General features: G+C 35.3%; 3 protein-coding genes across 5 annotated transcripts; 1 reads left to right on the top strand and 2 right to left on the bottom strand.

Moving 5' to 3' along the window:
* Positions 1 to 3,768: 3,768 nt before the first annotated feature.
* LOC148948441 (E3 ubiquitin-protein ligase ARK2C-like) lies at positions 3,769 to 20,390 on the bottom strand. Its single transcript, XM_089093929.1, has 4 exons — positions 20,372 to 20,390; positions 12,244 to 12,372; positions 9,476 to 9,549; positions 3,769 to 4,115 (listed from the first exon to the last, which is right to left on the bottom strand). The coding sequence occupies exons 2-4, from the start codon at positions 12,307 to 12,309 to the stop codon at positions 3,977 to 3,979; spliced, it is 279 nt and encodes a 92-aa protein (XP_088950055.1). The 5' UTR covers positions 12,310 to 12,372; positions 20,372 to 20,390; the 3' UTR covers positions 3,769 to 3,976.
* A 55,410-nt stretch (positions 20,391 to 75,800) lies between these two features.
* LOC148948440 (uncharacterized) lies at positions 75,801 to 76,265 on the top strand. The gene has a single exon (XM_089094928.1). It carries the CDS (start codon positions 75,801 to 75,803, stop codon positions 76,263 to 76,265), a length of 465 nt encoding a protein of 154 aa, XP_088951054.1.
* Positions 76,266 to 79,512: 3,247 nt separating this feature from the next.
* On the bottom strand, positions 79,513 to 220,162 carry Cirl (Calcium-independent receptor for alpha-latrotoxin). Of its 3 annotated transcripts, none has more exons than XM_089094366.1 (15): positions 220,030 to 220,162; positions 215,208 to 215,293; positions 168,460 to 168,652; positions 160,676 to 160,785; positions 150,645 to 151,697; positions 139,614 to 139,799; positions 135,978 to 136,188; positions 124,814 to 125,039; positions 120,117 to 120,282; positions 117,561 to 117,775; positions 108,911 to 109,008; positions 103,256 to 103,424; positions 97,122 to 97,286; positions 91,379 to 91,507; positions 79,513 to 83,049 (listed from the first exon to the last, which is right to left on the bottom strand). In XM_089094366.1, exons 2-15 carry the CDS (start codon positions 215,290 to 215,292, stop codon positions 82,216 to 82,218), a joined length of 3,840 nt encoding a protein of 1,279 aa, XP_088950492.1. In that variant the 5' UTR covers position 215,293; positions 220,030 to 220,162; the 3' UTR covers positions 79,513 to 82,215. The 3 variants fall into 3 exon arrangements, with proteins under 3 accessions (XP_088950492.1, XP_088950493.1, XP_088950494.1); XM_089094367.1 differs by lacking the exon at positions 160,676 to 160,785 and adding an exon at positions 159,402 to 159,508; XM_089094368.1 differs by having other exon boundaries at positions 82,912 to 83,049; positions 97,004 to 97,286.
* Between the last annotated feature and the right edge of the window lie 21,124 nt (positions 220,163 to 241,286).

Raw genomic sequence — 241,286 nt, 5'->3', positions numbered from 1 at the left:
GAAGCTTTGAGCCTGGGTGGGGATCAAAGAGGAGTCTGAGTATTTTGACCACACGTCACTTATTGTTGCGACTTTCTTAAATTTGGTAATTTTTGTGAGCATTTGGAAATCACAGCTTAAACTCAATAACTCATTGAAAATCTCGACATCTTCCTGGAGCTACTTCAGTCTACATATTATTTCATTTGACTACATTTAAAACGGATGAGCTTTTCATTTTTTACCTAAGAAAATAGCTGGCACTTCATTTTTCTTCTTACCGAATAAACCATTAAGTGTTTTTTGTTTCATTGTAATTGAAGTGTTTTCAAATGAAGTGCTCATCATGTACTTTTCAATTTGCTAAATTTACTCCTTTTAGATGCAGTTTATAATTTGACTGATGTTAGGTATTTATCAGTTTATAATTTGGAATGAATCCCCAAAAGAAAAAATGAATAATATCCAAAAGAGCAGCCAAAATCAATAAAAAAGCAGCAGTTCAGTCTTAGCCTACATGACATATATTCTATATGAAGCCAAAAAAAACTTTTAAATACAATTTTTTTAAATTGTTAAAAAAAACAGTTTTTAATACATGAACGCTTTTTAGGAATTCAAAAGAGCAAAAAAAAACACAATCAATATCAAAGTCGCCCATTTCAACTGTTTTAAAGGTGACAAAACAAATATAGGCAAAGGGCATTATGAAAAAATTCAGCTTCTATGTTCAAAGTTGTATTCAAAGTTTTTACCCAGATAACTGACAAATTTTTTAATACGGTATTTGAAGTTTTGAATGCAGTAATGCTCGATGAAAAAAACTACTAATTTTGATAATTATTTATGTTAAGAATACATAGCTATTAGATATTTCAACTACTCGTATTATGCAAGGGTTCTGAAACGCCACAGCATTTTCGTTTCTTCCAGATTTTTACTTCTCTTGATGAATAACGAAGAAGACCAGTTTCCAGCCAGCGACTTGTGAATTTTTGAACTCATGAATAGGCTCGAATCTGTTGTAAATTTAAGCTGTGATTTGAGAAAGACTGATGAAAACATTAATGTTTGCGGTCAAAATTGATCGCGCCGGCGGCGTGCCGCAGACATCTACCGGTGGCGCGGCGCGCTGTTTTTCGCCCCACCGCCGCCGGTCTTCCCTCATCGGCGCGGTGCCGGGGTCTAAATGAAACCCATAAATATTGAAGTATGAATCAAGGAGGCACACTTGTGCCTCTATAAAGAGGTGACCCACCACAATGTTAAGTGATTTCCGGTCCTAGCGGTTGCAGAGAGACCGCGGTGATCGCATTTTGTAGCCCAAGCTCCAACTAAGAAACTTGCAAAATTTCACCCCCCTCCGACTTTATCTTCATGGGTAAAAGTGGGCCGGAAGTTTCGACCCTCCGACCACAGCCCCCCTTTAGCGTTGTCCGATTGGGCTGAAATTTAGAGGTTAAGCTTTCCTAGGGCCTGGGAGCTTATCTTCGAAATTTCAGCTCAATTTGATCACTCCTTCCCTGTTTTCCAAAAAACAAATATAGCCACTTGAAGTTCATCTCTCTTTTTTTTATTAGCCACGCCTACAGGCCACAGTTAGCAACGGATCCGAGTGAATGAGGACTCATTGGAACCGGAATTCGACCTGTTAGGGCCTTTTGATATTTTCAGACCGAAAAAATTATCCCCCGAATTTACATTTACGAAAAACCTCGTTTTCATATAAGAGCCCATGTTAATTTTTCCCACCACAGCCCCCCTTTAACGTTGTCCGATCGGGCTGAAATTCAGAGGATAAGCTTTCCTGGGGCCTGGGAGCTTATCCTCAAAATTTCAGCTCAATCCGATCCTTCCTTCCAAAAACCAAATATCAAGTTTTGTGGGGATTTGCTTGCGTCAAAAATAGATAAGGGATACTAAAATAATATTTCCGTAAGTGTCTCTGTGGTACAATGGTTGGTGTTCCTGACTGTCAGGCGGAAGATCCGGGTTCGTTTCCCTGTCAGAGACGATTTTTTATATACTGAATTTAAAGTTTAAAAAAGAAACTCAGTTTCTTTTTTAAATCCGCTTATCCTCAAAATTTCAGCTCAATCCGATCACTCCTTCCCTGTTTTCCAAAAACCAAATACAGCCACTTAAAATTCATTTCTCTTTTTTTTATCAGCCAAGCCTACAGCCCACAGTTGGCAACGGATCCGGGTGAATGAGGACTCATTCGAAGCGGTATTCGATCAAGCAGGGCCTTTTGATATTTTCATACCGAAAAAAATTATCCCCGGAATTTACATTTCCCGATTTCGGCAAAAGGTTTCTTGAAAACACCCTGTCGAGAAAGAAAAGAATGTTACACAATCATCTAACAGTTAGTCAAGCAATAATAAGTAATAAACTGTACAAAAACCTGCAGAAATTATTTGAAAAAAACTACGTTTTCTAAAGAGTTAAAGAGGCTGAGTTACAAGGTCGAACCTTAAAACGTACAGGGATTAGGAGGCACAGTTGGTGGGCTGCTGCCCCCCAATACCCCCGCTTTTGCAGCCTCTTTTGTTAAGGTTTTTTAAGTCCTGTACCCTGCAATCAATTGGTCGTACCAATACGAATGAAACTGTTTCAATGGCATTTTTTTTAATATATTCTGAGGATTTGGCAATAACTACTCAGTTCCTTTACAGTTATAACTACAAACTTGTCTCTGTGCCAGGCAGTGTTATGTACTCAGTGTTATCATGTATGATGGTAAAATAAATGAACCTGAACTGCCAGTTTATTCTGAGCCCTTCTTCTGCTCCCTGTTTTTCTGTTCAAAATTGTTAAAGTTCATCATAGTATAGCTTGTTATTGGTTAGGGAAAAATTGGAAACGGAAAATAATAATTCTCAGTAGGGTTTTTAATCAAATAAATGCAATAGGGTGTTCTTATGGTAAAAAATTTAAGCAGACTTTGTTTTTTGTTGTAAAACAGTTCTTTGCAAGGGCAAAACCGGGGGGCGGTAGCCCTCATCGATAAAAGATGCAATAGTTGTTTTTATGGTAAAAAACTACAGCAGACTTCATTTGTGTTGCAAACCAGTTCTTCGCAAGAGCAAACGCGGGGGGTGACCTTAAGAAAAACTTAACCAAAGAGGCTGCAAAAGCGGGGGGTTTGGGGGACGGCAGCCCCCCAACTGTGCCTCCTAATCCCTGTACGTTTTAAGGTTCGACCTTGTAACTCAGCCTCTTTAACTCTTTACAAAACGTAGTTTTTTCAAATAATTTTAAAAAGGGGTCTGCAATTTAGCCACATTTTGGGACCTTACGAAGCAAGATAAATAGCTTAAAAGTGTTTAAGTTGAAAGCTTTGGTTACTGTGTAAATAATAGAGGCCATAGTCTTCTAGGGGTATGGTAATATGTTTACTATTCATTTTCCGGGAGGGTTGCTGATTCGTAGTGCCTCCAATCATGTGGCTTAGGGTTGGGTCAGTGACGTTACTTCGCGGTCAGACGCCATGAGTCTGGGGTCCTTACGGTTCAACAAATTCCCACGTAACATCTAAATTTGAAGTACCAGGTGAGGTGGAAAGCACCTCACCTGTTGCACCACTGCCTGGTCCTGCTGCGGGTCGTAGTAGCATTGATTTTTCTAAGCTTGCTGTATGAGTTGGATTGAACATTAAAGAAAGTACTGTTCAAGGAGCAATAATTTAACCTATTCCAACTTATGGGATAGACACAAAAATTCCTATTTGAAGATGCAAGTCAGGATTACTAGCTAGTCATGTTTGATGATTTCAACATAAACAAGTCCGAGATTTGTAGTGTGTTTAAAATAGAAATTCAAAGGTAAGCTTATATTAGTTTGAAAACAAGACAGAAAATCTACATGTTGCAAAGTAAGAATCACAAATTTTCTTCGCATCTAAATTAAAAGCAAAAAAGTATATGGAATTACAACTCTAAAAATTTAGTCATTTTGGAAACGCTGCACAGAGGTCGGAATCGAAATCCTACGGTCATAATGGTGAAATGCTACGATGAAATCCTACGGTCAACACTGTTTCAATGTCAACGTGACACATCGGACATCGCTTATTGCTTGATAGCCAACGATCAACACAGGTGGTGTGGTATAAGTGCATGCATGGTAAGCGCCTGAAAAAATTGCATAATGAGTTATCATCACAGTCATCATTTAGAGGATCAACTCTCAATGTGGGAAATGTCAATATTCAATCATTAGCATTTTCATGCCAAAATGAATTGTATTTGGGTAGAGAGCCCTTTGTAAGTGATGTCGCATTGCTTTGCAACCCTTTGCTTTGGTTGCTCTAGTGCCTAATTCCTGAGCCCCTTCGTGATTCATGACAAAAAAGTGTTCTTAAACGAATTTGAAATCATTGATAGCTTGAAGTTTTGACACAGATTTTTTACGTATACCGCTGTAACGTTAAAAATTTGTAATTAACTTGAGAAAGGAAAAGCAAAATTTACCCCAAGCACAATACTCGGTTGAAGGAGATATCGTCAGTGTAAGCCGAAGTGAGGAACCCATCGGAAGAAACCTCAAATACCACTTCCTGGAATATTATTATACCAAAGACAAGAGAAATTTCAAAAATAAATTGGAAAATTTAGAGTTTCTTCAAGTCGATTTTCATCCACTTTTTGCATCTGTAGGGATTTTTTTTTAGAAGATAGAGGACACTGTTCATAACTGGGACTGTAAGATAGATTTCAATCTTTCAGAATCTCTATTAAAAAGGATGCCATACACAATTATTTGCACTTTACTGAAGTCGCTTATTTTTAGCTAAAAACATTTTTTATAAGTTTTTCCTATTTAATGTTATAAAGGAAATCGTTTTGCAAAAGCTCTTTTTTCCCTATAAAGTTATGAAACTACAAAATACAATCTTTTCTTCTGAAAATAGTAATATAACTGCCAATTTTGAAATGACAATTTAATCTCCTTATTTTTTTTTCTATACCATTGCCGGCACTGAAAGTGCCATTAGTAGACAGAGTATAGATAGAATTGCGTATTTGTATTGGAGCGCTATCTAATTTAATATTGCAAAATAGAGGGCAGTAAAATATTATGTATAGCAGATTAAATATAATTGATTTACATTATTTCTCTGTCACTGTTTTTGAACCTGAAGAATAAATATTTTTATGGTTACTGATTGAATTTTTGTAATCTAAATTCTAAAAGTTATTTTTGAAATTTGACTAGGTTTGGTTAAACTATAATCTAGGTCATATTTAATTTTTTGAAAAGACAATATGGTGCATTTGTCTAAGCATGAAAGATTTTATTTTAATTATTTCTGTGCCAGAAAGAGTCATAAACAGTACTAAATAGTTTTAGAAACCTCATTTTTAACATGGTGTTTTAAGTTACCATTTTTAGGAAATTTTTCTGCGATCTATTAGCGATCTATTATCTTGTTATGTATTATTACATTACTCTGGCTGTCTTAAAGAACTCCTCATAACAGTTTCTTGGTAGGAAGATATTCATTTCCAAGGAAGTGGGGATCATATAAAAATTGAAAAATTAGCACAACAAAGGAGTTAAATAATTATAGGAAATATAACAAGGGATTTAAAAAAAAAGGCTGAGAAAGTAGCTTTTAAAGCAAAAACAGCATTTCGAATGCAAGAAATGAGTCATAGGATGCTAAAGAAGATACAAAAAAGAAGAAATATTTACAACAAAAGGAAAAATAAATGAAAGAAGCATTCGTAACAAAAATTACTAGTTTGTTTGCATAACTGGTATGACTTACTCAGACTGAACATAGTAAGCTACAACTGCAATTCCCTTGATTAAAAACATAAAAGTAGACTAAAAATTGTCCAAAAAGAATAAAAAGTTTCACTAAGACAGATTCATAATCAATATGGTTAAAAACCTATATCAAGGTAGATTTATACACAGCTTAAAACAAGCAAAACTTACCCTGTTATTCAAAAGAAATTCTTACTATCTTTGCTCATTGGAAAACTAAAGCTTCTGTGGAAGATATTAGAGAATATGAAATCAGCTATAGAAACTAGTCAAAGATCTGGTAGGAAGGAACTGTAAGTATGGAGCAACTATCCCTAATAGTTACCGCAACTCTAAAAAATAAATCCTAATGACAATTATTGCATCAAAAGAATACGTCTTTTATACTGATTTTGAATATATAAAATTCCCTAAGTTGAATTTTACCCATCAGAAGCTAGGATCCTGAAAAATTTGGGGAGTTTTCAAAAAAGGGAGGAAACCCCCCAAGAAGTTAAGCGATTTTAATAAAAATTGTACCATCAGACTCAGCATATCAGTAAAGTCATGCAGTCGAGGTTTCAGGCTCATATCTATAAAAATATTGACGTTTTAATTTTTTCCCGAAAAAAGATCCCGGATGCAATTTATTATTATTTTTCACCAGGAGTAATTGTGTCAAACTAATTGTCCTAGAAAATCAGGATAAGAATAATTTGAAAAGAAACGAAAAGTTCTAATGTCTCTTTTTGGTAACCCAAAAGATAAGACGGCATCTAGCTCCCCTCCCACGCCCATTGAGCCAAAATTTTGAGATAGCCACTTTATTCAACATAGCTTAAAGGCTCAATAGCTATGTCTCTGGAAAAAGTATTACCACTTCAAGACCAGAAATGGGAATTTTACAATCTGATCTTCAGCTGAAAATGCTTTACTTTGATCAGCAAAAAAGATCCGCTTTCTACAGGCAAACTGATATTTTCAGTCAATTCTGATTGCCTTAATACAGGCCTAGACAAGACAGAAGCCACAGGTCACATCTGGTACAATAGTGCAGACACTGAGACCTAGAAGACGTTAAAAAAAAAGTAGGGTATTTACCCCCAACGACTTTGTTACCCTTAATTTGGTTAGTTTGACATGGACTGATATTTTGTCTCCATCATCAGAAACTAAAACGTTAATTTCTAATCTCAGTTCCTTAGATATTATCGCCCCTGATTTCATCTCCTTGAATCCCATCTCTATAAATATAACTTTACAGAATTTTATATCCAAATATCCCATCCCTAATTTGTTTTAGATTTTTTCGCACATCCCCCTTTTTCCATCAGGAACGGACAAATTGGCAGAACTAGAAAATTATCTTATCAGAGGAGAAGGTCTACTGTATGGGGAAGTAGGAACATAATTTCTTGTAGTTATTTGCCCTCAACAAGTTGAGCAATTCCAGCAGATTAATTTAGATTAAATTTTATACTTTGTCACTATCACTAGGCTTTACAAAAGATAAGTGCAGCAAAATTTTACATCTTATAGTCAGTAACGAAAAGAAAATTTTCTTTACTATAGAGCTCCATTCTTCAACGTCAGTTCACAGGAATTTAAGCATGAGCAAAACGTATTTTTCAAAACTTGGGGATCAATTTTTTTAAGTTTTTATTTTTTTATGAAGACTAAAAAAAGTATTTTTAATGAAGATAATCCAAATAGGCAGGGAGAAATGTACAATACCCCATACCCCATCCCCCCAACATTGACTCCCCTTTCCTTGGTGAATAATAACTAGTGATTAATTTTTAGACGTTATTACTTTCGACTAATCGGGGTTGCTCTGTAATAATAAGCAAATTATCATTGGTCAATAGTGTTTATGCCTAAATATTGAAAATTCTTAACCACCGATTATAGCGTTGCCTCTTCATTTACATCCAGCCCTGATTTGTCCAAAGTGATGACGTCCGAAAATTAATTTCAATCTAAACACAAATGTGAACTGGTCTATAAGGGAAGGAAAATTGAGGAAATGTTGGCTATTAATGTTACACGTAAATTTGTCTTTGGCCGCATGAAGTAATTACACGAATTATGTAAATAGTAATGACAGCGATGAAAAGAAGAATTAATATAAATTAATCCATGGATGGTGCCGGACAGTAATTTTCTCAATCGTAGTAAGGTTAAAATTACAGTATTTTCTTTAGCAATGAAGCCGTGAGAATAGTGGAGAGGTCGTTCTCTCTTAGAAACAATGTACATGATTGGCGCGTGGCAAGCTTGGTGGAGCTTTGCCAAACGTTTTGGAAAGACTCTACTGAGCGTTTGGTAACTGTGTAACACACAATGTACACCGGGTGGTGGGAAGTCAGCGTTCCCTCAGCAAATGAAATTTAAAACAAATAGATACAAATATTTATGTTCAACATAGCTTGACTCACGAAATTTATATTTGTTGACCTATTTGTTTTTCCTTCTTATGCAGCAGCTTAATTCATTTCACACTCTAATAATTTTGTTCTGGATTAATTTGTTGTATAGTCTGGGAGCCAAAGTTAAAAATCTGACAAAATAACGATCCGAGGGGTACAAATGATCTGAGAGTGGTTTAAGACTAAATCGACCATTCTGATTACGAATATCTCGGGAATATAAGTGCCAAAGGTGCGCTTGGTAGTTCCCCGTAATTAGGATCGTTATTTTTCTGTTTTACTCAGACTAAGTCCAGCTTTCTATTATAAGATTGTAGTTGTCTCCTTTATACCTTGCCAAAACATTAGGCGATCGTTAATTTACCATCAGAAAAAAAAACAAAAAAACACCTACATTTAGGCTTCCTATGCTGCTGGCCAAGCATAGCAGCTCAGCTTCAAACTGCTTTTACAAGCTTTTCCTTTTACGTTTTATTAAGATACGATTCGTCGAATTTGATTTCGTTTCATTATTTTAATCCGCACAAATAATATTTACAAAACTTCTTGCGATTATTTTTTCTAAATCAGCTACTATCAAGGAACGAGTAAGAAACATTGATGAGCTAAAAGGCAAACCTAATTATACATAAACGAAATACGTTTAGCAATATTTTTTAAGCTATTATTTCGTCAAACTCGTCGTCACTTCCAGAAAGATCGCACGACCCAGCATATGCACAAAGCAAGTCACACTTTCGGATTCTCGCACAGGAACACTTTTCAATGCATATATTTCTACATTTGTAATGGACTGCAACATGGCTTAAAGAAATCGGCCACTGTGACAATGAATTTGTCAGAGGAATAGCCCAAAAAGCGTCACTGGATACCCATCTGAAATTTAGGGATCTAGAACTTTTGGTTCACACTCTGTAGCCAGTAAAATGATTCCCCATATGATTATCTATCTGTGTTTGCCAATCCCAGGCAGTAATTTTGGTCTTTTTTCACGACCTCTACCTAGATGATAGTGTCGAAACTTTGACATTATATTAAAGTATGAAGCGGACTTCGGTTGTCACTAACCCCGAAATAAATGGAATCAGCGTGTTCGAAACCATCGTTTCCAAAAGTCAGATCTCATGTATCAAAATGCTTTTTTACAAATCGTTATTTGACGACTTTTTCAACTTTGGCTCCCTGACTAGTTGGTAAACAATCTTAGTCAGTATTCATGATTACAAATTAATTTGAGAGTTTCACTCGTTAGCAATACGTGGAATGGCGGAAACAGATTTCCGGTCGACATTTAAAAACAAATGACGTACCTAACATTTTCCTCGTCTTTGAAGTAGCAGAGGCAAATTGTGCATTTCTCACCCCCATCCGTGTCTTTTAATGCCTGAAAAATAATGATGATCTTAAAGTACCAAGGACATTGAAAATAAAACCTGATTATTCGAATTTGTTAGGTTGAAACTTACACAACCCTATATAACTAAAAAAATTAGGAAAAATTGGAAAATCTATTTCAATGAAAAGGGACCTCAATATACATTTGTTTAGTATTTGGTGGTGAGAAGAAGGGATGAGGGTATGCAATAAATGAGATATGTGGGTGAAAAATCATCAAAAATAAATTAAAATATTAAACAGCTTAAACAAACAGCTGTAAGAAGGTGTAGTTATGCTTTTGAAGCTGTTGCTGTGCTTGGGAATCAGTAGATTTTTAATGCTTGAATTTTTGGGACGAAAATCTTTATCAAGCTAAACTAATTAGTTTTGCTTGTTTATTTTCAGGGATCAACGTGGTAACACTGAGGAAAATATTGAAACAATCAAAGAACAATCATATAACAACTGATTACAGACTGCTGCAACTTTGTAGTTATAGCAATCCAGTTATAACCAATACAGTATTTTATAGATGTTAAAAGTAAATATCACCATCCAGTAGTGTCTAGAGTTAATCTAAAGCTCAAAGTTTAGGAAGGGTAACTACTTTCTAGGAAGCTATCACGTTGGCAGACTCCAGGAAGAGAGTTCGAGAAAAGCTTCCCAGGAACAGTTAAATACCAATCTGGAGAGTCTACAGGTTTGACAACATAGAATATGGTTGCAATAAACTTAGGACAATAGTTTGTGAAGTCGCTGGTTGTTTCTTAGGGAAAAAAGTTAGAAACATCATTAGAAATAGTAGTGAATATGCAATTTATTTAACAGTGAGGAGAAGAGGCTTGTACAAGAATTATTTGAGTGATAGATCATGTTTAACAATTGGAATGCAAAGAAAGAGGATAAAACACTAGAACGTAATTTAAGGAGGTGTGAAGTGGATATAATTGCTGAAGATCTGGAAGATTCAGCCAAACAGCATAGTAGTAAAATATTGTACTGGCGTGTTAATAAATTGAGAGTGAATAGTTAATCTGGACTTGTCTTAGTTAAAAATAGGAACAGTCCCTAAATTAGTGATCAGGAATGTATTAAAGAGAGATAAGGTGAAGATTTAAGAATATGCTAAATACGTAATAAAGTTGCAGGATAAGATATAGAAAAGAATGAAAAAGCTTGACATTTTCGATATACACGTTTGTTTTGTGAGCAAGAAATAAATATTTGAAGTTTATGAAAATGATTTTGAAAAAAAATATTCCTAGCAATTCTAATTTTTTTTTTTTTTATTAAACCCTTTTAAAACCAAGATGCTAAGAGTGAGTATAGTAATTATAGAGGTATTAGCTTGGTACCTCTAGGAGGCAAATTACTTAACATGATGATACTTTTTAGACTTAGAGATGCTCTAGATGAAATTTTAAGAGAAGAACAACGTGGTTTTAGGAAAGAGGCAACATGTACTGACCTATTTTTCACTTTTAGATTAATGATTGGGAAGGATCATTAATAATTGGGAATGATCATTTATATGGATCATTTTGATGGACTTGGTCCTATGGAGCACAACAAAGGTGAAGAGAGAACCTGCAACCATTTGGGGATGTAAAATTCTCCTAAACTTGGTTTATGTGGATGATTTAAGCATCATAGATGAAAACATTGGCAAAATAAATAAAACTTTTAGATGTTTTGCGGGTTCAGGGTGCAAGAATAGATTTTAAAAGTGTTGAGAAGACTTAGTCGCTAAGAATAGGAATAAGCGAAGGTGATGAGGTGATGTTGGGTAGCAAGAAGATCGATCAAGTGGAGAGCTTCACTTACTTAGGTGGTATTATTAGTAAGGACGGTGGATGAAGTGAATATTTTAAAAGGGAATAGCCAAGGCCCTTGGTATTCTTTCACAGTTGGAAAAAGTTGGGAAGGATAGGAAGATAAGTTTACAAACCAAGATTAGAATATGAGAAGCTATAGTGGTGACAGTGGTCAAGTATGGTTCTGAACTGTGGGTGCTCCGAAAGACAGGGGAGGATTTGCTAGATATTTTCCAGAGAAATTGCCCATGGATTTTTTAGGGTAAGTGCCTGAAGGCGGTATCTCAAAGAACAAGCCGTACGAAAAAATGGTTCAATCTCACTTTCAAAGGTTACAATCAGAAAAATGGGTTTGACAGATTGCCAAAAATCATCCTTGTCCGCCGACTATCTCGGGGCAAACGAGAAGCAGGTCATCCTTAAATGGGGTGGCAGGTTGGTCGTAAGGAAAAAAATAAGGGAAAGAGGAACTACTTCGAAGAGTGTAAAGAGGGAGGCTAAGGATAGATTGAAGGAGGATCGTATGTAGTTGTGTTGGCCTTTGGTGGCTTGATGCTAAAGTGAATTATTAGTAGTAGTAGCAGTAATAGTATTTATATATACATATATATATATATATGTATGTATATATATATATATATATATATATATATATATATATATATATATACATATATATATATATATGTATGTATATATTATTACTATATTATATTAGTGTTATAGTAATTGCTAATTGAATTTCTTAGTAACTACTTAGTAGTAAGCTATTGCAATTGCTAATCTTATGAATTAAAATTCATGTTGAAAAAAAAGAGCAAAAAACGAATAATAAGAGCGGTGAAAGACGTTAGTTTTTTAGTTTAAGTATGACCTTTTTTACTTACCTTTTTATACTTATGGGCCAAAGTTGTTCTCTCTATTACTGACTCTAATACACCCAAAGATGACATATTGTCTGGAAATATGCCAATACTGCTGCTACTAAATTTCAGTGTACACAGGACAACAAGGCCTTGAAAAGTCACAAATGAAAATTCAGGGATAATCAGTGTCAAAACAAAACAAATAAAATTCAAATTAGAAAAAATACAAAAATAATACTAAAATATAGGCAAAGAAAATAAGTATAAGTCAGCTATACAAACCAAAAACAATGGGTCTGTAATTTATTATTAATTTTCTATTCTTTAATTTAGAAAAGCGCTCCAAAAATGTATTTTGAAGACGAGTTTAAAAGTTTTTAGTCTTCTCTAAGACAAAAAGTTTTCAGTCTGCTCTAACATTAATGAGTCTTTAGTCATATCTAATACAAAAAATAGTCTCTTGTAGGATTTGAACCTGAATTACTAATGTCAACAGGTGTATTCCTACCACTATTCTATCAAATCTTGTATATTATTGTTTTTACAATTTTTGTGTGGCCAATCACCCGTTTATGTTGTTTTATTTACACAAGGGAAAGTGTATAAGAGAGGGAAATTCTGATGCACCATTATTACTCATAACAACTGAATAGGATATCATGATTCATTACTCTAAGAAGATTAATAAGATGTCAAGTTTTAGTCCCATGTGACAATACCTCATCTGGTATTTCATTTATTTATCCAAGCAAGTTAATATTTTTGTTAAAAATCCTCTGTGTCTCATTTGGCAACCATGTTCTTCAGTACCCAGGTCAGGCCTATTTGAATAAACATTCTAGGAATCAGATTGCTAGTTTCTGTTTCAGTACCCATGGGAAGCAGGTTGATAATTTTGGTGTTTATGAAAACCCAAAACAATGACGTAGATGGCCTGATAGTATTTCTTTGTTTACAGGACACTAGTGGGATCACTAATCGCTACAATTGGTATGCGAGGAAAACAGGTCAATAATGTATCATAGGCAGCGCAATAGCGCTGCCTAAGTAAAGAACGACGTGGGCACAATGTATTTTATTTTTTTTTGCGGTCTTAGACCAGGGCACTTCGTATCGAAGGAGTTGTCCTAGAAACTTCGAAAAGGGCTCATTCGATTGGAAATTGAAGAGTCTAGTGCCCTTTTTAATAGTGGAAAGTGATTGGAGGGCAGCTAGCCCCCCCCCACCATGCCCATAATTCTCCCAAACACATCCAATAAAAATTTCGAGATAGCCATTTTGTTCAGCGTAGTTGATTTCCAGATAGAAGATATATTTTTGAGGAGGACACTCCCCCCCAAACCTCAGGGTAAGGGTTTTAAGTTATGCCCTGGGGGCATATAAGAACGATGTTGGCACAATGTATTATTTATTATTTCATTCCTTTAGAGCAGGGCACTTCGTATCGAAGAAGTTGTCGTAGAAACTTCAAAAAGGGCTTATTCAATTGAAAATTGGAGTGGTTTGTGCCCTTTCTAATAGTCGAAAGTGATTGGAAGGCATCTAACACCCCTTCCAAGCCCACCATTTTCCGAAACACATTCAATCAAAATTTTCAGATAGCCACCTTGTTCAGCGTAGTTGATTTCCAGGTAGAAATTATATTTTTGAGGAGGAAACTCCCCCACAGCCTTCAGGGCAAGGGTTGTAAGTTATGCCCTGGGGCCATATAAGGTTTTTATAGTAGGTGTTGTCGTAGAAACTTAGAAAAAGTCTCATTCGATTGGAAATTCAAAGGGCTAATACCAATTTTAATATGCGAAAGTGATTGGAGGAATAGCCAGTTTATTTTGGGATAACCATTTTATTCAACGTAGTTTTAAGTCCTGGAAATTAGGTCTTTGAGGATGGCACCTCCCCCCCCCCCACCCACAACCCTCAGGGCCAAGCTTGTAAGTTATGCCCTGAGCGCAAAAAAGGTTTTTATAGAACGCGTTGTCGTAGAAACTTCAAAAAGAGCTCATTCGATTGGAAATTGAGATGACTAGTGCCCTTTTTAATAGTCGAAAGGGAAGGGAAGGCACCTAACACCCCTTCAACGCCCACCATTTCCCCAAACACATCCAATCAAAATTTTTAGATAGCCATTTTGTTCCACGCAGTTTAAAGTTGAGGAAATTATACCTTAGAGCAGGACACCACAGTCTTCAGGACATGGTTTATAAGTTATGCCCATGGGGAATATAAGTTTTTATTAAAACCTTTGTCGTAGAAAATTGAAAAAGGGCTCATTCGATTGGAAATTCAAAGGGCTAGTACCCTTTTTAATAGTCAAAAGTGATTTGAGGGCAACTAGCCCCCCCATGCCCACCATTCGCCCAAACACATCCAATAAAAATTTTGAGATAGCTATTTTGTTCAGCGTAGTTGATTTCCCGGTTTATATAGAAAGTTGTTGTAGAAATTTCAAAAAGGGCTCATTTGATTGGAAATTGAAATTGCCCTTTTTAATAGTCGAAAGTGAGTGGAGAGTAATTAACCCCCCTCTCATGCCCGCCATTTCCCCAAAAACATTCAATCACAGGTTATAGACAGCCATTTTGTACGATGTAGTTGAAAGTTCTGGAGATTATATATTTAAGTATGGCAAACCCCCCAGAGCCACCAGCGCACAGGTTGTAAGTTATGCCCTAGGGGCATTTAAGGTTTTCAGAGATAGCGTTTTCGTAAAAACTTCAAAGGGGCTCATTTGATGCGAAATTGAAAGGGCTAGTGCCTTTTTTAATAGTTGAAAGTGATTGGAGAACGACTAACGACCCTCTCACGCCCAACATTTCTCTAAACACATCCAATCAACATTTTGAGATAGTTATTTTGTTTAACGTAGTTGAAAGTTCTGGAAATTAGGTCTTAGAGGGTGACAACCACCCTAACAGCCCTTAGGGCCAGGGTTGTAACTTATGCCCTGGGGGTATATAAGGTGTTTTTAGAAAGCGTTGTAATAGAAACTCAAAAAGAGCTCATTCGATTGGAAATCAAAACGCCTAGTGCCCTTTTTAACAGTCGAAAGTGATTGGAAAACTTGACATTTTTATTGTAAAGATTGATGTGGGTATTATGCATTATTTTTTATATTTTTTTGTTGTTGTTTAGACCAGGGCACTTCGTATCGAAGGAGTTGCCGTTTATCACAAATCAGGATCGATAAATAAATGAAACCCAAAACGAACAGAAATTAAAATAAATAACCGAGTCAAACTCAAAACGTGCAGAAATTAACATAAGTTGGGCTCAAAACCCCTATACCTTCCCAAGGCCAGAACATAATTTGCACTTTACCAAAAAATACAAATGAATGTGCATTGTCAGTTTAATATACATATACTGATATTTAGTAACCAAATTGTTAATATTATTTGATTTATTAAAGTTATAAAAGTAAAAACATTTATACTTTTCTCAGTAAAGTGCAAATTATGTTCTGGCCTTGGGAAGGCATAGGGGTTTTGAGCCCAACTAATTTCTGCTCGTTTTGAGCTGCTCGTTTTGGGTCTCATTTACTTATCGATGCTGATTTGTGGTAGTTTCACGCTTGGTAGATTATTTGATTTTATTTTTGCTCATTTTTTTTTAATGGAGTTCGTTACTTTTCTTTCGAAAAACTTTACTTTTCTTTTAATAATACCGAGATTCAACTAACTAGACAGGTTCTGGTGGTAAGGGATGACAGATTGCCCAGGACCGTGCTTGTCAGGTAACTGTTTAGGGACAAACAAATATATGGTCGCCCCCAAATGGTATGGGAGGATTTCGTAAGGAAAGATTTAAGGGCAAAGGGAACTTCTTTGGAGAGTGTAAAGAGGAAATCTTTGAATAGATTGGGATGGAGGAGAAGCGTGCGTAGCTGTGTTGGCCTCTGGCGGCTTGGTACTGCAGTGAATTATTAGCAGTAAATTAGCAGTAATAGTTGTAATTTGATTCAATCCGATTATTTCCTAGAATTTTCTGATTAGCAGACAAATTCTACAAACAAATCTGATTGGCTCAAACTAGTGCTAGCTAACTCTCGGTATTCGTAAAATCTCATTGAGAATGGGCCTCATGGGTCACAAAGTTAGCATGCGCTAGCCCGAGTTTAGATTCAAATAGCACCGACCCGGGTATTGAAGCCCCGGTTTTAGCAACAACTCTAAAGGTTACGATTTTGAAATGCATCATTCGGAAGATAAAAATCCAAAATTGGAATTGGAGTCGGCTTGTTTCAACACAATAGACGTAAAAGCTATCAAGCTTTCATAATCTTTTGTTTTTATTTGGTGTCACTCGCCCTTTCAAATCAGTCCGGAAATATAAGAAATTCCACTGACAATGACGTTGGGAAAAAAAATTAAATTACTTCCTCTAAACAAGACTTGAGCGTTTTTCTCGGATCAATTACCATCCTTTTTATTGTTAGTTTAAGTCGGGCTTGATCACGCACTAATCTCGTTTCTTTGCACGAATTATCAGACCTGACTAAATTTACGGCTGATTTTTCTATCTATTCTGGCCTCACATATTTTCTAATCAAAATGCTCATAACTAATTGAATCCATTAATTCTTTTTTTCAATTATAGCCTCACTCAAATATCTTAAGGATAAGCAAATCCCACGAAAGTTCTGCGATTTCTATATATCCATTACCAAGGTTCTAGGCGATTACCCCCCCATCCCCCGGTGATTAATCCTCCGGAAAATACCCCCCCCCACCCCCTCCCCGTGGAAAATAAGGCTTTCCAAATTTGAGGATTTTATTTGACTTTTGTTTTTTTTTATTTTCCGTAGGTGGAAGGAATTTTGGTACTTGTGAATTATACGCCACTCACTCAAGTTTACGCTGTGTAATCTCCATGAACATACCGGTTTTTTCGTTAGTTTCTTGTTTACTTTAGAATTAAATTTGGGCTATAGTTTTGCACATTAAAAGGGGGGGGGGGGGTAAAGTAAAGCGGGTCTGCATGCAAAATTTTTTTGGTAAAATTATTCTGCATATTATATAGATAGATATATAAGTGTATTTTAAAGCCAAATGTAGGGCCATGAACACAGTAAAATAACATAAACGAAAGGCACAAATAACATAAACTATGATCAGTGATCATCATAAAACACTTAAATGAAACACTATATTAATCCAATAATAGTACTTAATGCTTGGAAAAACGGTCATTGAAAAAAAAACATTACATTTACTTAATACCGGGTTGTTGTTTTTTTTTTTTTTTTTTTTTAGTTTACAAAATTTCCAGATACCTCGCTATTCTTCTGTAGTTTTTTAGTGACCATATATCTAGAAAGAATTGTTTTTGACTTCAAACTGTCCAGATACTTTACCCCCCCCCCCCGGTAAATACCCTCCCCCCGGAAAATAACCCCCTCCCCCGTGGAAAAGAAGGCTTTCCAAACTTGAAAATTTTATTTGAGTTTTATTTTTTAATTTCTGTAGGGGGAAAGAGTTTTGGTACTTGTGTATTACGGGCAACTCACTCAAGTTTACGCTGTGCGAGGCTCGGGAACAAAACCTGTTGTTCGTTAATTTTTTTCAGCTTAGCGTGAGACAAGACAAAGACAAGTGACAGAATATATGGGAAATATATAATTTGGGTTATATATTTGCAAATAGGGGGGGGGTATAGTATTTGGATAGGTTGAAGTCATAAAACAATTCTTTCTAGGTATATGGGTCACTAAAAAATTAAAGAAGAATAGTGAGGTATCTGGAATTTTTTTTAACTAAAAAAAAAAAAAAAAAAAAAAAAAAAAAAAAAAAAAAAATCCCAGTATAAAGTAAATGTAATGTTTCATTTAAGTGTTTTTCTGAGTGTTAAGTGTTTTTGTTTTGTTTTTTCAATGACTGTTTTTCCAAGTATTAAGTACTATTATAAGGTTAATGTAGCGTTTCATTTAAGTGATTTATGATGATAGCTGATCCAAGTTTATGTTACTTGTGCCTTTCATTTATGTTATTTTACTGTGTTCATGACCCTATATTTGGCTTTAAATTACACTTATCTATCTATCTGTCTAATATGCAGAATAATTGTACCAAACACATTTTGGATGCAGACCCATATATACTTACCCTCCCCCCCCCCCTAATGTGCAAATCTATAGCTCAAATTTATTTCTTAAGTAACGAAGAAACCAACAAGAAAACCGGTGTGTTCTCGAATTTTACACAGCGTAAGCTTGAGTGAGTGGCACATAATACACAAGTACCGAAATTCTTTCCCCAACGGAAATTAAAAAAATAAAACTCAAATTAAATTCTCAAATTTGGAAAGTCTTATTTTTCACGGTGGGGGGGGGGGGGGTATTTTCCGGAGGGGGGGGGTTACCGGGGGGTATTTTTCGTGTGGGGTATTTTCTACGGGAGAGTATTTTCTAGGGGGGTATTTTCAACGGGGGTTATTTTCAGGGGGGATTTTCTGCGGGGGTATTTTCCGTGGGGGGTATTTTCAAGGAGAGTAATTGCTGGGGGGGGGGGTAAACGCCGGCCACCCACTTTCCTTTGTCTTGTCTCACGCTAAGCTGAAAGAAACTAAGGAAAAGAACCGTTTCTGCAATGCATCAATGAATGAACAATTTGAGTGGTCAGGGATATATCATACAAGTACCCATCTATATATTAGAGAAGTAAAATAAGAAGGGAGGGGTCTTCAGGCCCACCCCCTTCCATGTTAACATATTTTAACAGTTTTATTTTGAATGTTGAGTAATGTTCATACAGTTTGGTTTCTTTTTTCTTTCTTTTTTTAACGTTGCCCCACCCCGAATTAAATTCTTTGTATGTGTATATATTGTATGTAGCATGGCTTTATTTAAAGAGACTCCTTAAATAGAAAAAATTATATTAACTAAAAATTTTACTAGTTGTTTTTTGGCACTAATCAACTGCTTATTGGTCATATTCGGCTCTAAATCTTATTATTACTCGAATTCGTTATGAGCATCCGACAAATATTTATCGTTACGATAAGACAAAAAGCATAGGTTCACTCTGATTACCTGAAGAAAAAAAGGCATGGGACATAGCAATTGAAAAATAGCCACGTTCAGAGCTGTATATCTATCAGTGGTAGTTCTGGCCTCTCTTACACCCAGACCAAAATCTTGATTAGCACCCACTCCCCGTCTTCTAAAATTTTCAGGCCAAATTTTAAAAAAAATTTTCACTTAATAACAAGATTTTCCGTCTATTTGAATCTGACTTTTCTTACTTTAGCCTCTACAAAACTATTAATTATCTTGTATTAATTATCTCGTTAGGAACGGTAATGAAGATATAGAAAAAATTAAAATTTCAGATTTTGTTTGCTTATACTTACTGCCAACTGCGAACTGCGCCCTCTACTTTGTTTTAATAAAAATAAGATTTCAAGAATTACAAAATGATTATAATCGTTATAAATTTTGAAAACTTTCAAATTGATAAATTTTAACATTTGAAATTTTATACCCCAAAAATTTCTGTGCCCGGGGCAAATACCCCCTCTGCCCCCTCCCTAAAGCTGCCTCTGATATTTATCTGAAATTGGCTCTCTGATTAGGCTATTTAATCAAAACCATCTATTGTCTCCTTTAAGCAAAGATTATACAGTTTTATAAAACCTTGTGAAAAAAGATTACTGCTATACAGGTCAACGAAAACACCCTGGGGCCCTGTTTATAAATAAAAGCTGGAGCTAATAGAGCGATCCGCCCTATGAGAGCCTCATATAAGTTTTTTCCAATTAAAATAAATACGAATAGAAAAGGGAAAGAATCTAAAACACAGTAAAAATCATAGCGTGATTATTTTTATGTATAGGCAACAATGTGCCCTCAGTACAAATGAAGATGAAAAGCGAAAATCAAAATAATAAAGAAGTAAAGTAAACGTGGACCCGAAAGGAGTAAAGCGAAACAAAAAGATACAAATTAAAATAATATATATATATATATATATATATATATATATATATATATATATATATATATATATATATATATATATATATATATATATATATATATATATATATATATATATATATATATATATATATATATATATATATATGTGTGTGTGTGTTTATAACTACTCCTGTCTAAATACAAAGTAGTCGAATTATAGCAAAAGATACATACAGACGAGTTAGTCCATTCAAAGCCAGAACACAACTGAAATGAAAAAACAAAAAAAGTATTAACTTTGTTTGGAGATAATCCTCTTATTCGTATTTATTGCAAAATCTTGTCTACCTGTTGTGTTAGTTGGTTTAAACCAAAACCAACTGTTGTGCTGTATATTTAAACCAAAATACGCGCCTTAATAATCATTCTTAAAAATAAGGTAAAAAATACTGTCAATAGGGGGGTGTCATGCATTTCTATTTCTTACCAAATCTGCAGAATATTTGTTTCTACAATGTCTCTCCTCCATTGTGCAAAATAATTACCGTTTGAAATCACTGTCGACTCTTAAGACTGCTTAAAATGGGCTGGGGTAATTGGAAAGATGTTCTGCCAAGGCAGTCTAAAATTTTGAAAGACTTTTAAATTTAGGAGCTTTGTCAATCAAAGTTTTGGAGTGTCACGTCCTGCCACGCCTGGCAGAGCTCCTCCACTCCACCCCTGTTTGTTCCACGCATGACACACTTCTCACCACAAGCAACCTAATATAAATTATTTTTTAAATAGGGGCAGCGGGTTGAAAAAAATCTAGTACAGAAAAAATGTCGATGTATCGGTCACCAAAAATATCGATGTATCGGTCATTAGAAATGTTATGGGCGCCCTGTATACGATAGAGAAAAAAAGCTATTTTAGTCTTTCTGTGAGAGACTTATACGAGTTTTTTTTCAAATAAAAATAATAAGGTTAGCAAAGAACAGAGTCCAAGACGAATGGAAATCAAAGGAAAAAAATATAGCATGGATGTTTCACCTGTATAATCAACAAGGCTGCCTTAGCTGGAAAAAAGGAACACTGAAATAAAGCGACAAGAAACTAGAATGTGTGTATGTATACGTGTGAATGTGTACGTATGTGAATAACACAAGTGGTGGGCTTTTTAATGAACAATTTTATTAGAAAACAACGTCAATCCCCTAAAAACTCATGAATAAATGTAGATAGATGTTAGTGGAACATTTTTAACTTCTTGCTAATGCAAGGGGGGGTTGACACTTAAATGATTTCTTCCACGAAAATATTCAAATCAAATCAATAAGTCAAATTTGTTATGGGAAAATCAGTAGTGGGGGGGGTCCAGTTTCTACGACACACATACGAACTACTCCTTTCTTCCATATTTTCAAGAAGAATGTTTAACGGCGATTTCCTCCTTTGGCGACCTGGTGTCGGAATTTTAGGCGAAATTCCCGCCCAGGCAAGACTTGGTACGACCAGGTGTCACAATTTTAGGCGGAATTCCCAGGTGTTTCAACTACTAGGAATGTGGTCCGTATAATACACAAGTTCCTAGCCCTCTGACGTCCCTGTTTCTATGCAAATTCCCCCCTGGCAAGATTAGGCATGTGGGGAGGGGGGCAAGATTCGGCATGTCCAGGCAAGATTCGCCACTTCTAGCCAATATTTCGAGGACACATCTTGTTTCTAGGCAAAATTATGTCTAGACACACCCCGGGTTGCTGAACTCCCCCGCCTTGTTAATAGGCAAAATCATGTCTAGACACACCCCGGGTTGCTGAACTCCCCTGCCTTGTTACTAGGCAAAATCATGTTTAGACACACCCGGGTTGCTGAACTCCCCTACCTTCTTACTAGGCAAAATCATGTCTAGACACCCCCCCATGTGCTAGAAATCCCCTATGTTGTTTCTATGCAAAATCATGTCTAGAAACGTTCCCAGGTGGCTGAAACCCCCTGCAATGCCTTTCTAGGCAAAACATACTTCGCCAAAACATGCTATATATAGATCGGGTAACGACATTTCCCTATCTGTCTCTTTCAAAAAGTTGACAAGTACACGAGCATCTTAAACAATGGATAATACCTATGAAAAAGTAAGTCCCTTTTCTCACTCTACCCCCCCCCCCCCAAAAAAAAAAAAAAAATCTTTATACTCTGCTTTGTTTCAAAATATACTCTGTTTTCTACTGTGTAACCCATCCCCCCTACCATTTACCGCCATTTAATTCTTTCGAAAATAAAATTTTTCTTTTTGCTAATAACTTTCGTTTTTCTGCAATCTTCCACTTATGCCTTAGGATAGAATCCATCAAATGTGTCAAAATCTATCGCGCGTGCTATATCTAAAATCGGGCATCTGTTGTGAAAGGGGTGCGTTTGTTCCACTCTCACAGGAGGGTTTGCTATTAATTAATAAAGCTTACGGAAGGTGATCCATTTACATAATTCTAACCTGTCTGGAAGATGAGAACGAATTGTCTGCAAAATTAATGCCTAATACAGATATGTTAGGCCTTGAAATTGCGTGTATAAGGATGGACAATAAAAATATATATTTTCTAGACAAAAAATCTAGTTTTTAAACAGCTTATTGCATATAAATGGTAAAAGCTCACATGCGTGACTAGGCTACATGTAAATTATTCTCTAGCATTTTCCATTCCTGCGTATAAAGAAACGATTGCGTATTATTTCTATTTCACGCTTTCTTGAAAAAAGGAGGGGGAGACTTGCTTTTGGAACCTATTATTTTTTGTAATGCATTTCTAGCTTATAGGGAGAACATTGTATGTGGGTTATTAGTTGATGTTATACAATTTGGCACCGGGATTCTATCAAAACCTTAAGCGGGTTTTATAGGAAAACTAAGTTTCACCTTCCTGGAAAGGAAGGGGTGGGGTCTACTTAAATGCTCTTATTTTTCGAAGTCATGGATTGTATCTGCTCTTTAGGCTTAAGAGGCTTTCATAAAAATCCTACTTTCACTAATTTCTTTTCTTCCCTAACATTACTATCATATACTAAATTTTCCTTTCTTTTCAGAATTTCCCTGCCCTCACCCCTGCCAACAAGCGAGCCAGAGTGGGCGAGGCCACACCGGTGCAGAGTCTGGTGATGGCTGGCACTTCCACCTTTCCAAAACCTCGTAGGAGAAATGCAAGTCCATCTGCACTCCGCGAGCAAGGCGAGAATGGGATCATCTCTGCCCAAGCTCCAAGCCATCGAGATACCACGCTCCCGACCCAAGATCCCAATCATCGACCTGCTACGCTCCTGACCCAAGCTCCCAACCATCGAGCTTCCACGCTCCCGACCCAAGCTACCACGAAGCCGACCCAAGCTACCACCCATCGAGTTGCCATGTTCCCGAACCAAGCCCCAAGCCATCGAGCTGCCACGCTGCCATCTCATGCTCCCAGCCATCGAGCTGCCTGGCTGTCGTCTCATGCCCCCAGCCATCGACCTGCCATGGTGTCCTGTCAATTTGCCGCACCGACTGCACAATTCCGAAACATCACGGAACATTATGGTCTAGCAGGACCATCCAGGGGGCACACTCTAGCGTTGCCAGAATCTGAAGAAGTGACTAAATTTTTTTCAATCTAATGAAGCTATTTTTTAAGCTCTTAGAGAGCCTTTTACTCTTTACTTTTTTCTTTTCACTTTTTTTCATGTTATAGAAACATCTAACTATTTTTTTCAACTTTTTTAGGCATTTCCTTTTACCATTTTTCAACACAGTAAAAGCTTGTCAGCGATTTTAAAAGATATTTTTCGCTATTTTTTCAACCTAATAATATTTTTCACTAATTTCTAGTTTACTGTTATAGAGCCTTTCATCTCGCCATTTCAAGCTAATACTGCAATTTTTACCTGTCAAGGAAACTACACTTTTCTAATCTTTCCTATCATCTCATTTCTCTGTGCTGTGGAAATATCTTGCTATTTGTTTCAACTTTCTTAAGCATTTCTTTTCGCCATTTTTCAATACAGCAAAAGCTTGTCAGCGATATTAAAAGACATTTTTTGCTATTTTTTAACCTAATAATATTTTTCACTAATTTCTAGTTTACTGTTAGAGAGCCTTTCATATCGTCATTTCAAACTAATAATGTAATTTTTACTTGTCAAAGATACTACACTTTTCTAATCTTTCCTATCATCTCATTACTCTGTGCTATGGAAATATCTAACTCTTTTTTTTCATCTTTTTCAGACATTACTTTTCGCCATTTTTCAACACAGTAAAAGCTTGTCAGCAATATTAAAAGACATTTTCGCTATTTTTTTAACCTAATAATATTTTTGTCTAATTTTTAGTTTACTGTTAGAGACCCTTTCATCTCGCCATTTCAAGCTAATAATGCAATTTTTACCTTTCAAAGAAACTACACTTTTCTAATCTTTCCTATCATCTCATTTTTCTGTACTATGGAAATATCTAACAGTTTCTCAACTTTTGTTAGGTCTTTCTTTTCCTACCATATATTTCCTACATAGTAAAGACATTTCCCACGCGTCTTTAATCCCTTGAAGGGGATTTTCAACCTAATACAAGCTAGTCAAAGACAATAAAAAGTTTTTTCGCTAGAATATTAAAATCCCCCCTCACCCCTTATTTTAAATTTCTCCGCACCCTCAGAAATAAGCTTGTTTTTGGGCATTTTCGGCTTTGTAAGGAAACTTTTATATGTATAGATTTTCACTAGAATATTATAGTTTTCGCCTTGTTTTAAAGACTTGGAAATAAGACTGTTTTTTTCAACTTTTTTAGGCATTTCTTTTCGCCATTTTTCAACACAGTAAAAGCTTTGTCAGAGACACTAAAATGCATTTTTGCTATTTTTCAAACCTAATAATAATATTTTTCACTAATTTCTAGTTTACTGTTCGAGAGCCTTTCATCTCGACATTTCAAGCTAATAATGCTATTTTTCGCTAAAATATTAAAGTTTCTGAATACATTCCTGCCTGCTTAGTTTTAAAAAACAATGGCTGTCAGAAATTAGCTTGATCCTAGCCATTTTTTTTCAACATAATAAAAGCTTTTCACCAGAATATTAGATGTCTCTAAATAAAGCTTTTCAAAGACATTAAAAAGTTTTTTAGCTCACTATAAAAATTTCTGGGACTCATCTGCGTACCCCTCCTAGCTTCAGAGACACTAAAAGTCTTTTTCGCTACTTTTTTTCAGGCTCCATAACTCCTAGTTTTAAGGGACTTAGAAATAAAACTTCAGCTTTTAAGCAACTACTCGCTAGTTTTTGGTTTAATATGTGCCTTCTCATAATAAGGCTCTTTTTTACGACAATTTAACATTTCTGATTAAACATTAAAAACAGAAGTAGTGTTGTGGGCGTGAGAGGGGGAAGACCCTGGGAACATTCATTTTTATACCTAATTTTTTCCCCTTTTTTTCCGTCCGAAATTGAGCGGCTCATAGCACAATATATTGGAGGAACAGCAGCGGTAGAGGAGGCCTCTGACGAATTGATGGCCTTGGCTAAAGAATTTCTGGCCTAGTTGCCAGAGCCAAATCCCCCTTCGGTGAGTTTTCTATAGCTATTTTTTAAAAGGGTATAGTTTGGGCAAACCTTTCAATGCTTCATAATACATACAAAAGGTACCCCCAGGAAGAGGCATTCCATTAATAACAGTAATGGGGGCATAGGACAGCTTTGGATTTCAATGAGTAGTATATCGTATATGACTCCAAGAGTGTATGGTACCCCATGATAATGCTATGAGTATTGGGGCTCTATGAGTGTCATAACCGTTCTCTCTTTCTCAAAGGGCAATAGCTTCCAGTGAGCTAATATGCTCTTATTTTTCTAGGTTCACATACCACCATCTCAAGGGACCTACAACCTCTACGAGGATATAGAGAGTTTCATGAATATGCAAGAGGTCCCGGAGAATTGTGAATGCGAGGGGGGTTTAAGTACAGGGGCGAGTCAGGATAGTGTATTTGATTTAGACATTTTTGTGAGGAATCTTGGCCTCGATATAGACTATGAATTTGTAGATCAATTACCAGCTAACGAGGTCGAGACTGTGCTAGAAGCACCCACCCCTCACAGTGACATGGAACAAAGTGGTGCTGGTTCGCCCCCAGTGTTACCAGAATTGTATTTAGCAAATACCGTTTTGCGCAATATTCATGTCTATAGGGCCGAGTTTTGTGACCCGTTTAATTCCCTGTCATGTGGCACTATTCAGACGCATCCCATGGAAACCGTGCACCTCTACGTCAGCATAATTCGGGCACTTCTCGAAAAACATTTACGGCAGGCGGGACGGCGGGAATCTTTGAAAGCATCCATCACAATTAAAATTATTTATTTTAATGCAAGTTTGGGTGTTTTGCGTGACCATGATATTCAAACAAGAATGCAGACGCTACACCCAGACCTGCAAAATTTTGAGGGTGTCTTTTCGGATTGGATGGGTGAATTTTTGAATAGGATGGAGGGATACAATGAGAATGGGAGTGGGCTATCGGTTTTGTTTTTAGAAAAATTAGAGATTAATATAACAAAATTTAAAAGGGAATTTGCATTAATAGGTGGGAGGGGGACTTTGAAAAATATAATACTTATTTAAAAGGTACTAAAGATACACAACACTTTCGTTTTGACTCAGGCAAGGAGTGTTTCAAGTATTCAGTCCTTGTGGCAGGGCATAAACCCGAGAGAGATGCTGTTAGTAAGACAATGTTAGATGATTTGGCAGTAAATGGGAAAGAGGGTTCTGATTTTCCAAAAGTAAATTTTAATTGTTTAAGGGGACAGTATCCATTAGCGCTTAAAGAGATTGATATTTTTGAAAAGGCTAATGAACACTTAAAAGTTGGGGTAACAGTTTTAAAGTTTGATGAAGAATTTGAAGACAGGGAACTTTGAGATAAAAAGGAGGTAATTTATTCTCTAAGGGCACCGTCCATTGACTCAGTGAGACACTGGGTATGGCTTCTTTACGAGCCTGCCAAAGATCCTGAATCAATTGGACATTTCTTTCCTATCCCCCATATTAGCAGGGTTTTGAGTGAGGGTAAAGGTTTAAATTCACGTTATTACTGCCCAATTTGTCTATCTAGATTCCGTAGATAATTATAATTAAATAATGATTTGAGACTCTTCAGGCGCCATGGGTACCAGTCTGTGGAAACGGTTTCAGGGGACAATGCTCCTTTTTTGCTCAGAATTCCGCAGAATACACTGTTGCAAAACAATAAGGTGACATTAGACATTGAGGCTGCTCTCATGGATGTGTCGGATCTGTCAAATTTGAATCATGTGAAAAAAGAGGAAGCTATTGCAATCTCTTTTTCGCACGCGCGGATTCAAGTAATGTCATGCAATTGGTAGATTTTTGTGAGACTTTTGGAGGAAAAGATTGTGTTGACACAGCTATGGTCACTCTCATTAAACAGCAAATGAGGCAATTTCACGGCTGCATCACACACACTATCTGATGAATCTATCACCAGAATACGAGTTGGAAATTAAAAAAACAAGACGTTTTTTGAGTTTGTAAGAAAAAAATTAATGAGAGCGATGCGAAAACCCGCGATCAGGATCATTTATAACAAGAAATTTCATGAAGGGGAAGTAACTATCGGGGGGTTGCACATAAATCGTGTACTTTAAATGTTAGGCAACAATACTTTTTTCCGGTTTGCATGCACAATTCCAACTATGATTTGATATTCGTATTACGAGCGTTGACCCGATTGCAGAAAGGTAAAATTGTAGATGGCGCATGGGTAGATGGTTCTTTTTCATATAACATCATACCAAAATCATCTTAAAAGCTGCTAGTCTTAGAATTTAAATGGCAAACAATTGATAATGGTAAAGCGTGCTTGAATAAAATCTGTTTCCTAGATTCCTTTACTCTCTTTCCTAAAACCATAAGTAAACTCATTCAAGTACAAAAGAGTGATGATTTTAATAGTTTCCCCCTCCTTAGAAAGCAATGTCCAAATGAGAAACTGCGTAATTTATTAACGTGTGAGAGTATATGCTCGCGCCAGTACTAAGGTTCCACCTCCAAGCTAAGTGAGGAAAAATTACCACCCATCGCAGTTTTAAGATTTAGTTCTCGATCGTAAATGCACCACTGCTGATTATGAATTTGCCAAGAGGATTTGGGCAAAAAGAAGGTGTAAAAATGGGTGGGATTACTGTAAAATATACATGGAAAGTTATGTATTGACGTTGTTGGATATTTCGTGTGAATATATCGACAAAATTCATGAATAATTAGGGCTGGATTTAGGTCATTATTTTTCCGCTCCTCATCTGGTGATGGATTTAATTCTTAAAATCAGTGGAGCATAAATAGGTCTGATCGTCGACGTGGATCAGCACATTGTTTGTAAAGAGATCTATGACGGGAGGGTATGTTTTTCACAGGGATCGTATCCTTGAAACCGATCCGACTGGACAGCGCACTGGTTAAAAGTTGGATGCCGTTTTCTCAGATATAAATTCCCTTTATCCGTCGGCAATGTCTCACTTTTATCTGCCGCGTGGGAATTGCCAATGGCTTGACAATCCTTCTGCTCCAGATTTCCCCAATATTCACACTGTTGAGGAAAATGGACCACAAGGATGGTTTTTCTAAATTGATGGTGAAATTTCGTTGGAACTTTATGACTCAGTAAAAGACTTTGTTTTCCCCCGTATCAATAGATCAGTGAATAGGAACTTGCTGAGTCCCTAAAATTTATTATTAGTAGAGGATAAAGGCATGCATTGGACACCTTCAAAAACAAAATCTTATTGCCGACCTGGAGCCGAAATGGAATATTGTTTTACATCACGTTCTTTTGCGGTAAATGCTTGCCAACGGTTTCAATGTCATAAGGATTCATAGAGCCCTCCAATTCAAACAAAAACCTTATATGAAGACGTTTTTTGACACCATTGTCAGCAAACGGTCTCAAGCGAAAAAAAAGGTCGAAAATGAAATCTTTAAAGTAATTTTAAATTCGGCCTTTGGTGAAATGTGTGAGAGTGTGTGTAACAGGGGTTGTTTTGTCATTGTAACTAACCCAAAAGAATGTGCCCGAATTACTGCAGATGCAAACTTCACATAATTCACGATCATAGACTGCAATATGGTCCTTTTACATAGAAAAAAAAGAGACCTTGTCTTAAATAAAAACATTGCCGCTGGTAGTGTCATTTTAGAAATTTCAAAAAAACTCATGTTGGAGTTTTATTACAATGTATGTAAGGTCTAGTGGCCAAGGAAGGGACAAGTTCAAGTTTCTTATTGGGATACCGATTCATTATTGAAAAAGGGTAAAACTAATAATGTATTGGAAAATTTGTAAATCGGAGAGTATATTGTCTGTTAGATATACTATAAGAGCTCGGATGAGTCTCTCTACCCGGAGCTGGTGAAACACTAGGCCCCAAATCAGCTGTTAAAATTAAAATCAGAAACGGGAAGGAATTTGGTATCGCCTGGTGTATTTCCCGGTCCGAAAGTGTACTGCGTGGAAACGCACAATGAGACTACCAAAAAAGTCTGCAAAGGGGTGCCTGCATACTATGTAAAAGAAAATTTCAACGTGAATGTTTATAGAAACTGTATAGAGCAAAATTTAGTTCCAAGAGCTAGTGTCATGGCCATTCGCTCTTTAAAATTTAAAAATTGTACAGTTCAAGTCGAAAAAAATGTCATGTCCACCATATCGGACAAAATCTATGTACTCGAGGGTGGTGTGAGAGTGCTACCACATGGCCATTATATTACTTCAGATCGAGTTGAATGGGTAAATTATAGAAAGCAACTCGGTCTGGATAAAACTCTATAGTTGTGGAAGGGGGAGGGGAGTCGTTTTTTTCGTCAACAGCTTAAAACAGCCTTTTATATATCTAGTCATTTTTATGTCACAAGCTTGGCACTTCTCTTTTTTTGTTTATTCATTGCGCAAAGCGGTAATTTTCAAGTGTTTATTTTGTGTTTATCTTGTTGCTAACCTGCCTTGATCGCTATGGGTGCTGCCCCAGCCTTCCAACCACCTCCCGGATCGGTCACTGTGCACCCAACTACAATTTTAAATATATTCAAGTGTTTTTAAAATGTTGTAAATATATTTTTATGATGTCGTATATATGTGAATTAAAGAAACCATGTATTCTATTTCCTCTTGACTATTTATTCACAGATTGAGGTTAGGATAGGTTAGTTGTGTTTTGACATTGGAAGAGTATGTATCAATTTAAAACACACTTCAGATCGTTTCTTTGCGGACCATCCATGTCTGGCAAAACGACACTTTTAACAAAAACCATTCAAAACCGTGATAAAATATTTTTAGAGAACCCAAAAAATATCTATTGTTGCTATAGTATATGGCAAGAATCCTATGATAAAATAAAGAAGATTGATCCAAGCATAAGCTTTATACAAGGACTCATGGGCGCCCATATCGGGGGGCAGGGGGAGGCTTTCGCCCCCCTGGCTGAATGATGCTGCCTTATTTTTATATTTTTGTTCTGAGATTTCTATTATATAGCATTAAAAGTAGCAATTAGACGAAGTTTGCCCCCCCTGGAATTCAGCTTATGGGCGCCCATGCAAGGACTTGACTTGTTTACTAGTATTGCACCAAACTCATGGTTGATCATTGACCATTTAGCTGAATCTATTGAAGAATGGTCGCGGGAAATGTTACAATTGTTTACTGTTCGGTCCCATCACGAAAATATTTATTTAACTATTTTTCTCCATAGTCTCCTTCATCCAAATAAATGTATGCGAACACTAGCATTGAATTATACCTACTATATCACCTATATAGTTGTTCGCGTTTCAAGTTCTCTTATAAATCTAAACAAAGAAATCTACCCTGGTGAACCGAAGTTTTTACTTTCCGTATGCAATCAAGCAACTAGTGAACCTTATGATTACATATTATTACTCCTGAATCAAAACACACCCGAAGAGTTCCGTGTAGTCACCGATATTTTCAATAATGAAATTCATGTATATCTACCTTTGAATAGTAAAAAAGGTCGTGAGCCGTAATCATGACATTGAAGAAGCTACATGAACAACGGCATTTATTTTCTGTGCTAGCCAATTCAAAACCACGACTTAGAAAAGCGATTCTCAAGCTTGGTATTGACAAGGACTTTATTAATCTTTTGTCGGAACTTCGTTTAAATTTAACGGCGGATATTGTTTAACTATCAGATCATGTTAAGCAACAGACACGACAACATTGATCACTTGTACGTACTCTAGATTGCAAAAAGAAAACAAATTGAAAAATAAAATGTCATTTTAAAGCGGGTGGTAATTTCTTTTCAGTGTTACTACCGATAATCGCCGGACTTGTAAAGACCATTATCTAGAAATGGCTAAACCCTATGAATTGACATCAATTGAACTTGCTCTTTCACCCAAAGAGCAATTTGAAGATAATCTTGATAAATGTCTTAACAACAAAATAATTGCCGATGATGAAAACTTAATTTTGCTTCAAAATGCCCTTTTTCGCGTGGACAAACATAAACCTTATCGTGAAAAACCGCTTAAAATCAATCTCATTGATCAACCTTCTGAAAACAGTGAAACACCGAAAAAGGAAGAGTTATTAATAAGTGTTGTGGAATTGATGCCTCAATTCTATCGTGAACAAAGTAAAAGACTCTTGACGTATCTTGCTGGGGTGATCACTATCGAAAAACTAAAGCCTTTTATCCTCGACATATATTAGAAGCAGTTCTTTTGACTCTAGACGCGATTCAAAGACGTCATAATAAACCCTACAAGTATATTTTACTCGCAATAAGTGTGTTTAGTCGGTATGCATATGCAGTTTCAGTACAGTCAAAGAGAGACAATGAAGTTGCTAGGGCCCTTGAATCCATCTTTGAACAAGATTAATATAAAAAAATTCAAACAGAACGTGGAAGTGAATTTGTTAATCCCCATTTAAACAAAATTAGATTGAAATATAATACAATACTCTATCATACTCATAGTCCTATAAAGGCGACACTGGCTGAACGTTTAATACGAACTATTTGACTTGTAATTTCAAGATATTCTACATTGAAAAATACAGCTGCATTTATTCATTATTTAGATAAAATCATGCAAGTACACAAACAACGTCCTCATCGATCCTTGTTCAATACTAGCCCTCGGGAAGTTCATTATCGTGGCAATACACATTTCCTTAAACAATATTCTAATGAAAAGCCTGGAAACAAAATATTTAATGTTGGTGATACTGTTCGAATCAATCGTACAAGAAATATTTTTGAAAAGGGAAACTACTTGTGGTCTACTGAACTTTTTAAAGTATCAAAAATCCAAGATACTAAACCTATAACATATAGGCTTCGTGATATGAAAGATGAAGAGATTCTTGGTTGTTCTTATGATTATGAATTACAAACAGTTAAAAACACTAGAATGTATCAAATTGAAAAGGTATTAAAGACTCGTACTCACCAGGCTAAGCGACAGTTGCTTGTTCGTTGGCTAGGATATAACTCTGATTTTGTTTTGTGGATCCCCGCTGAAGACGTTCATAATTTCTGAAGGTTTTTATGTGACATTCATGTCCAATATTTCTGATCCTCTAAATGACGATTTGAATAAAACCTGCGATTTTCGGACAAAACTTTCCCCGGCCATTAAATTTGAGGGAAGGTATGAAGTAGCTCTTGTTGATTTTATTCTTAAAAATACATATGATATCCTAAGAAAGGATCATACATATGACATAAAAATACGACCTTTTGAAATCGGTGATGAATGTGCAATGGCAGCTTTTGACTCTAATGATTACCCTATTGCTACCATACCTTACAGAAAATACAATAATGTGCATGAGCTGTGTCATGCTATCAACAAAAATTTCCGCTCCTAAAAATGGCACCTTTCACTTCAATTATTCTATAGAACAAAGGAGAATTTATATTACCAGTCCATTTGAGAATGAAAGAATTTTCCTCAATGTGAATTTACGTGAGGTTCTCGGTTTTAACAATCGTATTATTAAGACAGATAATTTCAGTGGTAATGACTATATTATCTATCCAGACTATGCACCCGCCTTCTCTTCGGACAGTTTTATATTTCTTTATGCATCCTTTGTCGAGAGATCAAGAGTTGGTAGTACCAATGTTCCCCTCTTACGTATTCTTGAACGAAAAAACTCTAAAGACCATATTCATCACTACAATATAAATCATATTCAATATGTTCCAGTCAACACTTCGTATTTGGAGCTCTGTCAGTTAAGATTAAGAAGCAAATTGGATGATCCTCTCGCAATAAAAAAGGGTTTGGTCGTGATTAAATGTAATTTTCGACCCATTCAGTGAAATGGCTAATAGAACTCAGTTTGTATGTCCTGATATTGATTGTTATGTTGCTACTCTTGGACCACGCCACTTGGGACATGGAATGGACTATTATAGGGATCGTTCGTCAATGTCCGGGTACGGTCTCGGAAGTTGCTTTGCTAAGCTTTTTCGTTCTGCACTACCCTTGGCTAGAAAATATATTGCTCCGGTTGCAGAAAAATTTGCGTCTTCTACATTACATGATTGGGGCTCTGGGAAAGATATTCAAGAAAGTGTTTTGCAAAACCTCAGATCAAGAGCACGATCCCTCGGTGAGCGATTGAACTTAAGGGGAAAAGGTTTAAAAAGGAGGATAAAGACCCCATCACTCATCAGTCTCAAGTCTACCCTGAAGCGTAAAGCATCAAAGAAAGCATCAAAGAATATCTACCACAAAAAGATTCTCCTACTTCAGTCACCTCATCTTTATATCTTTTCAATGTGGGAAATGTAGATGCCAGTTTAAAACATGGATACTATGAACAATTTTACCCGCAATAACCGTTCTCTGAAAATGTTCATTTTCAAATTTAATCCAATGAAGACTACTTCATCGATTGGAATTGGACATTTATAGTTTTAAATGTGATTGTTAAAAATTCAAACAATGAAAAACCAGGCGCAACCGAAGGGTTATCCTACGAAAATTGTGTACTACACAATTTATTTCGGCAAATAAGCGTCTACATAAATGAAACTTCGGCGAGCACGAGCAGTAATCTTTCAAATTTTGCAAGCTATATACAATTCATGTTGGTGAAGCCAATATCCTATAAGCTGTTGAGAGGTATGACAATTGGATATGAATATAGGACAAATACTGATACTACCAATACTGATTGAGAGGCAACAACTAAAGATTTACATTTAGTTGGGAAACTAAATCATGAGATATTTAATGTACCTCAATGGTTGCCTCCTGATGTAAAGCTTGGTATAAAACCACAACTGGCGCCGTCTAATTACATTATACGAAAAGTACTGGACTCTGCACCCGATTTAACAGTCTCTCTCACCTCGGCAGTACTTGGTGTACAAAAACAACAAGTTATGAGTTCTGTGGCTTTGGCAATTGAAAAAATGAGAGCTATTGGAAATAATATCAAATTGCCCGTGTCTCATACAATTACGAATCAGCGTCATATTGCTACAGGTACGTGTACCTATACCGATTCATCATTTATCAATGGCGAAATTCCTTCAAAATTGGCATCCGCCTTTGTAAAAAGTGCTAACGCTGTTGGATCATGGACAAATTCCCCGCATAAATTTGAATTATTTGGACTTTCATCACTTGTGTGTAAAGTAAATGGAATCATTCTCTACAATTTATCCTTTGATAAATTCTACAGGACCCTCTACGAATTGATAATGAAATCCCTAGTTCGAGATTCTCATTTGTTTGAAAATAGTATAAGCGAAGAAATGTTTGCGAAAACGCATGGCATTCTTGTATTAGATTTGTCTGGTACTCAAGATATGAGTATTGTCCGGACGAGAAATGTCCGGATAGAGTGTACCTTTGCCAAACCATTGGAGGAAAGTATTGCATTAATTTCGCTAAATCAATTTTAAACCTTTTGGGAAATTACCCCTGACGGCAGTGTTTTATTAGACTTGGCTCCATGAACACGGAACAAATAATTGTCGTATTTAACATGGGCCCCTATATGTCCAAATATAAATCTTATTGCATACCTTCAGATTTCCTGATGTATATTCAACAGTGTTGCCAAAACCCTACTTATTCTTAATAGCAGTCCATCCAGTGTAAAGACTTAAATTCGTAATTTCATTATTTCATTGGTTATGCATCTTTCAAACAAGAAGCAAAATAGAATTTTTGATCCGCTTGGCTTGCCGTACACATTCTACACACCTCATATTAAAAATTTTTTTGAGCAGACCGGGAAATCTATTATTCAAAATCGGAAGCGGGTACAAGATTTGTCAACGAAAAGCTGTGGTTTTTATGGCCTATTATATTTTATTACATACTTATACGGAATTTATCAAGGTTTATGGTGATAATCCTCGATTGAATGACTTTCTAGTTGAAAATACTCTTTCTTGCCTCTATAATATAAATTTGGGTGCCCTAAAAGTGAAATGCTTAAAAAATATTGGTAAATTTGTTTATTAATAAAATTTTGTACAAAACATTGTGTCCTTTAGATTTCTTCATCTACGTATAGGTAATCATCCGAAACGATAAGTGCAGGTAGCTCGTCAGGATTCAATTTTTATTCGTCTTGACATGCAAAGTCAGGCTGACGTTTTCTACAATATAATGTAAATTCAGTTATATTTGATTCATTGTAATTTCAATACTATTACTCTGATTCATGTTATAAAAATCTTGATTTTCAGTATTTCCATTTTATGTATTGCTATATGAACAATTGTCATATGATAAATCAATTTCTGTAACAGCTAAATAAAAGTCTGTTGGTTTATAATCATAATATCCAGTATCTTCACAGCGATTTCGTAAAAACCTGATTTTTTTATTCCAGTAATTGAAGCGTAGACCTGGTTCTTCTTCCCAAAATAATTTAAAGCCACGATGATACCAGTCTCTTAAAAAGAAACTGAACTAACGTTTAGGGTTCTTCACAATCAGGCCAGGATAAGTATTTTTCCCATTGATCACATTTATCATAGTGACAATTGGAGTATAAGAATCCTCTAGTATGAGAGTCACAAATCTCTTCAAGAGAAGGGTTATAGTCTTTAATTTGTACAGTATATCCTCTATGCAATTTACAAGGATTGCATAAATTACACTTTTCATTATACTCAGCAGCAAAAGTACAATTCTCGCAGAATGACCAGCTGCCCAAAGTATACAAGCATAATGGGCATGTGTAAAATATTTTTTTTATGTTGACACTCTCACTTCCAAAAACAAACTGACTCAGGGTCAATGAATCTTGTTTGCTATCAGTTTTAAGTTATCGAAACATTAAAGGAATGGGAGGAGGAACTGAAACTCTGTGTAATCTTCGAACAGATGTGCAATATTTTTTTGTCTTGTCTCAATCAATATAGCTATAAATTAATTAAATGCTTGGGGGCTACGGCATATAAGTCTAAGGCAATAGTCAAGCGATGGAAACTCATTTCTTATTATATTATCAATCATCCTCTTAGTGAAGATTTTCTTCTGTACTGATAATCTTTGAAAATTATCATCTAAAATTAACCATTTCTCCAAAGTAACAAGATTACCTAAAATTTTCTGTCGAGACGTCAGAGGGCTAAGAACTTGTGTATTATGCGGACAATATTCCAAGTAGTTAAAAAACCTGAGAATTCCGCCAAAAATTGTGATTCCTGGTCGTGCCAGTAGTAAGGGTGTATAAGATTGAAAAGATACATGAAAAGATACATTGAATTGCACAAGAAAACCCATGCGTGTGACACTACACTTACACGTGAACATTCTAAAAAGCTGGCAAGGTTTTTGTTATTGATAAGAATTGCATAAGATTGTACCGTTTGGCGAAAACATTTTTTAGAAGCCAATAAGAGACTGGAGTGGTTGTTCAAAATATGATAACTTGGTTTGTAATTGGGATTTGTATTGAAGAAATGGCTTTCACTACAATTCTTATTAGAAGGAGAATTGAATTCAAAGTGAATAGTTCAGTTACAAAGATATTAGTAGAGAAAAATAAGTGTTGTATCTGCATTATTGGAGATTAATGATGGAGCCGGCAGCAGTAATCATATACGAGTACCCAATGTGGCTCTGTAAATAACCGGTGGCTGTAGACTATGCCTTGAATGGGGCGATATGTATGCTAGATACGTGATATCATTAAGCAAGTTTAAGCAGAAGGAATAACAATACTTTGCTGTAAAAGGAAATATTGTACATAAAAATAAATTTCGGTCAGCAATAGATGTGCTGTCAAAATATATTCATTAGAAAAAAATTCGTCAGTGAGAATTATTGTTGTAATGATGTTCAATAAAATTCTTCCTAAATCAATGGTATTTTTCATACTATACTAGACTAGTACATATTTTTTAGAGTAGAAGAAATTCTTATTAGTCTGAAGTTTGTTGTGAGAGTGTTAGGACTCTAAAAAATGGATAGATTTGAGAAAGAGTAAATCATCAGCAATCTAGTGCTTATGGACAAACGTGTGATTCTAGATGATTATCTACTAGAGCTGTCTATTCAAAGGGAGATATTCTCTCGGGGAATGCTTGACAACATGATGAAAACTGGTTCTCCATCATTAGATAATTGTACGAAGCTTCGACATCTTGGTCTAATTTCATTTGCACAATTTATTGATATATTGATCACGACATAGCAAAATTATGTTATGGATATGGTTTTAAACAGTATTGTAGAAATTTAGGATTTTTTTAATGAGAAAGATGGCGCAAAAGGATGATTTACTCCTCTCTATCTCAGATGATATTCTGCTGGTACAAGCTTAGTTTGAATGTGGCAGTGAGAGTATCAACGGATGAAAATATATTCCTTGAACACCCGTTATGTAAGCACACACTGGATAGCTGGTCATTATGTGAGAATTCTACAATTATTGTTAAGCTTGATGGAGAGTGTAGATTCTGCAACCCGTGTAAATTACAGAGAGGATATGCAGTACAAATTAAACATTGTAATTTATGTCTTGAAGAGGTTGGTGACTCTTATCCTAGAGGATGCCTATGCTCCAATCGTCACTATGATAAATGCAATCAGGAGGATAATATATATCCCTATGTGATTGGAAAGAATCCTAAGCATGATTATAGTTTATTGCAACGAGGTTGGTATCGTCTTGGTTTTAGATTATTCTGGGAGTAAAAGCCGGGACAGTGATTCAACAGTTAGAACAACAAAAGACTATCGTTTATACGTGATCGTTGTGAAGACAATGGGTGTTATGATTATAAGCCCACTGATTTTTATTTTGCTGTGACGGACTGTGATTCGACACTTGAGAACACTGTTTGTGAAATTGCTTCAAATAAGCAAATTGAAACATGTGAATTCTATAGAATGAATGAGAATAGTATCATTGACTATACAAAGAGATATGACGAGAGTGAAGTTACACTGTAATGTAGAAAATGTCACCCCGACATTTTAGTACATCAGGATTAGTATACTGTGAATTCAGATAATCTACTTGCGCTAGTTGTTGTCGACAAATACCAATACCAGTAGAAAATGAAATCTAAAGAGTAGAAACGTCGCTTTATAATGTATGTAAATTACTATCATTTATTAATAAACACTTTCAAATACGGTTTTATAACATTGTATTCGTAGGGCACTAAAATCAATATTACATACGCTTGTAAGTATATTTTCCACTAGAAAGTTGTTCAATCGAGGTAAGTCAACGTAGATGTCGAGAAACTGATTGTAGGTATAGCCACAATATCTGAACAAGAAAAAGAGTAGTACATGAAAGCCACTTATCCTAGTCGTTAAATTCTGTACTCGTCGTTGATTTTGAATAATGATTTTCCCAATTCTTTTAATAAAGTTACTGATGTATGGCATGTATAATTTATACGATAGGTCAAGAGGATCAAAAAATTCAATATTTTTTGCCGTTTGAAAGATGCAAAGCCAATGGCTGGTCTTCAAAGTCAATGGACTGCTATTAACAATGATTAGGGTACTGGTAACACTTGGAAATTTTTCAATCAAGTCCGATGGTATGCAATAGGACTTGTACTGGGAAATTTATCAATACGTACTAAATACGTTGATTATTTGGTTTGTGATCAGGGTGCTCGGTCTAGTAGAACACTGGCGTCGGATATGATGTTCCCATATGTTTCAAATTGACTCAGTGATATTAGCGTGATACTCTCAGTCAAAGCATCGGCAGATGTACACTCTAAACGTACATTCCCTGTTCGTACTATGCTCATATCCTGGGTCCCCGACAAGTCCAAAACAATTACCCAATGATTTTTTAAAAACATTGAATCGGTTATTCCATTTTCAAATAATTGAGAGTCATGATCTAGGGATTGCAGGGTCAAGTCATACAGAGTTCTATAGCACTTTTTGTCAAATGATACAGTGCACAGTGGAATACCATTCACTTTGCACACAATGCTAGATAGACCACAAAAATTAAAACCATGGGGGGATTCACTCCAGGATCCAACGGTACTATCGCTATTCACAAAGGCCAAAGCCAATTTTAATGGGATTTCTCCATTGATAAATGATGATTCGCTATAGCTACGAGAGTCGGTGGCAATCTGACGTTGATTGGTGATCGTATGGGGGACAAGAAGTTTAATGTTGTTACCATTGGCTTTTAGCTTTTCCACTGCCAATGCAACTGAGCTCAAAACCCGTTGTTTTCGGACGTGGAAAATTCCCGGTGCGACAATGACATTTGCTTCGGGTGTTGCAAGAAATGTTTTTCTTAAAATGAAATTTGATAGATCCACTTGTAACTTTATCTCAATCTTAACATTGAGGGGTAGCTTTTATGATATATCGAGTATCTCATGATTTAATTCTTCAACCAAATGTTACTCACTAGACACTGCAGTAGTCAACTTGCTGTCAGTATCAAAAACTGATTGATATTCATAACCCAATGATTGTCCTCTCAATTCCTTTTACTCCTTTTGTGTCGTCATCATAAATTATATGTAGCTTGCATAGTTGGATAAATTGTTGCTAGTGCTTAGCAATTTTCTATTAATTAATACATTAATTTGTCTGAACAGACTGTGTAGAATAGAGTTATCATAGAAGAGACCATCAGCTGCATTTGGTGTTGTATTATCTGGCTTTTTCTTCACCACAACATTTGAATCAATAAATGTTGAGGACAAATCAATGAAATAGTCTTCATTAGAAAATATTTGAAAGTGCATATTTTCCCAGAGGGGTTGTTGGGGGGTGAAATTATTCATAGTATCCATATTTGAGGCTAACATTAACATTTTCAGCATTGAATAGATTCAATGAGGAACTCATTGATGGATATAGTTCCCTGTGGTGGAGATCATTCATTTTAAAGGAACAAGCCCTTCTTTGACCGAGGAATCTTGTTCTTTTTCTTTTGCTGCTAATTGATTGTCCTTTTTTTATTGCTCAAAGTGATTGTTGATGTTCTTCGCTTCGCGCCAGGGTGGAGACTGAAAAGCGAATGACATTCACGCATCCTTTTCAATCGCTCCCCATTATGTCGAGATTTTAGTTGCTCACCAACCGTTCTTGCTGAAGATCTAATATTTTCCTTAACACTCTCCTTGAAATTCTTGCCCGACCCCCAGTCCTGTAGTGTGGAGGCAGCAAAATTTGATGCAGCAGGTACAAGATATTTTCTGGCAAGGGGTAGTGCAGAACGAAATAGCCTAGCAAACCAGCTACCAAGACCATAGACAGACATTGTAGCAGGCCCCTTTTAGTAGTCCAATTAATTGCCTATTTGACGGGGAATCAGAGCACCAGGATAGCAATCAATATCGGGATAGACAAATCGATATCTTACATTATTCATTTTTGGTGATTATGCTACCGCTGATAATGGGTAAAAAATGACATGTAATCACTGCTAAGATTTTTGTTATGGCTAGAGAATCACCCAACTCACTTCTTAGTGTTAACCGACAGAGTTCCAAATACGAAGTGTTTACAGGAACATACTGAAAATGCTATATTTTATAGTGATGAACAAGTTCATGAGTTTTTTTTCATTCAAGAAACCGTAGGAGGGGGACATTTGAATTACAAACTCTCGATGTTTACACAAAGAATTCATAGAGAAATATAGAAAAGTTCTAAGCGAAACCATCTGGTTAATCAGCAAAAATAACTTGATTCATCCCGTAAACTGTGCCAGCATTTTTCCCATTGATCATATTCTGTTTAAAGCCAAGAATGTCAGATTATCATTGATAATAATTATTTTAGTGTCAGCAGGTGAGGTGATGTCTTTCCTATCGTTTTCTAATGACTAATTGAAATGGACTGTACCATTCCTACGATGATATTTTTCTATTTTTCTACAATGAGATTGTATGACACAGATCAGTTGTCATATTCGATATTTTTCAATTCGGATGTGAGTATTTACTATATTTAAGTGTTTCAAACCATTCATAGTTGACAAAGAGTGTCCAACCGAATGGTATAACTTTTATATCATCTACGCGATCTTTTCTAAGGATGCCATAAGTAGTTTTGAGAATACAGTCGACAAGAGCCACTTTATAGGCACCTTCAAATTTGTTGGCTGGGGAGTTTTTTCCAAAAATCACTTGTCCTATTGAAGTTGTTGTAAAGGGGGTCGGAAACATAGGACATAAAAGTTACGTATAAATCATTGGGCAATTTCAATATGTCCTACGTCGGTCCAAGAATCAAAACTAGAGTTATGTCTTAGCCAACGAACAAGTAACTCTTTCATCCCCCTGCGAGTGGGGGTCTTTAATATCTTTTGAATTTCATTGATTCCACTATTATTTTCAACTTTTTGTAGTTCATAGTCATAAAAGTCCTCGATAATCTCTTCAGCTTTGGTATCGCGAAAACGATATGCTATGGTTGTATTGTCTAGGTTTTTTTCCACTTTAAAAAGTTCTGTTGACCACAAGTAATTCCTCTTTTCAAAAAAAATAGTTATTTTATTGATTCGAACCGTATCAACAACATGTAATTTATATTTATTCTTCTCAATCGTTTCATTGGAATATTTTATAAGATATGTTTCAATTTTATCATGATCAGAATGATGCAATTTCTTTGGGGTTGAGTTGGACTATGTTCGATGAGGACGTTGATTATAAATCAAAAGGATTTTATCTAAATCATGAATAAAAGCCGGTGTATTTTTCAATGTACAATATAGTGAAATTAAAATTCGAATAGTTATTATCAACCATTCGGTAAATGCAGCCTTTATAGAACGATGAATACAATAGAACCGTGAACTATAGTTCACTAATACTTATGCAGCATGGGAAATACAGAATTCACTACCGCAATCTATTTGAATTTTTTTACAAAGATCAATTTTGAGAAAACTTTCAACGGCCTGAGCAACTTCTACGCCTATTTTTAATTGCAATGGAATCGCATTAGCAGAGGGACTATGAATACTGAATGTAAGTAGAATGCGATTTTACTGTGCAGTGTGATGTTACTGAGTCTCACATAGACTCAGGAGATCTAATTAAATTATACACATAGGGGGGAAAGCCTTAAATTTTATATATTAATCAGCATAAATTGTATGATTTCCATGCATATTGTAAATTGAATTAATTTTTTAGATAGTCGTTTATACTTTTAGTGTGAGTACCATTGACCTTCGAAAGAGTGGAGGGTGAACTTAAAATTACCGCTTTGAAAATATTTTCATAAGTCCCTTTCAAAACTTCAACCATTTTGAATGAAAACACGTTGTTTTACGCCTTCTACCCGTTTGTATAAGAGTTGTAGAGTCTGATGACGACAGGAAACAATTTCACCATTTCTTCCCCGTCATTGTCAAGTTTCCTGTAGGTTTGATGGTATTTTCTTATTTTTATTTAATATCTTCTTCTTCTTCTTCAGCACTATGTTCTCATGGTGTTGTTGTTGTTTTTGAGGTTTGTTCTTGAGTTTTCTAAGACTTTGTCCATTGTTAATAGTGGTGTTGGGGAAGTTTCGTGTTTTTAAAAATTCTCATAGATAAGCATCAAATCATAAAATTCCTTTAAGACTTGTAACCATAGCATAGATTAAATAAAGTAGATTATAGCTCTTGCCGTGAATTATAATCCCCTTCCCATTGCCATCAACTTGAATATGATCTTGACCACTTTCCATGAGATAAGTTAGGAGTCGTTTACTTTGTTAACGATATGAGTGGGGCATTAGATTTCCAATTTTAAATACAATTGAACAAGATTCCTCCTTATTTAATTATGATCCAGCAGCAGCAGAATTTTCAGAAGATGATTCCTTATTGTGTTCAATAGCATAGGGCTTCGTCTGGTGGGACGTATGTTTTTCCACCTAGTGGAGTGCATTTTGAAGTAAAAGTAGTTTTTTATCATCCTCAGTTTTCTTGTTTTCAATGAATTTACTCAGATTATTCGCATAGTGCTTCATCGGTGAGAAAGCGAGTTCGCTTTGAGTCAATTTATAGGATTTTTCTAATTTCTCTATCAATAATTAACTGTTCATAAGTTCTGCAGTAATTGGCAGTAAGTACATTAAAAATCTAACGCTCGCCTGAAGACGTTGTTTCTTTTTAGAACAATTCCCTTCATTTCTAGAGGCACCTATACGTACACTGGAACGATGATGCTTCTCTTGCTGCTCAACTAATTCTGTAAGTTGAACTTTACCCTCGGGCAAATTTAAACAAAGTGCAGATATTAGATTAATGAAATCATTGTCAATACGATGGTTGAGTGAAGCTTTCTTAAGCGATGGTTTTGATGTGCTTAGAACTGAAAACAGATGATTATTTCCATGTAGTTTCTACCGAGTCATGATAGCAACTAATAGGTCCTTTTAGTATTACGGAGAGATATACTGTAATTTGATTGTCAAAAATATCTGTGACTACACTCATATCGTCGGGTGGATTTTGCTTATATTTCAATAGGATATAGCCATTAGGTATATTAGTTGCCTGATTGTATTCTGAGAGGAGAAATTTAGGGGAACCTGGATCCATTTGTTTATTGAGAGTTATTAGGGAGCTGGAATCACGAACAACTCTGTAGATGATGTAGTAGGTGCAGTTTAAGGCAAATCTTCACATTCATTTGCTCTAATGAAAGAGTTTGTGTAGAATCAAAGTAACGGAATTATCTCCGTGATGAGAGCGAACAGTGAACAATTGTAAAATTTCCTTGGAGATATGTTCAATATATTTAGCCAAATCTTCAATAATCAGCCAAAACTCTAACTCAATAATGTAGACATCATCAGGTCCCTGCATGAATTTTAGATGTACCTATCCCACCATGGCAATTGCTTTTATTTTATTATATAATTCTTGCCAAATAATGTAGTAGTATTAGATTTTTTTCGCCTTTTCTACAAATCTTGTATCACAATTTTTAAGGATTTTAGTTAAGAGTGTTGTTTTGCCTGACATTGAAGGCCCCTATAGAAGTGACCTGAATGGTGTTTTAAATTGATACATGTTCCCTTTAACAGTTCACCCAGACAACTAACTGTAGACTATGGTTTTCTAACGACTAAATAATTTCCCTACTACTACTACTCCGTTCAAGAATAATAAGAAGAGAAGAAGACGAATAAAGAATCATATTTTCTTTTATTATACGCATAAAAAAGTAACAATACTTAAAAAATACTACATTGAAAGCACATTAAACATGAAAAAAATACACTTTATTTTTAATTTATTGATAATAAAAATACAACTTTTACATAGGCACTAGAAAAAAACACTTAAATAAATACACTTTTTTTCTTTATTTATTCATTTATTGAAAAAATACAGCATTTAATGAATAATGCACTTGAAATAATATCAAACACTTTTATTTACAGTATTTGGTATGGGATCTCACCCCCCCCCCCCGGGGGCGGCCGGGGGGTCCACGGGGTGGGCCAGGAAGCGCCGTGGGAAGCGCCACGGGGCCAGGAAGCGGTGGCTCGTTGCGGCGGGCCTGGGCCGGGGGCATAGAATACTGGAAATTGCTATGCCTTTCACACACACACACACATTGAAAATTGTTTATGATAAAGAAAAAAAAGAATTAAAAAAAACACCCCAAGGCCAAAAAAACCCTCCAATTTAATTTGTACTTTTTTTTAAGTGAATTTTAATTAGTTTTTCTATACCAACTTGTTTTATTTAATATACAACATAAAATCGTTCAGAATTTAAATAATTAACGTTTGGTAGTAACTTAACAACATCCTCAAGTACATAGACTTTGTTCGATATGGTCGACATGGCGTTTTTCTCAGCTCTAAGTGTGTAGTTTTTATATTGTAAAGAGCGAATCGCCATTACTTTCGCTCTTGGCACTAAACTACGTTTCACATAGATTCTACACACACTCATGGTAAAATTATTTTTAACTAAATGCTTAGCTACCCCCTTGCAAACCTATTTGATGTCTTTGTTGTGTGTTTTCACGGAGTATACCGTCGGGCCATGAAAGACACCACTGAATGTCAGATCGCTACCTATTTCAGATTTTAGCATTAACAATTGATTTGGGGACTGGCGTTTCAATAGCTCTGGGTAGAGGGATTCGTCCCAATTACTGTAGTTCATTCGTGAGCTAATGTACTCGCTATTTTCCAAATCATTCAATAGATTTTCAGTTTGGACTTATAACAGGAGTAAATCAGGGTCCCCCCAATAAACTTGAAGTTGTCCCTCAATCGGGCATTGTACCTTGTACACATTATAATAAAATGAATGCATGAATTTCTCGCAAATTTCCGTTATTGCACACCTCCCGGCAATATTTTTAATTAAAACCATTCTTTTTTTCTTGCAGTGTAGGAGCACTATATCAAAGTCTGTGATTGTGAATGATGTGAAGTTTGGGTCTACAAGAATTAGAGCACAATCTTTAGAGTTGGTTACATTGTCGCATCGTATTCTGCTTCGTACGTTCTGGCACTTTTTACCGAAAGCGTATTTCTAAATGAGTTTATATACTTCTATTTCAACTTTCGTTTTCGCTTGTGAACGCTTACTGACAAAGGTGTAAATGAACGTTTTCATGCTAGGCTTTTGTTCAAATTGGAGGGCTCTATGAATCTTTATGACCTAGAAACCATTGGACACGAGCCACTTCAGTGGCACGTGTTGAACGACAATATTCTACTTTGGGTAGAGATCGGCAGTTAGTTATTGTTTTGAGGGTACCCAGTGCATACACCCACATACTCCAATCCTTTGCTAATTATAAATTATAAAGGCTCAGAGAGTGCCTACCCACCGATCAATATTTACACGGAAAAACAAATTCTTTTACCGAGTCATGGATTTCGGTTGATGTTTCACCATCGCTTTAGAAAAAACATCCCTATGCACCATTTTTGTTAGCGATATCACTGTGAAGGAAATTCAGAGCAAAGAGATTTTCAAGAAAGTTGTAATTGCCATATGACAAACAATAGTGATACATTGCCGATGGGTAATGGGAATTCGTATCAAAATAATCTGTAGCTGACTTTTTCTTGGCATACAGTCCGGTCAGATCAGTTTTCATGATACGATCACCGTAACAAACAATCCCGCTCTTAATTGATCTTTCTAAAAATATATGCCAATCAACATCGGCGATAAGACCTATTTTTTCTTAACTGATTTTGACTATTAGGTCCATCACCAAATTAGGCGTGGCAAAATAAAAACCTAAATACAGCCCAAAGACCCCGTATATTTTATCAGTATTTTTGCACCCAAGGTCCAGAAGAATGATTACGTCACTCACCAAACATAGTGTACAATAATCTCCCCCAGTTTTATTTTCAACTTTTGCCCTAAACCTCTTGGAAAATTGGTAGTCGCTAGTGTTGCACTCACTCTCAGTTAGAGAATTGTGAAAATCTTCAATGGGCTGTAGTGACACCTCATCTAGCCTCGAGCCAGAGTTGTAATAATCATATGGATATATACCCTTACACGTTAATAACTCATACATTTCATCATCGGGGCCGTACTCTTTGAGGAGGGGGAAGCTGTCGAATTTGTCACTTTTTTGTACCTGAATGAATTGACTTAAAGATATGGGGAAGAAGCTGATAGAGTCTAAAAAACGGATTTTATTCAGGCAAATGTTATCCTTTTCAACTGTTTTCCACATGAATTCTATTAGCTGTAGCTTCTCCGATTATTTGGGTATGATATTATATGGAAAAGGACCATCCATCCATACCTCATTTACAACTCCACCCTTGGCATTGCAGGCCAACACTGGTAAAAAAAACTTTAAGTCATAATTGGAACTGCGTATAAAACGGCTACTACATACTACTGTCTAACGTTTATAATGCACAATGTGCTACCCCTCTAAAGTCACTGGCCTCCGATGTAATTTCCTTCCACTAATGATCATGGTCGATCACTTTCCTCCTCCCCCTAGTCCCAACATCATCATCAAATTCCCCCCTGCAACTCCAACAAATTTAACTAGTTTTAATGGCTGCTACGTCATCTGGTGATAGGAGCATAGGATGGTCTGTATAATGAAGGCACAAAATTGCCCCTTTCTCTGTTTTGATTAGACTGGCCAATGCCGAGAATTTGCAGTCCTCATCGTCACCCAACATCTCAACTACATCCATCACGTGCTTGTTATTTTTGAAATCTCGTTGCGTATGAACGTAAGAGACCCCTATGGCCTCAGTTATATGAACATAAGTTGAATTTGACGGATTGCAAATGTCTGCTAGTTTCAATTTGTAGTCTAAAGCGATTTCATTGCTTTGTTAGAGTGTGTTCTGGGAATTTTTAAAACGTAAGATCGCTCCTTTCCCACTTATCGTTTCCACAACCTGGTATCCATGACGTTTACAGTGTTTCATGTGATGCTTTAACTTTAAATCAGAGCGAAATCTTGAGAGGCATGTAGGACAGTAATAACACACACCACCCCGATGTTTACCCTCACTTAGAACCCTACTAATATCGGTAATTGGATTGAAATGACCAATTGAATCGGAGTCTGTGGGTGGAGTGTATAGAAGCCACACCCAATGTTCTACTGATTCAATTGAAGGAGCCCGCACTGGAAATAATACCATCTTCTTATCGGAACGCTGGCCCCCCTTTAATTCTGTTTCATACTGTAACACCGTGACACCAATCTTAAAATGTGCACTAGCCTTCTCGAAAATATCTATTCCTTTTAGTGTCACGTGAAATTGACCATTTAAATAATTAAAATCTACTTTGGGGAACTTTGAACCCTCCCAACCATTAACTGCCATTTTATCCAACTTTTTCCTAGTGCATCTTTTTGAAGAGGTCTGTATGCGGCAATTAAAAATGCATACTTGAAACACTGTAGCCTCGTATCGAAACAGATTCGTTTTATCCCCTTACACCCCTCTAAATCTGAATGATATTTTAACACTACAGCCCTCTCCCCATGCCCACCTCTTAAAATAAAAATCTTTTTGAATGTACAAATACTTACATTTAAATTTTCAGTAAATAAAACAACAGATCCACTACCCCTCTCGTTATAACTTCCCCACTTACTATGAATATGATTATCCCAATTTAGAAACACCTCTCCGTAATTTGATAAATGCAGGCGTATTACCAACGTCTCTGTGTGCAAGTATTTCGAATACACTTCGCCCGCATTTTCATTAAAAAAAATATTTTAAGTGCTATTAATGCTTTTTAACTGACCCCCACCCCCACAACCCCACCTGTTGTTCAAGACTGGTTCAAATCATATTAGTACATGAATGTCTAAAGACCGAGGGATTTTTTATTAAATCACCTGACACTATAGAGTTGAATAAAACACCGACTTGAGTACTGAGGACCTTTGTTGGGTGCAAGGCAGAGTTAGACAGAGAAAAATCTGGAAAAGGGGGTACTTGTGTTGTTGCTGTATTACTACTACTACTATTACTACCAATAGGTATATCATTAAGCGGAATGGCGGGGTTGACAGAATTATCAATAGCACCACCCCCAGTCTGTTCAATTGCAATCGTTGGAGGTGGCAAGAAGTCCCCTAGGTCTTCCAGTAAGTAGTTCAAGGTTTCTGGTGATAGCTGATCGAGCCAGTCTGTATTGGTCTGGGATGGAATTTCTCTGTGAAGGCCTAGTCTAGATACACTAGTAATATCCGACAAATGCTCACGCCTAAATATCTCCGCCTATTCCGGATACTCTAACAATTTCGTATCACAATCTATGTCCTCTAGGTTAGCCATTTCCCCAAAACAATCATTAAGATAAACTCTCTGTAAGTCCATCTTATCTAGGAATAATGTAGGTTCATCTATACACTGTGTTGGTGGTGCCAAAATAGGTTCAGATTCAGTATATGTTAATTTTTCATCGCTGAATGGCACTGCTATTTCATTAATATTTAGAAAAAAGGTTTATTACCGCTGTGAAATAACTATTACTTCATAAAGTTGGAAAATCATATTCATTTCTAGTCGTTTGTTTATCTGAATTTTTAATACGTCCCCTTTTTCCACACCGGCCCCCCACGAAACTCAAGTCCTCTCTAGAATTATTTAAACTAAATACTTACCCCCTCCCACAGAAAGTTCAAAAAAACGCGATAGCCTTATCTATAGTGACGCTTTTTTCTACTCGTTTGTTTACCTGAATATTTATTACGCACCATTTTTCTGTACTATCCACAAAACTCGATTCCTCCTAGAATTATTTAAACTAAATACTTACCCCCCCTCCCACAGAAAGTTCAGAGAGAAATAATAGCCTTTTTTATAGTGAAGCATTTTTCTGGTCGTTTGTTTACCCGAATATTTAACACGTACCATTTTTCCAACACCAGCAACAAAACTCAATTCCTCCTAGAATTATCTAAACTAAATAGTTACCCCCACCTTCCACAGAAAGTTCAGAAAGACACAATAGCCTTATTTACAGTGAAGCATTTTTCTAGTCGTACGTTTACCCGGATATTTAATACGTACCATTTTTCCATATCAGCCACATAACTCAATTCCTCCTAGCATTTTTTAACTCAATAATTATGTATGTGTTATGGGTAGAATACCTTCATTTACACATTCAGACTACAATTTCATGCCTGAAACCCCTGGCAAAGCATGAAAGGGTATCCCCCCCCGATGTTGACTAGATGAGGCTGATGCATTATGAGAAAGCATCCATTCCCTCTTGAATTTTCTACCAGGTTGCATAGTGGTCTGTGCAGAGCTGACACTGGCTTGAGAGGGTCCTGGTTGATCCAGAGAACTTGTAATGGAGCTAGCATATCTGATGATGGATGGCCGTGCAGCTTGCATCGATGTGGTATCACCCCATCTTGGTCTCTTTTCGGGGGGAGAGTAATTGTATGAATCCACTTCCTCCTTTAAAAAAGAAGAAACATTTAGTAAGGAAATAATAACCCCTCTTTTACAGATAAATTACCCTCTAAAGTTTATTCTGATGTTTTTAGTGCTATAACTATTAGTACTTTAGAAATATTTAAAAAAAAGCTTTTAAAGTAAAATTTTGGAAAATTTTTAGTTTGGGGAGAAGGGGGATTTCAAAAACATCTCTCCATAATATAATTTGACCTATAAAGTCGATTCTGATGTTTGTAGCACTCTATGTCTTAGCACTTTAGAAATATTTAAAAACAAAAGGTTTTAAAGTAAAACTTTGGAAAATTTTGAGTTTGGGGGGAAGGGGGATTTCAAAAACATCTTCCCATAATATAAATTATCCTCTAAAGTCGATTCTGATATTTGTAGCGCTCTATGTCTATTAGCACTTTAGAAATATTTAAAAAGGCTTCTAGTGTAAAATTTTGGAAAATTTGAGTTTGAGGGGAAGGGAGATTTCAGAAACATCTTCCCTTGATTTAAATTACCACATAAAGTCGATTCTGATATTTGTAGTACTCTATGTCTTAGCCCTTTAGAAATAATTAAAAAGGCTTGTAATGTAAAATTTTGGGAAATTTTGAGTTTGGGGGAGGGAGATTTCAAAAACATCTCACCTTAATATAATTTTCCCTATAAAGTAGATTCTGATATTTGTAGCACTCTATGTCTTATCGCTTTATAAATAATTAAAAAGGCTTCTAATGTAGAATTTTGGAAAATTTTTAGTTTGGAGGGAAGGGGGATTTCAAAAACATCTCCCCATAATATAATTTTCGCTATAAATTAAATTCTGATATTTGTAGCACTCTATGTCTTAGTACTATAGAAATAATTAAAAAGCCTTCTAAAGTAAAATTTTCGAAATTTTGAGTTTGCGGGGAAGGGAGATTTCAAAAACATCTCCCCATAATATAAATTACCCTCTAAAGTCGATTCTGATATTTGTAGCACTCTATGTATTAGTGCTTTATAAATAATTAAAAATGCTTCTAGTGTAGCATTTTAGATAATTTGAGTTTGGGGAGAAGGTAGATTTCAAAAACATCTCCCCATAATATAATTTAGCTCTATAAAGTTGATTCTGATATTTGTAGCACTCTATGTCTTAGCACTTTAGAAATAATTAAAAAGGCTTCTAATGTAGAATTTTGGAAAATTTTGAGTTTGGAGGGAAGGGAGATTTCAAAAACATCTCCCCATAATATAAATTACCCCCTAAAGTCAATTCTGAGTTTAGTGTACTATTCTTTAATTAACGATTTTAATATCAATTTTTTTTAGTATACCATAACGCTAGACCCTATTTTAAATTGACGACATTGTTCAAACATCACTCACGCATCGCATTTCAAAGGCTTTACTCTCACACACACATTTGACACACAGTCAATGTATCGTCATTTCCTCAAGCGCAATATCAATTCTGAGCTTCTGATCGCATTAAACAAAGTGCGTATTAATCACGAGCTTTATTTTCAGATAATGACACATGTAAAGTGTTGTTTGGAAATTGTCACTCATTGCTATACAGGATAAGACACAAATGCCTTTAGCTAGACCGGAAAAGGACGAAACATCTTAAGGGAAAATACACATTTTGAACGAGATAAGTAAAACTACAGAATTATGCTCGTAAAAAGAGCAGTGGAGGAGGGGGTTTTTGTTTTACATAATAGAAAAAAAGCGTACTTTGCGTTTTCTAGCGAGTATACTCATCATATTTTTAGGGTTTGTATTGATGGCGGGGGGGGGGTCCCCCTGAAATTTGAATTTACTGGTAAAATGATTTTTATTTGGAAAGAAATTAAGAAATTCAGTAAACTACACTCACGTTGACAATTGAAGTATCCATTGTTTCAAAGTTAATAATATGCAATTTACTTTCTACAATATGTTAGAACACAATTAAAATTAAATCTTAAGGTATGAACATTTTATACAGAATCTCAAGGACGAATAAAAAACGGATGTTGGCTCGAAAACAGTCTACTTGAGTTACATAATTTCGTGGATACTCCCAAAACATGTTGGAGCACTTTATATAGTGCCAGCTTTTTTAAAAAAAATTGTGAAATTTCTTGTGCAATAAAATCTTGACTTTAGTTTCATAACATGCTTGACCACTTTGTAACGAGCCAACTTTTCAAATGCCCATGTCTAAATATAGTGTCAAAGGCGTTGGTTTTTCTGGTGTAATTAGATATATCTTTTCATGTATCTTTTCAATCTTATACACCCTTACTACTCGTACCAAGTCTTGCCGGGGCGGGAATTTCGCCTAAAGTTGTGACACCTGGTCACCAAAAGAGGAAATTGCCGTTAAACATTCTTCTTGAATTTAAGGAAGAAAGGAGTAGTCCGTATGTGTGTCGTAGAAACTGGACCCTCCCATCACTACACAAATCTTTCTAGGTATTGCGAGAAAGAAAAAAATCCCTCTAGGTATTGCAAGAAAGAAAAACCGAGAGAAAAAAATCCCTCTAGGGATTGCGAGAAAGAAAAACTGAGAGAAAAAAATCCCTCTAGGTATTGCAAGAAAGAAAAAATCCCTCTAGGTCTTGCGAGAAGAAAAACCGAGAAAAAAATCCCTCTAGGTATTGTGAGAAAGAAAAACAATCCCTCTAGGTATTGTGAGAAAGAAAAAAATCCCTCAAGGTTTTGCGTTCAAATACAAGTATAGCGGAAAAGAACTATTCCAGAATTTTATTCAGTGATGTATCTCCTAAAGTGGCTTTCACGACGTGAAATGGCGGAAATGTGAAAATGTGAAAACAATGTAAAAATCTAGTACGTAATTTTCTACGCTAACTGGCTAAGTTACATTACAAAAAATATAACTTTTCTCATTAGGCTGAAGTAAGAATAAATAAAAACGTCATAGTCACCATCTAAAACTATTACAATCATCATATGGAAACTATTAAAACTAAACAACAAAATTTAAAATGCAGAATGAAGATGGGGATTGAAGTTTCGATCAAACGTGGAAGGGTTTCTAGAAAAAATCACAAATTTGTTTCCGAAATTTTCTTATATCCAGAAACGTTATTTGCTGCTGGTATGTTGAACTTTCCAATAACGTAAGTAGTGTGCTATTGATAGTGATTTATTAATAGCACACTACTAACGTAACAAACGTAAATCCTGAGAAGAGCTTGAGTCTACTTATCACTGCTTACATTACGGACAAAATTTCCTCTGTAAAATCGCACAACATTACACAAAGTTATGCTAGTTTGAAAAGTTTTATGGTGTAGTGGGGGAGAATCATTAGGTTTAAAACTTATCGGTAACAAACTCCAGCTCCAGCTTTTTTTTTCTTAACTAATGGGAAAAAACAGAGAGGAAAAGGTGGAAATAGAAATTTTTTTAAGGAGTCTAATTTTCACTTACTTCTCGACGACTTTGTCAAAAAAATAAAGCCAAATAGTTACATAAACTCGTATTTGAAAGCAGTTACAGTCGGGAATTTGGAAAGCAATTAAATTTGATGATTTAGTTAGAATTTTCTACGGTAATCTATCCCATAAGAAAGGGAATCATTAGCGTTTAAAAATTATATTTGGCATATTTATTTTTGTAAGGTTTTAATACTTCAGTATCAGAGCATTTTATTAACTCTTTAAATTTGTATGGCCAAAAGGATAATCACAAGGAAGAATATATAAATAAGGAATTCATAAATATATTAAAATAAGGAACAATAGAAAGGCAAAAATCAATGAAAACTTAGTGCCACTTAATATTAAGCAGCATTTTTGAAGATATTGCTAGAAAAGGGCTGTACCCCCTGCAATAAATGACCAGGAAATCTGGAAACCAATTTTCTCATTCTTTGGTTTAATCACTTTTTAATTGCATCAGCCAACTGTGTTTTATTTAACTACCCGAGAAATAAGATTTCATATTACTATTTTGTTTCTGGCAACATATTTTTAATGTTTCTGGTTAAAAACTGATTGAACAAGCATTTTACGCCGTGTCTATTAGCAAAAAAGAGACTTGAAGTTAGCATAAAAGAAAAGGTCAAAGACAGAGAAATCCTTACCTAGTCACCCCCTTGAAAAATCATCGTGACAGCATACATGAAAACAGAGAGAAGAACCTACACTGAATCCTAATCCAAGGGAAAATGAAGAGTTATAAATCCTTGGGCCAATATTTATTTGTCATTTAAATTTTATGGTTTAATAATCCTTAATGATTTGAATTTTTTTAATTATGGACGTAAGTTGTGAATATTTTTCATATGTCTGTCGTGTAATTATAAAATTATATCCGTCGTGTATAATATGCCGTATGTAAATAAAGTAGCTTACCTGATACTTATGTATTATACCACCAACACTCAAGTGCTTCATTTAAGTAGAATCTGTTTCTATTACGCTCAATCCTAATGAAATATCACAAAATATGATGAACCTAAGTAGAACCTAACTGAATCTAAGTAGATGAACTATCTACATTAGAAATTGCTAAGTAGATGAACCTAAGTGGAACCTAAGCAGGATCTGTTTCTTTGACGCTCAATCTTAATGATATACCACAAAATATGATGAACCTAAGTAGAACCTAACTGAATATAAGTAGATGAAACATCTACATTAGAAATTGCTAGGTAGATGAACCTAAGTGGAACCCAAGTAGGATCTGTTTCTCTGACTCTCAATCTTAATGAAATACCACAAAATATTATGAACCTAAGTAGAACCTAACTGAATCTAAGTAGATGAACCATCTACCTTAGAAATTGCTAAGTAGATGAGCCTAAGTAGAACCAAAGTAGAATCTGTTTCTTTGACGCTCAATCCTAATTAATATCACAAAATATGATGAACCTAAGTAGAACCTAACTGAATCTAAGTAGATGAACCATCTACATTAGAAATTTTAAGTAGATGAACCTAAGTAGAATCTGTTTCTCTGACGCTCAGTGCTAATGAAATATCACAAAATATGATGAACTCAAGTAGAACCTAACTGAATCTAAGTAGATTAACCATCTACATTAGAAATTGCTAAGTAGATGAACCTAAGTAGAACCTAAGTAGAATCTGTTTCTCTGACGCTCAATCCTATTGAAATATCACAAAATATGATGAACCTAAGTAGAACCTACTTGAATCTAAGTAGATTAACCATCTACATTAGAAATTGCTAAGTAGATGAACCTAAGTAGAATCTGTTTCTCTGACGCTCAATCCTATGAAATATCACAAAATATGATGAAAATAGAGTACTTTATTGACTAAATTATGGAAACCACGAAAGACATTTATTGAATACTTTTGGAGAAATTAGCTCTCGTTCACACCAGGTCATAGACGGCGATTCGTAAACTCACAAATAAACGAAACGAATTGCAGTTACAAATAACATTCTACTGTGAGCAAACCACATATTGACACGCAAACTTGCTTTTTTCAGATATGCCCTATTTTTGCACCTCCAATGAGGCATTTTATCGAAAGAGTACTAAGTCATATTGTATCCATTGTTGCCACCAGAAGGAGAAAAAATCATTAGATAATTGAAAAATAAATCACTAAATTAGCACATAAATCACTAGATTATTGAATAGAAATCACTAGAATTATAATACTCTATACCATTGTAATTAATAATTGTTTTGTTTACTTACCATGTTCTATAGAGGCTCACCTACAGGAAGGGGGTAAAATTACCCCCCTAGAAGTGAAAAATACCTTTAGATTGACGTTTTGTTTTTTATAAAGCCAAAATTACCCTTGAAATTTTGAAAAATGCCTTTTTGAATCTTTATGCAGAGAATATAACAAAATCCTTGCTTCCTCCTTGTATTTCCCGGAAATGGTATACCCCGATCACTGGAAATTAGTTATCGGTGATCTTATTGAATTATTTGCTTTTCATTTTCAATTTCTTTCATTGTCGATTCAAAACCTCAATTTTTTCAGAAAAAATATAGTAACTATTTCTTTTTACTCTAGCTGAGCCGGTAGTTTTTTTTACTCTAGCTGAGCCGGGGAAGGAATGCAAGTTGTAAACTCTGGCCCTTGTTTACATACAATATTGGTTATAGGGAAGTATACAGACATCTTCAAGGGGGATTTTTTTCTGGTGAGGGGGGCCGGGGGGGGGGGAGAAGGTTATGTGGGAGGATCTTTACATGGAGGAATTTTTCGTGGGGAAGGGACTTTCCATGAAGGGGGCGCCGGATTTCCCAGCATTATTTTAAAAAACGATCAGAAATTAAATAAAAAAACTAGTTTTTTCAACTGAAAGTAAGGAGCAACATTAAAACTTAAAAAGAACAGAAATTATTACGTATATGAGGGGGCTCACCCCCTCGTCAATACGTTACTCTTTACGCTAAAGTTTTTGTTAGTATTTTCATAAGAGCTATTTATTCTAATTAAACTCTTTGTGATTCAGGGATTATTCTTAAAGAATTGGAACAAAATTCGAACTTTAGCGTAAAGAGTGAGGTGTTGACGAGGCGGTGAACCCCTTAATATACGTAATAAAATAAATACGAATATAGAAGTGGGCTACGTCAGTTAATTTGTAAGTTACGTATATTTATTACTAACAAAAACGTTCGTAAATAAAATAAAAAGCTCTACTGTCTTTTTTAAGTAACCAAAAAAATGGAGGGCAACTAGGCCCCCTCCCCGCCCCTTTTTTTCCCAAAATTGTCCCATCAAAATTTTGAGAAAGACATTTAGCCAAAAAAAATTTAATATGCTAATTTTGTTCTAATTATTCGTGTATGGTGTGCCAAAATCAAAACCTACATTAATTCAAAAACGTTCAGAAATTAAATAAAAAAATAGTTTTTTTTAACTGAAAGTAAGCAGCGACATTAAAACTTAAAACAACCAGAAATTATTCCTTATATGAAAGGGGCTGTCCCCTCCTCAACGTTTCGCTCTTTACGCTAAAGTTTTTATTGTTTAAAAAAGTAGAGTTCTGAGAAAAAGTCAAACTTTAGAGTTAAGAGCAAGACGTTGATGAGGGGACAGTCCCTTTCGTATGAGAAATAATTTCTGTTTGTTTTAAGTTTTAATGTCGGTCCTTACTTTCAGTTAGAAAACCTATTTTTTATTTATTTAATAGGATGAAGAAATGAAAGGGTTTTGGAATATTTAACCACAATTTTTGAAATTAATATTACAAAATGTAGACAGAATATATGGTGTAGAAAATCAGTAGGGGGAGGGTTTACACTCCAACCGGGAGTCTATATATGGGCATTGAATACTAACCGGGGTGACGCAACACGCTCAGTGAATACAACCGGGACAAGATCATTGACCTCCAATGAGTTATAATACTACCGGGACAAGATCACATCCTCTTTCTAGGTCAATGACAGGGTTGGATCACGACCGGGACATATGGCATCATCAGACCAGACTTTCTAGAGGTGTTTGTTTGAAAGTACGTAATCTCTATGTCGAAATTAAAATACCGTTTAATTTCCTATGGCATGTGGGGCGTTGTATATATTGATCATGGAATGTGACTTTCTTGGAATGTTAGCTTTGAAACATATCATAAATGCTTGAATATTAAGCGGGACTTTGAAGAGATGGAAATTCGTGACTTAACGCTAAAAAAGTCGAAAGTAATAGACTCATCAAGATGAGCTAGCTTTACTACTCGAATGTGTTCTATATAATACACAAGTACCATCGAGCAGTGTTGTCAATATTAAACATGCAATAAAAGAGATAGAAATTTTTGACTTAACGCTAAAAAAGTTGAAAGTAATAGACTCGTCAAGATGACCTGGCTTTACTTCTCGACTGTGGTCGCTATAACAGACAAGTACACGATATTGGATTAGTGAGACGATTATTGATTTGAACCATCAAGGACCGCAAGCACCAATGACCTCAACCTAAAAGGGTCCCCTCTCCCCAACCTCCTAGGGGCTCCTTCCTCCAACTTCTTTTGGGGACACCCCCCAATTTTCAATATAGAGGCTCCATTAAGAGTTATGAATGTGTAACAAAAAAGTTATCAGAACGTCATTTCAGACTTCATCTTTCGGGACTTAGACAAGCGGATGCTTTGAACATCCAATTCTGAAGCTTTTTTGCATAGCATTATGAAATATGACAATTTAGAATATTTTTTTCTAAAAGTCCCCCTGTGGCCTAAAATGTTTCCTCATTATGACTTTTCTAATTACTAACCTTACGTACTTCAGTTATTCATGCAAACATCCAGCAATAAAATCAATATTAAAAGAAGTTAACGTCACTATAAAAATTAAAACACTTCGAAACATATATTTTCAAAGACATATCCTGATCTACTAATTTAAAGCGGTTAATTACAGTTTGAAAATCGTTTACGAAACGTTGAATTGTTCTTTGTTCCCAAATGTCTCTAATAAAATTTAGTTCATCTCTGATATTAGAATCCGAGCAAATGTTTAGGGAATGATCGACAAGAGATTGTAAAGTCCAGTTTATCAATGCTACGAATAATTAATACATCCAGAAACGGTAATTTATTTGCATTTTCAATTTCTTAGGTAACTTGTAAATTTCGTTCATATGTATTAAGGTGATCTAGAAAGCCCCTAAGTTCACTTTCCTCATATTTCCAGAGCGATATTACATTATTCATATAACGCCCCAAATAGACATGTTTTTTAAAAAAGTTGCGGTGTTCATGCGCTACTTCTATTGTTATATTTGATAGAGTGGCAGAAACTTTTTTCCACAATGGATATTTTTACATTTTTTCCACAATGGATATTATTTCAGCTAAAAAGTAAAGAGCTGCTACATTTAATCAAAGATGTGAAGAAATAAAGTCGAATAATTGTTCAAGCGAATAATTGTAAACGCCCCCAATAGACATGTTTTTCAAAAAAGTTGCGGTTTTCATGTGCTACTTCTATTGTTATATTTGATAGAGTTGCAGAAACATTTTTCCACAAAGGATATTTTTCAAGTAAAAGTAAAGAGCTGCAACATTAAATCAAAGATGAGCAGAAATAAAGTTGAATAATTGTTCAAGCGTGACTTTTCTGTAAATATACTTCTAGTGCTATATTTGTTAGAGTGGCAGCAACTTTTTTTCCACAAAGAATATTTTTCAAGTAAAACTAAAGAGCTGCTACATTAAATCAAAGACGAGCAGAAATAAAGTCAAATAATCGTTCAAGCGTAAATTTTCTGTAAAATTAATTCTATTGTTATATTTGTTAGTTGCCGAAATCTTTTATTCCACAAAGAGTATTTTTAAAGTAAAGTAAAGAGCTGCTACACTAGGTTAAAGATGTGCAGAAATGAAGCCGAATAATTGTTCAAGGTTAAATTTTCAGTAAACTTACTTCTATTGTTATTTTTTTAGAGTGGAAGAAACCTTTTTTCCACAACAGATATTTTTCAACTAAAAGTAAAGAACTGCTACACTAAATCAAAGATCCGCAGGAAAAAGTTGAATAATTGATAAGGCATAAATTTTCTGTAAACTTATGTCTAACGTTATATTTGTTAGAGTGGTAGAAACTTTTTTCCACAATGGATATTTTTTCAACTAAAAGTAAAGAGCTGCTACATTAAATCAAAGATACGCAGAAATAAAGTCGAATAATTGTTCAAGCGTAAATTTTCTGTGAACTTACTTCTATTGTTATATTTGATAGAGGGGCAGAAACATTTTCCGCAAAGGATATTTTTCAAGTAAAAGTAAAGAGCTGCTTCATTAAACCAATGTTGTGCAGAAATAGAGTCGAATAATTGTTCCATCGTAGATTTTCTGTAAACTTACCTTTATTGCTATATTTGTTAGTGGCAAAAACTTTTTTCCACAAAGGATATTTTTCAAGTAAAGGTAAAGAGCTGCTAAATTAAATCAAAGATGCGCAGAAATAAAATCCAATAATTGTTCAAGCGTAAATTTTCTGTAAACATACTTATAATGTTATAATGTCATATATCTAATGTAAACAATTATTCGACATTTTCCTGCGTTGGCAACGCTGGTGCGATTACGTCTCTGAGCTATTCCTTGCGAAATAATATTGTTTCAACGGTAAAACCTACCGATTTCGCGTGAATCAGATATCAATCGACTCCCTAAAATTCAGTGAATCGACTGTGATAAAAATCCCGACTGCAAACCTCCATCTCGTCTCACTCCTGGATCTTTCATTTCAAAAAAATAGCTACTCCGTTGAGCAGTGTTGTCAGACTGATTTTTGAACTTTTGAAGGTGTGCCCGAATTTTACAGTGCAGTGTTGCCACGTGCTGTAGTGAAGGTACAAAAGTCCAAAGCCCCCCAAAAAAAGACGACAGTGACTATTTCCCGAATAAGCAAGTAGAAGAGAGGAGGTTTCTTGTTGCAAGTGCCGTCGTACCTGCCGGGAGTGGGGTCTCCCTTAAAATATGGGAAATAGGTAGCAAAAACCTAAGCTTTCCTTCCTTATCGGCGCTGAAAATGACACAGATAAATTTACATGTTAATCAAATCCTGAAGTTTCCCCAGTCAAACAGAAAGCTGGATCTAGCGTTGCTGTCAAAAATGACTTGCGATTTCTTCGAGTTAACAGTATTACGCGACGCTAAATTGGAGCTCATTCAGATAACATTCCCTGCAAGAACCTCTCTAGCTACGAAAAGCCGAACAAAAAATTCAGCGACTTCAGAAATCCTGGATTTGCTAGCTTAATGGCACCGGAGCAACATCTAACTTCCAAGTTTAGTCATCACTCATCTTTCCCAAGTCCCACAGGTCCCCTAGAGCAATTTCTCTATCCTGTTAGGAAAAATACAGGATCTGAAGAGCTCTATGTCCGTGGTCGATAAGTATACGATAGATGTTAAATTGACTGCCTCCCCAGACATTGGTGTTACAGCAGCGAAATACAACGATCAACCAATTTGTACTGTAATCGCCGAAGAGGCTCCATATGTGGACCCACTCACTAGACTACAAACATTTGGTCAACTGCAATCTGAAGTGGGCATAAGAGGGGTCAGGTAACTGAGATATAACAGGCCTCATGTCAAATTCAGTGACATTGTAAAATCCAAACCTTTTTGAAGTGAAGTCCCTATCGTTCTTTCCACAAAATTGCCAAATGGAAGCCAAAACAGCTTAAAATGCAAAGTGAGGGAAGAAAAATTGTCTGGCACAATAAGAGGACTTTCTATCGATGTTGATGCTAATGAACTGGAAAAGTATAATCTAGGTAGAGGAAGCTCTCCGTTTCCGACAAAGGGAAACGGTCAGACTGACTTTCAAAAATAAACTGACCCTGAACTTTGCCATGTTTAATGGAATAAAGCCTGGACATAACTTTTTCAAGGTAACAAAGTACAAGGAGGCCGAAAGAAGATGTTTCAGATATCAAAGCTGCAACCATCTCATTAAAATCTGCAAGAACTGTCCCAAATGCTCGAGATGTGCTGGATCTCACACTAGTAACAAAGACACACCATGTAACAACGACCCCAAATGCGTTTCTTGCGAAGGATTTCATGTCTGCTTCAGTCTAACATGCCCTAAATTAAGAGAGATTCTGAAAAACAAGAGTAAACAATGAATAGGCCTCTTAAAGCTATTAGTCTGAATATAAATGGTTGTCGCAATAAAGAAAAGGCCATAGACGATCTTTTCCAGATTTATGACGTAATGTTTATCAAGGAGCATAAGCCTTCAGGAATGAATACAAACTTCCTAAACAGATCCTTGTCTCACGATGTCTTCATACAACGTGCAATATCTGCGGCAGGGCGTCCGTTTAGAGGTCTGTCAATATACGCTAGGAGAGAACTGTTGGCTAAGCCGTTAATTAGATGCAGTAATCTATTATGTATTTTCTGCTCAGGGTATTGAGGTCATCAATTTATACATGCCCACTAACTTCAAAAATGCTGTCTCTCTAACGAAATTCTCAAAAGCAGCAGATACCCTTGAACGACAGTTGGAGTGTATTGAGCACAGTGGGATTAAGTGGTTAAAAGCTAGTAACTTAAACTGAAGCCTTACCAAGTACCATATCCTGTATAATATTTTTCTAAACTGACTTACAGTCTCTTATAATATCTGGCAGAAGTCTCTAGATTTTCCGTACACCCATACTAGTGTTCATATGTCAAACATTGACCATGTATCTTCGTCCACATCCATCCCTTGCTCTCCAGTTACAGTGTGCTATCGATTCAATTAGTGACGATGCTAGAATTTCATTCCACCAGCATTTAGCACAAAGCACTAATAACGTCAATTCCATAATGCGGCTCTACAAACAAATCCGGAAGAAGTGCAATATTGCCCTATATATTGCTACTGTAGCTTCTGTATTTAGTAGCATAAAAGTTACGTTTCATCTACACTGTATTGGTCTTTCCAAAATGGTAGCCTCTAACGAACTCAGAACTTACTATCATCAAGTTACCCACGCTCTTAAAGGTGTTGAATCAAAAGAGGTTCCTACAAGAAGAGTTAAAATTGGGACAGACAAACCACTTTGGTCCGATTCCATCTAACTCCAGACGGCAAAACGATGTGCTAAAATGTTACTAAACATTTGGATTGCTTGCCGACGACCGTTACGTAGGACTGTGTTCGAGCTGAAACGGAGTGCAAAACGCAAAAACAAAGCAGACATGAAAAAGTACCATATAATCGGGCAGCAGTTCACTGAGAACAAAAAATCATAGTGAAATCCAACTTGACCGGATGACCATGGACCTAATATTTCCCTGGCGCTGCATGACTGGCACTCTTATTATGCTTCGGTATACAAAAACGAGAATCTTGCCATAACCAACCAGTATAAAAAGAAAGTTACCAGCTGGCTTCTGCGCTTCTTGGTAGAGCGCTGTGCTGTTCCCATATCGCTTGAAGCGATCAAAATTGTGGTCGAAAAGGCACTTTCTAAAGGAAAAAATGGGACTGAGGGCGATGTTCTCACAACATAATATCTCAAGCACTTACCTGAAAGTTTCTATTCCCACCTTCAGCTTATCTTCTAGATGTGCATCTCCAGGGATTTTGTTCGAAATAGTTTCCTGATAGGAGTCATCACTTCTATCGCCAAAATAGGAAAAGATCCCAATGACTGTAGATCTTAAAGACCCATTACAGTTTCCTTCATCTTGAGCAAAGTTATTGATCATGTGATCTTCTCCGAGCTGTATGATGGAGATTTCAGGGATAATCAACTTGGATTCCAGAAAGGTCTCGGTTGTCCAGAGGCTCATTGCCTTCTTGCAAATGTACTCATGGACTCAGAGAGAAACAAGTTACCTCTCTATATGTGCACTATAGATATTTCAAAAGATTTTGACAGTGTCAACCAAATGCAAGAAATGAATGCTCTACTGTTGAGTGGTGTAAGTGCAAGCATAGTGAAAATATTGAAATTCTGGTATGAAAATTCAAAAGTTTCTGCCAAATGGAAAAATAGAACATAAGATCCTGCCAAAATCGAAAAAGGCATGAGGCAAGGGAGCATTCTTAGTCCTCTCATTTTCAAACATCTAATTTCCAAGAGTCTGGACCACATCTTCCCTTCCCTTCTATTTTACGGTTCCGACATGTCTTACCTTGCATGCGCTGACGAAGTCCTTCTGCTCAGTACATCAAAAGCTGACTTACAAGATAACCTGAGTCGACTCCAGAGTGACTTTCTTTCTATCGGAATATCAATCAATATAGAGAAGTGTGAGGTTTTAACCCTGAACATACGTTAAAGTGAATCTGTGACCCTTGGCAATCATGTAGTCCCTGCAATGTCTGAGCAATAATATCTGGGTAACATGATTGCAAAAACGATCAGTAAAACCGGGCAATCCATAGTCAAGCAAACAACTACAGCCATTAAACATGCTTACGCGTCTATAGTGTCGAATCGTTGACGCTACTCCTGGAAACCTCCAGCCTCAATTTATGGCTCAGTTTGCCAGCCACATATAATCTACCATGCCGGTGCATCCCAGGTGCCGACAGTGAGAGACTGCGAAAAAAATCCGAAAGTGCTACTTTAAGCAAGCAACATTTATAATTTATATACCCAAGCGATACCGGAATTCTCCACTGGAAAGATATGGACTTCCGGAGCTATCCAAGCAATGGTCGACCATTCGGGACAATTCAGTCTTCAAAGTCAGATTGATGAGACGTCGTTTTTCACCTGCATTTGTTTGAGTTTCGTATCTTTTTTCTTTTTTGTTGTGCTCCACTATAATCTTTTTGTAGATGATGGGTAATTAAATTATTATTATTATATGATAGAGTGGCAGAAACTTTTTTCAACAAAGGATATTTTTCAAGTAAAAGTAAAGAGCTGCTACTTTAAATCCAGGATGAGAAGAAATAAAGTCGAATCATGGTTCAAACTTGAATTTTCTGTAAACTTACTTCTAATGTTATATTTGTTAGAGTGGCAGAAACCTTTTCTTCCGCAAAGGACATTTTTCAACTAAAAGTTAAGAGCTGCTACATTAAATCAAATATGAACAGAAATAAGTAAGTTTACAGAAAATTTACGCTTGAACAATTATTCGACTTTATTTCTGCTCATCTTTGATTTAACGTAGCAGCTCTTTACTTTTAGTTGAAAAATATCCTTTGTGGAAAAAAATTTATGCCACTCTAACAAATATATCATTAGACATAAGTTTACAGAAAATTTACGCTTGAGCAATCATTTGACTTTATTTCTGCGCATCTTTAATTTAATTTAGCAGCTCTTTATTTTTACTTGAAAAATATCCCTTGTGGAAAAAAAGGTTTATGCCACTCTATCAAATATATCAATAGAAGTAAGTTTAGAGAAAATTTACGCTTGAACAATTATTCGACTTTATTTCTGCACATCTTTGATTTAATGTAGCAGTTCTTTACATTTAGTTGAAAAATACCCATTGTGCGAAAAAAAGGTTTGTGCCTCTCTATCAAATCTAACAATAGAAGTAAGTTTACTGAAAATTTACGCTTGAACAAATATTCGACTTTATTTCTGCACATCTTTGATTTAAGGTAGCAGCTCGTTACTTTTTAGTTGAAAAATATCCTTAGTGGAAAAAAAAGTTTCTGCCACTCTAACAAATTTAACATTAGACACAAGTTTACAGAAAATTTACGCTTGAACAATTATTTGACTTTATTTCTGCACATCTTTGATTTAATCTAGCAGTTCTTTACTTTTAGTTGAAAAATATCCTTTGTGGAAAAAAAGGTTTCTGCGACACTAACGAATACAACAATAGAAGAAAGTTTACTGAAAATTTACGCTTGAACATTTATTTTACTTTATTTCTGCAAATCTTTTACTTAATATAGCAGCTCTTTGCTTTTACTTGAAAAATATTCTTTGTGGAAAAACTTTTCTGCCACTCTGTCAAATATAACAATAGAAGTTGCGCATGAAAACCGCAACTTTTTTTAAAACATGTCTATTGGGGGCGTTATGTGGATGATCTAATATCACTCTGGAATTATGAGGAAAATGAACTTAGGGGCTTTCTAGATCACCTGAATACATATGACCGAAATTTACAAGTTACCTAAGAATTTGAAAATGCAAATAAAATATCGTTTCTATATGTCTTAATTATTCGTGGCATTGACAAACTGTATTGTAAAGTTTACGGAAAACCCGCAAAAAATAACTAATTTCGATATTTTAAATACAATCACCCCCCCCCCCACAGATCAAAGGAGGTACTGTTACGTCTTTTGTCATTCATTCCCCTAACCATTTCTCACATCTTGAAATCACGGATCGAGTAAATTTTATTAGAGTCATTAGGGAACAAAGAACAATTCAACGTTTCGTAAACGATTTTCAAACTGTAACTAACCACTTTAAATTAGTAGATCAGGAAATGTGTTTGAAAATATATGTTTCGACGTGTTTTAATTTTTATAGTGACAGTACCTTCTTTTAATGTTGACTTTATTGCTGGATGTTTGCATGAATAGCTGAAGTAGCTAAGGTTAGTAATTAGAAAAGTCATAACGAGGAAACATTTTAGGCCACGGGGGGACTTTTAAAAAGATATCATTCTAAATTTTCATATTTCATAATGCTATGCAAAAAAGTTTCTGGATTTGATAATCTAATCATCCACTTGTCCAAGTCTCAAAAGATGAGGTTAGAAAAAACGTTCTGATAACTTTTTTGTTACACATTCATAACTCTTAATGGAGCCTCTATATTGAAAATTGTGGGGTGTCCCCAAAAGAAGTTGGAGGAAGGAGCCCCTAGGAGGTTGAGGAGAGGGGACCCGTGGAGGTTGAGGTCATTGGTGCTTGCTGTCCTTGATGGTTCATATCCATAATTGTCTTACTAATCCCATATTGTGTATTATATCTATTATAGCGACCACAGTCGAGAAGTAAAGCCAGGTCATCTTGATGAGTCTATTACTTTCAACTTTTTTAGATTTAAGTCAAAAATTTATATCTCTTTTATTGCATATTTTATATTGACAGCACTGCTCGATGGTACTTGTGTATTATACAGAACACATTCGAGTAATAAAGCTAGGTCATCTTGATGAGTCTATTGCTTTCAACTTTTTAACGTTAAGTCACAAATTTCTATCTCTTTAGAGTCCGCTTAATATTCTAGCATATATGACATATTTGAAAGCTAACATTCCAAGAAAGTCTGGTCTGAACAGACAAGTCTGATCAATATATACAACGCCCCACACGCCATTGCATAAAACTGTATTTTGATTTCAACATAGAAATTATGTAAATTAAAACAAACGCCTCTAGAAAGTCTGGTCTGATGATGTCATATGTCCCGGTCGTAATCTAACCCTGTCATTGACCTAGAAAGTGGATGTGATCTTTACTCGGTAGTATTCTAACTCATTGGAGGTCAATGATCTTGTCTCGGTTGTATTCACTGAGCGTGTTGCGTCGCCCCCGTTAGTATTCAATACCCATATATGGAGTCCCGGTTGGAGTATAAATCCTCCCCCTTCTAATATCCTGTAGGATTTATTTTAATTTCTATTAATTCTTTTTTCGTGTTTTTTTTTGGGGGGGGGATGAGGGTTGAGTTATCATAGCACGGTAAAGGTTAAAGAAAATAACATGAAAGTACAGTATAAGCGGCAACTGTAGAAGGAGTGCTCTATGACGGGAGTATAGAAAGATACAGGCTGGGACTAGGAAGTACGAGTAATTACCTCCCGTGGACTTTGGTCTGGTACCAACATCTATAGTAAATGATACCAGTCCACCCCTTGCGATCAAGAACACGTTTACTGGGCTTGCAACAAAAGGTTTTCCCGTCTAAGGTACCTTTAAAGGGCGTTTTTTTTAAGTTTCATTTAAATAACATGGACAAAATTCCTTATTTCAAATAAGCAAGCAAATTAATTTCTTTAACCTTTTTCTTAGCCTGTTACGATAACTCAGCTCCCAGCCCCGGAAGACACAAAAAAAAAGATTAAAGAAACAGAAACACAAGACTAAACCCTATAGGATATTACAATTTAAAAAAATAATTTTTTTCAACTGAAAGTTAAGGAGCAACATTAAAACTTAAAACGAACAGAAATTATTCCGTATATGAGGGGGCCTATCTCCTCCTCAATACCCACCTCTTCACGCTGAAGTTTTTAATGACTTTTAGAAAAGTATTTTATTCTTAATTAAACGGCCTTTGTGTATCAGGAGTCGTTCTTTAATAATTTTTACAGAGGGGTCTAACTTTAGCGTCAAGAGTGTGGTATTGAGGAGGAAACAGCCCCCTCCCCCATATACAGAAAAATTTTTGTTCGTTTAAAGGTTTAATGTTGCTCCTTAGTTTCAGTTGAAAAAACTTGTTTGTTTTTAATTTAATTTCTGTTTGTTGTTTAAATAATATCGGGAAAACCACCTCCCCCTCCATGGAAACGCCTGTCCAGTAAATTACCCCGTACAATTCCATCGTTACCGCAAATTTTCCAAAAAAGTTTTCTGCTCTCGATTCCGCCTGAAAATTCTCCTTAGCATACTCTCATTCAAGAAAATACTTCTTTTTAATTAATTTTTGATTGTTTTTCAATTAATACCAGAAATCACCCCTGTGTGGAAAGTTTTCCTGGACCTCCCCCTCCAACGGACAATTTCTCCGGTAGAAAGTTTCCTTACGGAGAATTTGTCCTGGTGATTATCCCCCATGGAGAATATCTCCCGCGGAAAATGAGTAAATTTGGTATGTGAGTTCTAGCAAACTCCACCCTCCGTGTAAAATTTCCTCTGGAAAATTCACCCCTGGAAACTTTCCTCCAAGTGGAAGATTCTTCCCGTGGAAAATAACTCTCCCCACAGTAAATACCCTCCTCCTCCCCAAATATCTGTATAATTCCCAATAACCAATAGTATATGTAAACAGTGGGCAAAGCTCATATCTGGCAGCCCTTCCCTCCGAGGCCGTCGGGGTCAAGTCATCCGAAGACATTTCAAAATTTTGATTGGACGACTTTGGGGGGAAAGGGGCTTGGGAGGGGATTAGCTGCCCTCCAATATTTTGGTCACATAAAAAGGGCACTAGAACTTTTGACTTCCGATCAAATGAGCCCTCTCCCGATCTTCTAGTATCTCTGGTTCTATACTATCTCTCCTGAAAAAAAAACCAAATAAACACACATCCGTGATCTTTCTTCTGGCAAAAAAAATGCAAAATATGACATTTTTGTAAATAGGAGCTTGAAACCTCTGCAGCAGGGTTCTCTGATATGCTGAATGTAATTTTCACCTATTGGGTAACATTAAACTTGATGAATTCTATATATTTTGAATAAGCATCAAAATTTGATTCTGTTGATGCATCTATTGTTATCAAGGCTCTGTTTCTTAGAGTTTCAGTTACTATTGAGCCGCATCGCTCATACTATTGAGTTTACAGTTCGTTACCACGAACTGTAAACTCTTACTTCAGCGCAACTCGATGCCATCAGTTGTTGACACTTCAGTTACCGAAATTACAGTAATTAAGTAATGCCTCTTCCTTTAGCTTTCTGCCTGAGAGGCATAGAAAACTTTGATAGTGGTAGATTAAAGAACTCTAGCCTTTTTATAACGATTTTTGCTTTTGTGAAAAATGTTAAGTTATTAATTTATTTAATTAATATTTAATTCTTAATATTAATATTATTAATTTATTTTAATATTTAGTTAAGTTAAAATAGAAATTTATTTAATATATATTAGTAGAATAAATATTAAATAAAAATATTAAATATAAAATTAGTAAAAAGAACAAAAAGTTTTTACAAGCAAACTCTCTGTTTCTCTGAGGTAAATTTTCTAGCAATTACTCATCTTTGTATTCCTTATATGCGTGTATGATAGTTCTTTTACCATTTTATAGGGTCTGTTAGGGTCTTTTTTAGGTTCTTTTTTCAATTTACCTAGTATGTCAACATTAATAGTTTGTTTCATAAATTTTCACTCAACTCAGATGTAGTACAAATGCAAGAATAAAGTCAAACGATAGATTGTTTTAATGTTTTGCACCAGTAATCTCAATGCCTTTGTGACGTTGAATAGAGGGGATATCTGTAAAATTAAATAATATAAATATGACATGAAACTCTGGAAAAGGACTCGCTCTTCAAGGGCTAATGTATTTCGCAGTTCCCTTCATTTTATCAAAAGGTTTATAAGGCCCTTTACATAAAGAACTTTTGCTGCACAAATAATAGTTCACTATAGCCTTTAGATATTATTACCAAGAGCATCCTGACAATAGGAAAGTCAATCATTTTAGTAGGTGGGGCAGACGGAACGCCTAGTATTTAAATCTGCACTCAGACTGCGCGATCAGCCTGCCTAAATCCCACTTTTCCAATAGCAGACACACGGGAGAGGAGCTTCCTCCCCTCCTCTGAAAGAAATTCAGAGATGAACTGCTTTCATGTTCGAAAAACACTTTAAGAATTTTCTGCACAAATAAACCCTTTGTATCTAATTGGGGCTGAGGGGTTACGACATCTAATGGGAGGCTACTAGTTCAAACCTATAGGCCCTTGAAACAAGCGGTGGCGGATCCAGAGGGGCGAGGGGGCACGCACCCTTTAACGTAGTCTAAAGTATTGTAATTTATTTAATTAGCGCAATTTTGCGTTAATTAAACCTGCTCCTAACGCAAGTTTACCGGATCAACCTATTTTACACCCACCCCCTAAAAAAAATCCTGGATCCCCCCATGGAAAAAAGACTCTTAGGACCTTCAGGGAGTGTCAAACTGACTTTTGTGGATAAACTGAGCTGTGATCTTGCCTTGAAGTTTGGCTTGAAAGTAGAATATACAGTTCTGCAAGTCCTTGAATTTAAGTCTATCCCGCCGAAGTGCTTCAAATGTCTCTCATTGGATCATTTGGCTAAGGACGGCACCGGTACTCACAAGTACTCTAGGTGTGCTGAACCTCGTGAGTCTACTAAAATCGACCCTTGTAGTTCATTCCAAATTAGGTGTGCTCTCTGTCCACCTGGAAAATGGAACCATTCCAGTTTTAGCCTTTCGTGTTCTGTAATGAGATAAGCTATCGCTAACGCCAATACCACCTTTTCCAGATGATGAGAAAAATTTCTGTCTTTTCTCTAGATATTTTTGGACATAACACTGTGAAACTGGAATATCTATAGGAATAACATCCAAAAAACTTTGGTCTTTATGAGTGTTTCCAAGACAAATCTGTGTTAATTCGCGAAGCCATCCGTCGGAATGGCTCGGGCAGACCCAGTGGTAGAACTGCTATTTCTTATGATAAGAGCCTGTCTGAAAAAAAAAATTAGAATCGTGTGAATTCTTCATAGCTTCATAACTCGAAGGTCCCAGCATGTTCACCGTCATTAGTGTTTATTTCCCCACCAATTATAGCTCTATCCAAAGTAAAAAAAACGTTTTACAGAGGCATGCAGTCGCCTTCGTAGACTTTTGCTTCGTTTGGATAAGACTAGTTAGGTAATCTGTGGAGATTCCCAATGTGACTAAATAAGAATGGAAAACTTTCTGATGTCGTGCACTCATGTCTAACAAGTGATGCGGTTATTTGCAAAAAAATGGTGTATTTTATACAAATACATGACTCAGGTAGCACCTCCAATATGGATCATTTTGTCTCCAGCTTCACTGTTGCTTCGAATGTTGCAGTGGATCCTGAGCAAACATTCAGCGATGACCTCGGCTTGTCATTTAAAATTAGTTATTTGCCTTATACTAGGACAAATCCCCCGCAGTATTGCTATAAGACAGAGTGGAAAAGGGTGGATAAGATTATCTATCAAGATAGACTAGATGAGATACTAACGAAAATTTAAGTGCCGTTCCAGATTTTGACTTCATGGTGTAAGCGATAGCGTTAGTCTTGATATATAAGCTGCTGAAATTGTTTATGCTATGAAGTGTAGGTTGTCAGCCTCCGTTCCGGTAGCTAAAGTGAAGAGAGGTACCCTTAAGTTCGGTTGGAGTCATGATCACAGCATAAATGCCGCTAAACGACGTTCCAAAATGTGGTAATGCATTTGGTGTGATTGTGATGCCAAGATCTGGTCTTCTGTTCCAGCTTTTCAGAAAGACAAAAAAGGAATATTCCCAGTGTGTCAGTGAACTTAAAGCTAGGGAAGCTGAGCGTGCCTCTGCTGAGGCTCTAAAAAATCCAAACTTGATGTGGAAAAAGTATAGAAATATTCAGAGCGGTCGTAGTAAAGCGAGTGTCGGTATTCCTGAAGAGCAATGGTTTTGCCATTATTCTGCTGCGTTTGGCTCTTGGGATTCGAATTTAGAAACTGGAAGTGATGCCTTATTAAAAAGTAGGCTTGGCCCTCTATTGTATAAACGTTACATGTTTCTTGTTTCTAAGTGACGTTGTGCGTGTAATCTGGCTTTTGAGATGTCGTAAAGCTCCTGGTTTAGACGGTATCACACCCCAGCACCTTGAAAACGCAAGTGCACTACTGATTGAGCATCTGACACTTTTATTTCAAATGTTTATTGATACAGGTCACGCACCTAATTCATTTGGTTCTGGCGCGATAATGAATATTTTTTTTTAAAAAGAAAAAAACGCTAATTTTTGCAGTAGTTACTACCCTATTAGTGTTTCTATTGTTTTAAACAAGGTTCTAGAAATTATTATCCTGCCTGAAATGATACGTAAATGCGTGCTAGATTATAGACAGTTTGGTTTTCGTAAGCATCTGAATTGTGCGTTTGCACATTGCCTACTGAAGCGTATCCGCAGTAATACTGAGAATTTGGGAAATCCTGTACATTTGTGTAGTGTGGATATACTACAGCATTCGATTCTGTAGTCCAATCAAAAGTATCTTTGACTCTGCTTGATTTTGGAGCTACGCCCCATATTGTTGGGCTACTTTCATATTGGTATAGCCATAGTTATGTTAGGATCAAACTTGAAAAAGGTCATTTAACTGGGCCTATCCGTCTTATTAGAGGACTCGGGCAAGGTTCTATTTTAAGTCCTACTATGTTTGACATTCTTACGACCACTGTAACTAGGGCAATTAATGGTGGAATTTATTATGGAATTTGGGCCTTTGTGATTTAGTTTGATTTGCTATGCAGATGATGTCCTACTTATCAGTTCGAGTCTTTCTACTTTACAAGCAAACCTTGATTCTTTAATTTCTGGTTATAAGCTCCTAGTGCTTAGTGTTAATGCTGCTAGGACTGAATTTCTTGCTTATAATACCCAGGCAAAGCTATATCTTATTTATCTGTTATTGAAGCAGGTAAATCTATTACAGTTTTCTTCACTGAAATACCTCGGTCTCTTTTATGGTCCAGATAAGCGTAGTACTCGTATTCTTAACGTTGAACCTGGCATATCAGGTTTCCACGCCAGCTATGCCACACTTGCTGCACGGAAATATAGCTATAATAAGCGTGTACTTGCTAAACTCTATAGTGCCCTAGCTCTGCCTCACGCGCTCTATATTTCGCCACTTTGAGATTTGCTGTCTAAAACAGAGTAGCTAAAGGTTCGATCGGGGTTTTGTCGCTATCTGAAGTTTTATTATTAAGAAGTATTAAAATAAGGGTATGCGGTGGCATGCTCGGGCAAACCACTCAGGGGTTGGCGTCCCTGCCCGCAGAGCTTGAAAGTGGTAGGTACCGCAAGGTGCCGACTTCTGCCTCTATTGAGGTCACCACCACCTTTGCTGAGGTTAAGTATGAGGTCTTATGACCGCTCCTTATCTGATGAGGCAAAGTCTGTCTTAGGAGTTCTTTTGCCCGCTGTCTGGGACCCACAGCCCATTCAGTCGGTATTTGCCTAGTTTTCAAACCGAAAAAACAGCGTCGGATCGGACTTTCCTCCAGTAGACGACCAAATGCTCGCCCCAAGATAATTTTTATGGATACGTTTACTGTTACCCACTGAAATATACGTGTTCTCCGATCCAAGTTGGATCACCTACAGCACATGATGAATGAGGTCTCCCCTTCTATCATGGTATCATGGTGTGTATCCGACACCAACCTGAATTCTAGCGGCATTGATAGTGAGATCAGTATTCCTGGTTACACTCTGCTCAGGCTGGATCGTAAAAACCCGAGAAGCTCGACTTTTGGTGGAGGTGGTGTTGCTATGTACCTTTTTTGGCACTTTCGATTCCTAGCGATAAGGAGGTCCTTTGGGTTAAAGTAAACCTACCAAACAAATCGTTTGTTATTGGTACAGATTATAACCCACCAAAGATGAAAATCACCGAACATCTGGAAGACTGTTTGGAATTTGTGAAGCAAAAGTTCCCTTAATCAGGCATAATAATCCAAGGAGACTTCAACGTTCATCATGGCCCCTGGCTGAAAAGTCATATGAGTGATGCGGAGGGCGTAGCTCTGCTAGACCTGAGTCTTGCTTACTGCCTAGAACAACTTGTTGAATTTGACACTTACATCAGCCCTCGTGGATCATCCAGGCTTGATCTCTTCTTAACTGATCATTCGGATTCCTTTATTGTTGAAAGCTATCCTTCTGCCAGCAACCATCTGGCAGTTATAGCTCGTGGAAATACCACCTGTAAAGCACGAGTGGATCATCAGGCAGTATCACCCCATAGACTGGAATGGTCTGCGAAACCTCTTATCAGCCAAGCCGTGGAGTACATTTTTAAAAGAAGCCCCACATAAAGCAGTGGCACTTTACGAAAAAGTGATTACAGAGGCTATTGAGCAATTCGTCCAATCAAAACAGTAAAAGTCTCATCTCGAGATAAGCCTTGGTTCAAAGCTGGTTGTAGAAAAGCAATCAGGGCCAAAAATAACGCTCAAAAGAAATGGCGTTCAACTGAATCCGATGAGGACCGGGCTGCCTTTATTAGCGCTCGAAACGAGTCTGTTAAAGCTGTACGTGAAGCTAGAGCCAATTACAAGCATAAGTTTGTAGACAAACTGAAAAGTGCCCCTGAAAAGCGGTGGTGGAGGGTCGTCAAAGAAGCCCTACCGTCATCTAAATCAACATCAATTCCCTCGCTTTATGTTGAAGGGACGATGTTTCAGTCAGGTCAGGAAAAGGCAGATGTTCTTGCACAAGCCTTTTCAAAAGTATCCCAACTTGATGAGGACGGAATCTCCCCTCCCCCCTTTCCGCTACGAACAGATGCAAAAATCACCAGCGTTAACATAACTACTAGGAGGGTGCTCAGAACGCTAAGCCAGCTGGATGTCACCAAAACTTCAGGACCTGACAAGATTCCCAATCTCATCCTTACAAAATGTGCCCCTGAACTTGCTGGTCCGCTCGCCTCTCTCTATAAAAAATGCTTTGCAGCGGGATTATTCCCAAAAGCCAGGAAAACTGCTCGTGTGGTCCCTGTTCCAAAGGTAGAGCCTGACTTTATTAATGTAGGATCGTATCGTCCAGTAAGTCTGCTGTTCAGCGTAGGTGCAGTTTCTGAAGGCTTCATTAATAAGACCCTTTGCCAATCCATTGAGTCACATCTGCTTATCGTACACATACTATACGGTTTTCAAATAAAACGGTCTACGTTAGACTGTCTGATTGCACAGTATCAAGATTGGTTTGAGCTTTTTTCTCAGGGACACGATATTTGCCTTTTCTCCTTTGACATTCCCAAGACTTTGATCGTGTATGGCACAAGGGACTTCTTTGTAAACTGAAAGCCTATGGAATTCATGGTCGACTATTTGACGTGCTTGCTGACTTTCTTCGTCAACGATTGTTGCAAGTTGTCCTCGACGTCTTCATGTCAAAAGAACACACAGTCTTATCAGGAGTACCCAAAGGAAGTATTCTTGGGCTAACTCTTTTCTTGGGGTTCATAAGCGACCTACGGGACAACCTTGTGAAAAAACCTCACCACTTTGCGGATGACACAACAACAAAAACATCAACCGCAAAAGGCGAAAATCCCAGTGAACCGCACAAGGAGCTTCAGACTGACCTGGAGAAAATTGAGCCGCGGGCTGATGCATGGCTTGTAAGCTTTAACACATCAAAAACAAAAGAGCTCTTAATTTCTAAGGCGCGTAATATGAGGGCTCATCCTGATTTCGTCTTCAAAGGAGAGGTAATAACGCGAGATGATACACTGTGCCTACTTGGAGTTAATTTCTCTTCTGATCTCTCATGGACTGAGCATCTCAGTAAAATTAGATCCTCTCGCAACAAGATATTAGAAGTTATCCTAGGATGCATAAGTATCTGGTGAGTCTATTCTGCCACTTTTCAGTTCGTGCATCAGACCTGTCATGGAATATGCATGTCCTCTCTTCGCTGGTACACCAAAAAGCCACATCGCCCCACTCCAACATATTCAAAATAGACCAGTGCGTGCAGCAGCCTCTGGCAACACGAAAGCTAAAACCCCAGAGCTGATCCAGAAACGTTTCGATGTGGCGTCGATGTCGGTTTTCTATAAGTACTTGTATAACCCTCCATCGGAGGAGCTATCGAAGCTCGTTCCTGATAAAGCAAAGCCCTTACGATCAACTCGCTGAAGTACAGCTCGTCAGGACTACCTTGAGCAGGGTACTCCCCGCCAAAAATATCTAAAAACGAGTTTCGCCCGGCGATCGGTTGCCACATGGAATAGATTATCGGCAGAGGTAATCCCAAAAAATCCTTCCCTTGACACGTTCAAGAGCAGGTATAACAAGTACCTCAGTGTTAGAAAACGAGGTAACTACCAGGACTAGCGGCAAATCACCATTTGTGATGGAGCCGTGAAGCCTGTAATAAAAAAAAAAAAAAAAAAGTATGAAGAATTAAGATTCCTGCTGCATTACAGGAATAGTTTTATTTTGCTAAGATATTATGTTCTTGACCCATTAGATGTAGTGGATTCATTAGAGTGCGATGTGTTCAAGAGAAGTTTAAAATGTTTACTTCATTTTCTGCCATTTAACATTATTTACCAGTGCTGTTTAAATTAATTTTGTATTATCTATTTTCTTTGTTCAGAAGTTGATTTTTCTTTATATGTTTTTTTTCTTTCTTCTAATATTTTTTCCTCTTCTTTTTTGTATATTGTAATCGGCCAAAAATAAACTTATCTTATAGTATAATTTCCAATCATTCCAACTTAAGCGCCATTATGTAATTTCATTTGAAAAAGCCTTTTTTTTCGAATTCAAGAGCTCGTTTGTTTTATGCTTGCCAAAGGCCAACTTCGTTTAGTTCACTTATTTCGTCTTTCTCGTCTTTAAAGGCTTTTCATATGTTTTCCACCCCTATTAGTTACAGACAAATGCCTGGCATTGTCAGAAGCAGTCCCCTTTCCCCTCTATTATTTGAATAAAAACTACGTTTTCTAAAGAGTTAAAGAGGCTGAATCACAAGTTCGAACCTTAAAACATACAGGGATTAGGAGGTACAGATGGGGTGCTGCCGCCCCCAAATCCCCGCTTCCGTATATGAAAGGGGTTGTGCCCTCCTCAACGCCTCGCTCTTTACGCTTAAGGTTAAAACTTTCTCACAACTCTTTTTTTTTAAACAATACAAACTTTAGCATAAAGAGCGACCAAACTCCCAGCTTTTGAAGATTCTTGTGCTAAGGCTTTTAATTCCTGAATACTCAAATCAAATGCACAGTAAGATTTTCTTTTTTCAACTTTTCTTCGAGCATGCGGGTATACAGCATGTTATCAAAGCAGTGGAGACTTACCTGTGGCCGACTGTGATATTCTTCTGGAGACGCCTGTTGAGCCGAAGGATTTAATAGATTGGATTTAAAAAAGAAACTAAGTTTCTTTTTTAAACTTTAAATTCAATGTATATAAAAAATTTCTCTGACGGGGAATCGAACCCGGGTCATCCGCCTGCGCCTGACAGTCAGGCATAGCGACCACTGTACCACAGAGACACTTGTTACATTATTTTTAGTCTCTGCAATCTATTTTTGATGCAAGCAAATCCCCACAAAACTTGATATTTGGTTATTGGAAAACAGGGAAGGAGCGATCGGATTGATCTGAAATTTTGAGGATAAGTTTCCAGGCCCCAGGAAAGCTTATCCTCCAAATGTCAGCCCGATCGGACAGCGTTAAAGGGGGGCTGTTATGGGAAAAATAACATGGGCTCTTATAGGAAAACGAGGTTTTTCGTAAATGTAAATTCGGGGAATAATTTTTTCGGTCTGAAAATATCAAAAGGCCCTAACAGGTCGAATTCAGATTCGAATGAGTCCTCATTCACCCGGATTCGTTGCCAACTGTGGCCTGTAGGCGTGGCTAACAAAAAAAAATTTGATGAACATTAAGTGGCTATATTTGGTTTTTGGAAAACATGGAAGGAGTGATCGGATTGAGCTGAAATTTTGAGGATAAGCTTCCAGGCCCCAGGAAAGATTATCCTCTAAATTTCAGCCCGATCGGACAGCGTTAAAGGGGGGCTGTGGTGGGAAAAATAACATGGGCTCTTATAGGAAAACGAGGTTTTTCGTAAATGTAAATTCGGGGAATAATTTTTTCGGTCTGAAAATATCAAAAGGCCCTAACAGGTCGAATTCCGGTTCGAATGAGTCCTCATTCACCCGGATCCGTTGCCAACTGTGGCCTGTAGCCGTGGCTAAAAAAAAAAAAATCTGATAAACATTAAGTGGCTATTTTTCGTTTTTGGAAAACAGAGAAGGAGTGATCGGATTGAGCTGAAATTTCGAGGATAAGCTCCCAGGCCTTAGGAAAGCTTATCCTCTAAATTTCATCCCAATCGGACAACGTTAAACGGGGGTTGTGGTGGGAGGGTCGAAACTTTCGGCCCATTTTCCCACATGAAGATAAAGTCGGAGGGTGGTGAAATTTTGCATGTTTCTTAGTTTGAGCTTAGGCTACAAAATGCGATCACCGCCGTCTATCTGCGGCCGCTAGGACCGGAAATTGCTTAACATTGTGGTGGGTCGCCTCTTGAAAGAGGCACAAGTGTGCCTCCTTGATGGTGTGCGTTGTTGTCAACATGCATTAGCAGGTATATGAGTTATCTTGAGTCGTACCTGCTATCAACCTTTTTTTAACTATCAAATAGGGCGATAGCATAAACCTTTGGGGCGCCCCTGACTCTTCAGGGGGTGATGAAGGGTAACTTCAATGTTTCAGATAATCCCCTTAAAACGTTAAATGTGCGGTATCTACAGGGAATATAATCGTTTACATAATAAAAACGTTATAAAATATAAAAACGTTAGTGTTTTTATATTTGAAAATATTTTAAGCTAAAAGTTATGAAAATTCCATTGCCTTGAAGCGAATTTGTAATAGAATTCACTGATGATTATTGGGCCTTTACAAACCCGTAGCCCTGTGCAACCCTAAGCATTTAACTTAACAAAATTTATTCTGGAATTATACATAAAAATTCTATATAAATCTAAGAGTGAATGGCCTTTGAAATAAGATGTAAAACTTTATCATAGCCGAAAATACTACAACATAATAATAGTTTTTAACAACAAAAAATTGAATTCGAAACAGATTTATTTTCTAAAATGATATCTTTTTGACAGCAAAATACACGAACATAATTACAAAGCCCGACAAGTAATCATATTAAATTAAAAAATCATATCACATTCAGAGCCATCTAGCAAAAGGCGTATATATTCCATACAACGCCTAAAGCATCAATGACAAAATTATAAGCAATTCCTCCCTAAAAATCATTTACATATAAATAAAAGATAAAATACACAAATCCGGTGCATAGTATATGCACCAGGAATAGGACTAATTGAAGCATCTCTAGGGAGCGAATAAGAAAAATAGTTCCTCACTTAGGGCAAATAATACCCTTTCCTGCTTAGGAGGAACGTATTTTTTTTTATATTTTTAATATATCTTCCTTAAAAATAGTTTGAAAATGTTAACTAAAAGACATACGTTGATTGGACGGTGCAGATTTTTTGCCCAAAAATGCTTCTCTAAAAAGTAGGGCTTCATAAAGTACCGAGAACATCCAAACGGAAACACCCCCCCCCCCTAGATTAATATAAAGTTTGTTCATACCTGAAAACTGCAATTTTATTTTTGGTTGCTTCAAAATTATGACGTTTCTAAGGCAATATTATATTTTGTCAATGTTGCCACGTTGAACCGTGAAACCAAATAAGCAAAACTAATTAACTAAATTTGGCAACACATTTAGTCCGTAAAAAAATCAAACAGTAAAAATTCGCTGATTCCCAGAGACGCCTACCCCTTCAAAGAAAAGCTAAAATTTCTTAAGCTGTTTGGTGTCATACGTTTTTAGCTTATTTTTGGCTAATTTTTCATCCACGTTTCTTTTTTTCCTTTTTTTTAATTAAATGCTCGCTTCTAGCAAATACCGTGTAACTCCATTTGGGGGTCTCTTTCATTTAAAATTGATTATTCCGAATTTTGCAAGATACAGTTGCGGAGTTCCCACTGATGCAAACAATCCGATTACAATTGTCAAATCCCAAATTGATAATTTACTTCGATTAATTCTGCAAACCATATGAATTTCTGAAACTGATTAAAATCACGAATTAATTTTCAAAAAGGTATTTTGTAACAAGGGACGAGGCAGAGGATGTACAGAATAAGGATAAAGTATTAGTGCAAAAAGTTTGTGTTTCAGATAAATCAAATTTTCAAAATGGAATTTTCAGAATTGAAAAAGCTTCCTAAGTAGTAATGATTGGATGTCACAAGTTTTTTATTTCTTTTTTTAATGAAAAGTTATGATACCAGAAAATAAGATTTTGCACAATACATTTATGAATTTACTATTGCACTTCAGCGCCATTAAAATGTAAAACTGAAAATAGGTGTGATTTTGCAATCGTAAAACTGGCTAAATCAATGTAAATTCCACTAAGTATATGATAGTTAACTGAAAACTTAAATATAGTATATACGGTTGTTTAAAAAACTTTATGTTACAAGACATTAATTATGCAGGAGAATTAAAAAAAAAGAAGTCGAAACGGGTTTTTCAACTGTTATTAGCAAATTCAGAATACTATGAAGTAACATCACCGAGAAAAAAGAGAGCGTACTCCGATGTTAGAAAGCGTGTTCTAATTTCATTTTTGATGTATTTTCTTATACCAATTACATTATTCCTTAGGCATATTATGTCAGAAAGAAAAGCCAAATCCGACTGCCTGTTTTTTACCCATTGTTAGATTTCTGCGATGTTGCTGCGTCAAATGCCGAGCCACTGAAAAGAATGAAAAACGTAATTGGCTCTTCTGTATAATATTTTAGGTTAACAAAAAACGACAGTTTTTTAGTCACAACATTTTTACACATAAACTCTCGGTTTCTCAGTGGCTAAACCCATAAGACCAGAATAAACTTGTTCTTGTGTTGGTTATGACGAAGATGAAGAAGCGTGCAATTGTCAATACATAAGTTTTTGGTTATCAAATATACACCAAAACCCGTCTGATTTCCAAAATCCGTTTTCAAACCATTTCTGCAAAGCGTACAACGTATTAGAGAAAAAGAAAATTCTATGTATCATTAGAGAATAGATTACTTAATTGATACAACTTAATTGACAGGCCATGTCAAGTTTAAAACGTAGGCTACGAGTCTTGTTTTCAAGAATCATAACACATAACGTGTCTTGACTCACTGCAGCTCAAATTAACGTTTTATTTATAATAAGGGTAATAAATGATATAAAAAAAAACCTCAGAAAAAATAATCAGAGCTGAAATCTACTCAAATTTTAAAGAGCTATTAGTAAAGAGAGAGAAGAATAGCCCCCCTCCCCCTATCAGGACTATAATACATTTCACACAATAAACAGGTATCTTCGAAAATTCTGGGGATTTCCATATCAAATCCTCTGGGTCAGGGATGCCAATTCACAAAAACTTAGGGAAGGGGAGGCAGAAAATTTTCTTTTTTAATCAAGACACTAAAAAGACATTTTTCAAAATCTAGGCAGGGGGGAGGCAATTTTTTCCTTTTAAAATGAAAATAATAAAAGTTTTTTTTTCAATATCTAGGACATGAAAAAGGAATAAGATCTAGAGATAAGCAATTGCGCCCCCTCCCCCGGATTGGCACCCTTTCTCCACTTCAAAAACTTACGCTTAAAAATGATCCACAAATATATATTTATGTATATATTTTACATATATGTAATGTAGGAAAATAAGAAATTTCTTTATACATGACTAAAAATAAAGTTTAACATTCAGATTGTGGAATGTCGCGAGCTTTTTCACTAACTGGTAAAGTCCTGTCATCTAGCTGCTGGTTCGTATGAACAGGTATTAACTGCCCACTAGGTTGCACTTGGCACAGAACCCTATCCCCGTTTAGAACAGCAATAGCTACCGCATTCTCGCCATTGGGCAACACTACTGTCGGATACGCTGCATAATGTGGCACTTCTACAAAAGGGCCACCGTGGTGGAAATGTTCAATTCTGCGCTCACTATGTCTGTGCCTTGTTTTGAGATGTGGTGAGCCAAATGCACAATTCATTGTCATTAACAGATCTCTTTCGGGGGATAATTCAGGTTGACATTGCAAATGTGCAGGCAGTAAAGGACGATTATCCCCATAGGATCGGGAGGATTGTCGACTTACGTCACTACTACACCTTTCGTCACTTATGTCAGAGCTAACCGGTAAGTGACTATAACAGTGGCACTCTCTGCGCTCAATTTCTTCGTAAACAGGGTCTAATTCACTTTCTTCACAACAATGTGCACGCCTACCATCAATTTCAGAATATGTGTGATTCCACGGACTCTGGGCACGTAGTCGACGCTGCGTTCGGTGATATATCGGATGTCCATGCAGGATAGTCTCGGAGCCATTGCAAAATTTGGCAATAAGCTGAGCATCTAGGGCAGCGTTTTCAGATAGAGCTGGGTTGGGACGGGCTTTTGGGTTCGTTCCACGTAACGAAAGAGTCTGATGATGAACACCAGGAATGACTGTTCGAGGTGAATCTTCCTGTTCCGATCCCCCATGACCCGAATCCCGACTACCACACTTGAAAGACGAATAATTCTGAAAGAAAAACATAATATAAATTGGATTCACTCTTTTTAAACTGTAACCAAAATAAAATATATTGATAAAGCTCACATAAAATTTCAGTATATTCGTTCAACTATTGTGTACTCTGTTATAATGATATAGGAGCTAAAACCTTGATCCAAAGCAGTGTTGCTAGATGAGACGCATTTTACATGATTTGGAAGCTTACAATTTGGGTGTATTTTCACTAAAAAAAACGGCGCATTTTTTCATGACTGTTATGTAATACCAGGCATCTGGTAATACTGATCCAAATCCGATTTGTCTATGAAATCCTGCTTTGCATCTACACAGATGAAATTAGGGAAAAAACTAATGAAACCATCTTTTGAGAGGAATGTCGTCTCTGAAGGGACGTAGCGTCAAAAATATACCATAAGCCAAAAAACGAGCAAGTGCTTATTCTGTTAATAACGTTAAGCAAACATCATACTCAGTCAAAATGAGGACGAATATGCAAATTAGAATTAAGTCAATTCGTGATTTTAACAGAGAAAAAAAAACAGACAAGCAGTCAAAACTATATTTGCCATGGGTAGATTTGTCATTTGCAATACCAAGGGCAGAATGTAAAAGTACTTGGTTATTTTTATTTCGTTATTTACAAATAAAATACATTTATGTTTCTATTTAAAAATTAGACGGGTGATTTGTCTATTTCTTAACCTGAAAGAATAGGGGAGGGCTAAATTCGAAAAACAAATCACAGACGAGTTATATGGAAAAGTCTGAAAATCATGGAAAAATCGAAAAAATTTTGAGGTATGTCCTAAAAAGACTTTAAAATGTTTTCCAGTAGAATTGGCAACAGTGGATTTTTGAATTTTCAGAAACTGCTGTTAGCTTTTCTGCACAACTAAAAAATTTCTTAAAACCAAAACACCCTAAAAAATTTGACCTGATGAAATGGTCATTTTTAAACAGAGATTCATCATTCTCCAATGTAAAGAATCTAAAGGAGGAAAGACACCTGGGCCAAGTTTCTGCGGGCCGTATGTTATTAATTACGGTGCAGAGTAATTGAACACAAAAAGGGGATAACAACTATAATTATTACACCACCAGTGTTATGAAACAACTTTTGGGCGCCATATTAACATACATACCCATGCACTGAAAGGTGATTCGAGCATGGTTTAAAAAGGAGAAATTAACGATATATAATTATTGTAATCAAGGCTATATATTGAATCTTTGGAATTTACGTGCTTATAAATATTTATTACATTTTTGTTAATATATAATAGGTGAAGACTAGCCAGTAAATAGTCCTTGGAGGTGGTGGATAAATGGTATGATAAAACCAGGCATGTAATCAGGATTTTTTTTGGGGGGGGAGTGGGGTGGAGTTGTGTGTTCGTTAAAAATGGATTTTAAAGGTGGATAGAAAAAAAAATCCTAAACAAACACGAGATCCAAGGCCTGTAGGCGTGCCAGATAGTTTGTTTCAAGTAAGAGTTCTTACAAATTAGTTAGTAACCAATCATTTATTATCCTAAATAAAGGAATTATATCTCCCGTCTTCAGAGAAGAGCCAATCTGGTCATCAAGGGCTTATCCAGGATTTTTTAGGGGGGTGGAGGGGTGCAAAAAGCCTTTATGAAACACATCAAAAATCAGTTTAAATGCAATTTTGCTACTTTTTTACGGGTCAGGTGAAAATTTCGGGGGCGGGGGGTACTCACACTCTGTGGATACGGCCCTTTTAGTCACCTTCAAGAAAGGAGAAAAATTTCCTTGAGTTTCACACATCAGTTCTTTTGAAGTGGATAGTAAGAATCATATTTCAAAGCTGATTTCTGTAAAGCTGAAGAGACTAAAGAAATTACAAAAATAAAGAAAAGAGGTAAAATAACCCTTTTTTTTAATCCCGGATACTTGGGGATAGTTTGAAATTTAATCTTTAATTCCATAATCTCTGTTACCCCCTCCCTCTCCAAGAAAGCGAAAATAACACCAGGAATGTCATGACTCAAAACTGTTAGTTCATTTAAATGATAAATATTAATCAAACAAGAGCCAATCAATTTTACCCCCCCCCCCCGAAAAAAACAAAAAAAAACGAAATATACACTTTTAGAACGTGTAATAGCTGAAAATGAAAAAGAAAGAAGGCACGAATCTCAACCTGTTTTAAACATAAGGTACTGCCCAGTCCAGAGATTGAACAGCGTTTACCCATATAGCGAAGACACTCGCGTACGTACAGAGACGATCGTGCCCCCCCTCCCCGAGTATATAAATCTTTACATATTTTAATATTAATTCTTATATTTTCCTTATGGCTTGATAACTTTTACCTTTCTTCCGATTTTCATAACCGTAACGTCAGCGTTACTCTACGCACACGTCTGGTGTGAGGGGGATAGAGATCCCATGTATACATCAGACAAAAATAATGATACTCAAAGAAAGTTTGACAGAGGTAGAGGATATTCCTACATTCTCTCTCCCTGATTAGGAATTTATGTGCAACAAAGACAAGCTTGCCACCACAAAATGTACATTATGTTATATAATGCAAAGGAAATATATTATAATGGAGAATATATTACAGAGGCACTAGATACTTCATAGGGATATATATAGGGCAACATCCAGGATTACTTTTCAGGGGGAGGGGTTTCAAAAATGATATTAGTGATTATAAAGATTTGTCTGTTAAAAAATTTGCTTAGATGTATTTTTGTTACTTTTGTACAAGTCAGACAAAAGTTTGTTTTTGTTTTTTTTTGGGGGGGGGGGGGTCAAACAGTGTAGTCCCCACCCCCAGACAAGACCATGGATAAATTATGATGTAATAAAGAAATCTAAAAAATGAAAGCGTATTTGACATTCCAAGTTTTAAACATTATACCTGGAGTTGATAAACTGAACATGTTTTATTTATTTTCACTTCATATAAAATACCAAAAAAACAATTATTAAATCCATAACTCAGGACATGAAAACTCCAAATTTATACAATTATTCCAAAATAATTGCAGAAGCGCAGTGGGATCTCTACCATGGGGTGCTTTTTGCAACCAAGATATATACTGTTCTGTCATAAAAATATTCTTAAAAAATTAAATAGATTGTTTTATATTCTTAATGAGGACAGCTAATTAATGCTAATTACACGTTACTTTCTTTGTATAAGGGATGCCGCTACAACAATTCATAGACATCAATGTATAAATTACAGCAGAAATAAAGAAATCATCATAATCATGTCCAAATAAAAATAAACAAGAATAACTTAGCAGTGTTTTATAGCAAGGCACATCTACTGATTTTCAGTTTGAGGTCAAGATTGCATATCGGTACGGGGAAGGGGGGTGGGGTGACCAGAGAGCTTAGAGTCCATACCACCTCCTCAAAAACACCTAAATTTGCACAACGTTTCATAAAATGTCTTGTTATTTCCCTTTTTTCGTTTTCTTGAACTGATGCCCTCCTCTTCCCCCCAAAAAATTACTGTGCGCATGCCTTCAAGAGTGAGCTATGAAATACGAAAAAAAAAATCATTTGCATACAGAAAAATGTTAATACAAAAGAAACTGTAATTTCATTAAAACAAAAAAAGTCATGACATAACATGAACCCTTTTTTTAGTAGAAAAATAGAACATATGACATACAATAGAAAACAAATAGCACTAAGAGGACTTAGAACCAAGTTCCAGGTCCTCATAAACTTACAACTGTTTTTTAATTACACGCTACACCAACTAAGGCAAAAACAGCTGCAGCCCCCCTCCACTCTATTCTGACACCATAAAGCACCCACTACCCGCACACATTGTTCTTATGATCTTTTTGGCCTAATTTGAGGACATTCTGCTTTTTATTCTCCCCAGTTGGATTAATGGTAAGAGTAATTTTTGACAACCGAAATTATGGTATTGCTAACCGGGTCTTAGAACCTGTATTGGCAGTTCACCCAAAGAGGAGGATCAGTTGGGGATGAAATCCAGGGGCGAATCTACAGCATTTTCATTGGGGGGGGGGGGGGTCCATATTCAGTTATTCATGGAGCATGGGATATATAATAGTTTTTCTCCACATTATTGGGGGAGCAACTGCCCCCCCCCCCTTGCCCCTCCCAAACGACGCCCCTGATGAAATCCTACTAAAGGTTTAAGAATTATCTGTAAAAATATATTTTGAAGCTATTAAGATATTTATTTTAGTCAACCACCATCTCTGCAGCTAACTCTTGACTATAGGCCCCTTGGATACGTCCCCAAGACCATCTCTTAAATTTTGAGATATTTATTAATAATTAATAAGTAGTAGCAATAAAGATCCAGAGGTAGAAATTATTTCTAATAAAAAAAATTTGTAATTTGTTATATTCAAAAAGAAAGAAAGTGTAGTTTAAATAAAAGTTGTAGGGCATTTTTTTCTGATAGAAATCAATTTACACTCTGATCATTAAAATTTAAATATTGTAGAAATCTTTCCTGTATCAAATATATTGGTGCATATTTAGACAAAATTAACATCAGCTTAGAGGCAAAATTACCTTTAAATTGCCTGGAGACACACATGCCCCACTTCACTTGACACACCAACAAAGATGAGCCCCTCCCCCCTTCCTAAATATCAATTTCTGGGCATAAACTCCCCAGTTTCAGTTCACGACTGCACCATGCAGTTATTTCTTTAATTTCAAAGTAATTTTTTTTTTCAAATTATCATTCAACTTCAAGGATTGAGGGAAAACCCTTTAAATTACGAGTCTAAGAAAGAAACTGACATAAAAAAGGTCAAGGCCTGAACCTTAATTAACTTAAAGTGAGCAGTGGAATGAAATTTCTGAAAAGTCAATTACCGGTGAAAAGAAGTCAGGTCAGGTGAAAAGGGCATTTCAAATTGGTTCCAGGTCCTTGTAGGTTTGGCTCTCAATATAGCTAATATTCTTGAAAGCCCTTCTCTACAATTCTACTTACAAGAAAATTGGCTTTCTTCGGAAATTTCAAAGGTAAATGTAAGAGGAAGCATATAATATTGATTACTAAATCGGCTTGGAATAAGTGTATTATAATAAGTATATATCACTAAATTGGATAAGATAAAGTCGCAGTTGATATTAGCTCCCACCTTTTCTCAAAATCGTTGGACATTGCCTTTCATTCATTTACACAAATATATATTCTTATAAAAGCGTACATTGAATTCAAAATGCCAAATATATCTAAATAAAATTATTTAAAGTTTGTTTAGATTAACAGAGAAATAGATAAATGTTAAATTAACATGATAATTAACGAAATGGTAGATTAACAGTGAATAAAAAAAGATGAAGAGTCCCAACCCTGAACAAATCCCCCCTCCTTCGTGCTTGCTTAATCTGAGCCCTCACAAAAACAATATCAAAAATCATTAACATGACTTAGAATATGAAATTTGCAGAGGCTTGAAAGAAAAATTCTTTTAGTCCTGATCAGGGCCGTATCCAGGTTTTTTTTCGGGAGGGGTTTTCAAAAAGGATTTTTTTCGCGGGGGGGGGGGGGGGGTACACAAAAAAGCCTAAAAAACGCATAATTTCTTTTTTTTATATTCATTTTTGTTGGGTCTTTACAAGTTGGACAGACATTTCGGGGGGGGGGTTCAAAATCCTCTACCCCCCCCCTGGATACGGTCTTGGTCCTGATGTAGTGCAAATATAAGCTTGAGGCACAAAATGTACCCATAGCCCCTCTGCCTCCCTTTCCCATCAATTTTTTTAGGAGAAAGATAAGTATGTCATACTATATTTAAGCAGAATCATGACAACATTTTATTATTGGTGGCTCTGTCGAAAGAGAAGCGCCCCTTCATAGGGGAGAAAAAGAGATTTTTCTTATGTTCAAAAGCCGACCTGCAATTATTGATTTGTCCAACACAAATTCCTTAGGTCCTAAAAACAACCTCAAGGCACAAAATGGATCCAGCCCCCCCCCCCAACTTCTTAGTAGAAAAATGGCATGCTGCACCTTGTTGTAGGTAGAATTACACAAACATTCTCAGTTATTCAAAGTTTTTTTTTCTAAAGAGTAGTACCCCTTCGAAGGAGAAAACTTTTCCCGAAAGGCGGTCTGCAATTATTAGCTTATCCATCAACTAAAATTCCGTTAGTCCTGATTCGGTGCAACAAGAGGGCCAAGGCAAAAAATGGACCAACAACCTCTCTAGACCCACTCTCCCCTTTAACAATTTAGTAGAAAGGTAGATTTACAGCACATTGCTTGAAACATAATCTAAAGATTAGTACCCTTTTAAAGGGTTAAAAAAAATTTTGTTGTCTCCAAAGTCAAGCTGCAATTATTAAACTTGTCAATGAAAAGTTTTTGTACGATATCAGAGATACTTCATAAGTTGTATTACCACATGATTTAAAAGAGAAAATTAATCTTTGCATCGCGGATCTTGGTCAATTTTTAGATCAAAAAAGAAATATTACCATAATACTATTCGATTGAATGCCAAATTAAAAATAGTAAATTATATGCTTAGAGATGTATTAAAAAGATAATTATTTTGAAATTGAAATGTAATCAGGGTAAAAACAAATTGACTTGGGGTAATATCCGAAATGGGCGGTGAGATCCTCTTTTGATATGAATTAATCATCTTTTTGATAAAAATCAACCGGACCACCTTAGTAGTCACTTTTCAGACAATCTTTTGAAGATTGAAGTGTTATCCTTTTTTAAGTTAAGATTCGGCTAAAATGCTTGTAGGAAGCTTGTAGATATTTTTTCCTTAATTTTTTTAATTCCTTAGATAATCCTTAGAAATTCCTTAGATAATTTTTTTAATTCCTTAGAAATTCCTTAGATAATTTTTTTAATTCCTTAGAAAATTTGTCAGATAAATCTGACAAATTTTCCTGCCATAACGGTTTTATTTTATCGGGGTTTTAGTCATAATATTAAATGGGGACGAGTTTCAGCATTTTTCGTTTAAAATTTCAAGTTTGGAAAATCCAGAAAATGTACTGCTTCCTTGCCTCGTCTTCCAGTATTGCGGTCAGAAGTATTTGACTTCGGAAGCCCGTCCATTATCACTGTTTAGAAACAGTTATTTATGTACAGTTTTTCTTCGCAAAATGTGTGATTGGTGCCGAAATATATTCGCTAATGTGAGGTTATAGTTTGAGGTCTTCTTTCTCCGTCTGGTTTCTCTTAAAGTTCCGTAAAAAAAAAACATGTATTATTTCCAAGAAACGGAAGAAAATTGCTGTTTTGGGGTTCCCCTACACTATTTCCAGCTTCTAGCTCGAACAGTCTAGTTAGTATAACAGTCTAACTAGAACAGTCTAGTAAGACATAATCTTTACATTCTGAAAAGATTCAGACAATCTTTTGAAAATTGAAGTGTTATCCTTTTTTAAGTTAAAATTCGGCTACAATGCTTGTAAGAAGCTTAAAAACACCATTTATCTTCTAATCTAAGAATTGTAATTCTCAAGTGTTTCAGAGAAGAAGAAGATTATTTGATACTAATAATTGTTTGTATAATTTTTTTTCCTCTATAAACGTCTTGTATATATTTTTACAAAATATGATTGAAATACTTCAAATCTTCTTTTTGGTTTTATTACCCAATTTCTTTTTATGACTATTTAAAAAAAAATATTAATACGTCCCTGTAAATAATTTATACATGTTTTTATAATATTTTACTTTACAGTTATTTTAGTCTGTTTTAAACAGTTGTCTGTTTTAAACAAAAGTGACCTTAAAAACAGCATAGTAAAGAGAGGGAACAAAAACAAAACAAAAAAAAACTTTAAAAGCGCATCAAAAATTCGTTTAAAGGCATGTTTTTTCGTTTATACGATTAAGACAAAAATTTCAGGGGGGGGGGGGCTTAAAACCCGGCAACCACCCTCTGGATATGGCCTTGTGTTGTAGTATTTTACCAAAAAAGGCTTATGTTTCAATTTTCTTTCTTAATCTTTATTTTAAAATTAGGAAAACTGAAAGAAAATTTGGAAAATCAGAAAAAAAGGAAAATAAAGAAGCTTAGGAAATAGATGCGGATATGAAACTACGCGAAATAGGTTTTAAATTTTCCTCTCCCTTTTGGAACTTCCTTGCTTCTGGAGCCCCCTTTACAAAGGAATAGCATATCTGACTAAATTTTTTTATCTCGTTTTAATTTCCAACCAGTAAAGCTGTTTTGATAAAGCAAAAATAAAATTAGAAAACAAGGGGTTTTAATATACAAAATTGGTTTATCACACAAATTTTAATATCAAAATGTTAAACAACTAAACAAGAATCGACCATTTTTATTTCATTATTTGTAAACAGAAAAATACTTACCTCATTATCTAATTGAGGATTGTGGTGGCCTCCATACTGAACAACCGCAGGCATTAATGTTTGTTGTGGGCCACATCTCAGAGTCCCCCCGGTAGAGGTCACCAGGCCCGACCATGAATGTTGTAGGAACTAAAATAAAGAAAATGAAAGGTATTACTTTATTTATTGATTTAAGCGTGGTGAGGACGTTTTCAGGAAATAACATATATATATATATAGGGACTATTTTAACGGGAGAGTGACGAGAGGAGGGCGCAGTATAGCCTACATAAGGCGTAAAATCCTCATGACCCTTATTACACCATTTTACACCTTATTACACATTTTAGACACGGGTTCAACCGTGTCTAAAATGAATAACCTAACTTTTTCATGGTAAGATTAACACAGACTTGAAGAGCGTTTAAAGAAGAACAATTTGACATTTAAGTTCTTTTGTAATTAATTAAAAAAAAAAAATACTTTCATCATCCTTTTTTTTGCTACTGTAATTTGTTAACAGGCATACGGAAACTTAAATTTTACCATACGAAAATAAAAACAAAAGAAACAATAAAAAAAAATTTTTATTGAACGAAATACCCATGCAATTCTGGGGAAGGGTGGGTGATAGTCCACTGTCACTAAGTTACAACTCAGAGCTAGACACTCCAGCCCGGATGGTGCTACATTTGTAGTCAGGGAAACATTTTAAAATTACATAAAATCAGCCGTGAAAATCAGTTCTTTGATGAATGAACTTATATTTTTGGTGGAGGGAGAAGGGAGGAGGAGGGATTTTCCATGCGATTCTGAAAGTCTTTTTATTAATAACAGAAAAGAATAAACTGCACAAGGTCATACCCAGTTTTTTTTCGGAGGGGGTTTTACTCATTTTTTTTGGGGGGGGGGGGGGTTACACAAAAAAAATGAGTAAACCCCCTCCGAAAAAAACTGGGTACGGTCTTGTGCAGTTTATTCTTTTCTGTTATTAATAAAAAGATTTTTTTTTTTGAGGGGGGGGGTTACACAAAAAAAACTCAAAAAAGCATACAAATATATCTATGTCCATTTTCGTTGCGTTTTTGCGAGTAAGACAAACATTTTGGAGGGGGAGTCAAACCCCCTACACCCCCCCCCCCCTGGATACGGCCTTGAAACTGCACTTGAAAAGACTTGATAAAAGATATTATCAGTAACATTTATAATAAAAAATGTGTTGACATCTAATAGCTTGAAGCCACAGAAGTATGAAAATGAAACAAAATTAGTTAACACCACTGCGATAATATTTATAAAAAAAAACCTTCAATTTCCAAGAAGTACTAAAAACCATCAAGTAACTGTAACCTTACAAGGTTTCTTCGAAATTCTAAGGATTAACACATATTGAAGATTAACTTATTTTTCACACCATAGCAAGACTCATCAAAACGTGTTATTTGAAGAGGGAACAATTCTAGCTATCAGCAAATATAAAATCAGAATGTTCAAGCAATTAAAATTAAAACAGAATGTAAATTTTAGTTTAGTGGCTTATTTACTAGGAAATTTACTAAGTTAGTGTTCTTCACAATAAGCCTTATAGTAAAATTGGTAATAATATGGTAATTTGGTAAAATAATACGATAAATTGATACAAACATTATAATATGGTAATATTACGATAGTAAAACCTTGGTAAATGGAAAAGAAATAGGCCCCCTGATTCCCGATTCAATTTTACCATCTGATTCCCCAGTCAATTTTCCTCCAAAAATATAATAGTAACCACCATTACAATTATATCCAATCTGAGACCGTATCTAGAATTATATAAAGTCGCCGTAATTATATAAAGTTGTATTTCCTCCAAGAAAAGGCCCGAACGACCTTTCTTATTTAATTGTTCTATTTCAATTATTCCATTTAATTATTTATTTATTCGTTCGCAGTGCTTTTGAAAAAAGCTAAGGATTAACGAACATTAACGATTAAATTGTTTTTCACGCAATGACAAGGGTCATTAAACGTAAATAGGGGTTGTTTTTTCTTATTACTTTTATCTTTACAAGCCCATTGCTCATCCATACCTGCACAAAAACGGTTGGAAGGAACCAAAACCTAAGATTAGTAATAAGATTCTCCCCGTCCACAGGCGGATTTATTGGGAGGGGGGGCTTTATGGGAACGTGCACCCCCCAGAAGGTCGACATTTGCCCTAATTACAGGATAGAGGGACGAAAAATACCAATGGGGAAGCCAAAGTTTCATTGATGCCCAACCAAACATTAATACCGTATCCCTCAGAATTATCCTCCAATATCCCTTATACAATCGAGCTGTTTTGGGCCTAAATATGCCAATGTCTTTCCTTTAAAATGATACAGAAAGTAGTACTAAGTTTAAAGAAAATGTAAATTGACTTAATAATAATCTCCGCGCTTAAGCGCACGTTTATAATAAAATAACGGGATATACATTATTCTTGGAGAGGAGGAATGCTTCCCCCCCGTAAACCCCCTGTTTAAATTGAAGTCGACTTTTGCATAACGCTAGTTCAAGAAACATGCTAGGCTTTTCCGAGAAGATTTACTATGGGATAATTTGAAAGAGATGGGGTATTAAACAATAGTTTCTGTAAAGGATAAGGCTCTCGGCCACTCAGTATGGACATCATGAAATTACGGCTGGAATATGTCCTAAAGATGTAGAAAGACTTAATCCCTAGAAGAGTTCCACTAACTAGCCTACGAGGGGAAGAGATAACAGCAAGAAGCCCTAGATTAGTCTTTGATGAAATTAGAAAAAGGCCCGAAGTTCTTTAAAGCTTTGGTACAGTGTGATTAAATTATATAATTTAAAAATAAATGATTGTATATAAATTAATAGAGCTAGAAAACTTGGGGTGGGGGAGGTGGACACACTAGTTATTCTCCATTCCTCACAATGTTTTATACACTGAAGATTTTTTTTTTCACTGTCACCGGGCTCTTGGTTAGTGACTCTTTGGTTAGTGATGAAAGTGAGAAAAGTGAAAACCAGCGTTAATTCAACTGAATGCTAATACTGAACTACAGTATGGTCAATTAGAGCATTAAAAATATTTCTTATTATTAGAATATGACCGAGTATAAAAATGTATATAAACGTATAAAACTATTTATTATTCATTAAATCACACAAAAAAATTGTGTCAATATGTCCAACTGAGGATGCTTAGCTCTACAATAATTTAGCAGTGAATAGTTTTTACAGCCCCTATAATTAATCAACTATTAAGCTTGGTTTTGACGAAGCTCAAATTAAATACCGAGTTCTGAGTTCTGAAAGGAGTCGATGACAATTTTTGAAATTTTTGCCGGACTTCCTGATTATTTCATTACATTAATGCGTTGCAGCAAAAGTACTGAAACTTATCTTCGGGGAAGTTGCGACTTTTCAGCATCATGCTTGCAACTTTCAAAGCGTTTTTACGTTTTTTTCGTAAATTAAATACATAGTTCGAATTGCGTTCTCCACAAATCGAATAATCAGAAAATGAATTAAAAGTACATAACGACAGGCAAAATCAAAGTAGACCGATTAACAGGAATAGCGCGGGCTCATTGTCCAGCAAGGGATCCCACAAAAGTAATAAAATATATCTTACGCAGATGATGAAATAAGATAATGCAAAAGGAGGAGGAAGACGGGAGAGAAAGGAGGACATGAAGGAGGGAAAGGAAGAGAGAAAAGAGAAACGAAAGGAGGAGAAAGAAAGAATAGCGAGAGGTTTTGCTAACCGCTATCGCCCATGAAGCTCAGTTATAACAGAAGTCAAACACGGCATCGAATTCTGAATTCTGAAAGGAGACGAAATCCAATTCGCTAGCCAGATTTAGCGTCTATTAGATAAAAACAAGAATCTTTAAATCAGAAAATATTCCGTTTGTATCAGAATTGAAAAGATCGTCTCAATTTTGGATCAGAATAAAAAAAAGTCCAAGCGTCTATCTGGAAAAATTGGGTTTAAACTAAAAACAGCTTTATAATTAAACACTAGTAAAAATATACTATTAGTAATCTTCTTTAAAACATGTGTCAAAATAAAATGCCTATGTTTTTAGGTAGAGAAATTTTCTAGGCAGACTTCAGGGAATTTCCGACTGGTCGATTCCGTTAAATTGGTACTGTGATAAAATAGAAACTGTCACCGCGAAAATGTGATAAAATCAATTTTCCTAATAAAATATTGTCTAAATATCAAGGTTTTTATTCATAAATAACACCTAAACTTCAAAAATACAAAAAGTTGAGTTTTACACTTTTTTTTGCCGAATTCTATCATACTACCGAATTTTAGAGCAAAAATCAAATACAACTTTCCAAACTTTTAACAATACAAGGCTAAGATGTGAATTTCGTCAAGCAAAAACGACGACGTCAAACGTCGAAGTTACATTTTTACGAGAGCATAACAAGAAAGTTGTTATTAAATTTCAAGTACAACTTTGTCGGCTGGCTAAAAGGCTTCTTTCTATGAAAAAAAAAGAAGTTGCCTAATTTTTTAGGCACCTTCAAACGACCTTTTTAGCACAAGTCCTTTTAGAATATCGTGAAAAAAGAAGCTGCCTGAGTTTTAGTACTAAGTCTAGGATCTAATAGGAGCCGAACTTCGCTTCGGCAACCGTATTTCGATTCGCCCGATGAAAAGTTGTCGATGTGGGTAACCTTTTCGTTGACTTCAACGTTGAATCTGAGTATGAGATTCGTTTCATCAGCCGAGAAAATTGTGTTTAAAACAGTAGCAAAACTATATTTTTATGCTTGAGCAGAAGCTTTTAGTAATTTCATGCATACTTTTTCTATAGAAGTACTTTTTTAATAAAGACATAAAACGAAAAAAATTGCCTGAATTAAGAAAACAATAGGGAAAAGGATACATTTTTACTAATATGTAAAAACTGCTAAAGTTATTCGGCGAAAAAAAAAGAGAGAAATTCAGATACGAACCAAATTTGTGCCCACATTAAGACATTTTTTTTCGGTTGGTATGAATCGAGTTGGCGAAACTAAATTTGCGTTCATGTTGTACGTATAATAAAAGAAATTTAATGATCATTAAAGAAATCCCCGAAAAAGCTTAGTGAATAATATTTAAATAGAAATGACTCAATATTGCTTCAAGTTTATGCTAAGAATACAATCATTACTATTCAAAAATGATGTATTACACCTGAAATTACTTATTGTAATTCCGTTTTTCAAATTGAAGTTTTCGCTGTGATACAAAGACAATATGAGAACCTATAATAAGATCCAGCTTCTACAGTGTGTAATCAATTGGCAAATTAGTTTTTGGTGTGGAGTGTACTAGAGCTTTCCCATGACTTTCTTGTGCGGTGAAGACAGGAGAGGAGGGGGCTGGATGAAAATATTCCTTCCTTTCCAAGCAGGAATACATTTTATATGGGATGGAATTCAAATCTTGCAGCGTTTGAAAACCATTCGAAACTGCTTCAACTGCTAAGTATAGTATGTAAGATCAGCGATTAAATATTCAACTGAATTAAGAACCTGAAAAGAAGGAAAATAATCTAGAACTATAGTTAGACCTAGTTCCTTACCCAACACCAGACCCTTAAAGCGGAGCTGACAGTCATATGCGAAGCATTGAAAACCAACCTGAGCACCCTCTACAATTGGGATACAATTCACATTCATTTTGATAGATGTCAGTATCCGTCTCAGAAGAATCTGGTGTTGAGTATGGTGTAGAAATTGGTGTTAACTCGGTACCCACAGGTGCGGTATTGTGTGCAGTCAACCCAGTCGTTGATGTAATGGTGTTGGTGTTCTGTTGATTATAAAGGCCAATGTTTGGCACAGGTTTGGAATTGTTCTCCCCTTGGTTCATACAGTTTGCTAGAGGTGTTAGGCCAAGCAGACGACGATACTCTTTACGAACCTATAAACAAAATAAAAACTTTAAGCACCAAAGACAGCGAAAATCAGATCTAATTGCTTGAAATGGTCAAGTGGAAGCTTACATGGCTATTTATGGCTTAAAAAACAGGAAAAATCAGAAATAGAATCTTTAATGAAAAAAAAACCTCCATACGCAGTTATGCAGTTTTGGTAGTAGCTGGCAACATATTTAAATAAAAGAAACATGGATACAAAAATCAGCTAATAAGGTAAAAACAAACTGCACCAAATAGCTAAAAAAAAAATGTAACTCTTCTTTAAAGGTGCGGTTGTCTTTGGAAATAATTAAATTATTTATGAATTTTTATGAACGATAATTGTTATCAAATTGAACTAATTAGTTATGCTTGTTTATTTCCGCGGTTAATTGTGGCGACCACTAATGAAAATTTGCAATTTTGATACAGTCTAAAAAAATATCTTAGAAAATCGCGGTTTTCAAATATGAATACACCTAAGATAGTTCCAGAAGACAAAAAAATATTTTTATTTTAATGTCCTTGGTACTTTTAGAAATGATTGCAAATTTTTTTTTTACCGTTGACTAATACAATATTTAATGAAAATAGCAATTTTTGTTACAAGATAAAACCTTGTGGTGAATTGCTTAATAAAACAAATAAAAAGAACAACAACAAATAATAAAACGACTAAAGATAAACAGATCAATAAGTTAATACAAGGAAAAGTACAGAAGCAATAACCGTTTACAATCTTTACATAAGAACCTGAGACAAAGAAACGATATATGAACATCATACTTTTTGTCTTGAAGATATGTCCCCCAAGTTCATTCCCTTTCCTCGTTTCCCCATAGGGACTATTCGTTCTCATCCCTTCCTGTTTAAATTCCAAGGTACCAACTTCAAGTCATTAGAAAAGTAAGACGTTGGGGAGGGACTAGGGAAAATAGGATTTAGTCCTTTTGGAAAAGACACTTATTGTTATACGTCTCCTTTTAGAAAACTTTTCTAAGGTGCTGAAGAGAGATTTTATAAGTGTCGTTATTACTTAGAGTAGTTCTAAAAGGGATGTTAGTGCTTGGACAAAGGGAAATAATGAAGTAGCTGATCAACAAGGGTTCTGTGATGTTATATGTTACCTTCTCGGATATAATACCTTTTAGCAATTAGAAGACATGGAGGGTTCAGGGTTAAAACGGACCAAGTCCACCCAGTAAATCTGAAAATAATAGCTACTGAAGTTATGGAATAGTTTCCATTATATGAAAAAGTTGCTCGTCAACAAAGCGTCCATGATTTCGTATTTCGACTCACAAATAATGATTTTCAACAACTGAAAGCCATGGAGTGTTCAATGTTAAACTGGATCAAGTCCACAGTATAAATTAAAAAAATTAAGCTCCTAGAACTTAACATTACTATTACTACAACTAATAACTCATCAACTTAGAATAACAGTTTCACATGTTTCTTTTGTTTGTTTGTTTTACATTTTCACAAAATAGCATGTTTAATTTTTTTAATATTGATTTTATAGTACATACTATTGTTTAGTTTATTATAATATTATATACACTTAAATAACATTGATCGACAGACTAAAATTTCATATTGAAAACAATTTTAAAAATTGTGTTCTTATTTTTCTCATTTCATGGAGAAGTGTGGCCTTGAAGAATAAATTATTGATACTTATTATATGAAATTTTATAACACAAACTTATTATTTAATAATAGCTTAATTAAATACTTTTATTAATATAATATTTTATTTTGATAATATTATATTTTATAAAATCATAGTAATGTTTTGTAATAGGTTTATACATAATAACATATGTTTTATATGATAAAGAAATACATACATAGATAAATGCAAGCTGGCCACCAGCACTGCGCATTCGGGGAGGACATCACTTTAACTTGTGCAACTTCAGTTTAATTAAACCTGTATTATTCTAAGTTATTTGGTTTATATGGAACGGTAGGGTCCACAATGGAAAATTATGAAAGGATCACTAGGCCCTGAGCACAAAGCAGGAGCGTTCCAATCCTCTTTTCATTGGGGGGGGGAATTCGTAGATGCTACCGAATCGCTACTTGATTTCTGCCAAATTTCCAGCAGAAATCAGGAGTTTTGAAAGATTTCTGCCGATTTTGTAATATTTCTGCTGAAATTGAAAATGCTTGGGGGGGGGAGGCGGTGCACTCATCATTTTACTTAGAAAAAAGAAACTTTAACTGATAAATTGGTTTAAATTCGCTTTGCAGCTTACAATTTCCAAAGAATTTTTCTCACTCCTAAAATGAAAACTAAGGTCCCTGGAATTTTTGTAATATCCCTTAGTTTCCAAAGTTGTTGTCTTTATTGCCACTGGAATCCGTATTCATATAGAATCGATCGAAAGGAAGGCCTAGGGGAATAGAATTTTGTTATCCTAGCAGCAATAGACTAATAATAAGAGAATTCCCCGTGTTTTAATAAAAACCTATTTCCTAGGGATATTTTCAGGGACAAACGGCAATCTCTACTTTAGTTTAAAGAGGATTAATTCTATTTTTAACAAGACAGAAACTAATCAATATAGCAAAACATTGATATTTATTTACTTATGGGTAAAACGTAAACAGAAGTGCACACAGTGTAGACCTCAAGTGGCGGGGGGGGGGGCACAAAATCGGTTAATTACACCCACCTTTCTATTGCCACCATTGATTGCACCTACTCTTGTTTGTTTATTCTACATAATCCATAATAATAAACATAATCCATGCATTTGTTTATTATCACGATTTTCTTACAAAGCCTTACTCGTAGAAGGTTCTCGGTCACTTACTATAGTTGCCGAAGGGTTCTTCTATCCAATCCAAATTACATCTGCGCTAGGTACATGAAGAGAGCTTCTAGCCCCCCCCCCCCACCTGAATTATCGAGATGGTCCCAGGTGCGCCAATTGCAAGCTGGAGGATGGGGGCAATTGCACCTTAAATTTTGAAAATTATATTTTCATTGGTATTTTGATTGAAAAAAATCGAAAAGAGAAAACAATCTTCCCTCCTCTCTTTAAATTTTGAAAAACGCTTTCTTTTTTTGCATCCTCATTTTAAAAAAGTACCAGGGGACCGAGCTTCACTCGTTGAAAGGAAAAACAGTTTTTCTTTTAAGAAAAAAAAACCAACTTATTATAACTATTCCAAGTAATTGTGATGTCATCCATACGGAAAATACTTTTCAAAAATTATGGCTCTAAAAGAATTTTTCAAAGATCGTGACCTATCTAGATCATTTATTTGCACCAGATATCGGCAATATACCGACTTCAGAAAAAAATAGGGTCGTTAAAAAAAAAAAAAAATACAGATAAATAAATAAATATAAAAGGATGTACACAGATAAATAAATAAATATACATGTATATAGTATGGTCCTATAATAGCTTATCTTACGTTTTTCAATCAATCAGCCTGTCTTTGTTTTTTTTTTAAGTTTCCGCCTTTTCCTCTAAATCAATTCCTGCTTACTGCCTGCAAGAACAGATATGAAGAGCATATATCATATACAAGGGTATGTTCACTATTTTCGTGGGGATGATGGGGTGGGTTTACAAAAACGCCTCAAAATTTGTTTATATGCGTTTTATTAAATTTTTACGAGTCGGTAAAAATTTCAAAAAGGGGGAGGGGGAGGGGTCGAACCTAAGAATATATATATATATATATATATATATATATATATATATATATATATATATACATATATATAACTTCAAAACTGAGTTCGAATTTTTTCCCATTTTGTTCGGAAATTAGTGGACTGCATTCTTTAAGGAAAAGGTATTTTTCCTAGACTATATTAGTCTTAAATATTTTCTGCTCTGCTAGAAGCATTTCCATTTGCTTGTTATTTCCAGCACTGGAAAACAAAAAGAATACAGGTCAAAAGTTTATAAGAATAAATTCTAAACCTTGACATTTTTCAGTCAAATACTGAAAGAAATTTGGACTGAAAATGGTCACAATACGGAAAGAAAATTCCAATTGCCTTCGAATGAAGCTGTGATAAGTTCTGCGCAAAGTTCTTCTAAGGACAATTTAAATAACATGTTTAAGGAAAAAGGATTTTTCAGTAAAGAAAAAATATATCCAGCTCCGATACGTCTGCAGAGGGAGGAGCCAGGCTGAGACATTGGCTCCCTCCCCCATCAACAACCTCACGATTTCTCCTATATGTTTTCTGAAATGAGCCTATTTCTTTTAGCTATTACTTTTTCGGTACCCCTCTCGCATACTCGGCTGTCCTCTGTCCTAGTAACTGAATCTCTCAATTTTTGAGAAAAAGTCGACTGAGCTCCAGTTTTCCAGGTAAGATTTTAGATGCCAATCTAGACAATTCTGCCTGGATATTTTTATTTTGGTTTCAGCGTCAAAACCACAGTTTATATATTATACCAGTAAGTTTACCGCAGATGATTTCTGGCTCTTCATTCTCGTTGCGAACAAAAAGCTCCTCCCACTTATTTCTGCACTTATTGTCCACTTATTGGTTGAGCCGGCCAAGTGGTTTTGTCAGTACTTTTTCCGTAGGTGATTATTCTTTGTCTACCCGTGAAAAGATCGAATGCTGCTTATATTTATATCTGCAAAAACGTTCTCTGGAGCACTCGCACCTCGGTCCGGGTTTTTATAATGGGTGAGATAGGGAAAGATCATACTGGATAATTATATAAACTGTGGTCAAAACATTCAACTGACTCTTTTCTTCAGTCTGTCCCCTGGAAGTAAAAACTGATGCCAAAAACTGGCATCAACTGACTCTTTTCTTCAGTCTGTCCCCTGGAAGTAAAAACTGACGCATTTTGTTTCATCAAAAAGTTCAAATAAGTGTATATAGGCCAATTTGAGTAAGTCCATTCAAAAATTATATTCAAGAAAAAATTTATATTTTTTCGGTAAATTTATTTTTATATTATTCCGTTTTCAAATAAACCAAAAATTCTGGCCACTTTCTAATGAGATAAATACGGTAGTCTACTGCCGAAACCTAGAACCCACATTTTTTTAGTTTTCGAGATAATATCAAAATAGTGTTTTATTTTGTGGATTCGGTGAAACAGATAAAAGATATGGGATTTCTTCAAAACATTTTCTGAAGTCCGTCTTCTTCTCGTTGTCTCCCACCCCGTTTTCTGCTGGACGTAGATACTAGGTTTGGAATTCTAGCGTGTCCTTGTCCGTATATGGTCCGTATACTTTTTTGGCTATAAAAAACCAATGACATTTATTACTCAAGGTAACGCATAATAGGTCGTAGATACTAGATATTGCAGATAGATCGTTGCTCAGAGTCTTGCAGATACAAAAAATCCGACTTTGCCATTGGACCCGTAACGTCAAGATTAGGGGTGGTCCATCAAAGCAGTATCCAGGGGGAAGGGGTTACAGGGTTTGAACCTCCCTCCTCAAAATGTTTATTGACTCATATAAACATAACAAAAGTACATATAAATAAATTTTGTATGTGTTCTTTAAAAAAATTACACCCCCCCCTTCGAACAAAAATCCTCGATATACCGTTGCGGTCCATCATTAACTCAAAGTCAAATTTTTGCGTAGATACTAGATTTAGGCAAGACAGCTGTGCTGCTTAGGGAAATTCCTGCTCGTTCCATGTTTTAACGTTACTGTAACGTTACACTTATTTGAAAAAAAAACACGTTGTTTATAATTTTATAATTAAAGACTGAGCGAATAACCTGACTCCATCAACAACAAATTGTTGCTTTTTGCTGCTAAAACTTAAGCTTTTCATTTTATTAAAATAACTAAGAATCACGCAAAATACCAATTGTTACGAACAATTATTTAATTTTTGGCAAAATACCTTAGAATACATTAAACATAATTATTTTAACCTTTTAGTTTTTTGAAAATTAAGCACAATCTTGCAAAGATGCAAAACTTCCTTTAAATAACTAAAAAAACTTACCTTTTCATTTTGCAAGCAGTAATACAGGTAAATAAATAATCCTTGAAGAATGATACAAGTCGTAAATAAATAAGCAACCACTATTCTCGACGCGTATAAAAACAATAATCCAAAAGTCCACGTTGAACCACTTAAGAACGTTAACATAAACGCACCCCTTAGCCACGACCTGAAACAAAAAAAAGGAACTTAAAAAAGGTAATGTGATATGCAAATGTGATACACATACAAATCACAGGTAGCTTGAACATGCCCGCACAAAATTTGGAAGGGGCGACTGCCCAATGATTAATCTAATAGTTCTTACTATAAAAAATAACGAAAATCTTTTGATATTTTAGCAAAAATATCCCCTTTCAGCATTGATGCCCTACCCTCCAATAAAAAAAGTTAGCTGATAACCATCCATGCACAGAATTTTGCGACGTATTTTAATTACGGATAATGATATAGCAAGATACGATGTAAACACTTAGCAAACACTGATGCCCCCAGAATATTATCGAGGAAGGGGTATAAATTTTACCGGCAATATATAAAAAAGCGCTTCCGTGAGGAAAATTTCATATGTCTCAATCATCAAGGCCGTATCCAGGGGGGGGTGCGTTACCCGGTTTGAACCCCCCCCCCTAAAACATTTTTTTTTTACCGAGTCGAAAATTAGTAAAACCTAGGTAAAAATCAGTAAAATTAGTCGAAAACTGAGTCAAAAATTAGTAACCCCCCCCCCCCCCGAAAAAAAAATCCTAGATCCGCCCTTGTCAATCATTGAAAAATTTCGAGTTTTAGGGTTTTTTTTTACTCCAGAGGGGGTATCCATTGTCTGCTCCATTTTTAGCCGCTTAGAGGAAATAATTAAATTCAAAAATTTGCAAGATATGAAGGTTATATCTTTCGAAGGAATCCATTTTTAAATTCTTTTTTTTTTAATAATGTTCTTAATCTGGGAACATTTCTTAGAAGAGATTGAGTTTCAAGTATATGAATTTTATCAGAATCATTCAACCAAAAACCTCTTGACACATGAAAAGTGGTTCCCCAATCAAAAATTCTTTAGAATTTCTAACAGGAACTTCCCAAGACAGATTGTTAGATAAAAAACAGACACTTCAGTTCAAGATTGGAGGAGAACCTGACGCGGATGCTGTAAACAAATGCACATAGCTCTATTATTTATAAGTGGCAGCACAGCATATTGGGCGACATTCATAAAAGAACCGTAACGTACACTCTCTTGTGAGCATCGGATAATAAACGTTTGGCTCGACCATGAAATCATGAGACAGAACAAGACAGGTTTACCAAAACTATAACTTGGGCAAACTATAACTATAACTGTAACTACAACTGTATAACTATATAACTATAACTGTATAACTGTATAACTATAACTATGGGCAAACAAACTATAACTCCTAAGCGAACAGAAAATAATGATCCCTCTCCACCGCCCATTAATCGATTTGTTAATCCATCTGCAGGCGCACTTCAGCCTAATATCAAATTTCATGCAAGAATGCAACTTTTACCAACAAAAGAACATATTATCAATAATAAACAGGAAAAATACCAATCAGGATTCAGGACGCTTGAATCCATGACAGTGTCATCAAGAGTCTTACCGATCATACGTTCTGCGAACTAAGCGTCTTGTTAGTTCCATTTACACCTTTGATGTATTTCTTGTAAAAAAAAAAGAAAAAAAACGATTTCCTTCAAACGGGCTATTCTGTAGAGTTAAGGACACAGCCAATTATTTAGGTAGAACCAAGAAAGTTCAACAAGTCTGGCAAGGTGCAAGACCACACAGACCACGGTTCTACAATCCAGTGACTTTGCATCAGTTACGGCAATTTGAAAGGCATAATTTGGCATCTTCACTAAAAGCTAGATTTACATCCCAGCCCTCTAACAAAGTAAATTATATTGATTGGTCATATCAGTTTTTCCTTATGCCTAAGAAAACCATATTCTTACAATAATTGCTTCTTATTAATTTAAAAAAAAAAAAAAAAAAAAAAAAAACAGCCCGAAAAACAATTTGTCGTTTCTCCCATCTCCCAAATGGAAACAGAGAATTTACAAGTAAAAAACGTTGTGACTGAAAAACTTTTCGTTCGTTTCATTAGATCGACGCCGTGGGTTCAAATTTTACTGCTACCACATCTTCCATAGCAGATTTTCATTATTGAATAGTTCTATCTCAGAAACAGCCATATAGAAACTGGTTTATATTTCCCCTAGTCCAAAAAAATTTTCCCCGGCCTCGATTCCGAGGTTATAATTCCGAAATTATTGATGCCGGATTTTCCGAATTAAATTTTATTTATTGAAAGGCTGCATCTAAGAAACTGATTCGTATTATTCCTGATACAAAATGCATCGATCATCATTATGGTCTCGGGTTCGAGGCCATACATTCAAGTTTTTTCCCACCATTTTCTATGTTCTAACTACAAGTGCCAAAGATATATTTTCTTGTAACCGAATATTCTGGTTATGGACAGCACTCTTCGAATAAAAATATTTTGCTGCATTTCGAAAATTTATGAAGGGAAAGGAGGTTATGAAAAGGGCTTAAATCCTTACAGGATTAGAAATAATCAAATGGATCTTGGAGTGGAGCAACAGGAGACTATCAAGGGATTTTCCAAGACCCTGAAATTACCCTACTTTCTAATCCCTTTATTCATTAGTTCCATCTGCTAACTTTTGCCTAATTTATTCTAACGGTGTAAGCGAAACTATTTCATTTCTGCAAGAGATTGGATTACGGAAAAAGGGCGCTCTTTATTTGGTGTTGGTTTTACCCTTTGAAAGGCAAAAAAAGGAATTCCCTAAATTTTTTTTATGTCCACGTCAGGTTTGGTGTGGTTATTTAATATCCAGTCAGCTGTTTTTGATATTATACTTTTCTATTCTATAAATTTTAAAATATTTAAATTAAAAACAATATATTAGACATAATATACCATCATATTATGAATTTAACCCAACTTTACGAGCTTTGCTCTCTGTTGGGGGTATATGTTTTTTTGTTATGTTGATTTTGTTTATCATATTTACTTTCGATTTTTAGTAAACAGGTGAGTCATATTTAAAAAATTAAACAAATGCAGGAAAAATTCTATATAACTCTTATTTCAGAGAGAACACGAATGCATATCTACAAAAATCAGTCGAACTGACCCCCGTGAAAATTTGAAAAGCTAGGCCAATAACTGTGCTTTTTTCCACATTTGGCGCCTCCCTCTAGAAAACCCGTTACATTCTTCTCCTCTCTCGAGCTCAGACCTTAGTTTAGATACCCTATGGTTACTTTTATTTTACACCTGAACTATCATTTTGCTTGTATTTTCTACCATTAGCATAAAGACCATGTGTATAGTTAACATTCACTTTTCGCATTGAAAAGATATTGTTGAAAGTAAAGTTTTATGATAGGAAGTCTAAAAAGCGTCAAAGAGATCCTAAGCACCCTTGAAAAGCCGATTTGAATTCTATAGAATAAATTTCTAAAAACCGCTTTTAAATGCACATATTTTCTAAGAATCCGTGGTGTATCTTCGAAAGTAAGAAAGAAAAATCAATATACAAGAGCTTTCAATAATAACAACCTGGCCTATTGTCTAGTGAGAATTTCATCACGATCACTTTCAAGATGAGGAAAACTGATGAATTGATACCTTTAATATGAAAGGGGAGAAAAGAAGAAGGCAAAAGTGAGCAAAGGGGATACCCCCATCCCAGAAACCAATACATCCTATTCAAAGTTCCATGAATTTCCTAAAAAGTTTACACAGAGGTACAAGCCCGCCCGATTCCAGGGGGGAGGGGGTATCAGAGTGCCCTTACAGGGAGGTGGATCAAAATTGGAAACACTATTTTCCAATTTGCCTAAGAGTCAAGGCTGTATACAAGGGAGGAGGTTCAGGGTTGTAGCCCCCCCCCCAAAAAAAAAATGTCAGAGCCGTTAAAACACAAGCAAAATGAATGTAAACAATTTTGTGATGTATTTTTAAAAGTTTTTACACCCCCCCCCCACCCCGCAATAAAAAATCCTGGGTGCACCCTTGATAGGAGAGGATTACTTCAGACCCATCGCAGGGGGAGGGTCCCAATTACCCCCCCCCCCCTGCAAGTTTGGAAATACAGGTATGTTGAATTTCAGCGTTTTTCATTTTGTAAGTTAATCCATCCAAGTTTTCAATTTTAAAGCGCTTTAAAGAGTAAGAATAAATTAGTATTATTTGGGCTATACAAGTCAAGCGTAGATACAGCCCAAAATGCCATCTATTATATTATCTCTATGACCATTAATAATTATCGTCGGTATTTGTGTTTTCTTATTTTTGTTTTTAAATTGCATTATTAGGTTATCGTGATAATCTAGAGTTATCGTGGTTGTACATAATTTTTGCATCTCAAAATAACTTAATTTCATAGAGAACCACGGTTATCTGCAGGGGGCACGACCCCCCTAGAGATGATCAATTTTACTGTATTTGATATTCAATATCGTGCTATTGGCATTTTTCAAAACGAATCTTACGTTGTATGAACAAATCATACAACTGCAAAATTATTATGATTTTTGTAATCCCTGTCATAAGTGTTCGTGCCACACCTCTTCTCCCCCCCCCCCGGGTTTGGTGTTGCAAATACAATAGCGGAATAATTTCAACATGATAAATTCCAGTAGAATTCAATTCCAGCGTACATTTCAAACCGTACAATTCATTCCTCATTATCTTTTATTTTACCTTATGCAATGGAGGCCATCTTATCACAGAATCCAAAAATTATGACCGCGTGAATCGCGTGTCTCTTCTTAATGGAAACCCCCCCTTCTCATTAAACATTTCTCTACTAATCGGTATACCGCGAACTTCAACTTAGTTGCTCGTACTAGAAAATAGTGAAAATATACAACATCGTCGCATATCACCGATGTGCTGAAAGAATAGTAAACCCTGTACTAAAATATGAGAAAGATATGACAAAAACAGCAAGTCAACTTAACCTCATGTTACTGAGAAAACTGGCTTTAGTATGCACACAATATTTATAAGCTGTAAAAAAAAAGTTCGTGAGGGAGTGGGGCAACATTTTTCAGAGAAGAGGCAAAATAGATAGAAAATTCAGGAAAAATTAGGAATCAGGGGGGGGGGGTTAGAGAATTCCCACCTTTTAAAACTTGATTGGTTCTCCCATGTTCCTATGTGAACTTTTAAGTCAGTAAAAAGAACGAAATGAAGTTTCACCTGACTGGTTTTCCTGAGTGAAAATTCAAGCTAATAGAAAGAAAGGCTTTCGAGTCAAAACTTTTTTTTACACGTAGTCCCTTTATTTTTCAGGGTTTAATCTAGGAGGCAAGGCAATAGATGAGATTTTCCTAACATCGAGAATTAGCTAGCCCTAATTATAACCAATCAAAATTTTTCAGCCCATTAGAAAATTGTATGAAAAATCTGACTGGCTCAAATTAGCGCTAGCTAAATCTCGATAATACTAAAATCTAATTGCGAGTACACCTTCAAGCTTCAACCAATTTAAGTTAGGTCTAAATTTGCCTTTAAAGAAGCATAAAAGATCGAAGTAAGGTAGATGAGTAGGATAAAAGAACAAAACTATAAAAAGAGATATAGTACTTACGCGGCGTTCGACGATCTCGGTTGGTCTTTTGATTTAGAGGCAAGTAATCGATGTCGACATACAACTATAGAAGCCAGTATCAAGAAAACAGTGTTAGCCTGGAAAAAGAAATAATCTGTTTTTAAAATGACAAAAGCATCCAAGAGAAAATGGAGGTTACTTTCTGTATTCCCAATGTAAAAGGTATACTTTAATTTCATCAAATTAAATCTGTGACATATTTTAGTAAGCCAATTACATTTTTCCTTGTGGTAAAAGTAGGAAAGTAAAATAAACCATTAAAAACTTAATTGTTTTTTCTGTGTCCCTATATGAATTTTAAGCCAATAAAAGAACGAAAAGTCAAGATCCACCTGTTTTGATCTTCTCTATGAAATTTAAGCTAGTAAAAGACAGGAACATTTTTGAATCACAAGATTCTTTACAGGTAGCTCTCTGTTTCTCTGTGTCCATTCTAAACAAAATTTGTAATCCCGATCGACCATAAATTCTGACAATTATTCTTCTTTTGTTATTTAATGATTCTTCTTCCTTTAGTTTAGCGGCGTGTTTGCAAGAGAATTTACACTCCATATCCCACGAGACATTATCTAAATCGATCTTTCTGTTTGGACATGGAAATAATTGATACAAGATGGAGAAGCACTTCATCTAGAATTCCGGAGGACTCCCCAACTTCCCCCTTGTATTAATCAATTTAAGGCACCTTTTCCTAGAAGGAAATCTAAGATGGGTGAAATAGTGAAAAACAAAATTTTTGGAATTTTTGGGTGATATTTTGAAATATTATAAATTGCAGATAAGATCACAGTAGATCTGTCCAGAAGCCGAGTCAATTCAAGTACATGCTACTAATATTTTTAACGGCATATTACAAATTCGGTAAATTTAACCCACCTCCCGGGTGGAAATTTCTAAATTGATTAACTGGTCTTTATTTTTCTGTTTTCAGCTTTATGGATATGTTCATATGGGAACTAAAGAATAAGGGTTAGTATCATAAAACGACAAGAACATTTTGGCCGTCAAACCGAAAAGGCTTGCTTAAAAGCTAACTTGACTTAAAAAGTTTAAAAAAATTTTATGCAGGTCTCGAGTTCATTGACTACGTATGACATTCAATTAGAGCTGATAATAATAGTCTAAGGAGCAAAATCAATTACAGAAAGGAGCTATCCTCTAGCCTCCCTCTCTTTTCTACTTTTAAACAAACATACGAAAATTACGGGAATAATGGAAAAATGATTCTGCACTGAAAGGAAGACATCCATAACAGCGAAATTTTATTTTTAAGTTCAGTCTTTGTTGTAGACACTTTAGAGGGAGGGCTTTATTTATATATATATATATATATATATATATATATATATATATATATATATATATATATATATATATATATATATATATATATATATATATATATATATATATATATATATATATATATATATATATATATATATATATATATATATATATATATATATATATATATATCCCACACCCGAGGTACGTGACTAATCTTTGACTAGCCAAAACATTGCATATGTATTTTACAGTAACTATTGAGGTGATTGAGGAACTTCGTTGTGTGAACACTGACACGTATCTTTACTTAGTAGAATATTATTTTTATTTTTTAATGTTATATTTTTACTCTCCTTTTTTTATTAGTTTTTTTTTCGTTACCCTACCCTTATTATAAACCATTAAAGGTAATTTGTGAGAATCTCTAACTATCCCATCAAAGTTCGGAATCTCTCATGGCTTAAAATTCTACAGCTAAATATCAGTTTAATTTCAGGGGATGATTAACTTAGCTAGAATAAACTTACCTGAAATTCCTAAGAAATTTGATTCTATTTAATAAACTGCCAGCTCTAGTACCTCTTGTCATCTTAATAAATTCACTAGGGGTAGTTAAAAGCGACTTAGATTGGATAAAGCATGTGTTTATTAACATTCAATATACTAAAAATGTATGTTACGTTTATAAACTTATATATAAAAAACACATACATTATGATACAAACATATAACAGAAACACTAAGGACTTAAAATGAACAAATTGTTTACATTTCACTCAAAATTTTATAAAAAAAAAAGACCAGTGAAGTTTATTTTTTAAAAAATGCTAATTTTTTGTAGCAAAAAAGAAACTTGGAAAATACTTGTTGATTCTATAAAAAAAAAATAATCTTGCAAATTTCAGTTTCAAATTTATATGGTCGGCTTCTTAGTTGGAAGCTACATTGTGACAAGAAGGCGTGACTTTGTGTAAAGTATGTAACTACGAGATGGTACTGATTCCTCGCAGGGCGGTTTGGCTACCCAGGAAAAGGGAGCTGGTTTTGAGGTCCCGTGGGATGGTACTGATGCCTCGCAGGGCGGTTTGGCTACCCATGAAAAGGGAGCTGGTTTTGAGGTCCCGTGGGATGGTGCTGACGCCTAACGGGATGGGTTTTTTTTTGTTGCACTGCGAGATGGTACTGATACCTCGCAGGGCGGTTTGGCTACCAAGGAAAAGGGAGCTGGTTTTGAGGTCCCGTGGGATGAGAAAAAAAGGTGGAAAGGGGGCTGGTTTTGAGGTCTAGTGGGGTGAGGTTGATGCCTCACGGGATGGTTTTAATGCGTAGCGCTAATAGTTATGTAGAGATATCAACAGTAGTACTGCCATTTGTCGAACCACAAGTTAGTAGAGCAAACCCAAATAGGTCAAAACCGAGGCGTTCCGCAGCAGTAAAACCCCGAGGATTTTATTGGTAATAATATCTTGACGTCAAACTGCAATGGTTGACATATCTATTCCATTATTTATAAGTTTATGCAATTTCATTTATTTGTCGCCGGCATTTTCAGGATTAATTAGCCTTTCTCGGTCATTCCTTTTGCCCTAATCCGAAGTTTATACATAATCCCAACTATCCTTGTCCTCATCAAATTCAGGGGTATGGGGAACAAGTCTATTTTAAAGTATACAAAGACAAATGAAGTGATAAAATATCCAGTTTCCGACTACTGTTGTTAGTGTGGTTCGTTTATACTATGTAAGTTTTTACTTATGCAAGTATTGTGTAGTGTTTGTATTATGTAATTGTTACTAGTTCATGCTGTAGAATTGTAGTAGGTGAGAAGTGAATAATTTGGGAAGGGAATGTTTTGAATGCAATTAAAGTTTGATGGTTTAATGAGAAGGGGATAAGCCAAATTTGGGAAATTTAACTTAAAACAGGGGGGAGAATCTGTAAAGTATGTAGAACATACATTCGAGAACGTTTTCCGGGCGTTGCATTCTTAGTTATTTTGGCATTTATTTGTCAACAAGAGTGGTCCAGGGGGGCTCTTGGGACTAAAGCTAGTCATGGGAAAAGGCTCGTTCCCAGGCCTGGAACTTCCGTTCCAGGAAAGTTATATTCTTGGTTCATTTCTAAAGGCAGTCCATTTTTCGCCTTCGTCGTAGCTAGTTGTTCTTGTGCTACATTATTTTCTCTATGTGTATTCTCACGTTATTTAATAAAGACCATGTACCAACGTTTACCGTCTATCTTTGAAATTTACGTAAACCATTACATCTGCCAATATAAAAGGGCATATAAATAAAGAACTAAAGAGAGGTTTACATTTGCATCCGTGACGAGAAACGCGGGTACAACGGTGGATAACGAACAACTTCATGGAAAGAGCAGAGGAATCTTCAGAATGGACGGTCCTGGCGACTGAATAAATCCAACCTCTGTTTTAAGCGTCATGTTTTAAGCGTGTTTAAGCCATCATGTGCTTTTACCGTGTTCCTTACATAATAACGTTTAAAAATTTTAGAGAGGTTCTTGGATAGTTCTCACAGCCCCCCTCCCCCCCCACTTTAACCAACCCTTCTTTTAGATATGACGAAATAATATACTATACAAAAAAAAGCAAATGCAAATACTTATTCAGGGCTAGTTAATTCGATGGGCATTGATCTTAACTCGCTTTTGCTGATCGAACTAAATAATCAGTGAAAACATCCTAAATCATTCCATAAGACCACAAACTAGAAAAATCAAATTTTCCACTTTTTGTGAAATTTCTGGAGTATTTCCTGAAGTGGAAAATTGGAGGAATGGGAAAATGCTGTTAAACTGATTTTTCTGAACAGCTGCAAAGAAAAAAAAACCCTTTTGTTCCAACTTTTCCGAAGTTAAACCCTTTTTCCCTTCACTATAAAGCATTATTCAGGGGTAGTCAAGTCAATCCAAATTAATCAGTAGCTCCTTTTTGCTGATCAAACTGACATAAATGAACAAGAAGTGAAACATAATAAATCAAAAGAAAACAACATCGACAAAGATCACTATAAACTTGTACTGCATGAAAACTAATTATCAATGTCTAGACTTTAAGTCACTTGATAATTGTGAATAATTGACTAAAAGGTCTAATTCAAAGGTAAAAAAAAAAACATGGCCTAGAGCAGGGATTTTACAAGGCAAGATTTATTTGCAACAATTTTCTTATATAACTAAGCATACAGAGAGGAAGGGGAGGGGAAGGAGATTACTTGAGATCGCTCCTTAGCACACCCAAAAGTTAAAAAATTATGGTCTTTTTTAAAATTCGGTCACACTTTTTCATCCCTTCAAAATTGACAATTTTTTCCCACGATGTTCAATAAAAAAAAAAATCATATTAAAAAAAAAAAATTAAAAATTAACCACAGTGAAAACTTTAAAAAAAAACCTGCAAAAATAATTCTTAAAGCCCAACAAAAGGTATTTAAAACTCGTTTGCCCTAAGATCTCCAAGCATGTAAAAGTTCTTCTAAATTCCCCGAACACTTTTTGCAGTTTCTAGAAAGCCTAAAACCAAATTTTATAAAGTAAAAGCATTAAAAAGGGTTCTTAAAATCAAGAAAACTTTTTTTTATTGAAAAATTAACCACAGTGAAAACTTTAAAAACTCTGTAAAAATAATTCTTAAAGCAAATCAAAAGGTGTTTAAAACTCGTTTACCCTAAGATTCCCAACTTTTTCCTGAAGTCTTCCTCCTAACTCTTCGTTACATCAACCCCTCCCCCCGGAAAAAAAAATCTACATGAGGCTTTAAAACTATTAATTATATTTCGAAATTTCTCATTACAACAATATAAATGAGAGGGGGGGGGGTTCGAAGCAACCCCAAACAATTCATGATGCACTTAAGCCCAGTAAATAAGCTTGAAAGAACTAGGCACAAATAAATGCTCATTTCTGACACGAGATTGACTCAAAGATTCACAAGGATGGTTCCTTGTGGAAGAAATAAAAGGGTTGGCACACTTCAACAGTATGATTAAAAAATATAAAGGAAGTACTTCTTTGATTGCCAGTCAACACGTTTATAACAAGAGTGGTAATAATAATTAAAACTTAGACGAGCAAAATGTTACGTAGAAATACCTTGTTCGTACCATATAATTAGGGTTTTATAGACCTATGTTATCAAAGAACTAAAAATCACACACCTCTTTTTTATTTCAGAGCGGAAAGTTTTAAGATGAAACAATATATAATTAGCAACTATAAATGAGAATAAACTTGTCCCTTTTTTTATGAGTTTGAGAACACAAACTGAAACAACGCCTTTTATGATGTATGATGAACATGGATAAATCCAAAATAAGGACTGCAACAAAAAAAGCAATGAGAAAAAAATTAGCTGTTAACAGTATTAAAAGCAATTGGTTAATAATCTAAATATAACTCTATACCTCTAACAGAATGGAACCAAACCTACCTAAACCTCAACAGAAACCTCTAAGAACCTAACCTCTAACTAAACCTCTATAGAGTGGGTTGGTGTCTGAGAATTGGGCCATACAAAATCAGAACGCATTAATTTTTTTTTATACAACATTTTGGGTACAATCAATAGCTTTGTCACTTGTCACCTTTTGGGTGAGTGGCTCATTAAATAGATACGTATTCTCCAAAAACTACGTTGCAAATTTCAAAAGGGTGGATTGTGGATACAAGAAAAACTTACGGTGGACAATGTTTAAAAAGAAAAACACAAATTCCCAATTATCTTCATATTACAATCTTTGCGCTTTTCATAGGTTTGTTCTTTTAAGAAAGGAGAAGGGCCAAGTCTATCCCCCCAATCGCACACATTAAACAAAGGTACTTACCCTCTTTTCCCGTGTTCAATGCATTCTTATATTATCTCAAGCTGATTATTCCCCGTGTAGATGACCCCTTGGTATAATTGATGTATACTTCCAAGGGTTCAACTATGATTAATGTATTTCTACTTGAAAGAAGTTGGGAATTTTCTAAGGAGGGAGGGGGGAATAATAAAAAAAATGAATTTCAATTGATGATTAGAATAGGAAGTGCCTAGATATTCAAAAAAATTTAAAGATTTCAGGGGGGTGTCCCCCCCACGAATATAATCTGGAAACTTTAAACTTAAATTGCTCAAAACTTTTTTATATTTCAATTGAGCTTTCAATAGCGATTTTAATTGAGGGAGGGCAGGGATTCCCCCTAGATTTTTTGTCCCCTCCCCAGATTTTGAAAAATACCACTTTGGGGCATTTTCACTGAAAAATACTTGATGGTATTTTCATTGACGAATTACAAATCTACCCCTTCCTCCCCCTAGATTTTGAAAAATTCATCCCTCCGTTAAATTTTCATGACTTGTCGCTCCTGACTTAAGACTAATTTAGCTAAAGCGTTGTTCACACGGCTCCAAGAAGGATGTCACTTGGTTCCAAAAGACATGTCCCTTTTGCAATTAAATGTATCTCAAAGCAATTATGCAACACTTTTTGCGTTCGAGTGTAACATTTCAAGCAGAATATTTTCAACAATTTTTCATGAGAAGAAGAAAGTCAAGAGCAGAGAATAAACTGCACTTATAAATCTAAAATATAACCTGACAATAGAAAATGCAAAAGTTTTTTCTTGCTCCGAGGCCAACACAGTTTTCATCAAGAAAACAAAATCAGAATCAGAATCAGAATCAGGTACTTTAGGTTAATTATTGAAATCAGTTGGAGCTTTAACGAGTATTTTTGAATAAAATGCATAAACAGACAATAAACGTGGAGGGAATACTAAGTAAGGGGTTCTGTCCATTTTAAATTTGCTTGGTTCTGACTTGGAGTTTGGCTCCATGTTTCACGACAGGTTTTACAGGGAAAATAACCCTTAAGAATGCAAGATACGACAAAAGCAATGCTGTAATCAAAGCTGATTTAAAGCTTTGACGCTTCTAGAAACAAGCGTTTTTGCCGCTCCGTTTTGCGAGATTTTCGGAGAAGTCACGAAAATTCAGGGATAGTGGAAGCACTGAACAGAACGCAACGGATGATCCAAAAGTAATGACAGAAAGGTGATACGGAATTCTCAGTTGCCATTCTAAGGAGAAATATGAGTTTATAAGTGGCCTGTGTTGTTTTAAATCACTTTTCTGTGAATAGGCAGGGCGGCAGCGGAGTGCATCTGACCTTTTGACGGTAAGCCAAAGTAGTCCAGTTTCTATTAAGAAAACAGTCATTCAGTGATAACTTATTGTGTCATCTGGCACTGTGAACCCCTAGGCCCTGGCCTAGTGGGTCTATTAGCAAATCTAGGCCAGTAAACGTAGCAGAGGTTAGTCAGAAAATCAAATGAAAAAAATCAAAAACATATTTTGGTGTGGTATACTTTCCCCACAATTGGCTTTTTGTTGTGCAATGGTCGCTACCCCCCCCCCCTTAAAGGGGCCGAATATAATCCTAAGAGACAACTTTGTTGATTTTTTGTTCAAAAAATTTTCCTGAAAAGGGAAAAAATACTTAATATATACTTCCACATTACGTTTTTTACTTAGTGACGTGAAATCAGGCAACACCAGATTTCACGTTCTTTCACGATTTCTTGTTATGCAAAACTAGGTGGGAATCAAGTTCCACTTCCGTAGCGCAATGAAAACAAATTTCTTTATATGGAAGAATGTGCAGTTTATTTCCGTTTCAGATCAAATTTATAAAATTTGTTTTTCGGTCACCAAAATTTCATTGAAAATAAACAAGAGATTCCTGTTTGAAGTATGGGCGACAATGTTATGCAAAGACTCTTATGAACTAAGCCCTATGATAATGTTTGAGGTGTACCTTTCAATTTTTTCCCGCCCAGTACCTTGGACAAACTGTGCATGCGAAATGAGTACCCATCCTCAGATTTTGGAAAATACCTTTTTTGCTAAATTTTCATTGAAAATGCTTTTCGACATTTTCATAAAACAAAAAAATTGCCCCCGCCCCCATAGATGTCGAAAATTACAGTTTACCCATACCCTTCTGAATTTTAACAATCGATACCACGGACTCGGACTAGGGGGCCTAGTGGGTCAATTAAGAGGATTTAAAAGGGAGATTTTTAAGGCATTTTTCAAAATTTGAAGGTTAAAAACTTTTCCCCATCCCACTGTTGCCCCTAATAGTAAGAATGGCAAATGCTCTAGTGATTCTAAAAAAATTGAAACGGTTTTAATCCTAAAAAGAGCAAGAACTATTTTTATTATTTAACATCATTATTATTTAATACAATTTATTTAACACAGTTATTTTTTAATACAGTTACTGTAATGAGCCCTACGCATCATGGCAACCTCTGCCAATAAGAAAAACAAACTCACCAGAAGAATAAGAATAGCAGGACCAACAAAGCTAAAAATGAAGTAGTTTTCTTCTCTGAGCCAGCAATGGCGATGCGAACCATAACTCAACGGGTCCACTATGCAAGCTATGGCCACAATGACAATAGGTACTCCATATCCAGTTAGATAATACCATCTTAACTTAGATCGCTCTGCCTCAAACAAATGTATCAAAGAAATATATATTTGAAGACCTAAAAATAAAAATAAAAAAAAAAATAAAAAGAATTGTAAAACACAAACAATTGTTTACTTAAGAATCGTTTTTTGTTCAATATAATTCTTTTAAATCTTTAGAAGAGCAAAAAGTCTAAATTGTGGAAAAAAAATTGTATGGTTCTAATATGATTCTAATAGTTTTATTAGAATATGGAAAGCTCTTTTACTTAAACAGGAGGGATTATTGGTGAAAATTGATTAGGCGCATCCAAGATTTTTCTTGGGGGGGGGGGGGGAGATTACAGTAAAAAAACTTTAAAAACACATTAAAAGTTTTTTATTTGCATTTTCGTTACGTTGTTATGAGACTGACTAAAATTCTGGAAGAAGGGGGTGGGGAGAGCTTCAAACCTCGTTCCCCACTTCCCTGGATACTGCCTTGGTACTGACCCCAACAACTTAATCATGTTGTGATGTGTTCTCAAGTGTCTAGTTTTTGTCTCTGTTTTTTTTTTCCTCCTTCTTCTTGTTTTTCGTATGATGGGTTTTCAAATAACTGAATAAACAAATAAATTGATTTAATCCATTAACTTGATAATGAAATTTGACAACTAAATAACGAAATAATAATCTAATAACGAAACAAAATACAATAATCTTTTATTGTATAAAATCTGATAATCTGATAATCTTTTTGGAAAGGATCACACACCATAAAACGAATCAATTGATTTTATTCGTTAATTTGATAACAGAATTTAACAATTAAATAACAAAATAATAGTTCACAAACGGAACAAAAAACAATTAATATATCCCAATACATTACTAAACGGATGTACTAATTTCATAATCTGATAAACTAATGCATAAACTTAATAGATAAAAAAATAAAGATAATATAACCCAGTTGCATGTAAACAAAGAAAAAGTAAAAATCTAAGTAATTTCGTGCATTCCCTTCAAAATGCGCCCCAGCAGTTTCCTACTTTCAAAGATCGTTAACACCAAATAGGGTTCACCGCGCAATGTCAATTTTTGGCGGAGCAAAAGCGGAGTAAAGGGGCACAACGCGGCGGAGGTGCCTCACATACACTGGAACAATTGGCAGTCTGAAATAAATACCAAGTGGCGGAGAGTCGACAACCCCTTGGGCCCCACTGATCAACTTTTTCAAAATGATCTTACATGCCATAAAACTAATTATATAATATTCTATTGTGTGTGGCTGATGCATACGTCATTTTTTCTATTCATTAGTAATCGCGGTGGTCTTTAGAACAAACCAACGAGCGACATGTTGTTTTTTACCATCTCAAAAGCATTGTTTAGTTTTTTTTTTTATTTTACAGCCAAAAACAATGCCGCAATGCATCAAGCAAATTTATGTTTCATGTCTTCGTGAAAAGTGACTGTTTACTCTCGAGAAAAAAAGTTTTTAACATGATTTTAAAGTAAGATATTCTGATTGATCTGAACATTATGGATAATATAGGCGAAGAAGGTCAAAATTGAGAGAGATCGAAAGTTATTAATAAGCAGGTTATGACAAGGCTTGATTATATTGCACTTCTCACGTATAAACATTGTTTGTAGGAAAATGTCAACTTTTCAGAAGGAGAAAATAAAAACATTTCTGGGACTTTCCATTGAACGTGAATATAAATATTGTATGGGAAAAAAAGAATTTGTTTCAAAAAATGTCATTTAAAAGCCGGTGGAAAACAACAAGTAATATGTAAGAAATTTTTCACGTTATACACAGAAGTATTTCTTAGATTAAAAAAAAAAAATCTTAAAAAGAACATGTATTTTTTTTTCTCTTAAGAGATTTCCTCTATTTTTGTTTTCTTTTCTAGTTTTCTATGATTTTTTTTGTATATAGTTTTGCTTATAGAATTTTTTTCTAATTGCACCATTCGACGCAACTTGAGAAATTCCGTATAATAGTAATCTTGACTAAAATCGTCCAAAATCGGATACAAGTGTCAGGGCCGTATCCAGGATTTTTTTTTTTCAGAGGGTGTTTTACTCCATTTTTTCCTTGGGGGGGGGTACACAAAAAAACTAAAATATACATACAAAATGTGTTTACGTCTTTTTTTGTTACGTTTTTACGAGTCAAACAAACATTTCATGGGGGGTCAAACCCTCTAACCCCCCCCCCCCCCCCTGGATACGGTCTTGATAAGTGTACACACGATGACCGGAACACGGACACTTAAAATGAGGAGAGCTGACCTGACATCAGGATAAGCTCCTGGCATAGTTTGTGTTTCAATTCAAGTTTAAACCACTGAATCCAATAAGAACTAAAGAATATAGAATCACAAACACAGAACTTTTTCACAATTTACAACTCTAACAATAACTTACCGTCTAGCAATAGCCACATAAATGCTGCCAAGAAAAAATATTGCAACAAACCAGCAACAACTCCACACAGCACTGGTTGCCAAGTTTCTCCAATTCCGGCGATGAATATGATTTCGCCAATAAGTAGACAAAAACACAAATGCTTGTGAATTGTTATCCGCTCGCACTAGAAACATAATAAAAACAATAATTGATAGAAGTGTATCATCATAAAGTTATGAGCATACGGGGACGGGGACGTCCTAAATCCCATGAGAAATATTTTTTCTTATCCTAAGAACGGAACACTCACCCCAAAAATTTAGAAAATCTTTGTAACGATACGACTAAAATGAAAATATAATACATAAACAGAAGGTTATACCTTATAATCAAGAATGAATAAAATATTCACATTTGTTCAGTGCCATAGGCAGCGCAGCTTATTTCTATACTAACATATTTTAATTTCCGTTTTATTTATAAATATAATATGATTCTAAAGAATATTTGAACTAAGATAATAGACGTGACTTGCAGTAAACATTTAATATCTGGTTACAAAGCAAGGTTTTTTTTTTTCGGACAGTACTTTCAACCCACTTACCTCTTTGATTTCGCGTCAAAAAGGAGTGGAACTCAAACAGAGAGCCTAAAATTTGAGAAAAGAGAATTATAATTAAAAAATTAAGTCGTGCCTGCATATATAAGGACTTGGGTAGGGAAACCGCAATTTTGACTTAAGGGGAGGGGCAACCTCCCTTTACTTGAGATGGTTGAGCCCTAATCTACGTAAACTATGATCACTTACTTTTTGTAAAATCAGATATTGTCAAATTCAATATTATGAGGCCCAATTCCATCCCAAGCAAAGCGTTAGAACCTTCCAATAATGCAGAAAAAGAGATCAACTAAACATCTAAAAATAAAATTTGGCAAACAAACCTCGGCAAGGAAAGATATTTTCAGTCACTAGAATTTTGGCTATATGTATCTACGGTTGAGGCATTTAACATACTATAGTCATTGCAAATAATATAGAAAGGAAAATATATTAAAAATTAATATATGAAAGAGACTAAAAGAAATTAAACGTAGTGCACTTGAAATGCAAGCTATCATATCACTAACAGGAATGTTTCATTCTAATCATAAAGATAATAATAACACAGAAAATATAAAAATTGATCAAATCAGGGGGCAACATGAAATGGAATCAATTTCTTAATTTAGGTAATTAAGTAAAAATTAAGTAACTAAGTAGTTAAGTAATCATTTTCTTAAGTTAAATAATGAAATTGCCCAAATAACTATAGACTTTGGTGACGTTGAAGCTAAGACGGACTGAATTAGATCATCAGTAAATATAGTTAAGATTTGCTCATTAATAAACTAAAACTATACAATATACCTGCATATATACTGACAACTGAACAAAATGTGCCTCATGCCTCCGCAACTTGATTTACAAGAACGAGAATATTCCCTTTCTAAATCCAACACTTTCATCTCCGATATTTTTACCTCAATGACCCGGAAACCAGTTCCGGGTCGCAAAAAAAATAAAAAACACACCATAATTTTCTTATCACATGGGGAATTTTCATATATCCTCTTTCATTTAGCGTCATTGCCTGCTTCAGTGCATTATTCTACTAACTTTGCTAGCTGCTGGGTTCTCCGGGGTGCTTCCCGTCCCATTCCCCAGTTTAAAATTTTCCTGACATATATACCCTTTCAAGAATCCCATCTATGTTTAACGTCTGATTTTTTTTTTTTACTAGAAAAAACAAAGTTAATTTAATTTTAAGTTTTAAATTAGGGTGATTGTTAATTTTTATTTGCTTATTTTTTCTTATATTATCATTTAGAATTTTTGTGCATAAAATAAGCGATCAAATAGCTGAATTTTATATAGTTTTTTTTCACAAAGATGGGTCTTGAAAAACAAAATAACCTCGTACCGCCCCGCGGTTAATTTTCGGAAAGGCTGTCATAGATGGCAGATAAAACAGAAGGGATCATAAATCGATAAGAAATCAATATCGAAAATGAGCAGAGACAATGTAGTTAACATAAAACATAACAAAAACGTCGAATAAGATGTCTACGATGGTAGTTTACTCAGGGTAATAAGTAACGCAAGATAAGCCATTCTTGATGCATCAAACTCCCTATAAAGTAGCTTTGAACAGAGCCAAATACGGCAGGATTCAGAACGTCTTTTGCATGCAAAATCAAAGGCGAATAACATTATGGATTTATACCTATTTGTCAGGGAAAATGTTTACGATCTTTGGGCTTCTTTTTAATGAACTCAAAACACAACAATTTATTGAATCCTGATTGTGTTAATATGCGGCAGAAAATCCAAAATCAATCAGGGTGAACAATCATTGAATTTTTTTTTTAAATTAATGACAAGACGAAAAAACGTGGACAACAAAAAACACAAGGTAATTTACATCCAGAGGAAAAAAGCAAATATTTCGGCGAAACCTCCCCTCAGACGTCCTCAGTGGAAGAAGAAGAACAAAACAGTAGATAAAAGTCCACAGCTAAATATGAAATACAAACCTTAGAACAGAAAATAAAAAGGAAGAGTCCCTTACTCAAATAACGGTATCTTTTCTTTTTTATATCATTTTTTCTGCTTTTAAGCAGATCAATTCATCACTGGCTTTGACTTACCTCGTTTTCCTTCATTTTCCTAAGTTTTTTCGTTTTGCAATGATTAGCAGGTGTTGTCTCAGAAACTATTTTAATTTAAAATTAATTAGTTAAAATTTAATTAATTAAATTATTTTTAAAATATCACACGAGGCCGCATAGATTTGAATTTTGGGGGATACAAAGTATTCTTGTAAACCCATTCAAGCGCTAAATACCATTTCTGTGTCTAATACTTTTAAATTCCCCAGCATGATCTTTTGAATGGATCTTTGTGAATAATATCCCCGGGAGCATTATAACTACGGAAAAGTGTGCAAGTGTCCGTTTGTTTTTTATATCGTACGGAGGATTATCCTAAATATGAGGAGGTGGGAAAATTCGTAAAAATAAATAAAGCAAAAAAAAGAAGCTTGAAAATCTAGATTTATTCCAACGTAACGATATCAACAGTAGATTTTCAGCTTCGCATTTTTTTCTGACTAAATTCATTTTTCTTTGTTTTTTTTATTGTTTTTGGCCTGTATTTTTCCATGCTAAGAAATTGTTTTGGCCATGTCTGAACTTACGTTCAATAGTGTAATGTTCATACTATAATGGTGGAATATTTGAAATCAGAACATCATTTATAGAAAAAGCAGGTGCGTCTTCTATTCCGGAAATTATTACTATTATTATTTTTATTTACATTCTCTTCTGCTATACATGAATGTGAAAACGGGCGGGAAACTACTCCACACCCGAGCTCACCGCAACAAGGTCAAGCATTTTAGACGCATATACACTTTGTGAAAGAAAACCGAACAAACGATAATTTAAATGATAAATCAAAAACAGGTAAAATGATTTCTTAGCATAGAAAAAGATCTCCATTTAAAGCAACCCCTATTCATCTCAAACCCTGTTTACCTCAACTTCCAAGCAATCCAACCTTCACTTAACTCAACCCCGTCAAATTCATCTCTCAATTAATTTGCTTCATTCTGCTCAACCCCATGCAACTCAACTCGATTCAACCGATACAACAGGTTAGGTTAGGTTGAATGGGGCCGGGTAAAGTTAAAAAGAGATGGATTTAAATGAAGATTGAGTTAAATGGGGGCTGAGTTAAACGAGGGTTAGTTTAAGAATATTTTGAGTTAAATGGGTTGCGCTAAACGAGGGTTGAGTTACTCGTACTTCCTTTAAAAACGGGATAATGTTCATCCTGTAATGATGGAATATTTAAATTAGAAAGTCAATATGTAAAAGAAGCGTGTGCCTTTACTATTCCGGGATTTGTGTTTAATGAAGATAAACAAAATAATTTTCAAAACGTGGGTGGATGATGCATTTTAGTTTTTGATTTTTTTTCGATATCCCCAAAACAATTTGGGGATTTTCGACCTGGGAATTCTAATGAAAATACGTAGCTTTTAGACAAAGTGGTGAGATGATTACATCGAAGATTGTCCAAGGGTTAGAAAAAAGATTCGGCTACCCTATGAATGTGCATTTTTATGACAAATATAGAATTTGGTATATTTGTATATTGGAATTTTACACCATCATTCTACGATTTCTATATGATACGCCCTGTTTCCCCTCTTTTCTAAAATTATCTTCTAATATAAATATTTTCTGCAAACTGATATCTTTTACAGTTCTGGTCATATGGAAGAAAATTCCTTTTCACCTACCGTTCATAACCACGAGCGGTTTGACATGGTATGGCATCCATCCTTCTACTAAACTGCATTGATGTGGTTTCTATTTTAAATAGATTATTTGCATTATTTGTCCCTTGCCCTTTGAGCTGCAAGGAACAAAAACACCCCCAAGACGTTTTTGGACCTTTTGACCGTTCATAATAAATGTTTATCAAAGAATTTTGATTCTGCACCATGTAGAGTTGAAGGAAGGGAGGATTCCCCTCCCCCCATTAGAGTCCCTGTCGTCAGATATACATGACCTGGACACCAGTCAGGGATGGGAAATCGTTTCAATTCAACCCTGAGCTTATTGCAACAAGATGAAGCCTATACACACTGCAAGAGATGAAGAGTTACCTTTAGCCCTTGACAAAAGACGAATGTTAAAAATGCCAAAGCCAGGAAGATAATACTAATGCCAATCCCGATATAAGTCACTGTAGTTAGTACACCATGATGAGAGGCCATTAGAGGTGACTCACGGAGATCCATCAACACGGCAAAATGAGTTAAATGATCGCAACGGCATATTGTATGGGTCTTATTGGTCAAAGAAACTCTACATCCCTCTTCTGACCAAGCACTGAAAATATTAAAATTTAAATAAGCGCAAGATAAAACGTGTCAAGAGATTTTCACCTAAATGAATTTTCGCCAAAATAGGAAAAACAAATTAATGAACTCTGTTTCTCTGTGGATAAGTCCAGTTTTCATTGGTGTTTTCCGGACAAAACGGAAATATAATCATCCAATGAGAATATGAAAAAATACAACATTCGACAAGATTTTTTTTTCAATTGCCTGACTCAGGTGGCGTTTTATCCTGAAAGCACTAAATAAAAACAGTTTTTTTCTAATTGGGGGAAAAGGAGAGGAAACAAAAATAAAATTCCTTTTTTACGTAAAAATTTCATTACGATAATCTGGTTTAGGTTCAACAGGAAGACACATCAAATAGTACATTCTAATAAACTAATGCTATGCCAGTCAAAAACACTGACTAGAAGCTAAATTATAATAAAAAATATTATAGTGAAAAAAAAGGTGCCACTTTTCGTATCGTCTTTCATAAAGAGTTACATCAATGCTCATTTCATGGAATGGAACGTCCATTAAATGTTCACTAAACATAATTGTTAATTCCATATTTCCGCAATGGAGGGCCATCCAACACGCTACCCTCCAAAATCTTGAAATTCTTACGATTTTCTCCATAATTCTTGAAGTTTTGTGATATCATCGGCGTGTATCTTTACTCTTCCTTCTCTACGTAGCAACTTTTATGTTCCTCCCCCCGCCCCCCTACTACAAAAAATTCATAGGTACATCATTGAGAACATCAATCTTGAGACCAACTGTTGGATATTTTTTAATACGATTTTTTCGAATTCCTTTTGCAGAAAGTCTATATGAAAATTCGCTGGGAAATTATGGTGTTTTCTGAAAATCGTCAACTAGAATTTCCTTTGCAAGACCGCTGCAAGCAAACTACAAGATCCAGTCGCTGATCGTTTCCTTAAAGAATCAGCGAGAAATATCCTAATTAGATTTGTCAGAATAAGTCAAATCGCATAAAAAACACTAAACAAAAGAGTATTCTAGCTTGAAAAGCGATCTTTCATCATCATCATCACTTTTTTTATGCGACATTTCAACTTTCACCACCATCTAATTCAACTTGACATTGTTGTCACTTTTAAATCCTTGCCTCTGACAGAGAGGGCAGCAAAAACTGAATATTTTTATTCTTATTTAAATATTGTTCTTTTTTGTTTTTGCTCCAAAAAAAGATAAATGGATTCCATCTTGATTCGAATGCCTTTTTCAAGGTGACAAAGGGAAATTTCCGTTTCAAAAATGACGAATGAGCTTACTCAAATAGGAAAAAGACAAGACTAGGAATAAGAAATGTTTTGCAGTGGCAGAGTGGGTCTGATCTCTGGTAGGTTATACGGGACCCAGGGTTCAAACTCAGCTGTAGCAACACGCTTCACAGGTGAGAATTTGATTCCCGAAAGGAAGAAAAAGCAATAAGAATTGTAATCAAGTTCACTTACTAGGTTGGACAAAAAAAAAGAAAAAGAAAAAAAAGTGTACGGCGTTAAATGGTGATAATTATTTCTACACCTTTGAATGTTTTTTCCTTGAAGGGAGCAAGGCTCAAGAAACTTTCTATAGGAAGCTAAAATAAAAGGAAACCATAATTTTGCTCAAACTAATATATTTTTCCTAATTTTTTGCTACTTATTTTGCAAATTTTCAGTTTTTGGGAATTAGTAGCCCCATTAAATCTAAACTAGCCTACTGAGCCTACGAAAAAAAAAATATCTTGTTGGCGATTTCTTGAATCTAAACATTGTTGTGTGTATTATGCTCAGAAGTACTCTTTGATAATACTAAGCTTCTATTAAAATCTGTCTATCGTTTTTTAAAAACCAGGGAGGAGCAGCCTTCCTGGTGTTATGAGGGGGTTGGGAATGAGTTGATGAGGGAATGAGGGGGGTTGGGAATGAGGTTGGAAATGAGGGGGGTGTGGAATGAGTTACATGAGGGGGCTTGGGAATGAGTAAAAGTCTATAATATATTCCGTCAAAATTAAACCTGGAATAAGTGACTTTCACAAAAATAATTTACCCAGAAAAATTAACGGTTATAATTCCACCTGACAGAATTCCTTATTCGTTCCAACACTTTTCAAATGCTTCCAAATCTAAAAAAAAAAGCCTTTCATGAAAAGGCCGTTCATTTCGGCATACAAAACTATCACCATTATTTATCATCAGATTTTTTCAAGTCTAATATCAAAACATGACACTTGGGAAATTCAAAACCGTCTTCAAAAGAAAAAAAACGCGTTGAAGCATATTAATAGTTGAATGTCGCTCTTGTCTGAAACTTGATACATAAAGCTGCTGAAGTATCATTGTACAAAAATTGATAATAATTAAACTTTGCAGTAGGTTCTCAGGGAGGGTAACCCTATGTAATAACAGTACCATTTACCCTTTATATGTTTTATCAATTTTTATTTGCGTTCTAATGGTTTCTTCAAAGGTTTCAAAGGAGAAAATATATTCTATGAAAAATATATTAAATGAAAAAAAAAACAAGGTACCAAAAGATCATAAGCATTTTTGTCTACAAAATCAATAACTTTTTATAAATGAGGGGATGAGATATTTTAAGTAATTTTGCACCCCTTCTCCCTAAGGGTAAGACTTATTTCAATTTAGGGATTTAAGTTTTTATCCTAAAATAATTAATATTCCATGTTCCTCAAAATACACGTAGGCTGGGATTTATTTCAGAAATTAGAAGATTTTTCTGGCGGGGGGGATGGTTAATAACTGTGAATACTTCACCCCTCCATCCTATGGATCAGACCTATGTACATTTTTAGACTATGATATTTTGTTCTAAAACATTTGAACCTCCGGCATACACGTACGTAGGAACGCATTTCAGAAGAGAGACGGGCCAGTAGAAAGAAAAAACAGGCAAACTATGTCACCAATATATATATTTTTTTTTTGGGGGGGGGGGTATTGTTTGGTTTGGTGATGTGAGTTTATTATTTAAAGAATATTTGATGAATCTGTTTTCTTAGTTTTGTTTCTCCCCTGTTTTTTTCCTGGTCATAGACCAGGAAAACTATGTTGAAGTTATTTTTGTGCGCAATTTTCCGTTGATCCAGTGGCAGATCCAAGGGGCGAGGGGGACACACCCCCCTAGCATAGTCTAAAGTAGCGTAATTTACTTAATTAACCCAAGTTTGCGTTAATTAAACTTGCTCCTAACGCAAGTTTATCGGATCAGCATCTTTTGCCCCCCCCCCTGGAAAATGTATCGGATCAACCTATTTTGCTCACCCCCCAAAAAAATACTGGATCCGCCCCTGCGTTGATCTTGGTAATCAGTGATATATTTCTTGTTTTCCCTTTTTTCAATAAATTCAATTCAATAAAGAGAATAATAACTATTTCGAACTTTAAGGGGGAGGAGACTTGACAACCATAGGGGAGGAGACAACCATAGACTAGATATTAGATTTCATATAATGTCAATCTGAATTGCTAAGAAATGAAGTATTTTTTGTTTCTAATAAGCTCAAAAAAGCCTACAAGCTTTAAATTTTCTGTATTTTGACCAGTGATAATGAATAGAAAATACAACAGAAGATCCTCGTTATCCTATTACGCGAGGAAAGCATATTATGATTCCATGAATAAATATACTTCTAAGATATATTGGTTTGAACTAGCACTCACAAACAAGTAATATTTATTTAAATGTAAATTGTAACAGTAGACATAAATAAAAAAAATTGTTTCTTTTTTCTTTTTCATCTCTATTCTAGACATGAGCAAATCCATTGTGCTGAAGTTACATTACCACACAAAAATGAAGGTCTGAATAGAGGAGGAGGTGGAGGAGGAGCAGCAGTGTATGATCCAGGGAGGAAGAGGGGGGCACCCCCTCCCCTAACATCGTCCAAACTAGTGTTAATACTTAATTAACGCAAGTTTGCGTTAATTAAACTTGCTCCTAATGCAAGTTTATCGGATCAACCTATTTTGCGACCCCTCCCCTTCCTAAAAAAAAGTCCTGGATCCGCCCCTGAGGAGGAGTATAAGCAGCGGGGCTGCCTCAGTCGTTTGGGTGCTGCTATAGGTTGTTAGTAATAGTGGTACTACTAGGAGTAAGATAACTACTACTACTACAAACAACTCATTGCAGCACCAAGCCGCCTGAGGCCAACACAGCTACATAAGCTAGATGTGTGAAGGGGTAAAGTTAAAAAAAACATGCACCATTGAGGAGTCCTTTTCATTAGAAGGGGAGGCTGTATTTTTTTTAATCTTACTTGGCATTGTTATTTTCATATCCCTTGAAGGAAGATATATCAACGGCAGCCCGTGTAATTTAGCCATCCTCCTCAGTGGAATTTTCGTTTTGAGCGAGATTTGACCCTTTGCTGTGGAAAACGCAGAAGGGAGGCATTTACGAAGTATATTGTTTTTTATGGAGGGAGGGGGCATCATTTTGGAATTGTAAAGAAAATGTAACAAATTACAGGAAAAAATCAAAAAAATTCGAGGAAGGACATGGAACAAGAGGTCATATCTACCTGACAGTATATTTTAGCTTTTTAAAGATTCTCATTATACCATCTCTAAGAGTTGACATCCCCTTCCAAATAAAAATTATTTTAAAAGCCTACGTAAAGAAATGATTATGACTTCAAAGCTCAGCTTTATCGAGCAAAAAAAGTGTATATACTGTCTTAAGTAGGTAAAAGTATAGAGAAAATATAATAAACAAAATAAAATTTTTGGTTTTAATTAATATTATTAGTTTTTAAGGAACTAATAGCCTTTTCTAAATAAATATGATCAAACAACACCCCCCCCCCCAAACAGCCTTGTTGTACGAAGTTGTATCCAGAGAGGGAAGGGGATACAGGATTGAGCCCATCCCCCCCCCCCAAAAAAAAAGGCCCGGCTCATAAGATCTAACATAAATACATATAAACAAATCTTTGATGTGTTTTTTTAAGTTTTTTCACCCTCCCCCGAACAAAAATCCTGGATAAGCCCTTGTTGTCACACCTAAAAGTCATATCTGAAATTTTTAACTTCTGAGATAATTACCAAAAACTGTTTGCTAAGCTGTTTTCAAAGGAAGGGCCAGCAGGGCCGCACTTCACCCTCTTGATCTGCACAGCCTGAACGATCATCCCTTTGAGAATAGCCTAAAACCGGTTATTGTCAATTATCTTAAAAGCATAAACTATCAGATACGACCTTTAGTCATAACAGTGTTACGATATTATATGTATGACTTACACAGTAGCTAAAGGCCATAAATAAAAAGTCCCATAAAACAAATGCTTTTTTCACAGTCAACAGGCAAAATAGCCGCTTTTTCGGAACAACAAAAGAATATTTCGATTCTATTAACTCACGAGCATATTAATTATTTCCTGTTTTTAATTGAAAAAGGGAAAAAATCCTTTAAAATAAGATCATAAATTCTTGTCAAGTTAAAATACTAATTGGGCTCAGGTAGTTACATAGGGATTATAGCTTCACAGTTTAGCTTTATTAGAAAAGGAAAAAAGCAACCTCTTATCTTTGTATTTAAGCAAAGTTAGGGGAACAAAAAAGTACTCGCCCTCCTACTACCATAAGCAAAGGAACCAATTCACAAAAATGTACAAGAGAGACAAAGGATTTTTCTCCAATTGAGAGAAAAATGAAAATCCAAAAAAAAAATGTATTTTTCAAAATATAGAGGGGACCATTTTTTTTAATGAAACTACGAAAAACGGATATATTTGCCCACCCTCTGCTCCTCCAATTGGCGTCTCTGCGTAAGCATATATACAAAGTTGAACTGGGCGGGCTTGAAACACTGAAATCCTTCAAAATAAGTAATCATTTTATTTTGTGCCTTTTTTAATAATTTCAATAATCTTGAACTAATATACATATAGACCAATAGCAAAGTAATGTTTTAACAGTTGGCATTTTTTTGTTGTTGTTGTTCACTACCACTACCTATCTATAGTTATGGCAAAACCATAACTAAAGTGCAAAGTGTCAATTTTAGCTACACTTACATCCAGACACGTAAGCACATTAAGGGCCCCCGGCCCGTGTTCAGTCCCCTTAATAAATCTACATATTTTTCTTCCAATGAATTTTAATATGCACCATAAAATTCGCCTTACCAAATATGGGCTAACACCTGTCTTCCCCATTAAGGGCCCCAGCCCCGTGCAACTAGACCCGCTTGAAATAAATTTCTTCATACGTGGCTCCCTTCTCCTATTCTTGCAACCATCTGATAGACATACACATAGATATACAGCAGAATTTCGAACATGGATAGGTTTCGGACCTGTACCCCCCCCCCCCAACCCGAGTCAAATCTGAGGAAGTAAGATTTTTGTTTGATTTACTAATTTTTGACAGTTTTTTTTCTGCGCTGGGAAAAACCCAGTAGTGGCCTAGTCCAAAACCTACCAAGGTGGTGTATGGGTCTTGCCATTAGGGAAGGTGGAAAGGGTGGCAAAAGTAAGAACAAAGGGGGGAATTCTGCCAAACTTGTCCATTTTTTTAGAAAGGGGGCAGTCATATATATTCACATGCTTGCTCATTGAGAGGAGTGTTAGAACAGTACTACAGACTAATATTGTGACAGAAAATAGTCTGTGAAGAAATAATAGGAGTTTTAAGCTTAAGGTTTCACTTTTTTTTAATCAATGCACCCCAAAAAGCCCTCATACTTTTCCTCCTAACATTTCCTCCCCCCCCCCCCCTCCCAGTTTATTACACGTTTATTATTATATAAAAGCCAATAAATCTGATCAGATTGTCTTAAGGCTACGCCTTGGGGCATAAATATGAGTTGGAATAGTAAAATATGTAAATTACTATGTTCCTAATGGGGGAATAGAATGGATGGCTTTTCCTCTTTGATTGGAAATTAAATCTAGATATTTCTCTCGAGAGTGATGTAGTCATGGAAACTAGAAGTTAATTATCGAAACTTTTAATTATTAAAGAAAGCTATCAAGGATTACATTTTCATTAAAGAAATTTAGGGAATTAAACATGTCAGTTTCTTGGAATAATATGTCGAAAGGAAGTCAACAGAAACAATCTGACATGAGAGTTGTAGTGGAAAAAAGAAGAAGGAACTTCGGTCACTGAAAGACACTGACAACACAAATTTAATCTCTCAAATCATACAGCATTCTTCTGCATTTTTTTCTTTTTTTAACACATTATTTGGTCCAACTTTCATGAATATAAATTTATATATGGATTAAAAATGGAAACAAAAGTTAAAATCTCTTTTATAAAGAGACTATTTCGGAAACCTATGATTGACAAGTCTGAAACTAAAATTCTAATCATATAATCGCAATCTATGGTAGAAAAATAGGGACAAACGAAAGTCAGAATTACCTCAGATGAGGTGGGAAGAAGTTATAAGAAATATTACATTATAAATAAACGCCTTGGGAAGGAGTAAAGGGTAAAGCTCCAAACAGATTGGGATGGAGAGGGAGCGTGCGCAGCTGTGTTGGTCTCAGGCGGATTGGTGCTACGATGAATTGTCAATAATAGTAGTAGTAGCAATCAAAGATCGAGTTAAGAAAAATAATACCTAGCTAAGAGATTACAAAGCCTTTACCAACACAAGAAAGCGAGCTGCAATTCGCCCATAATGCACAGTGTAAAAGACGAATCTCTAATTAAAAAATGAACTTGGTTAAACTTGAATGAACTTCAAGGTATGGTCATGGGTACTTTAGTGAATCCGCCCACCACGTCAAATAAAATGTTTAGTACCACAATTAATGAGTAACAAGCAGGCTCGTATGGTCTTAGAAATTGATCCTAGAGTATCTTATTTCCACAGAGTTTTACTTTTTACCTTTTTTTTAAATTCCCCCTCCAAAGGTGAAAACTGAAGCTCCCTCTGGAAGACTCCTACACTCATGCACGTTCTTAACATGGGACTTTTACGCTCAGCAGAAGTAAACAAAGTTTTTCGCATCATTAGTAATTACTTCTTTTAACTATTTACTTCTTATCACCACTTAGTGAGTTATGGATTTTGCCTCTAAATATCTTAAAAACATATCTAAAGGCAATTTATACGTTTTACAGACCTGTCGTCATAGAGAAGGGGCATTAAATTTCAGCATTCGCCATCGAGTGGCAACTCTCACAACTTTTTAGACATATTCCTTCTATATGACGAGGCTAGTGATAAAAAAAAAATGAGAGAAGACACATCACTGTTTAATAATTATACTCCTGTAAAGTATTTAACATCAATTCGAGAAGCTTTACAGAGTGGTGACAGCAGAGGTTTACACTCCACTGCGTGGAATATCACATAAATTTAACATTTAATAATAATTTCGATAGACCACAAACATTTGAACGGTAGAAAAGCATGAAAATCTAAAATATTAATATGTTTTTTTTTTTAATTAAACCGACAGTATGCTTATCTATATATAAAGTTTCCATACCCCGGGAACAAAAATCAAAACCTTGTTATATGCCCCTTTGCTCGTAGAAAACCCAGTGCATTATTTGACAGAAATACACGAAATCAAAATTAGTAAGTCTCTTTTTGTTCTCACTCAATAAAGGATAGCACAGATAAGACAAAGTTTAATTGTTGTGATCTCAAAGTTTTTTTATCCTTTTTATTGACTTAAAATCTCATACAAAAGAACCAATCACGCTTTGCATTATATTTACAGTTTCAAAATTTGGCACAGCAGCAACGGGGAAACACGACAACGGGGCGGGGGTCATACGTTAAACCAACGATACGATTAAAATAGTATAAAGATCATCCAGAGCCATTGATGGGGCGTCGAATCAACGTTTCAGTTGCTGGGCCATTTTTACAGAGACAAGTAGCTTATAGAGATAGGCAGCAATGTAATTGGCTTTCCTAAATAAATCACTAAAATACATTTTTTAACATGAGAATGTAGGACATTAGTCTATCTCTTTTTTTCTTTGGTATTTGATTTTGGGGACTGAATTCAACATTACTCACCAGTTCCAGCATCTGAGAAAGTATATGCGAGTATATAATTACTAATATACAATGACTATAGTTTTTCATATCTTCATTTGATCAAATTTCACTCTAATTCTCCTCGTCTAGTTCCTTAGTTAAAATCTCCCCTCTCTTTCAAAATAAGCCTTCATCCTAAACTACGCCTCCGGTTTCACAACTGTTCATACCAGTATTTAAGAAAAACATAAAAAATAGCGACCATAAGAAGAAAGGAGAAAAAAAAAACATTAAACGAACCATTCAAGATAAATAGCCTGGGTTGACAGATAACGGAGAGGGAAATAAATATCATTCGAGGTCATTACAGAGGAATATGATTAATCCAGCGGGACCTCCAGATAACGCTTTTGGAGAAGAAAATGCCTTAAGCTAGATGATACGAGGAATTTCTCGCTTTGGCAAAAAACTAAAAATAAATCAAGAATATAGCTATTCTTCTCATGAACCAGGCAAACAGTGTTTGGACAATATTCATTTGGGTAAGTAATAAAAACAAAACAGCAAATAATAATAAAAGGGCATTCTACAATTAGTGGTCGTGCTTTTCTGCTGTTTGACAACCCCCCCCCCCCCGCGCACACACAAAACGTATCTTGCATGTGAGTCTGTTCATGATAGAATTTCAAATTAAAGTTTTATATAATAATGAGTTCTCAGTTGTTTTTTTTTACGTTTTGGATAGTTAAATAGTTGAAGTACCAAGGGCAGTGAAAATTAAAAATGAATGGTTGAAATGGCTAAGTAGAAATTTACATAGCCATATATATATCTTCAAAACATTAGGAAAAAATTCGGAATTAATTTTTAATTAAAAGACCTCAATATGCAGACATGCATTTTTTGGTAATATCGGGCACCAAATTATGAAAAACGTTGGCGAATTCAAGCAAAAATTTAAAAATATATGACACCTAACAGCTAAAGAAGATTTAGTTAACTTTGAAGTTTGAATTGTCTTTGAAAGTCAACAGATTGTTAACGTTTGAATTTTTAGAAATCATCTGTTTACTGGGATGCCAAATGGACACTTTTAGTGGTTTTTGGACTTTTTTTCACTCTGAGGGACACGGGGACACTGTTGGGTCAAAAAGGCAGCTTTTTGAAAAAAGGATACTTTTTGGAAACTTTTCCAAATCAAAAACCAAATGTCTTTATTTTCTTTTTTTTATAAATACGACTGCTTTTAGTGTGTACTTTACTTTTAAGCTTTGGTAACGTCTTGGGGATTTTTCTTATAGATGTATTTGCGCACAGGTTTTTCGGCACTTTTTTCACAGATTTGAAAATTCATAGTGGCAACACTGTATATTGGTTACTTTTCTAGAGGGACACTAAGTGTCCCTTTTTGGGCAAATTGGACACTTTTGTCCCTAAAAGTTCTGGCAACCCTGTCTGTTTAGTAGAATATCAGCAGCATACATGAGTGCAGGCATTCATGAGAGAGGGGGTCTCTATCCCAAAGTTCACCCCATGAAATGTTGCAGAATTTACAGTTTTCCCATGATATTTATTTAATTCGCCCCTTTTTTTAACTGTTTTAACCTACTACCCTCCCCTCAAAATTATTTCATGTAATGTGGTTGATCTACAGGCTCCGTGGGCTCCATAAAAGACACCAAAACTTTATTGCAGTAATAAGAATTCGATTTAGAAACCAAATACAGAATTTAATTTAAAGAATTCAACTAAATCAAATGCTACTATGAGCTTTGAATTCTCCATAATTTGAGGTTAATAAACCAGATAGGGGTGAAACATTTTGCAGAACTAAAGGGGATAGTACCCCCTAGATCCTTCCCTTCCACAAAGAGTTTAAATTAAAAATGAGTGTAAAATTAATGTCTGACGAAATACCTCCCTTCTTCTATCCGGAAATATTCCTATCAACGACCCTGCTTACCTCACGGTATAATCCCAGAAGACACAAGAAGGGTTTGAGACATTCTCCGTCTGAAGATGGCGAAACGTAAGGGTAACTGGCTGCGGCAACTGAATATGCCGCCCTTTACCAAGGGAAGCTGATAGAACTCGAGAGTTGACTATTCGAGTTGTATTGCCATGTCTAACTTTCCGCAAATACAACGTCTCCGGTGATAGTTCTTCTTCAGCGCCTATAAATTTTTAAAAAGTCAAAGTAAACAGAAAAATTTATTTTTCAGAAATTTCAGATAACAGGCTTGTACTAGCAATTGAAATAATTGTGTGATTAGTATTTTCGGCATAATATATAACTAGCTGCACAAGTTATTTTAGTTTAATTCTTGTTTTTACTTGATTTTGATTTAATTTTAAAATCCTGAAAGAATTAACAATAATTAATTGAAAAAAGACATTTCACTTTGAAATGGTGAAATGACCTATGTGTACCACCCGGCATAGCATTTAAATTTCCCTTGTAAATATATGCAAAATCTAAACTATAACTTATCTAGGTTCACAACACCTAAGCCTATAAAAATATTACTCGCAGTTTTTTTTCATACCGACGTCAATGAGTATCCTCGAAGTTGTCTGAATGAATCGTGCCCAGGCCCAGAATAATTTTATTAATTTCATCAAAGTACACGAGGGCTAAGACTATCACCGTGAGAGAAAGGGGAAACAGGATTGACAAAAATAAACGACAGTTCGCCTGTCACAAGATAGTGCACAAACAACGTGATTTTATAAGAGTTAAAGAGCACAGGCAGAGCATGAAAAGAGAAGATCAGATACTTGTCTTCCCCTTTTCCCAGCCCCTTGAAATAGTACAGTTATTTAACTGCGCAAAATTCAGGCACTTTTATGACTCGCAAGATTTTTAATATTTACATCTCGGGAATTTTTCTTGAAGCCTAGCCCCACTTGCCCCACTTCTTCCTAGAAATGCCCCACTTCTTCCGCATGCCCCTATGTTACAGGCAGCCCCTAGTATACATTTTTCATAGTATATATATATCTTCTCTTGGTACCGATTTTAAATATGCAGTCTCTGACAAAATACGCGGAATTTCATGCATCGTTTGCAATTTGTCATTTACAGCGCATCACGGACAGGGGCGCACGGCTACCCAGGGAGCCGCACAGGGCCTGCCCCCCCCTAAATCCCGAGTTCTCAAGAATTTATAGATACTTCTTATTCAACTTATTGAAAAAAGTCTTTTTTTTATTATTGGGCACGTAAAAAAAAAAAAAAACAACAACAAACAAACAAACAAAAAACATACATGCCTGATCAAGGATTTTGTTTTTGGATTTTGGAATATCCTATTCCAGTTTCCGATGGAGGTTAGTTTTGCGGTTGTAAAGATGCTTGTCATTCCCGAAAAAATAAAACTTTACTGAGTAGTGCAAAACAAGCAGAATAAAAAAAAATAACCCCACACCACCATTCCCCAGTCATAAATCTGGGAACATAATACTGCATCTCCACCTCATTTAATCTCCTTCTTTCATCTTTTCCATGTTGGTCATTAGAAACAAAAAAAAAAACTCATTCGGGTTCAAGGGAGGTAACAGACCGAAAACTTAGATGATAATTCAGAAAAGTGATTTCTTTCAAATCTCAAGAAAAGAGAACTAAAAAGTGAAAAGGGAAAACTTAGATGATAATTCAGAAAAGTGATTTCTTTAAAATCTCAAGAAAAGAGAAGTAAAAAGAGAAAAGGGAATTTCATCTCAGAATTTTCTCCTTTTTATCTTTTATCTTTTAGTTTTTATTGCGTTTAATTTACTTAAATATATTTTTTTCTTTGTCAATAAGAAACTGAATATTCTTACTTTAGGTTTAAAATTGTAAGGGAGTGAATAGCTTTGAAGTGCTCCCAAAGAGAGAATTTTTTGAATGAATTTTTATTTTTAAACCTAATATGTGAATATTCAGTTTCTTATTAGGAAAGCAAAAGGTATATTGAAGTAAATTAATTATCGTAAAAACTAAAAGACCAAAAGGAGAGAATTCTTACATGAAATCCCTTATTCACTTTTCATGTCCTTTTTCTTGAAGTTTAAAAAAAACTAAAGAAATTATCACTCGAAGTTTTTGGTCTCAGTTACATCCTTAGAACTCAAATGAGTTTTTTATTTCTTAATTGCAAACATGGAAAAGATGAAAGAGGGAGATTCGATAAGGGAGATTTCTGACCTGCAATTACGTTCCTTCAACTCCTCCATTCTCCATTTTTTTTTCTGCTGACTGACCGGGGGTGACAAGTATCTCCCCTTCCCCTATGTTTTAATAAAAAAGAAACTTTTCTGGTATTCTCACTAACAAAATTTAAACAAAAAAACAAAACAAAAAAAAAACAAATTCCCTTTCTCCAGATTTTTTAAATTTCTCTTTTTTATATCTCGATTTTTAAAAATTAGAACAAAATCCCCCCTACCAATATTTTCGTGAATTGGCGCTCCTGTGACTGATATTTTAGAGAAACGGTGTTAAAATGAGTCATAAATTAGCTTTGACTTTTTTTTTGACAGAACATTATTGAGGCATATATTTTGTAGAATTTACCTTTAGTAGTAGCCTACAAAAATAAAACACTGATATATCAAATTTAGGCATAAAGGCATACATGCAGAATAGATCAAATAAATAGCCCAAATGAAAAGCCTAAATTAGACTGAAATGAAATTTAAGAAAAAGATAAAATCTTTAGATTTTTTGGAGTGACCAAAATATCTACTTTGAACGGAGCGGGATAGAGAAGAAGCACAGAAATTCGAAACGAGCAAAATTTACGCTGCTGAAATGTCGATGAGGAGCTAGGACCGATCAAAGAACTCTCAAGAGGGAGTTCAATAATAATAATAATAAATCTGTTTGATAATTTTAATAAAATTTGTTCAAAAATTTGAAAAATTTAGAATTTTACCCCCCCCCCCCGGGAACCTTCCCTGCATACGTGACTGCAGAAGAGTGGTCACCATGATGTTCGGCTTAAAGCTAGGACGAGTTTGAAGTACTCGTTATGTTCAGCAAAAGATTTGTACTAGCTTTGTAATTTAACAAAACTGTCGTTTTTCTTAATATTAGTTTCACAGCAATGCGGAAAAACTGCGAGTCATCAATTTTACTTGTAATTTTTGCCATTTATAAATAGTTTGCTGCAAATTTAGCAGTTCAACCAAATTTTTACCAAATTTGCAAAAAAATTGTTGTAAATTTATCAATTTTACTGAATTTTAACAAATAGTTTGTTTAACTTTTTTTGTTTTACCAGATTTGGTTAGGTTTTTTAATAGATTAATTTAAATATTATTCAATATTGGGATTTTTGCGAATTGTTTTGTTATTTTACAAGAAATTTGAATTTTTGTTTTGTTACTTTACTAGATTTTAGACATTTTCGTTTTTCCTAGACTAATTTAAACATACTGAATATTACTTATAAATTTTACTTGCTTTTTATAATTACTGAATTTGTGGTAAATCTGTTTTATTGTACTGAAGTTGTTAGAAAATTTACAAAAAATATTGTCTATGGTGATATCAACTTTTTGCCACAAACTTTAAAAAAAAGCTACGGCGTAGCCTATAATCTAGAAAGGTTCTGACCTAGTATCTGCTCCAAGTGATTGAAAGCAAATACAACAATCCGAACAAGGCCACTTTCACTATTTTCCAGCAATGCTTCCGCCGGTAGCAGTATTGAATCTTCCATTCCATTCCAGGATTTCTCCTCAGGGCCTGGAAACGCCATTTCCTCTATATAACGAGTTTCCAGGACTTTAACTGTCAACACTAAAAGAAACGACATTTATAATTATATACAAGAGAACTGTGCAAAACTGGCCAAAAACTTTGATCACGCCCCTATTCACATGACCATCGAAAATAAAAAGACAGTAACTCCATAATCGCTTTTGCTATAAATTTATGATTTTCAATATGCAAAATATAGTTTAAAAGTCTGTAGCGAGTTCCCTGTATAACAAGTTTTGGCGAGCATAAAAGTTATAACGTATTTCCAGGACCCTCACAGTAACAACTAAAAGAAACGACGTGTGTAACACACAAGATAATTGTGCAAAGCAAAGCTAAAATTTTGATTATGACTCAGCTTATGCGGCTATCTAAAATCAAAAAATAAAAACTTCATAATCTGTTCTTCTTTAAATCAAATACTTTTTCATATTCAAAATACTTACAGTGTTAAAATGGCTTTCTGTTTGGGTAAAAAGAAAATATGTTCATGAACAAGCAGCTTAATTTAAAAGAAGCTAAAAAATGCATCTTTTCTCCTTTTCTCCATCTTTTTTCTAAATTAATAAATAAATTTATTAATTTATTTGTTTAGCCATTCAGTTTCAAGAAAACTGTTTGTCAGTTCAAAACACAAATCAAATATAATACTAAAAAAGAAGAAGAAGAAAAAAATAACAATATAAGAGCACAAGAGGCACCAAAAATAAAAACAAAAATGAAAAAATAGCATGAATGACATGAACTATAATAACAGTGATAATAATAATAATAATATCAAATAGTTGAACACATTTTTTATAATGGTATAACCACACAAGGTTTTTAATAGCTTGACGTTTTTTTGTTTTTTTATTTCAAGACGGGTGGAGTTTCTTAAGCAAATTCAAAGGGGGAAATTTTCCCAAAGTCTAAAGAATTCGATTGTTGCTCCTGAATGAATTATCTTCTAAATTGAATAGGTGCCATTTTGTAAATAGAACCGATTTCTATGACAGCGGCACCAATTAGGGGGAGGAAGCAGGGAGGCAATCATACCTTTAAACCTTAAAAAATACCTTCTTTTGCATTTTGTTTTTAAACAAATGAAAAAAACACCTCCTAGATTTTTTAAAAAGCCATTTTTTGTATCTTCATTTCAAAAAAAATAAAAATAAAATTTTCGACCCCTCCCTTTTTTCGTGAATTGGTGCATAAACTTATTTTAGGGTTACCAACAAATTGACTTATTTTCTCTTCGACCACGTTTTGTTTCCTAGATAGCGCTCAGGTATAATTCAGGTCTATACCGCTGCATACATAGGTCCATGATCGCTATAGACCGGTTCAGTTTACTTTTCTTTCTATTTTTTTTTTTATTTAGATTTTCTGTTTTTCTTTTTTTTTCTATTTAAACTATGGTTATCCACCCACCTACCTTAGTAGGTGGGTGGACTCTTTTTTCTTTTTTTTACCGACTGAATCTAACTTTGGTTCAGTTACTAATCAATTCAGGTATGTTAAACATTGAAAAAGAAACAAAAATGAAGAAATATTACTTTAAAACAACGGTAATAATGTTCTTACAAGAAATGAGAATGCAATTTAAAGGTTATTGACATAATAATCTGTCATTTACTTTAAAAGTCACTAATAAAAAAGGGGATGACGCAAAACATGCGAAGAGAATTTAAAAGTCCCGCCATTCGTATATATCAATGTCTGATATGCAAATTATGGCTTAAATCACGAACACCTGAAATGGAATCACGTCATTTTGAAAGAGATGTAAGCAATATTAGATAATTCAGTTGTGGAGTAGCCAAAATATTCAATGTTTTAAAAATTCTTCGTGAAATATGACAAATTCTAAATATGACAGTTTTCTCGGTACTGGTGCATTATAGGCTACGTACTCTTTTATATACTGCTAAAGAAGTCAAGTTTGGTTAATGCTAATGAAATAAAATAAGATGAATATATAATAGTTTAGAAACAAATTTGGGCTATATATGTGCACATTAGGGGGGGGGGGGGGGTAAAAGAAACCACATACTAAATACGTAACCTAACTTAACCTAGGTACCTCCCCCCCGCCAACCCAAAAAGACAATAGTTTAAATATCGTAAACGCAATGGAAACTACTCTTTGCATTCCAATTCTTAATAGTGGTGTCTTGAAATAACCAGTCTGTCGGGTATCTATAGCATCTCCAGTTTGACATTCCATATCAAATACATAAAAGAGTACGTTTAATACACTTGTACCGTTTTCTCCTAATCCGCTTTCTTTTACTACTTTAACGAATATACCCCCCCTCCCAATAACCACAATGGATGTCTGTTCGCGTGCGTCTATTAGGTAGTACGAGCAGAAAAGCCGAGCCGTTGACTCCACTGCTGATATCCATGGACACACGAAATCCGTGGATACAACAGTTTGAGCAGTAATGAGGGGGGGGGCGAATCAAAGCTCCACTACTGGTAAGGGAAGAGTAATTTCAAGCTGGAAAGTTACTTTTTTCTTTCGTGACATTACTTTAAATGTGAATCTGATTTGATTACAGCACGTTTTGCCTTATTTTGACATCCAAACTGTCAAATTCTACAACAGTCATAATTGTCAAAGTACAACCTACAGAAGAAGTTTATTGCAGTTACGAAAAGACGGCAACACAGATTTGCTAGAATCATAAACACAAGCATTTGGCCCAACATCAAGATCTTTTAGGCAAGACAGTGACGGGGAACAAGGTCGCAAATTGCCGGCAAATTAACGTCTTGAAATGACTTTGACACGTTCAGATGACAGTTTTATCGAACGAAAAGATACAACTGATGAAAAAATACGACCAACTAAAAGGTAAATTGCAAAATCAATGGCTTGGCAGATTTCCATTTCGGACCGAGTCCGAACTGGATATTTTTAGGGGTGGTGGTGGGCGCAATGCAAAGAGAGCAACACACAGTTTCGATGAATTTAGATAAATTGAAACACGACTCTCGAATGCAAAGTACTGTAATTAAAAAAGGATTAAACTAAATTCCGTATCCAGGGGGTTAAGGGTTTTGACTCCCTCGAAATGTTTCTCTGACTTATAAAACATAGCAAATTTGCATAAAAACAAATTTCATATACATTTTCAAAGTTTTGTTGGCACACCCTCCCCCCCCCCCAAACAAAAATCCTGGATACGCTCTTGACAATGTGGATACGTATAAAAAAGATCGAAGAAAGAGACAGGGACACACGGGGACGGAGAGAGGGAGATGAAAGAAAACAAACTGACAGAAAAATAATATATACATATCAAAATAACATATAGCATGTCATTCAAAACGTACAAAAAAGTATGCTTGAAATTTCCATATACTCTTTTTGCACATAACAAAAACTTGTATGAAATAACTGAGGATTTCTACAGCAGGATCGCAATAGAAGTAGGCTACAACATGTTTCAGTCCAAAATCCATATTTTTGGGAAATCTTAATTTTTGAAAAATTTGAAAAAATACTTCGAATAAGCCACGGGGACGATTTTCCCCCATCAAAGTCTACCCTGTGCGTAGACAAGAACATGAATAACACAAAAAAGAGTAGAAAAAAGTTCAAACAGAGAGGTCATTCAATTTATCTTTGGAAGGAAATGAGAGTTGAATTATAGGGGGGGGGGGTTAAAGCAGAGCACAATCCATTTTTAGGTTGTCCAATATTTTTGCGGATATTGACAATATATTTTTAGCCTCAGGGGGGGGAGGGCTGCTCTCCCACAAATGACATCCTTGTGTCCAAATCAAAAGAATAGATCCATAATCTTTTTTTGATTTAATTTGTTCTAAGAAAAAGCTCAATTTTGTAAAAATCGACTAATTATTTTATATTACTTTATTAATTAAATCACTATTAAATATGTTCAGCTATTTGATATAATTATCATTATTGTCATTATAATTAATGTCAATCATGCTATATTTTCCTTTTTTGCGATCATTTTTGAAGCCTCTTGAGCTATTATATTGCTGTTGTTTCCTTCTTCTTTTTTTATTATTATATTCAAAGATATTTGCCAACCCAAGCTATAAAAAAGGAATGCTGAAATATTTTTCGGAAAATACTAGCGTTCCTTTTAATTAATTTTACTTCCACTTCACTTTAGCTAAGTTGAGACATAGAAAAACATTCCGTTTGACATATTTCAGACATATTGTCACACATCAGCTTAGAAAAATCAGGAAAGAAAAATATTCTCAGGAGTTTAATTCCCATCTGACCAGACAAGGGTCAAATGACCCTTAAATCACAAAACCCCTCTCAGAAATTGGAATTCCAATTTCTAAATGTTTCCCAGAGCTCAATGATTTATAAACACTTGGAGGTGAGGATAAGAAATAAATTGAAGAATTCTTTCTAAAAATCTCTTAGAAAAAGGGATTAATTTGGAACATCACGGAAATAAACGGGAAAAGTAAGAAAAAATTACATGACGCAGATGAGAATAACAAACAAAAATGATATTAATCATATTCCCTTCTTGATGTTTATTGGCGTTGTTGTTCGGTTCTCAACTTAAAACTTCATAGATATTTTTCCTCTTTTAAAAATGGGTTTTTGTCGTTGATTGGCACTTGGAATATTCCAAACGTTCTGAAGTAAGGTAAACAATCGCAGTCCGAATGAACCTACTTTAATGTTTTAAACCTAAATAGTTCAGCTAGGCCAATAAAACTTTCGGGGATTTTTAGAATTTTATAGTTCAGCTTAAAGTTTCACTAATCTCATTAAGTTTCCTGAAAGTTTTAACCACATGACTCTACTATTTCTTTTAAAAATAAAAAAAGTTTATCTTGAAAGAAATTGTATGTCCTATAAGATAAGCTTCAGGGTATAGGTGCAGCCGGATGCACAGCAGAGGCTTTGAGCAGGTGATCTGAAATCTCGCAATTTTCTCCATATTTTTTATGTAAATCACCTTTTTCTTTAACCCAGGAAAGGCTAATTTCAACCAAAACATTCTGCGTATGAAGGGCCGTATCCAGGATTTGTTTTTTTCGGGGAGAATATTTTTTCGGGGCGGAGGGGGGGGTGCTTAAAAAAAAAATCTTGAAAAAAACACACCAAAAATTTGTTTACATACATTTTTCGCGTTTTTACGAGTAAGAAAAACTTCAGGGGGAGGGGTTCAAACCCCCTACCCTTCCCTGGATACGGCGTTATGGGTAAGGGTTTGTACAGGTTCACAAAGCCATAGTTAAGGGCTTTTTTTATGCTAGGTGTGTTTTTAATTGTTTAATACATATTTCCAAAAAATATAAATTTGTTTCCCAAAAATCCGGATTTATGTGTATTTTGACCTAATTTCTCCAGAAACACCGCAAGGTGTGACAGACCTTGCGCTGTAGCTGTGTTTTAGAAGTCATAAAGCCGTAAAACACCACAGAAAAATTGAAAGCAACCCTAAAATTCTTTTGCCTCGTGGATTCAAACTTCCTCCCACCCTTGTGAAAAATCCTATGCCTACATAAAACCTTTCATCTATGTTAATACACTTTGGTTCCTTAACTCCTATTAAAAAATCATGTTAAAAAAGGATGTGGGGGGGGGAGGATTCCATGAAGATTCCTTTCTTTTTTAGCACTTAGTTTTTTCTCCATACTAATCTTTTTATGGACTAAATCTGATTAAATAATCAAAATCAAAATATTAATTTGTAAGTTTAAAAATAGAAAAAAAATGTGCTTACAATTCCTAAGATCAATACAAAATGGAACAAGAAAGCACGAAATCAAGCTTATAAAATTAGAGAGGAAGAAATTGGAATTTCCTGAGAGAGACAAATAATTTATCAATTTCTCAACAGAGGACTTATTGACGAGGTTGCAAAATTTAATTTCACTCGAACAGCACAAAGGTGTCTTTGTTCCATTATGGAACAACACCAAATTTTTATCGTTAGAAATTGGCTTGAACATACCATGGAAAAACGGACATAAGAAACCCAACCAACTTAAATAAATCAACTGAAAACAATTAAATCTAAGGCCCTGGGTTTACTGGTACAAATGACAAGTACAAAGGTAGTACCTTTTTTCAGATTCAAAATTTTGAAATCCGAAAAACCCGAAAATTTATTTGAAAGTAAGGGAAGGGGGTGTAAATGATATAAAAAACGATGATTGGTTTTCGGGGTGAATGGACTGACGCTCAGTTCCACCCAAATATCCCATACGCACAAGAAAGACTTGGAATTAAAGTGTCAAAGAAACCAAAATAAAAACATTTCCCCTCTTGATATATCTAAGTCTAAGTCTGATATATCTAAGTATAGGTCCTAGGTCTAGGTCTGATATAATCTTCAAGGAAATTCAAACCTTCTTAAGCTGTTTCCTGCTATACGTTTTTGCTTGTTTTAATGATTTTATATTCAGCGCCTTATTTCCAGGGGCGGATCCGGGATTTTTTTTTTAGCAGGGGGCGCATAACAGGTTGCTCCGATAAACTTGCAAAAAAAATACCAGCAATTTAAAGGGAACCTCTAATATTGTGCATCGTAGGTAGGTAGTGGGAATAGTCGTAAATTTAATCTAAAATCTGGTAAAGGTTAAAGTTCTACTAAATCTGTTGAAATTAAAATGATCTAAAAATATTAGTGCAAAAATAGTAAGTAAAAAAATACCCCGCCATAAAAACATTAAAAAGCTGTTCACACTCTACAAAAAATATTATATTTAATAGCCCCAAAACCACCACTACGTTAGGGAGGGGACCTCCCCCCCCCCTGCGCCCCCACCTGGACCCGCCAGTGCCCATTTTAAATTCTTTGTTTTGTTTTTTTATATTCAGCACCTGCAACTGCCGACAACTGCATAACTGTGTATGGAGGTTTTTATCCATTAAAATTTGAGCTATGCAAGAACAAATTGTATAGGCTATTCAAAAGTTACAGAAATTCAAACTTACAAATTTCAAGGAGGTATATTAATTACCCTTCCACGATATACTAATTACATCTATATCGGAAGGGGAGAGTGGAGCACCATATCGTAGGGGGGTTACCGGGTTTGAGCCCCCCCCCTAAAAAAATGTCCGACCTGCACAAAAGTGACAAAAATACGCGTAAACGAATTTTTGTTACGTTTTGTGAATTTTATTGTGTGTCCCTCCGAACCATAATCCTGGATATGGCCCAGGGAAGAGTAGGGACAATCCCCATCCAAAAACTTTGTACAAATGTCTTCCTTACAAGAATTACTGCCTTAAAAATTGCCCTTTAATGCTTGTAATCTCCCCCCCCCCCACACACTTGAGGGTATGATATGTAAGCACCTATGTTTACATTAATATTTAATTTTTTTTAATTTTAGAGATTACAGTATACCGAAAACCTCCCAGATCTTGAAAAGATAAAGTTTAATTTAGCTTTATACGACATCTTTTGAAAAAGTTTCTTCCTTTTGAAAGATACATTTTTAAATCTAAGTCCTAGTGAATACATCTTAAAGGTTATTCGATCCAGTAAGAGGGAGGACTGGGGAATTTCCTCGACTGCATTAGCACTAATGACCTGAGCTAGAAAACCGGGGAAAATAATCAAATCCAAAACTTCGTCATGCTACCGACAGGAAACATATGAGAAGGAATTAGAGACTCGCTAAAGTTTTTCCCAAGGAGAAAGAATATTTCTAAGTGAGAAATTCCGAAAAATATAGCATTCCCCTAATAAATATTATACATTTTTTGAAATGTAAATAGCATATTATCAGAGAGGTCCTTTGAGGGAGGGATGGCAGGTCAAAATCTGACAAGAATGGAGAAAATTACCAACAACTGAAGAAAACACATTTACTACAGATTCCCCCCCCCAAGAAATTTTTTTATTGAGGTACATCCCGACGACTGATTTTACGACTCTGAATATTATAAATTAACAAGAGAAAGATAAAAAAATGATCCGGCGAAAGTTTCGGGCAGTAACCAAGGGAGGCTTTGTTAGAGAATATGTGGCGGCTAAGTTTAAATCTCAAAACCTGAATTTATACCCGGGGATAGCTCAGGGAGATTAAAAACCCGACAAATGCACAACAATACTTTTTTTTACCGAGACAACTGGAGGGTCACATTGAGACAAGCTTCAATATCATGCTCTTTATTGAAGGGTAAGGGAGAAGGCCTGGTGCCTTAAACACAGCCTCTTTTCGACCCAACTATCCGACTTTTGCATATATCTACATACGAGCAAAATAATGCTTAGAACACCCTAGCTGTTCACTGAGGGGGGAGGGAGTATGTCACATCCCTTCAATGTATAAATATGTTTCAGTCAAACCTTCCCACTGATTCAGATCCATAGGTACGGGTGCGTTATATAGACACTTTTATATATTGTACAAGGAAACCAGTCACGAAAAACCCGTCAAATAGGCTATTCTCAAGAGACCGCTAAACCCGCCAGACTGGTTATTTTCAAGAGACCGCGAGAAATGGAATGCAAAGAGTAGTTTTCATTGCGTTTACGATATTTAAACTGTTGTTTTTTCTGGGGTTTAATGGGGTAAAAGGTACCTAGGTTAGGTTAGGTATTTAATTTATGCTATGCTTTACCCCCCACCCCCCCCCCACCCTAATGTTCAAATATATGGCCCAAATTTGTTAATAAACTATTGTATATTCATCCTATTTTATTTCATTAGCATTAATCCAGCTTGACTTTTTAGAAGTGTCCATATAATGCATCAGTACCCATCCATAATAACAAATTTCCCCACTATCCTAGTTCCGCTTCCTTTTTTAATCCCCTGATGAATATTCAAGAACATTTTGAAACAGCTTTGAACATGTTGCAGTATGTTCATCAATAATTACATTGTCAAATGCTAGTTGCGCTCAAAACCCTTTTTGGGGGATTCAGTAGGAGGTAAACAGTGGGGAACTATGTAAAAGCCGGGGAACGCGCAACTTCAATCCTAACTCAAAATTTTTAATTAACATGATGACATAAAATAGACACTAATTAAATTTATTTTACCTTTAATTGACTTATAAGTTATGAGTCTTCTTTAATAACTTAATATTCAAATCTTAACGCAAGGTATGATAGACCATGCTACGAATACACAAAAACAGATAATATACAAAAGAAAAGTGCGACTTGACACGGTAGCTAAGCTTGACGTCATCGCACCCCCTACTCAGTCCCGTTGCTAGAATTTCAAGTCAGGAGGGGGTCGAATCATTTAGGAGGAGGGGTTCCAACAATCGAAAGCGTATTCTTCAAGCCATTATATGATGAGATAAATCAATTTGTTTTACATCTGGCGAAGGAACCAAGACCTGACTACGTCGATTCTCCACTTATTTAACATTTGATGCCCCTTTACAGCCTTCCACCCTTAGTTCTCATAAATGAAACGATTTAAGTACGGCATATACGCCAACAGAGGTGCGCACATGTCCAACTCTAAGAGAGGGAACAGAGGGGGGAGGGTACTAGGGGAAGTAAGGGCTATAAAAAGGCAAGTGTGTTTTTAGGAAACAATTTTAAACTCTTTCAGTATAAGTCCATCAGCCAATCCATAAACCATGGTCATCCTCCTTGCAGTTGAGGAAGCTGCGGGTTAGTACCCAATTTGACACTTAGAGCTCCTTTACAGCCTTCCTCTCTTAGTTATCACAAATGAAACAATTTGAATTACACACGTTAACATAGGTGTGCACGTGTCCAATTCTTAAAAGGTGAACAGAGCAGAGGTTGAGGCTTTTTTTTTCATGGGGTGGAGTAATAAAAAGACAAAACAAGTGCACTTTTGGGAAATTACTTTTAACCTTTTCCATAGGGAATTCCTTGAGGCAATTCTCAATGGAGAACCCCCTCCTCCATGTGTGCAAGTTTATTCATAAACCATTATCGCCTTCTTGCAGCAAAGGAAGTTCCAGGTACTCCTCTCATTCTTTTTAAGAAGCTGATCCTAAATACAAATGGAAAAATGTTAGGTCATATTTGATAAGACTTTTTTAAGAGTTATTTTACCACAACTCGAATATGGAATATCTACTTGTACTCAGAAAATTTGCAAATCAGAATTTTCATCGATAGAGAAGATGTAAAAGGATAATTTTTAAATGTTATTTATGATGATATTTCTTGAATTTTATGCGTATGGTACTAAATTTCCAAAGTTCTTTTACATGTTAAAAAAAGAAGATTCATACATAAGGCAACAATTCGATACCTCTATTGTTTTGCAGTAGACTTTTTGTCAATTCATTTTGTATATAGCCAGTAGCAGCTTTACGGTGGCGGGGGGGGGGGGCACTTGTCCCGGGTGCAGAAATTTTAGGGGCGCAAAATGTCAAATAAATAATCTAACCATTATAATCATAATAAAGTAGAGGGCGCAGTTAATAAATGAAAGTAATTAATAAATTATTGATTAATTAATAAAATCAATTAAGTTTAAAAATAACTAATAACCATAATATTTAAATTAAGATAAAAAAACTAAAAAATAAATTATTCATTAACCAATATACTAATTTATTGATTAATGAAAGTTTTGTTTAAATTTGGCCTAAAATTTTAGGGCGACCATGGGGGGGATACTAATCAGGATTTTGCCCCGGGCGCAAGAGAGGCCAGAACCACCACTGTATATGCCCTAATAAGACTTTGGTCAATATATATATATATATATATATATATATATATATATATATATATATATATATATATATATATATATATATATATATATATATATATATATATATATATATATATATATATATATATATATATGTGTGTGTGTGTGTGTGTGTATATATATATATATATATATATATATATATATATATATATATATATATATATATACCGAACTAAAACACAATACAGAAATCAAAGTACTTACATATATTCTCAACATCCTGGACAATAGTTTTTGGTCGCATAATTGTATTTGCTAGAAGGAAGGCGTTTTCTTCAAGCCCAGTCAGTAAGGAGGTAGAAGTCACTCTAGAGTGCTGGTCTCTGCTTAGATCACTGAAAACCTCATCGGTGTCAAAAACATGACCAAGGTCACGCCAAGCCATATACTGACCTGGTTCAAGGAGTGTTGATCCAGCCTGGACAACACTTTGAACTAATTCTGTCACTATTGCTTCTCTTTGCCGCCAATCCGGAAAAGCTTGCAAATCAACTGCCATTTTTAGTGCCAGTTTTTTAAGCAGATTTGACGCGGCAACCATATCTCCACCATATAATGTCTTACTATTGGTGACTTGAGAGAGCTCATTCGCTACTGATATTAAAGAATCTCCTTCAGCAATACGCGATTCAAGACTTGTCAACCACACAGATTTACACTCACTCAAATCTGGGGTACTGTGGACCCAATGGGCTTGAGCTAACTCTGTTTCAGGGTAGCAGAGCCACCTAGCATATCCAGTTGCTCCACCGGGGCAGGGCTGTATGGCTACTTCTCCACCTTTTGTCCAATTCCAAAATAATCCCCTCATCATACTCGGGAGACACATATTGCTTGTATCTGCTGGCACTGTGTTTATCGGCTCTGGTTGGATTATTTCTATTTCCTTTTGGAGGGGAGTTAATTCAACCGTGGTTGTTTCAGCTTCCACCATTGGCGGTAGAGTAGTGTCACCTTCGTCAATTCTTTGCCACCCACCTTTCTTATTAATATATTTCCCTGGAATTTCTGGTACTGGCACCGTAACACCTTCGACATTTTCAACAAATATAGGAATTGATTCATTTTTCGAGGGTGTATTAGGCAGTGTCGGAAGGACTGTGGTAGTTGTTGGAGAGGTGGTTGTTGTTGTAGTAGTTTCAGTTGTAGATTGCAATCTGCTTTGAGCATCATTACGAGAAGGAGGATTCCAAACAGAGGGAATTGGAGAATTGAACCAGGGTGGCCTCGGACGAGTCGTTGGGGGTGGCGTAGTCGCTAAAAACAAAGGAAACTTTTTATTATTGAAGCACTCATAAGCATGGGGATTTGTGAAAATTATGACATTGCATAAAATCGTAATACAGTTTATTATTATGTTTTAATAGAAATGACATCTTTTGAAAATCTACGACTTCTCAATTTGTAATTATATAACATTTATTTTTCCCCCAAGCCATTGGATGAAAATTTTGAAACAGCCATTTTGTTCATCATAGTTAAAAGTTCCAATAACTATGTCTCTGGGGATGACAAAGCCCCCCACAGCTCCTGGAGAAAGGGCTGTAATTTATGAAATTTATCCATTGTGTATGTATAGTGTTTCTTATTGAGATATAACTTTCCGAAAGATTTTGGACAAGTATACACAAATGTCTTCTAAAATCCTAACCCTGTATTTCAGTCCCATCTTTTCGACAAACCCTTTGACGTCGCATATGTTTTTTCAAAAGTACCAAGCACAAAAAAAATATAATTTGCGAGTTACTAATGTCAAAAAATTTGAAAAATAGTCGACAGTGGGTTGGTCTTAGGTGGCTTCATGCTAAGACAAATTTACAAAAATAATTGTAGCCGTAAGAATAAAAAAAACCTACTGAGTCTTTGATACGAAGGATGTCTATAAATAGTTATAAAATTAAATCCGAGTAAAGCTTGGTAAGAAATTTTTTTATATTTAGTTATTATTTTCTTTAATTCAGGATATACAACCTCCTCTCCCCCTGAAGCTGCCATCAAAATGGTATAGTTTCAGTTTATCAGGCGGTTACATGTTCACCTCGCCATTTTTTAGACAAGTTATAAATGTTCTATTTTTTGGGATAAAAGTTTTGTTTTTAAAGTTTGTTTTTAAAAAGTTTAAAAAGTTTTTTTTTAATAAAAGTTTGGGATAAAATTGTTTTGATTTAAGACAAGGAAATAGTTAACATAATTAAAAATCCTAATCAAGCAAATTCAGACTCAAGTGTTAAAATATACCCGAAACTCTCGAGCAGGGTTCCCTAAAACTAGTACGAAAAATAAGGTATCTGTTATGTACGGGCTCCTAGAAACTAGTAACTTGTTGGGGTTCCACAAGGATGAAGAAGTAGATAAACACTAACCTAAATATTAACTAAGGAGTATATGCTATCGAAGAAGCATCAGCCTTCAAAACGATTTTTACGTCTTGCTAAAAAACAATTTGCCTTTTTTATTGGTATGACATTAAGATTTAAGAACATGTCTGCAGTGTGACAATATATCAATGCAGTATAGAAAGAAATTTGAACTTAAATGGATATCAAAAATTCAAAAAGAAATAAAACTTCGATCAATTAAAACTTTCACAAACTCAATAGTTCGTTAGGGATATCCCATGCTTCATGAAGAAATTAAGACATTTCTCTTCCCTTCTGCTCATTTCACTTAATCAAAAGTTCGCCCTTCATTTAAAATCTACATCTCGGTGTTTCACACTGAGAAATACATCAGCCGAGAGATCAAAGTTAGCTCAGAAGTAGAGTCTTCAATTCCAAAGCACAAGCTTTCAACTTTTGTTCTCTCACTACTCTTTATGCAACTATTTGATGAAAATGATGCATCGCAGGGGATTAAGTACTTTTTATATTCGTTTTAAACTGTGAAACTTGACATACTAGAAACTTGTATAAAAACGAAAAAATTGCTTAATTTTAAAAGGAAAAATTCGAAGCATTCAAAGATAACCGAAAAGTTTTGTTTTAAGTATTTAAGTCGTAATTTTAAATAACATAATTAATTCAACTCATAAAAATATTAAGTAAGATAATGCAATGAGGAAATTGTGAAGACAGTGAATTGCAGAAGAAAATAGCTAAATATTCCATTATGCATCTAATATCTAATATCTGCACACAAAGCCGTATCTAGGATTTTGTTCGGGGGGAAGGGGTTATTTTTGTTCGGGGGAAAGGGGGGTACAACAAAAAACTTTACGAAACGCATTAAAAACTGTTTATATGCATTTTGTCACATTTGTATGAGTCGGAGACAAATTTTCAGGTGTAAGGGAGATTCAAACTCCCTCCACCTGTCAACTCCTCCCTCGCTCTCCACGGCAAAACAAGAAATAAAACCAACAGCCAAGATTAACAACAAAGGTCGTTCATACAGACAAAATCATATCAGAAGCAAATTTAAAACAGTTATCATCGCATTGCTTTAGATACAAGTTCACTGTGACCGGATATACTTATAGATAAATTCATACGGTGATTTAATGGTACCATTATTTGACAAACGTGAGTTTTTAAGAATTTTCCCGAGTTTCAAGAAACACAAAATTAACGTAAAAAAATTAGCCAATGAAAGAATATTTAAAAAAAAATCTTTATTTCAAACTATCTTCCTAATTAATTTTCTTCGGGGCAAAACGTTAGAAACGCAATAAGAAAAGCTATTACAGAAAACATAAAAACTAGTATTAAGTCTTGCAAAGGTACCAAAAAAAACAAGCTATAAAAAAAAATTATATACATAAAACAATAGTCATATAACTCGATGAAGCCAAATTAAAACCACAAAAAAGCTTCATTAAAAATGACATAAAAGTAATAAATAATAATCCATAATAACAATCATTAGCGAAATAATCCTCTTGTTCGGTAATAATTCATCGCCGGTTAAAAGTCAATGAAATAAATTTATTCTAATCATGATGAAAATGACATTTTATAAGGGCATGAAAAGGCTAAAATTACCGTTTTATTTCACAAGAAACTAAACTCCTTTTCGCCCTGAATGGTGTCAGCTTACAATCCCTATTCAATAGAAATCTTCAGAGGGCGGCTTGGATTCTTTATCATTTTCTCATTGCTGCTCCTCTGAGATTATTTGTAAAAACAAGCGTACAAAAATCAGTTGCAGAGAGCCTAAATTCTTGATTAAAAAACTGTGTGGAAAACATCACACTGGTTGAGGATTACGGCAGCGCAAATCGGAGAAAAAATATACCTCTACACGGGTAAATAAGGAAGGATAATCCCCTTTTGGACTTGTCTCAAAAGCTCTCCACCCTGAGGCAGGTCTGAAGGACCCCTACCTTAGGAATAATCACAAGGAACCCCTCCTAACAAAATTCGATGAAACCTAATTTTCCGTGTTTGAATACAAACCTCCGGAAAAACCTGGACCCTCCCTCTAAGGCAGTGTTTTCAAAGTGTGGTACGCGTAGCCCTTGGGGGTACACAAAAATTTTTAGGGGGTACGCGCCCGGCCAACAAAAAAAAAACCTTCAACAAAATCCTCGTTTCCTCACCCTTTTTTGGTTTTATTGATCATTAATTATTTCCTTTCCTCTCTTAGCTTCATAGGTCAAAACCCTTCAACTGTAGGACTGGCAATCCTATCTATATTTTAGCTTACTTAGTACCGGTAACTGAGAAGTGGTACCTAAAATGTTTTGTGGGTAAAAAGGGGTACAGTGTCTAAATAAGTTTTAGAACTACTGCTATTAGGTATTATACAGCTCGAGGTTTATTGTTCGAACTTTATTCTACTGGCAAATTTAAAAGTTTGAAAGGAACTTGAGTTAACGGGAGGGATACGTGCCTGGGTAGGGTTGAACTTTGAAAAAAATGCCTCCTGAAATCGTCTGCATACTTTTCATTAACCAATACTATATGTAAACAATGGGCAAAGTTCATAACTTGGAGCCCTTCCCCCGGGAACTGTGGGGCATTAAGTTATCCTCAAAGACACATTTATTAGATTTTCGACTATGCAGAACAAAATGGATATCTCAAAATTTTGATGCGGCCAAAAGAACTTTTAATTTCCGTTCGAATGAGGCATCTTACGATATTCTAGGACTATTGGATCGATACGATCACCCCTGAAACAAAACAAAACAAAACAAAAAAAACAAACAAACAAACAAACATGCTTTCGTGATCTTCTTCTGACAAAAAAATAGAGAATTCCACATTTTCAAACAGTTAGTGGTAACGAACTGTAAGTAAGGAGCGACCCGGCTCAATGGTAACCGAAACTCTAAAAAACGTGATTTTGATACCAATAGATACATCAAAAGAATCAGATTTTAATCCTGATTTCAAATATATAAGTTTCATTAAGTTTAATCTTACCCATCAAAAGTTACGTGCCTGAGAAACTTTGGCTTATTTTCGAAAAAAGGGGGAAAGACCCCCTAAAAGTTATAAAACCTTAATGAAAATCACACCATCATAGTCAGCGTATCAGAGAACCCTACTATCGAGGTTTCAAGCTCCTATCTACAAAAATGTGGAATTTTCCATTTTTTGCTAGAAGAAAAATAACGGATGCGTGTTTATTTGTTTGTTTGTTTGTTTTTTGTTTTTTTTTTTTTTTTTCCAGGGGTGGTCGTACCGACCCAGTGGTCCTAGAATATCGTGGGAGGGCTCATTGGAACGGAAATTAAAAGTTCTAGTGCCCTTTTTTGTAGATAGGAGCTTGAAACTTCTATAGTAGGGTTCTCTGATACGCTGAATCTGATGGTGTTTTTTTCATTAAAGTTATTGACTTTTAGGGTTTGTTTCACTCATTTTTTCGAAAATAAGGCAAATTTTCTCAGGCGCGTAACTTTTGATGGGTAAAATTAAACTTGATGGAACTTGTATCAGCAGTTTGAGAACCACTGCTCTTAGGTATTATACAGCTCGAGGTTTATTGTTCGAACTTTATTCTACAGGAAAATCTAAAAGTTTGAAAGGAACTTGATTTAATGGGAGGGACACACGTCTGGGTAGGGTTAGCCGTGCCGAAAAATATTTTGAAGAGGGGAAGTTTTATCATTTTTTTTCTAAAAATTGTCCTCAATAAGCACTAAATTATAAACATTTCCAAGAAGACAACAATTAAGAGTTTTCACCAAAAAATTAGTGCGTCTGATGAAAATATTGATTGGAAGTGGGGGTGATAAAACTGTCAAATAAAATTTGAAAATACTTTTTCTGTAATTTGTATCCAATTTGTATTTTGTATTTAAAAATACGTTTTCTTAAAAAAAAAACTTGACTAAAAAGATTCATAGTTTATTATCCATTTGTAAAATTACAACTCTTCTTAAACTCAAAACTTGGGAGGATTTCATAACTTCCAAATTCCGGAAAGTAAAATCTTAAGATAACTTTAAGTTTTGTCACACTCATTAGAAAGACAGAATAATAATGAATCGACAAGGAAGTGGAGCCAAAAATAAAACTATTGGGGATGGCATAACCTCCTCCTCTCTACTTTATATACGCCTCTGAAAGAAAAAATTGATCCTCCATTTTGTCAGAGCATAATTTAATTAGTTCTCCATGACTTTTAATTGTCAGCTCAAAGGATATTTGTGGGTAGATACTTGAAGAGAAAAAGACAAATTTGGAAACTTATCCAAAGGCGTTCTTGTTATAGTACCTAATCAAAAAGTAAGTACAATATCAAGGAAGTTCGAATTCCAAACACATGAATAATTAAGTAGAGTCGCCTACAAGCCAACTTTAACAATCTTATTATTATTTTTAATTTTATTTATTATTGAATCATCTAAGTAAATTTATGTTATTGCTGAATGCTGGCATAACTTTTTGTGCTAATGAAGGAATGTGCTAAGAAGAGCATCTATAACCAGACGCATGTTAGTATAAATACAAGAGGTATCATAGCGATGTGTACCATACATGGCGAAAAGTGTCACGCATGGCAGAACGAGCAATACTTCGAAATGTAAACCAGATGACAAAGAGTAAGCACTTCCTCGTATCAAGATAGCATACCCTTGTATAGAGTACTCTTTTTTGAAATTAGAATTAAGCAAGGATTTATATTCTGTATAAGTGGTGAACATAAGGTAACACAAGCCAGGAGCGTCAATTGGGGGGAAGGGACGGAATTTTACCCGAAAATTATTCACCCCTCCCCTCTAAATTTTGAAAAATATCTTTTTCCGATATTATCATTGAAAGTGACTTTTTTAATCTTTTCATTGGAGAAATTGAAACAAAAACACAAAATTTGTCCCTTCTGGATAAATACATTTACCCCCTCCCTCTACATTTTCACAAACTGACGCCACTAACATGAACCCATTTCGTTATTGACATTTGAATCCTCCGCAATAAATAACACTAAATCTTAACACAGTATTTTGGATGTAGAAACAAAAATTTAAAACAGGAGCTCTTTTATTACAGACAGTGAAACAAGCAAAATAAAACCAACACTGATATATTAAGATTTTTAATTTTTGTTAATAGTTGGTTTTTTTTTTTAGTTTGGTTTTTTTTTGTTAGTGTGGACTTCAAAATTATTTACATTCTTTAAATGATGAAAAGGTGATTGAGCTTATACAGAACAGATACAACTTTTCTATATTCATGGACATAGTGGGTGCCGGTGAGGAGAGGAGCCAGTCCGGGGGAGGCCCTGGGACCTGTCTTCCGGCCCTGGGACCCTCCATTTATGTATATTGTAAACACTTACATAATTCCCACATTAAAGAGAATTAATGTCTCTTCTTTTATGGAAAAGAGCGGGCTAGGGTCTGTGAGACCCTCCAGTTGCCCATATTATTGTCCGGTTGTGGTTTCAAAAGAGTTAAAAATGCCGACCTTACTACCCAAGAATACAGGGGGAAGCAGGAGGAGTTCCTAGCGCCATCTAGCTACACAGATTGTAAATCCTTGCACTGTCCAACTTCAACAAGGCATAACATGTCCACATTTACTAACTGTACAGATTTATAAATGGCCTTGATACAATGGATGAGTACCGAAGGAACAATGTCCACTGAGTTGGCCATAGGCTTAACTTAAAACGAATCTGATCAAGTCCATTTTGTTAGGCTTTAATATCACATCACTTGTCTCGACCGTAATATTATGCGTTTACAGCTATGTTCCCAAGAATAAAGACCAATTTTATGAATTGAAAAAAAAAAAAATCTTTTAGGATCAAAAACCAACAATTTTTTGGAAACTGATTTGACTTAGTCCATACCAAATAGTACCTAAGAGCACTCTCTATACTCAAGAACACAAACGAACGCCAAATACCTAGGACTTTTTTTCGTCTAATGATTTTTTATTAAATAAAAACGACAACGCAGTTATTTTGTATAGACAGAGCCAGATTGTACTCGAAACAATTTAATTAAAACTCAAAGTTTCTATTTTCGACAAAAAAGACTTAGGCATGACTAAAAAATTTCTTTTAAAGAAAACGGTATAGAAAGACCATGTTTTGAAGAAACGTCTTTTTGTCGATGCTGAACCCTAGACATTTTAGTCTCCCCCCTCTCTTAAGAAAACACATCCAATAATCAAAACGCTTAACAACTTCCATAAAATATATTTAGAAGTTTAAAATGATTCTACACTGAATTTTTTTTACATAAACTAAGTACATTTTTGAATTTCAATATTCTAAATTTAATTTACGGTACAGTGATTAGAGCACCTTGTGATTAAGGGGGGTTATTATTTGCAAAAAAAGACCTTAATTTTGTACAATTTAAAAGAGTTAGATTTAAAGAGAGAGTAAGAATGTCAAAAAACAAAAACGCAGTGATGAGTTTGAATATTCTAACCTGAATTTATTATACATTTGTTGTGCACTTATGAATGTTCTTGAGCATTTACTCGAATAAGAAGAAAAAGGCTAAATTCCAAGGGAGTCGCAGAAGAATTGAAAGAGTATGACATGCAATTTTATTACCTGACACGCATTGATACTGAACTTCTAAATATTTCAAAGTTCCGGGACAGGCATCACCAAATGTTGAACTTGAAGCTAAAATAGTACAGTTCGTCTGTTGTCCACACCTAAGGTCAAAGGATATACTATAATGACCTTGTTTCTTAACCTAATAAATAAATGCAATCGGAGACCAGCATTGTAAGTACTTCAAACTTTTACCAAACGTTGCCGGATATTTTTTCAAAGTTATAAATCTTTTCAAATACTTCAGCGAAATGGAGGATACTTTTAAACTCTGTGTTTGAAGCAAGCTAAAAAAAATTGTTACCCCACCCATATCGGTTGCGACAAAATGCATATCTATAATAAATACTGGTCTTTCGCATAATAGTTAAGCAAAGAAATTCAAGATAGGAATTGTTATTTCCATGAAATATGGCTTCTGGACATCAAAGATAATTTCTTTCCTTTAAATTTTTAAACGAATATTCCTAACTAAGAAAAGGGCATATTTCTTATTGCCGACAATTATTTTCTAACACCATAGTAAGTATTACATTAAATATTTTTTTTTTTAATGGTGTAGCTAGGGGAAGGGGGCTGTCCCCTGGTACAGTATCTGAGAGGGCACCAAACTAAGGGCTTTTCCCGTCAATATTATGATATACTTATATTGTGGTGGTGATAGCGGATCGGGGGGGGGGATTGTCTCCGGGCGCCAAAAAACTTAGCTACACCTCTGCTTTCTTGGAAAGTTAAGTTTTTCTAAGTAATTAGGTAAAACTAAAAGATGATCCTAGTTAAAACAGAGACAATATGATAGCTTTTAAAACATTTACATTTCAGACGCTAATATTTTGATTTTTTAGCTTCCGTGGTGTATCTGCACAATGAATTTAAGAGGGACTATCCCAGTTATGACTCGTGAGATATTGTTAATGGGAAATTTTTAACATTTTAAACCGCAATAATGTTATGTATTTTAATATTCAAATATCAAATATTATGAATAATCATTTAAACACCAAATATTAAATAACGGGTGATTTGAATAAACATTTAATCTTTTTTCTTTTTTATATAATTGAAGTCTTAAGAACTTTTAAAGCATTTAAAATAATTAAATAAAACTATTTTTTGATATCCAGAGATAAAGCTATAAAGAAGACATGGGTCTCAAAATCAACGATTATGAAATTTGAATTTCTTTGCTTAAATTAAATAGCCAATAGTGCCAGCGAAAATTCAATTTGGTAAAAGAGAAGCAGTGATGAAAATAAACAGAAACTAACCAGCAGAGCACTGATATTGAACCTCGACGTATTTGTACGTTCCTGGACAAGGATCGTCGCCGAAAACGTCACTCGATACGGGCATGCTACAGTTCGACACTGACCCACATCTGCAACGTTAAAAAAAGGAAACTCAAAATAACAAAGCGAGCAGCTAATTAAAATCATAACCATGCACAATAATATATTATAAAGTAAGAAATGAGAACAAGCTTTGGGTACTAATGGGAGACATTCACTGCTTAGACTACCAATACTTTCGCACTATTGAATATTAGTATAAATACAATACTAACGTTGCATTAAGTTTTTAAGCGCCCTAATAAAATATTTTGAACAAAAATTTGAATCTGTCAAACTAAATAAATGAAATTTTGCTGTGTTATTTCAGCATATAAAATTATGTTTTGCAGCTCAAATTAATAAATTTATTAATCGAGCGTTTAAACATTCAATCAAAAATACTGAAAAAATACAAATGAATGTGCATTGTCAGTTTAATCAAACTGTCGTTTAAACATACATATACTGATATTAAGTCATCAAAATGTTAACATTATTTGATTTACTAAAGTTATAAAAGTAAAAACGTTTGTATTTTTTCAGTAAAGTGCAAATTATGTTCTGGCCTTGGGAAAGCATAGGGGTTTTGAGCCCAACTTATGTCAATTTCTGCTGGTTTTGAGTTTGACTCGGTTATTTATTGTAATTTCTTTTCGTTTTGGGTTTCATTTATTTATCGATGCTGATTTGTGGTAGTTTCCAGCTTGGTAGATTATTTGATTTTATTTTTGTTCATTTTTTGTTTAATGGAGGCCTTTACTTTTCTTTGAAAAATTTATTTTGTGGAAAAAGATTTTTTTTTATATTAATATTAGTATAAATACAATACTAACGTTGCATTAAGTTTTTAAGCGCCCTAATAAAACATTTTGAACAGAAATTTGAATCTGTCAAACTAAATAAATGAAATTTTGCTATGTCATTTCAGCATATAAAATTAATAATTTCAGCAGCTCAAATTAATAAATTTATTAACTGAGCGCTTAAACATTCAATCGAAAATACTGAAGTCTTCGTGAATTCACTATTTGCCTATAGCTAGCTCACAATTTTACGGCACTCCACTTAACTATATATACAGTAGTTAATATCATAGTTAGTAGTTAAGCGTCAGGAAGATCAGAGAAGGCTCTTAAGGGGGATCAGAATTAGTTACTGGGAGGGGGAGGGTCAAAAACAGGAATTAAAAAAATAGGTCATAGATTTTCAACACTTTCAAGAGAAAATGGATCAATTTCAGAACTGTTTCAATAATTTATTCATTTTTTTCTAGAGCGGATTTTTCTTCTAAAATTTGTATGGTCATTAATTTTCAGAATAAATTAGACGATGAATTATCCTTCAAAAACGTCAGTTATTTAAAGAACCCATTTTTTTTGTGTGTATTTTTATTCAATCGACCATAAACAAGCGAGACTATGATAATGATGTAATAGAATATCATAAAAAACAAAAGTTTCTTTCTCTTTCTACCTTTTAATGCTTTCTTTTTTTCCTGAACAAAGAATGAAAAATATACATTATTTCCGTAAAAGTATGAACAGGGACTAAGAATAAATAAAGTATATGTTTCAGAAATGTGAAAAATAAAGGTATTGCTACGTGTAAAAAAAAGGAGAAAAAGAACAAAACAAGAGGGGGCGACGTTTGTTAAATATACGGAACACTCATGAATTGCGCTTAGTTTACATATCAGAAAACCGGTTTCATAGCAACAAAGACGGGTGATACAATGCATTGGACTTAGACAGAATCCATTGGACTTGTATAATTTTGACTATATATTTGCACATTAGGGAGTGGGGGTGTTAGGGTACTGTCCAAATACTTCCCCCCCTCCTAATGTGCAATACAGCCCAAATTATGTTATTATATAAAATAAAGGTTATAGAAGGGTATACTTCATTAGGATTAACCTAACTTCACTTCTTGGGTATGTTCCGTATCATTAACAAGTACCGAGGGGGTTAACAAATTTGATGTGAAGCTCAACCTTTTATTATATTAAAAATGTTATTATATTTTAATTATTATATTATTATTAATATAATGATATAGCCTATATATTATTATATTATATTTTTTATTATATGCATCCTTTTAATAAAAATGATAATTCGAAGAATGGCTAGTCAATATGAAAAAAATAAAGGTTATTAATTTTTCGCTAACTGTATTAGTTAGCGAAAAAAGGGAATCTTATTTGTCTTATTTCCAAAAGGGAAATAAGAATTGCATACGGTATTTAATTGCCAATATATTTAGCCTTGTCTTCCAATATGTTTAAAACAAATAAAAGCTATATTTTTACCAAATTGAGGCACACCATATATTTATTTCGAGGCAGTAAATTTTAAGGATAGGCCTACCCAAATTCCAATAGTCAAAACTATTCGTAAATACGGAACCATCGCCAAAAAACAGGCCGCACTTCAAGATCGCTATATGTCTCTCCCTTTATAAACGTGCATGAACTGAAATGTTCAACATTTCCTGATCGTTTTGGGGCTACAGGATTCTTAGGCAGCCTTAAAATACTTTTTCTTCAAATAATTCGCTCTTAGGCAGTACCTTCAATTAGCAAAAATGTGGGGGAGGAAGGAATAAATTTTTAAAAATTTAAGGGGACAGTTGTGTTGTTTTTAGCAATTTTTCCGTGAAAATACCCCCCCCCATTGATGCCCCAGTCCTCAAGGTACTATTTAATTTTTTAACTGGGTGGTCAAGGATAACCAAACTCCGAGGACCGTACCAGCACAGATATAACTAGGCACGTACCTAAACACCGTTGAGTGGGATTTCCCTCTCAAGCTTGGTTCAGTAGCCCCTTCTCCTAGGAAATCCAAAGGAAAAAAGAAAAAAAAAGAAGAAAATCTTGTCAGTCGCAACTGAAAGTTGAACTTCTTCGGACGCTCAGAGCTCTGAATTAAAAAAAAAATCAATTGTTTTCTGGCAGTCACAAATGAACTGATCAAGGTCTTTTTATGCACACTTTAAACAACCCAGAAACAACCCAAACGTGTGACTTTTTAAGCACACTACAGTAACTGTTTCCAAGAAAGAAGAAACTAAGCAGGGTTGCAGCAAGGTCAGGCAAGTGTCAGTTCTTTTTTTCTTTTTTTTAATACGGTATCAAATTTAAATAAATCCAAAGTATATTTAGAAGAGAGAAGTAACTCATGTGAAATAGCTACCACTTATATATATGTCGGCAAAAAAGGGGCTTTAATGAATGGCCAGAAACAACCCAAACATGTATATGTAAATGCCCCTTGATAAATGGTACTAAAGTTGTACTTTATAACTATTAGGTGTTATTTAATTTTTCCTCTCTAACAACCGTTTTTATAATTATAGGATTTAGGGGTGTTACGTGGCGAAAGAAAAAGAAGAAATTTCTTTTAATGTGCACAGACTACGTCTAACTGTTTTGTTTTCCATTTAAGAAATAAGTACTTAATGACTATAATGTCAATTAGGATTCTCGTTAATCAAACCTGAAGGAAAAGTATAACTCATCCTAGTTATTTGAATAGTTCTGAGATTCTATGAAGTTTGTCAGTTGACAGCAGAAATCAGGGGAAAATGAGCAAGAAGTACTTAAAAAAAATAACGATTCTATTTTCAGGGTTATTTTTAGCCTAAAAACCACCGATATACAAAGAATCGATATTTGTCAGTACACAAAAAGACATACGCTAAAGTCTTAAGATAATTAAACTAAATAATTTTAAAACGATAAAATAACATGTAATTCCTTAAAGGTAGGAAAAATTTCGCTCAAAGGTGAGCATATTATTTCTGACAATGTAAGAAATAAAACCCTACACAGAATAGAAGATAAAACGTGAATAAAATAGTTATTTGCTTCATGAAGTATTCTCTTATTTTGTAAATAGATTCAACCCAGTGGCGGTTCTGGCCTGTCTTGCGCTAAGGGCAAAATCTTGATTAGCACCCCCCTGCCTCCCACAAAATTTTCGGGCCAAACTTTTCATTTATTAACAAACTTGTTTTCAATTTATTAATTAGCATATAATTTTTTATTTGGTATTTAAGTTATTTAATTATTATTCATTATTTTAATTAATATTGCTTAATTTTTATTAATTTTTATTTTATTAATTACTCAAAAAATTATTAATTATTTTTCTTTATTAACTGCACTCTCTACTTTATTTTGATAAAAATAAAATTTCGAAAATTACAAAATGATTATAACAGTTAGATTATTTATTTGAAATCTTGCGCCCCTTAATCAAGCGCTCCCTCTGCCCCCCTTAAGACCGCCTCTGATTCAACCTTATACATAACAAATACTTTTAAATATTAGGTAAACAAATTGTTTGGACAATAAGTCATCCAAGATGTTGCGCGAAGGTATAAAATTGATTTTCCAATTAAACTTAAAGATGATACACTTGATACACACAAGATGATACATGATGATACACACAAGATGAAGTCACTTAATTTAAAGTGACACGGTCTATCGTCACCTTCGTCTTTGCGGCACAAAGCGCTGCCGCCCAGGTCGTGCCCTGATTCAAATTTAGGTACACCAAATTGGAGAACCCCTTCGAAAAGAGATGTCTCCCTGTGAATAATATCAATCAAACCCACGGAGGACTACATTTTTATAATTTTGAAAAGTTTAAAAAGTTTTGGAAGTTTAAATCCATGTGATTATTCACATTATAGGGTTAGGCATGCCCATGCAGTTTACTTCGGGGAAGCGAATAGATTCAGGAAAAACGCAAAAAACACAGGCGAATTACGTGAAAAAAAAATCGAAAAAAAGATTGCGGGTACAAGTATGAGGTTCCCTTGTCACTCCTAAGTGCCTGTGTCGGATACTGCAAAATTTGCAATTACTGGTGGTTTGTTTTGTCTTTTTATGGCAAAGTTTCATTTAAGGAAGACAATTAAAATATGAAACCAAGAGATGAAAGGATATAATAAATGAAAAAACAAAATGAAATAGGTGAGAAAATGAGGATTTTGTCAGCCAGTGGATAAATATGAAGACAAATAATAAGCAATTCACCATACTGCAACTACGATTTTCATTAGATGTGAGGACAGGTTGTCTTAAATTAGACTGGGCGAAAATATTGATTGAGTCTTTTGAAATTAAATTGGGCTTAAGGAAATATCTCCTGTGTCTCTATTTATAGCCAAATTTCTGTATATATTTTTGATCTCAATTACCTCTTTAAAGACTGCGGTAGGCCATTTACAGTAGATATTAAAGTTGTCTCCTCAAAAGGAACCAAATGTTCAGGATTTTAAAGGTACGGAGGGCCAAACCAGAATCAAAGTTGTCATTTTTATTTTCGAATCTTGGGGATTTATCAATTGAAATTTTGTGTTCATGCAAACAATTAGGGAAACGTTTGCATGAACACAAAATTGATTGAAAACCTATGATGAACACCTATTTGATTTTATTTTTTCATTTATTATACACTTTCCTCTCTTGGTTTCATGCGTCATGTATAGCCAGTGTTGTCTTAGAATGTATTTACAATTAAAGTAAACATGCTTTCATTTGCAGAACCAGATTATCATGCAATAAGCCATGCGAAGCATAGGGGCCGCGTATCTAAAATCAAAAAAAAAATTTTATCATAATTTGTCAATTGTATTTGAGCATGTTTGAAATTAATACTGATAACATTTAAAAATAAATAAATTAATTTGCCGTATTCTTTTGCTACTCTATCATTCAGCATCTATTTTTTCTAAGAACTAACTACAAGAATATAACACTGAAGAGCCACACTAAGAGAGACACAGTATACAGAAAGATGGACAATTATAAGCATGAACCCGTATCGAGGAAAATGAAGCAACATTTTAATATCTAACAACTAGTTATACACTATAAAGTACACAAAGTCTAAATACCAAGGCCGTATCCAGGGGGTAGGGGGTTTGACCCCCCCCCCAAAAAAAAGAAATGTTTGTCCGACATGTAAAAACGTAACAAAAATGATTTTAAACAAATTTTTGATGCGTCTTTAAAGGTTTTTTTGTGAGCCCCCCCCCCCTGAAGAAAAACCTGGATACATTATTGCTAAATATAATCAAATATTTCTAGGAAAATATGTCCTGTTGAAAAGAAATAGTTTTGTGCAGTTTTATTGTAAATTATCTGTTAAGTACGCTGTAGGTATTGGAGGGTAGCAGACATGTATATCAGAATCAATTTCAGAGGGGATATATTTCGTAGGGGGAGGAAAATTCGAACTAAAAAAAAAACTATATAAAAAAAAGGAAAAGATGAGAGACATGTGGCTTTGATGGGTTGATAGTAGGCCAAGAACTACGAAAATACCCCAAATGCACAAGTCAGGTCATAACAATAGGATTTCTGAGAAAAAAAAACTGACAGCTGAAATTACTAAAACACAGAGCTAAAGATTTTAACCAAATTGTCACTAAAAATATCACAAGAGGCATATGTCCTCAATAAGACGATAAAACCAGTAATTCGCAGGGATGCCAATTGGGAGGGGGGCTGTTCGTGTGACAAATACGTGAAATTTGATCAAAACCCGGTTTACAATGAAATTGGTAAATGTAAGGACTCTATGTTTGCAGTAAATATTGTTAGCTGTGAAGTTTTTAACGTGAAGTACCTCGACATTTTTAGTAGCCTAAGTACACTAAATTAGGGGCTATTGTAACTATGTCAAAATGATTTTGTCCTCCACCATGTTTTACTTAAAGTACTACGGGTTTAGCTAATGTATTTATTCTATCATCATACAACGATATATACCCAAAATCACAAAAAGAAACCGACGGAAAAGCTTTGTTTTAGAATAAAAATTACAAGGGCCATGTACATATTTCTATAGTCTCAGATCGTATAAGTTCGTACAGCTAGATAACAACTCTTGCTTCATATAGGAGCTACAGCAGCGAAACATTTTAATTATCAAGTTAAACAATTATAAATGGTAATTCAAGTCTTTTTTTTTTTTTTTTTTTTTTTTAGTGTGAACCTGAAGTAACTAAAACGGGTGAATCTTCAAAACTTCAAACAAACGGGTGGTCTTCAAACTTTAAACCTGTTTTGAACATACACAAATAATCTGTTACACAGGGAACTGGCATTTTGAAAGCTTTACCAAATTATTCTAAAAAAAAAAAAAATATTGTGGGCGTTTAGAACATTTTAGTGGCAAATTCGGAACAAAAGTTTCTTATACAATTCCCTTTTGAAAGAATGTTTACTAACTTCCAAGAAAAAATAATAGCTTTTCTATTTCCCCAGAAGTATGAGAACATACTGCAAAAAAAGCAGATTTCTGGAGCTTAAGAAAACAATTACGAAGAAGTTATTAGAAAAGTATAGCCTACGTGTAAGCATTGATATTAGAAGCATTTTGTTTCTGAGAAAAGCCAGAGGAAATGATCTAAAATACACAATACTCGGTTTCAAAACGACGGAGATTTCAGACTTGAAACGGTTGCTGGGTAAACCATTTTTCGGTTTATCCAATATCTTTCCTTTGGTTTACACCGTATTTTTCTTTTGTTCTAAAAAAGGTAGCTGATTAGTTTTCGCCAGCAACCTCACTTGGTGAGAATGCCATGCGTGTAAGGAAAATGGTCGCTTCGAGACGTGTATTAGGTGGCGGAGACTGCAACCTACCAAGATTTTGTAAACAGAGTGGCTTAATGAAAGCTATATAAAGCTAGTAATTTACCTCGAATGCAGTACCCGAAGCGACTTGTGAGACATACAATTCACGCTCCAATCTGTATCACCGTGCTCATTACAAATAGTTATAGAAAAACGTCCGTAATTAGCTCGAACTAAACTGATGACTTCGCTTGGCTCACAGCGTAGTTCAAGCGTTGTCCCCTCACAAGCATAAGCTGTGCTGTATCGTTTTTGTTCTGTAAGAAAAAAAACTTTTTTGAAAATGTTATTGAAATTTATTTAAATAAGTCACAAATTCTACCTAAGGTATAGACAGGGTCGTATCCATAATTGGGGGGTTACAAAAAAAAACTGAAAAAATATCAAAAATTTGTTTATATTCATTTTTGTTACGTTTTTACGAGTTCGGGGGGGGGGGAGGGGTCAAACCCTCTAATCCCCCCGGGATACGGCCTTGGCTATATAAATATATAACTGAATATACTATAAAGCTATATTCGTCTACTGTACAAAAATTCGGAGTTGCATATTGATACTCTTGCGTAAGTTTTCTCCTAATTAACCTCGCACTATTTTAGCTTCTTTTTATAGGGATATTTGCGATGCAAATCTGCCGCTAAAAAAAGCAAGATTTGGAAGCCATCCTCGTTTATACGCCTGGATAGTAACGCTTCAAAAATTATATTTTACCCCATTCAAAACGCAAATGTCTCCCTTTTTTGGAGGTAATTTGCAAATATTTAGCGTCGGCAGATTTGCAAAAATAAATATCATCATTATAATCCTACAACTACAGATAGTTGTTACGGAAACTTTGCAGTGTCTCTTCTAGAACACAGGTACGGATGAGGAAAGAAAGAGAGATGGAGAGGGGTGAAGACAAAAAATCGGTCTTTGAAAATTTAAAATCCCACGAATTCAAACAGGAGGGGGATCTAGAGCAAAATCTTGTGGGAGTCCCAACGTAAAAAGAGCGCTAATGAGCGAAATCTTGGGGGGCAATGTGACAAAGGGGCCAACAATTGACCCAATTGACAAATTTATTCTCGAGTAAAAAGAAGAACAAGGAATGAGGGCGCCAGAAAAATCTTGGAGGGGCCCGGGGTACCCCCCAGCCACCTGGGTCCACCAAAGAATTCAAGCAAATGGGGAAATTTCACATTTTCAATAATTGTTAAGTACCAAGGATAGATAAAAGGATGATTCCATTTGGTTAAGAGTAAATTTTCACACCAATATCTATACTGAACAATTGAAAGAAATCGCGAAATGTTTAATGAAAAAGACCACCGTTTGTAGTTATCCAGTTTTTGGTAGTGGAGGGGCACCAAATTAAAAAAAAAGCGCAAAAAATCAGCAAAACATAAGCTAAAACACATAAAACCGGACAGTTTAAGAAAGTGTAGCTTTCTTCTGAAGGTTTAGTTGTTTTTGGTAATAAACATATTTTTAACGTTTAAAATTACGGACAAAAAGCGTTGCTAAATTTAACTAATCAGATTCGTTTGCTTATCACGGTTCAATGTGGCAACAATGACAAAAAAGGGAAACTGCTTTAAAAACTTCACAATATTTTCATTTTGATGTCCTTGGCACTTTTTTAAAAAGGTTCCAAAACGGCGCCAATAAAATCCAAAGATGCTTGCCTACAAGGTTTTCAAATTGAGGGAGCATTACTTGAAGCAGTCTAATGAAAGATAATATCAGCTACTTGGGTTGATAAACACATTCAAGCAACAACTTATTATGTCCAGTGTTGACTTGAACAAATTCGTGATCATAAAAAAAAATCATATTATTAGGAAAAACATAATTCATGGAGATATGTATCGAAAGCTCACTTGGGGGTATAAATATACGCTGAACTGTGAGATAGTATCCTTGAATTTTGACATAAGACTATAATAGTAAATCATTACTAACTTGTCGCTTCCTAAGAAAGAATAAAACAACTTGTTATTGCTCTATGACCAAGCAAACAACCGCTGTTGTACGATTAAACCCTTAAACAACGGACAGATCAATGATAGAGACAATTAACTTCAGTTTTGTTACAAGACTCTGATTACAGTTTCCATTAAAAATTACGTCAGCAGGGGAGAAGGGCATCTAATGAAAATTCTCCCAAAATCTAACTGTTTTAAAAATTGTCATAACTTTTAAGTAATCTTCAACAGGAAAGTTCACATGATTTTTTTTCGGGTGGGGGGGGAATAATAAAAGACAAATCTTATTTGATAGATTGAATAAGAAGTGAAAAAACTATTTAGGACTATTTAGGATAAAAATATTTTTAAAAATTTAAAAATATTAAAAAATATAAAAAGGACTAAAAATATTTAAAAATATTAGGATATTTATGATTTCAGTGGGGCCCAGCCCCCCTCCGTACCTCCCTTATTACCACGTCATTCGTTTGTTTTTGCTACACCACCTGCCGTATAATTTTGGCCTAAAAGAAATTTTTGGGGTATCAAAACACACACTCCAGAGAAAAGACATTCAAAATGTTGCATACACATCAAGCCATAGGAAATCAGGAGTTCCGTATCTCCAGCCCTCGTTAAAATACCTAACACTAAATGTCACTGATGTAATCAAAAAAAAATAATTATACAATATAATGCAAAAAACTCAATATTTACCCGTGTAGCATTATAATAGATCAAAACTCAAAAAGAAAAATATGAAATTTAAAGCAATCTTGAACCTATTACCTCATTTCAAACTGAATTCATTATCAACAGAAATTCCAAGTGTGATCAGTTTTGGCCAATAATTGATTTCTAGCTATTTCATAAGCCATTGTTCAACCACTAGACCACATTGCCACCTAAAGGTTATACCCGACTCACCGGTCAGGGGTCGCTATAAATTTAGTGTCCTTCCAAAAACCCTTGTGGCACTAACTTTTCTTAGTCCTTTTTCAACCCATAAAAACGCCCAATTTGGGATATGCATGTAATTGCTATGTTAAACAGTCATTAAGGATTTTATATGAGTGGTGAAATGAATGAGGTTTTTGAATCAAATTACTCATATTTACGTCTCCACTTAAAATATGTATTCGCTCTTGATATTAAAATTCGTATTTCTTTAGTTGAAGTACAACATTTGAAATCTTAAAGGAATAAGATCATGTTTATGCGTTGCGATTTTGCAAAAAAGAAAAAAAAGACTACCGTTAAAATGACTTTGTAGGTAGGTACATAGGATTTGGCGTCTGGAGATGATACTTCAACGGTAGGGGGGGGGGCACTGATTGGGCAATCCTAGATTTTGAAAAATACATTTTTTGGCATTTTCATAAAAAAAACAGAAAAAAATGCCCCTCCGCAGGATTTTCAAGAAAAAGCAAGTTGCCCCACCCACAATTTCGTGAGTTGGCGCCACGGAGGGGGTCAAAGTTAAAGAGATGTCCTTAAAAATACAGAGATTACGAAGAAAACGTATTCATACAAATGATTGCGAATTACCTAAAGGTTGGTGGGAGAACTATGAAACAAAGACGTCTAATTAACGTGCCTGGAAGAAATATTCAAGTCCTATTCACAACCACTGACAACTTTCGAAACATCATTTTTTTTTCGATTTTTGCAGTAATTTCTCATCATATTCAAATAAATCACCAATGGTTTTTTGGTTTTGTCAACGATAATTCAGGCCCAATTTTTGTTTTCAGATTAAAAATCATCAGTAAAAGCAGATTACAAATATCTGGGCCAAGAAAAAAAAAACAACAACAAGGAAAGAGATAAAAACAGAGACAACGAAGCATCTGTCTAAATTTTACGAAGTACCTTTCACCAGCTTTACCGCATGATTGGACACGCACTACCGGTGGATTCAACTTCATTGGATTATCAAAGAATATATAATCCTCAAATTTGAGATCATGCAAGCATTGAAATCCGCTTTAAAGAATTTTTCAAATCGCCATCAAGTTTGGCAACAAGTAGCCAATCTGATAAAATCATGATTTATGATTCTTGTTGAGGAAAAACTTGAACGCGTATGTTTTGCATACGAATTCTTGCTTGAATAAGCAACACTCCTAATGATGTACAAAGATGTGCGCTTTTGTTAACTCAAAATGACTTCCGTACGCTGCTTAATGTCATTTTAAGCTTTTAAGTTTTTATCACCTTACTATAATGATTGCTTCTGTTAGAAAATTCGTTGCATCGACTGTGGATGCGTTCCAACTTGAATTTTAATCGGTATTTCAAGCACAAATGCAGCTTCTGCAGCAATACCTCAAATTTAAATCAAATGCCGAATCCAGAAGCCATAAAATTATAATATATAAGAAAAGCAATATTCTCTGCCTGACCTTCCCTTTAGTAAAGAAAGAACGAAAATAAAAGAAAAAAAAGACTTGAATGCTAAATATATGGTTTCCACTTAAATTTTGTTTATTTTGCTATATCATTTTCTTTTCAAAGGCTTTCACAGCAAATGAATTAAATAAGAAAAAATAGAAAAACTATTAATAAATAATATACACAATTTTAATCGGAACTTCGAGTACAGATACAGCTCCTTAAAGAATGGCAAAAACGTAAATTAAAAGCTTAATTCTAGAGTCATAAAACGTAATAGGTAATTCTTTTTATGACCTTTTTCGAATTGAGGAAAAAACTCTACTGTGTATCTGATTACCAGTGGTATTAATATGGGGAAGGGGCAAGGAGGGAGCATTTTCCCCTTCCAAATCTTCAAAAAATATCTTCTTTCTTTTTCATTGAAAATACATTTTTGTATTTTCAGTGAAAAATACTTCTTGGGTATTTTCATTGAAAAACGCCGAGAAACTAACAAAATTGAACCCTCTCCCCAAATTTTGAAAAATACCATACGCTAGGAATCCTGAATATTACGCTACAACACAGCGCATGCCTGTACAAAGTCATCCAAATGGCCACCCGATACCCACTGCGCTAATAAATTCATGCATTTTCGCCTAGAACAACATCAGTTGTGGTTTTAAGAAAATGGCTGAATATTTCTGTGGCGTCTACAACTTTTAATTATAAATTACGGGAGGTTTTGAGGGGCCAAGCCATAAATTTCCCAGATGGAGGGAGATAAAAAGTGGAAAACCGTATTTCCACACTATTTCTAAAATAATTGGATATTATCTAAAAGTTTTTAGGTTTTTCGCTATTTAATGCTGCTCCTCCCCCAAATGAGAATCCTGGAACAAAGCATAAACTCCAAAATTACTCAATGCAAAACCTATCATTTTATCATTTTCGATTTCACGGTGATAGTCAAAGAAGGTAACAAAGGAGAAAGTGTTTTATCACCTATTTTAGAATGAAATATGAATCTGCAGTAATTCCAGTTTTTATTCAGCCATTTTTTTTGGCCCATGAGTATCAAATTTCCTAATCACCTTTGTGGTTGTATGCGTGAACCACGAAGCAACACAAGTGAGAGATCATAAAATAATAGTTGATCTAGGAGTTGTAAAATAATCGCCACCACGGTTTTACTTGTAAGGATTCTCCTAGAGGTTAGACTATCAAGACAGCCTCCTTTATAATACAAGAAACGGAAAAGAGGTTTGAGAACGAAGGATGGATTAACCAGGATGCGATTGATCGGCCTGTTACAGCGTTCTGTTGGTCAGGGAGACACATAATATCAGAATTTTTTCTTGGTCAGAAATTTTTTTGGTATTTTGAAATTAATTTTAAATTACCAGAAGCTATCTAACTTACAGGGGTGTCGTTTGGGGGGGGGCAACTGTCCCCCCCAACAATGTGGAGAAAAAAAATATTATATATCCCATGCCCCGTAACTATCTGGATATGACCCTTCTTGCCCCCACCCATAAAAATGCTGGAGATTCACCCCTGCTAACTTACATAGTATTTTTCCTTAAATTTAAACTGAAGGACAAATATTTTGCTGTTGCTTGCACTCTATTGAGTGGACATGCATTGAAAAATCACAATCTCGAAAGTTTTTGGTTTACACGATCAACATAAATTACGCGATTGGATGCAAATATGGTGGGCGTGTGCAGTGGTGATTCTCAGTGTAAAGATTTAACAAATAAAATATAAAATTTACTCATCGACATTCCTATCTGAAACATGGGCAGATCCCAGCAGTGTCAATGGGGCGAGGGGGAGGCGTATGCCCCTAGATTTTTTTTTCCTGTCTAAGTTTTGAAAATGCCTATATGATTGAAAATACCCTTTTTATATTTTCGTTCAACAAAACTGAAAGAACAACAAGATTTTCCCACCAGACCTTCAAAATACATTTTACCCCCTCACTAAATTTTCGTGAATAGACACCACTGACGTATCCGTGAAGTTCCTGTTTCCCCCGGTCTTCAAGAGTGAAAACGCTGAAGAACGTTAACCCCGACCTTATATTAGCCGACTTTCAGCAAATAATTCTGTTGATAAATTCATTAACAATTCAAGCTCATCATTTAATTTAGTTGCAAAACTGATTGACAAAATGATTAAACCACAAATTTGCACAACTCCGAAGTGTATATCACCACTGTCAATCAGAATCCGCCCCTCTCTCGGTAAACACATTGTCGCTGAACAGAATTCGCAAAGATGTGTTTTCCCTGTGCTGAATAACAGAGTAGAACGCAACTGTTAACATACCATTGTAAGTAAATTATGGGTTTAATATGTGTGCCAGAATAATAAATATGTTAAAAGGGTCTTACCGAAGAGGAAGAAACAAGAGGGATAGTTTGAAGTAAGAAAAAAAAAATCATAAACAAGTCAATATCCGGCGGATAAGTTGGAGGCAAGGCCATACCCAGAGGGGGGGGGATAGAGGGGTTTGAACCCCCACCCCCTGCCGAAATGTTTGACTCGTAAAAACGTAACAAAAATGGATATAAACAAATTTTGTATGCGTTTTTTATTTTTTTTTGTTTAGCCCCCCCCCCAAAAAAAAATTATTTTTTGAGCAAAAACCCCTCCTAAAAAAATCCTGGGTACGGCCTTGGTTGCAGGTTTAGATTAGCTAGGAAATTTTTCATAAAATTCATTTGCTTTTATCATTACCTTTTATTCTAAACAGCAAGGCCGTATCCAGGGGGTGGGGGGGGGGTTTGGTTACCTGGTTTGAACCCCCCCCCCAAATTTTTGACCGAGTCGAAAATAAGTCGAAAATTAGTAAAACCTAGGTAAAAATCAGTAAAATTAGTCGAAAACTGAGTCAAAAATTAGTAACCCCCCCCCCCCCCCGAAAAAGTAAAAAATTAGTAACCCCCCCCCCCCCCCGAAAAAAAATCCTGGATCCGCCCTGGCTAAACAATGGCTAGTTTTTTCAGGAAACTTTGGGATCATTTCGAAAATGTTTCGATCAGTATTTTCATCAATGAATCGTAATTATTCAAAAAACAATTCTGCTAAAGTGGTGTAGAAATGATTAAGTTTCAAAGGGTTTCAACTCCTCACCCGATGCGCAGGGAGTACTTCTGGAATCGAGTTCCTAAAACATGAATAATTTGTGATATTGCTACATTTCATGTTTTCTTCATTATTATTATTTTATTTTTTTTAATTTGCCTGCTCAAAAGTCGCCTACCCAAACTAGATGAGTGCGCACGTTCATTTCAGTTTGGTGGGTCAATCTAAGGAAAAAAATACGCCTATAAATCTAAATTTAATAGAAGGAAAAAAACTGTCCATAATATCCCTAAGCAAGTGACCCTTAAGTATAACGCATGGGACGTCAGGATATTTTTATTAGGTGGCCGCTGTTTACCCCCCGGAAAACACCCCCGCCTAAAATACCCCGCCACGGAAAATACCCCCCTCCACGGAAAATACCCCCCTCCCCGTAAAATACTTCCGAGGGGAGTATTTTATTAATTTTATTAATCGCAGGGTTTCAGTAATATCGAAGTTTTGGGTTGGGGGGGCGGGGTTCACCCTCCATAATCTCTGGTTACGCCGTTGTTCAGCTAGCCAGTTACTAAAAAAAATTAATATATAATGGGACGCGGGTAACTTCATGTGATTTTTCTCAAAAATCAGAGCTTTGCGAATGTTCTATTTATCTATATTTTATAAGATTTTCCTCAAAATCTATATTTTCTATATTTTCTTAAAAATCAGAGCTTTGCGAATTTTCTATTTTTCTATATTTTATTAGATATTCAAATTAAAATTGGAATTTTAAATTCAAAATTCAAGATTTCAAATTTGAAATTAAAAAAAAAATCCAAACCTTTAAATTCAAAACTTAATTCAGATTCCAAACATCCTTAGTGACTAATCTAACACAATTAACCATTCTCTTTATATTCTCCAAGAAATTTGCAATTCGCTATCTTTGCACAAGTTCTTCGAATCAATATCTTCCTCAGATATATTCATATTTATTCCATTGTTGCTCTACTTCCTTTAATTTTTATCTAGTTCGCCTATTTTTGGTTTTATTTTTTCCTATTTGTGCTTATGCCTGAATTTATTTGTGGGTCTCATTTTCAGTTGCAGTTTTAATTCAATTTATCCAAAATAAGAACTGGCTTTACATCAAATTATCCTTAACAGTCAATCAGCAATAAATCATTCCCCATAAATTCTAAAAAGAAACTAGAGAATTTTCTCAAGAAAATCCATCATTACCACTCAACAAGAAAAGCCTTCAAAAACGCAAAGAAACATAAACACCATTAGTCATTTTCCACGCTAGAAAATAGCAGATAAAAACCATTGAATATCGTTGGACATCATCCTCAAGTGAATTCTGGTTCGCTTCCATCTACAATGCCACTTGAGACTTCGAGTTGCCCAAGAAAATAAACAAATCCAATCATCCAAGATCTGGTCTTCTGTTTTTCCCGGGATTAATCCATGGAAGGGATCCATTTTCCATTAACAGGAGATACGCCCCAAGAGTTGAAAACGGCAAGTAAAAACAAGATGATAAAAATGTAAACATGTATTTTAGAAGTGCTAAATTCACCTTGAAAACATCAAGTCACGAATTTAGGATTAGTCACTAAAACAATGATATTGCCCGTTTCTAATGTATAAGATGACGAGGATAAATCCCATCAGTTCAAGGAATTACTCGAAGAATTATCCACGAGACTAACAGAGTAGCCTATATATCCAATGCGTCCGTGGAAAAAACGATGCTTTATTTTCATTGGTCTATTTTCGTACAGTATTTTTGCGGACCAGTCCCATTGTTATTTACTTCTGGAGATATGAATAGCCATGGCTTTAAAAAACTGGGTTAACTAATTCTGAGTACCAAACAAGAAAATTCAATTTCTGAAGAGACAAATAAATCTGCGTTTTCGGAGCCTGATTGGTTCTTTTGTGAGAAATATTAAGCCAGTAGAAAAAACCACAGTGCTTGAATCACGACATTTGTATAAGTAAACTATCTGATTCTCTGTGGAAGCCACATACCATTGTATTTTAGAAAATGGAGTAACAGCCGAATGACTTGTGTGACATTTATTCGTGACTTGATGTGGAGGGGGGGTGAGGAGATTCACTTATTGAATATGTCAACTATGTTAGGAATGAAAGTTTTTTTTTATATCTTTCAGTTGAATAAGGACAAGAAGGGAGATTTTGTAGAAAAAGAAAGCGGGAGGCGGGGACAAAGGCGTAAATATTGACTAGGGAAAAGGGTAGCTGTCCGAGGGACATCAAATAGGAAAAGGACTTTAAACGTGAAAGAGTCGATGGCATCAAGTCGTTGTAGACTCTGACTCAGATGTTACTTAACATCATACTACTAAGCCTGCGAACAAACGGTGTGCAAACCCTATATTGGCAATATTGATCTTCATATTACAGCCCACTAAAAAAAAGTGATGCGAAGTCTCAATTCAAAATTATAGAGTTTTCCAATGCAATCTTATGTCTATTGCAGTCTCGAGGATTTGAGAATCTTCTGCCTTATAATGAAATTAGGAGCTGGGCCAGGAACGTAAGGAAGGGTGGGCACCAGCACCTCCCCCCAAATCCTAGATTTCCTCGGGTTTCTCGATACTTGTTACTAATTTTAATTTTTTTCATTATTGCCCCTTCAATTCTTGCATACGTGCTTGAACTATGCATTTACTTCTATAAGTGTTATTTCCCGCCTCCCCTGTCATTTAGATGCTAAAGATCACAATGATAAAAGCCAGATAGATCATTTCAGCGAGGAAAGAGTTTATATCCCTCAATAAAACATTTCCAGAGATCAAAACTAGTCGAGAACAAAAGCTCTCTAAAGACCAGATCCCAAATCCCCCTTGACTTGAGGGATCATAGAAATGGCAAAGTATATCTATTCTCCCACGGGGGTAACCCATATAGAACACCTAAATAGGAAGTACTAGGAATTTCTTTTTTCAGGATTGATTATATCCATCAATTATATCTGAAGAGGTTAAGACAGGGATTTAGAAAGCTAAAAAAGCCAATATGTTTTCAAGTCGGAGATAAACCAAGTAATACAGCCAGAAGAAGAGTTCAAAGGCCGTAATCATGAGAAAGGTTGGGGGGGTCTAGCGTTACCTCACCGAAATGATATTTTCATTACAACGGGCAGTTTGACTACAACGGATCATTTTGATTACTCACTGTATAAATAAAGACAAGGTTACACCCTCCCTTTTCCGCAAAATGATTTTGATCGACCTAGGGGCACCAATTGGGGAGGGGCGCATTTACTGCACTGGATTTTTTGCCCCCTTGATTTTGAAAATAACGCTTTTATACTTTCACTGAAAAATTGAAAAAACAACAAACCCACCCTCCAGATTTTGAATAATATAATATTTTTTGTGTCATTTTAAAAATTAGATAGAATCCTTGCTCTCAGTATTTTCGTGAATTGAGGCTTGTGGACCAATCCCGGAATAAAATCCTGCCAGTGCTAGCAGGAGCAAAAGTACAAAATAATTAAGCTCATATTCAGCTTATCCCCTCCCCGTATTTTGTTTCCTTTTTCTTTGTCAAGTTACTAATTTTAATGTAATTCGATTCAGCAAAATAATTTAGATTGACAAAAATTCAGGTGAAATAAATTAACATTACTTTTAGCTGTGAACGAAAAAAACTTCTAAGTAGTAGGGTTGCACCAAGAGAACTTGAAAATGCAGATTTAATACAAAAAAAAATTCAGAAGTGAATTTCCTTTTACGCTGAGTCATTAAAGTAACGAATGTACAAGTAAATTTATAGTTGAAAATTTCACAAGTGTCCATGAGATCATAAAGTTGATTCGTATATATTTCACACACTATGTGTGGGCTAAATAAAATCTACCCAATATTTAATATGCAAATAGACTACTGTACTATCCCCCAAATTTTCATCGGAAACAATAAATGAAAAATTTTGAAAGCAATCTTCTGCTACCCAAATAGATGACAGATTTACTGTGTTATCATAACACCAATAATTGGTGTGAATATTCAAATGAATCCAGGTGTACCATACTAGGATATCGGCTATTAGGAAATGGAAACACATCATCCACCATTTACTGCTTCCCATTAACACTTACTAAAAATCAAGCTATTCTAGAAACATCATCACAATAGTAATTTCGAAACCCTTTCAAAGGCGAAGTATATTATCACCGTTTTATGTTGAAACAGGGGCTAATCATGAATGTGAATGGGGTATTCATTTCGGAAATTTGCAACTTTTATGCCCCTACAGACAGGTGTGACAGGGTATCCGAGCTAATGGAGCAGTCGTCAGGGCTATTATTCCATTTCCGCTCTCTTTCTCACCCTCCCCTCATCCTTTCAAACCACAAATTATTTGTTACTTTACAAAGGCACTGACATCTTAAATAAAGCTATTCAAAAGTATATCCTTTGAAGACAAAAAGGCGTACATGGCCGGCTTAACTAGAGGCACGACAGACTAAGTGCAAAAACTTGAACGCCATGATAGACCTCTCTTCCGTATGCAGTAAAAGCATCAGTGATAGAAATGTGAAACAAATGAGAAGCCTAGAATTCGAACTGAATTCTGGAGGAGCTTAGAAGCTGCCAATAAAGCCCTCTCTCAGCCATACATTTACCGTCAAATGTCAAATTCATTTGTTAACTAGAAATTCAAACCGACGATGTTCAACTTTTTCTCTCTTTTGTACAGTGACAAACTTCTAATATTATTTATCCATTTGTAACGTGGTATGTAATCAGGAGTGTCACTTGTTTTTTTTGTCATGAAATGCCTTCTTTGGCATTTTTCATTAAGAAGAATAAAAAACAAGATTACCCTCCCCCTATGTCTTGAAAAATACACACACACACACACACACCTACACTTTGACATCCATGTAACTCACTGATTATTCTATTACTGTTCAGAAATAATTTGCTTACCGATAGGTCTATAGAATAATATGTCCATACAGATGTAAAGCAATTGTCCAAAACAGAAAATAAAACTAGGAAGTTCGAAAACGTGTGCAAAAACGGGGCACCACTGGGAGGGTAAGGGGGAGACGGGAGTAGTTTGGTACTTTGAAAAGATCTTTATGTACTTGAATCGACTGGGAACTCCAAGGACCCATGAATACCCCTATAAGCGGAAGTCTGAAAAGAAAACTTAAATTCTCCTGATCTAGGTGAAAAATTAAAAAGGCAATGAATCTAAATGATATTGATCATAAAAAACATATACAAGAGTGAGGTATTTAATTTAAAAAAAGAATAAAACTATGCTCCTCTTAAAAGTGCTCGCACGCTTCTAAATATTCCTATTAAATTTGCAAAATATTTAAGCGTTTAATCTAAAAGGGACCCGCCCTCTATGAAATTGCGATTTTAAAAGCACTTAAGTATTCATAGTTAAACTAAGAAGCACAGCATGTGAAATCAATCACACAACAGCAACATAAATTAAAAAATATTTTTAGACTATAAAACAGTTGCAAATAGCGGTTCCACACTGAGCACACCGCTCACCGCCAAAGCGCCGAGCAACACTAAAACAGTTCAAAATCACTGGTCGTTCTTATGTCAAAAATTCCCATTCGATCCAAACTTGCAGAGTCATATGACCTACTGCATAAGAAAAAACGTGAGACAAATCTTCTATTCATATAAAAGTATTAATCCAGGTACTAGTAATCAATTGGGCAGATCTAAGAATATAAAAGAATAGGAGACAATAGGAATGAGAAATTATTCAGCAATTTTGTCAGTGACAAGCTTAAAATATGAACAGAAGTTTTGCAAAGCGACCGTCAGTCAGTTCGTGACTGCCTCCTCCAAATAAGTAAATGAACATAGGCGTTAAGTTCTTAATTCAAGTTCCGCCTGTCAATGTTTTTTTCTTCTTTCCACAAGATACGTACACGGGAGATTCCGGGTTTAAGTCTAAATATTTTTACGATGCAGCTATATTTTCTTATTTTTTCCATATAATTCACCTATTTTTTGCGTGTTTCACGAAGTTACAGTGCCTCTTTGAACTGTTAGCTTCCCCCTAAAAAAAAATTATTGCACAAGTCCCTAGGCAAGGAGCAGCTTTGAAAAGACACAAGTGGATTTTAAAACAAAATGAGTTTTAGGCAAGTTGCATATTTCTTTTTTTGCCATGATAAATAAAAGGACAGTGTGGTTTTCGCCATACTGAAATACAAATTACAAATTAAATAAAATTAAATAACAAAATACAAATTAACAGGAAAATGAGAATCAATACTAGTTTCAACTATTTTGCTTTTATTTTTTATATAGTCCTGAAAGAAAAATTAATTTACAGCCGTAGGCTATATAATTCTTTTACAAGCTGGGTTGATTTTAGACAGACGCTCAGAATTATTCAAATAAACACTACACTATATTTAAATAACAAAACGCAAATACGTCATCATATTCCCCCGCAAGGCTCTCTGGCTGGAAATACAAAAAAAAGCCAAAAAAGTTGTTTATTCATTTACGCATTGCAGAACTGGTTTTTTGTTAGTTTCTTTCAGCTTAGCGTGAGACAAGACAAAGAGAAGTGGCAGAATAAATGGAAAATATATAATTTGGGCTATATATTTGCACATTAGGGGAGGGGGAGATAGAGTATTTGGACAGTATGAAGTTGGAAAACAATTCGGTACTTGTGTCTTATAGCCACCATATCCAAGAACTAAAGTCAGGTTAATCCTAATGAAACAATTCTTACTTCGTAATATGCAGAATAATTGTAGCTAAAACATTTTGCATGCAAACCCGCAATACTTTACCCCCATTCCCCCTACTGTGCAAATATATAGTCCAAATTATATATTTTCAGCGCATTTTCCCACCCATAACTTGTTTTTCCAGTTTTTGTTCCGTTATAATTGATTCAATTTACAGGTACATGGGTTGAAACAAGGGAGACGCATGGGTTGATATATATTTGCATATTAGGTAGGGAGGGGGTAGAGTATAGTGGGTCTGCATACAAAATGTGTTAGCTACAATTATTCTGCGTATTATGAAGTAAGAATTGTTTCATTAGGATTAACCTAACTTTACTTCTTGCGTGTGGTGGCTATTAGACACAAGTACCAACACTTCTTACTACATTAAACCGTCAGGACCACTAACGTCAGGACATCTAAAATTTTAAAAATTTAGTTTTTTGGGGTTATGGGGGGAAAAGGTACCTAGGTTAAGTTTGATTACTTATTTAATATATACTATGCTTTACCCCCCCCCCCTTATGTGCAAATATATATCCGAAATTTGTTTCTAAACTAATATATACTTATATACTATTATACCAACTTATAAATTTTTTGTCGATGTTATGACGGTTAGTGCTAGTGATGGTTAGATGTTATGACGTTTAGTGCTTGTGACGGTTAGTCGAAATGGTAGCACCCCCTACATAATATGCGGAATAATTGTACCTAGCAAATTAGGCATGCAGACCCGCTATACTTTACCCCCATCCCCCCTAATTTGCAAATATATAGCCCAAATTTGTTTCTGAAGTATCATATTTTTATCATAGGTATATTTCATTAGGATTGAACGTTAAAAAAATACTAGAAGAATATTAGGTAGGGGGTATTTCATACAAGTATCAAGATCAATACTAAATTCAAGGCCGTACCCGGAATTTTGTTCGGGGGAGGTACAACAAACCTTACAAATCACATCAAAAATTTGTTTATATGCATTCTTGTAACTAATTTACGAATTGGACAAACAACTTTTGGGGAGGGATGAACCCCAGTACCCCCCCCCCCAGAATGCAGCCTTGACTGGATCTCCAATTGACCCAGATTCGGAAAAAATTGTCCCGTAGTTTATATATAATTTACCTAGTTATCGTCCTTTCTATCTTCTGCCTCCCTTCCTTTCAACCAAAACATTCGTATGCCCCAGCCTGAATATAAACAATCCAACATTATTTTCAGTTGTTTTCCAACAGTAGAAAAAGTTTTCAGTAAACTGCTTTCCATAATTCCCATTTTAGAAAAGACAAAAGAGAAAAAAGTAAGTAGTGATAAAATACAGCAAAAGGCGGGGTCTGGCTTGAAGCCAAAGGGCAGTTATAAAGAAACGGAGGAGAATACTTATCTTTTACGATTATTTTCCGTTCAAATTTAGTTTTATGGTTTCTGAAGCAAAAGTGAAATTCTGTCATTAAATCCAGAAAATATGTCTAACAATTTTAGTATTAATGTAAGAGGGTTATGTCACAAGTAAACCTAAAACAAGACATTTGGCTAGTTTTTTGTAAATTTTGTAAATGATATATATGCCAATAATGATTTTTTCTCTCTCAGTGTGTTTTTTTTCTACAAAAATTTGAACAGTAAAAGCAAGTTTATGGATTATAGCTTTTCTTGCAGTCTCCTTGACTCCAGCCTAATTTTAATTCACTAATTAATTTCGGCCTTTAATTTCTAGGACAGATACACTGGTCGGAACAGGCATATACGGAAGGGGGAAGGGAGGGTCGAATTTCAATATTTTTACGATTTTGCTGTAATTTTGTATTTCTACATAACTTTTACTATGTTTTTTATACGAATTGATACTGTTGCATGCAAGATAGATGATAAAAGAAACTAGTCAAACGGGTATCTGTCAAAAGAGTATTTGATTGCAAACCGTGGTTTGCCACTACATTTACAATATTTAAACTACTGTTTTTTAGGATTTAGAGGGGGGAAAGGTACCTAGGTTAAGTTACGTATTTAATATATACTATGCTTTACCCTTCTAATGTGCAAATATATAGTCCAAATTTGTTTCTAAACTATTATATTTTCAACATATTTTCTTTTATTCCATTAGCATTAACCAAACTTGACTTCTCGCGTGGATACCAGCTAATGCAACAGTAGCTACGAATTTTTGACCCTTCCCTCAAAATTTTAAGTATCTCCTCTTTGGAAAAATTCCTTCATACATTCCCGGGTTGGCGAATATTTGAAAAATATAAAACATGTGAATTACGTACAAGCCAGAAATTTCTGGCTTTGTCTTAAACCCTATTACAGAAACCTTTCTATGTGTCAGCATAAATTGTGAGGCAGTAAGATTCAACAATAATTTCCCCAGATCTGAATATAAGAAAACCAACTTTGAATTTTTTAACCCGAGACTATCCCCATGATTATAGCTGTATTCTTGTATTTTGATTCTTTAACATAGTTTTGATAAAAACTTAAGGGATTTACAAGGTCATTAAAAGTAAATCAGAGGCACATACCATGGAAAAGCTGGGAGAATGAAAAAAAGAAAAAAAGTACACCCACATCAAACAGTGCGCAGCCCTTTGATTGAAATCACCATTATTTGACGCACATAAAAAGCTCAGATCCATGAATTAAATTGAATTTAATATCGATCAAGCCTATGTTCATAGTTACAATAGGCCTATATCAAGACACCCCTTCGTGTCCAGAATTAAGGCCCATGAATTCTGCCGAATCATCCGAAAAGAAAACATTCGTATCCTGGCCAGGTGAACACACAGTTAAAATTCTAACTCATGAGATCTCCAACTGTTATAAATATTGTCTCGCCATTGTCTACAACATCTCCTAATCAATTGATAGTCATCAATAAAAAGAAATAAAATTCGATCATATAAAAGGGTTATTAGGTGCAATGTCAAGCTATTTTAAATGTAGGCCCCTGAAGCCAATTGGGTAGAGCCCCATCAGTGAACCTGTCATCTTCGACACCTCATGGATGCAACTCTCATGATTAACGAAGTTTATACCCCAAAGCGATATGGGTTTCGACCCAGCCAGTTATACCAAAGCGCAACCATACCCGACTTGAAAATCTATTCACACGATTGTGCTTTAAAGATTGAAAAATTGGGACTTATTAATGTATACGGCTAGGCTTTACTAACAACAACAAATTTGCGAATGCGGAAGACACGCCAATTTTGAGAGCAGAGGCAGCATTTAAGCAAGGGCGGATCCAGGATTTTTTTCGGGGGGGTTACTAATTTTTGACTCAGTTTTCGACTAATTTTACTGATTTTTACCTAGGTTTTACTAATTTTCTACTTATTTTCGACTCGGTCAAAAATTTCGGGGGGGGGGGGGGTTCAAACCGGGGCCCCCCCCCCTGGATACAGCCTTGCATTTAATTATGGCCATGACTCTCCTTTCTTTCTCAGAACCTAAAAGTTTAGTTAAAATGGTACATAATACAAAACTCAGAGCGGGGGGGTCATGTATTTTTTTTTTTTTTTGTGGGGCAAATTCGTCACCTTTTCAATTTCATCACCGAAAATACCAAGGCAAGGCATTTTTCAATGAAAATACCCCCCCCCCCAAAAAAAGGTACTTTTCAAAAACTAGAGACCCCCCGGCCAATGAACACCACTATATATTTTTAAAATAACTGACAAGCAAGTTGAATGCAACAATTTACACCGGTGAGCATCGTCTTTTTTTCTTACTGGCCCCATAAATGTGTTAAGCAGGTAGCCTACAAATTTTCTCTAATTTTAATTTTAGGGGAAATGTGAAATTTTCGATACAGATATAACGATTTGGGAATTTTACAGCCGCTACAAGTCCTATTTTTCCAATATTTAATTTTTTTATGAAAGGATTTGCAATAAGCAAAATGAAAACCTGCATTTTGGGTATAATAATATTACTACCAGATACTTGTGCAAACAGGGGCGGATCTAGACCAAAATCTTTGGGGGGGGGGGGGGCAATGTGACAGATGAGCCAATAATTGACCAAATCGACAAATATATTCTAAAAAAATAGACTAATAAAAGAAAAAACAGGATAAGAGGGCGCCAGAATCAACCTTGGGGTGGAACCGGGGTCCCCCCGCCCCCTGGATCCGCCAGTGTGTGCAGAGATGATTTGCCTGAAAGAACTTTAAAAACAAAACAAAAATGAATTATTCGAAACAGTGGAAAAATTTTTGAGACTTTAGGGAAAGTCGAACTAAGGGTTCCGCACACACGCGTACATTACTCAACAGTTGCGTTGTTTTCTTTTTGGGGGGGAGGTTAGTTGCCTCCCCAATAATTTGGAGAAAAAATTATTATATAGCACGTGCCCTTTGACTCTCCGGGTGTAGACCCCTCTTCCCCCCCCCCCCGAATAAAACTGCTGGAGCTACGCCCCATGCCACAGTACATTACATATTTAAATTACACACACAGACAAATTTAACATATGTCAAATTTGTCAAAGCAGGCGAAAAGCATCTGAAATTATGAGATTGAGAGGAGAGGAGAGGACGTCTTCTCCCCCTCTATGCACGTGGGCACGAAATAAATCTTCCTATAAATAAACTCATATAATCATTTCATAATTATCCCGTGAATGAACAAAACTAAAATGAAATCACTGGCGCAACTAAGGGGGCAAGTAGGATGGCTCTCCTTAGGCTCAGCCTCTGAGGGGCGCCAAACCAAGGGTTTTTCGGCTATGCTATGATCTACTTATATTGTGGTAATGATGGTGGGGGGGGGGGTGCAAAACAGACATTGGTCGCGGGTGCTGAAATGCCTCTGTAAGATATCTAAAAACAAATGTTTAGAATATATACGGGTATATCAAGAATTTTCAACCAGCCAAAATATTATGTAAATTCTTATTATATTGAACTGTTAACCTTAAAAGTTGAAAACAAACAAAAAATCCGTCTTGAGTTCGAGACTTTTTGAGGGACTTATTAAGCCCTTCCCAACATTAAAAAAAATTTGACGGAAATATACATTACATAGATGAGGAATTACTGTTATTATTAAGAATTTCATTAAAAACACTGTCGCAATCCTCAGTGATACAACCGAGGGGCTGCGCACTGTTCTGCTGCAGGTGCACACAACTTTGTATCTCCGAGTGGGCCTCCAGCCCTACCTTCATCCCACTTCTCATGTCTCATAAAAGGCACGTGGTTTCACGTGTATGCAACTGGTTCTACCTCAGTATCTCAGCCGTATATTAAAACACCAAGTGCGTAGCCCCTTGAGTAGAAAAGCATTCCTTTTTTGCAAATTTTCCTATTATACTCTTTCAGCTAAAAACGTCATAGAAATTCTGAATATGATCCAATCACCTTCGGGGTAGATTACTTTAAAACTACTCTACGCTGTACCCGGTAAAAAAAAAGCTTCGGAACAACTTTAGTAATTATAAGATACCCTTATGACCAGACTGATTATCTTCGCACTTTTTGGAGGGGACGATAAGTAAATATAGCTGGTGAATTCTTAATTTTAACCATTTCGTACACATGGTTAAACTTTTTTTTCGCAAGACTCCATATGTGGTTATTCCCTTTAACACATTAATTTTATTCTTAGTTAAGAGTCTTTTTGAAAAGCTATTTTTCTGGGATTGGTATTAGTTTGGCCAATATTAAAGGGAGAAACACTCTGCCATCATACATGGCCATACAATTACGCTTGTGTTTGATCCTTGAGCCTACAGAGAGTATAGAGATTATCGTGCTTGTCGCCAAAACACAGCAATGAATGCCATTCTTCAAGCCAATCAAAACATAGTGTAGTGTTTCAACCTTTCATAATTAAATGTACATGTCTTAGGTAATACAAATCAACATTTCTTGGTTTTTGGGGCACGTGCCCCCCCCCCCAAAAAAAAAGATGGAAATTGCGCTAATTACAGAATCTGAGACACGACAAAAACCGATGGGAGAGCAAAATTATTATCAATGCCCTCCAAAAATTCTGCATCCGTCCCTGTCATCAACAACTCCTCTCTTCGATGACCAAACTTTGACTAGTATAGAAAACTTCAATGGATGTCAGCTTTGTTAAGGATGGCGTTTACTTAGCTGTAAACAAGGTCTTTACTCGATTATACGTTAATATACAATCCCTTCTCTATTATCTCGCTTTATTTCATTCCGGAATTTCCTCCGTTTTGTGGATTACTCTTAGGGTGAGCACTAGATGAACAGCGAAGCTTCAACAGATGTTTGACTGACAGGCATTGCAACTCACAATAGTGCCAGTAGAGTACTTACATCTATTGGATATTTTTTCAAGTACCAAGGACAATGAAAATTAAATATTATTTCTCTAACTGGTAAGATGTAAACTTATGCAATTGAAATTGAAATTCAGTTTCAAATGACAAAGTCTTCCACATGCAGTTTTTGGCAGTAGCGGGTACAAATTCAAATTAAAAAAAAAGGTATGTCTCCTTTGCAGGTGTAGTAGTCTTCTGGAATCGACAGATTGTTAATAATTCAATTATTACGGACAAAAAATGATTTTTAGTAACTAATTAGTTTCGCTTGCATATTTTCACGGTTCAACGTGACAATTCTGACAAAATGTGATAATGCCCTAAAAGCTTCATAATTTTGAAACAAATAATTTTTTTGAAGATCACAATTTCCAGGTATGAACAGGCCTAAGATAGCTAAAAAAAAATCCAATTTGGTGTCTTTGGAGCTTTTAAATCTAAGTTTTGTTATTACATTATTTTCCTCGAACTCCTAAGCATGTCTTGGCAATTTTCAATCGTTGTATGGATGGTTTTAGGTTTATCCATATTTATTTACTATAACCTCCGAGGCAACATAAATAAAATTTAATATTAAGACCCAAGGAAGTTATTGAAGCTAAAAGAAAACTATAAATCATCGATAACTTGATGATATCTGAGTTGTGCCATGGACTTTATTCAGGGGGCACACTAAAATATGATATAACCTTTAACAAAAAAAAAGATCATACAACATAAATAGGGCACCAAAACCGGGTCTGGGGCTTTGTAAAGGGGGGGGGCTGCACCGTGTCTGTTAAGCCATTAAGTAATCAAAAATTGTATTTTTTATATTGGTCTTTTTATCGTATTTTTACATTGGTGGGGGGAAGGGTCAAACTCGGAGTTTCATGATCCACCACTAGATGAGGCCTGTGAGAAGATAGCCCAAATAATTTCATTTGTTCTGAATCATAAACTACAAAGAAAGAATTACCCCCTAAATTAAGAACGGCTATATTCATTATTTTATTTAAGACAAATAATTACGTTTTATACATTCTTATAAATGTCAGGCATCTTGATAATTCTTTTTAAGACAAAATTCATAAGGACAAGCTGTCAGTTTTTTAAAATCATAAAGATAATCATAAATTAATGTAAGTTAGTTTTAAATTTTTTTTTTCTATGCATGACGATTTGAACTGGTTGCGGCCTACATTCCTTTGCAAAATTTTTAATGATGAATACATAGCCTACAGATATCAGCTCCTTTTTTTAAAGGTACATTTGAACTTTAATATCTCAGTCCTAGGTGCATAGATTTTGGATCACACCCCCATCACCCATTTTAGATATACTTCTGCAGCCAGTGGGAAAATTAAATCAAGTACCATTAATAACAGGGCCTTCATGAGAAGAAAGCGATTGATAACCAAAGGCCCACTTCCTTTCCCCTGGGAGTTCTAAGGACACATAGTTCTTAACAGTTACAAGTCCACGCTCGCCGAGTTTCTAACATCTGCCTTCTTGTCTAGCCTTATGTCCTTTTGATTTGTCCTTATTCTTTGACAATGATGAATGTGTTTACAGGATAAAGAACCTCATAGTGGGGGCCATTGGACATACAACCAGTTACCCTGGGGGTTGTCGAAAAATTCATGACTACCCATGAAATATGACCCTACTATTATTTTTCTTTTTGCACGCTCAACCGTATGAATTTTTATGTCCGACTGAGTGAAGACAACCTGGCCTGGCTTTGTACTTTAGATATCCAGAAAATGAGCGATGATCATTGCTTGTAGGCTGATGATAGGTCAAGCTTGTTTGCCACATTGTCCAACTTTGAACACGAGCCAATTTCCATTCGTTCCATCACAGAAAAGACTAAGTCCCAAGCAGACACAACTATAAGAATAACTTTTATCCAAATCAACCTAGTAAATTACTCATCATGAATAGAACACGTCAAGTTTATTTTATTTTCTTTAGGGAGGGGGGAGGGCGGAGGGGGTTGTTGCGAATTAAAACAAAATAAATATCAAAACGACAAATTGTATACGTGTTGGAAAGATGTGTCAGGCAAAATTAACTTTTCAAATATTGAGAACTTAGGGGGGGGAGGAAATTTGGGTATTTTTCTATTTGTCAATGAAAATACAAAAAAAAAAGTTTTTCAAAACGAAGAGAAGAATCAAATCTAGGGGGTGGATAATTACTCCCTTCCCTCAACTGGCGTCCCTGCTTCCATGACTCATGCAATCAATTTTGCTTGAAAATCAACTATTTGAAAAAAAATGTTTACGAGTCAGGTTTATAAGCCCTTAAATTATTTAAACAAAATAAAAACTTAAGCCCCATCACAAATATTGACAACACAATTGATTCCTCTCGGCATATTTTATTATTTAAGATGGACATAATAGGAACAAAAAACTTGGACAGACAACCAAGACAATTCTCTGATTATAAAAAAAAAGACAACCCGCCAATATTATAAATCCCTTTGATGTGTATTGTTTTTGCAAACAAGGGAGTCGCTACAAGGTATTTTCCTAAAAAGGAGTATTAACTAATTGTCAAAAGTGTGTATGTGCAATGAAATCCTTTAACAAAAAATACAAAATAATAAAAGTCAAGATTAAGCGAGATTAAAAGTTATGCGAGATGTCAGCAAAAATTCACACTGTTTGGACATTGATACAATCGGATAGTGTGAGACAACAAGCAACAAAAAGACATCTTTTTATTCGATTTTTGACATTTGATAGCATTGAAATCTTTGAAAAATACATATTTTACTATAATCAAATTTCTCTGGACATCTAATCTTGATTGAATTATGTTTTACATTTTACGGTCTTTTCGCTACTGTAGATTTTTATGGAACCAATATCTAGTCCAAAAGTGAACTGCAGCTGGGTTTGACATCCGAATTATGATACTTGAACATCATTGTACGTGAAAATTCTTTAGCCATTTCTAGGGGAGAGACATTTCGGGAATGAATAAATTTACGAGAAACACGAAAAGATTATATAAAAAGTTTCAAAACTTTAAGATTTTGAGACGGGGGGGGGGAGGCCTATATTCCTAAGTGATTTCTTTAGGATGGAAACAATGGGTACTAAATTGGAATTATTGGTATTAAAAAAATGAAATAAATATGCAGCCACCAGGTTTGACAGCAGATGTTTGCCCAATTGAATGAAGTGGCTAACAATACGTATAATAGGATATCTTTGTTTAAAGGGATGGAATTTAAGGGGTGATGACCAAGGCCGTACCCAGATGGAAGGTTAGTGGGTTTGACCCCCTCCCGAAATGTTTATTTGGCTCATAAAAGCGTAACAAACATGGATATAAACAAGTTTTGTGTGCGTTTTTGAGGTTTTCTGTGTAACCCCCTCCTCAAAAAAATCCTGGGTACGGCCTGATGACCCTACCCTGAATTTTGGGAAATAACTTTAGAGTCTAACAAAGGACAGTTTTGTGAAAAATGTGACTATGTTAATCAAAGCATATTGTCTTTGATTCACAAAAGGAGTTCTTAAAAACGTAGTAAAGAGTGTATCCACACTTGATTTAGTACCACATCATGATCATGATCCTTAAAGAATCCCTAGATCCCTAAAGGCCAACATTTTATGAAAACCAGAGCTCTGATAGCCCTTCCAGGGATGTCTGAACCTACTAAAATAAGTGAATAACATAACTATAACCGTTAGATTATTAATTTAACATTTGCACCCCTAAAATTTCTACGCCCGGGGCAAGTGTCTACTCTACCCCCCCCCCAACCTAAAACCACCTCTGATTCTTAGCCTAGATACGCACATACAGAGGTAGGTATTTCAGTAAGAGGGAATTATCAAAAAAGCAAAACATGCGGCTACCATAAAAATCGAAGGAAATCAGGGAAGAAATTGTAGAAATCTTGAAATTTTGGGCCCCAGTTTAGCCAGACGCCTTTTATGTGGCCTTTTACATAATGACCACTTATATGCATTAATGGGTCTAAATGCCTGGATCCAACGCCTGGCCAGAGTGGTGGTTGGGAAAATCCCCGTCACCCCCTGAACAGGTATGATTATTACTACGATCCGAATAGGTTAAACTTTTTGTGTTCGATATCGGCGCCATGAACAATTCTTTACAAACATACTCAACCTCGGGTTATTTCGAGCAGAGAAACGTTCCATTGCAGCAGTTTCACTTTCAAAGGTGGGATAAATCTCCTCGCCAAGTCAAAACTGAGGGGAGCAAAGACAAAAGCTTGGCCACCGTTCCTCTAAATTGTCAATTACCGAGCAGAATCGAAACATTATGCTGCCGACACTTCACTAACAGAGAATCGCAGAACAGAAACAGATATTATTGACAGGTCTTCAATAAATTAGAGCAGGAACTGATTGAAAATCAATTTCCCCCATTCCATTTCGCCCTCTTCACTTAGAATAAGGGTGGTTCAGTTCACAAAACGGGAAATTCGTTATTCAACTACAAAGAGGAGGGGGAATACCCTCTTAAAAGGCAATAACACTTTACGAATTGTAAGTTTGTACAGCTGATGTATATGAGCACGTGGAAATGTACTTGAGTTGTTTTAAGTACTATTTCCGTAATATGATAGGGTGCAACAGATTTTTTTAGATGGATCTCAACTGCGATTTGTTTTATGGAAAATGTGACGTACGAAAAAACTAAGAACATTTCTGCTGGAAAATAACTACTTTTCTCAGTTTTTGTTTTCTTTTAACGACTTTAGTCGAGACTACTTAATCATAGGTAATCTCTTCGAGTGAAAAAAAAAATACTTGAAAAGAAATGTCGACAACCGGTAGCGTTGATTCCGACAACACCGGACAGAAAACCAGCAAAAACAAAAAACACAGACCGAATTACAGGTATATTTAACCAATATCGAAGCTTACAATCAATCAATCAATCAATTTATTCATACTAGAACTCAAACCCTCTTTTAAAAGCGACCTTCTCCGGTGAACTGGAGGAATTATGCTAGCTCGGTGAAGCAACACAAACTTGTGTCCTTCCATAGGAGTCACATGATTAAAGCTTCTAGGCAGGGACGGATGTCAAATTAGTATGGAGGAGTGGGGGCAATCAATAAAGACTAGGCTCCTCGTCGGTTTTTTCGCCCATCCAACACTATAATCAGTGCATTTTTGGCCTTCTAGGGGGGCACGTGTTCCTATATCCACCCCTCCTTGTAGGCGCAATTGAGAGGAAGATGCCCAAGGCTTTTTCACGCTTCAAAATCAACCAGGGCCAAACGTAGGACATAATACATCTCTCACACGTACCCGAGGGAAGGGGGAAGCCCCCTCTCCTAGTCTCACGATTTCCATACTGTTTATCCATATTTTTATATAATTAGCTTCGTTTTATGTTTCAACAAAAAGGGGGACCTCCTTCCCCCTAAAAAAGATAGATCATGCATGGTTCAGCTAATTCAAAAACATAATTCATGTGTGGTATTACATTTTACTTTAGACGGACAAGATATTTGCAATCGCAGGGGTAAGTAATTGGCACGTAAAGGCATTTAAAATCTTTTTATTTAAAAAACCATTTGACTGTGCTCATAAGAACCACAAAACAATTCAATCATCAGCAAATCACAAAATAAATTCCTCTTCTGTCCATGACAAGAACTACTTTATTATTTCCCATGCATATTAAATACCAAACTTCCACCAATTATGCAAAATAGTTCATCTGAGGCTTACATGCAGACCCTATCATTAATTGCAAAATCTGATTACCGCTTGATCAATCTTGCACCAAAATAATGGTTTGATCCTAAAAATCTCAGGGAACATGGTATTCCACTTGGCTTGATTGCCTTTGTGCTCAGTGAAAACAGTTTGATAGACATGTTTTGTAGAGGAGAATGAATTCGGACTGGACTTCCACAAGATAAAGCCTATATCTCATATATATATATATATATATATATATATATATATATATATATATATATATATATATATATATATATATATATATATATATATATATATATATATATATATATATATATATATATATATATATAAATATTTTAGCCGACCCTACAAAGTTCGAAACGCCCTATCGATTTTGTTAGATTTGTTTCCCTGTGACTTGTTTGGTTCTAAAGACGATCAGAAGCTTCGAAAAAACTTGTAAATTTGAAATATCCCTTTTTTCAAAAGTAGGAATGGTTGGACTTAAGACCTTATACCAAAAACTGTTCGAACAGTCGGAAGACAAAAACTTCTTGAAAAATCGAAAGATAAAATCCGTTTTTCGGATCTTAAGTGAATTTATACAAGGTAACTTACCAGCTTTGGAATTACTTCAGCCGAAATACATGGGTCAATCCAGCAAAAAAAAAAAAAATTCAAAAGGTAACCGGCAAATTACGTTTTTGAAGCTCGGAAGGGTGAAATTTATTGAAAGGTCAAATTTAGGGACCAAAAAGGCTGGTTTTGGGACATTAAAACGCACCCTCTCTATGTATGATCTTTAAACACCTTGATATGCGACATAGGGGTGGGTTTAATGTTTCAGCAGCTTCAATAAGAACAGAGCAGGATTTGTAGAATGTCACCCCCTTGCGTACGGCCCTGAAATAGATTTAGCCAAATTATCATGCTTTAAGATATTGATGAAGTTTTGAACTAATTGCCTGCCAACTGTAATGATGGTAGGAATTCTATAACAATGAGGGAGGTCTGTAAGCTAAGGTTTCCTGCCTGAGATGTGGTGAGAAAGATCATGACTCTGGCCATTTTACCCCCAGTGCAGACAGCTTCCTCATTTAAGAGGTTCCACCTCTGCTGATGGGGGAGAGATGACTTTGTGGCATAATGGGATCTTGATCCCCTCCTTATACAGAAGTAGTAGGAATATACCGAGTTTCCAACTCCGTATTAAAGGGAATATTATCAAATAGACCGTAATTTGGCTAGGATTAATGTATTATATATATGTTTTTTATTTGGCTTTTAGCGCACAAAATTGTCTTTGTATACGTGCACAAAGTATAGATGGAGGAAACGCTCCTCATCAGCTCGTACGGAGATGTGTCGGAAATCTATTCATTAAAACACAATTTAATTTCTTGTTACCTCATTAAACGTTCATGCAATAAACAAACTTTAGACCAAGATGCTGAGACTCTACATTCCCTAAGCTTAATTTCAAAATTAAGTCCCAAAGTACTTTTTTTAGTATACCTCATATAAGGTCTCATCTTAATTATTTATTATTTTTTTTTTGTAACAAAAGATATGTTACAAAGGTATTTACCCAGGGATATCAAAATATCTCTTACACAGGGGCACTAATTTAAGAAAATGTGGGGGACGAGTGCAAAGAATTACATACATATATATATATATATATATATATATATATATATATATATATATATATATATATATATATATAATATATATATATATATATATATAGAAGACACAAGACGTTTAAATGAAGATACAGTTTTTTTCTCATGATCTGGGAGGGGTAATTTTGAACTTTTTGAGTAAAGGATTTTCAAAATTAAGAAATGAGGCAATTGACCACCCTTCCCCCCAACGGGTGCTCCTGCTCTCATGGAAAAGTTTGGATTTGGACACAACTGCAAGTTACACGAGTTAATTTCTCAGAAATTTGACAAAAGAAAATGAAAGAAGAAAATAAGCGTAAACACGGTGAAGATATTACAATTTTTAAACCATGATAATCCTCATAGGAGGGGGAGTTTTATGATCCCAAAAGCTCTTTCTCCCTAAGCTCGGGCCTGATGTCAATGATCAAATAGTTCGTGGTAACGAACTGTGAGTAAGGAGCGACCCAGCTCAATAGTAACCGAAACTCTAAAAACCAGAATTTTGATACCCATAGATACATCAATAGAATCGGATTTTTATGCTGATTTCAAATATATAAATTTCATTAAGTTTAATTTTAGCCATCAAAAGTTACGCACCTGAGAAAATTTGCCTTATTTTCGAAAAAAGGGGGAAACACCGCCAAAAAGTCATAGAACTTTAATGAAAATAACACCATCAGATTCAGCGTATCAGAGAACCCTACTGCGGAAGTTTCAAGCTCCTATCTGCAAAAATGTAGAATTTTTTTGTCAGATCACTTTGTATTTTTTGTCAGAAGAAAGATCACGGATGCGTATTAATTTGTTGTTGTTTTTTTTTTCCAGGGGTGATCGTATCGATCCAGTAATCCTAGAATATCGTAAGAGGGCTTATCTGAAAGGAAATTAATTGTTCTACTGCTGTTTTTAAGTGACCAAAAAATTGGAGGGAAACTTGGCCCCCTCACACGCTCATTTTTTCCCGAAGTCATCCGATACAAATTCTGAGACAGTCATTTTGTTCAGTATAGCACAGAATCTAATAATCATGTAATTTAGGATGGCTTAGTCCCCCACTGTTCCCGGGGGAAGGGCTGGAAGTTATGAACTTAGCCCATTGTTTACATATAGTATTGGTTAATGGGAAGCATAAAGACGTTCCAGGAGAGATTTTTTTCTGATGGGGGTTGGTCAGAGGAGGGGGTTACGGTGGAGGATCTTTCTATGGAGGATTTTTCCTTGAGGAAAGGGACATTTCGATGAAGGGGGCGCTGGATTTCCCAACATTATTTAAAAAACGATCAGAATTTAAATTAAAAAACTGGTTTTTTTAACTCAAAGTAAGAAGAAACATTAAAACTTAAAACGAATAGAAATTATTACGTATATGAGGGGGTTGACCCCCTAGTCAATACGTCGCCCTTTTCGCTAAAGTTATTTTTAGTACCTTCAAAAGAGCTATCTATTCTAATTAACCGGCCATTGTGATTCAGGGGTTTGTGATTCGAAAAAAAATCGAACTTTAGCGTAAAGAGCAAGGTATCGACTAGGGGGCAACCCCCCTAATATACGTAATAAAACATACGAATATAGAAGTTCGTTACGTAAGTTAATTCGTAAGTTACTTCAGAACAAAATTTCAAAAAAGCCATTTAGACAAAAAAGTAAAATTAATATGCAAATTTTGTTTTAATTATTCATGCAAAATCAAAGCTGCATTAATTCAAAAATGTTCAGAAATTAAATTAAAAAAACAAGTTTTTTTTAACTGAGAGTAAGGAGCAACATTAAAACTTAAAACGAACAGAAATTATTCCGTATATGAAAGGGGCTGTCCCCGCCTCAATGCCTCGCTCTTTACGCTAAAGTTTGAATCTGTCACACAACTTTATTTTTTAAAACAACAAAAAACTCTAGAGTAAAGAGCGAGGCATTGAGGAGGGGACAGCCCTTTTCATATACGGAATAATTCCTGTTCGTTTTAAGTTTTAATGTTACTCCTTACTTTCAGTTTAAAAAAACTTTTTATTTAATTCAATCTAAGAAGCTTTAATTTTCTTACCACAAATCTTGTCTAGAGACGCAATAATATATACGTTTTCAAATTAACGGCAAGACAAACAGTCAAGATAGAATCACTTCAACGAAAGATAACCTCCCAAACAAAAGAGTAAATTACAACTTTGCCTAAACGACGCAGCAATTACGTACTGAAACTTAACCGTCGATAATTTCCATAATAAATACAAATCCATTAATCAACGTCAAATGATGTGTGACAACAGGGAAAAAAAAAGCAAAAGATTTTGAAAAATTGTCTCAGTTTTCTGACATCGATAATGAGAAGTCGTTTCTAGGCTATAAATCCTCTGGGCATAAGGACTCATTGAAAATGGTTGACAGTGACTAAGTTGCACAAAAATTAACAAGTTTTATTGACATCCTTCCAGGGGAGTCTATGAGAATACTGGACATTTTCTGATATTCCAAGGGGTTCCAACAGTCTTTAGTAGGTGTATACTACTTAGTACCTCCGGCCCAACCTTGACGCCATAATCCAGTTGACGTCCATGCTTCCATAGAGTCATGCGCATAGAGAGCATGTGTTTGTCGAAATATTTTTTTTCCGTAACAAGCGGAAAATGAATCAAATATTTCCATAGAGTGCATGAATGAAATTAAAGTACTTTCTTTTGTGAAGAAGAGATGAGAACATTTGGGCTGCCAATAAAACCAATTCACGAAGACGGTAGGGGAGAGAGTAAAGTCTATTTCCTTAATGAAGACACGAAAACGATATTTCTAAATACCTAGGAAACAATTTATTTTTTTCATTTTTTTAAACGCCAAAAAAGGTTTCTTTTTTTATGGAAATCTAGGCGGAAGGCAATTCCTTGGCGGTTTTAAAATTAAAATACAAAAAAGTTCCAAGATCTAACTGGCACCCCTTTCAGCTGTCCAACTTTTCTGTATGGACCTCTTTGAACATTCCTAAATCAAATATCTCTTTTACAATTAACCTAAATGCAGGGGGTTTTGATAGGGGATGGGCCATTTACCACTAACCCTGGTTTTGAAACTGGAAATGCCCTTTTTCGTATTTTTATTGACGAAAATGAAAAAAAAAACAAAGCTTAAAAACGAACCCTCCCCCCTTCCACATTTGTACATAATGGAGACATATGTGGCGTGATTCCGGGTTAACGTTGAAATCCGACTTCAAAATTTCGCAAAAGCTGGCTTTTTCTATCTATATGACAACGCAGGACAATATTTCCACCTTTCTTGTACTGTCTCGATCTTTTATAGCTGATATGTTTGATTGAGATACATAATATAAAATCGCTTCAGAAATGACTTGCGATATAAAGTGCATGTACATTATCCAGGCAATGCTGTCTGGCTTAAAATTATTCGATTACTATACGCCGGAATATATAATGAGAATAGCTTCTAGCTAAAACTGATTTCGGTATGTGATTCTTTTTCGATGGTTTCTTCTCATATCATTTGACACATTCCATGAAGGCGTAAAATGGCCGAAAAATTGACAGAAAGGACAGTTAAATGGAGTCTATTCCTCATGGAATTAGTTTGTGAAGGAATAAATTATCCTGTTATATCCATGAAATCATAAGTTGGCATTGAAACTTTTTTGTTAGGATATGAATTTAGTTTAGGGTGAACCGTTTTATTTTTTCTTATGCCAAATATATAGCCCAAATTTGTTTCTAAATTATTATATATTTTTTATCGTACTTAGGTATATTTCATTAGCATTGAGCGTCAGAGAAACAGGTTCTACTTAGATGAATAATATTAGGTCGGGCAAGGGCGGATCCAGGATTTTTTTTCGGGGGGGTTTTACTAATTTTTGACTTTTTCGGGGTGGGGGGTTAGTAATTTTTGACTCAGTTTTCGACTAATTTTACTGATTTTTACCTAGGGTTTACTAATTTTCGACTCAGTCAAAAATTTCGGGGGGGGGGGGGGGTTCAAACTGGAGACCCCCCCCCCCCCCCGAATACGGCCTTGAGGTCGGGGCTATATCATACAAGTACCACTTTTTATATATTTTATAAATATCGAAATCATTTAAACTTGTTTCTTGGGAACTTCAAAACTTGGCAGGAATTTGAACAAAAAAACATGATGACGTGCTTACGTGGTGTCCGTCCAATTCCCAGATAATTAACCCCCCCCTCCCCGTAAAATCTTCACCAAACGCAAAAGCGAGCAGCCAAAAAAAAGCAAGACAAAAAAAGTGAAGAAAAGAAGGGATTTGGGTATGTTCTACCTATATTGCCAATACAGGTAGAACATATGGTGTAGAATATCCAATAGGATTTATTTTAATTTTATTTTTAACTCTTTTTTCATATTTTTGGGGACAGGGCCTTAGTTATCACTGCAAAATAAGGAAAATTTTAAAGTAAATAATTTGCTTGCTTATTTGATATAAGGAGTTCTGTTCATCTTAAATTTTTTGGTTCTGACTTGGACGTCGACTCCATGTTATTGAAATTAAATTTCTAAGAAAGTCCCTTAAAGATGCTTCAGGCAGGAAAACCTTCTGATATACACAGCTAGTGAACGTACCCTCCATCACTAAGGGAGAACTGGTATCATGTACAATAAATGACTGTACCAGACCAATTCCATAGGAAGTAATTAAACTTAGGCCTACTTCTTAATCCCAGTCCGTAAATCTGTGCACTTCCATCATGCACAGAGCAGCCCTTCTACAATTGCAAATAATTTTATATTTTCAATAGCCTTTATCTTGCACTGTTATGATATCTCAAGCCCCTTTGGCTATTCAATTTTACACGTGGTGGAATTTTACGGGGGTGATTGTGTGTGAGGGGAAATTAATCATGGAAGAAATTAGCCTAGAACCTTGGACCTAGAAACGTTAGCCTAGAACCCAGGATGATTAGAAATATTTCTGAAAAAGGTTGCAAATGCAAAAATGGATTTTTGGGCAATATTTGTGGCTCTTATTCTTTCAGGGGAATAATTGGTCCTCTATATTGTGGGAGCTGTACTATGTACGTACGCGTGGAGCCATTCTTCCTCGCAGTATTAAGATATTTTTCTATATCCCTTTAATTTGTTTCATGTATTTCCCAAGTGCAGTTTATAACACTTATATTTTATATTATAATTTCTCTATATTGTAGCACTGACGGACAGTGAAACATTGATGAAGCTTCAGATCGACTCCTACGCTGCGGGAAGGTGGGGTCTGGCCAACACCCCAGGCCCAAACCTAAAATTTTTCCAACAATCCCATGTATTTTCTTTGTAACCTAAATTCATGTGTACTTAAACGGTGCTAAATGTTGGTTTGCACTTGGCCAACACAATTCTACCAGAATATAGTTCATGTTTATGTACCCAAGTAAATTATCACTTCCTGGATCAAATTAGGATACAATTGAATATGCAGAAATGTACTTTTTAATAGTATTTTCAGTGAAAACAAATAACATTTTCACCCGATTTAAATTGGACCTTTTGAAGATAGTATCTCCGACTGTATAGTTCCAACCAACACTGTTCGATAAGACATAATAATTATTAGTATTATTCTTGAATATAATTACACTTCCTGTAGTTCTTCGTACTGAGTCCGCATTTGCCACTTTTTTGCTGAGACATATTTCCTGCAAATCTGAAATGGGGCTGTAGAATAAAGTTGACGGGATTACCCACAATCATTGATTATATTTTTACCCTTTAAAGCAGCGAAAAATGTTTTAAAGAATGACCTATATTTTGAAAACAGCAGCGCTTTCAGACATTAGATCTGTGCCACAAACACGTGGGCAAGAACTAATGGGAGGAGAATACAAAAAAGCATCCTAATTAGGAACTTGCGTGTTATAGCGACCACACTCAAGTTCTTGATCAGAGTAAAATCGGTTTCTCTCTGCCTTCGGAGATAATTAGCTATGTCTCAGTGAGATTATCTATTATATAGGTATATATTAATTGAATATTTAATATACAGAGTCGGTTCTGGTGGCCTGCTTTCTATAATTCTCTGTTGTATTTTCCATAAATTTGTTATTAAAGTATTCTTATATAAGGACTTTTTAAAAGCCCTCTCCGAAAAAAAATCCTGGGTACGGCCTAGATAACAGCCCTATAAATAATTTAGAAAGCTCAGTTTTTATTGTATTCTAGGGTGTCAGAGACAATCGATATATTATTTATTATAGAGCTTTAATAATAACGCATTGTTTATGAGCCCGCATTGTCTACAGAATAAAGTTTACTCATGAACCTCCACATTAATAATCAGAAAGCGGCTAAATCACTATAATTATAGCCGTGAGTTATACAAGCTAGAGTAATTCTTCAAAGCGCATATATCTGACGTAATTTTAGCAAAATTTCATAACAGTAATCACAAAAAGGCAGTAAGATAAATGGTGTGGCAACTAAGTTGGTTTAAGATTAACATTTCAGATGGTTGTATAATGTTAACCTAGTAAAGAACGAATCATGATCCGTGGCAATCGAAATTGAAAATCTTGTTTCCAAGAAAGTGTATAGTGAGAAACACTTCCCAACTGATGCTGTTTCAGAAATAATAACTATGTTTTGATTAAACAAAATCATAATTCGTAATTATGAAAAAGAAAGTTTTGACAATATCAGGACAATGTTTAATCATACCCTTTGTGAGATTAGGCAAAAATAGCGCTTCACTATATAAGAAACGAAACAATAGAAGATTTTTTGTATAATAAATATATGAACGATGGTTTAAAACAAATCGTTCTTGTCATTATGTGTGGATATTGTGCTTTTAGTAAAGCGCAAGTAGTGCGTAACCATACAAACACAGGAAAATATCACCAGTCGGTTAGCTTGCATGTTTTATGGATTTATATTGCAGAAGGATACGAAGCAATTATTTTTGTTCGTTCAACTTTTCTTTTTTTCTACCAGAAAAAAAATCGTTTTTAGAATAAAATATAGGAACGAAGCATGTCGGATCTGGCAGTAAAAATACAAAACACAGCGTATACTCTCTTGTGGGGTCGGAGAAAAATCAATCTATAGTACAAAATGTAACCTTGCCCCAACCCAATAAATATATAACTGAAGTCTCTTTGTTTCTCTTTGTAAATGAGAATTTCCCAAAATATAACTTTGGGAAATTCTCATTTACAAAGAGAAAATATATCTCCCCTCCTTTCCTTTAATCGGATTCTTTATCCATTTCAACGCTTAAATTAGTCTAATATGGATTTTTCGTCCACAAATACAACTTATATCCTACCCAAAAACGAATACATTCTCGGTCTTTTAAATATTAACAAAGGGGAAAAAAGCATAAAATCCAGCTCGAGATTTTGAACTCGAGATTGGAAGTGTGATGCCCTCTGAGCTAGCCGGGCTCAATCGTTGGTTTAACGCCTTCGATGTATTGATATGTATGTTACTGTGAATGTCCGAAATCTGGTTAATGTTGACACATACCGATTTCGGACATTCACGGTAACATATATAAATATAAGCTTCAGGTGCTGAATTAGTGTTGTAGGAAAAGAGTAACCAGCGGCTAAATTATTCTCAATGTTAAAAGCAACACATAAACTGTTCAATTATTGCTTTAGTTGTCTTTTTTTAGCAACGATGGAAAAGATCCATTTCCCAATGAATTTCAAATTGGAGCATCTGTATTATAAATTCGAACTGTGCAGCTCATTTCCAAACTTTCTAGAAAGAGACTGCTTTCTAAGAATATTGTGATTTAGCAAGTGTAAGAAGCGTGTTGTACTTTCTTTCCTGTTTCCTCGACAGTAACATCATTATGGAAAATAATTATGGCTTTACATTCAGCTCTCTTGGAAAATCTAATAATTTAGAAAACAATCCCCTAATGAAACTTTAACCAAAGGAGGCTTTGAAGAAGAAACAGACGAAGTTGTAACTCACGCTTTTTAAGTATTCTTGCTGTCTTCATTATTTTCTTAAGAAAACTAAGTTTAAAGCTATTAGAATTAACAAAAATAAAATATCTGCGCAACAGATCGAGTTGAATTTTGCTATTATTTTGTTTAACCAGAACACATAAAATTCATGAATCTATTGGACAAATGTATCTTATTGTTTATACCTGTTTTTTTTTTTTTTTTGAATATCTAAGCACAAATATTGCTGAGAATAGACGTCTCAACAGTACCAAGAACAGTGAAAATAGAACCTGATTTTTTGAGTTGGTTAGGTAGAAACTTACACAACCATATTTGAAATTTGAAAATCAAGGGGCACTCAAATTTGAAAAGAAGAACGTGGATGAAAAACAGCAAAAACTAAGCTAAAAGTGTGTGGCATAAATCAGCTTAAGAAGATGTAGCTTTCCTTTGAAGGCGCATCTTTGTGAATAAACAGATTATTAGTATTTAAATTTTTGCGGATGAGAAGCATTCCGAATTTAACTAATTAGTTTAACTTATTTTGATGCAACGTGAAAACACTGATGAAAACGTGATATTGCCCAAGAAACTTCTTAATTTTGAAACAACCAAAAGAAAAATCTTAGAGGAATGAATATACCTAAGCTAAAAATTGACATTAAGTGTCTGATATGTTTAGATTTTATCTACTTTAGGAAACCCCAAGTTCAAATCAATAGAGCAATATAGCTTGAAATATTTGGAAGACTCAAAATTTTGACCCCCCCCCTCCCATCTTCCCCCAGTAACGAGGAAGAGTATGCTAGCACAGATGTTTGCTTATGTACTACATACTATACAACACAATTAAAAATACTATGAGAATATTTAAACATATTTTTTTGACGCGATTCCTGTAACCATGGGCACATCCAGGGAAGGGGGATTCGCAGATTTGTACCCCCCCCCCCAAAATATGTTTTTCCAACTCGTAAACACCTAAAAATATATAGGCCTACAAGCACATTTTTGATTCGTTTTTAAAATTTTTACCCCCCCCCACCATGAAAACAAAATCCTGGATACGCCCTCGCATATAACCCTTCAATGATCTAATAGACTTCCGTAATTATTAGAAAAGCCAAATTTTAAAATGAAGCCGCAGCTGCGGTTTCCTAATTTCTACTCTTTTTAATCTAACTAATGACAGGCAGGTTTTACCTGTAAGGAAGAAATATTTTAGACCTATTTTCATTTTCTATGGTACCTTGGATGACCTTTTGCTTTATTTACGCTTGAGATACATCAAATGAACCGAGAAATAGGTTCTTTCAGCGGTTACTAAACATGGAGCATAACGGCCTGCAATATTGAATTTTATAAGGGATAAAAAAATATATCATTCATGCACCTGTTGAACTAAAGTTTTGGCTTTCCTATAGGATATTCAATTATATAAGGATAACAATATAAAATTGATAAGAAATAGATGCATCTAAAATAAGAAATAATTGCTAAGATGAATAAGAAATAGATGCATCTAAAACATAACAATAAATATTGTGTACTAGTGCAAAATCCAATTCTTTTGGTAAGAGGTTATATTAAAAAAGTGGGGGGGCGTATTTTTAGAAAAAAATCGAGAGGCATTTTGTCATTTTCCAGCTTCGCTCAATGAAAATACATATTTTTTCAATGAAAATAGTATTTTTCAATAAAAATACACAAAGTAAGGTATTTTCAAACCTAGGGGACAATTGCCTTCAGCCATTGACGTCCTTGTCCTGACGTCCCTGTGAGTGTGCCTCGTCTTTAAACACCTATTTAGCCGGGAAAGTCCCTATTTTTATTCATTTCAACTGCTTTCCTTCTATATTTTCCTAGATGGGGACTATGCAAACGCCAAATAGTTTTTTGGGGAGTGGGGTAACATTAAACGGAACATATAAGTTATATAGAAATTATAGCAAATATGAAGAAAATAGTGCTGTCATGGTACTCTAGACTCCCTGCAGGAAAACCTAGTGGGTGGTTCTTCTATCAGTTCTAGATTCTTACTAGAAATAGTAAGTTCTTACTAGAAATAGATCAGTTCTATAAGATTCTTACTAGAAATAGGAATGTTCAATTTTAGAACAAGAAAAATTCCTTTTTGAAGATCAAACTCCGGAAACAAGCATCAGCATGGAAACCAACCGACAACGCTGAATTTCGATAATTTCAAATATAATCCCCCCATCCCACTAAGGGCAATTATCAGGATTTCCAACAGCAGAGATTAATTTCTAATAGTCTGCATCAAAAGTTTCCCTGGGAAAAGCAGATGCACCAAACAGATATAGTCCTAAAATTTTGCGGCTGATTAGATATTTCTAAACCACCCTTAGAAACCGGCATGCGTTTCTAGTAATGGAAGTGATACAGTTCATCTACTCTGAATAGGTTATGTTGTGGCTCGCTTTTCTCAGAATCTTCATTTAATAGGGTTTTTTTTTCGATTCTCGTGGGATGAAAGGGATTTGTTTGAGATCCTTGTCTGAACTGGGGATTTTTCTGGTGAACACATCCCCAAGGGCGTCCCTTGAAGTCTGTCAATCTAATAAATAAATGAAAAAAAATCGATTTTTATTTCTTTCAAAGCTAAAATCGCTGCCCAAGAGAAATCAAGCTAAAGAGAGAAATTATTTTGTTTCTTTTTTTTGTAAATTAAATGGTGAAGCCGTCAAAGAGCCCTTCATGTTTCTAAGTGTATATATTAGAAGAGTAAAGAAAAGCCAGAATAAATTTAATTTTCGGTTGGTTATTAGAGCCTAAAATCCCTTTTGGCAAAAAAACACAACCAAGGATCAGAAGCCAATTTTACTTGCAGCACGAGGGCAGGGGCAGAATTAATACTTAGAATAGGGTTTCGGGCAAAAAAATAATTCCTGATTATCTGTTTGAACCTGTTTTCCAACATGATTAGGCAGTTATGCAGAGGAGGGTGGCGGACTTACATCTTTCTCTACCACGAAATATCAAAAGCTTCACAAGGGAAAGCCCCGAATCATTCGGGGATAGTAGAAGCAGTTTCTCATTTAGATCAAATCTAGGATTTCAAAAACCATTAACTAATTTTTTGCACATGCAATTCAAAATCTAGCCAGAATGATGACCCTTTACCAAGCCCTAAATTAATAATAATAATAAACATTGTCGTAAATGATGACAAAATAATAATAGTAGTTATAGACACATGACAAACGATGAAATGGGGATTTTAAAATCCATGACAAGTTTAAACTGGTTAGTTTGGATTAGACCTACGTCTTAATATTTACAAAGTAAACATATGCCCCTTTTGTTCTAGTTCCGTTAATAGAACAAACCAACCACAAACCTGTAGCTACCCCTTACCCTTCTCTCGTAAAGGTTGACAAGTATCCGATACAAGACATCTGCTTACTTAATAAGTCTGTTTGTTTGGATAGGAATACAAGGTTGAAACCAACAGTTCATGGACGGTATTCATTTCCCCGGTTGTTTCATATTAAATCCAATTTCAAAGGCAAATCATGCAAAATTTTTACTTCAAGATTTTTGTTTTAATTCGACATGACTTTAGAACACGCGAGATTTTCAATTTCGAAAATTTGTATGATAGCGCATCGAGAATGAAGCGAATCGAGAAAGAGTTATAATTTCATAATTTTCCAAGAATCGTCATAATTTTTAACGTCATAATTTTAACGTCATAAGTATTAACGATTCCAAGAATCGTCATAATTTTCCAAGAGGAGTTCTTGACAGAATCTTGTTTTGGGATGATCAAAATCCGTTGCGACCAGTTTAATATCTCAACGTCGACCATTTGCGAAAATCCGTTGCCCAACCAATAAGTTTCCCACAGAAAGCAGCAATCAAACATTTCAGAATGAAAATGTTGTTTTTTTTATATGCCAGTTTAGTATTCATAGCTTCACAAAATACGACTCTAAATTTTAATATGTTAGATATCAAGTTTACTCTCCAAACAACTGTAGTTCATTAACTATATATCACAAATTAAATTCATTCCAATAAATAAAATATTGATTGTCAGGAATAACAAATGTGTTGAATATAACAAGATATTTGCTAACATTACAATACCAAAATTGTATCATGTTAGTTTAAGATTTAAACTTTTTTAAATATTTTTTTGAACAAGGAGTAACATATTTCAAAAACAAGATTCTTTACGGTAGTTTAATATCCATACCTTTAAAAATACGATCATGAATTATAATACGTTAGGTACCAATTTTAATCACCAAACAACGGGGGTTCACAAATAATTAAATCATTTCCAGTAAATACAATATTGATTGTCAATGACGACGTATGTAATAAATCTGTTGAGTTTAACAAGATGTTTGCTATTTTGCAACAAAAAACTGTATGGGATGTGTTTAAAATAAAAATTTTCAAAAGATATTTTAAATCAAGAATAAAATATTGAAAAAACAAGTTTTTATAATAGTCTAATATTCACATTGTCCAAAAATGCGATTGCAAATTTTAATATATAAGATATCAACTTCATTCTCAAAACAACGGGGGGTTCATAAACAATGTATTACAATTCTTTCCAATAAATAAAACATTGGTTGTTACTGATGACATATAATGAATATGTTGAGAATAAAAAGATATTTGCTACTTTAAAATACAAAAACGGTACTAAATTAGTTTAAGACCAAAATTTTCCAAAAATATATCAGTCAGTTTTACTATGCTGCAATATTAACTATATTCTGGAGACAGTGGGACGTCCGTTAACAATGCATTACAATTAAAGTTAAACCAAATAAATTAAGTTTTCCATAATCTAAGTAATCCAACATTTTGCTTATAGAAGGATATCGCTCCATTATATTTTAAAGAGTGCAAAAAACTAGTAAAGATCTTCAGATTACAAATATCTTCCTAATTTATATAAAACAGCAGTTTCTTTTCATTTTAACTTTTAGATTTCAAAAATATTGTATTTAAATTTAATATTTTATTGAATAAATAGTTTATTTTAAAAATATTTTAATTATTATTTTTGTTTAAACAATTACTTTAATTTAAAATATTGAATATGTTAATTTAATACTTTATTGAATAAAAATATTTCAAAAAATCATTATCACATTTTATATGTTTCAGTAACCGATACCAACTTTATTCAGCAAATAATCTACATAAACCTAGCTCATAAACTATGTTCTAGCAAACAAATAATTATGCAGTCTTTGTTGGCACATACAGCAAAATAATACAGCAAGTATGCTAGGAAACTAACAGATCAAATTCGAATATACAGCGAAACATTCGAAATAAATGTCAAGTGTCTGTGTTGTCATGTATAAAGAAAAATTCGTTTGTGCATTATCTAAAATAAAAAAAATTGTGAGAATGCTAGATCAAATTCGAATTTCTAAGAGATAAAACTTAGTAGAGATCTGGTTACTTCAAAAGGGTTGATTTTTTATTGCAAAAGAAAAGCTGACACTAGATACTTGGAACTGAAACGCTTGTTGTTGCAAAAATATTATATATTAGGATTAAAATTCGTCAGCAGTTTTTTTAGACTAATAGACTTAAATGCAATGAAAGTGAATTATTTTATTAAGAGGTGATCTTATTAGTTAATCCACTGCTGGTAAGAAAACAAATCTGCCATATCTAAGATGCCTAAGGTAAAAATTTCTGTAATAACAACGCCAATTGAGGGAGGGGGAAGGGCAAGTACCCCCTTATGTTTGGAAAAATACACTGTTACTTTTCTTCATAAAAAAAGATCCTGTCCCCCCTTCCGCGAATTGGAACCAATCTCAGCGGCATGGCCTATGCAAAAAATCTATCGCATATCCAGAAAGGGAGCCACGTGCCAACTAAATCAAAAACGCCTATTACCATCCACTCACCTTCCATTACGACATAAAATTCCATTTCCAAAGTATTTACCGAAACCCTATATATCCCTCCAATTACTCAAGTTTACATCCAGCGGTAGGTCTAAGGTTCAAATATGGACAAGGTTTCACGACATAATTACTTTATTGAGGGCACTTTTACGTAATTTAATAGTGGGGACAAAGGAGAGAAAAAACACTTTGGCTATTTGGACAAAATTAGGGACAGGACTTCAGGTTTCGTACAATGAAGAATATGTCTTTTCCGGTAAACTAAAACAGAAATTAGTTTCGACAAGATTATAAGTTACGCATTCCAAAGGAAACCGGAGACAAATTTTGGGCGTATAGTTAATAAGTAACGCCTTATAGCAACTTTCAGACATATTCCCAAGTCATTAATGATTAATGTGAACATAATGTACAGATTTTAGGAGGCAAGCCAAAATCTGATATGATTTTTTTTTTAAGAACAAAACTTTTATTTCTCTCCGAGGAACCTGTCTAGAGAAGGAACTTGAAATTAACACTAAATAAATATAGAAGTTTTATTTACAATATTAAACGTTAGAAATATAATAGTATACGGTACAGGTGCGTTATATGGTCACTTTTATATATTGTACAAGGAAACCAGTCACGAAAAACCAGCCAGACGGGTTTATTCCAAGAGACCGCTATAGAGAAATGCAATGCAAAGTCTGGTTTTCATTGCGTTTGCGATATTTAAACTGTTGTTTTGGGGGATTTAGGGGGGGGGGTGAAGGTACGTAATTTATGTTAGGTTAGGTTACGTATTTAATATATGCCATGCTTTAAACTCCCCCCCCCCCAACCCCTAATGTGCAAATATATAGCTCAAATTTGTTTATAAACTATTATATACCATCCTAGTTTATTTCATTTCATTAGCATTACCCAAACTTGACTTTTTTAGAAGTGGTCATATAATGCACCAGTACCTAGTATACTGATAGTTGAGAATCAACGCAAAAGCTATTATATTTATGAATCGTATTTGACAATGGCGAATTAAAATGAACCAGTATCCTATAATTCTTCTCATCAATGTTTTAACACAGGGGAGGTGGCTCCTGGGACTGGTCCGAAATACCTCCCCCCCAAAAATGGGTGACAGGAAACCGGGCTTCCTCCATTATCAGACCCACTAGGAAAATTCCAGATGAGATTCACGTGTCGGAACGTCGTTTGAAGTATTTGGCTCCACCTCTCCCCTCTACAGCACTAACCTTTTATGAACTTGAAACAGCAATGAGCCTCATATCTTTGCTAAATCCTTAACTTGCAGGATCTTAAAGAATTTTAAAAGTATCTCTCAAATAAAAAAAAAATTCAAATACGGCTCAAGATCCTACTCAAAGGATTGGAATTATGCTTTCAAATATTGAGAAGCAGAAAACTTTATTAAAACCAAACTTCAGTAAAAAGCATATTTCCCAGAGTTGAAACAGGTACAGACATGTCTTCTGTGCAATCTTCTAAGCCTTAGAAATAGAGAAAAACTAGATAGAAGCTTGAAAACACCTTTCTAAATATAGTTTAAAGTCAGAATTCATTTCTGAAAGTTTCCCTATCCTGACCTACTTTCCAAGGTACAAAAAAACCTTTCATGTAAAATATTACTCAATTTCTCTTATGCCAAACTTAAAATCAAGCCTGTATGTTTGAGTTATTTCGGCGACGCAAGCTTAGTGGCCAGCCCCTCAACTGATGTAAATAAGAAAACACTCGTACTTAAGAGCAGTAGTAAGTAAAGATCAGTCTCTACTTAAACACTTTCATTGCTATCACTAACTGCAACACCAGGCCGCTTGAGGACAACAGAGCTGCGTATACTCCTCTTCCACCTCTCCAACACGTTCATTTATTCGCATGACCTTACATTTTACGTCAAAAGCCGGCACTTTGAAATAGCTTCTAAACCCAAACGGCTGTCAATAAAATTTCACATATTACTAACAGCGCCTTCTCAGACATATTTTACTGCTGCCAACAATCAACTACACAAACTCGCCCTCTGGCTTATAAAAAAGCATTCTACAAGCCCTATCTCTTTTTATGACAGATCAACCTCCATAATTATATCTCGGGAAAGGACTTTTATCACAATCTTTATTATCTGAGATTTTATGTCACCACATTTCAAAGCATTGCCCCTCAAAACTGTAATACCCGTTGGGGTAAATCGATAAATGTCAGCCATCTTCCAAACTGGACATACGTGGACTAGAATTTACATCTCAATACGCTTTTCAAAAGGGATTTTTGAAAAGGATTAAGGTATGACTGAAGGACCAGTATTTTTAAATATAAAAAGATTTTGAGTGACATATGTTGACGTCTTAATTGGATAAAATTTTACTTTACAATACGCTGAAATACCATTTTAGGTAATTTAATGTCAACCGTTTTATTATATTCAAACGGTAAAATTTATAATAAGCCATAATACACATATCTAGGGTACAAAAAGTGAATGTAAGAACTAGGTACAATTGCATTTAAGTTGGTCAGATATGAGATTAATATCATAGATAAACTAGGTTAATAAAGAAAATAAATAGAAAACTGTTTTTAACTACAGGATAAAAAGCTGATGGGGGTCTTTTTTTTAAAGTATTCTTGCTTTTCAGAGGGGCCATAACCCCTGGTGGCACACAAGTTAAGATAATTCATTGTTTATAGCCTAAATTTGTTGGGGAAAGCTCGATGTACCTTAAAAGTCAGAACTTGCGTTCTCTATCCCATATATTGGACTAGCGTAAAAAAGAACCCTCTCCGATGAGGTAGAGGGGATATTTCTTTAATAAAAACCCAAACTCATATAACAGGCCGAAGATACGAAATGGTGAAAATATTTACACCCCTCAATATCATAGTTTCAAATATCCACTGAAACCACACAGTTACCATCTCTAACAAATACACTTAACAAACTTAACCCGTCCCCCCTGGTTCTAGCCAGGGGGGACGGGTTTGATCCCCACCAAAAAATGTGTCCGACTTAAAAAAAGGTAACAAAATCCATATAATAGGGCCGTTTTTTAACTCATCAATATGCTAAGATCTTACATATTTTTTCAGAAAACGCTTAAAAGTGAAATATTTTAAGTAAGATCTTACATCTTTTGTCGTTCTTATGCAAACGTCTTTCATCATTCTGCTCTGATCAGCGGTCTGAGAACATTGATGAGTAGATCATCAAAGTTCTCTCATAATTGTTCTATATGGCAAAACAGTGGCGGTCTTCACACTTTTTGCTAGCGTCAGTGAGCTGTAAGATCTTAGAACAAAGATGAGTTAAAAAACGATAATCTTTGCAGAAAGATGTAAGATCTTATATGTAAGATCTTAGTGGTAAAAAACGGACCTAATGCAGATCTTTCATAGTTTACAACTTTCATGATTAAAGAAAATAACCTAAATTAAATCATAAAACATTCCAATAATTAAATGTCCCCCAAAAGCCTTATATGATTTTATCAAACTTCTCATACTGACTTTTTGTCATTTTAATCAATCCCATCACCTAAATTTGTTTCCCTTCATGGATGGGGACATGATTACAAAAAGGTTTCCATTTTCAAAAGCCTTATCCCAAACCCAAACATAAATCCATTAAGAGACTAATATGATATGAAAAGACGATAATGGACAAAGAGCTTTTTTAACCTAAGGCCGTAAAGGGTTAAAATAGGTTGCACTAATAGAAATTTCAGAACAAAGCTGAACAGTCGGAGTTGGGTTTTTTCTCAGGAACGGGGGGGGGGGGGCAAACGGAGACTTTGCCGCTCACAGCAGCACCAAACACTGTAAAACTAAAATATTTCCCCGTCTAGATTGAAAAAATTGCCCCCCCTCCTGCATTTTCATGAATTGACACCGCTGGTCTTCTTAATTTTTTACCAGCTAACATTTCGACTGCGGTAATCCAAAAGCAGTATGTTACGTAGCATAATTTCGTAAAATTGTGGAAAAACTAAAAACTTGTCGCTTTTTTTCAATGTGAAACTACTGCCGCAATTTGTTATACAAGGAAGCATCGGCATCCAGAATATGGCAAAAACATTTTAATATCCACACTTATAATTCCCTGCCATTTCCTTGAGCGAGAAATGAGAACAACGCAAATTGAAAGAAAGAAAAAATTCAGAATATCTTAGGGGCCAAAAAAGATGGGATGCAACGGATAGAACAAAACGATAGAGCTTGCTTTGTTTGAGCGGGTGGAATGTAGAACTGACTTTTTTTTAAACATTTGCACATAGGCAAGTGTTTTGTCTTTTTTTATTAAAAATTGCCCTCCCCCTCCTGCATTTTCGTGAATTGACACCGCTGGTCTTCTTATTATTTTTTTATTATTGTAATTCGAACTTAGTCCGACCTTAAATTTTTATCAAAGTGTTTCCTGGGTTTTAAACTGTTTGCTTTGCATTTAGCGCCTTTTGTTTATCCTCCGTCTTTTTTCTTCTTTGGTGACGGGTCTCCGAATAAATAAAAGCTCTCGAATTGACATAGCCTATTTCTACTAGGGAAAGTAACCGAGAATGGTTACTCATAACAGGATCCTGAGTAGAGAAAAACAAATCTACCATAGCCCTAACAAATTCAACTTGCAAATGATTTATTGCTGGCCTGGCCGCCGCTAATTATTACTTGCTTGGAATCCTTGGGCTGGTACGATAAGCTAATTTTTAATCGAACTTGCAAATCGTAGAAATTTTAATAGAGCTCGTAAAAATCATAGAATTCCAAACATCAACACACAGAACAGAGTCCCCAATAAGAAATTTTGAACATTTTAATTGAACGTAGCAGAATAACGTTTGCACGATCTAAGACATGAAGAAAATCATCTTAAAGCATTAGGATTAGGTCACTTAGGTCACAGATGTCTTTTTCATCCAGAAAGTGACCAATTATATTCTCCGACTTCCGCTTGTTTTCATGTCTCTAGACCAGCGTCCAGACGCTTGACTCGGTCTTATTATGACCCGGACTTGATTATTACTATTCAGACGTCCAACAGCAGATAATTCTAAGCCTAAAAGTTTTCATCTTCATTCGTCGTTTTTCTATGTTCCGAAGTGCTGCCACCTAAAATATACAGAAAACACAAGCTTACCTGTGTTTAGAGTGGAGACTAGTGAAATTCGATTTAGTAAAACGGAGACAAAACAGAAAAATCTCATAGAAGACCGGATCCCCATCCTGCAATAAAAAAAGGTAAATTAATGACAGCAGTTTAAACGACAGATAAAAATAACAAATACTATAATAATAATTCCTGACCAAAAATATCCCGAGCACAGATCATCTGGACCAAAAATGGGGCCCCTTATTTGTGGGTGAAGCAAAATGCAATTAGAGCCACCCTTTGGAGGAAGTGGAAGAATTTTTCCTGAGGCGCAGGGGTACGACAAGCACAGAAAAGGAGTTTTATATTTTCCACAGAGAATAGCCCTTTGAGCTAATTTCTGGAAGGTCCTGTCTTGTAGAAAGATGTAAAGGAAGGTGTGCAAATGATACTTAAAGGACTGTCCTCTTTTTTACTACAGTCCTCAAAAGAACGTGACAGACATTAGTCTCTATAAAAACAATTCTTTTGCAGTTCCTAATAGCATAAACTGCTCTAATGATTATTCAGCAGCTTGTCGAACAGCGGCTTTTAATATCCTTCCAATACGTAAATAATTCATGGTTATAAAGTTTGTGCATTCCGTTCGTATTATCTTTCGATATTTCATACTTATATTTTTCTTCAATCACTATCCGTCGCAGTCTACGAAGCACGTATTAGCCTACTACGTTACACTTTAGCCTACTACGAAACAACCAATTGATTTATATTGTTTTCTAAAAATTCAAAATTGACAAAAATCACTTTTCCTAGGAACATTCCCTTAATCGCTAATAGCTTGAAAAGATTAGCATCATAAATTCTCGACGACAAATATAATTGAAAATCGATTTTATTACTGTCGCACGGAAAGATTTTGTCAATAAGCTATGTTTGATAACTTGTCAATAAGTTGTATTTAATAACTGCCGAGATACATATTTAGAGATAACTGAAAGCTTATGACAGCACACTTATAAATTAAGCAAAGCGAAATTGCAACATGAAACTAATAAACAAATATACAAGAGCCAACATAATAAAAACATGTAATAATAACACTAGACAGGAATCAGGAGACATGGATATCCGGGTAAAAAAAAAAAACAGATTCAGTAAAGTGCAAATTATGATCTGGCCTTGGGAAGGCATATGGGTTTTGAGCCCAACTTATGTTAATTTCTGCTCGTTTTGAGTTTGACTTGGCTATTTATTGTTATTTCTGTTCGTTGTGGGTTTCATTTATTTATCGATGCTTATTTGTGGTAGTTTCACGCTTTGTAGACAATTTGATATTATTTTTGCTAATTTTTTTTTCTAATGGAATTCTTGACTTTTCTTTGAAAAACTTATTTTTTGGAAAAAGTCTTTTTAATAATTTCTGTTCGTTTTATATTGACATAGTCTTTTCAGGGAAAAAGAAATTAATACTTTAAATATTTTCGTTTTTTTAAGAATTTACAGTTTGGCCTGCTATTTGTATGCTGGAGAAAAATTTTCAGCAATATTTAACAACATACACCCTTCTAAAAATCTGGACATTTATAGCAGTGTTTAATTTAGTTTCATACCTCCTCTAGTTGACCTGAAATGGAAAACTTGATACCATTCGCAAAAAAATCTATTTACTTGCTTTGATACCTTGGATACACTTACTCTCCAATAACATTCAATCATTAAAAAAGACACTATCCCTTTCAATTTCCAATCAAATCAGCCTTTTGAGGTTTCTACATAAACGCTTTCGATAAAAACCTTATATGCCCCCAGGGCATAACTTACAACCCCTGAGGGCTGGGGAGGTGTCACCCTCAAAGACCTAATTCCCAGAACATTCTGCAACGTTGAACAAAATGGCTATCTGAAAATTATGATTGGATTTGTTTGGGGATATGGTGGGCGTGAGAGGGGGATTAGTTACCCTCCAATCACTTTCGACTAGTGAAAGGGACACTAGCCCTCTCAATTCCCAATTTAATGAGCCCCTTTTGAAGTTTTTACGACAACTCTATCTATAAAAACCTTATATGCCCCCAAGGCATAACTTAAAACCTTTGCAACAACAATTTTCAGAATTTTAGGGTCCAAATTTGCAAAAACATCTTTTCCTCTATCCGCGTACGTAATCTGGCTGTTAAGAGGGTGTAAGTAAATTTTCCAGGGAGAGGGGGGATGAAAACGCAAACGGAGTAGCACTGTAAAAGAGCAGCTTTTCGCAATCTTGGAAAGATATTTTTTTAGCTAGGCAAATACATGCCTCTATCCTTCCTTGCCAAAAGGACACTAACCTTCGATGTAGGTTACTTGAACACTATTTAAGTTATAAAAGCGAAACTTTCATAAAAAGTTGTAAACTTTGAGGACAGGGACACACTTGAATGAAACCCGAAAAGAAATTGAATACTACTTTAAAGTAATAGGTGAACTTATTTTAGTCGCTCATAAAAGCGCATTGCTTCACCTTACCCCCCCCCCCCCAGAGACAAATCTACAGTGTTCAACGTTTATATTAACGGATTGTTCAGATAGTTAAGAAACAAACATTAACTTACGTCGACCTCAGCGCACTTTATATATTCTAATCTTGTTTTACAGTAGCGAACGTCGAAAACTAACATTTTGCAGAGAACGCTGCCCGAAGAAAGAGTAGCACTGTTTTAAAGGGTAGTGGGGACGCTGTTTTAAAGGGCATGTAAAGTGTGACCCGTGTTTTATCCATTGGGGAGGGGGAGTTGAGGTAAATGAAGCAATGCGTCTTTACAAATGAGATAACTAATTATTTATGATCATTTTAAAGTAGTTTCCAGATTTTTTTTTTTTAGTTTCCTTCAAACATGTCCCTATTCTTGAGGTTTACCAATAGATCTACAGCACAATTGAAGCCCTAACAAAATGGTTTTGCATCTCTAAGGTAACAAGGGCATCCGTTTAGTTGCTGCCCACTTCTAAAGACAAGAGACCTATAGGCTACTAATAAATAAAAGTGTTACGGTAATCCTTCGTTATACCTACTCTGTTATATACTGCTAGTTTGGTTAATGCTAATGAAATAAAATATGGATGAATATATAACAGTTTAGAAACAAATTTGGGCTATATATTTTCACACTAGGGGGGGGGGGGAAGCATAGCATATATTAAATACGCAAACTAACCTAACCTAGGTACCTACCCCCCCCCCCCAAAAAAAACAAAAAAACAACACTTTAAATATCTTATACGTAATTAAAACCACGCTATAAATTGTATTTCTCTACAGCGGTGTCTTGAATCATCCCGTAAAAACGGGTTTTTCGTCGCGTCTACAATTTGACATATGTAAAAGAGTGGGTATAACGAAGGAGTACCAGTGTTAATATTATATTCCTTATTTTATACTCTCTCCAAATATCATGGTCGTTATTCTGACAATGATATCCTCTCCCCCCTCTCTGATAGTACAATACACACCCTTAATAACATCTCTCCATAGAATCTAGTGATACGTCATAAATTTTTCGTTAAAATGGGTATTCTGCAGTCTCGGCTCGCCGTTCGTCTGATTGCAAAATTTAGCCTAACCTTCTAAAATATTAATCAAAATGATTTTAAAAAGGATAAGAATGGAAGGAAACGTGATAATTGATTAATGGAAAAATACTATATTCTATAAAGTAAAAAATTCATTGTTTTAGCGTTTTCTTTTAGTTCTGGTAAATCTTTGGCAGTTCATATTATTGACTTACAAATAAAGTGAACATACCACTCGTTGCCTTTTTTATGCTCTTTACGAATATAATATTCGCTTCTATCGAAAATTCAAATTTTACCCCCCCCGCCCCCAGGCACCTATGCACTATATGTTACACACCGCTATATACTGTATCGGGAAAACTAAAGGAAACCAGTCAAACGGGGGGATACCACCATATGGCTAATTTGACAGTGTATATATATACAAATCTTTAAAATAGCTAACCAACCAACCAGTATTTTAAGCCTAGGAGCCCAGCTTGACATAAGAAAACATGTCAAAAAAACAATTCTTACTCCATAATATGCAGAATAATCTATTAATTAAGGGGGTGGGGGTAAAGTTTAAACTTACCTCCCATTTACATCAGAAATAAAATTTGCCCCCCCCCCCATGTGCAAATGTATACCCTGAATTGGTATATATAGGGGTGGGGGTAAAATTCATTTCCGTCCAAAATGATTATTATATTTAGAAAGAGCATAAAAAAAGGCATCAAGAGGTACATTCACTTTTTTCATAAGTTAATAATATGATTTGGTAAATATTTACCATTTTCTGCACGTAGGCTAATGAAGTAGCCCTAAGTGTAACCTAGCGTTTAGTTAAGAGGCATTAAACTGCACTGGGTCAATATATACCAAATCATATTATTGAGTTTCAAATAAAGTGAATACACCATTCTATGCCTTCTTTTATGCTGATTAAGAATATGATAAGAATTTCTACCGGAAATGAATTTCAGCCCCCCCCCCCTATATAGGCTATACCTAACCTAGCCCAACCTACCCTAACCTAACCCTGAATTGGCCTATATAGGGGGGGGGGCTGAAACTCATTTCCGATAGAAAAGCTTATTATATACGTAATCAGCATAAAAAAAGGCATCGAATGGTGTATTCACTTTAGTCCTAACTCAATAATAAGATTTGGTATATATTGGCCCTGCACTGTTGCCAAATAATCCAACGACTTTCCCAGGTAGTGAATAGTCGACGTTACTGAATCTTAACTCTCTCGCGTTTTAAAACTAGCCTACTAAAAACGTAAAGAGCAATCATACAGCCTAGACCCACTAAATGAACAAGAAATTACCTGTATTTCTTTTAACAAGTAATCCGATTTTTATAGATATAATCCTTAATATTGACTTAGTATCCACATCTGATCACTTTTTGGAATTTTAAATACATTCATCAAACTTCAGAGAATAGCATCCTGCTCTTTAAACACTCAAATGAAAACTAGTGTAATTTTTCGCGAGTCAAATAAACCACTCCGAGGAGAACGCGCTTCTCCGGAGAGCCGCCCCGCTAACACACGTTTAACTACCGCACATATGGAATTTGTAGTCTTTGTCTTTTATCTGGCTATCAAAAAGACGTATCTTCGATTTGGAAAGGTTAGTTGGTTATAAAGTCAGCGTAAAATGATTGTAAATAGTTTTATTTACAATATTTAAATGCGTAAGATACCAAATTTCAAACCTAACTACAAGGTCAAAATTCGACGATTTTTAAGGCGAGCTTCGAATATCCGAAATACGAAACACTAAATATATAAAAGCAGCACATTTGGAATTTTAAATCTCTTATCGGGCTATCTAATACTTGTATGCATAAATACCAAATTTCAAGATTAGTTGTAGCGTAAACATTTCCACGATTTTCAAGGTAAGTTCTTCGAATATCCGACAGAGAAAACACTAACTATAAAAAAACGGCACATATAGAATTTAAAGTCTCTTATCCGGCTATCAAAAGGCCGTATATTGAGTTTGGAATGGTTAGTTGACTATAGGGGTCAACGTAAAATGATTGTATAAGCTTTAATTTGCAATATTTAAGTCCATAGAGACCAAATTCCAAAAATTAATTATAGTGTGTTGTCAAGTTGAGATTTTCGAATATACAGAAAAAAAGACGAAAAATGAAAATTCCCTCACATATGGGATTTATAGTCTTTTATCTGGCTATCGAGTAGGGGCGGACCTAGGACTTTTTAGGGGGGGGGGCAAAATAGGTTGATCCGATAAACTTGTTTTAGGAGAAAGTCTAATTAACGCAAACCTGCGTTAATTAAGTATATTACACTACTTTAGACGACGTTAGGGGGCTCGTGCCCCCCTGGATCCGCCACTACTATCATGTTTTAAAGCAGATTTCTATTCTAATTAAACGGCCCTTGTGTTTGAGGAGTCGTTCTTAAAAAATTGGGAAAAACAGTCAAACCTTAGCGTAAAGAGCAAGGTACTGAGGTGGGGGCAAACCCTTCATATACGGAATAATTTCTGTCCGTTTTGAGTTTCAATGTTGCTCCTCACATTCATTTGGAAGAAAAATTACTTTTTTTCCTTGAGTTCTGATCTTTTTCCAAGTAATGCCGGTAAATCAGGCTCACCTTCCATGAAAAATTCCCTCTCCTCACTGGATACTCCTCCATGGAAAGTTCTCCAACGTAATATACACCCGCCTATTCGTAAAATTCCCCCCGTACAATTCCATTCTTGCTGAAAATCCCCTCCCCCGTAAAATTTGTTGCGAATGATTCGACTTGAAAAATTCTCCATAGCCTACTTCCATTTGAAATAGACTTCAAGTTCTAATAGTTTTTTGATGACTCTGGATATCCCCCTCTTCCGTGGAAATTATTTCCTGGAAATCAAAACGTGCTGAAAACTTCCCTCGGACAATTCCTCCGGAACATCTCCACGTGCAAGACTGAGTAGGCAAAGAGAAATTAAAACTAATAAAATAATTTCGTATAGGAATTCTGTCAAATCCCCCTAGTTTAAAATTTCCCCTGGAAAGTTCACCTCCAAAAATATCCCTCCACACGGAAAATTATCACAACGGAACCCCACCCCAAACACAAAATCTCCTCCCCCCCACACCCCTACTGAAAAATGTTTGTATACTTCTCAATAAAAAATACTATACATAAACCAGGGCCGTATCCAGGCTATTTTCCGGGGGGGGGGGATTTAAAAAAATTTAAAAACGTTTCAGAAATTTGTTTGTATTGATTTTTGTTACGTGTTTACGAGTCGGACAAATATTTTGGGGGGATTCCATCGCCCTACCCCCCCCCCCCCCCTACGGATACGGCCTTGACGTGAACAATGGGCAAATGCTATAATTTAAAGACCCATCCCCAGGGGCAGGGGGGTCATGCAATCTCTGAGGGCTTTGTTTTGGGACTTTTCAACAATGCTGAACATTTAGCTATTTCAAAATTTTGATAGGACGATCTTGGGGAAAAAAGGGTGTTGTAGGGGGGCTAGTTACCGTCCAATCCTTTGTTCCCTTATAGAGGGCACTAGAACTTTTCATTTTCGTTAAAATGAGCCCTCTCTCGATGTTCCAGGACCATTGGTTGGATATGATCACCCCTGAAAAAAAAATAAAGACTCATCCGTGATCTTCCTTCTGACACAAAATGCACATTTGTGCAGGTAGGAGCTTGTAATCTCTACAGTAGTGTTCTCTTACTGAATCGAATGGTGTGATTTATATTAATATTCCTTAACTTTTGGGGGTGTTTCTCCCCTTTTTCGAAAATCAGGCAATTTTTTTCAGACTCGTAGCCTTCCTTATATTGGTAACACTAAGCTTAATGAATATTATATATTTAGAATCAAAACAATAAGCCGATTATTTTTTATATATTTATTGGCGTCAACATTCCGTTTTTTAGGATTTTGGTTATCATTTACCGTTATCGCTCCTTACTTACAGTTCGTTACCACGAACTGTTTGGAAAACGAATTGACGCTTTTTGCCCTGACTTCTTTTTGCTTTATAGCTTTGTGATTAGTCAAAATTTATTGTTTTCACCTCTGAGTGTAAACTAAGATTTTACCAGCAGTCTCATGTAAAGGCTTTATTTCGCTTGTTTAATTAGTTTCAAATGTCACAATTTCCATTATTTATCATTTCAAATTCATTTATTGTTTTCAATTACAATTTGTCCTGTAATTTAGCCACACCTGATCAATATAAAATAGTCAATAGTTTCACTGGCAATAATGATTAGCTGTGTTAATAAAAATTGTTAAAATGATTAGTTACCAGGGCCGTATCCAGGATTTTTGTTCAGGGGGGGTTTTACTAATTTTTGACTTTTTTGGGGGGGGTTTTACTAATTTTTGACTCAGTTTTCGACTAATTTTACTGATTTTTACCTAGGTTTTACTAATTTTCGACTTATTTTCGAGTCGGTCAAAAATTTCGGGGGGGGGGATTCAAACCGGGTAACCCCCCCCCTGGATACGGCCTTGTTAGTTACGTTAATAAAGCGTTAATAAAACCCACACTAATTATTCATTTTCTGTTTTTTATAAATGCCCACTTTTATAGCCCACTAAAAAATGTTAGAATGTTGCAAAAACAGTTACACATATTACAATAAAAAAAAATACAGAATATAAAAGGGACAAAATTAACAGTACGTTTCTTATCAACAAAAAAGGGAAGAAAAAAAGACTTGAATACAAATTTATTTTATTTAGTGACCTATCTAAAGGGCGCTTCTTTGGGGCTTATTATACCATAGTTCTAGAATTGTTAGTAAAATTTAAATTCACGAAAGATGGCAACATAAATTTCGTGCAAATTAAAAGTAAACTGTTATCACTTTATTTTTTATATTAAAGTTTCCAAAATACTTGGAGAATGGCAAGAGGTTGGATAAATGTTATAAATGAGGAATTCCTCATTTTCAAAAAATTGGACACCAGGTGGCACACGTCATGCACGGCAAAAGTGTGCTGTGCGTGACACCTTGCAAAAATACTGCCACTCCTAGATATGAGCAACCCCTCGGAGAGTGAGCAACCCCTCGATTATATGATTTCACGAGAATACCCTGAGTTAACCATTTTCTTAATATAAACTAATGATATGTAGTCCAGGGATGTACGCAGGGGGGGCCTCCGGGCCCGCCCCCCCTCTCCGAAATCTCACAATTTTTTTCCCCATAATTTTCTGATTTTTCTCACAGAATAATGGGTTTGAAGGATTTGGGGCACCCCCCCCCCCCCCCCGAAACAAATTGGGCCTCCCCCCCCCCCCCGAAACAAATTCCTGCGTACGTGCCTGATGTATTCGTATAGAATGTACAGGGGCTTAAAGTAATTTTGAACCAGAAAAGTATTAAATTACATTTTGATTCATTTTTTTTTAACTTCTACGTTACTATTTATTTTATTGCTAATTCAAAAGAAGTGATAGAGCTGATCATAATCAATGAAGGTTGTACCTATTACGAGTTTCTGTGAGATAAAAGGCAGGATATCAGGTTAAACCTACACATGACTGAAATGAGAATAGTGTAAGTTGTAGTAGACAAAATTTTTATTTTGCACAGTCAGAATATCCACTCGCTGATTAAAAGCTTGTTTTATTCTCTCTTCTTTCTGTATATATAAATCCACGGTTCTGAGACATAAAAAAAGAAAAGAAAAAAAAACAAAACAAAACAAAAAACGCAGATATTTTTTCAGATTGTATTTTTCTTCCCAGATCCTACCAGGTCAGCCCCCATATACGTGGATTTGAGCGTTTTTTCTCACTTTCTGAATTATTAATAAAGTTTGCCTATTTTGTTAGTTTTAACCACAGTATAAAGATATAGCAGTAAGTTTACCGCAGATTAGTTCTGGCTCTTCATCCTCGGTGCGAACAAACAGCTCCTCCCACTTATTCTTGCATTAGCGCCTACAAACAGCTCCTCTCATTTGATCTGCCATCAGCGGTCCAATTACCCTGGAACACGTATTTTGGCGGAAACTTTCCACAAAATGCCTTTGAAATCAACTTGAGACTTCGAAACCTACTTTTAATTCCTAAAAACAACTAATAATAACATTGCACTAGTAATTACCAATTTTCATATATGTATTGGAATAAATTAATTTAAAATTAGTTTCTTCAAAATTTAGTGTTCCAACATTGAAGCCAAGTTTCGCGTTCAAGTGAAATCTGACTTATCTACCCGTGAAAAGATCGAATGTCGCTTATGTTTCTACGTTCTCTGGAGCACTCGCACCTCGGTCCGGGTTTTTATAATGGGTGAAATAGGGAAATATCATACTGCCTATAATTTATATACTGTGATTTTAACGAACTTAGGTCATTCAATAGATTAGTGTCATAATTTCGCATCTTCACCCCGACCCTAAGGTTATATTCATAAAATTCGTGTCAAGTTTGGAAAAATATCCTAATGAAGAAAAAAAAATTGATTTCTTTTGGTCTTAGTTTCCTAGACAAAATCTTCAGTCTTGTCCCATCTTCCCTCAAATGGTAACGTTAGATGACATTTTTTTTTATTACGTACTTTTATTTTCTCTCTTATCAGGTTCGCATAATATTTAGGCCGGCTTTTATAGAATTAACAGTAATAGTAACAACAGAGTCGGAGAAGGTTTACACTAAGAGGCTTGTTTATTCTTCTATACAATTCATGGTTACATACCTACTAAAGTAAACAGTACAATGTTTGCATTATAATTTAAGCACAGGATTGAAAAGCCTTTCCTACACCGACTCCTGCTTGTTTTGTAAAGGGAGGGGATTTGGAGTGAATTTCAAATGGGTGTTAGGCTTCTAGATTTTAATTATGACATATTGTGCTCGCTTGATCAATGAATAGGATGTTAAACTGCATGTGTTATCCACATGTGATGCTGCATATCTGGAGTCAGCATAAAGTGGCTTTCGCACTACGTACATTATTTTTTATGCTAAAAAGATTATGTTACTTTACGTTAGGACCATCTCCAGAATTTTCGTTCGATGAGGGGGGGGGCAAAAATTAGTAATTATCAAAACGTCTATGTTCAAAAATTCGTTTATACGTATAAAATTTGCGTTACTTTTACGAGTCGAGTTTTTTTTCTTGAGGGGGGGGGGGAGAACCACGTAATCCCCCCAGGACACAGCCACGAATTATGTTAAGCCTAATATTTCACACTTAAATAAGTTCTTTTGCATTAGATTAACATAAAATTCATAAAACCATAATCATCGTCAGACTCACCACAAGTAAACTATTTAAAAATTAAAAATGTGGAATGGCGGTGGAAATTCAAAATTTAATTAAACATAAATAAATAACAGAGTCAAATTTTTTTCTAATAAATTACAAAATTTTATTAAATGAAATTAAAAAAATTGCATTAAAAGATTATTTATTTACAATAAATAACCGAGTCAAACTCAAAACGTATGGAAATTCAAATTTTCACGAGTAAGCATAAAAGACTCTAAGAAATTTTATTAAAATTGTTTGCAAGATATATTTATAGCTCGTACACAAATTCCATTTGGTTGCTGCTATGATGACTTTTCCATGACGTAACATAACCTTAAACAACGAAAGCTTAGTAGAGCTTAGGTCTACTTGGCGCTGCCTCTGTTACGTACAAAACTTGCTCCGTAATATTATACAACATAGCGTAAAGCCGTAAATTATCTTCTGTGAAATTATATTAATCAGAAGACATAAGTTCTTTCAATGTATGGCTGTCTTCGAAATTCCATTTTTAAAGTTTCCCTTATCATTAATGAGAGTCAATGGACAATTAAAAAAAAAAAAAAAAAAAAAAAAAAAAAACAGATAAGACTTCAGCAGGAAAAACAGATATTGGAGATAATTTTTGTTCGAACTTAGATATGCACAAACACCTCAAATCCTGCTTGTTTTGCAAAGGGAGGGGATTTGGAAAGAATTCATTCTAAATAGGGGCTAGGCTCCTAAATCTAAAATATGACATATCGTGCTCGCTTGATCAATGAATAGGATGTGAAATTATAGTGAGCCTGAACTTTGTAGTTCCACAATTGAATTAATGAAAACTGAATTTCGATGTCGCAACCTATTTTATCGTATTTAGGTAGATAAGAATTGAATTAGGGCTTAAAATTTATTTGATGGCATGGGCGCTGGCAGGAGGGTTCCTGCCACCCCCCTGGAAATTTGGACTGTAAAGTAATTATAAGAAAACCAAAGGAAAGAGAGCAGAATAGGGGAAAACCATGGAAAAAATGTGTGTTGCCCCATTGTTGGCTGCCTGCCGATAGATTTTGATCCTTGATAAGGAAATACAAGTCCTAATTTGTGACTGAGTGACCCCTTTCGGGTTTTCCACTAACATTTTTCTATATGGCTTGGTTGGAGTAAAAAAAAAATGAATAAACAAAATTCTTCATAGTAATGAATGGTAAGTAACCTAAATAACAACCCTTGTGATTCCTTGTCAATAACAAAACTATAAGAGCCTAACTATTGATAACATTAAAATTAAAGGATCAGATTTTTGTGGTGATCCTAAATATATATATATATATATATATATATATATATATATATATATATATATATATATATATATATATATATATATATATATATATATATATATATATATATATATATATATATATATATATATATATATATATATATATATATATATATATATATATATATATATATATATATATATATATATATATATATATATATATATATATATATATATATATATATATATATATATATATATATATATATATATATATATATATATATATATATATATATATATATATATATATATATATATATATATATATATATATATATATATATATATATATATATATATATATATATATTTGTTTATTAGTAATTAGGGCAGTTATTAGCGCACAAGAAAGTTCGGATGATTACAGAAAGCACAAGGAAAACAACTTATAATGAGGTGATGTTGGTAAAAATATGCCGTCAACTTTTGCTTGCATAGCAAGACTACCCATGAGATTACACCCGAAACCTCCGTAATCAGACATGTTTTACAGAAATCGAATAGTGGGAATTTTTCTATTTTCCGCTTGAACGGATACGTTTTTTGGGTTTTATTATCATTTTTTTTTCCAAGAGTGATTGTATTTATCTAGTTGCCACGTTAAAAAATTTTCACGTTAAATAAAAAATATTGAATTAAAAATTTTTATTTGATTTTCTTAATTTTAGTTTTAATGTTTTACTTTGAACAAACTACTTTGATAATGTGTTTCTTTTTATAAACACTGAATCTAAAGGCATTAAATATTTTGTTGTTTGATAAGCAGGTTCAAAATTGTCGATTTTTAAAAAATTAAATAAAAAAACAAGTTTTTTATCTGAAAGTAAGGAGCGACATTAAAACTTTAAATGAACAGAAATTATTCCGTATATGAAAGGGACTGTCCCCTCCTCAACGCCTCGCTCTTTACGCTAAAGCTTTTCACTGTTTTAAAAAATGGAGTTGAGAGAAAGAGTCAAACTGTAGTGTAAAGAGCGAGGCGTTGAGGAGTGGACAGCCCCATTCATATACGGAATAATTTCTGTTCGTTTTAAGTTTTAATGTCGCTCCTTACTTTCAGTTTAAAAAAAAACTTGTTTTTTTATTTAATTTCTGAACTTTTTTGAATTAATGCGGAGTTTGATTTTGGCTCACCGTACATGAATAATTTAAACGAAATTTGTCTATTAATTTTACTTCTTTTTGGTTAAACGGCTTTCTCTAAAGTTGTTTAATTTTATTTACGAACGTTTTTATTACTAATAAATATACGAAACTTACGAATTAACTTTTGTAACAAACTTCTATATTCATATATTTTAATACGTATATTATGGGGTTCGCCCCCTAGCCAATGCATCGCTCTTTACGCTAAAGTTCGAATTTTGTTCCAGCCAGGTATTGACTAGGGAGCGAACGCAATTATATACGTAATAATTTCTGTTCGTTTTATGTTTTGATGTTGCTTCTTACTTTCAGGTGAAAAACTTTTAATTTAATTTCTGATCGTTTTTTTAAATAATGCTGGGAAATCTGGAGCCCCCTTCATAGCGATGTCCCTTCCCCCATGAAAAATTCCTCCATTTAAAGATCCTCCGACGTAACTCCCGACCCCCCCCCCACTACTAGAAAACATCCTCCCTGAAAACGTCTGCATACTTCCCAGTAGACATTGGGCAAAGTTCATAACTTGCAGCCCTTTCCCCGGGGACTGTGGGAGATTAAGTCATCCTCAAAGATATAGTTATCATATTCTTGACCATGCTGAACAAAATGGCTATCTTCAAATTTTGATCGGATGACTTTGGGGAAAAAATCAGCGTGGAAGGGGGCCGTGTTGCCCTCCATTTTTGGTCACTTAAAAAGGGCACTATAACTTTTAATTTCTGTTCAAATGAGTCCTCCCGTGATATTATAGGACCACTGGGTCAATACGACCACCCCTGGGGAAAAGAAAGAAACAAGCATAACAAATAAACACGCATCCGTGATCTTTCTTCTGGCAAAAATTACAAAATTCCACATTTTTACAGATAGGAGTTTGAAACTTCTACATTAGGGTACTATGATACGCTGAAGGGTTCAACAATGACCCTGATTTGCTCTACCTTCGTTTTTGCCTTGGATCACCCCCCCCCCCCATCGACCCAACAATAAAACACCAACTCAAATTACTTTATAAACTTTTAATGGAATTTCTGCAGACAATGGCTGTTACATTTGGAAAGACTGCTCCAAAAACGAATACTATATGCGTGGGTTGACTTCATGCAGTGTGGACTCTCATAAGTTGGGAGAAACATTAGGGAAAAGAAATACCAGAAATAGACAGGAATGACCACAGCGCAACAACTTCAACATAACTTTGCCTGCAGTTTATGATTACCTAAAACTGACTAATTGAGAGAGGAGGTGGTCACAAACTACAGATGATAAGCTGGAAGTTGCTCACCCCTTCCTGGTTCTTGCCTGATATTTCCAAAATTAATTTTTCAGGGGATTTAGAATCCATGAACGTTTCATCTTAATAATATTAGCCTTAGTAAAATTAGTACTAGAAGCAATAATAGTAGTAGAACTACTGGCAGTTGTATACTAATAGTATGCACATAGTCCCCTTCCATTTGGTCAATATCCCCCTCTACATACCCTGAAAATTTCAACTCAATGATCTAAGCAGCCCCTTGGATACTGATGATTTGACAGTCTGCATACATGCAGTGTATTTGGGCATTAAATGCGCTCTCTTAGGCATCTACCACCCCTATAACTTCAGTTTAAAGAGCGAGGTGTTGAGGAGGGGGCAACCTTCTTTATATACGTAATTATTTCTGTTCGTTTTAAGTTTTAATGTTGCTCCTTACTTTCAGTTGAAAAAAACTTGTTTTTTTATTTAATTTCTGATCGTTTTCTAAATAATGCAGGGAAATCTGGCCCCACCTCCACGGAGAAACCCCCTCCGCACGGAAATAACCTCTAGACAATTTAATCCCGGTGATAATTTAACACGGACAATTACACTTAACCACTCCGTGCGCAAAAACGTTCATGGTACTATGATATATGGTATGATTTTTCATTAAGATTCTATGACTTTTATCGGATGTTTTTCCCTTATTTTGAAAATTAATTAAAAAAAAACTTTCCGAGAAATAAGTTTTTCAAAAGAAAACCAAAGGCCATTTTAAACTTAAGCTCAGCAGATACAAATACCTTTTAAAATTCAAACTCAAACGACCAGAAATTACTATCAAAGAATAAATGAAACCCAAAACGGACAGAAATTAAATAAACAATCATAGCAAAAGCATACAAAAAGTAATAATATAAATGAATAAATAGATCTTAAAGCGAGTAATGCTTAGATTGAATATGAAAATCAAGCTTAAAACGGAAAAAAAATTTTCCTATTGAAGTATAAATGAAACTTAAAACGAACAGAAATTAAATAAACAATCAATACAGACAAACTTACAATAGATACTAATATAAATTAATAAATAAATCTTAAAACGAGTGAAACTTAAATTGAATATGCAAATCAAGCTTGAAACGAACAACAATCACTACAAACAAGAGTTTGGGTATGACCTCTTTCTCTCACTGTAAAAGCCTAAAACCTACTGCGTCATTCTTTTAAAAAGAAGGCGTGGGGGGGGGGGAGGGGGTAGCTGCCCTCGGATCTTTTTTGACAATTAAAAAGTGAGCTGGAACTTTCAATATACAATCACATGAGCCCTCTCTGATGTTCATGCGAGCATCCATGTTATAAGAACCAGATAGGCCCCAGTGCAGAATTTAGAACACCTGCCCCCGGCCCCTGGGGGCTAGTGACGACACCAGAGGATATGTGGTGTGACTTTTGATCTTTTTGTAAATTAATGGCTATCTCAAACTTTTTATTGGATACATTTGGGGAAAAGGGGGCGTGGGGGGCTAGTTGCCCTCCAATCTCTTTTTACTCTAGAAAACTGAACTAGAACTTTAAATTTCCATTCAAATTTCTAAATTTTTAACGAGCATCCCTTCAATAAGAACCACATATTCCCCCAAGGCATAACATACAAGTTACAACACCTGCCCTCGGGCCCTGGGGGGCTGTGTTGGTCCTCGAGTCTTCTTTATATGGTCTATGAACTATTAAAAAAATATCTATCTCAAAGGTCTTATCTGATGGGTTTGAGGAAAAAAGAGCGTGGAGGGGGGGGGGGCTAGGTGCCCTCCAATCTCTTTTCCCTCTTAAAAAATTAACTAGAATTCTCAATTTCCAATCAAATTATCCCTCATTGAAGTTAATACGAGCATCCCTTCCATAAGACCCATATATTCCCCCAGGGCATAACTTACAACGCCTGTCTCTGGGCCCTGGTGGGTTGTATCGACACCGTAATTTTTGTTATATGATATTTGAACTATTTTTAACAGGATAGCTATCTTAAAATTTTTATTGGATGCATTTGAAAAAAAGGGTTGGGGGGGGAGAAACTGCATAACTTAAAATCCTCGCCCTGAGGGCTGTGGAGGAGTTGTCATCTTCAAAGACCTAATTTTTAGAGCTCGAAATTACATTTAACACAATGGCTATCTAAAAATTTTGAGTGGGAATGTCTGAAGAAAAAGTGGGCGTGGGGGGGGAGGTTGCTATTTGCCCTCCAGACAAATACGAATAAAAAAAAGGTCCAAATCCTTGCTTAAGTACGATCGATTGAGCCTGTTTTGAGTTTTAAACGTAAACGCCTAAAATAAAAACATTAATTTCCCCAATGGTCTAACTTACAACCCTTGCCCTCCTCAAAAACATATTTTCTATCTGGAAATCAACTACGCTGAACAAAATGGCTATCTCAAAATTTCGATTGGATGTGTTTGGGGGAATGATGGGCGTGGGAGGGGGGAGCTAGTTTCCATCCAATTACATTCGAATACTAACAAGGGTAAGAGCCATTTGAATTACCAATCGAATGTAAATGTTTTGAAGTTTCTACGATTAAATTATATGTAAAAATCTTATATGGCCCCAGGGCAAAACTTAAAACCCTTGCCCTGAGGGTTGTGGGGGAGTGTCCTCCTCAAAAATATATTTTCTATCGGGAAATCAACTACGCTGAACAAAATGGCTATCTCAAAATTTTGATTAAATGTGTTTGGGGGAATGATATGCGGGGGGGGCTAGTTGCCCTCCAATCATTTTCGACTATTAAAAAGGACACTAGAACTCTCGATTTCCAATCGAATGAGCCCCTTTTGAAGATTCTGTGACGACCCCTTCCATATGAAGTGCCTCTGGGGAAAAATAAATAAATAAATAATAAAACATTGGAGCCGTATGGCCTTTACTATAGGCAACGCTACAGCGTTGCCTCTGATAAGGCAAATTTTCTCGTAACTTTTGATGGATAAGACTAAACTTGATAAACCTTATATATTTGAAATCAACATAAAATGCGATTCTTTTGATGCATCTATTGGTATCACAATTCCGTTTTTTAGAGTTTCGGTTACTATTGTGCCGGGTCGCTCCTTACTACAGTTCGTTACCACGAACTGTTTGATATCCTTCCAACGCTTTGGCATTGATGAACAGAACTGACAGCTGGGAGTTTATGTCTTAGTTTTTGTAATTAGGCAACTTTTTTGTGTATTTTTTGTAATTACTTACTCTTTTCATTTTTATATAGTTTTTCTTTAATTGACATACTTTTTCCATTGCCTTTAGAAAAATGTTTGTCTCTAAACTTCGTTAAATAAAACGAACAAGTTTTTTTAAGCTGAAAGTAAGAAGCAACATTAAAACTGAAAACGAACAGAAATTATTACGTATATTCGGGGGGTTGCCCCATCCTCAACACCTCGCTCTTCAAGCTACAGTTTTTCGGCACTTAAAAAAAGTTACTAATTGTTCTAATTAACAATCCTTGTGTTTCAGGAGTCGTTTTTGAAGAATTGGGATAAAGTTTAAAATTTAGCGTAAAGAGCGAGATGTTGAGGAGGGGACAACCCCCTTCATATACGTATACGGTAAAATACGTTACATATACGGTAAAGAGAAAGCAAGACATATAAAGACATTTCGTATAGGAATTCTGGCAAATTCACCCAGTGTAATATTTCCCCTTAAAAGTTCACTCCATGGAAACCTCCCCCTCCACAGAAAAATCACCCCGTGCAAAGTCCTCCCAGAAAAAAAAATCGTCCTTCCCTCCCCACCCGAAAAAAGTATGCATACTTTCCAATAATAAAAAATACTACACGTAAACAATGGGCAAATTTTATAACTTAAAAACCTTTCTCCAGGCGCTGTAGGGGGTCATTTTATCTAGACATAGTTATTGGGCCTTTCAACTATGCTGAACAAAATAGATGTCTCAAATTTTGATCGGATGATTTTGGGGAATAGTGGCATGGGAGGGGCCTATTTACAAACTTTCTTAGGCTCGTAGCTTTTGATGGATAAGACTAAACTTAATGAAATTTATATATTTGGAATCAGCATAATAAGCCATTCATTTGAAATAACTGTTGGTATCAAAATTCCGTTTTTTTAGAATTTTGGTTACTATTGAGCCGGTTCGCTCCTTACTTACCGTTCGTTACCACGAACTGGTTACCCATCAAAACCCAAACAGAGATCATTGAAATATTGATCGTTTTTTTTGCATTACCAAAATTATTGTATTGATAAAAATTTACAGTTTGATAATATTTAATTACACAAATAGAAAACTTTTTCAACTAAAGTAAGGAGCAAGTTTAAAACTTGAAACAATTTGAAATTACTCGGGACTGCCCTCTTCTCAACACATTGCTCACAAAACAAAAGCTTTTTAGTGCTTTGAAAAATTCTTTTTTCTTCCAATTGCAAATTTTCTTTAAAAAAATTTGACAAAAGCCAAACTTCACAGTAAAGAGTAAGGAGCTAAGGAAGAGACAGCCTCCTTCATATAAAGGATAATCTGTTCTAATAGGTTTCAAATCTGTTCTTTGCTTTCAGTTGATGAGATCTTTTTTTATTTAGTTTGTGATTGTTTCTAAATCATACCCAGGCCTACCCAAGATATAATTTGAGGTACTGGTCCCAAACGTAGGCTAATTTTATTACAAATAAAGTGAATCAACTTGGTTGAATCCAGTACTGCCACCTGTTGCATTGCTTCTCTTGCAACTGGGAAACCTAAAATGTAGTTATTGATACTTTTAAATCAATTAGCTTTTCAGAATTTTAAAATGATTGCAAATTCGTCCTCTTTGGGGTAAAATCGTAGTTTGGTGCCCTAAAATGGCAGAAAACCAAACTTTCCCCTGGCCCAACCTGTATGGTAACTTAAAAAAGAGCTTTAAATTTACGTTTGAATGAGCTCCCTCCCAATTATCTTGGAGCTTTGGTTTGATACAATCACCCCTGGGAAAAAAACAAAACAAATAAACGTGCATCGAATGTGTTTCTTCTGAAACCTCTGCGGTAGGGTTCTCCGATATGATGTATCTAATAAAGGGGTTTTCAATAAGATCCCTTCCTTTTTTAGGGATGTTTCCACTTTTTCAAGAAATCAAGCAAATTTTCTCAGATTTTTGGTTTAGAGTGGGTAACAATAAAGTGGAATTTTTTTATTTTTTATTTAGAATCAGCATAAAAAGCCAATTCTGCCAGTGTAGCAATTGTCATGAGGATTCCATTTTTAGTTTTGGTGAATATTGACCCAAATCACTTTTTACTTCCAATTTTTTATCACAATCTATTTGATAAGGTTCTTTTGTGACGAAATTTTTTTTTTACCTGTTCATTTTATTTAGTTGAATAGGAAAATAAAAAGAAAGAGGGTCAATTTGACAGCTGGATACTAAGATTAAATTTTGTTTTTCTTTCGCAATTCTATTTTTTTTAATGTCTGAATATATAAGGGATTTAACTTCGAGGGGGAGAATTGTCCTGTTATGAAAGAGGTACATTTTACATGGCCGTTATAAAATCAAAACGTGGTATCTACGCAGGCAGGATGATTTTTGAGTATCTCTATTTCTTCTATAAACTATTCTAAGGTATAGGAAATTGCATAAGGACAAGTCTACATCTGTTATAATCTACGGAAGCAATAAATCTTTCTGTAATTTTGATTTGAGTTTGATCTTCTTTTAAGATTAAATGCATAATAACTAAATATATTATCGATTAGATAAATTGATCCCTTTTCCAAAAATCCTTGTCTTTTGAAATTTACTGTATTTTGTTTAACTTTGCATGTAATTTAATTGCTATTTTTATTTGAGAGTTTTTTCCTAAAAGTATTTAAAAATAAACTTATTCCTCCGAAAAAAATATTCTGAAATATATTTCCTGTCACCCAACCACCACTGCTATTTTGACGTTTCCCCTCCCCCCCCCTGAAAAATTTTCTGCCGGCGCCCTTGTATGACGGCCCTTGTACGGTACAACAAATCAGACCACATAAAACATCCACGGCATCGCCCCTAAAAGTTAACAATTCCCAATATGAAATTCAGAAAAAACTTATTTCTAAGCCCCTAAAAGTCATCAATTCCCAATATGAAATTCAGAAAAAACTTATTTCTAAGTTTTCGAAAATGCCTAAAATACATCATGAAGCGCTTTTTCCTATTATATCATTATAAAAAAATTCTTATATCAAGCGCTTTCTCCTATTACCAAAGGTAAATGCAAAGGGACACAAGTCTTGAGGATCTGGCTCCCCTGAAATGTCACAACTTTTGCGAATGCCCCGTTTCCTTTTTTTGTTGGGAACATGGGAACATAAAATTAATGAAATAAAAAACATGCTTTTACTAGCCGCAGCTATAATACTTTCCAAACAATCAGCTATGAGAACAAATTGTTCTTTATAGAATCCATATGAATATCCTACACAACTCCTCATTTAACCTTTTTTTTCCAACGAAATATTATTCGGTAACTTGAAAAGGTTGTGCGAAAAATCTATCAATGGTAGTAGAAGTGACCCTAAAGCTCCCACGAGGACAATACCCCTTCGAATCCCGATCCGGACACTTTTTTTAAAACTCCCACGCCCACACCATATATGGGCATAGAGTCATTAGGGAGAACACGTGGTTAATGGGGTCAATGACCTCTTTTTCCAAGGTCGAGTTATTTGATGTTTCTATGTGTAATAGCTCCGGGGCGAAGGTTGCACATGCGCATTGAATTCTAACGGGAACAATGTTATTGATCTAGGACTCGAGGGGGAAGTGAATTTCCGAGAAATTGATTGCATAATCGAGGGGGAAGTGGATTTCCGAGAAATGGATTTACATAATCGATAGGGGAAATTATTGATTCACGAAGGGGAAATTAAGAAAGAAACATGGCTTCTTTAATCTGTGATTTACATAATCGCTAGGGGAAATTATTGATTCACGAAGGGGAGAATTATGAAACAAACATGGCTTCATTGTTGTTTGGTTAGGCCTGACCTGTGAAATTGATTTACATAATCGGCGGGGAAATTATTGATTCACGAGCGTGGGGAATTAGGAAACATTAAGTCTTCTTTAATCTTTAGGCCTGTCACGAGTAGCACCTGTGAACTTGATTTACATAATCGCTAGGGGAAATTATTGATTCACAAAGGGGAGAATTAAGAAACATTAAGGCTTCTTTAATCTTAGGTCTGAGGGATAAACGTTCTTTAGGATCAGAGAGAAAAATTAATATTCTATTTTCAAATAGGGCTTCATTGATCTTTAGTGTCAGGAATTATAATTGACATCACTTGTTATCTTGGAATTATGCGGGAGTCTAAAGAGATAGAAATTCTATTTTTAAATACGGCTTCACGGAGCTTTAAGTCGGAGAGATAAATTGATATTCTAACGAAACCCTAAAAGTTTAGCTAGGAACATTTATGAGGTGACGAGATTAACGTAGGAAAGGGTTTCCTAGAAATTTGAAATGCGTTAGCATAGAGATGCCATACAAAAGGAACACGCTAAAATTACGTTTAGGGATTATTAGGGCGAAACGGTTTTATCCATTTTATGGTATTATTTCGGCGAAACAGTTAGAGACATTTTGAAAGAAGATTTTAGGAAAGGTTTTAGAAGAGAATTTGAGGGTGAAACTCTGTGGCCGTTATAATACACAAGTTCCATTTGAACAGTGTTGTGAGGTCCTCTACCCCAACCCCAAAGGGTTCCGACCCCCCACCACAACCCCGAAGGAAGTCCTCGGTACTCAAAGATCCCCCAAGCTCCCATAGAGCCCCAGCCCCCCAAACGCCCACCTCAGACCCACAAAGGCCCTCCTCCGGTCCGCACAGGGCCCCCGGACCCCCAAAGGGCCCCCGGACCCCAGAGGCCCTCCCCCCGGATCTCAAAGGACCCTCGGGCTCCCAAAGAGCCACCACAGCCCCCCAAGGCCCCCCCAGCCCCCCCAACGCCATCCCCACGCCCCCCACCGGCCCCAAGAGCGCCCCCCGTACCACCGGGGTCCCACCGGTCATACTCCGGGCCAAAACTGTCCCCAGGCCCCCCCCTGTCCCCCGGACCCCCACCGGCCGCCCCCCCGCCCCCCCGGCCCCGCCCCCCCCCCCCGACCCCCTCGGTCCTCCAGTGTCCCCCCGCCGCTCCCAGGCCCCCCTGGGCCCCCAAGGCCCGACCCCGGCCCCAAAGGTCTCCCAAGGTCCCATAGAGCCCCAGCCCCCCAAACGCCCTCCTCAGACCCTCAAAGGACATCCCCCCCCCAAAGGCCCATCGAGCTCCCAAAGGACCAACGGGGTCCCAAAGGCCATACCCCGGGCCCCAAATGTCCCCCAGGCACCCCAACGCCCGCCCTGTGCCACACAGGCCCCCCCAGCTCCCAAAGGGCCCCCGGCGCCCCCAAAGGCCCACCCAGACCCCCAAAGGACCCCCCCGGGCCCCCCAAAGGCCCCTCGAGCGCCCAAAGGACCACCGGACCCCAAAGGCCCGCCCCCGGCTCCCACCTGTCCCTCCGGACCCCCACAGGCCCTCCCGGGTCCCCACCGGCCCACCGGGCCCCAACTGTCCCGCCGGACCCCAAACCGGCCCTTCCGGGGCCCCCCCCCCGGGCACCCGTCTTTGGGTGGTGTGTGTTGTCTGAAACCTATGATTTGGGATGTTTTGTTTGCAACTTCAGGCTTTTCTGAGCTAAGGTTTCCTAGTATTTCCTAGGTGACTGTTGTCTGAAACCAATAGTTTGGGATGTGTAGTGTGCTATTTTTGACTTTTCTGAGCTAGGTTTCTTAGTCTTTCGTTGGTGTATGTTGACTGAAACCGATGATTTGGGATATGTAATTTGCTATTTTTGACTTTTCTTGGCTGGATTTCTTAGTCTTTCATAGGTATGTGTTGTCTGAAACCTATGATTTGGGATGGGTGGATTGCTAATTTAGACTTTTATTAGCTGGATTTCTTAGACTTTCATAGGTGTTTGTTGTCTGAAAACTATATTTTGGGATGACTAGTTTGCTATTTTTGACTTTTCTGAGCTAGGTTTCTTAGCCGTTCATAGGTGAGTGTTGTCTGAAACCTAGGATTTGGGATATGTACTTTGCTATTTACGACTTTTCATAAAAGGATTTCTTAGTCTTTCGTAGGTGTGTGGTGTCTGAAACCTATGATTTAGGATGTGTGGGTTGCTATTTTCTGAAATTTCTGAGCTGGATTTCTTAGCCATTCGTAGGTGTGTGTTGACTGAAACCTACGATTTGGGATGGTTAATTTTCTATTTTTGACTTTTCTGAGCTGGATTTCTTAGCCATTCGTAGGTGTGTGTTGACTGAAGCCTATGATTTGCGATGTGTAATTTGCTTTTTGGACTTTTCAGAGCTATGATTCTTAGTCACTCATAGGTGTGTGTTGTCTGAAACTTCGAGTTTGGGATGAGTAGTTGGCTATTTCAGACTTTTCTGAGCTAAGCTTTCTTAGTATTTCGTAGGTGACTGCTGTCTGAAACCTATAGTTTGGGATCTGTAAATTACTATTTCGGGCTTTTCTGAGTTGGATTTCTTAGTCTTTCATAGGTGTGTAGTGTCTGAAACCTATGATTTGGGATGGGTAGTTTGCTATTTTTGACTTTTCTGAGTTAGGTTTCTTAGTATTTCATAGGCAAGAGGTATTAGAACATTACGATTTGGGATGTGTAGTTTGCTATTTCAGGCCTTTCTTAGCTATAGTTTTTTAGTATTTTGTAGATGAATATTGTCTGAAACCTATAGTTTGTGGTGAGTAGTTTGCTATTTTGACTTATCCGAGCTAGGTTTCTTAGTATTTCGTTGGTGTGTGTTGACTGAAAACGCTGATTTAGGATATGTAGTTTGCTATTTTTGACTTTTCTGAGCTGGATTTCTTAGACTTTCATAGGTGTGTGTTGTCTGAAACCTATGATTTTGGATGGGTTGATTGCTACTTTTGACTTTTCTGAGCTGGATTTCTTAGCCTTTCATAGATGTTTGTTGTCTGAAAACTATATTTTGGGATGACTAGTTTGCTATTTTTGACTTTTCTGAGCTAGCTTTCTTAGCCCTTCATAGGTGAGTGTTGTCTGAAACCTATGATTTGGGATATGTAATTTGCTATTTTTGACCTTTCATAACCGGATTTCTTAGTCTTTCATAGGTGTGTGGTGTCTGAAACCTATGATTTGGGGATGAGTGGGTTGCTATTTTTTGACTTTTCTGAGCTGGATTTCTTAGTCATTCGTAGGTGTGTGTTGACTGAAACCTATGATTTGGGATGAGTAGTTGGCTATTTTTGACTTTTCTGAGCTAGATTTCTTAGCCTTTCATAGGTGTGTCCTTTCAAAAAACTATGATTTGGGAGATATAGTTTGCTTTTTGGACTTTTCAGAGCTAGGATTCTTAGTCACTCATAGGTGTTTGTTGTCTGAAACTTCGAGTTTGGGATGAGTACTTGGCTATTTCAGACTTTTCTAACATTAGTTTCCTTAGTATTTCGTAGGTGATTTCTGTCTGAAACTTATGATTTGGGATATTTAAATTACTCTTTCGGTCTTTTCTGAGTCTGATTTCTTAGTCTTTCTTAGGTGTGTGTTGTCTGAAAACTATGATGTGTGATGGGTGGATTGCTAATTTTGACTTTTCTGAGCTGGATTTCTTAGCCTTTCATAGGTGTTTGTTGTCTGAAACCTATAGTTTGGGATGACTAGTTTGCTATTTTTGACTTTTCTGAGCTAGTTTTCTTAGCCGTTCATAGGTGAATGTTGTCTGAAACCTATGATTTGGGATATGTAAAGTACTATTTTTGGCTTTTCTAAGTTGGATTTCTGAGCCTATCGTTGGTGTGTGTTGTATGACACCGAGGATTTGTGATTGCTGGTTTTATATTTAAGAATTGTCTGAGGTGGATTTCTTATTATATCATAAGTGTTTGTTGTCTGAAACCTATAGTATGGGATGACGAGTTTGCTATTTTTGACTTTTCTGAGCTATATTTCTTAGCCTTTCATAGGTGTTTCCTTTCAGACACCTATGTTTTGTGTTTTTTTGTTTTCTATTTTTGCCTTTTCTGGGCTGGATTTATTAGCCTTTCATAGGTGTGTGTTGACTGAAACCTATGATTGAGATGAGTGGTTTGCTATTTTTGTCTTTTCTGAGCTAGTTTTCTTCACACGAAAACTTACACACACACCCACACACACACACGAACACTGACACACACACACAAACACGTCAATACAAACACAAACAAAAGCTGATACACACAAAAACTTACACACACACAAAAACTAACACACTCAGTAAAAAACAAACACCCACATACACAAACTAACATTCACACAAAAACTTACAATTACACAAAAACTTACACACACACTAAAACTTACACACACACACAAAAAAATACACACAAACACGAAAAAATATGCACGCACACACACACACAAACACACATAAACACAAAAAATTTACACATGCACACGAAAACTTACATTCACAAAAAATCTTACATGCACACAAAAACTTACACACACACAAAATCTTACACGCAC

This window comes from Artemia sp. Qi Xiang Cuo, chromosome 9 (assembly GCF_049724085.1).
Source record: "Artemia sp. Qi Xiang Cuo chromosome 9, ASM4972408v1, whole genome shotgun sequence".
NCBI classification, from domain to species: domain Eukaryota; kingdom Metazoa; phylum Arthropoda; class Branchiopoda; order Anostraca; family Artemiidae; genus Artemia; species Artemia sp. Qi Xiang Cuo.
This window is presented reverse-complemented; position numbering and strand designations above follow the sequence as displayed.

Coding starts and splice junctions, on each gene's coding strand:
- LOC148948441 (XM_089093929.1), bottom strand. CDS start 12,309: ATGTCATCTTTGGGTGTATTAGAGTCAGTAATAGAGAGAACAACTTTG. Junction 9,550..12,243: donor TGGCCCATAAGTATAAAAAG/GTAAGTAAAAAA, acceptor ATTATTTTTCAG/GCATTAAAAGACACGGATGG. Junction 4,116..9,475: donor AAAGACGAGGAAAATGTTAG/GTACGTCATTTG, acceptor CAATTTTTTCAG/GCGCTTACCATGCATGCACT.
- LOC148948440 (XM_089094928.1), top strand. CDS start 75,801: ATGTCAAAAGAACACACAGTCTTATCAGGAGTACCCAAAGGAAGTATT.
- Cirl (XM_089094366.1), bottom strand. CDS start 215,292: ATGGGGATCCGGTCTTCTATGAGATTTTTCTGTTTTGTCTCCGTTTTA. Junction 117,776..120,116: donor TATGTGGCTATTGCTAGACG/GTAAGTTATTGT, acceptor TTTTATTTTTAG/GTCTTCAAATATATATTTCT. Junction 103,425..108,910: donor CCGAGATCGTCGAACGCCGC/GTAAGTACTATA, acceptor TTTTTGTTTCAG/GTCGTGGCTAAGGGGTGCGT.